Raw genomic sequence first — 243,882 nt, 5'->3', positions numbered from 1 at the left:
ACACTCTTGGGAGCAGAGATCTCCACTGCTGGAGGAGGAAGGCTGTGTGATAGGAGGTTCAATTATCCGGCACAACAGCTCTGAGGCTGTGCCTTGCACAAAGGTGCCAATGGCACACTACTGACTCAGGGGAGGGAGAGAGTAATCCCAGAGGGGAAAAATGAAGCAGCCAAAGGAAAAGCTTCTTTTGTGGTAACTTTTTTAGAGATTTTCACAGCTCAGACAGTCAGGGGCTGAAGAAAACTTCTGCCAGTGGTACCAGGTGCAACAACACAAAGCAGTTCTCCTCCACAGATACAGGTGGGGTCACTGTGACACATACTTGGGAGATCAAGCCCAGTCATGAGGCCTGTTATCAGTATGCCAAGAGTGGCAGCAAGAGGTGAATGTGAAGTGACTTGAGAACATGGAAAGAACATTGCAGTGTCTCTGAGAACACTGGTATTCAGAGTATTCAGACCCAGAGGGCCCTGGATCTTTTGCTAATAAAAGAAGAAACAGCCTTCATGAATTGTGAACACCAGACCACTGTAGACGAGGTAAGAGATGTATGATCAGTATTTCCAGGCCAAATCATCTTGTTGCTGCCTGTCCTTGGCTGAAGTATATATTGTATAACTGTCTCTACAGAACTGCAAAATGAGGCAGCTGCCTGAGATCATGCTCAAACTGTTCCTCAGATACTGCTCCCAAGTGGAAGTAACAGTATTTGGACTTGTACACTTTTTCATAAAGCTCTTCATCTGATCCTCATACTTGGGCACACACTCCATGTCAGGAAATGGCAGGTAGAGGTCCTTGCATGAGAGGTCTTCCTCATGTAAGGCTGTGGAAGAACCAGTGATGCTAAAGCTGCTAAAAGATGCTAAAGCCTATGGAAGGCTTAGTATTGCAGTTCTGCTGTCCCACTCATATATCTCAGGCTGAGAGTTGTGGCAATCCCTGGGCAGATGTACTACAGGTGTGAGTGCAGCCAGCACATTGTCCTTGAGGTTTGGGCCAGCAGGCACTGCCCTTGCTCTGCCTCTATTAACAAACTGGGTTGCACAGCTTGGAACCAGTCCAGTCCAGCACCAGGCCCACAGTAACTGTCTCCACGTACAGCAAGGAGGGGAGTAACAGCTCCAGTCAGATCTGACAACCCTTTTTTGAGAGACTGGTGATACTGAGAGTAGGTGCCTAAAATGCTTGGCAAGGTCTGTATTTCCGTATCAGGGAGCTAGAGGTTTGAGCTGGGCAGACATACATAGTGAATTCTCCAGTATTTCAGCACAGACATCTTGTATCCAGTGTCTCAAAGATCTTCTTGAATGGAAGGAACCAGGCTGACCTGGGTGCAGGCATTGCTGGCTTAAGTTCTTTGGATTGTGTGCTGTGAGAGTTCTGCCAAATGGTCTTATCAAGTATGAGGAAATGAAAAAACATCCTTGCTCTTCATTAATCCTGTCTGTTTTGTGAAGAAGACGATATTGAATAGCCTTTGGAAAAAGATAGTTGGAGATATTTGACCAGTTGTAAAAATACATGCTTTTAAGCACCAGTCAGAGTCAGCAGGTTGTTGTGTTGTTGTTTGGTTTTTTTTCATAGCAGACATGATGTAAATTTATATAACTAACCAAGTGTTCTGCAATGTGGCTTTTTAAAAATCATCCTGTCCTAATTTTTTCTGCCTTACCATCTGTAGCTCCTTTGCAGAGTAAGTAGCAGTGTTATCATGTTGCTGCTTGGCAATGTAGCAGCTGGCTGTAACCCAACCAAGCAGCAAATGCTCTTTGTTTCCTCTCCTGCTCTCTAAAACATATTGTGAGTAAAAACATACAGGGGAGGTTTTTGCTATCTTCCCTGCTGTCATGGCTCCCTGGCTGCTGAGAAAGCCATGGCATTATATAGCAAGGTAACATGTCCCCACAGCAAAGGAGAGCTGTGCCCTTTGAGAGGAGAGCTGCCAAGAGGGAAAGGGCATTAAATATAATATCAACATGCCCTTGGATGGGAAAGAAGGGTGTAGTGGGTGAAATGGCTGAACTGAGCCGAGGACCCTCCATAAAACATGCTTCTCTTGTTGCTCTGAGTCCTGGTTCTGGTGTTCATCTGAGTTTGGGTGAACCCCATCAGCTCATTAAACTGGCATGGAACAAAAGCGTGTGGTGTTTTGACAGTTAGTAACTTGTATCGTCCTGATGGATGATCTGGCAAGCACTGGGATAAGAATGAGGAGAGTAGCCACATACTAGGATGGGCCAGAAGAACAGGGGAGGAAGGTGGAGGTAGGATGTGCCTTGTGAACCTGATTGACTCTGCTGTCTAGGGTAGTCCTTGTCCCAGAACTAGACAAGACACAGAAAGGGAGATACATGCTCTCAGGTAACTTTCTATGAGCCAAACTCTGAAGCTGCTGGCAGTAAATATCAGGAAGATGTCCCCAGCAGAAGTTTGCCTGCCTTACTTCAAAATTTCTGTGGGATGAAAACTCCCCAAAATTAGATACTTATGCCCCTGACAACAAATCAGTTACAGGTTGCCAAAGGACTTCTACTGTATCACAGCCTCCCATACTTCTCTGTTTCTGATAAGCTCTGCTGCTCTCAAATATATGTCTGCTAAGGATTTACTGGTTGAGCTGGGCAATAGTGCTCTCTGCCCCACAGGAGATGCAATACTCTGGAAAACATGAAACTGTTTCACCACCAGCAGCCATGAGCTGGGGGACACCTGCCCGGAGCAGAGGATGATTGCTGAGAGGCCTGTGGCCAGGGCTTATGACAGAAGACTGAGCTAGTACTGCCAGTGCACCCAAACAGCAGCATAAGTGGTACAGACAGAGCTGTGCCACCTCCCTGTAGCTCCTTGTTTGCTTTCCCAATGGGCTGCACGTGCTGCTTGGCCCATCTGGCTTTGCTGTGGCTGATGTTTGTGCCACACAGTGTAATACTGTAGGTACTTGGCAAGAACCAAATTTATTGTTTAGCCACAGGCTAAAATGTAACTCCTCAAAGTTAATCCTACAGTGTGGTGTTTTTTCTGATAACCCTTGACAAACTAATTGAATCCCCATTTCTATGAGTAACCTGGAAGAAAGGTCTGACAACACTGCTACAATTGGTGCCTGGAACAGGGACCCTTCTGTGGGCTCCTTGAAAGTGTCTCCAGAGGCTGCTGCCACTGGATGAAAGCCATGTTTGGGTGTTCCAGTTCCCCAAGGCAAAAACACAGTTTTTCTAGGAGACTTTTCTGAGGGAGTGGCCAGCAAACCTTGCCGTCGAGGATTGGTTGTGTTTGCAAAACTCTCATGACATTTTCCTTTTGGCCTACCAGTGTCGTGAGTATGTTGCGGTGAAGCTCACATTTTTATTTTATTTTCGCATTTTTATCTTGTGGGAGTGTTAAGAACAATTAAAAGATTGTTAGCCATGTTTCTTGTTGGACAGTTTCTGTTTATAAATTAATAGAAACAACTTAACCTTGTACCCCTGTCCCAAGCTGCTGTACCCTGTTCCTCCTTCAGTCGGGCCCTGCCCCCACTGCTCCCCTGTACTTCCACATGGCAACAAATGGCTGTACCTGGTATTCTAACCATGCCAACTCCCAGGAGTCTGAGCCACAACAGGAAGTAAGACCACCACATGTGGATCCCTAGAGCCAGTGAGCCGTAGTACGGACAACTCACCGGACCACACCGGAGGACTGACAGGACACCAAGCTACCTTGCAAAGCCATTTGATTGTGTCAGCATGACAGGATAGGACGCTCTTGTAGTCACCCCCAGGACTTTCAGTGAGTTACAGTGAGAAAGGTCTCCCATAGGGCTGAGAAAGGTCTCCCATAGGGCTCCTGTGAGGTTGGAGACCCCACCTCTGCCTTTGGGCAAAGCTGCTTGCACCTCCTCTTTCTCGTTGTCCACAGGGAGCAGTGGTGGTGAGTGTGACCCCCTCGGGCCCCCACCCAGGCTGATTGATAAAGGCTTTATAAAGAGAAGAAGGTCTCCTTGCCTGTTCTTTTCAGGAGGGAGAAAGTGAGATGGGAGCACAATTCACTATCTTGCAGCAAGAAGTTTATTTCCAAGTTCATGATATCCTTGTTAAAAATGGTGTTGGGTTTTTAAAGAGGGATTTAAGGGCTTTTCTTTGCTGAATTTTTAAGTATTTTACAGATATCACTTGGGAATTGGTTTTGTCTATTGAGTTTTGGGATGAAGTTGGACATAAGTTATGTATTTTGCAATCTGAGGGGGATTTTTGGGTCGGGAAGTATCCATTTTTTTGTTCTATTTATAAAGTGGTTGACAGTTTGGGGAGGAGTTTGGGAAATGTTAAAAGATTGGGACCCAGTTTTTACCCCAGTTATTGTGTTCCCCCCATGTCCCTGTCCCCTCATCCCCTCAGGACAGGTCTGGAGATGGAAACTGCCTAAAGGTGCAGGAGAGCTACCTGCCTTCTGCCATCTCTGGTCCCCTCCTAGCCCCTCCTCAGGATGGCACTGGTCCTGGGCTCCAACCTAACCCTCTTTCCTATGCCCATGCGCCCAGTTCCCCCATTCAGTTCTATTGTTCAAAATGGCGCCAGCTTCGTGGGCAGGTCCACCATTTTGAATGACCTGTGACCTGGCGCAAAATTTCCCACCTCAGCCACCCAAAATGACGCCTCTGATCCTCCTCCTCCCTTCCCCTCTCCTGCCCCTCCATCGGGCTCCACCCCTGTGTTTACCACTGCCCCCATGTTGGGCCCCTCCCTTGCACAGCCCCCACCTCCTCCGATCTGGTCCCTCCCTGTGAAGCTGACCGGGACTGGAGCGTATCCGTCTTGGATACTGCAGACCCCAAGCACTGGGCAGTGCCTGCCAGCCAGAGCTCTCGTGCCCAAGCCAGCACATTTCCCTCCTCTCTGGAGGAAGGCAGTGATTCCTCAGATTCAGATAATGATTCTGGAGATCACTGGGCAGAGGTACAAAAACAAGCAGTTCAGGAAGGTGATTGGGATATAGCTAGAAAGTTACAAATCATAGCAGCCCCAGTTATATTTAAAGGAGGAGGGAACGCAAAGTGGGAATTAAAGGAATTATGTAAAGCACGTAAAGATTATGGGAGGAGATCACTACATTTTTAAAACCTTTTACAAGTAACTTTCTTAGCTCATGTCCTCGTGCCACATGGCCTGTGGCATGTTATGTCTCTCCTCCTCTGCCCCACGGAGTTTCTCCTGTGGGAATCAATTTGGAATAAACAACTAAAAGCATTGTTAAATAATTGCAAAAGTGAGGATGGACAGCCTCTTTTGACTTTAGAGCAATTAAGTGGAGATGGTGATTTCGATAAGCCACAAGAGCAGGCACAATATATCCCCAGGGCTGTTCTAAAGTCAGTAGAGGAGTAGCTGAAGCCTTCATAGCACAGAATAAACAAAACATGAGATGCTTTAAGTGCAGTGAACTGGGCCGCCTCAAGGAGGAATGTGATAAAGACATTTTGCAAAGACACTCCTCCACTGGTTGTCCCTTTGCTGCATGCGTAGACTGTAAGGAATGTTTTAAGGAATGTTTTAAACACTGTCCCCAGTTCCAATCTCACCAGCAGGTCCAGCATCATCTGTCTTACCAGCGGCACCAGTGAAACTTCTGGCCAAGTGCAGGGCTGCCCCGTGCTATGACACCAAATGCCAAGCCATCTTGCAGAGTTGAGGCACTGAGAGATCATCTATGACTGTGGCAGCAGCCTCAGGGGAGACAAAGAGTTACATTGTCCCACCCCAAACCCCTTGTGAAGGGTGGCCCAGGAGTTCTGATTGGGTTTGAGTCCCTGGGGGGTTCTCCCTTGGTGTGCTTCTACTGGTCCCTGACCCTGAACTCCACCCTCAAAGGTGGAAACCCTTAAGAGTTCTGTCCCTCAAAAACCCCTGCTGTGCCTCTGTTCAGGGCTCTTTGTTCTGAACCTGACTTTGTTCCCATGCTGAATAAATGGTTTCATGAACGGGAGCCCATCTCGGTTGGTGTTTGATGCTGGTCCCCAGAATCCTGCGGCTTCCCTGGACGAGATCCTGAGGTTGCGGACTGCAACATACGACAACACCTACTATGAAAAGGAGCTCCAACTCTCCGAGGCCTACCAACAGGCTCCAGACCTATGAACAACTCCAGTTCACTCTTGACAGCTACCCAGGTCAAATCTCTATCCACCTACCAAAACATTAAAATTATTTAATGCATGTTTTAATTTGGTCCCAAAATCATTAAAGAGCCAAACTCCTTTAAAGGCAGTGACTGTTTTTACTGATGGCTCTGGAGAACCCCACAAGTCTGTTATGACTTGGAAAAATCCTGACACTCAGGAGTGGGAGTCCAATGTCCAGATTGTTCAGGGATTCCCACAAATTGCAGAATTAGCAGTGATCATCAGAGTCTTTGAGAAGTTCAAACAACCCTTAAATCTGGTTACAGATTCAGCCTATGTTGCTGGGATAGCTGAAAGAGCAGAACATTCTTTGTTAAAAGAGGTGTCAAATCCAAATATATATAGCTTGCTCTCAAAGTTAGTTTATCTCCTCTCCCACCAAGAGCAACCATACCACATTATGTACGTGAGGTCACACACCAATCCCCAAAGACCAATTACAGAGGGTAACTGGACAACTGGTACTTTGGCCATGGCAGTACAGACCACCCTGCCAGACATCTTCTATCAGGCAAAGTTGAGCCACCAGTTTTTCAACCAGAATGTGCCAGCCCTTGTTTGTTTGTGTAAAATCACAGGGGAGCAGGCGAGAGCAACTGTGGGCTCCTGCCCCAATTGCTAGGAGTATGCTATTCCATCTATGGGGACCAGGGTTAATCCCTGGGGCCTCAAGAGTTTAAAACAGTGGCAAACAGACATTACCCATTATGCTCCCTTTGGGAGACTTAAATATATCCACATGTCTATAGATACATTCTCTGGAGCTGTATTCACATCGGCCCATGCAGGAGAAAAGGTGAAATATGTTATCAAACATTTTCTCCTAGTGTTTTCCACCCTTGGCATTCTCCAAGCTATAAAAATGGATAATGGTCCTACTTATGCCTCCCAAAAAATTCATACAGTTCTTAAACCAATGCGGGGTTGTCCTGGGGTGACTTTATGATGCTTGTACCCCAACTGTTCTGTTTACGCTACATATTAAGTTCTGCACCTTTAAGACTGGCTGCAAGAGCAAAGTGGGAGGGAAGGAAAAGCACACAATTTGTTTGCAGAAATGACACTCACTCCCCTGCATGCTTCTCTCGACTGTGTAGTCTGCAGCACGGACGGACAGCAGGACAGAGCTCTTTGTTGCTTTTAGTTAGTTTTTAGCTAGCTGAGGCAGAGAAGTTCCCCAGACTGTTTTTTTGTTGTTTTGTTGTTTTTTTTTTTTTCTTTTTTCTTGGATCTGTTCAAACCTGCTCTGGACTGAAAACAGAAAAACACCGGGAGCTCACGTTTGTGGCCCACCAAGGCCTGGGCCTTGGCACTTTCCAGCGCTGGAGGGACTGATACAAGACTGAGCAAGCCGAGCTATACCCCAGGAAAAGGACTTTTTCTGAATTTGCCATCTCTTTGAACAGCAAGAGGTTTTATTGTTTAATATTATTCAACTTCTGTTAAATAAACAGTTTGTTTTCACTTTTCTCCAAGGAAATCTTTTCCAAAACCAGTTGGGGGAGGGGCCACTTAAATTTGCTTTCTGGAGGGACTCCATTAGGAGGTTTTCTCCCAAATTTGCCCTAAACCAGGACAGGGATGAAACACACCACTGGCATATACCCCACTCCCCAACGAGACAATCTATTTTAGAGAGGGGTCACCGCACCCTCAAGAGACTCCTTGATCAGCAGCATGGGGAGGTTGAAACATTATCGAGTATAGAAAGATTATGTAAGGCCCTTTACGTAATCAATTTTCTTAATAATTCATTTGTGGAGCCAAATCCCCCCACAGTCAGACACTTCTCATTAGCAGAGCTCAGATCACACAGAAGCTGCCTATGCTGATCAAGGACCCAGAGTCGAAGCAAATAATGGGCCCCTTTCCATTAATAACCTGGGGGAGAGGGTATGCTTTCATGTCTACAGGATCTAGCCCAAGGTGGATTCCAGGCAGAAATAGCAAGCCATACATCAACCGCCAAATGCAGCACCCAGAGACACTTCTCCAGAACCCGAAAAAGAGCAAGGAGACCAGGCTTGAGTGCCGTGAAGGAGAAGAAAGAAAAGTAAACACAGATATTCGTCAACAAAGAAGATGACCCTCTGCTGCTCCATCTATTAGAATTATGAGACTCTCCATTAGGTTTTACTCACAGATTGTGTTGCACTGTTACCCTTCTTTTAATTATTATACTGTTACCTCCTTTTTGTTTGTTACATTGTTATTTTGTCTTTCTTTCCACACCCCTTCTACTTGGTATAAATTGAGGGAATGGGATGAAAAAATATGTTAAAGTTATACAAGTCTAAAAAACCATTTTTTTTTAACTCTCAGATGAACTCATTGTCCCTAAGTCTCCTGCCATGTCTTCAGTGGCAAGGGACCTCCAGCTGTTCCATATAAGATTTTTGATGCTCCTCACCTTTTCATCTGCTGGTACATGGATCATCCCTCATCCCCATCAGAACATCTGAGTCACACTGGCCAAGACTTTACAAGAAGACAATCTATGCATGTCCATGGGCAACCTAGGCAGCCTGCTGTCGATGTGCCTGGTAGGGATTCCTGTAGCAGCAAATGAATACCCGTATTCAGGTAAGAAACCCAATCCAGTAGACAGTTGAGATGAGTGGACCAAAATTCTGCTGCAAGCACCAGAAGAACCCCAGGAATTGGATTTGTTGGGGCCCTCCAAAGCTGTATATTGTGTGTAGTTTTATTATAGACTTTTTGACAAACAACCCACTTTGACCTTATTAGGTCCACCCATAGAAAAGATGTAACACCAATTAACAAAATTTATAATCCTCCAAATTGGTGCAATTATACCAGTCATACACTTTCTTTGTCCTCACTCCATCCCAAAGTGCTGCCCCATGGGGTATTTCTCATCTGTGGGGACTGGGAATTGGCCAGGATCCCCTCACGGCTCCAAGGGGGTCCTTGTAGCTTTGGCCAGCTTAATACCCTCACCCCAAACATTACTTTGCTTCCAAGTTGGAATCAAAAAGGGAAATTGGCATGCCAAAAGAGATCATATACTGAATTTCATGAAAATTGCGATAGCCAAGTTACTAACTGGAATAAAGAGAATCACGGTCTCATTGTTTTTACCTTGGGGGGCTGCAGCTTAGGCTCTCAGTGAGCTTTCTCACCTGGGGTGTTGGCTTAGTTAGCAGGCCAATGCCACCTCCACTGCACTCAGTGACCTGCTTAGTGACGCTGAAACTACCAGGCACGCGTCTCTACAAAACGGAGCTGCAATAGACTTTTTACTACTTGCCCATGGACATGGCTGGCAGGATTTTGAAGGAATGTGCTGTTTCAAGCTTTCTTCACGTTCAGAATCTATCCATGCAAACATCCAGAAGCTGAGGGAGCAAATAAAGGACTTAAAAGTGGAAAAGAACCCAGACTGGATCAACAAACTTTTTGGACAATGGGGGTTGACAGGATGGGTTTCATCTTTTGTTAAAGGGATTTTGTGGGTTGGAATCATTGTTTTTATTGTCTACTTATGTTTTCCTGTTTAGTTAAGCATCTGCATAAGTCCATTGGAGAAGCCTTTTTAGTAACATAAAACAGGGGAGTTGTGGAGGCCTTTGAGCCTATTAGGGAAACTTCTGTGGGGGGATGCCCTGGGAGAATCTACCACAGGCTTCGAGAAAGCCTTGGTGCTCAGGGTGAGACAAAAGGCTACCCCATGGTGCTCTGCAACACTAGGTTAATCTACCTCAGTATCTATAGGTCACTGTCCTTTGCCCTGCCCTTGTGCTGCCCCTGAGTCCCCAGACCATCGGCTCCTGACCCCATACTTAACCTGAGACACTGGAGTGCATCCCGGTCTTTTGTCACTGGATCCCTTCGGTGTGAGTTTGCAATAAACTTCGCTGGAATTCTATATAGAAGACCCTTCCCATCTTTCTTTGCTGACCTATCTGTGGTGTGTGTGAGTGTGGATTCAGTGACTGTCTGTGCCTACCTGAGCAGCTTCCTCAGGAGATGTTTTCGGAGTGGTAGCAGCAATCACCATCCATTTTCCATGCTGCTACACCACAGTCTCAAGACATAAAGAAAGATGGGGATTTTTGAGATCACTTTCACCAGTTCTGACCAGTGCAGAGGTATTTCTGGGGGTATTTCTTTCTGGCCTTGTTGTCTCTGGGGTGGCCATTCAGACATCTATCTGAAATCCCACCACAGTGTTTTGCCTGTTTTCTCAGCTTTATCCCTTTATTCCTGTTGTTCTTAACTAACACAAAAAAAATCTTCCATTTTGTTGTTTATAGGTGTCCTCAATTGAAATTTTGGCATGTTGTTATTTCTTACTGTATCCGTTCAATAAAATAAAACAGATTCATTTTTTTAAAATTCAATCTCTTTTGTTTTCCGATATTGTCTTGAGCTCTGCCTGCGCACCACCTGCTGACTAATACATACTGAAAACAGAAATCCTATAGCGAGCACTAGAAGTGGGTTATAACTCATTATCTGTTATCCTTTCTAATAGTCAAGGTCAATGTCAAAGGTTTGAGGACCAGACATGTTCCTGCTGAACTCATTGGGAGCAGCAGAAAATTCTTTGCTCTACCACGTAACTGCAAGGGGAAGTGAAGTTTCCGAACCTGTTATTGCCAGCATTGCAATGCTTAATGTCCCCGTGCTGCAATAACGGTGTCAGGCAAGCTGGGTTCCTCTCAGCATGCAAATATTCAACTTTAGGCAAAGCCCTTTGAATGCTGTTCTTTGCTAGTTTTCAAACATCTTGGAGATCTAAGCAGATCAACTCAACAAACAGGTTCTTGTATTTTGAGTGCTGTGCACTCAGGCTGGATGCTGACAGCTCCAACTTGTGCATCTCTGTCCATGTACCTCTGAGGCTGCTTACTGTGAACAGCTTCTGATGGAGGAGAGAGAAAACATTTGGAATTACACCAGAGCAGTGTCTCAGGGGAGCACCGCATGCTACCCACAGGTAGTCACCCAGAATAGCACATCGGCAGGAGGACGTGGTCAGCCCCACCATGGTGAGGCTGTTTCATGGGCAGCCCAGACTGTTGAGCAGCTCATAGGGATGAGGCAGGTCTGAGGTCAACCTGGAAAGTCAGTCTGCAGGTTGGAATCAGCATGGGGCCAGTGATGGTGACCAGGGACACACCCAGTGCATGTCAGGTCTGTAGTAACAAGGCTAGGTCAGGCAAGCAGGCCGCAGGTCTGGGTCAGAGAGAGTCAGGGCTGGCCATGGCCATGGCCATGGCCATGGCCATAGGCACATTGGTGAGAGCACTGGAGACAATCATACCTCGACACAACTCAGATGGGGACTGAAGGTCCAGGGTTAACATGAGCTGGGGCTCCTGGGCAGGGCTAGGTTGCAAGCCCTAAGTGAGGTGTAGTAATGCATCTGAACAGCTTGGACCACAATGTGCTCCAGCCAAACCGTATTTAGAGTTTATTATCAGACCCTCTGGAACTTTTCAAGATTGCTGAGACATAAGCTATTCAAAAATTAAGAAAGAAGAAGCTGGAAAACAAGAAAACAGGACCACAAGAGCCAGATAACAGAGGGCGGTTGAACACCTGGACTGTAACCAATCCTGTGCCTTGAGGAGTGCGTGCAGAGTGCATGGACAGGATAGGGGAGCCAATGAAAGGATGTGTGATTGCGTGAACAGTAGTTTTAGAATGTATAAATAAGTGTGTAATGTAAACAATAAATTACTTCTGCAAAATCATGTTGGTTTGCTGTCCAGAGGTCCTGAGCTCCCGCAGTGAGGCTGGCCTAAGCGCATGTTAGTGCTCTTGGGGCCCTGAGAACAGCTTCACAGGCAGATGAGATAACAGCATGAGCACGGCCAATTGAAATGAAGCCAAAGTTCTGCCTCTCACAGGTCCTGATCTTCAGGGATGGTTGACAAAGGAAAACCTTCACCCTTCCCTCACAAACAATTCCTAAGCAAGCAAAAGTGGAGGGGTGTAGATCCTGGCACTGCTGCTCATATTGACATCTCACCAGGCCTTCTGGAAGGAGAAAGAAATTCATCCAGTACTAAAACTAGAAGAGAAGCTGAGGACAGGCAGGTTGATACATGGAGGAAGCTCAAATCTCTCCACCAGCGGTGGCAAGTCCTTGGGGAACAAATGCCCCCCTCACATCAGAGACGGACTAAGATCATTGCATGCCAAAAAAGCTGGGTCCTCTGTCTGTCAGCCAGTCCTTGCTCATGTCTTTAGCAACCTCATGCAGGTCAGTGGGCTGCGGTTGGGATCCATGCGAGAAAACAGAATCTGCTCAAATCTACCTTGCGTAGTTACTGCCAGATTAATTTGATAGTTTCTAACCTTTCAGGATTTTCTCTGCTGGCGTATGGACATGGTGTACACCACCTTTACATTGTGAAGGGTATTTTATCTTTAATATTTCCACAGCCTTTTTTTATGGTGCTTTGTAGCCATAGCTTTTTATTTGGGGTGATATAACTCCTCTGAGTAATTTTAGAATCTGCATGCTTCTTACAACCATGTTATCCTTTTGGTTTATTCATTTCTTCATAACCTCTTGAGGAAGGAATTTCTGTGTTGATTTTGTTCCTTCAATGTCACCAGATTGAATACATTATATTCACTGCTATGCATTACTGTTCTAACAGCCCCTCACACAAGTGAGCATTAAATCCAGATGCTTCTTTTATGTTCTCCAACCAGCTGCTCCAAAAATCAAGCCTTTGTGGTATCTAAATGTAGCAACCACATAATATGCTGATGTGACATTTACTCACTCATTGTGGGGGTAATTGGAGAATCATTTTCCATAATGATGTTTTCTGCCTTGGTAGTCATTCTGACCTCCTAAATACATCACTCTCACCACCACTGATTTTACACTCCATTCACTACAATTGTACTAATTCTCTCCTTTGTCTATTTAGGTGTAATTTCCACATATAGGGAAAGTGTTACATCTTCAAAGATTAAAATGATTCAGGCATATTGACTGAAGTTTCTTCAACATCCAGCATTACTCCTCCACGTGCTCAATAGTTAGTCCTTCCTGTACATACGCAGCCAGCTACTGCAGTGTGCCACCTGTTACCTGCCTGCCTTGTACCAGTGTCTGATAAGGTTGTTCTCAGTCAAAACTGGGTAGTGCAGTACTGGTTGTTCTACCTGCTTTTGTGTTTGCTCAAATTTGTTTTGGAGCACATCGGTGGCTGTTACCAAGTTTCTGTGCCTTTTTAGGCCAGACTTAATTTGTTCATCTTCCCATTTGTCATTACCTACTTCTCCAGTTTTGTAAACCTCCAGCCTCATCTTTCAGCTGAGGGAGCAGCCCTGCACGCCTCACCCCACTCCCTGATCCCTGATCCCTGATCCCTGATCCAACGGTGCGGGCAGACATCAGTCAGCAGTGAAAGGTGGGCAGCGGGTCAACGCGCAGCGCGGGCAGGCGGTGAAGAAAGCAAGCAGGACGGGTAAAACGCCATACAAGAAGGAAGGCAAGAAGGAAGCAGCTGGCACAGGAAAAGTTCCTCCCAAGTAGTCCCACATGGTCTAGCGGTTAGGATTCCTGGTTTTCACCCAGGCGGCCCGGGTTCGACTCCCGGTGTGGGAAGTACTAGTTTTTTCTTTATATTTAGTTCACCTACTTCCCTTGGTTGTTAATTCTGCGCGATCCCTCCTACCCCTCGCAGCGCGGGTAACAAATTCCTGCCCTCAACCCTGGCGCTTTATGCGAACGAACGTGGCGTGCGTACAGAGCCAGGTTTAGAGGAAGGAAGACCAGCAGTAAGTCGGCATTATTCTCCAGCGCTGCAGGGCCAGTCTCTCCTCCGGATCGAGCCATCCCACAAAACAGAAAACTTCGTTTAGGAAGTGTGTTACTGAGAGCTTCCCCTCAGCTCCAGAGGTAAATCCAGCCAAGCGCATACTGACCACACTAACAGTCCTGCGGAGCTGAACGTCGACAGCCGACAGGCCAGGGCATTACACCGGGTATGGCAACGCAGCTTGTGCAGCTGTTTGCTACTGCAGACCCCTCATTAGCCACCTTCACCCTCACTGTGAGTAATGTAAGCGTGGGGGTGCATCCTTTCTCCCACACTGCCTTGGGCACCAGCCAAAGGCATGGGGTGTGTTAGTGGAGTAGACAAAAAAACAGATGTCTGTGTACTCCTTCCAGAGCCTGGCTCCGCAGGCGATGACAGAGAAAACCTTTAGGTAAATCCACCAACATGAGCCTATGCACATACTTCAGTCACAATCACATGGTGAGGGAACCAGGAACATGAAGGTGGTTAGACCAGACCTGGTGGCTGACTGGAAGCTGAGGGGCAAGGGACAGGCAGCCAGAGCAGCACATAGGAACAAATACAATAAACCTCATTTTGTCTGTGACTAAATGAGTCTGTTTGTTTACTACCAAACTGTACAAAAATTATTAGGTTGGGAAAAAAACCATTATAGTAATTCTTTTTTTTTAAGCAGATAATTTTCTCCAAATGTTCCAAACTCTGCTAGTTGTACCACTTAACCTTTGAAAGACTTGGGCACTCTGGCAAGGGCCCCAGGATCATTTTCTGCCATCAACATTTCAGGAACTTCGTTAGAAATGACATTAAATTAGAGTGTAGCCTGGGATTTTCAGAAAACTTATCATTTCAGAAAGCAAAGTTTGTTTAGACTTTCTTTTTACATTGTTTCAGATTTGTAGAACAACAACAACAGCAACAACAAACTAAAATTCCCCAGCAACAATTTATTTCATTTTCATATTGGAACATGGCTCTTCCAGAGCCAGGGAAGGAACAGACGCTGCGAACGCACCGGAGTCCCACAAGCCTCTAGGCACTCGCACCGCAGTACCACTGTGGCGGTCGGCCTGGGCCCTGAACGCAGCCGCAGCCCCACCATAGCGGGAGCCTCAGCTCACTCCCCCCGCCCCTCGGCCCCTCCCGCCAGGCGTCAGGCGGGCGTGCAAGCCCTCGCGAGACCGCAAAGGCGCGTGACAAGGCCACCTGTCTACCCAAATCTCGCGAGCATTTGAGCCACTGCTTCCGGGCGCAATATCTCGCGAGAGGCGGCGAGCCCGGGCGTGCAGGGGCTTGTTTGGCCGTGCGTCTCGCGAGAGCCCCTGCGCGGTGCGCTCGTCACCCCCGTGCCGTGCGCGGAGCCGCGAGCGGCTGGGCGCCATTTCGGGAGCAGCCGTGGAGCCATAGAGGGGGCCAGACCGGCACCGGGACCGACTCACGGCCGCCCCACCCCTCACCGCCCGTTCCCTGGGGCTGCCTAAGCGCCGCCGTCTATTTAAGATTCAGACGCCTGGAGAAGGTGCTTGAGCCCTTGGGTTCATTCCCCACCGCCAGTGTAGTGACGCCAGAGCCGCCGCTGCCGGACCTCGGGGCCCTAGCAAGGATCGCGCTGCCCACGGCGCAGGTAACTGCGGGGTGGGCCCCAGGCCCCGCCGCCGGGCGAGCGGCAGCCTGGTCCGCCGGGTTCTGCGGCCTGGGCGTCTGCACCCGTCCTGCCGCCATGGCCGCCTCGGCCCTACCCGCCGGCCCGCTCTGCGCCTCACCGGAGCCAGAGCGCCCGGCGAACCTTGCGGCCCGGCCCTGTGCGGTTCGGCTGTTCCCATGGCCACGTCGCGGGCAGGCCCGACTGCCCCCCGCATGGCGCTGCCCCGCCCCGGCTCCCCCCGCTCCAGCACCCCCCCCTCCCCCCCCCCCCCGCCCTTCACGCGATGGCGCTGTGCAGAGCGACCGGGCGGGAGCGGCTGCGGGGCTGTTCGCGCTGGGATATAGGGCGGAGGTGGCCCACGGGCGAGCGGGGAGTGGAGGCCTTTGGAAAGAGCAAGGTGGGAGGGCAGCCACGGCGGAGCAGGCAGCGCTGGGCGTCACTGTTTTTGGGAAACCGAATTCGCTCCGCTTGATCGTATCAGGAGCGTGTGGGAATTCTGGCTGGGGACCTGCCCGCAGACGTATGGGTCCTGCTGAGAGGCGGCTCCCTCTAAAGTTTCCTGATGCTTTTCTTGGACACTACGTGCAAAACATGTCGAATTGTCATTCACTGGATTTCTAAACCAAATAATTTTGAGAACGGAACTCTTAAATTCCTTTTATGTAACATAGTACAGCACAAAGAGAGTGTTTTCTTTCAAAACAGTGACTAGCTCAGTTGCAGTAAATTTTCTGTCCCTTTACGTTTTCTGTAGCTCCACAATTTCAAGTGTAGTTCATTCCTTTTTTGTTTTGTTGTTGTTTTTTGCTTGCTTGTTTGGGTGGTTTTGTTATTTTTTCCCCCCTCTACAAACAAGTTAGTTATACACAGCTTTTTTGATAAAGCTGAAAGGCTATTAAGAGAAGTATTTGGAGTGTCGGTGTTTAATGAAAGATACTTGAAAATCTGTCAGAGACTTTTTAATAATTTAAAATTATTACGAGCTTTCATTTGTGTTTTTTTTGAAAAATACATTCAACTTTATATCTAGCATCGTTATATGCATTACATGTATGCATTGCAGGGCTGATAACACGGCTGTGATAGATACAGAGGGAAGATACTCTATCGGAGTATTGGTATTGTCCCAGTGGAATTGTTTTGTAATGAGTACAAAGGGTACAGATTGCTGTGGTGAGCCCAAAGGTCTGTGCAGCTCAGGAGATTGTCACTCATAGTGGCCAGCAGTAAATGCCACAAAAAGAATGAACAGTGCAGTCACACATTGACAGTTCTCTCTGTGTGCGCTTAGTTGTCAGTTTGTTGTGGTTCAGGGTCACGAGGCATGCCTTTGTTTAATGAAAACCTTTTTCTTTGAACTTTTATGTGGTTTTTGGTTGTTTTTTTTTTTAACATTGCATGTGCTTCTTTTTCTTTGTTAGGATCCACAGTGCCCTGCAACAGTGAATTCAATGGCTAAATGCTTTGTGAATAAGGCGATTGTTTTGAATCCACTAGATGATAGTTCATTCATTCATTATTTGGGTGAATGCAGTAATAGTCATCCCCTCGGCACTTTTTTATGCCATTCAGGGTTTGATGGTCTCAATTATGGCCACCCCTCTTCAGGATGAAGAATTCCTCCCCAAGTGTAGCTGGATATATTGGCTAAATTACACATCTGAAAATGTAGTTTTGGTGGCAGTTGTCTCTGGTGGGAATTTTTTTTTAGAATTCTGGATTTGCCTTTTTCATGGCCCTTAATCATTACTGATGTACTATTTATACTACATACTGGTAGAACAGCGGTGAATTAAATCACGTGCATGTATGTTGATGGCTTGAAAAGCTGAATATAAATACTGTGGTGAAAGGTAAAATAAAGCCATTAAATGAAGAACTGTCATATCTGTAAGCGATAGCACTATAGCCCAACAGGTAGTAATTCAAAAATGAGGTCAATGTGCCTCAGTTAAGTAATTGAGTGTGAACTTACAGTGCTGTGATCGTGCTTGAGGATGGTGTTTTATTCTAGAATATATCCCTGAGCCAGGGTCAGATGTGCTGCAGCCCTGGTGAAGCATTCTCAGTTACATTATAAATGACCTATGTGAAGGATCCTGACATGCTGGAGCATTTTCATTATTCTGCCCAAGGTTTGGGACAGCACAGTTGTGCAACACTAGAACAACATGTAGACAAGGTGCAAGAACTAGCTTGTACAGTTAAAAATCCATCTTATGCACATGCCAGTCTTCAATGTTGAGCTGTCAGACTTGGATCTAGAGGACTGGCCATTCTTGAGCTTGAGAAAGAAAAAGACAAACTTCCACTAAGAGATTTGAGGAAGTTGGATATCTAAGTTTAATGCCAAGAATCTTGAGAGGTGCTTAATAGCATACCTGCATATAGAGAGGAAATCAAGTTTCAAAGTGATTCAGAGTATAGTGAACATAAAATTATATTAAGGGGTTGAAATTGGAAAATAAGAGAAGCAGCTAAACCCCAAATGTCTGTAGTGTCAAGTGTTACCTGGTGTGGTGGATCTTTTTGTTTTGAGACTTGAAATTCCAGACTGGATGCACTTTATGTATGCTTCAGTAGCTCTTAGTGCTGGAATCATAGCTGTTTTCCTGTGACCCGTGTTATGCAGGACGGCTGCATTTCTTAAAGCACTATGGTATCTACAGGCTGAGATTGGTAAATGATGCTGGTAAAGGCTAGGAGTCGTGAACAAGTTTGCCTGATTGTTCGTTGTCCTTTGGTGAAGTTCTAGCACTTCTCAAGATGGCCACTAGAGGTGTGTTTCTGTGTCATAAATATGCTGTGCTCTTTGTTTTGAAAGAAATTGGTGGAATACCTCTGGGGTTTCCTCTGGCTAATGGTGTTCAATCACATTTTGTTGTTTGCAGCTGTAATTACTTTGCACATATTCATTATCATCTCACTGGGCAAACCTTTATTCCAGTTTTTATTGGAAATGTCTACCAAAGCACTGTTTTGTGAATTTCAGCCAATGCAGTGATGACCTCTTAAACAAAAGCTTTTGGAATATAAAGTGCAAGGGTGTTTTCCAACTCCAGTTCCAAGGTGGAATTTGCTTCTTCTTTCAGGTGTCCTGAAAAATGGCTGATGATATTGATATTGAAGCAATGCTTGAAGCTCCTTACAAGAAGGTGAGAAAAAATATGCCAGTGAGGTCCTGTTTACCTTAATTTAGCATTATTCATGAAACTACTGCTGAACTGTAAACTAACATCCCTGGAGCCCTCATGATTTATCTTATTGGACATACATTACATGTAACTTTCAAGTTAATATATACTGTTAATGTAATTATATTGTGCAGTAGTTTCACTTCAGCGTGATGAATAAATGCCCATCTATCTCTCTTTGTAGACTTGCCTAACGATATCTCACCTCTACTCCCATGAATTCACCTTTGATTCCAGTGTGAACTGTCAATCATAAGGTAGTAATTGAGTGACGTATCGCTGTACCGTGGTCCCCTAGGTTAAAAAAAAAACACCAAACAAAATCAAAACAAAACAAAAGAAATCCACCCAGAAACCATCTAAACAAGACCAAAACAAAACCATAACAAACCCCAGAAACCAAAATCCTAAAACCTTTCCTCTAAAATTGTGAAGTCTAGTTTGGTATAGCAACAAGGTGAATGCAGTGGTTTGGGAAGACAGCAGGGTTCCAAGAATAACCTTTTCATCAGTCCCATGGCAAGTAAATATATGAACAATCTGCTCAGTGCGAGAAGAGTGGGACTTGCTTTTAATGCAGAAGGCTGCATGCGGTTAATCTTTCAACAGGGCAGATGAAAATCAATTGCTGAGTGAACGAATTTACAGAAATTCTTGGATCCCTGAATAGAATGTTCTTAGCAAGTAAAAGACAGTATCACAGTCTGCGGTGTCATTCTAAAATAAGCTCTTGTATTCTTCTGTCCTAGTTATTTAATTAGGATATACCAATTTTTCTGTGAAATTTTTATCAATTAGCTTAGTGATGTCTTTCACTTAAACCAGCAGCAAATGAATACTGTCTTTTTTGTTTTCCACCAGGTGGTGGTGAAGTGTTAACAGACTGCATGCTTTAGCACTGATTTTGAAAGAAATGTAAATAAGTTTAAGTTGTGTAGGAATTGTACTTTTGATGTAACCAATGTGATTAAACTGTAAAGCCAGTATATAAGTTATATAGCAGCTATTGTTAGTCTGTTCTGCAGTGTTTATTACAACCATGTCATGAATTTTGGATGAGCATTTGTAAGTTTTAAGTGGTATATTTAGTTTATGTAATATTTAGCAGTTATGTTTACATCTTGAAGAGAAATTTGTGAACTGTTGTGTTAAAATTCTTGTGTCCTGGCTTAACATGGATATTTTCCATGTAAACAGGTATGGAAATAGGGAATGTTTAGGCTGGACTGGTGGATTATTGATGGCTTTCTTGGGAGTCGACGTTACTAAAGCAGTGTGAATCCCTGTTTGCTTCAGGGCGAGATGTGTGACAGAGGTGACATCAAGCTCTTACAACCCTCCAACGAAAATGAGTGAAGATCTCGGGAATGGCATCGGTCACAGGAAATCCATAGTGGCTGGCTGCTAGTGTAGCCATGGGGCTTAGGCAGAGATATAGCCTTGGTACTAATCAGAGGGGCTTGCAAAAACCTCAGACTTACTATTAAATTTTATAGAAATAACATTTAGCCACTTGAGTGCTGAATTCTACAGGATAACTTGCTCTCTAAACCATGTAAGGAAGTATCTACAATTTAATACACACTTTTAAATGATGTAAGTCTTGTATTTTGTAATTGTATGACTTAAATTTAAGCAGCAAAGTGGTTAAACATGCCTATCTAAATTTTCTAAAGCTTTCCACATTAAACTGTAAGCAAGTAATTTAGTATTAAAATTTTTGTTTTTTATTTTCTTATTCCTATTCCCATTACCCTTTGACCACTTGAAATATTTCCACTTCGTCCTCACGATGTTCTTCTATCAACCCTGCTTAGGATGAGAACAAATTGAGCAGTGCCAATGGCCATGAAGAACGCAGCAAGAAGTAAGTATTTTCTCAGTTCTCTACATTTGGGCAGAGACTGCTGATTTTTGTGAACTTGTGAATCCATGTCAGTAGTGTTTAAAGAAATAATTTGAAAATAATAGGTATTTGCAGTTGCAGCAATTTTGAAATTCTTTTTTGCTTACAAATATAGTTAATACGCTGTGCAACTGATGTAATCAAAATTGCAGAATCGTTCACATAGCATCAGGTAAAAATACAGATGTGGTATGTTCAGCATATTTTAATTATTTTTGTTACTTTAACTGTGCAATGGATTTTGCATTCTAAAAATTATTGTAGAATTGTGATATGGAGCAATTGAAAGCAGCTAAAGACACAAGTGCTTTCTTGGAAAGGTTTAGGGTGTTGAATCGTCTTGTTCTATTCTCTGCATCCCTGCCCTTTGAAAACTTCCAGATTTTTAAGTTTTTTAAAAAAGAAGAGTACAAGCCCACTTTGTTCAGCAAACATAATCCCAGGGTGTTAAAACTTTCTGATATCCAAAAAGTCTTTAAGTGTGTAAAATAAGTTCCTTATCTTGGAAGCATGATTTGGTGACGAGGTGATTGATGTAAAAAGAACAATTACAAAGTTGATAGTTTACTAAACAGTGACAAGTTAGTTGTGTATTACAGAAATACACTGAAGTCAGCATGTATGCTGTTGTCACCTTCTGAAATCATACAGATGACATGCTGAAGGACTCCAAAGAAAATTTTTTCTCAGGTCTATTAATATTTGGGAGATTATAAATCCCAATCCAAGGTCTGATTTAGGAGGGTTGGAATCAAATTATCTAAAATTGATTATAGCTTTTACTTGCGTTCTAAATAATACTGTGAAAGTAATTTTCATGCTAAGTACTGTGACCTCTAAAACCCTGTCAAAAGCAGCTGCTATCAGTATTTCTAAGCTCTAGAAGTTAATTTTGATACAGTTCTTTTCCCCCATAATTTTTAAAGAACTACTTTGTGATGTGTAACAGTGTACTCTGTTGCTAAAGAAAAAGGTGTATGAAGGGTTTGCATTGCTTCTTGCTTAGCTTTAAAACTATCAAATTGTGTCCAAATGGTATTTTTTTAATCTACTTGAGTTGGGCAGATACTGAAATATGATTCAAACTGTCAGGAGAATCCACAGTGAACATCAGCAATTAAAAAAAAAAATAACAATGTGCAGCTTTCAGTAATTGTCAAATCATACTTAAATGTCCATTTTATTAATTGGAAGAACTAAGGATCTGCGTTTTTACTAGACGTCAGTACTGTAGGTCCAGTTCAATAGGGATTTGAAGGTGGAGTATGGATCTGGACTGCTGGGACCTTGCTGCAAAGGAGGTTCCCTCTTTTGGATAGGGAATAGCTGCTGTCATTGATGAAGAGTTACTGGTACTGGCCAGTATAGTGAGCTCCAGGGAGTGTTTCTCAGCTATTCTAATAGTGAATGTTTTAGGGTTTTATCTTGGGGAGATGTTGTTAAATTACAGATCCTAGAGGAGAGGGACAGTGTGTGCCTAACCATCACAAGCTGCGCTACTGCAGGAAGTGTGGTTAAGTAATGCTGATGACACCACCCAGAAATAGAGAACTATCAGAAATTGTGAAGCTTCTGGATATCAGGTTTTGATGCAGCAGCTTCTCTGTCTGTACAAAAATATTAAAGAAACTAGTGGACTATGGCAGATAAGAAAAAAAAAAAAGAAATATTCTGGTGTTTAAAATGAAAATGCACAATGTTTGTCTTCAGAGATAAATACTAAGATAGTAGTACAAGATAGATTGAATGGGTCTTCCTAGGTGGAGATTGGAAAGCAAAAGCTGTTAGTAATTAGGCTCAGTTAGATGTGGCAGGTGAGAGACTTTTTTACTTCAGAAATTGAAACTAACTAGAAGCCTTAGTTCATACATGGTAATAGAAAGCCACAGGGATGAACTTTTTGTAATCTACGTGCCCTTTAAAATTTAAGAGTATGAGTGATCATGTTGAGAAAATATGATGTATGCAATCAGAAGACCCAAAAGGAGGAAGAGGAAAAAGTCAATGAAAAGGGTATTTCGAATTTAAAAAGTTTAGCAGCAAACTTGATTATTTTGCTGTCTTAAGTAATGGCTTGAACATCTGTTTAGCATGTCTTATGTATATATACAGATGTATTTTAGAAACTAGGAGGCTGTAAGCCTCTCTGAGGCTGAGATGGAGGAAAAGATTTGTGATCCAAATGCAGTAATGGAAGAGTTGCTCACTATTTTTCACATATGTGGTATAATTGGCATTCAGGTTTTAGAAGATTCAATTTTCTAAGTAAATTGATAAAGTTACAAAAATCTGCAGTTTGCTCCAACCCTGTAACAGCAACAGACATAAAAAAACAAGTGGCTTATGAGTGGCAGTAGCAAGTAGGAAGTAAAAGTCTTAAGCAGTATGTAAAGACTATTGGCAGGGAGTATTAAGAGGAAATAACCTTCCTTTCCCCTAGACTTACCTCTTCCTTTCTATTTTTGTTGCCTTTTGGTTTACTTTGCTGTATAATTTATTCTTAAAATCATGAAGCTGTGTTTAAAGCATGTTTGAATGCCACATAAGTACTGCAACTGCTATGTACTAGGTCTGACACAGGAAGTGGGTTTTTAGTCCTTTTACTCTTCTGAAAGCATTCTCAAGCAATTAAAAAATGTAAAATAAAAATGGGCTGTTGCAGACTTCATGTGGCTCATGATAGAAGATTGCTGACACACTTAGCCACCCATTTAACAAAAGTATAAATAGCAACAGGTGGAAACTTTTCCTGTCAGTGTATGTGTCATCAGAGGAACTGAAATGTGGGGTTAATAACACTGAACTGCAGGTGTGTAACTGAAGTTGCTCTTTTCTTTGTCAGGAGAAAAAAGAGCAAGAGCCGAAGTCGAAGTCATGACAGAAAGAGGAGTAGAAGTAAGGAACGCAAACGGAGCCGAGATCGGGAACGGAAAAAGAGCAGAAGCCGGGAAAGGAAACGGAGCAGAAGCAAAGAACGCAGACGCAGCCGGTCTAGGAGTAGAGATCGCAGATTCAGAGGCCGCTATAGAAGTCCCTAGTAGGTTATTTGTTCAGAGTTGGATTTGTGCTGCTTCAGTGTTACAGTGTGGGAAGGTTAAAGTTTAACGCTCTGCTTTCTAAATTGGTCAATAATTATCATATAAAAGAAGGTGAGAGGTTAAGTTTGAAGAATGTCAATAAATATAGAGAGAAAAAGAGGAGGACAGTTACATTCCTCTTCTAGTTTTCATTCTTAGCCAGACACAGAGATGGCGAAACAAATGAAAGAATGTGTACAGATGACTGGAAAACAAAGTTTATCAGAAAATAGATATAACAACCAAATTCTCTCCATGTCCCAACTATCTTAAGTACATGAACTTGATGGTTTAACTGTCAAAAAATTAATAGTAGTCTGTTAATAGGGTTATAGGCTCATACCCCCTCCTTTTGTTTATTTTTGTGTTACTAAAGATTTTTACTGTCTTGCTGTTCTTGAACATTATCTCCGTAAGTGGATATTCACACAAACATATTCCATATTTATGCATCCAGAGTGGGTCGTGTCTTAGCAATGCCCATGTATTGCGTATTTGCCCTGCTTTTTTCTTAGACTTGTTTAGAGGCTGACAAGAATTCTTGTGTTTCTCTCAGATATTTAGCTTGATGAAACTTCAGCAATACATAGTTCCAGGCATTTGTAAATCAATTCTCAAAAGATGTTTTTTCATCAGTTATTTCTGAAGGTTTGTACTATGGCTTTCCCTTTTGCTTCCCATTGCCTCTTTCTGCAGAAACACAGTGAGAACTGGGCTGTATGCTTGACTGTCATTGATTACCTGAGGCTTCTCTTTGTCTCTGCTATTGTCTGGGTCTCATCTCAACCGTTGTTAAGTCTTGGAATGCAGGATCATGTAAAAAGAAGGCATTTGAAAAGGATGTATTTTTTTTTTTTAATCATGACACGTAATGCCATCCATGATAGAGAAGTCTCTTGAGATGTTTGAGCAGACAGTGTTTACCTTCTGATAAATTGTAGGCTTGTGCAATTTTGTGCACATGAATGTTTTTCTTGGGGCGTTTTGTACTCTTGGACTACAAACAAAAATTCCTAAGGTCTCAGGATCTCACTTTGTGCTAAGTCACGTGGATGTTTGCATATTCGTAATGAAAATCTACTGCAGATCCTGGGTCCTCTCAGGTGCAGTGGTATCCTGTGCGTCATCAGTCCTGTGTATGTGGGGATCATAATATATCAGCCCTGCTTTTCTTTTGTCTTGACTATCAGAGCCTCTGTACACTGCTCTGGACTTCAGCTCTAAAAATTTCAGGAGTGCAGAGTTGTTTTCCTACAACTCTTTGGTGCCTGTAAGATGACAGAAACTGTTTGGGTTATGCCAGTGCTGCTCTTGTTGTTCAAGGTACAGAGGACCTTGATCAAAAACTTCAGCCTTCTGTATATGGAGCCTGATGGTCTCCTTCCCTCCAGTACAGTGTTGTGTGGAGAGGACGTCCTTTGTCTCATTTTGAATTTTCAAGTTGCTGTGTTCCTCCAGCTGTGTTGGAGGGTTCTATTCTTTGTTTTGTTTTTTTTTGTTGTTGTCACTGGGTGAGAAGGCTTTTCACCTGGAGAAATTAGGGAGTTCCAGTGTTTTGGTCTTCCAAAATGATTTCTGCAAGTAGAGGTTGAAAGTATTGGTATTACTGCAATAATGTCTGTTTTAATGCATTGAGAGTTTTGCCAGAAAGGTAAGTAGTTGCAAGGGGTCTTTTTTGCTCTTGTGGCACTGACTGCAAGAGTACTCTTTCTGGCTGGAGAATTTATTTCTGAAATTTCTCCATGTGAGGCTGTTGGCAGTGGTTCTGGCTTGGTGTTACTGCTGGGTTGTACCTGACTGCAATATCTAGATCAAATTGCTTTATGGCTTCTGTTTTGTCTTTTACTTTTCCTCCTCCTTGTGATCGTTCTCATGAGCTTTATGAAGGCTCATTTTCAAGCTGATACCTGTAAACTAAGATGGTTTTGCTGTTGGGAGCAATTAGGAGGCATCTCAGCAATCCCCCCTCCTTTGTGCATGTATTTCTCAGCAATGGTGAGAAGAAAGTTTAGTATAGGTAATTCTGAAGAAAAAGGAGAAGAGTGCTACAGAGAACCTGAAAACTTTTGAGTTTCTCACTTTAGGCTTGAAATTGTGGTTAAATGCTTTAATTTTTTAAAATTAGGTGACTGGTTTGCATTGCTTAGTTTTCAAGGTTTTTTTCCTCATGTTATTTTCATGTAAGTTGTCCCTTAAATGTTACATAGCTGTATCTCTAAGTCACTTAGGATAAAGAATTTGAATAGTCTTGCTTAGACGTCTGTTGGGCAAATCCCAGCTGCTGCTAACGTACAGTAGCAGTCACTTAGACCATCCTGTTTCTGTTCTGAAACCAAGAATTTAGACTAAGCTGTTAGGAAAACAGGTTTATTGCAGTGATGACTGAAAGTTCCTTGTGATTCTCCTGGACTTCATTAGCCAAAGTTTGTCTTGTCCGACACTGTTTTGTTGGAGTCTTGAATATGAATGAGCAAGTAAAAGCTGATAATTTGCTGCCTGTCTTCTGACCTGACCATTGTTGGGCCACATGGCATCACAGGTTTTGTGAAAGTGAGTACTTGGCTTACAAAGAAGGTGACTCCTAGGCAGAAATTAATGGCTTATGATATGGTGCTTCTGTGCAGGTTAACAGGAACTGGGCAACAATTGTAGAGACAGTAGAAGCAAAGGAGAAACTTGAGATCTACAGCTTTACAAGCAAGTATCCTTAGAAAAACACAGTGAGAACACTGTAGAAAAGGGATTTTGAGAAGGTAACTTGGGCTCTCACCTTGTCCTAGGCAGTGTTCTGCTTGGTTTGTTCCAGTCATCTGGGGTTTCTTAATGGAGAACTCTCATGGAGTTCTGTAAATAAGATAGTACTAGTCAAGAGTGAGAATGGAGATTTTTGGAGTTGTGGTGGGTTGTGGGTTTTCCCTGCCCTTTTTTCCTCTTCCCTTTCCCCCCTCCTTTGTGCATGTATTTGAAAACTTACTTCTCAGATGTTCTTGTTTAGGTTTTGTTATTCATTACGTTTAGACAAATACTTAAAATATTTCTTTCACCATTTCCCTGAAAACTCATTGTCTTAATTATTTATAATTGTTTAGTTGGTCTGCATGTTGGTATTCTGGAGTCAATGTAATTGGTTTGTCTGGTTGCATTTAAATTGAAGTGGAGAGCACCATGTTTTACATCAGATGTGAAGGCGCAAGTTTATCCCATGTCTGGTAAGAAGGTAGCCTCTGGAATTAGTACCAGTATTTCCAGCTGCAGCTTTTGGCAGTTGTGCCATAGTTACTGAGGACCCTGAATGGACTCTCCCAGCAATAATTTGTCTGGACTTGAGCAGGAAATGGACTAATTTATCGTAGGTCAAAAAAAATCTGGTTTTGATTAATAGTGATCTCATCTCAGCATGTGCCTGTGTTTTATGTCTTTTCTCTTAATAAGTAGTTATCTTCTCTTAATAAGTAGTTTCTAAATGGTCTTTTTTCTTTATTTTTTTTTTCCAGTGTTGTACAGGGCCATATTTCCCTTGCTTTAACCTGGCCAGCACGGTTTTGGATCTTGGCCCACTACTTCCACCTGTGTCATGAAATGTTTAAAAAATGGGCATCCTCCTCTTTGTGGTGGATGCTGAGTTTAACTATAAGCATTACTGCTCCAATGAGGAGCAAGAAGACATTTTTCAGACAAATTGTGTGGCCAAATGGATTTAGTGAAAGACTACTTAATGTCTTCAGCCTGCCGTGTCTTTCAGGGTGTTTCACATCAATTTGTAGCCACAGCAGAAAGAATCAATTGTGTACAGATGGAAAGCCAAAGCCCAGTGCACGGCATTCAGTCTGTGCAGCAGTGCCTCTGCGCTTGGTGGAGATACAGGAAGAATGTTAACAGGTGTTGTTCTTTGCCTTTTGAACAACTCTACCAGGAGATCAAAATTCAGGGAGAACACGATAGGACAAATCTTACTGCTCCTGTATAGTCTGTTTCTGGGTACCCCATTAACTAACAGGACTGTCCTTAACATGAAAGCAAAGGGCAGATTACAATTTGTTCTAACAGACTCTGTGATGCCTGGAGAATTAAATTAGATTCAGTCAAGAGATAGGATTCCGTTTGTGGTTACGTGTCTGTATACAGCTAACTGCTGGGTTCACTGCTTCTGTGATTTGATGGCCATTAGGAATTTTAAGGAAGCTTCATTTACATATTTGCAGCACTTGAGTGATGGGAGCCAAGACAGCATTAGTGAACCTGTCTGCTCTGCATGGAGCCACTTCCGTTTGCTCTTGCACCTTCAATTTCATGGAACTTCTGATTTTAAAATGTTACACTCGAGCAAGTAATCTTGCCAGCATCACTTGGCATACAGGTCTGAGGCTGAGTTCCAGGACATGAATATTATGCTTTGCAGTCATCAGTATGTAGAACTTGCATGTGGACAAAAAAACAGGTGAAAATGGTTATAACAGTAACTGTAGCTCAGAATAGTTTGCACATACAAATGTGCCATGACTGACTCGCTCATGAGAAGTCCTGCCTATTCTGGGACTTGAAGTGATGTAGATGAAAGTGAGGAGATCATATTCTGTGTCTTACGGTCTGAAGTGCCACATATATTGATAACCACTAGGTACTCTTATGCATGCTGTGGGTGCTGCTAATGAAAATGCTGAAAAGTTCAGAGGCAAGGGTGGGTGAGCACTTGCAGCGTAGTATGAGTACAGACAGGAAATCTTGAATTCAAGTACTCAGGTGTCTTGTCTTTTCTTCTGCCATAGTTCTGGTCCAAAATTCAACAGTGCCATCAGAGGGAAGATTGGTCTGCCTCACAGCATCAAATTAAGGTTTTTGACTTTTCTCTGTTTTGTACTGCATGATTAATAGGTATTGTTTAGAACCAGGGGTGGTATATTGGAAGGTTTTCTTGTAATCTTGTTGATCTTTCTTTTTAGCAGACGTCGCTCCAGAAGCAAAAGTCCTTTCAGAAAAGACAAAAGCCCTGTTAGGTATGACTCTTTACATGTGTTTGGGTTTGTTTTTGTCCAGTTGGAGTTGGAAAAATGATAGTGAAATTGCTCTCCAGCTTATAAGTGACACTGGAATTCATTCAGAAAGCCAGTGAGAGAAGAGCATTGATAATATGTTGCTTTCTCCCCATGTCATAAAAGGTTGTAAATAATTTCAGTTGCAAAACAAGTCTTGATTTGTTTTTATGTTTCTGTATTCTCAATCATTTCCCCATTGTGATTTAAATAAGCTTTTGTGCTAAATTGTACTTAATAATCTAGGATATGGAATGGGAAAATACAAATGCTTCTTTTTGCCATTCAGTATTTATTTGTGTTATTTGTTGAGAGGCTATATGCCTCTGCAATCCACGAGCTGCTTATCCATTCTTAGACTTCTCATTTAAGGGAATAGGATTTAGATAGCTGCTAATGAGATTATTCTTCTACATTAATGCCATTAAATTTAACCAAATTAATTTTGTTTTTATGGACTGGAAAAATCTTATGGAGAATTTGTTTTGAATTTCTGTTGTGTTTTCTTAGTGATTAATATCTATGTGATTATTTTAATAAAAATACATATTACATGGCTGGAAACTCAATCCAGGATCCACCATGCTACTTCCTGTGTAACTCGTACTTGAGTACAAGTCAGATTTGTTTAGATTTAGTATTAAAAAATATGGTGCATCTAATTTCAGCTAATAGTTCAGTATTGAAATAAAATTACTCTAGTTCTTAATGTGTCAAAAATGAGAGTAATTCACTATTCATACTTCTTTATGGGTTAACTAGTAGAAACTATGAAATGAGGACTGTGAGTTCTCATTACATGGATGTCAGTCTTGTTTTATGTGGTGACTGTAGTGACTCCAAAGTGACTGGGTAAATGCAAGATGTGAGTTGGCAAAGCCTAGCTCACATTACTTGTCCAAGAATTTGGACATCCGGTCTGTGCTAGTTCACCCTGTTTGCCTTTGTGTTCTTGTCCTTCCATCCTTTTAAGGGAAAGGACATGCAAGCTCCATAGTGGTACCTGGTACCAGTTCTGGACAGTACCAAAATGGTACCTTTCTTTAGTTTATGCTTCTGCACATAAAATAGAATTTTCCAGTCATATTTGATGCTCACAATTGAAATAGGATGTTCAGTCATGTTATAAGTTACCATGTTAGTATTTGGTATTTCCTTTGGTTCTTAACTCTGCCTGTTTTTTAATACAGCAGGCATATTTTTTCTTATCAGACTGTGAAGTACTGATTGTTTACTGTTTCATGTGTGGTCCAGAGATGAGTTATTTTATTTCAGCTGATTTTTTAACTGAACTTTACTCTTTCCAGAGAACCTATTGATAATCTTACCCCTGAAGAGAGGGATGCTCGAACAGTGTTCTGTATGCAGTTGGCTGCAAGAATTCGACCAAGAGACCTGGAAGAATTTTTCTCTACAGTAGGGAAGGTAATTGATAGTGAAGTTTAAATAATTCTGAATTCTGCCTCAAACTGTCGTAGTACAACTTGAGCCCCGGTTTGGTATTTTTTCAGAATTGTAGGCATGTGGCTCTCTGGGGCTTCCTATAACTGTGCAAAAGGGGATTAATGATAAAGTAATTATTAAAAGCTTTGAATACGAAAATGTAGCTTCTCATTGTAGTTTTTTGATCATGCGATGTGAGGTAAAACATGTTGATGCAATTCTGACTTGGGTAACATGATTTTTCGTATTTTCTTTTTTCAGATGGGTCTGTCAGTTATAGTGTAATTTGAAAATTCATATAACTAAGTTGGAAAAACGTCATTTGCTTTATCAGCTGTAAGGTTCTGGTGTAAAGCATTAGAGTGCTTCAAGTTCTGTCACATCAGAAACAGAGCAGCAGCTTTAATGCTGGCTTGCCTCTGGGATATGTTTGTTACAAAAGGTGTATGCTGCTGTAGAATTAAAGCTGTTGGCTTGGCAGATATACGCAGTATTAGTACATGTCTGAGAAGTAGGCTGCATTAGGTTTTTTCCTTTTTCTCTAAAAGTATTTGCATCTCTGTTCTTGCCTTTCAGGTTCGTGATGTGCGAATGATTTCAGATAGAAATTCCAGACGTTCAAAGGGAATTGCATATGTTGAATTTGTTGATGTTAGTTCAGTACCCCTGGCAATAGGACTGACTGGACAGAGAGTCCTGGGTGTACCTATCATAGTACAGGCATCACAGGTAAGGAGTTGTAAACCTCCTTTTTTTCCATGCAGTTATGCCTCTTGTATCTTGATGAGAAACGTAGTGTTTGAAAATTTGGTTACCCCTGAATATTGGGAAAGCCACAACATAAGGATGATTATTTAAGCTAGTGATAATGAACTTTTGTTTCCCATAGATAATAGGCAAATTAAAGTGATTCAAAGTTGTGTAAAAGCAGTAGGAAAACACAGATCATAAGCAGGTAATAGTAAAGAAATTGTTAATGGTGTTACAGAAGTGAAGGCTATATTGTGTATGCTTTCCAGATAATTTGCTAGGTAGAAGCCAGAATTCTGCATGAAGTTGTTCAGTTTGAAGGCTTTTTTGGAATCTCTTGTCTACACTTTGGTCATGGTCTTGGGTTTTGTAGCTCTTAAGTTCAAGTCTGAACTTCATAGAATAGTCTGAATAGACTGCAGATCGTGCAATAGCTTCTGTATGTTTGGTAAATCTTCTAGATTATGTCTGATAAGCATTTACTTCTTATGTTAGGTGGTTTTATTTATTTCTTATCAAAGGTGAGTTTTTATTTTCTCTTTAGGCAGAGAAAAACAGAGCAGCAGCAATGGCAAATAATCTGCAGAAGGGCAGTGCTGGTCCTATGAGGCTCTATGTGGGATCATTACACTTCAACATAACTGAAGATATGCTTCGAGGAATCTTCGAGCCATTTGGCAGGGTAAACTTCAATATTTGGCATGTTATATTAGAATAGTTTATTTGAAAAACCTAGCTTAGTTGTAGAGCACTGGCAGCTTCTGGAAATAATACAGCTTCATACTCATGAAACACTTGTGGCTTTCTTGTACTGCTGTGCCTGTGCATCCATAGGCATTAGGTACGTGTGTAGTGCTGGAGACCAGATGAGAACTTGGATTTGTGGTGGTGTCCAGTGAATTTGACAGGCAGGTCTTAGAAAGTTCAGAATTCAATGAATACCTGAAAGTAAGGAATGGTGGGGGGAAAAGCCCCAAAACCAGACAGATTCTCTATGTTGTATCCTGCTCTGGCAACTTGTAGTATCTTTCCCTTCCAGGATTGTGAATGAGAGCCCCATTTCATGGGTTAAAAATGCAAAACACGGAACTGGGGCTGAGGTCTCTGAGAATAGTACTATCTATCATCTGTTTCTGGCGACTTTACTGCAGCTTCAGCTGATGTTAAGACCATGAACTAGTAGTGTGTCCTATACAGCTCTGACTTGGGCCCATTCTTAGTCCTGAGCATTGGGCAGCAGGATGCAGCATGGTAATAAGTTTATGTAGAGAGAATTATGGAAGTGAGATAAAACCTGAAGTTTCCTGTGGAGTTACAATATGTTAGCCCTACTGTTCTGGGGTATATATCATTTAGATAGGGGAAAATTTAAATATTCAATATGCTTCTTAATGGGTAAAAGGAAGTCTGTTGATGTTTGAGGGTTTTGCCTACTGTCTTTGGATATGAGCTCTGCCTCATACATGTAGTAGTAATGCTTTATTTTATTCATTAATGTTTTTAATAAATTTATTAATGTTTTATTCAGACTCAGTATGCATATCCCTATAAATCTCTTGTGCAAAACCCTGGAAAATTGCTACAATTTAAATTATAATCCACATGGCTGCTCTTCTGGTGGTTTGGGGTTTTCTTTTTCCATCAAGGTCTGGTAGTAGGATTAAGGTAGTTTAGGAAGCTTGTATGGAGACCTGTGAAGATCATTCCTTCTTATTCTATATACTCCAGTCCTTCCCAGTGCTACTTTATGGCTAATGGATAACTCAGCAATGTGTTTTAGATTCAGTAACCGTAAACTTCTAGGAGTTCCCATGTACAAATAGTTACTAAAATATATAGCTTTTTCTTAAAAAGCCTCATCAGTTATGCATACTGCTTTTCTTAGCTTGTAAAACAATTTCTCAGCATATGAAGTGCCGTGATTAGTGTGTTTAAGTTACAATCTGGTCATGTCTGCATGCTCATTCTGCTAGAATTATGCATCAGGACCAAGCCTCTACCTTTAGATGAGTTTAAAACCCTTACATTTACTGCTTCACTATCCAAGTACCTATTTAGCTATGTGTGTATTAATTTTGAAGTGAGGAAGGAATGAGAAGTTAATTTAAAAAAATAAGTTATAGTTTCACATTCATATGTGTATTTGAAAGGGGTATTTTCATGTTGTGGTTCTGATATTTTGGGGTTTGTTCCAAAATGTGTGATAATAAATAGCTTTATTCTTATCTTCAGATTGAAAGTATTCAGCTCATGATGGACAGTGAAACTGGACGCTCAAAAGGATATGGATTCATTACGGTATGACCAGAATTGCCAGGTTTCTTCGACAATTTCTGAGTGTAACCTTCCCATGTATGGAGAATATCTCTATATATGAACTTTCCTGTGTATATTTGTGTGGTTATATAATAGCAATCTAAACATAATAAAGTAAACATAATCTAAATTTGTTACACATGCATGGGAGCTACTAAATTGCTATTTGATAACTATATGTCTAATTTTAGAAGTGTCATGTTGCAGGATGCAGCACTGGCTTTTTTCTCTATTTCTGACCATTCTCTGGGTATTGTGAATATGTTTAAATGGGAATAGTTTCCTCTGTAGTCAGTGCCTGGAAATGCAGATACTATCTTCTGCAGGCAAAGACACTAGTAAAGACTGGTGTTTTTTATAGCTGAAAAATAATTCAATTTGAGCTCTTTAGGGGAAATAAAATTTTAGAGGCTGAAACTTTCAGTTGAAAACATCTTTCCTCTTTACCCTCAGGTACACAGTTTTGTGAACTTGAGTTTCTTGACTGACCTGGCAATTTGTCATGGGGGAAAAAGTCTCGGCTGGGACCTCTGGCACATGGACACAAATGAAACCAAACTTACTATATAGTTCATACTTGATGGTTTTAACACTGTTAAAATGCTTGTATGTTTATTTTGATGTTTCACAGCATAAAGCAGAACATATGTTAGGAATAACCAGTAAATACCGTGACAGTTGTAAGGTTGCAAAGGAATTGGGTGTCACTCTTTAAACAGAACCACAGCCAAGACTTCTGTTAATTGCAGTATCTAGATGATATAATTTCAGCAATATATTTAAATATGTAGCACCTAACTATGAAAAAGTAAATACCAAAATATGTGTGTGTTTGGTTTAAATGAAGAATACCAAGCATGTTTACATTAGCTTGTTGCTATTATATTAAAGAGCTTCTCCTATTTGCTTAATTGTGGATATTACATACAGCAGAGGCATTGCTGAATCCTGTAAGCAAGTATTTTTGAATTTATGTCTTTCCAATCTACAGTTCTCAGACTCTGAGTGTGCCAAAAAGGCCCTGGAACAACTCAATGGATTTGAGCTGGCTGGAAGGCCAATGAAGGTCGGACATGTAACTGAGCGTACTGATGCTTCCAGTGCTAGCTCATTTTTGGACAGTGATGAGTTGGAACGGACTGGAATTGACTTGGGAACAACTGGTCGCCTTCAGCTGATGGCAAGACTTGCAGAAGGTGTGTGCGATGTTGGATAACAAGTATGAGAAGAAGTTTTCAGAATTTGAATTAAAACACTCCACGGAACTGTTAGGATAAACGTATGAAACTTTAAAATGGGTGGTACTTTTTTATTTTTTGATAACAGGAAGATTTGTGATACTTCTGTTACTGCGTCCCTAACTGACTGAAAGGGCTTGCTCCAAGGTCTGTCTGTGTTCTGTTCTAGGTACTGGTTTGCAGATTCCTCCAGCTGCACAGCAGGCTCTGCAGATGAGCGGATCTTTGGCTTTTGGAGCTGTGACAGGTAAGAAATTATGACATAGATATGTATATATATATATATATATACATATATATATATATATATGTACACTTTATAAATTTGAGACAGGAGGTACTTAACTCTGTTGTTTGGTCTTCTAAAATGAGAACACAGGTATTGCAGCATGTTTTACAAACTGTAGAACGCTGCAAATCCATAAGCAAATAACTAGTGACAGTATATCACAATTTGGATGGGTGTGATCCACTTTGCATATTTTTTCCAAATCTCCTGTTTTTCATCCCAAACCTTTATCTCTTCAGTATTCTCTGTGCTAGTGGGGATTTATGTGTTTTACTGCAGCGTGTTGACTGTTAAAAATGGCAGGCTCAGAATTGGAAGAGGATTGACCCCTTTAGAAAAACCAGAGCTGTACAAGGGGCAGGAAGGTTATTAGGACTTTATGGAGGACACATCACAAAGATGGCAGCAGTGTTTTTACAGCATATGTCCTTGTGAGGAAAGACATTTTATGTCAGGGAATACATGTGTTGGTTGGATTTGGCTGTAGTTGTGTGTTCTGCAGGTGAGTATGCTGGAATGAGGCTGAGGGATGCGATTGCTGCTACTTAGTTCATAGCTGGCCTGAAAAACAAACTATTCATGGGATCTTCAGAACTAGAGCAGTGAGTAACCTCCCTGAGGGTTACGTTTTTTTTTTTTTTCTACTTTTGATTAATACTCTGAAAAAAGGATATGAGTCTGTCATAGCAGTAGAAAACAGCTGAATGTCACAAATAACCAGAGGCTGGAATGTGTGGGAAGTGTCAGGAAAGTAGGAAAGAAAAGGTGGCATTATTGTTTGCCTTCTAACAGAGCTTGTGATGGAAATAATTCAGATTTAATACGATAGACTGATTCATGTTACTGAAGTTCAGGTGCAGTCTTAAAAAGAGCATACATAGGAAGCTGTAGACAGTTGCTAAAAGAATATAATAGAGCTGTTCTACAGATGTGCCCTTGGAAGGAAAAGGAACTGGCCAATGACAGAAAAAATGTCAATTGTCTGCTTGAGAAGGATGAAGAATGTACAGGCAAGGAAAAGGTGTATCTAGTCCAGAAAGAGAAGGGAGTGGTAACCACCACTGAAGTTAGATCAACATTATTGCAGGTTATAAAGTGGTGTGGCAGTCTTGTATAGTAGGCAATTAGGAATAAGAATAGTGTTTTAAAAAAACACCAGTCCTTTTCCTCCCCTGCGTTTGAAACCAACAAGATCAAGAAAGTCCAGGCTTGCTAAATCAAGAACATGGGCAAAAATGTCTGACACAGCTGAATGATTCAGGTAGTATGGAATCAGCATGAGAAAACATGGCTGCAAGAAATAAATTATGAGGCTGAATACAGGTGTTAGAGGACGATGCAAGTTTAGCAACTGTAGAAATAAGGGTGGTAGGGGTAGCATTGTTCATTCCATTTGCATTGTACAAAAGGAATAATGCAGACATGTGCAACTTAAGTAACTTTGGAAAAAGATAAAGCTTTTTACTGACGTAGAGTCATGAGCTATCCCCAAAATGAGATTTGGTTATGGATTAAAGATCTCTTTACTCTTGTTAGAGAAAATTACTACCAGGAATTATGTCATTGTGGGAGACTTTAACTTCCCCGATACAGATTGGAGAAGAATTGCTAGTAATAATGGTGGGGCCCAGATATTCCTGGATGTGATATCCGACAAATTTCTTCATCAAACACTCACTGACTCATGAAGAGGGGATGCTATTTTAAACTCAATTTGGTAAGTAATGAAGATGTTATGGATGAGAATAGAAATTACCATTGACTTGAGGGATCATGAGTTGCTCGCATTTAAATGGAAGGATACACCATCAGGTCTAACTGATGGTTGAAGAAACAAGGTAATTAAGTCATCTGGTCTGAGCAACTTGGGTGTTTGATCAGGCAGGATGTGAAAAGTTTGTTCTGTTTCACATTGCTAATGCTGTGTTGGATCTGTATTCTACAGAAAGAAGAAAAAGTCCTGTTAGTGTGGGCTCCATGCTAAACCTGGGTGATGAGCTGCCTCAAAAGAAATAAGGAATGACCACACAGCCTATGAATAATAGGAAAAAGGACTGATAATAAAACAATATTTTTAGTTTGGGAAACAGATAAAAATATGATCTGACTGTTGGCAGACAATTATCAGTTGAGTTAGACATTGTAAAAACTATGAAAGGAATAGATGAAGGTTTATCAACTCTTGAAGAAAAATAGAATAAAGGAAGGAAGTGGGACTCAGATGAATGAAAAACTACTCCCAAGATGTTTCTATGTTTTTTGTTGTGTCAATTTGTAGTGATCATAAGGTTTGGAATTTGAGGAGGGTAAGCTAAGAATATGTAGTTAAAAAATAAAAAAAATTACTGCCGAGGTATAAACAAAGCTAAAAGTAAGAGGCTAATGTAAACAGTTCAGAGGAGTAAAAGTGTCATGAAATGAGTGATGGAATACATGTGTTAAACATGAGGTCTTATTTCTGGTACTGTCAATAAATGTTTTAAGTCCATGATACAGTATAAAGCTGAAGCATGTGACTCTAAATTATGTACACTTGAAGGAAGAAGAATGTGGTGTGGCCAGATTCTGGTCCCTTTACTTACTCTGCTCCTTCAGAAGTCATACTAAAGAAGGGTACACTGGAGAATATTACTCAAGTATAGCATAGTGTCAGAAACTGCATTTAAAGACCAGCTGTCTCTGATAAAACTGCCTTTCCTTGGCAGAGGAGGAGCAGCTTAGCTTCTTGATGATCTTTAGACTCCTGTCATTTGGAAGTTATTAAACTGGAGAAGTGAGTAATATAGGAAGTACAAGGTGTATCAAGAAGCTGGCTCAGAGAAAGAATTTTTTTTTTACAGGTGAAAGCTGGGAAAGTTGGAGGCTGTTACTAAAGCCAGAGTTCATATACTGGGCTGGTTTTGTGTAATATTTATATGAATGAAAATGGTCAGCAGTAGGAAAGAGGTGAATAAATGCACAGGTGCTGTTGACAAGAAATTCTTGGGGTGTTGTGTATTGTTCACCTCTTTAGGATTAAATCAAATTCCAGTCGCATAGTCTGGGATTTTAGCAGTGGAAGAATGGCCAGGGAGGAGAAAAATGACTAAATACTTCAGTTACCAGTGCCAGAAAATGACCTGGCAGCATGATGCATTGTTAAAATACCAGCTGTGTTCCTAGAGGCAAGTACACCTGAGCTTCTGATGTGTAATATATAGATCCACAAACAACTTCTAGTAATCCATGTTCAAGAGGGAGTCAATCAAACTAAAGTAGGGAAGGTAAAGAATTAGTTTTAGGGGACACCTCAGGCTATTATTCCTATGGAGAAAATTCCAACAGGACAAAGAATTTTAAGTTGAACAGTTATAGCAATGTACTCCCTCCCTGTTCTCTTTCTGAACATAGGAAATTTAAATAATCAGCTTATAGAACATTCTTCTAATGCTTTGTGGGACAAAGCATTCCTTACTTGTGGAAGGAGCTGTCTGTTTATGGAAAAAATTGAGATGGTGTGCTGAAAAAGAGGCAGGGAGATAGGTATTAACATCCTGGACCTCCATTTAGTCTCTGTTCTGAGTAGTAACTTGGGACACTGGGTTACACTTGGCAGGCTTCGGCCTATTTAAAGTCATCTGGATTTTGAAATAAACAGCTTTTTATTTTAAGACACAAAATGCTTTCAAAGATACATTTTTATTTCTGCTTCCTCTGTAATATTAAATACGTACTCCCATCATGCTAAACTTGCTGTTCTTATAGTTGGTATATAATGAAAAAGTTACTTCGATCTGAATTTGACAGATGTTTTAGTTTTCGTATACTATTTAAAACTGTTTGTAGGGAAACATAAGTTAACAGTAAAGAGTGACAACGAATTTCTTAATTCTGAGTGATTTTGGAAGGGAGAGGAAATGACCGTTCTTCAGTAATGACCAACAAGATAATCCGGTTAGTTGATAAAAGATCTGGAGAACAGCAGGTTATGTTCCAAAGGTGGTAAATAGTTAACCTATGAAGCTGTTGCACAAGATAGTGGTAGCAAACTTTGCTGTGTTTAGGACAGATCTTACTTGGCCCTGGACAGATTTTGCATTGATGATATGTGCAGGTTTACGACATTAGGTGTCGGAATTCTGGAGCATTTGGCTGTAGGAGCCCCAGGCTGACCCACATTGACAAGTTCAGCTGAGCATGATGGATTGGAATTACAGCAGAAAAAGTGTCTGTCCTCATTTAAATTGAGAAAGTCCAGATATTTGTGGATATCTTTAAAATGCCTTTGTTTCCAAAAGAGTCTGAGTGTTAATTAACTAGGTAATTAGTTACAGATTTGGGCAAAACCATGCAGTTTCTGCAGAGAATACAGGCTAAGGCAGCCTTTGCTATTGTGATATTTCCCATTCTATGGAGGTGAGGACTTTCTGTGTTCAGATCTGAATGGAAACATGCCAAACATAGCCAGCTCTTTTTACAGCTCAGCCTTCAGAGCCTGCTTCTTCCAGCTCTTGCTTTTCAGTATGGTTCTTGGTACATGTTCTTTGCAAGGCACTTGGAAAGGCACGTGAGGAAAATTTAGAGAAAAAAACGTTTATTCCTGTCAGTGTTGTAGAGGAGATTTTATTAGAAAGGGAAAAAGTATGTTGGTACTGGTGCCTTCAGGTATTTCCAGGTAAGCTTGGAAGCTTACTTGGTGCTCATCACTTTGCTATTCTCTAAATGAGTGAATTAAGGCAATGGTTTGCTTCAGTGAGTGAATTAAGGTGATGGTTTGCTTCAGTCTTCTCACACCTAGTGTCTGTTAAATGGAACTGTGGTAGAAGTGGCTTATGTTTACAGTTCTTGAATTCTGAAGTTTTCTGTTAGTTCAAAGATGTCAAGTATTGAAGTAATGTACTTGGAAACAGCTAGAAAGTCTGCATTTATTTGCTCTCATCACTTTGAATTGGGACAAGTGTATGTTATTAAACAAGTAAAAAATGATATTGTTAAACAAGTACATAATGTTTTCTAGGCAAATTACATGTTCTGAACACTTGAAAATGTTTTGAATTTGAAAAATACCAAAGTTACTTGTATAATTATGCTACCCATATGAAAGGCTAGCAGATGAAGTATTGCCATAATTTACTTAAATTGAAATTTGATAACAACTTTAAGAATGTCAGGTTTGGATAGCTGTGTGCTTAACTGCTTTTAGGTAGTAAATATGTCAAACCTCTAATGCATATCAGAATTGCTGTAATGATTTTCTTGTGGAGTAAAACATGTATTGTAAAGAGCTCAATCACAGCAAAAGCAAGCTGAGAGTGATACATTGAATTAAAGGAGATGGTCATATCTATCCTTCTGAGGTATTGTTTCTCTTTAAAATGCTTTGTGGTCATGGAATCTGTCAAGTACAGAATATTCCAGCAGAGAAGCTGAAATTAGTGAAACTACTCACAACTAGAGCAGTGATACTGGAATAAGTTCTTAAGCACAGAAATATAAGCTGAACAATGTGGCTGGCAGGTGATGATATGGTGATGCTAAAAAGTGTTCTAATTAACTTCTCTATTTTTCTTTAGATTTGCAAACAAGACTGTCTCAGCAGAATGAAGGTAAACTAGCATTTGATATGACTTGTAATTAGTAGGTTTTATTTCAGGTGTCTGTAGGGGAGATGCTTCTGGTATAGGGTTTGGCCATACCTGAGAAATTGTGTCCTGTTAGTCGTTTGTGGGGAATCATGCTGTGATTGATTTTTTTGACTGAAAATTCTTTATAGTATTTTCACCAGTGTTGGTAACATTCCTCAGCCATGTGCTAGTGCAAGAAAATCTGTGGGCTGGTATTTGTTGTTGGGTAGGAGTGTTCTCCCTTCCTTAAAGAGGGGTCATTTGAGAATCAGGAGTTTGGGTTTACTGTCTCTGAGTTGCTCATTATGTGACTGCACAACCCTTAATGTCTGAAGTATATGGGGAAGAGGGCTGTTAGTGCAATTACACTGACAGAAGCCTGAAGCCTATGGAAGGGCAGCCTGTGGGACAGTGTTTAATACAATGCACTGGGATGATGAGAAGCAATAAATGACAAGTAGTAATTTCACAGTTACAGGGAAAGCAATTTCAGTTGTCAAATGTTTCCTACAGTATGTGTTATCAAGGGATGAAAGTGTAGGTACACTTTTGAAGCATAATTCAACATGCTTAAAACAGGTTTTAAGAATTCCCCAAGGTGTCTGTCCTTTGCTGTGCAGTCAGCTGGGGTGGTGCCGTCCTGAGCTGCTGCTGGACTTCTATGAGGAGCAGAACATTAAAGGTGCTGCTGACATACAACTCAGGCAGCCATTTTAGATGCAAATGAAGATGTGTGCCTTTTAATGTTTAAATGGAAAATCTGCCAAAATCAATGTACACTATTATATTTTCACTTACCTTCAACTGTGATTCATAATGTGCTGGTTTTTGTATTGATCAGTTTAAATGTATCTATCATCAGTAGTGTCTGGTTCTGAGTTTTGCTTTCCTGCCTTTAATTTCTGTTTAGTCAGAGCTGTTTCTATTATGCTGAATCAATTAGAACCATGCATAGTGGGTTCTTAGATATGCTAATGGGTTTTTTTCCATTACAACAGTTCTGGCTGCAGCTGCTTCTGTACAACCACTTGCAACACAGTGCTTCCAGCTTTCCAACATGTTTAATCCTCAAACGTAAGTGATTTATCATTGTCTGATTGGCATTTGTCAATGGCTTTAACATGTAAGAAATAAATTGGAATATTGCAGGAGTGTATTTAATGGGTTTTGGGGGTAGATTTTGTCTGAGTGATATCTCTCCTGTTTTTCCTTCCCCTGTACAGTGAAGAAGAAGCTGGCTGGGACACAGAAATTAAAGATGATGTGATTGAGGAATGTAACAAACATGGAGGAGTTATCCACATCTATGTTGACAAAAATTCAGCTCAGGTATGCTTGGTTCTGGGGGGGAACACACTGAGCAGATGTTCTGAGTTCTGTTGCTCCCTTTTGTCTAGGGGGAGCATTACAAATACGGGGCTTTTCCTAAATGGTACCTAAATTTCTTAGTTTGTGCACAATGTAGGTGGTTCCCTCCCGTTGTAAATCATTGTGTGTAACTTTGGATGCGTGTACAAGCAGCTTTCTGGTGCTTTGTTTACCCAGCTGAAGTTCCTGTAGAAGAGCAGTGACCAGTTCAGGCATTTGGCATTTCCCTTAAGCTGTGCTTTTCCCAGAAGTCATGGACTTCACTTTCCTCTTTTTAGAGCATAAGCTTCAGCAGAAAGGGCCCTTGGTCCAATAGAATCATGGTGTACATGTAAATGTGTGCCTCATCCCATGCTTAGAAATAGTTGTGGTCACTCATGACATTAAAGACTTGCAGTGGGTAGTCTGAGGGCCTGGACTTAGAACAGGGAAAAGACTGCTGCTGCTGACTCAATTCCAGATTTGTGTCTGCATTTTAAACTGGTGAATATATTTTTCTTCTGACTTCGCCTTGTTTACGTACTCCCCAGACCAGTTATCTCTTCTCTGTATTTTGGGTCTTAGAATGGATAAACTCTGGAAGGTCTGTAAATAGATAAACTATCTTGAACCATTTTCTAAAAGAACTTTTGTTTGGGCTGTGAATTCAGTTTTTGGATGGTTTCACAGTTGGGTTAATTTCTATCCATCAGACCCTAAAAGTATCTTCTTGTGCAGCGGTACAAGACTGAAATCCATGTTCCTGTTGGTATGCTTAGGTGGGATTGCTCTGCTGCAGTGATCCACTTGGTACTCACCAACCATTGCTGTCTTTTGCAGCTGCCCCAATGTCACCTAAAACACATTCTTGTGGGTTACAGAGAGGTTAGATAAGGGGCTGCAGTATAGCATATCAAACGTGCTGCCTTACCTGGCATCTTAGAATCTTCAAGATCACAGCTGTGATCTTGGACCGTTGGACTGATGAGAGGCAGAAACCTTGCCCACAATGTGTTTGTTACTTAGAGAAAACAAAGTGTTCTTTGACACAAAAAAAACCCCAAAACAGCCAACAACCCAGAACACTTCCCACCTCCAAAAAACCCTCCTAGCCACCAAAAATAAAAAAAATCACTGCACAACCCCTCAAAACTACATCAGCCCTCGAGATACCTCACATAGGTTCTAAGCACATTGAGCTGCAAAACTCTGTTTCACATTTGCAGATGGATTTAAAATAAAAAACTACAAGCTACTATGTAATGAGTTAATTTTTCATAAGAAAATTAAACATTTTGTCGTAGTAGCACAGCAGTGACCCAGATACAAAATACCTACTGATACAGTTTCCATTGTACCATTGTGTTTTCTAGGTTTAAATTCTGGGCACCTTCAGGGCTCTGTCCCAGACAGACTTCCATGCTGAGGGCTTTGGAGGTTGGCTTATCAGGGTGTGATCTGTTGTGGATGAAACAGTTGCAGTCCCAGCTGAGTGCATGGCTCATGTACCCCACCTATCTGTGCTGCTGGGTGTTAGGGAATACCACAGCTTTGTGTTCCTGTGCCTTATTTTGGGCATTTAAGCAGCTTAGGTGCCTTTGCAGGGGGAGGCTGAAAGCAGAGCTGTATGTGTTAATTGATTGCTTAGTGCCTTAATCACTGATCCCTAAGCTCAGGTTCACTCCATGAGAAAAGAATGAGTTAGATTGCAGTGGGGAGAGTTAATACAGGCTGACTAAAGCTGCTAAGGAAAGGCTAGAGTCTGTTTTTTAATATACTATTTTCCTGAACAATCTGTTTCAGCTAGAATTGATTTTCTTGGGTATTACTGATGGTGTGTTTTTAAGCAGGCAGCCAGAAAAATGCCACATATTACTTTGGGCATCTGTGTGTCTTGGAGTTGTTGGATGTGATTGTTGCAGTTCTCTTGATTAGGGAGGCAAAGTTCTTGATCTGCAGATGGGAAACTCCAGGTGTCTCTGGTGAAGTTCAAAGATCAGTCTGTCATTCACCTTGGGAACTATCTCAGGCTCTTCCTGCCCTGCTGGGATGGGATTTTCCCTTTGCCTCAGTTCTTGTTCAAGAAAGACATGCTGATGTTTATGTAGAGTTTTTATGGCAACAGTCTTGCTTGAAATGCTGCTTGTCCTTCTCATCTGGGGGAATGGGGAGTGCTTGGTTCTTGTGGAATCCAGATTATCACCTTGCATGTTGAGTGAAGCATATGTGGTTGAGGTTAGTGCCTTGGGGGCAGCCAGGCCCCTTGTGCTCTTTTTCACATGGTGTCAATGATTCATGTCATGGTGAATGAGGAGCCTTTAGCTCTACTCTCTAAAAGGCTCTCAGGAACAGAATAGCCATCCGTGGCTCAGTGATTGCCAGTCAAAGGCATGTTTGGGCTGTCTTGGAAAATCCTATTCAGAAAAATTGAAAGCTGCAGTAACTGCCACAGTGGAGTAGTGCCTGCCAGTACTACTGTCCCCTTCTCTTGTGCTCATCCTGTGTGATTAATGCCATGGTGGAGCAGGTGTGCCTCTTGTCACAGCCATGTCCAGGGGTGGCTGAGGAACAGCACTGGGGAAATGTCTCCCGACTCCTCACAGGCTACACTGTTCTGTCTTGCAGGGCAATGTGTATGTTAAATGTCCTTCCATCGCTGCTGCCATCGCAGCTGTCAATGCTTTGCACGGGAGGTGGTTTGCAGGTGAGTGTTCCATGTACATGCCTACATTTAGTGATTACATTTGGTCATTACAGAAATGACCAAACACTGATTTTTACTTTTTTTCCTCTCGTGATTAGGTAAAATGATTACAGCAGCGTATGTACCTCTTCCAACATACCATAGCCTTTTCCCAGACTCTATGACTGCAACCCAACTACTGGTTCCTGTTCGACGATGAAGATTAATTTAGTCAGTTTTGTACATAGGTATTTTTTGGAGGAAGATTGAGTTATCTTTTATTTAGATAAAACTAAAGGAAAGGATTTAATGTCATTTTGTGTACACTTCCTGCTATCTTTAAAAATAAAATGAAGTAAGCAGAAATGCAGTGTGTTCATTCTCCCTAACTAGCATTTCCACTGTATACAAAGCTGTTGACTTCTTGTTCTGCCTTGTAATTCTTGTACATTGACAAAGGTGATCCGTAGGAACTGAGAAGTAGCTCATAGATAACAAGTACTCTGTAAAAGGCAGATGGGACATAATGACATTTTTAATGTTTCATGAGCCTTTCTTTTAATGCAGCAAAGACATTTTACATTTCACTAAATGTGGGTGATCTGCTCAAGGGTAGTATCAGAGAGAGACTGGATTGAAGGGACATATTTAGTGTTTTTGTATAAATGGAAAGTCCAAAAAGCTACTGAATGCTGACTGCAGACAGCTACTCAGCTTGCTTTGTGCTGAATAATTTGGTAAGAATAGGAGGATTGAAGGGTTTTATTTCTTGATGGTAACTTTTGATTATTGTATCTGTACAAGTTTCTTTGTAAATACTGTGAGGTGTGTCTAAGTTTCCAAACAAAACATTCTGCATTTCCGGATGAGTTTCCATATGCGCAGTGGGGCAGAGCTGAAGGATTTCAGCCAAGTGTGAAAATGGGTAGGAAATACAGAAATGTGTTTTGTTCTGGTTGCATATAATCTTTGCTCTTTTTAAGCTCTGTGAGCTCTGAAATATATTTTTGGGTTACTTCAGTGTGTTTGACAAAACAGCTTGATATTTCTATCAAAGACTTTCATATTGCAACAATCTTTGTAAGAACCACTCAAATAAAATTCTCTTAAAAAGGCCTTCATGAAGCTTTATTTCTCTGCTTTCCCAGTGTGACTTAAGCAGTGTCTGCTTAGGCCTGGAGGTGAGTCATAAATGCTCTGCACTGCCCAGTGTCTGGGATACCGCTGCACAGTATCTAGGTACACCATAGGATATCATGTGCTCAGACAGTACAAGCAGGAGCTGTCCCAGCCCTCTTTGCAGTGTTGGCATGGTTGCTAAGGATCTGGGCACAATTCTTGCCCTCCTCAGGCACGCTTAAAGTTCAGTCCAGAGATGACCCCACCTCGTGCCCACCTTGACTCCCATCCTTCAAAAATGTTCAAGAGTCCTGTGGCTGGAGAAGTCAGTTATGTTGGCTTTCAATCTGGTTTCTAGAGGGTGCCTGCCTCTGTGCTTTGCCCTTTCTACCCGTCCCATCTCCCTGGCCTTTTAAACCACCAAGAAAAGACCAAGGTAGAGAGAATAGGGAGAACAGAACATTCCTCGGGAGTGGGTGAGGGTTGGGCAGGCAGCAATGCTGCTGGTGTTCCTGTGGTATTGTGAGGAGAGGACCTGCTATGCAGCCCCTAGGGCTGTATCTGTCCTTGAGCTGCAGTGGGGCAAAGGCCTCTCCTAAATCAAGGAACTGTGAGTAAGCAAAAGGCAAAGGTGGAGGGGGGCTGGGAATACAGCAGGATCCTGGGGAATAGTAACATAATAGCTGAAGTAGAGCTGCTCTCTAGTTGCGCTTCAGGCAGTGAAGTTGTGTTTCTGCCTTGAAAATAGGGAAGAGGCACTTGGACCAGATCCAGGCTGTACAGGTGCCGGTTGAGGTAGTGCTGCTGCTCATGTGTCTTCCTTACGCAGAACTATAGGAGGAGCAGAGAGAGGCCTTGTTTCAAAAGGCAAGTAATGGAAGACCACAACACCAACAACCCTTTCCTAGGGCAGCTGTAGGCAGCACACTTCCTGGGCTGGTGAGAAGCAAGAAGGATCCCCCTGCTCTCCTGGGCAAGTGCTGACCACCTTGTAGGCCTGCTAAACCAGATTGTAAGAAAAGGCTCTGTTTCTGGGACCACAGCTCTTATGGACCTGCCTGAATCCTGGGGTCCCTTACCCCGTTGAGGATATCTGCACCATGACACTTGGGACTCAGAAATGGAACCGGCTTCAACCTACCCATTTTTGCAGGAGGACAGAAATTTGATCATTAATCTGAAGTACCCACATCCAACTTTCCTAGATCCAGGAATGCATGAAGGAACAGAGCAGCTCTACATCCACATGGGCACTGTGAGCTGACCAAATGCCAAAGGGAGAAACTTGTGTGGTATACTTATATCTGTAAAACAGGAACTTCAATGTAGTAAAAATTATTAATTCTCCTTGTTTTGGGACTAGGAGAGGGGAAGAAAGTAGAAATTTTGTAAAAAAGCACACTTGCAATCAGCAGAGCACAGAGGGACAGGACTGAGTTTTCATTAAGAGCTCTCACTTCCAGGTATCTAAAGATTTTATTATTGTACAGTGGCGGAATGGCTGGGTGGGGGCACTCTGGGACAAATCCCAAACTCCAGATTAGCAGCGTATTCCCATACCAATGGCCATGAATGTCCCAAACGTCCCACCGCTTTGCATCATCGTTTTGCCAACTCCACCCATCAGCTCTCGTCCTCTCATGCCAATCCTGAGATAAAGAAAACCACAGGGATTATGTAAAAGCTGAAACCTGTCAGGTCACAGACATGTAGCAGAAAACATCTGAGACAATTAGCTCATGGTTGCAAATTAGACACTTCTTCAATCTAAATCTGTGCAATTGTACAGCTGCTGCCTCCCCAGAGACTGGCTACAGTACCCTGTGCTACTGCAGGGGCTCTTGGGTGGATGTCACCAATCGCCCATATCTGTTTTTTTCTGTACTGGAACCTTCCTGCCACACCTTTAGCAGGAACAGTTTGCATCCTGGTCTCCCAAATACCCTTAATATGGGAAAAAAAATACTGTCCCAGTATTTCACTTACCAGAGTATAAAAAGAGTTGTCTGAGCTACTGTACTGCCATCTTCTCCAGCTGCAGTGGCAGTCCTTTTAATATCCCAAATTTAAATTAACTTTCTATTTACTACTGAGTGTTTTTAATACAGAACACCTGAAAGGCCTAGAAACTTCAAAAGGTGTTTCTGTTCTCCAGTTTTCATTTACCTGAGGTCAGACTAAAACAAAAATAATTGTTCTGTCTCAAGAAGCTCTTGTAATATTTGGCTTTTAGGCATTGCAGTAAACTTTAGGGTCTAAGGAATTTCATGCACTTTATTCTTAAAACATGAGATTTTCCCTCAAAAATGGAACAGCAGAAGTACTGTAGTTGTGTCATTCAAGTACGACAGAACCACTCTCACTGGTTCTTTTAAATGCCCTAAATATGTATCTTCTGCTACCATCATGCTGCTTACCCTCTGGGAACTGAGACAGATTAGAAAACTTCAAACTCACGCTGGATTAGGATTTGTGCCTTTTCCTCCTTCACCTCCAAATTATCATCAACTTCCAACCTACCAAATCATCACTCATGTTTAATCACAGATAAAAACCACCAGAGTTCTGCAAAGTGTGAAAGAGCTGACTTCAGTGATTCTTTGTCATAGAGGATGTGCAAGGTCAGTCAGCAGTGACAGAGTAAACGCAGAGCAGCAAACATGGCTTGTTCTCATGTCAGCATGCTGGTGAGCCCCAGGGGAAGGTGGAATATGCCCTTCTCCATTGCACAGTGGGACGGTTCCAATGCCAGTCATGGCTTTACCACACTCCTGCAATTCAGACTCAGGGTCAGTTTGGTAACTGCCTCTGTGAAGGGCATGGCACATGCAAAGGTACCATGATACAGACACTGAGAGCTTACAGAGCACCTCAGGAAGCTTAAGGGCCAGGAAAAGGCTGCACATGTATCTGCACATACAATTCACCCAGCTCCTCCTGGAGCTAATCCTCCACAGCCTCAGCTTCACAATGAATCTCCCTTACAAGAGGCAAGAAAAGGTCTGTGAAACTGAGACTTCCTGGCCACAGGGAGTGCCCAGGGTTAAGGTTACACACTGGGCGCTCACAGATGATGCCCTGCCAGCACCAGACTTACCTGCTAGAGCACAGGGCTTACTGCAGTAGCTGGAGTCAGACAAAGTTCCACTCATGGGACTGGCACAGGACCAGACCCAATCCCTTCCCAACTCTACGGCAGGACCATTTCTTTCTGGCTATTGCCCTGTCACCACCTGTCTGTGGAAGCTATTTCCTTGGCGTACCTGAGGCAGGAAAATGTTCCGAACAGCGCTCCTGCAGCCATGCCCACTGCAAAGCCCATCATGAAACCCATCTTTATTCTGTCAAAGCAGCTGGGCTGCGACTGCCCATACGGGCCCACGGTCACAGGCATCTAAAAAACAAAGGACAATATCCACATCGATTTACTGCTTTGTCTATAACCAAACTGGGCTGAGAGGCCGGCCCGTGCAGCTCAAACCTTCTCACGCGTGCAGCGCTGGAGGTTGTGCTGGCTCTCAGGCTTGTTTCCTTGCCTATCAGGTAGGAAGGACAAGGAAGGAATGACGACCTCGTTTCCCCTCAACAAGCTCCTGCGAGCGCCGCTGTGGCTGCCGAGGCTGTTTAGGGACCTCAGCCTGTGCGCTCCCAGTCCCTAGTGAGCAGCGCACGCGGCACCTGACCGAGCACCCAATGCTGACTCGTCCTTCCCGGCTGCCGCCGGTCGCGGACGCAGAGCAGCGGGCAGTAAACCCACCCTTACGGAGACCGAGGCCATGGACGGGGACTCAGCGCAGACGCTCAGGCCGCAGACGCCTCAGGAACGTCGACCATTGCCTGCCGTCCGGCGCAAGAGCTCTCGGGAGCGAACCGGGGTCCTCAGCGCGCGCTTCACCTCACCTGCGCCCCGGCCACCCCTGTTCCTGTTCCTGTTCCTGTTCCCGTGCCCGTGCCCGTGCCCGCGCTCGTGCTCGTGCTCCGGACCGTACCTCGCTAGGCCGCACCGCACCTCCGCCTATCTGGGCCCCGCTTCCGGCGCGCGCCGTGACGTACAGGAAGAGGTGACACGCATGCGCTGTCCCCGGCGCGCGCCATGCTGCTGTGGCGACGCTTGGCGGCCCTGAGGGGCGAACAAGCCCCGCGGCGACTACGGGCGGGGGAACCGAAACCGGGACCGGAACCGGGACAAGGTAAGGCCGCGGTCGGGCAGAGCGCCTGTCCGGGCAGGGACAGCTCCCCCGCTCCTACCGGCCCCTGACAGCAGCTTTCTCCCTCTTCTCCCCTCAGGGCGAACCAGCGATGGCGGCGGTGCTCCTCGGCCACTCTACATGGATGTCCAGGCCACCACCCCGCTGGTAAGGGCCGCACCGAGCATGGGAAGCGGAGCGGGGCCCCACACTCCGGTTCTCTCGCTCCAGCGGTCGCGTGTGTCCCGCGCTGACGTGGGGGACAGGCGGCGTTAGGCGCAGACTGTTCCTGTCACCACAGGGCAGTCCGGCATCCCTCGGAAGGGCTGTAGCTATGCCGGGCAGCCTCCTGGATGGACAGCCCCAGCGCCGCAGGATGGGAGCGTGGCGGAGCCGCGAAGGGGCTCACATCGACCCCTGCTGGAGTGGGGACAGTTGCGAGAAGACATTAATTACAAAATATTATAAATATAATTATAAATTAAACAAAAATACTGATCTGACATTTTTCTTAACATTTTAAGAGCTTGTATTTTTTCTGCTCAGAAGAAAGGCCAGATTGGATGGGGCTTGGAGTGACCTGATCTAGTGGAAGGTGTGTCCTTGTCTGGGCCAGGGGCATGGAACAAAATAAGCTTTAAAGTCTCCCAACCCAAACGGGTCTGTGATTCTGTTCTCTCAAATGATGATGTTCTTCTCTGACTTTCGGAACACATCAGGGTTTCATGCAGAGAACGTAATTGTCAAATATTTGTGTTACACATAAAATGTAATAGCCTCAAATTTTCAAGGTCAAGCTTAAGCTAAAGTACAACACTGCAACAGAAGTGCTGCTGATCCCGTGGCAAGGGGGCATGTCCATAGGGAACAGATATGGTTTCCCTTCTCCTTTTCTAAGGTGGGGTGGTTTGTGTTCCACAGGATCCCAGAGTCCTGGACAGCATGCTCCCATACCTAACAGCCTACTATGGCAACCCCCACTCCAGGACCCACGCTTACGGCTGGGAGAGCGAGGCTGCCATGGAGAACGCAAGGCGGGTGAGTCTTTGATGCTCAATGGTCATGCTGGTTTTCCTGCTGCTGAGGAAATCCCAGGTCAAAGGAACCTTAAAAAAAGAAGAAAAAACCCCTGTTCTCTGTGGGCTGGATTTAGCAACTTCGTCTTTGTTTAGCTGTACATTAGAAGATTTATTGCAGGAGAAGATAGAATCATAGAACATTTCAAGTTGGAGGGGACCCACAAGGATCATCAAGTCCAACTCTGGCCCTGCAGAGGATACCCCAACAATCCCCCCACTGTACCTGGGAGCATTGTCCAAACACTCCTTGAACTATGGCAGGCTTAAGGCTGTAACCACTTCCTTGGGGAGCCTGTTCTAGTGCCTGACCACCCTCTGGGTAAAAGGTATTTTTACTGATATGCAGCCTACACTTCCCCTGACACAGCTCTGTCTGTTCCTTTAAACCATTGTCACTGGTCACCAAGAGCAGAACTGCCTCTGCTGCCCCTCATGAGGAAGCTGCAGCCCTCAGTGAGATCTGACCTTAGTTTCCTCTTCTTTAGACTGAAGAGTGATCTCAGCTGTTTGTTTTACAGACTCTCCTGTAGGCCCTTAACCATTTCATGGCCCTCCTCTGGATGTTCTCTAATAACTTTATATCCTTATGTAGATTTGCCCCAAACTGCCCCCAGGACTTGAGGTGAGGCCACCCCAGTGCAGAGCAGAGGAAGACAGTCACCCCCTTGCTCAGCTGGCAATGCTGGGCCTGATGTCCCCCAGGACAGGGTTGGCCCTTGGGGCTGCCAAGGCACTGCTGGCTCCTGTTCCACTTGCCCTCAGCCCAAACTCCCAGGTCTCACCACTGCTGTGGTGCTGCTCTCCAGCCTTTTATTCCCCAATCTGTCTGCACACCCAGTGTTGTCCAGTCCCAGGTGCAGAAGCTGGCACTTGCTCCAACAGTGAGATTAGAGCAACTGAAAGGGCAGAAAACAATACTTTAAGTAAAAGTGCCTCAGTTTGATTTCCTAGAGTCACAAGCTGCTGAAGTCATTGGACTAACTCCATATTTTATCATTCTTCTAATCTTAGGTAAGGGTGTTTGTAATTTTTTTTTTAAGTAGTATGTAAGGAGTTTTGTCTACTTAAGCTTTTATCTCTTTTATAGCAGGTTAATGCTTAATACCACTTCTAATGACTGTGGATTCCTTATGTGTTTTATAATGCAGATATTTTGACTATTTTTAGCATAACTTACTTAGGTAGCAGCTGTAATCCTTTTGAACCTCAAAGGAGTATTCTTAAACATTTCACTTGTATTTTGCTGTAATGAATTCATTGTATGTTTTCTTAACAAGTCAAATTTTTATTTCTTTTTAAACAGCAAGTTGCAGATTTAATAGGAGCTGATTCACGGGAAATTATATTTACCAGTGGTGCAACAGAATCTAATAATATGGCAATTAAGGTAAAAGGTTTATACTGATTCTAATTCATTATGTTAAAGTTATGTATTTAAGAACAGTCTGTCAACAACTTAAATGTTAATATGTTGGAGTATAACATATTTTTATTTCTGGATTTACTTTTGTGATACTCTGTTACATATGTGGGTGAAATACATGGATGAATGTTTTGGTTCCCAGGACATAATTTTGAGGGCAGTGTAAAATATTTGATGTGTATCTTGCATACACCAAATACAATCCTTCTGCTTATGTAATTGCAATCTTTATTGTGAAATATAGTGGACATGCAGATTAGAACCTTTTTTCTGATGAAGACTAGGTTGTGTATGTAGTATGGGGTTGTTCGGACTTCTCAGTGTTCATGACTCCACTGCAAAAGTTTTCAAAAATATGCTTTGGTTAATGGCTTCTACAGCTTAACAGCAATAAACATTTTCACAGAGTTTTTGAGAAGTGAGATGCATTGAAAAGCAGGTGCTGATAGAGATATATAGTATGGATTGTGTGTCAATACCTTTTAGATTCATGACTTGGGTCAAACAAGAAAGATTCAAATGAACTGTATCTAAGTAGTAATTTCTTATTTCCAATCATACTGTGTAATGCCTATTTTCTTCAGTGGCCAATTTCTTTTTCATGGACTGTGCCTGACAGGGTGTGGCAAGGTTCTATAAATCCAGAAAAAAGCATATTATTACTACGCAAACAGAGCACAAGTGTGTATTGGATTCTTGTCGTTCCCTGGAAACAGAAGGTTTTCGCATCACATATCTACCAGTTAAAAAAAATGGGCTCATAGATCTGAAGGTAAGTTGTTACTGATAGAAGGAAACTAAAAGAGGTTTTTGCTTTAAATTGATGGTCAAAACCTTGTGTCATCTAGATGAAAAAGAGGAAAGGATGATAAATATCACAAAGTAGAAGTGACAATCGTAGTCATATCTGTCAGATCTGGAGAAGGATTTCTGTCTAATGTCCTACACTTTTTCTCAATCAAAACATCCACCTTCTGTTCTGCTGTTCAGCTGCTGCTGTGCAGATGGAGCTTTTGTGTACCCTATAAGGAGCCCAATACTCGAGGCATTGTTTCAGTGATTACAGTACTTCCTATGGCTGTCCGTGAGCCAGCCCTTCTGTATGTGCTGGCTGCAGCCCTGAGATGTAGGAAATTGTATGGTTTTAATTCATCATTGATGTCCTGTAGCACAGGGCAGCAGCAGTTTTATTCCCTGTCCCTCACCTGCCATGGAGAGTTGGTGGTGTGTGTGATGGGAGTGAGGGATCAGCCTATGGGCACAATAATGAGTCGTGTTTTCTGAGCATGTTGCTGCAGGTGTGATGTGACTTTCGTATAAAGAGCAGTTTCTTTACAGCCAGCCTCACCTTGGCTCACCTCAACTTGAGCTGTTCTGTGGGTGGTTAATTCATTAAAGAAAATAGTTCAGAGAAGTTTACAGGATATTGCAAAGACTGTTGAGGTTTGATTAAATCAAGTGGGATGGCAGGTCCATCGAAGGGTTAGGACATGCAGAAACACAACTGATTCACTTTTCCTACAAGCATTTAATGTTCACATGGGTTAGTGTTCTTTCCAGGGTTGTTTGTCAGAATCCCAGGTGATTGTTGCAAATGAGGGACTGGTGGTTGAATTGCTGGTAAATTGAAGATGAGCACAGGAATCCTACTTCTCTCTTAGACCTTTTGTCCCTCTGAATCTTTCACCAGGAGCTGGAGGCTGCCTTCCAGCCGGATACAAGTTTGGTTACTGTAATGACTGTAAATAATGAAATAGGAGTAAAGCAGCCAATTCATGACATTGGTAAGTACACTGTGGCTTTTAGGTGCCAGCTAAGGTTGCTTCTACTTCATTTTAGTTAATGTTTTCATCCTCAAATGCTACTGATACAAAATATTAGGTGTAATATAGGTAAGGAAAAAATAATTACATAAATATTTTAAAATAAAAAATCTAATATAAATAAATAATACTGCTGTCCCAAATAAAAGCTGATTTCAAAAGGGAAATGAGAATGATGTTCAGTACCTTTATGGTGAAAATTGCAGCAATCATTGCTCTGGATGGATCAGCTGCAATTCATTGGAATGTATGATGGATGAAAAAATTGTATAGAATAACTGGCCAAAATTGAGCTTATGTACTATAATGATTTATTGAGCACTTGTAGTGTTTAGGAGGAGGAATGTGCAGGATTTGGAGTGGATGGTAAGCACCACACTTGGACAATTCTTACCCCAGTATTGTCGTATATAGTCATGAAAAATTCCTTTGTAGGCCAAAAGGCCACTGAAGAGCTACGCTTCTGGAACTAGAGGGAGGGAGAGGGTGAGCCAGGCTCTGAGCCATCAGGTGGAGTGACAGGGACCTCAGAGCAGATGAAGGGAGACCCTGGAGAACCATGGTTGTTGGAGCAAGCAGGGTGAGCAGTCACCTCCCTGATGATCCTCCAGGTCACTGCGTCCCAGATGATTTGTTGATAAAGTTCCCTGTGAAAGTTTCCAGTAGCAAAACTTAGACACATACCCTTTCTGTCCTGGTTTCATGCCGGCTGGCAACCAAGCACCTTTCAGCTGCTCACTCATTCCCCCATCAGCAGGATTGGGGACACAATTGGAATGGTAAAAGATAGGAAACTCATGGGTTGAGATAAAGACAGTTTAATATGAAAAGCAAAAAGCATGCATACGAGCAAAGAAAAACAAAGAATTCTATACTGCTTCCCATGGGCAGGCAGATGTTCATCCACCTCCAGGAGAGCAGGGCCCCATCCCACGCAGCGGTGACTTGGGAAGACAAACACCATCACTCTAAATGTCTCCCCCTTCCACCTTCCTCCCAGCTTTCTATACTGAAAGTGTATTACATATGTCATATGGTCTGGAATATCCCTTGGGTAAGTTTGGGTGACCTGTCCTGGCTGTGTCTCCTCCCAGCCTCCCACGTACCCCCAGCCCCCTTGCCAGCATGGCCATACAAGGGGCAGAAAAGACCTCGGCTCTGTGCAAACCCTGGTCAGCAATATCAGAAACATCTCTCCATTATCACCCCTGTGTTCAGCACAAATCCAAAACACAGCCCAATACTAGCCACTGTGAAGAAAGTTAGCTCTACCCCAGCCAAAACCAGCACACCTTCATATTCAAGATACCCTTTCATAAGATGTTTGAGTTTCTAGACTATATTTTGGCTTTGGCTCTGCTTTGGAGTACATACTCCATAGGGTATTGTTTTCTTAGGCTGTGGCAGGCATCTTGTTGTGCATCTGGTTTTCTTCTTGCTTAGCTGCTGCATTTATTTCTTTCTTCATTAAGCTCAAAGCAGCATTTTTGCCAAGGTTTTTCAAGGTTCTTTTTCTTCATTGACAAGCATTTGACCATCAGTGAGTTATAGGCCCAAGGATTCTTGTTTTTGTCCTGTGCTTATATTGTTGAGGTCCTTATTATGGTCCCATGTTTAAATGCCAGAGGCAGCTGGTGCCAGCTCAGTTTCCCCCAGTATGTTCTCATAACATCTTGATAACAGGTCAGGCCTGAGGCCTTGCAGAGAGAGCCTGAGGCCCTATTACCATGTGGCCTGTGGCCTAGTATTGCCTGTGGCCTGACCTTGCTGGACCACAGAAAGGTTACTTATCCTGTGAAGTATCATGTTGAACCTCTTGTGCAGAGGAGGGGTCTCAGATGCAGCTGTGCAGATTCTTTGGAAGATCCGTTGTGAGTTTTTTGATGACAAAAATAAATAATAGTTATGTTTACTGCCCATGAACAATACATTATTTTGTTCCTTCATACAGTTTAGCCTGGTGACAGGCTCAACTGACTTCAGGTCATAGTAAGAGTATGTGTGACAATTCTGAGAATGTTTTTGAAGCTGAGTGTTGGAAAACTTGGAAAATAGAGGAAATGACATAAAAATACATGGCAAATACAAACTTGAAAAGATGGCTGGCTTGTAATGGATGTTGAGAAGAAAAAAAAAAACCAAGAAAAACCTATTTTGTCCAACTGTGGAGTCATTCTTGTGTAGAGACTTTGGTATTTCATGCAGCCCTTTGTTCTTAAACTTGTTAGGTGTCAGTTTGGAAATAATCTCAATTCTTAACAGTAGAAAACCTTTTAACTTCTCAGCTGAAGAAATTCACTGTAGTCTTACCTGCCTAAACCTGTGCCAAGGCATCAGCTACAGTAGCCCATGCACAGCTTTAGTCACTTCACTGTAAAAGAAACATCACAGCCCCCATTTCTACCTTTGTCACCTCAGATACCTCAATAACCTCAATGCTTTAGATCCATTGCTGGACTCTTTGGGATCATAGCAGTTAAGCAGTTAAGATAATCTGGTTTTGGCTTGGTGTTTTTATTACAGGTGAGATCTGCCGTGCACATAAGGTTTTCTTCCACACGGATGCTGCACAAGCGATTGGTAAAATTCCTGTGGACGTCAACAACATGAAAATTGACCTAATGAGCATCAGCGGCCATAAAATTTATGGGCCCAAAGGTACTCACTGAAGTGCTTTATAGGGAATTGTTGTTTCCATACCTACCTTAAGGTAACTACACAAGGTGTGAAGTCAAACACATTTGTCATAGTGTCAGTTACTTAAGCTGTAGAAAACTGTTCTGAGTGGTGTTGACACTCTGAAGTCTGACAGACTTCAGAGTAGCTCAGGCACTGCTGTCAGCGTAGAGCTGCAGTAAGTGGATCTTAAGTGCTAAATTGGTTGAGGTGGCTTCACTGAAGGAAGAAACAGTGTTGTATAATGGTGTCAGCATTACAGCAGTGGGGTTTTCAGGAATCATCTGCTTGATGTGAAGCAGCACTGATGCTGAAATGATTCAAATGAAATTACCTGGTTATAGGGCAAAGTTTAGACCAGAGTGTGACTTGCAACAAAGAGACCAAAAGGTAATTGATGAGTGATTTTTGACTGTTTTCCAGTGGCTTCATTCCCCCAACTCCATTTGTTCATTTTCTTTGTGGAATGAGGTTTAATATCCAGCTATTCATTTTCTGGTTGACTCAAAAATACTAAAGTCCAGCTATTACTATTGTCAAGGTCCATTTGGTTTGTGACAGTGGGTGTTAGAGAGCCAGAAACCAGGTTTGCTATATGCTATGTGCTATTCAGAAACAAAAGACAAAATCCTTATTTTTCAACATGTTTTTTTTTCTGTATGAGTTCTACTGAGAGCTGAAGACATTATCTCTGGACAAGGACTAGGTTTTCAACCAGTAATTTTGGACAGATGACAGACATAAATTTTCACCATTTGTTATGCCTGGAAGTTGCAACTGTCCTTCCTGTGGTGACAGTTGCTTCTTAAGTGTACCAGGGCACTTGAAGACATGAAAATTTGGTTTTTAGGTGAGGAGAGTAGAGCATTAAATTGACTGACTAGCAAAACTGGCTCATCTAATCCATCTGCTGAAAATTGTTACCACTAATGAGTCTTCTTAACAAGAAGGGGAGAGGACTCCTGGGACTGGCGCTGGCCTTGTAATCCAGGGAAAGAATTTGGAAATCAGTAAGAGAACATTAGTGAATGCACATAAAAACTTCAATGCAAGGGGATAAACTTAAGCTGTGTACAGGAATTGTGGGAAGGAAGGGAAGCACTGAGTCCTTTGATGACTGAAGCAGAATGGAAAAAGCTGAGCTCCCATGCCTGAAGCTCTGCAAGGCTGAACATGATCACTGGGGACAAGCACCATTTCCTAGAAAATTATACTGAACTTGTTCACTTTATTTTTCTCCAGTTAAGTGTCCACATGTGTGTTTGCTGTGGAAATAAGCAATGTTACCAAAGCTTGGAGTCCTTGTTCATAAACAGCTTTCCTTGCTTCCAAGGGGTTGGTGCTCTCTATGTTCGCCGCCGACCACGTGTCAGGCTAGAACCCCTGCAGAGTGGAGGAGGCCAGGAGAGAGGACTGCGGTCTGGAACTGTGCCCACACCTCTAGCAGTGGGTCTGGGGGCAGCATGTGAAGTAGCGCAGCAAGAGATGGAGGTATGTGCAACAAGATACTTGTCCTGGGTTCCAGAAAATAGTATAACAGCACCATTTAGATCTTGGATTCCTTTGGTTTTTTTGCATCCATATAACTGAATTTAATTTGGGTCTCATGTTTTGGCATTAAGTGAATGTTTTGAGAATTTAAGGGATGGTTTTGGGTAATTGTAAGTTCTTTCTAAAGTTTCTTTTTTCTTGAAGTGGTCTGAATCATATTGTTCTACAACAAGGCTACAGTTTACAGTCAGTTTTAGTGAAATATGGCTTTTATGTGCTTGTATTTATTTCTCCATTATGCACATGTGTATTAGCAGCATCTTTGAAATTACTGCCATGTTTGTATATTGTATATTGAAAAAATAAGGCTTCCTAGTCCGTTATTATATGTGTTGTACTTATTAAGTATAAGTTCAAGTTTACTGCAGCTTTGCAACTAAGAATTTATTTTCTTTTTTCTTAGCTTGGACAGTAAAGTTTACTTGCTAGGTCTGGTGTCTGAGCCTCTGTATGCTGCTACATTGGTTTGTGGACACCAATTCCTTCCTTATAGTTGGAATGTAAAAACACAGTGACAATAGGACGCATAGATCAGATATCTGCACCCAAAGGATCAAGCGTCTTTCCAGGAGACAGGTGGAATTCCTCCGTCTGAGCTGTGGGGTTACGAAGTTGAGGCTAGGAAGCCTGCACAGTCTGAATTCGGCACAAGCCTCAGATCTAGATTCTCCTCCTTGCCTGGCAGAGTTTGTGGCATTTTAAAACCAACTGGTGTTGGAGCTAGCCTGGCTTCGTTTTAACTTTTTCAAGTGTAAACAAGTATTAATTGCATGTGTGCATGTGGCCAGTTCTGTGTGCCAAAGCTGATCCCTACTGCTTTCTTGGTATAAGTGACCTCATTTTTCAGTCTAGAACAAGACACTGCACATGGGCCATTCTCACTGTGCAGGTTACTTATTGTAAAAGCTGAGTTAATAGTAGTTTGCAAGTCTGTGTCTTTCTGCGGTACAGTTTGAGAGCTCCTGGGAAATAAGAGGCACTTGCCGTAATAGGTGCCCTTTCTTGTGTGCAAAATGCATCATTTTCTGCATTGCCTAACTTGTCTTTAAGCCAAAAGAACTCAGTGCTTTTATGAAAGTCAGTTTGGCAGCTTGTGTATGTAGATCTTTCAGAACAGTTTGAAACGTTTGTGAAGACTGAACTAGCTAGGAGCCATGGGGTTATTCTCTTTTAAAACAGTGTCTAGAGCAGGCAAAGTTTGACAGTTCAAGTTTCAGCTGTGTTCTTTCCCTTGTCTGGCCAAACCCAGTTACTTAATTCTTCTTGCAGCTGGTGACATGGAGTAGTTTGAGTGAGGTCAGACAGTACACTGTTTATTATTTGTGTCTCTCCTGGTTTCTCACCTAGTATGACCATAATCGAATCTCAAAACTGGCAGAGCGACTGATTACAAAAATAATGAGTGAAGTTCCTGATGTGGTGATGAATGGAGATCAAGAGCATCGCTATCCAGGTAACTCAAACAAAATTCTGAGCCAGTTAGTACTGTTTGGCAAACTTGGTGTTAATGGCTGTGGTTGAATAATGCACTTGAGCACATGATGCAAGTTCTTCCTTGTAGGGGACAATTTGCCTGAGATTTTAGTTGATGGATTCTTTTCTCTATTTCATTTATTTGTATGTAGGATGCATCAATTTATCTTTTGCATATGTGGAAGGGGAGAGTCTTCTGATGGCTCTGAAAGATGTGGCTCTTTCTTCAGGAAGGTATGTGGAATGTATGGGAAGGATAGCAGTGTATTTTTGAGAGAAAATGGCATCTGCTAATGAAGGTAAATCTAAGTAGTCCCTTCTGTGCCCCATATTTGCATATTCAGTTAATGAGTCAGCCTGGCATTGAATACATTCTACAGTGGTGTTAAAATGACACATTTGAACTAAAGGTAAAATTTACTTTTCCTGGAACAAAAAAGCAACAAACAAAAACCAACCAAAAAATATCCTAACAAAAAGACCCCCACAAAACTAACCCAGAAATTCCTATCTACTAGCCTTGCAAACTGGTTATTTGAGTAGCCTTGACTTGCACTGGTGACGCTTTCATTCTAAAGGCCACCAAGATTTGAACAGCTTCCATCCTTTGGCATATTTTAATGGCAATTAGTGAGGCTGGGCATGTATCTGAATCAAATCAACTCATAGTTCCTGTGTTAAGAGCAAAAGCAAGAAAGAAAATTGCCTGTGCATTTATGGAGCTCTTCTGACTTCACGAGTGACAAGTAATATTTCAGTTAGCAAGACAAACCTGATGTTCATGGTGAAATGAATGGAGTGTAAGGATGCCCCTCCTCTTCTTCCCTCACCTTTGAGAACAAAGCAGTCAGCATATCTTAATTAGGAACTGGTTGGCACTATGAGCAGGAAGAGCAAGTCTCCACATGACTGTCCCTGAAGCAAAACACATCTGTAATGTGATGATTTCTTCTGAGTCTCTGGTTTGGGCACTGGGAGCTGTTTACAGCTCTCCAATTGGCACTGCGTGTTCCAACCTGTAAAAACTGAGTCACAGCATGTAACCAGTTCTGCTGCAAGGTGGAAGCTCTCTCTATTGACAACTGCAATCATCTTGCTCTGGATCTCTCTGTGCACTGTTTTTCACTTATTTGTTCAGCTGCCAAACAGCAGCTTGTGAAGTCTTTTTTTTTTCTCTTTTATGTTCCTTATGTGCTATCTTCTCTGGATAGTCTCTGTCTTTTTTTCACAGACTATACTTCAAATACATCTTGGTCTACATTCCTGCTGCCTCTATGTGGCATTGTGTTTATTCTTGTGTATTATATGTATTCTCTGTCCTTTCCATATGCTCCTAATTTATTACTCTCATTTCTTGATAATGCCTGCCCCTTGTATTCTTTTTTATTCAATAGCAGAAATATTACTTTACTTGCTTGCATTCACTTGTGGTTTCTAGGAGGCTGCAGAAGCTGATACAGGGTGTTGTAAAGAGGTAAGTGACCTGTTCTTTGTTGGAGGAGATCAAGCAAAAGTCTTACATTTCCCTGCCTTCCCTGTCCCAGTGCTTGCACATCAGCCTCTCTGGAGCCTTCCTATGTTTTGCGGGCAATCGGAACAGATGAAGACTTGGCTCACTCATCTGTAAGGTGTGTGGTGTGGTCTGCCCTAATATTTCCAAATATTTTTCTTTCCTGATAAAAGTAAATGGTAGATTTGTTCCACCCCCTCCATGTGCTTGTTATTCAGTTCCTTAATGTTTTTTTTTTTTGTTTAGGTTTGGCATCGGTCGTTTCACTACAGAAGAAGAGGTGGATTATACAGTGCAGAAGTGCATACAGCACGTGAAGAGGCTGAGGGAAATGAGGTGAGACACTGTCTCATTGAACACAAAGACTTCTTAGTTGTGATAATAATGGGAAGAATTGGATATATTTAGTTGAAAGTAATTATTTGCTTCAAAAATCTGGTGGTGTTTCTCTATATCAGCAACAGTATTCCCCAGGTGGGTAGGAGCCTGATTTTAATATTAGTGACAAATTTCTAAGGAAACAAACCTGACACCAAACCTTTTCCCAGATCCTGCCTTTATCAGAGAAAGAATATGAGTAGGGCAGGCACATAGGGCAGTACCTAGGAGGTTTTAAGCCAGAGATGGTATTACTGAGTAATGTATTGATAAGTTGTTTAATTCTGGTGAAACGAAAGACTGGTGACTCATCTGGACAGTGAAAATGCAAGGGTTCAGTCTCAGAGACCCCAGTGCTTTATGCTGAAAGTGGGAGCAGGAAATGAGGTGGAGCAGCTACCCTCTCCTCACTTGTATTTTTGATTGAGAACAAATTTGAGGGCTGATCACCTGAAGCTCACTGACCTCCGAGGGCAAGACAGGCAGATAGATACGTCCTAATTCCTTTTATCATTGATAAATTCTGTTTAATTATTGTTGATCATGTCATCTGCCTTTTAGCTAGCTCTCAGTTTTCTCCTTTTCTTTACAGCCCTCTCTGGGAAATGGTGCAAGATGGAATTGACCTCAAAAGCATTAAATGGACTCAGCACTGAGAAAACATTGCTATCCATGGACTAGATAAGGATTAAAATGCATTTTTCTTTAAAGTCTTGAGCAAATTATGCAGCACTTCTGTTTTCTGACACTTGCAATTTGATGGAAAACTACCCTTTCAGACCACAAAATCTAAGAAGCCAAAAATGAAACTGCTTTTTATCGTGGAGAAAGGCAGGCTGATCTGACACCCACTTTGTTTCTATTGACACACAGAAATTTATGCTAAAATATAATTTATTCAGAAATGTATTTTCTAATGAGAAAATGAAATCAGGGTGTTATTTCAAGGCCAGTGAATTCTGGCAAGAGGTTGCTTCTCAGTGTAACTCATCCCAAGTAACTGTTGTGTTTGCACCACAGACCTGTTGCCAATTTGTTCTATTTGAGGTGGGTATCCTGCAACATCAGCTGGGTTTTGCCTCTCAAATGCCTTGTACTGCAAGAAATTCTCAGATAGGAGGACACTTGGATCTCTAGAGGAAAGGAATGCCTCAGTGTGGCTATGTGCCTTCACAGAAAAGTTTTATGAGCAGCTAAAACCATTTTTTTCTGAAATTGAATATTTTTGTCTCATTTTCCTTGTTTTTTTACTATGTGCATCTTTTTTTTGTGTGTGTGTGCATTAATCCAAAAGATTCTTCTGTGTTCCAGAGTTTATGATACAATCATGATGCACTTTGTTGTCCCCTCCATTGGGTTTTTTCCATACAATTTTTTTCTCCATGAGGAAAGAAAACTTGAATTACTGGGGGAGGGGATAGGCAGAATATGTCAGCCTATGGTGGCAGCACCAGTTTGGTGGGAGCATGAATGGTAGAGGTGGTGGGGAGAGCAAATACAGTGCAGTGTCTTAAGACAGTCTGGGGTTTCGAGGTTTTCTTTTTCTCACCTTTGCTTTTACTTGGTTTTCCTATGGACTCTTGGTTTCTGTCGCTGCAAGGAGTCTGCCCAGCTCAGCCAGTACATCTTGTCTGGAGATAAGAACACCTGGCACTGACTTTTTCTTTGTCTCACAGATTGTACTGTCTGACTAGAAATTCACATGGGAATCTGTTCCCTGCACATGCTGGGGGAAGTATCTGTTAAAAAAGGTTTGATGAGATTAATTTGTATCAGTCTTTCTCCTTTCTTATCTTTGGTGATCTTTCCAGTAAGAAACCTAACCCTATATGGCAGTGCCTTTTTTTCAGTGCATAAACAAAGACCTCTCAAATTAGTTGTGTTGGTTGATAGATGCTGTTAGCTGCTGAATTTGGTATACTCCGTAGACAGTATGGGATGTTTGGGATGGAATCTACCTCGAGGATCAACCGTGTAAAAGCTGAAGCTGAATTTCACAAGACGGATTGTGTTACAGAAACTTGTGCATTTTTTGTTACTAAGGACAGATTTAGTTGTTTGTAATGCAAAGCTAATCCTTCGTTCCTTGATTGTTCTATTTGAAATTACTAGCTTTAGCAGTTTTAATATTGTAGTGCTGGCACCTTATATTTCATCACAATATTTTTTAAACTACCATATGCATAAATATATTTTAGCGATGTTGTATGTATTCTTTTTCATCCTTGGGTCATATACATTTTCTGGATTAAGCATGTGATAACATGCTTTTCTAGCATGTTTTAGAAATACATGTTTATGAATTGTTCTTTGTGTTTTGAGAATGATAAAAAATTACAGATAAGAATTAAACTTGGCTACTGTCAGTCTTTTTGGATCCACCTTTTTGAGTGAACCATGCAGGACAATCAGTAAGATGCTGACTTGCAACTTCCATTAGGCAGCAGAAAAGGGTAAACTTTTCTGCAGTGTTGGAAGTTCATTGTCATTGAGTCAACATTTGACTTTTGAAAAGTCATTCTTCTCAAACTCAGTGCCTGATCTGGGCTAATTTTATTTTTTTTTAACTTGAATAACTTAAATTGTAGTGATTTTGAAGAAAGGGAACCTCAAATCTTGAAGATTCTGACCACCTCTTATTTGATAAGATTTAAAATAAAAATTCTACATGTAAAGGTTAGGGAAACTCATTCATACTGGTAACAAATGTTTATTTGATGAGGATGATGAGGAAAAATGTATAGTGGAGATAACTTCCCCCATGACAGAAAGAAGTAATGCTAAGAATGAACATCTAGCTGTACCTCACTGAATGGAGTTAAAGCCTTTGGGGGATGGGAACCTCAGTCTGTCTCACTCTTACTAATTGGATGCCAAAGTATGGTGGAGCATCATCCCCACCCAGGAGGCTGCACCATGATCTGAAAAATGCTCACTAGGCCTTGGCCTTGATGAACAGCCCTTGGGTTCAGCTCCTCTTGAGCTTATCAGAAACACTGCTCCAGGAACTAGAGCAGTGAGCTCTATTCAATGAGCTCCTGCTTTTTTTTTTTTTTTAATTAACAGACTTAAGAAACTTTTTTTTTTTTCGTAAATGGCAGAATATTCTTGTTCTCCCACTTTCAAAGGAAGTTTCTGATCTGAAGTGGGGTGAGGATGAAACATTGTGACTAAAGCCCATCTCTTGTGGCCCTGTAAACAGTGGCCTTGAGTGAGACCCTTGGGGCTCTCCTGGGCTGCAATAACCTCCCTGTGCTGGGGCCTCTCTGAGCTGGGAACTCTCCCATTTGCTACACTCAGACAATCCCCAAAGGATGGGTCCTGGGCTGATCCCCGCACTCCTCAAGGCTCTGCCGTTCACCCAGTGAAAAAAGCAAAGGCATCTGAAGTGAGAATTTCAGTTAGAGCCCTGCATGTGCTTGCAGGGCTGTGATCTTTTAGCAACAGGATGATGTGTTGGGATGACACATCTCTTGTGACTGGAGGGTTGGAATGGAAGGATACAGGCAGGGGAGAAGAGAGGCAGTGTTGCTCTCTATGTGAATGACCAGCAGGAGTGAGTGCATGAGGGCTCCACCTGGGGATGAATGAGGAGTTGACAGAGAGTTTAGGAGTCAGGATTAAATGGAGGGCAGGGACAGGTGGTATCACAGTAGGGGTCTGCTACAGGCCACCTGACCAAGAAAATGAGCCAGTGAGGGTCATGAAAGACAAATAGGAACAGCCTCATGTTTCAAGCCCTAGTTTTCATGGGGGAGTTCAACCAGCCTGACACCTGGTGGGGAGAGAGCGCAGCAGGTCACAGGCAATTCAGGAGGTTCATGGAATACACTGATGTCAACTTCCTTCTCCAAGTGGTAGAGGAGACAATGAAGACAGCTGCTATGCCACCTTATTCTCAGCAACAAGGACAGGCCAGTGGGGAATGTGAAGCTCAAGGGGAGCCTGGGCTGCACTGACCTTGAATTGGTGCAGTTTGAGATCCCTTGGGACAATGACAAGGTTGAGAACAAGCCCACTGCACTGGACTTCAGGAGAGTGCACTTTGGACTCACAAGGGATCTTCCTGATTGAGTCCTATGGCAGAATGTTCTAGAGGGAAGAGGAGCCCAGGAAAGTTGGTTGATATTAAAGGATCAGCTCTTCTGAACTCTGAAGCAATGCATCCCAACTGTGAAAAACAGTTCCCTCTTTAAAATTTTTAAAAGTTTAATGAGGGATGAAAGGGATAAAATCCAGCTCTGGGGTGCTTGACTGTCTGCCAAAAGCACACCCTTAGCTTAAAATAATGTTCTTTATATACTGTTATGTTACAGGGGGTGCATGCATATTCATAAGAGTTTATACATATTCAAACATTCCTTTGAGTTTAGGTGTTCCCTTGCTTGGTTTTAACCTTTGACTTGTCTTTGTGCCATCTTGTAGATTAAACCAATATATTTTATTTCTTCTCGTAGTTCCATCCTGTTGTTTTTACACTCTGATAATGAGGAGTCAGTAAATTTGGTTCTGGTTTTTGTCACTGTTGTCACTGTTATCACTGTTTTCACTCAGTCTACAAATGTGAGGAACTACCTAATTATCTTACACCATTCTCTGAGTTAGTTACATAAAAGCATTTTAGCATCATATAGTCTCTATTTTAATATTATGCTATGGATTAAGATATATTTATGAAATTACTATTTTCTATTTATATAAGCTCTACTGTACATACATAAACTTACAGATTATACCAAAAAGCAGTTAAAAGGAAATATAATTGTAACATATCAACATCTTTGTGATTAATTATAATATGCAAAAGCTAATATATAAATGCGAAAGCCAATACTATATTGTCATTTATAACACCAAGAAAGACAAAAGCAGCAACACCAGGGGTCTGTATGGAATTGACAGAGGAAGTGGCTAAGCACAATTCATCAATTTGAGAAGTCATGGCAGTGTGGTGAGTTTTTCACTGACTGGAAAATATCCCCCATTCCCAAAAAGGGAAATTTCAAACCGTTAGGGAACTATACCTGCCTGACTGACTGGCTGGCTATTCCCTCTCTGCTCTGACATCAGTCATGGACCAGCTGTTTCCAGTCAAATTGTTTCTGCTAACATGTATGCTCTGTGCCTTGAAATGGTACAGTTTCCCAATGCTGAGTCCCAAAAAACTGGCCTGAGACCTCTATTATTGATAGCTTTGATGGAATTTCAGGCTGGTGAATAAGGTCCTGCACTGGAAGGAAGAAAATTACAATTTTTAAAATGTACAATATGAGTGTCTGGGAGATGAAACTGATGTTCCTCTGATCTGTCCAAATCAGAGTCATAAAAAAAGGCAGGTATAAGATGCTCTTAAAAGCAAAGCTCATTCTAATGAACAATCAGACTGCTGAGTAGTCATAGTAAAATCAACGAAGTGTTTCATTGTAAGAGCAACTACACAGGATCATTAAGCCACATCATATCTGACTGACAAGTTTTAAGTAGAGATTGGGATGAAGAATGAAGAGAATGTTTCTGGAAAGCTCTGTGAGAATTATTTCTCTTGAACAGTTTTCTAAATGATCTGGAAACTGAAATAAATTGGTCAGGAAACAGACTCCTCTTTTTTGCCTTTATTAGGACCCAGCCTTGGGATGCAAACCCAAGGAGATGCTTGCACCACTGCTGCTCCCACACCGGCAGCTCCAAGAAGGCAGCACAATTCAGCTTTGCAGCACAGTTAGGGTTTCCATCCTCGCAAGAGCAACCAAGGGACCCGTTTTTCTGACTCATTGTCCAGGGGGTCACTCTTTTCCCGTCCTCTTAGGCCATGGCGACCACTTTAAAGCAGGCTCAGGTGATGCAGAAAGACGGTCTTCCATCATAGCTTTGTATATAGCTAGGATATGTCTCTTTGACCTTTTATTTCCTTGCTGGCTCGTTGTTTTGGTGTCTGGCGTGCCTTAGTTTGCATATGACTCAGGGCACATGGCCCCCTGGGAGCAGCAACAGCGATTCCCGACGGGAGAAGGGAGGTAGGAGTGTAGGGAAGCAGGGTTGTTCCGTAGTAACAGGAAAGCAAGGCAAAGGGGGTAGAGGTACATTTTATAAGAGAACTCTTAAAACACTTCAACAACCGGTAAGTAATTAACATTACTAACAACTAAGTAAACAAGGAGTAAACAACGGGTACAACAAACAAGGTTTACAAATGGGACAAGAACATTAACTGTACACAAGCAAACACTTCCAGTATTTTAACTGGGGTGGATTTCTTGAGAGATTTTATTCATGACAGAAACAATTGAGATTTTTGGTTGATATGTAGTTATTGGAAAGGAAAATATAAAGTAGTATGAATCATCTAGCAAACTGAGTTCATTCATACAAATCACAGATTAAAGAAAAGGATCAGAGGCTGTATTTATGGAACGGTGCCTTTAGGGTCTGGAGAAGCAAGGAACCTTGAATTTGGGGTAATGCTTACAGACTAATGGTGCAGCAAAACTAATATTGCAAGGAGGAAAATATATTTATTTCATATGTGGAATTGCCACAGTGAATGCTGGTTTCCTCAAGCTTTGCTTTAAAATGTCTTGTGTAAATTTTCTTCCCCTAGTTACATACTCTTGGTGATTGAGAGAGGGGGACATCTAAGTTGAGACCAGAAGTCTTAGAACCAGAATTTTATTGAGTATACAAGGCATTTATATGAGGTTTTACTTGTATGGCACTTATATAGGGTTCTATTTTTGGTAACAATTTCCATTGGTTACACATTCTTCATGATCTCACTTCACCTGGTAACATTATCTTATCACAAAGCTTCACCTTGTGTTTCTTGGTCACTTACTGCCCAGGGAGTGCCCTGTGTCTGTCTCTCACGATTTCTGTTCCATCAGGCCTGAGACACTAGGCTCCTTTATCAGTTCTATTGTACTGTTTTATTCCCCATAGCATACCTAACACCTTTCTTCAGTTTTGGTTTAGGTAAAGGAGACACATAAATTAGTGTGTTCCCAGTGGTTTCCTAGTATCTAATAATGGCAAATCCCATTCTTTTCTAATGCTTTTTTTCTCTGTCTGCCTTCCACCACATGAATGTTACAGGGAAAGCAGTGGTCATGGTTACATGATCCCTTGTCCTTTAACGTTCTGTCTATCAGTGTTTTGCTTTCCACAGATAATTTCCTCCTGCTGTTGGTAATGTAATAAATGGAAATGATTTGTGCTAACTAAATTGTAACTATTTGGAAAGTTTTTATTAGAAGCAATCAGTGTTATAAGGCAGATGTACCCCTTTGCAGATGTTACATGTTAAAATTAAGGTACAGGATGTAGTTTTGAGGTAAGTGATGTCCCAAGACAAAATCGACCTTGAGATGGATAAAGCTGGAACGACTTTAGGCATAGCACCTGAAAATTATAAAATGTAAGACTAATTAGTGGAACATCATGCCTACTGTGAAAAACGAAGTTCACTCCTGTAAATTTTAAAAAGTTTAATAAAGACAATAAGAGACATAAAATAAAGCAAAGAGTTAAAACGGCCGGGTGCCTTGGCACGCTGCCAAGAGCACACCTGGTATCCTATGGATACCCCTTTTATCCCATCCTTGCTGTGAGGGGTTAATGCATATTCAAGCATGTCCCCTCCCTGGTTCCGCCTTCTTAGATCATGCTTTTGCACAGTCTCAGTTTCTGCTGGTCATCATAATTTTTTTGCTGGTCATCATTATTCTTGCTGGTCAGCATTCTTTTGGAGTCTGGTTTCCTTTTCTCTGCAGATGGTCAGTTGTTGATAAGAGTCTGGGCCCCTCATCCTTCTTCTGAGGGCAGCTGAGCTTATCTTTCCCCCCTGCCCACGTCCTGGTACCGTTTTTTTTTGATAACAGTTTGCTCTCCCTTTCCTGCTGCTGATAACAGCCTGTTTTCCACAGCTTGATCCTCCCATTGTCTTGCCTTGTCCGGATGAAACATATCTTTATTATTCAGAATTCCTATCTAAGCCTATAACTTACTAAGAGAGAAAAGAATATAGTGAAAGCATATAATATATATTTATCAGAATAATTGTGAAAAGCCAATATTTACAACATGAATTCACAACACTACTTACACAATGCTTAGTACACACGCGCAACCTGTAAGATTATCCAGAGGACAATGAGGATGAGTGTAAACCTTTGTCCAAAGACCACCAAAAGAAGATTGAAGACCCCCTAGCAACAAGTGAGGCATGTGCCATGAATTTTAGTGACATAAAATTAAAAAATCAGAAATAGGAGGAGACTTACGGGAAACATTAATGAATATGTATAAGCAGTTAGTATATGAGTTTGGTTTGAATTGTTTTGTTTTGTACATGAGGCAGGGTGAGGAGCCCTCTCCATACCCCGCTGGTTTTGCTTATGCTTTAATCATACTTAATTACTGGCAAATTACATCTATAAATTGTATTTTTTTGCTAAATTGTATTCTTTTACTAAATTGTGTTCTTTTATACCGAATTACTATTCAATTCACTGAATTGTATTTATTTTTAATTAAACTGCTGTTAACTCAATAGACCTAGTTGTCAAAATTCTTATGTCATTTATAACAGTAACTAGCAGCATCATGCTGCTGACTTGTCCTTTGTACCCTTGGTCCCTTGGCGTGCTCCTAATGGTCCATATGGTATATGTCACAATTCTCTTCACCATACTTCATTTGAACAACATAAAGTGATGTGGTGACATCAGAAGCTGAAAGGTCTTATTTTTCCTCTGACCTGGGGCATTCCATCTTCCAAAACTGTCCTTTTGTTATCCTACACTGTCTCCCCACTGCAGGTGCTGTTTGGGAAGTGCTGTCGTATTGCAGAGTGAAGCCCTGAGCTGCAGATGCTCCTTCTACCCCTTGCATGACTTAGGCAAGCAGCTCTTCAGGGAAGCTGGCAAGCCTGGCTGTTGATGCCTCTGGTGACTTCAATCACCTGTTTTTCTGGGCTATGTCAGGGTGCATGGTGACAGCCAATCCTACCTATTGTCACTAGTGCTATAGAAAGGTTAATTACTGGATACTGCCTACATTTGTCAAGACAAGCTTGGCAGAACTGGTATTTTCAGGACATCTTTTACCAAAAATACCAAATAGAATAAAAAATCTGGAAAATTGTGGTTAATAGGGAGAAGATAAGCAAGTGTGAGCTGTTGCCTGGGAGGGGATGAGAGTAGTAAAGTAGAATTTGGGAGTAGAAAAAGGAGATATACAGAAAACAAATGATGGCATGGGGATTATTGTGCTACTGAGCAGTCCCACACTGGATCCCTCTGCCTCAGGAGAGCACAACCAGGACAATTTGTTGGTTTTCACTAACAGGGCCAAAGTTGACTGAGTTGTTGAACTCCCAACATTTACTGCAAAAGCGTTTGCAAAGGGATGGAATGATTTATTTTTATCCGTTTCTTGCAGAGGACTAAACGGTTTTGTTCTTTCCATTGGAAATGGCTGGTGCTGCTGTGCCTGTGTCCGCTGAAGCGCAGTGACGGAGAAACCAGAAGTCCGGGGGTCCGTCAGCTCAGGGCACTGCCTGGTTATCGATGCTGTATTGAATCAAGGACAAACACAGCATCAGCACATAGGAATCTTTCATTTGAATTCTGCAACTTGGTCGTACGTCAAGAGGTTAGAAACAGCTGCTGTTAGGGTTCTTCTCTTTGTTACAAGTTCAATGGTCTAACCGAGCCCTCAGTAGCCCCAGGGCAGCGGAATGGCCCGAGGGCCGCGGCCGCTCCCAGCCCAGCGCACGCGCTGTCCGCCCGCGCGCGACCCCGCCTTCCTCGTGCTGTCCCGCCCCTCCCCCGCCCCCCGGCGGCGCCGCATCGCGGCGGCCATTTTGTGCGGCTGCGGTCGGTGCGTGGGGCTCGGCGCGCCGCGGGCCCGGGCGGGGCGGCTCCGTTCTAACCCTTTTTCCCGTACAGATCTCTCGGTGAGTGCGCGGCGGGCCCCGGGCGGGCGGGCCTGCCTGCCCAGCCTCGCGCTGGGGGCCCGCGGCGCGGCGGGGAGACACGGGGAGGGAGGCCGGGCGGGCGCGTCCCCGCGCACAAAGGGCCGGGCCGGGCGGCGCCCCCCGCCTGCGGCCCCCGGCGCCGAGCGGGGCCGCTCCCGCCTCGCTGTGGCCCGGCGCACTGAGGCCTGCGGCTCGGGCCGGCCCCGCCCGCTCCCCCGTCCCTGGCTCCCGCCCGCGCCCGGCGGCCCGCGGAGCGGCGCGGGCGGGTGAGTCTGTGCGGGCCGAGCGCAGGCGCCGCGGGCCCGTCCGGCGGGGGCGGCCGAGTGTCCTTGCGGCGGCGCCGGGGCCCGTGCCGGGGATTTGACGGGTGGGGAGCGGCGCCGGGCGGGCCGGGTGCGGCGGGTAACTGCGCGGTCCCGTGTTCGGTGCGGGGCTTTGGCGGGTCTGGATCCCGGGGGTGCTCGGGCGGGGCGGGTGCGCCTTGCCCGGTCCCGGGGGACGAAGCGAGGCAAGCACGCTGCACTTTGTGAGGAGGAGCGTCCCCGGTGTCTGCGGCGCTGCCTCCGCTCGTCCGGGGGTACCCTACAAACGCTAGCGAAGTTGATGTTCAGTAAAGTAATGCTCTCTAATTCTAGTGTAAATCAGCTCCGCTAAAAATACAGAAAAAACAAAACGAAACAGGAACAACCACACAAACAAAATACCACCCCCTCCCCCAAAATCTGTAAACGAAAAAAAGCAACTTAAAGCCACCCTTCCCACAAACAAAACGAATTAGCGTTGAAATGGGTCCCGAAAATACACAGTGTGAGTTTTCTTTCGAAAAAACCTCATGGCTCTGGTTTTACTCAAACTTACCTGTTATTCTTAGTGGTTTGCTTCCCTATCTTGACCTGCTGGGATTAGGCAGGCAAATCGACCGGTCGTTTCCTTGGCGGATTCCTCTGATTTAATCATTTGTTGTGTGTCCAGTGGATGCTGGGTCTTTCTGTACAGCTGCGAGGGCGTTGTGGAGTTTCTCCTGAGAACTCCCGGAGGTGTGGTGCCAGCATTATGTGGGAACACTGTGCTGTAGCCGGTGCTTGTCTAGTTAATGTGCTCTTGTGTATTCTATTGATTGGAAAGGTTATTTTTGCCTACAGAAGGTATGGATTATTTTCTTTCAAGTTGAGAGATTTGAGACTTGAAATGCAAAGTAGAGGGTGTTTGGTGGAGAAGTTAAACATAGAATAGTGAAGTTTTGCACCTATTCTGAATGCTGCCTGGTTTGTGTTGCCTTAGTCCACTGCAAATCTTCAGCTTGTTTTTAGTGTTGTGAAGAGGAACAAATGCAACACCGTGGTTGCTATACTGGAAGTCCATCTAATTATTTGGGTTTTTCTTCTAAATGGGAAATTCCTTGTGCATGAAAGATTTATCTTCTGCTTGAAGCAGGCGTGGTTTTGCATGAAATGGTTTTTCAGGTGATTACATGTCTTTCTTTCTTTGTAAATTGCTGCTTGACACTGCTGTACATGAAAGTATGTAGTTGAGTCCTTCTGATACAGGATTGCATGTTTCTCTTAAAGGTCTGATAAACAAAATTATTTATTTTTCTAAATGCTTTTGCCATTTTAATATAAGTCTATATAGTGCAGTTGTATCTTTCTCACTTATAAGTCTGCCATTAATGTCCTGGAAGATGTCCAAATAGCTATGTTTGTTTTATTCCCTCTGTTAGGGCGTTTGTGGAGGGTTTGTTAGTACTTCTTGCTTTAAGTTCACTTTGGTAATGATGCTTGTAACTGAAACCAGCTTGTTGGGGTTGTGTGAGGAGGAGGAGGCAGTTGTTACTAGCGAGATTCATTCCTCAGTGGCTTTCCAAAGAATCAGTTTTAGTGTGAGGTGATCTGCCAAGTAATGAAAGAGCAAAGGTTTTCCATCCCATCTTTAAATATGTGTTTGCCATTTAAAATGCTTGGCTTTTTTGAATTGTCAACCTGGGAAGATAATTTCTATACAGGGATGAAAAAAATGGGCATTTGATCAGGATTTGGATAATGAAATGGAAGATTACAAATGAAAGTAGAGTATCTTATGGGAATTCTTGCTGAGTGTGCTGTGGAGTTGACTTCCTAGACATGGCTGTGAAATGTCACTTCGTTTCAGCAGCTAGTCTGACTTTTGAAGAATTCTTCACCTACAGCTCTAGGATTGTTTTCTCAGGCATGGCTTACTCTGCGTTGCTTTGTTCGAGTAAGTAGATGCACAGTTCGGGGAAGGAATATCATTATTGATGGAGCAAGGGTATGGTAAAATTCAGGGCTTTCAAGTATTTTAACTCTTGTTCTTTGCCTTTGAAAGAGATTTGTTCACCTGTTGGTGATGGGATGATTTGAAAGACTCTTTAAATGCTCTCTGGCTCTTTCTGTATTCTTTGTGGAAGGCATATTTATGTCTTGAAACCATACAAAAGCTCTACAATGCAATTGCTACTAAGTCGTATAGAGATAATGTATAGAAAATGTGCCCTTATGATTTGTGTATGTTGCAGTGCCTTGTGGTGGTTGCAGGTTTGAAATTCTATGTATACAGTTCTTTGTGGACTGTTACTGCTGTTGTGTTGCCTGCATTGATTTTTGCCTCCATTTATTCTTTATTGCAGTCTAAAAGTTGGTTTTAATTGGTTGCCCACAGGATTGGCTTGGCTTCTGCTACTTGTTAAGAAAAAAACATCTGTCTTTGCAGGTAAGAGCTTTTGAATTGAAGACTTCTTTATATGCATATTGAGTATATCCTAAGAAACACTTGAAGCTTTTGGAATCTGTGAATTTGTGTCAAAAGACTTGGGTCAAATAATCTGTAGCTTGTCTACTTGCCACTGGTGATGGTGGTTTTGGCAGTGTTTTTCTTGTAAACAGAATTTTCTGCCAAACTAATGTTCTGTTGTTTCATCAGCATGTGGTAGTCTGGAACACTCTCCCATTTATTTTGCACTGTTGGAAAATGCAGTTACTTTGCTGCAAGCCACAGGTCTGTGTGTTTGTAGCTGTTGGATTGTAGAAGTGTGTGTAAATTGGTTTTAATTAAGTTTTGCAGCACTTAAAGGGATCAGAGAGTTTCAAATTGGCTCAAAGAGGACTATAACAGGTTGATTTTAGCCTTACAAAAGCAAAGCTATAGTTTGCAGTTTTAACTTTTGTGAGATAGTCTCATACTTAAAATTCCTCCTACACTACCACAGTGTTTCTGCAGTTCTTAGTCTTCACCCAAGAATTGCCAAATATGTTTGTGTATGTATCATGTGGGTATTGTACTTTAATACTCCCTAGGGGCTAGGCTCAATCTTCTGAACTTACCTGTTGCAAAATCCATACATCTTAAAAGGCTAGTCTGGTGTACTTATGAATTTATATATATGACCCAAATTATTCTTATTTTACTAACATTTTACTAACATTATTTTACTAACATTTATGAGGTAAATAGTGTTGTCATCTTTTACACTTGTTTTTTTTTCCCAATGTAATATCAACATTTTTGAAGACATTACTGTCAAGACATGTTAAAATTCATCAAATGAGTTGAACCAGGTTGATTGTCAGCAGCCTGTAAATCTCCAGCTTTGATTGTGGCTTGCTAATGGGGATGGCTTGTCCATAGTACACTCTAAGGATGTTGTCTTTCCACAATTATACAAAACACACTAAATTACAAGAAAACCTGCTTTTGCCTTGAAGTACGTTTTTGTACCAGGAGAAAAGCAGGCAGCCTGAGAACATGTCTGACAGCCCAACAAAAAGGCTTCAGTGCCTGTCGAAATGGTGTGTGGCCTGTTTTGTATCTGAAGTTAATGTTGCCTCTACATGTGCTGGTCTTTGCAAGTAAACACTGAAATATATGAGCAGGCTTTGCATTTTCATTACTTGGAAAATTTGAGCAAATGGGTTATTGTCTCCTAAGCGCATTTGGGAAAAAATGTGGTTTTTGAGTGTTTAGAAATTTAAAGTTTGGCCCTTTCAGTCCTTGAGATTTTTCTGTAAATCACAGAACTGACACTACTACTTTGTCTAAGCATTGAAATAATGAAAAAAATGAAGCAGCTGTGTTGTGTTCCTTTGTCAAAAATATTTGATTAGTCAAGTCCTTAAAATTCATTTTATTCAGACCATGTTACTGTCGACTCTTGTTTAATATTAAGCAAGCATTTGCTTAATACTCTGCATGGAATTAACTACACTGAAGTCATTGCAGATAGTTTTTTTATTGACTATATGCCTAAGCAGCTCTTTGGATTTTTTTTTGTTAATAGTGATTTAGTGAATCTGAATAGAGTACTTAATAACAAGACTTCAAGTACTCCTTTAGCATTTATTAGAAGTTTTGATTTAATGCAAAACTGAAAGATTTGCATTATCCCAGAAGTTATGTAAATGTTCAAATGCTTGAACTCTTCTGTGACTTCTTCTGTTGATTTGTCCTCTGGGCTAGATTCATGAAATCATTTATAAATGCTGTTATCTAGCAGGTTTCAGTTCTGTTAAAGAATGTAAGGTGTTCCAAGCTAGCAGACCTCAATACACACACCTTCCCGAGTTGCTTTTGTTCAACCAATGGCTATATCAGATTGTCATCCCTTTTGCATTAAGGAAATAGCTAAGAGTAGTCTCCCATTTAACATGAGAAACTTCAAATGTCTTTCACTTCTGATACATAAAAATTTCTGAAACTAGTTTCTAGGTATAGTAGGTAGTACAGGAAACCTAAACCTTCTGGCAAGATTTGCTTTTATTAGTATTCCAGTTTGGAAAGCATAGGTGCAAAGCCAGGGATACTTTTATACCACTTGCTTGCCTCAGGATCATCTAATTCAAAAGCAATCCTGTAGCACAACATAAACCTTGGGTTTACAATACTCTTTAATATAGCTTCTGTAAAGGAGGCAGAGTTTTCATTTTAACTTTAATTTCAGAGATTGTCATCAATGGTAGGCAAATATAAAATAAGACAAATCATTACAAAACACCACTTTTTAAAACAGTGCAAAAGGTCTTGGATATGTGTTTAGATGTTTTAGATGGCAAAGATAGTCCTTAGTTGGACTTGTGGTTTTTTTTTCCTCATGGACAAGTAATTTTGTTGTTGGAAAATGACTGGGCAATGAATTTTATTTTCAGATTAAATGTAATTCCACTTCAAGAACGAAAAGCTCTTCTTCTTCTTAAAATACTTCTGTTACCTCACCATGACTGTGAGAAGGTTGCTTTCAAAAAAAATTGTCCCCGAAGTTTAGTATATAGTATAAACCTTTCTGTTCTCTTTCCTTGGTGGAATAGTGGTTTTTCTTAGTGGTGGTTTTTTTTTTTTTTTAAATCATCTTATGTTATGAGCTGCAAGTTCTTTCTAGTCTCTTTTTCAGGATGGTGTAGTAAGGAATCCAATATTCATGCACAGTGACTAGAGCAACAGAGCTGACTTGGTGTGGATGGGCTTGTTTGCTGTTTCTTTGAGGGAGGAAAGTCCTCCACATTTTTCTGGTGTCAATTAGGTGTGGGGCAATGCCCTATAATACCCCAGGGTGTTGCTTGAGTTCATTAGTGTGTTGAAGGGTTTAGCTGTGGTATGTTGGTCAACAGAACAAAATACTTAAGGACTCGTTTTCGTAATCTGAGGTTCCATCATGCAAACAAAAGAATTGTTGCTTCTTCACCCTACAGAAGAAGTGTTATTCCTGTTTTCATTAAGTACTGAATTCAGCTGTACCTGGTTAAATTGTGGCTTTACCTAGTCATTCAAGACTTCTCCAAAGTGTTTGGATGACCTGGACAAGCAAATGGAGCCAACTTACAGATTTGACTGTATGCTGGGATATAGCTGAGTTGCTGGGAGATGGTTATTGTTTGTAGTTGGTCACAGTTTTGGTAATGGCCAGGAGTCTTTCATGCTTAGCTTTGTGGTGTTGCACTGGGGGATCTGGTTGGTCTTGACCTTTAAGTTCTTTACCAGCCTAAACCGTTCTGTGATTCTGTGATCTGGTTCATCCTTGATTTCAAATGCTGAGTTAACACTATTGGTGTGTGACTTATGGGAGCCTTGGAGATCTTCCATACAGATACTGAACTGGCTTGTACTTGGGAGATCAAGAAGTTTCAGACAAGAAGTGGCTCAGATGAAGCATGGTGCTATTGCTGATGATTTAGGATGAGAGACTGGCTTCTGAACTGTTGAATTGTGCTAATATTATTTAATATGATGCTTTCAGCCTTAGCCAAAGGTTTGCATAAGTGATGTGTATCTAGTTCCCTCTTTAACTTCTGATATGACCTTAGACTTCTGAGGCCACAAGGTAACTGTTCAGATCTAGCTGTTCAGAATTACCTTAAACATCTACTAATGCCAGCTGTAGAGATAAAATACATTTACTTATGTCTGAGATGTAAGAGGTCGTGCTAGACAGAATATCTGCAGCTATTAAAAGGTACCTTGTTTTTGAAAATTGTAAATGTCATATATCTAGCTAGATATGCATAGAAGTTAATTTAATTTAGGTGAGGTCTCTATTGTCACAAAATGTTGAGGGGCTAGTTTATAATAGGTCACCTGGACCTCTTGCCTTTGCTAGGAGAAAAACATCAGGTCAATATGATATAGATGCTCCTTGTAAGGATGTCCTGTGAGTCTTTGAGTTGCTAGTTGCCAAGTTTTTGTTCTTAACCAACCCCCCAATGTTTCTAGTTGTCTTCACTTGGCAGGAGGTAAAATCCTTTCCCAGATTAAAGGGAACTGTTTGTTTCCCATAGCTGTGCAGAATTTTTCAGTCACATTGTCAGATACAGTTGATACCATATCAGTGTATAATAAACTACTTTTGTTTTGTGGGGCTAAAAATACTCCTTTTGCTTACATTCCATTAAATATTGAACTACTATTGTAACAGTTCTGATTTTTGATGTTCCTTTGTTTTTTTTAACTGACACTTGTGGGTCTTAGTACAGCAGCTATTTTGGAATTTCTAGTGCAAAATGTATACTGATTGTGTTGGTAAATGTTAATACTTCAGTGTGTATGAAGTAAACAAACATGAATAAGGAATTTGGAATATAAACACGCTTAATCTTTTCAAGATGTTATTAGGTGTATATAAACAAATATAGTAGATCGTGTCTGTAGGTAATTGCATGGTGTCACAAACAGTAGTCTGACATAGCCGTTGCCTTTTCTCATCTGCAGGTGTGTGTTGTTTCAGCGCAGCATGGCTGTGGTCATCCGCTTGCAAGGTCTCCCGATTGTGGCGGGGACCATGGACATTCGCCACTTCTTCTCTGGATTGACCATTCCTGATGGGGGCGTGCATATTGTAGGGGGTGAACTGGGTGAGGCTTTCATCGTTTTTGCCACTGATGAAGATGCAAGGCTTGGTATGATGCGCACAGGTGGTACAATTAAAGGGTCAAAAGTAACGTTGTTGCTGAGCAGTAAAACTGAGATGCAGAACATGATAGAACTCAGTCGTAGGCGTTTTGAAACTGCCAATCTAGATATGCCACCAGCAAATGCTAGCAGGTCGGGACCACCACCTAGTTCTGGAATGAGTGGAAGGGTTAACTTACCTACTACTGTACCTAACTTTAATAATCCCTCTCCTAGTGTAGTGACTGCTTCTACTACGGTGCATGAAAGCAATAAAAATATATCCACATTTTCTACTGCCAGTATTGGGACTGCACCTCCAAATCTTGGGAGTACCTTTGGTAGTCCAACATTTAGCTCAACTATTCCTAGCACAGCATCCCCCATGAACACAGTACCTCCTCCACCAATCCCTCCTATCCCAGCTATGCCATCTTTGCCACCAATGCCTTCTATTCCCCCTATACCTGTTCCACCTCCTGTACCCACACTGCCTCCTGTTCCTCCAGTTCCTCCAATACCCCCTGTGCCCCCTGTGCCTCCAATGACACCTCTGCCTCCCATATCAGGAATGCCTCCTATGAATCCTCCACCTGTAGCACCCTTACCCACTGGAATGAATGGGTCTGGAGCAGCAGTGAATATGAACAGCGGCTTGAATCCATTGTTTATTGGTCCCATGAATCCTGTAAATCCTATCCAGATGAATTCTCAAGGTAGTGTCAAGCCAATTCCAATCAATCCAGATGATTTGTATGTCAGCGTTCATGGAATGCCCTTTACTGCAACAGAATCTGATGTGAAAGACTTTTTCCTTGGGCTCCGTGTGGATGCAGTCCATATGCTGAAGGATCATGTAGGTCGAAATAATGGAAATGGACTAGTTAAGTTTTTTTCTCCTCAAGATACGTTTGAAGCACTGAAGCGAAACAGAATGCTGATGATTCAGCGCTATGTTGAAGTTAGTCCTGCAACAGAGAGACAGTGGGTAGCTGCTGGAGGCCACATAACTTTCAAACAAACCATGGGTCCCTCTGTGCAGGCACATCCTCCTCCCCAGGCTCATCCTAGGTCCAAATCTCCCACTGGACAGAAAAGGTCACGGTCGAGATCTCCCCATGAGCATGGTTTCTGTGTTTATTTGAAAGGTCTTCCCTTTGAATCGGAGAACAAACATGTGATAGATTTTTTTAAAAAGCTGGACATAGTTGAGGATAGCATTTATATAGCTTATGGACCTAATGGGAAAGCAATTGGAGAGGGGTTTGTTGAGTTTAGGAATGAAGCTGATTATAAAGCAGCTTTGTGTCATCATAAGCAGTACATAGGGAATCGCTTCATTCAGGTACATCCAATTACTAAAAAGGCAATGTTAGAAAAGATAGATATGATTCGTAAAAGATTGCAGAACTTCAACTATGACCAGAGAGAAATCCTGATGAATGCTGAGGGAGAATCAGGCTTGCCAAAATTGTGTGCACATATATCTAATATTCCATACAATATAACAAAAATCGAAATACTTCAGTTTCTAGAGGGACTGGCAGTAGAAGAAAACTCTGTACAAATTCTTGTTGATAATAACGGGCAAGGTTTAGGACAAGCACTGGTTCAGTTTAAAGCTGAAGATGATGCTCGTAAGGCAGAGCGCTTGCACCGTAAGAAACTGAATGGAAGAGATGTTAATTTGCGTTTGATAACTGTAGAAGAAATGAGAGACATTGAGAGAAACCCACCATCTCAAGGGAAAAAGATCCTGAAAATACCGATCCAGGGAAATGCGGCTGTGCCAGGAGCACAGGGTTCTGGTGGGGATGAGCATGCCTTCTTGGGGGGAAATACTAAAGAAGCAAATAATGGTCCTCCGTTCAATTTCCCTGGTAACTTCAGCGGGTCTGGCACATTTGGTCCCCCTTTACCACCACCTGGAATAGGTGGTTTTCCTGATTCTAGACCAGGAATACCCTCAGTTGCAGCTAGTGGTTTACCTGGTGCAAGTATTGAGGTACCAGGTTTTGCAGGTGGTCCTGCTAATTTGAGTGGACCAGCAGGTTTTGCAGGGGGTCCCCAGACATTTGGTAATGGTCCTGGCAATTTAAGTGGGCCCCCTGCCTTTGGTGCTGGTCCTCCAGCAATTGCTAGCGGTCTTGGACATTTAAGTGGACCTCCAGGGTTTGGACCGGGACCAGGAAACATACATATTGGTGGACCCCCGGGTTTTGGAACAGGGTCTGGGAAGCCAGGGCCAACTGTCATTAAAGTCCAGAATATGCCCTTTACTGTTTCGGTGGATGAAATTTTGGATTTCTTTTATGGTTACCAAGTGATCCCTGGTTCAGTGTGCTTAAAATACAATGAAAAAGGCATGCCCACTGGAGAAGCGATGGTTGCATTTGAGTCTCGTGATGAAGCTATGGCAGCTGTTGTTGATTTAAATGACAGGCCTATAGGTTCCAGAAAAGTAAAACTTGTATTAGGGTAGCTGTTCATTGATTAGTTGTAGAATAGATATTCATAGTGCTGTGACAAATGCATCTGGATTGGTTTTTATAGTATTTCCAGGATAGAACCTGTGGATTGTTTAAATTGTAAAACAGATTGGTTTTGATAAGACAGAGCACTGGGTTAGCCATTACATGAGAAACACTGCAAGAAGAGAGGTGCAGTGGATTATCCTCATAAAAATGTGTGGAGAAGCTGGACAGATTCTTATTCGTCATAAAAGTTTGGTAAACTCTTCTGGACACAGTGCTTATTGAGAAACTGAGATTGGTTTGACATAGTTTTGGATAAGGGAAATAGATGAAGTCAGTGAAGCTCTTCAGTGGTGGTGTTGTAAGCCATTGTAAAATAGATAGCTATTTTTAGATTTGGTTAAAAGCTGGCTGAATTTGCTTTGTTCACAGGTCAAAGCTTTGTTTAAAGTCCTGATTTTATTCTGCAACTGAATGAATTCTCAGTGTACACAGATCAATTGTTTTGTGTATGTATCTTTATTTTTTCCAAAATTCTCACTGTATGAACAGTTGAATTATGCCCTTTGCTGATGTGTCTACCAAACTAATTCCTATGAGTATGAACAGAATCGTTCTGTAAAATTCAAGCTGTTCTTTGTGGTATAACCTTTAGTTATTTATATATTGCAATTATAACTGTGCAGAATAAGACTTTTGCCACAAGTATAGCTAACCTCAAACATACGAGTTTTATAGTGCATTTAAAAATTTTCAGTTGAAAATAAATATTATTGTTTAAGTAGCTTGATTTGTTAGGATTACACAAATCAGTTGGGAAAGGATCTTTGACACTAGTTGGATATTGGTGTTTCTCAAATGTCTCTTGAACTTCTTACATAGAGTCTCTGCTAAGAGAACCAAAGTGGTGATTATTAGTAGAAGATTGGAGTCCAGATAAAGTTTTTAATTAGGTTATAATGAAAGAAACTTGTACCTTCAGCAACTCTGTTGTGAATTAATGCTATGGGTGAATTCAGAGATAAAATTTATTTTTCTCCAAAACTTGAAAATACTGAGCTTACTATATATTTTTGCAATAAAGTTGTGCTGTTGTATTCAAAATCTGTAAAGAGTTGCCATTTTCTTTGTTGAGCAGTGAAACCTTCCATGGAAAAACAGAGAAATGGAAAGGAAGTAATTACACAAGTGAAAAGTAGAATTTTTTTGGTTTGTCCTTGCTTGGCTTATGATAAATTTAAGACTTGGGCATTGCCTGAAAACAATCCTGCTATTCCCTGCAAATCATTGTACTTAAACATAGTAAATTTCAACCTGTTTTTGGTTTTGGTTTTTTTTTTGATGAAGAAGAACAGTGCCTTTTGGTGTTGCATACCATGGAACACTGAAGTGTATGGGCAGGCAAAATTGAGAGGTGCAAGTGGCAACAGTTTTATTCATGTGGTGTGTAGGAAAGATTTGCAAACCTGTGCAGCGCTGCATCCCGAGAGGATTTCACAGTACAGAAATCCGTGGAAGGATTGTATAAAGGTGTACTTCAATAAAGAGGCGGTTGCATTACACAGATGCTTCTGTAATTCATTAGCATAATTTTGTTTTGACAGATTACTAGGTGGTCCCAACTTTGGAAAAGTCATGTGATTTGTATATACTGTTTAAAATTAAGCCTCCTGTTAATAAAACTGTCTGTCTCTGACGCTTCATGTTATGCATTTCAACAGTCTTTGGGAGTAATGTTTCAACAGCAGATCTTTGTTTCTTTCTTTTTTTTCCTGACAGTCTGAAAGTATTCTTCCTGATGTCAGAAAGATGTGTGATTAGGAGTCAAGTCAGTTTATTTTAAAATTTTGCTCTTTGTTTTTTAAGCAATTTTTATTAAAGTTTCATACTATATTGGAGTTTTTTGGGTGCTTGTTTCTTCATGTTTCACATTAGAATAAAATTACTAAAAAGGAAAATGGCTTCATTGTTCACAGAATTGATTTAAGATATTAGTGTGTGTTGACTCACCAAATCAGGTGATAACAGCTTTTTCAAGTTCAAATGGATCACAACAATGCTTGCCTTGTTGTGAAATATAATTAAACTACAGGTGTCTGGAATTAGATATACAAGTTCTGTGTTACTGTCTTTTGATTTCACATTGTGATCCTCTTGATAATGGATCCAAGGCTTCTAGTGTTTGGGTTAGTCACAGCATGTGCTGTGAAACATGCTTCTGTGCCTGTTCCTTTGGACTTGCTAAAAGTGCAGGTTTGTTTTGGAAAGCTTTTTTCTGATTCTTGATTTTTCTGTATGGTCGAAAGATGTTTCAATGCTTATCTGAAAAAAGTGCAAACCAGAAAGCCATGGGTGGTTGGGAATGTTGACTTGGATGGAATGTTTAAATGGAGAATTTGGGTTGGGGCAGGGGCTCTTCATTTTGCCAAGTAGTTGATCTTATCTTTTAGCATAAATTAGTTAAATATCCCCTCTTCCTTAAGAGAGGGCTTTTGGAAAAAAAAATAGGAAGTTATAGCATACTTAGTTTTCTGGATGTATGAGAAACAGTACATCAACTCAAGTGGTTACAGTTGATCCTTCAAAACATACAGAGAAAAGTTCATTATCAAGTGTCAATGCAAACTGTTTACTGTAACAATGCTGTTTCATGTTAGAAGCTTTAAACTGCATGTTACGCTAAATTATGAGCAATACCCTTAGACTACATGTCTAGAGTTCATAAAATTGCTTACTTAGCACTTGTCTATATTCATGAACAGCCTTAAAAATAAGGGGTAGGACCTCTGAGGTCCCATCTCCAATGTGGAAGGTAGGAAACTGCCATTGGATACACCCAAAGCTGATTGCTAGCAAGAGGTAGTGTAGCAATAGACAGAATCAGCTGATGGATGCTGCTCAAATCTGCAGTTATTTTGACCTTGATGCCTTGAGTGTCAGGAAGTTGCATCCTCCTTAGCCTCATTGGAACAATACAGTCAGTGACACTGATTTATTTCCCAATTTCTCCAAATAATGAAGATAATTGTGTTTATATAACTGGCTAAGTTGGTGTTGTTAGCAGTTCCTTATTTGTGTCTAAGTACTGCTGAAAAAAAGTGGTAAAGTGTTACATTCACAACATGATTTATTTAATGTTATGGGGCTTATTCCCATTCTAAATAGAAATGAATGCAATTAGTCAATGGTAAAATTGTGACTTACATGAAAGAACTTCAGTAGTTGAATGAAAGTGTGACTTAGTATTACCAAATTTCAAGCAGTTACCCATAAACATCACAGATTTTGTTTGCATTCTGTAATATAAGCATTAAAACTAGTTCTTTACCAATTAATTGTTGCTATGGTCTAAATGTATATTTATGAAAGGTTTGAGGTTTTGTAGGTTTAAAGAAACATGAAGGATGCTTTATTTTAAGTAGCATTCCTTTCATAGCATGTAGTGTTTTCCTTGAGTGTCAATGCTCTGAATTTGTGTTGAGTGGAGAGAAAGATTGATGCTAAAATGAAGACTGTAGTTGTGTACCAGATTACATTGAAGGTCTTCCTTTTAAAAAAGATATGTGCTACTCCGTTCCACATTGCTCATTCTGTCCTTAAAATCATTGCCTATACTCTATGAAATCAGCAGCTTGTTTTGCTTAGAGTATTTTGGAGTGCTGAAGACTGTAGACTCTGTAAAAGAGTATGTTTCCAGTTTCTAGGCACACCAGTGGTGCATTAAATGTAAATGCTTGTGGTTTCTTTATTTTGTTTCTCCTCAGTCCTCTGATGTGGTGGTTCCAAAGTTGCTGTTTCCTATAACAAGTGCTCTTAACCCTTGGCGGGTTGTTCAGCAGCACTGAACTGTATTGGCCTTCTGATCTGCAGAACTGAAACTACTATGTATTATGGACGATTTAAAACCTTTGGTTGGCCAGTGGACCACTGTTTGAGAGCAGCTGGTTTGGGTTCATTATTCAGATACATGGATTAGACCCTGAAACAAAGGATTGCAGTTCCTGTTCAGTATAGACTCTAGTGCAAGAAAACAACTAGTTGCTATATTTGGTAATTGTTTGGAAAGAAGCAGTTTTGAAACTGGACATAATTATTAGGAAACAGTTGGAGTTGAGGGAAATACACAACTTAGTTTCATGTCAGTTTGCTGCTTTAGGTGTGCATGTCTCTGAAAAGAAAATGAGATGCTAAATTCTGTTTCTGTAAGGTTTTTCATAAACTCTGCTTTGACCTGGAGGCAGAATCACCAAACACATTTGGTTGTGTTTGCTCTTTTCCAGGTTTGCTGATGCTCCTTGCTGCTCCTTGTGGCTGTATGCTTTTTTTCACAGCTTTGGGAAAACTGAGCTGGAGTTTGTGTACAGAGGGAGAGAAAGGGAAACTGTTTAATGCTTCTGCAGGAAGAGTTAACCTCAAAGTGTTCTCTTCCTATCTGTTTTTGGCAGTGAGAATGTGATTGCAGTTCAAAGATTTGTTTTTTCCACAGTCTGGATTTTCCATGGAATGAAAACCTGTTGGTTGGTAGTATACACATTGATTTGTGGCTGTGTACTGAAATCAACCTCTTTCCCTATCTCATGATCAGGTAGGTCTAACTGTGCCTAGTTTTCTATACAGATGACGTTGTTAGTAATTTTCTTGGAGCTTTGTTACTATGGGGAATGTTTGGTTGTTTGTACAGGGAGTGTTTCCCACCTCCCTGACCTGGATGCTTTTTACTCCTGGCTATAAACACCAAATGGATAAAAAGCAGCCCTAAAAGTGTTCCTTTTTGGTAGCTCCAGCCTGAACATGAGTGTCATGATTTGGCTGTGACTCCTTTGGCTTGCTGGTATTCACTTCTGTGCAGATTACTTTGTTACCATTCTGGGTTGTTTTGTGTATTCACAGCATGGCAGCTTCAGAAAGAATTAGCCAGATGAGTTGAACTTCTACCTGAGTTCCTTTACTGCTTCTGCAGAGGCGAAGCTTACTCCTTTGCGGCTATCTTTTTTGTGTGTTCTTGTATCTACAGCCTGAAATTCAAATGGTCTTACTAGTTGCTTCCCAAATACATTTAGGTAAGCTTTCAGAAACAGGGAATGTGTTTTCTTTTAGCATTAGTCTGACTTACACAAAATCAGTTTGTAACTCTGTATTTGCTATTCTTATACCAGCTTCACCATTTTTCTCAACTTTTGGGTTGTTTCACTGTGAGTCACCAGTGAATTAGACCTGGTTAATCATAGGTAATAGCCAGGAAGAACTTCACAGCCTAGACTGGGGATTGCCCTTACGGTGCACAGTACACGGGAGTGTAATTTAATTTCCCTGTGAAGTTTAAAACCAAAAGGTAAGGACTTGTAAGGCTTGCACAGGGTAAGTAGGAATTAATCTTGCCTAAAACTGTGGCATAACCTGGCCTTTTGGACTGGTCACTACTTTAGGAAGGCTGGTGACTCTTCATGTTGTAGTTACGGTATTGTTGAACAAGGAATCAGTTGGATTGTATGGCTCTGATTTCCGACCATCTGAAGGAAGGTGGAACTTCCAGCAAGCAATTTCAGAGTTTGGAACAAATAGTTCAATGTCAACTATTTTTCATTGAATGTGAATATGTGGAGGTAGCACTTCTCTGTGTGAAGTAGAAAGCTTAGAAACGCTTTCTAGTCACTTGGGGAGTAAAATAGTGATACAGTCAGAACCTAAACTAGTTCAAGAGTTCCTTTTAGATAATTTTGGTTGAGTGCCTTTTAAGATGAAATTCATAGGATCTCTGTCAGTAAAATTTAAAACCTCTGTAGCACTCATTTGTTTAGTGGCCTTGCTGTGGTGGCATTTGCCAGAATGTGCTTCTCAATGAGCTTTTTATGAAACTTCTTTGTTTTCAGCAGTATAACCAAAGTGTTGCTACTTGTTTTGATGGGAGGATGGATATGGATTGTGGAAAGCCTTTGCTTGTTTGAACAGGAAGCTCAGCTCTAAAGTGAAAATGATATTGTCAATACTTTTTCATTATTGGGCAAATGTTTCTAATACAAGGGTAGAATTTATAAACCATGTGTGTTTGAGCAACACTAGTGCAACCAGCTATAAAAATGAGGAGGCTAATTAAAGTAACATTAGACACTGGCAGTTCACTGTCTGAATGTATGGGAAACCCTGTCCCTTAAGGAGGGGAGGCAGAGTTTTTAAATAGCACAAATTCATCTGCCTAGGGTTCCCCCATTCCAGCATTACTGCAGAGCCAGTTTTCTGTGTTGCAGATCCAGTCTTACGTAAATACTTAAGAGTGTTTTTAATAGCACTTAGAGATCTGTTGAAATACAGACTTGAGTGCTTTCGGGAGGTATGTGTGCAGAGTGGTGGTGGTATGGCTAATTTGTCTCCCAGTAACTGGTATACCAGTGGCAGAATGTTTTCATCCTCACTTTAGGGGAACTTCAGCTTTATCATCAGAGATGGGACATTAGGGGAGAAATTGAAAGGTTGAGGTCAAGCTGTCATGCTTTAGCTACAGTGAAAACAACCAAGTGCTGCCCATATCTAATGAAGAATTTACATGGGTTCAAAAATTTCAACACTGAGTTTGTGTGAAAAAGAGCACAACAAAACAGTGACTAAATACTTAAATTCTTAAACTGATCTGAAATTTAAATTCAGCTCTTATGATAGAATGTATGAGATAGGTAATTGATCTAAAAGAATTGCTGTTACTAAACCTGAGCTCTGCAGAGTCTTATGTTTTCTTACGTTGTAAATCAGAATAGTTTTTGATGGTAAGTCTTTTTAAAGTGTTATAAAGACAACTGTAATTGTTATCACTTTGGTCAGTGTGCGTATTTTAACTGGATGCATCTCTTAAAAAACCCTTTCAAGTATATGTGGAAAGTTGCATGCACAGCACCATGACCTAATGCACAAATGTCCTGAATTTTTTGAAGGCATTTTTTTTTGTCATGTGGACGCTTAGACCTCCCTTTGGGTAACTGACAGTGTAGTTTTGTTAAGACAATAACCCAAATGGCATTTCTTCCTTGCAGCATATGCACTATATTATGCTGCTTCTTTGAATGAAGTATTTGGCTACTTTAATGTCTCCAGGAACAGAAGACTGTAGTCTTTTCCTTCTGCATGATAGCTTGTGTTACTTTTTGTATTAAATTTTGTCATTAGTTAGGTCTAAAAACGGCTTCAAGCAGAAACAACAGTAAGTTTTCTGAAACCTAAAATACTTAGTTTTAAACTAAATATTAAGTGAATGTACAATGAATCCTAACTAATCTGCAGATGATGTATCTCTATGAAATACCAGCTATTTCACTGCAGTGACTGGAATGAATATAACCATAGGATCACTTAATTTTGTTTTTATGAAAGGTGAGAGGAATCCCTCTAATTGTTCTGTGCTGGCCATGGTACGGCAATGTAGTACAACCTTTTTCTCTGTCTTGTTAGGTTTGAAGAAGTAGTTCAGGTAGGAAGAGCCTGTTTTTTTAAATTTTTTTAGGCAGCTCACAGAGATTCTTTCAATCTTTTTGTGCTTTCCAAATCCCCCTGCTACTTCATTAGGTTCACATAAAAGCTCTGAATCTGTGATAGACAAATGACTGGTGCCAAATCAGTCTGTTGTTTGTCCTGACTGCTGCCTGGTTAAAACAGGTAATGCTCTGCAGTTTGTAACCCAAGCTTGCTTTCACCTAATGGTGGTAACTCCAAGTCTCTCTGCTGAAAGTGAATGTAATTTATTTCATTCTTTTGTGGCTGTTAAATTTACTCCAGGTTTTTCATCAGAGATTTTTGCTTGGAGAGTTTTGTCTGTCTGAGTTCAGTCATATTTCATAAAAGTTTGTTGAAACTGTTAATTTCACTTTGAGAAAGGAAAGATGGTCCCTGATGGGAGTTGTAGGGTTTTTCAGGTGCTTGGCTTGCAGAGATGTGTTTTCTCAAGGGTGTGGAACACCTTTGTAGCAAATTCAAACCTAATGACAACAGACTTCTTCAGGATATAGATTGGAAACTATTACAGTGTGTGTACTGTGGATAGCAGGCATGGAAGAGCACTTGAAGAAATAGCTGTCAGCCTGTATTTGTGTAATCTCCTTTAATGCAGGAAGATTGTGTGATCATTTTGGCCCACTTGTCTCTGACACAAACGGAGTGGCTTGAACCCCCTGTTGTAATGGGTTTGTGCTTTTGTGAAGGTTCACTGGCAGGAGAAGTTGGATCTGCAACAGAACAGAAATGGAACATGAGGTCTGTTTGGTGTTTGTGGCTATTAAATTGTTCTGTTGTTAGTCTGGATGGGTGAGAGAACAAACAACTTTTAAAATCTCTTCCCATATCTTCCCTTTATTCTACCTCCTTAATGTCAGGCTTTTGTGGTGTTTGGGTTTTTTAGGTTTTTTTTTGTTTGTTTTGAAGTGTCTTTATTTTGCAACAGATTAGGATGGAGAAGTTAAGATGTTCATACTATAGGTGGTAATAATTAGTGACAGAAAAGTAGTATCAGTGTGAATCTCTGTCTTAAAAGGAAGCATACACTAAAAAGCAGAACTAAAAGAGTGTTGACAATTAGGCTGAACTTGCAATGAATACATCAAAGAAATCAGTTTCCTGGGAGTACTGCAGAACTAATATTAAGGTTTGTGATTTCTTCCAGATGAGCTACATTCAATATTAAAGTCCATAAAGAAGAAAGCCTGACTTCCATAGTGTGAAGGGGTAATGTGGTTCTTAAAGTGTGAGAAATTGAAAGGTTTCTTCTGCACTTCTGCTTTATGTCCTTACTAATTTTTTAGCCAAGAGTTGTCATTGTGCCGTAATAACTGCAGGATGACGGAGAACAGTGCCAAGAATTCCTCTGTAGTATTTCAGTCTTTTTTGGTGATGATTCAACAAGTGCAATAAAAAAAAAAAAAGGTATGACAAGCTTTTCATTGATTAAGTGGCTGTTGGTACAATGTTGCCTCCAAAATTCTTCATGCAAATTTGATAAAATAGGAAAGATCAGTAAAATATATTGCTGGCATATTTATATTTGAAGTCTTAATTTGAACTCATGCTGTTCACACAGTACAGACTAGTCTAGATAGATGAACTTTGCTGAGTTTCTGCCTTGAAGTCACCACGTCTAGTTTTCCAGGAATGGGTAAAATTATATCTATGTAGTATAACTACAGGGTAGTAGTATTATAGTTTAGATTTCCAGAGTTTGGGAAGGGTAGAGGTTGTGAAGGGGAAAGCAGAATGAATGCTGAGGAATCACTTTAAAAATCATGGGTGCGTGTAAGTAAGAAGTGGTGTGTGGAGGTACTTGGTGGTGTAACTGCAGTGTAGTTGAAGAACCAAAGAAAAGGAATATGGTGTAGTCTTAGATCTCAGCTTAAGGAGTTTGGATGTAAAAACAGAAGATTGAGTAATAGACAGCTGGATTTACCTGGGGAATGGGACAGAATGTATAGGCCTGAAGTAGAAATAGCTGGCTGGAGTTTAAGGGAAAGAACAAGACCTTACTGGAGAAAGTCAAATATGATTTCCAATGTAAAATACATTTGGAATTGTTACAAAGATCTGTGTGGTTGAGATGTTAAGTCTGTTTTTCAATTCAGTTGTTCTTCGGGTTTCAGTAATAAATACTTGAGAATCACGGTGAGGGGAAAGAAAAAGCAGCTAAATAAATATGAAAGGAATGGGGAAAAAAAATCTTACTTGGTGGGAGGAGCCAGTGAACACTTCTAGGATTGCGGTGACTATTGTAGTTTAAGTTCAGCGACTGACTCCAAAGCCCTAGCCTGTGTTAAATTAGTTTTTCAAGGAAATGGGTTTTGATATTCTACTATTAAATACTATGAAGAACTTTTGAAATATGTCTTTGCATGAAGAGTTTTTGTAATAGGTTTTGCTTAAGTCCAGGTGTTAATTTGTAACTTTATAATTTAATATGTCCCAAACTAGTATTTGAAATAGTTTCAGTTTTGACCTATCAGTTTCTTATTTCTCAGAAAAGTGGAGAATATATCTATAGTGAAGGCAGGCATGAGTGTTTCTTTCAGTTTATTGGTCATGATTAAGGGGTATATTGGTCCTGTACATGTTAACAGTGAACACTGTACAGGTGCAAAGATGTATTTGTAGAAGGTGCTTCTACATCCCAGAAGCTGGGACTTGACTCTTGGGTGAGGGGAACTGCAGTAAAGAGGGTGAACTGATTGAAGTTCTTGTTTCCATTTTTTACTGGAAATTACTATGCCATTTGTGATTGTGCTTTGTTTCAGCTTGCTTTGATTTTTTTTTCTTTCTTGGTTTATTTTTTTGTTGTTGTTTTTTTGGTTTTTGTTTTTTTTTTTTGCTTGGTTTGGGGTTTTTTTTGCTTTATTGTTCTAAGCTTGTTATTTTTGTTGTTATAAATGGGAGCTTTGCCTCCTCAGTCAGTTTCCAGCTTTTTGAGGTTGGGTTGTCAGAGCTTGTACCCATCGGCTGACTTTGGACACACCATCCCTCCCCTCCCCCCCCCCCCCCATTTTTGTGGTGATACTGGAGCTTCTGGGTTAATGTGGAGACAACTCAGTGAATTAGAGCCAGGTTGTACCTTCCTGCGTGTTCAACAGGCCCATAGGTGTGCAGTAGTCAATAAAGCGTTTGATGAGATCTGCAGTCCAGTTCTGAGCGTAGGGGCTGGGCTGGGGGGTCTTACCCTTGGTCATGGCTCAGAGTTTCAGCATCAGCACAGCCTCCACTTCACCCTGGAGGAAAAGTGTCTGTCCTCCCTGGGAGTTCTTATCCCTGGAATTAAGGCTGTCTGATGAACCATGGACACTCTTTACCAGGACTGAATCAAGTTGACAGCGGTTTGTTTAGAAAGCTGTTTTTCATAGTATTCACCATTTTCTTTCCTTCATAACAGTTAGGAGATGCCTTTTGTTTCAGGTTATATGTCAAATTTAATTAATTAACCCCTTGTATGTATGGTGACAGCTTGGAACACAGTGTGGAAAGTACTGATTTATTCCCTGCCTGTAGCAATAGTGGTCTTAACGCACTTGCATCCCCACTGCAAACTGCCAGAAATAATGAAATGAAAAAATTGCAGCCATTGTTTTCTGCAGAGCATTTAGGGCTGTGGGATGAGGCTCTGTGGCCCATGGAAGAGCTGGAGTGATGGAAAAGGCCTTTATTTACTAATAATTTGTGGACTGTGGTCCTTCTCATTAGATTCCCATAGTCTCAGTTTAAACTAAAGATGCAATTTAGTCCATCTGGTGTTAAAACCTAGCTATACGATTTATTTTAGAGCTTTATGGTGTTCAGGAAAGAAGGATCGAATTATAACTGATTTTGATAACACGTTAGGGAAGTGATCCTGACCCTCAGTACCAGGATCAGCTTTGTAATATCAAAACCCAAAATGTAATAGTCTGCCCTCTCAAAATTGAACTAATAATAAGAGAAAGCATTACTTCTGCTGGTCTGCATATTTTGGGATCACAGCACAAAAAGAGAGAAGGAGCTTTGAAGAAATTTGGGTGATAACTGGAAGATGCGGGATTAAACTAAGCAAGAGACAAGGGGAAGGGGTCAGGTTTTTGATAAGTGCAAGATTAATTAACAGAGATGCTGTGCTACATGGGTTAATTTCTTGAGTTGTTGGATAGCAAAAGGCCAAGATGACGAAAATTGCAGTAGGGGCATTCTGCTGGCATGATTGCTGACATTTGTGCTGGGTTTGTAAGCAGAATGTAACAGGAGTTGTGGCCAGTCCAGCACAGAGTAAATTCTTTGGAAATCAGTTGTCCTGGAGCATATGCATTAAAGTTTCAAGTTTGAGTTAAACAAGATGTTAAATTAATGTGTAAAATTTGGTGTACACTGAAATAGAGCTGGTTGGGTATTTTGTACAGTATTTAATAATGTTCTTGGTGTAACAGGTGTTCTTGGGCTGAATCCTTGCTTATATTTTGTTTTATGCGGAGTGGCAAAAGCAGGCTGACTCACAAGGCTATATTCAGTGATAGTGCTACCATTTTCTCTCAAGAAGATACCACCTCCTGGCACTGCTAAAAATACTGCTGATGGTGTTTGATGCCATGAAGTTATTAGATTTTTCTTGTCCTCTCGGTGACTGTGGGTTCTGTGAGCTGCCACACAGGGGTGATCACAATGCCCCTTGTCCAGTGGTTGCTGTCTTCACCTCATCCTTCCATCCTGAAGAGGAACCTCTGGCCTTCAGGTTTACTGAGGGTTGGAAGCGTATAAAACAAGCTGTGTCATTCAGTAATTCTCACCTTAGAGTATCCAGTACTTGATCCTTAGTTGACTTTTAGTGGTGGCACTCATACAGGAGGGATAAGTAAAGAGGAGTGGTGGCACTCATACAGGAGGGATAAGTAAAGAGGAGTTTATTTATGCTTCAGGCAACCATATGTGGCATTTTGGGGAAATGCAAGACCCTCCAAAGCTGTGAACTGGGACAGTTAAAGCTTTGAATCACTCTTGGTTTGAAGTTTTCTTCAGCCATAAGTGTATAGTGCCTTCTTCTTTCAATGGACTTGCTTTAAGCTTTGGTTAAGCTCAGTTACTAGAGGAATAATAAATTTAATATTACAGACTTGTCAGTGTGTTGATTTTCTTTATGCTGGAATGTGTTCTTTTCTGTGTGGGAGGAAGTTGCTTTTTCTGCAGAAATGTGAAAAAGGTTGGAAGTTCTGAAGTGCTTATATGAAATCCCAGAAAGAATCAGGTAGTTGATTATTCTTCTGAGAGTGTAGCTTTGATGTCCTATGTGATTTTCCTAGAAAACAGCTTTTTATTTTTCATCTTGGTTTGATTACTTAGGACCAACTTTTTACGGCTATACTTCATTTCAGTGTAGAAGAGCTCTATTGAAAAGTTGAGATGTATCTTTTCATATGTATTGTATAGCTGTTGGAGTTTATGATCATCTACAGGGAAAAGCTGGTATGCATAGTAAAAACGATTATGACCTTTTAAACTAGACCTTAGTTTGGTTGTCTGAGCACTTCTTAAAGTGTACTTAGTATGGAGCTATTCTGTGTTTTACTTGAACAAGTGGGAATGACATCTGGACTCTTCTCTGGAGTATGTGCTTGGGATCTTGCAGATTTCCATGGATAGTGTTTTGTTCTACTGTTGGTAGGGGTAACATGGGTGATGTATTTTTTCTCTTCAAAATGTGGCATTATATCATGTGCAGTTCTAAACAAGAGCAAAAATTAGAGGTACCTGATGGATCTGAAGCTGTATGTTAGAAACTCTTCCCGTGAGGGAGTGTACAGAATTTGGCTCAAGATGAAACTTGACAGGCGATGCATCTCACCAGTAGGATCCCCGGGTTGTGGGAGCAGTGGATCAGATGTTTGTGGCTATTGTCCATATAACTGTTGATCATGGGGGTGTAGCACAACCTCAGCTGTATTTTACAAGCTCTTTCAAGCAACAGCACTTACCTAGTGGCTTGCTTACATTGCCTTTTTGTTTGAAACCACATAATGGGATGTACCAAGTAGCTCTGTTTTCTGTAGTTTAAAGAGAGTTTGAATTTACTACTGCTTTTGGAGTTTATTTTCACTTGGTATTCTGAATTTCTGTGGTTAGATCAGTTTGGAGACTTCCAGACCGTGCTGTACTTTAATGTACTAGTGGCAGTTGGAGATTGTTAAACTCATTATTGCAAGCTGATCAGGATCAATGTTTAATAAATCCTTTATAAATGAAATGTGGTAACTTTGTGGGAAATAGTTTGCTTTAGCTGCTGGTTTTGCTTTGGAAATATCTACTGTCTTCTGTAAACCAGAAGGTTCAAGTAGTAGACATCAATATTAGTTAACAGGGGTGGTTGTGAGGGGGAAAATAGGAAAACAGTGCATTTTAGAATTTCTGAAACTGTTGGAAAAATTTGAGTGTTTCAACAAATGTAAATAATACTGTCATTATAAATACTGTTGCAAGTCTAAAAACTAAGTTTATTTTGTGTGTATGAATGGCTATAAATAGTATGCTCTGTGAAAATTTGGTGAAACAACATGAAATGTGGTTTTGAAATGTTGATTCCAGTCTGCAAGCTGAATACAATTGATGTTCTTGAATGCATGCTGAGAAAAAAAAGGAAGGCTGTTAATAAAAATAATAAACCCCCAAGTTCTTTCAGTGCAATTGCAGCAAACTGTATGCTTAGCTTGAGATCAGAGCCTTTGTGCACTGTTTGAGCTTAGTAACTACTATAAGATTGTTCTATGATCATGTGTCTATTGCACAGCACTGGTAAGTGGTGAAGTGTTACTGCTCCAACAGTGTCAGCGCTGGGTGATGCTGTAGTGCCTGTCCCTTGCAGCGAGCTGGCACGGCCAGCTAGGCAGCTTGGAGTAATGAAATGCCAAGATGATATTACAGCATTGTGTGGAAGTGCAAATCAGAGAAAGCATCATAGGCTCCTGCTTAAAGAGGAACAGGGTGGGGGGTTGTGTTAGGTGTGGCGTGGTTTGAAGTCCAAGCACTAATTGGTGGCATTTTTAAAACTTTTGAAATTGTCAGTTCTCTTTGAGGAAAGGAACTGGGACTCTATAGAGAGAAGTGGAGATGAAAGTCAGCTTATATATTTCACATAAACTATTCACTTTTTTATAGAAAGAGAGATGCAATCACTATAGTTGACTATGAGAAATGAAAGTGAATTCCAGAAATCTTACTTTATGGAGGAAAAGAAAAAATTTGAGCCAATATTATCATAATAAAATCGTGTTAAAAAATCAAATTGGAGCTAGTTTTTCTAATTGGTGAGGAACTTCACTATTTTTTCTTCCCATTCAGGTTTGGATTTGTTTTGGTTTTTTTTTTGTTTGTTTTTTTTAATATATGTGTGTTTGAGGATGAAAATATGTTAAGCTTTTGATCTTTCTAAGCTTTTCAAATGCAGGCAGATTTCCAGAGATTTGTGCTGCTCAGTTAACTGCATGAGCATGGTAACTCTGCAAAGTCGCGTACCTGGGGGCTAAGCAGGTCTTCAGGCTTGGCTGAAATGGATGCTGTATCTTAGCAGACCAACTGCTTGTTGCTCTTGCTGCTGGATGTCTGTGACCTGGATTTCCTTCTGCTGCTATTCATGGAGTGGACTGATACTGGAGAACACCATACAGTATGTTTGAGTAGCTATGAAGTGAAAAGAAGGTTGTGTGGGCTCTTTGAGGAATCCATAGGCAGTAGTCTATAAATAATTGCTGGCTGAGGCTGGTGTTTTCAGTTTGTTTTTTTTTTTTTATTGGCTTTTGTTAAGGAGCTCTCCCTCTTCATAAGGATTTAGTCTGTAGTTGTTAAACCTGCTTTCTTGTTATCCCCCAAATTGGTGATGAAGGACATACAGCCAGTTAGAACAGTTCCTGCTCAGCCACTCCTAACAGCTGGCCTCCTTGTGCTCTGTTGTGTCTTGGTGCATCAGTGCATCTATGTGCATCAGTGAGTGCTCTGTGATCACCTGATGGAGCAGGAGGATTTAGTGGGAGAGGATCCCTTGTAGTTTGTAATGTCCCCAGTAGTCAGCAGAACATCTGGGCTATAGTTCAAGGGAAATCCATTACTAAATTTAAAACAATCAGATGAGACAGCCTTCTGGGTATTAGGGTACTGGAAGTCAAATCTTTGAAACGGGGGAGTATTTTCATAATTTCATTGCTGCTGATCTGGAGAATATATTCAGGTAACAGATAAGAGGTGATTGGGTTTGAGGAGTTGAGTCCCTTCACCTCCTGGCTTCACTGTGTGGTTTAACAGTTGCTATCTCAAACTCTTCTCTTTGGTGTCTTTGTAACATGGAATAAATATGTATGAGCTTGTTCTGTGTGCAGCTTAAGATCTGCGGTAGAGCTTTCTTCCCAGAAAGGAACCAGTACTGACTGGAGATGCTAAAGCTTATGGAGAACTGTTTCTTTGAGGTTAACTTTACTCCTGATGCTTTGAGCTCTAGTGGGAAGGAAAGGTGCCTCCTGTTAGTACAGAATTCTCTGTTGCAGTGGAGAAAAACAGAGGCAAAATGTTGGCAAAGGAGCCCAGACTGGATGTCCTAATCTTGTTGTCAAATAGTGGGTGTCAAACAAATTTGTGCTGTTGTCTGTTGGCACAGATGTGAGTCTGTGTGAGATGAAAGCTGGTCTGGTGGAATGATATCTGTAGGTAAAGAAAAAAATTGATACCTGTGATTTGTGATTTTAGGAGAAAAGTATTTATTAAAGTCAGTGGTTTCATGGTGAATCTTACTTGGGGTTGAAGGCGACTGAGTGGAAAATGGATTGCTCCTGCCAGTAGTTAGAGCAGCTGACCACCAGACTATTTCAAACAAGTTTTTTTAAATATGCTGGTGTTAAACCAAGTGATGATGATGACCTTAGTTGAAAGCTGAGCTATGATTGTCTTTGCCTAAAGCTTTGCTAATTTTCACTGAGTGCTGGTTTTGTTCTGCCACCATCTCTGGAGCATCTGAATGCCATGCACTGGCGTATTAAGTTACTTTAACATGTGTCCGGGGTAGATTTCTGACTGGGATGTTGAAAGGATTAAATGTTGTACAATAAAAACTCATCTCTTTGAGTTAAATATATTCACTCTGCAAGTATGAAGAAGCCATGTAGGTACTAAAAAGCCAAAGCAAGTATTTTATTACTTTCCAGACTCAGAAGAAGCTTCTCTATGAAATATTCCCATTTAAAGCTCTAGTCCTCAAACTGTCCAGTCTCTGTAATATTTTGATGCTTGAAGGCTTATTTTCTAATTAAGTTTTGAGAATTATAGCTGTTCCTCAAACAGAAGCGTCTGCAGCTTAATGTGTAATAAAATTTAGTTATCCCCTGGTTGTGGGATGATGATACAGTTTGGAAGCCAGCATGGCAAAGCACGGGGGCTCTGTAGCTCCCGTGGGTGAGCAGGGGAGGCTTTGGCAGTGCTTTCACCGCGTGGGGCGACTCTTCGGCGCGGGGCGGTGGCTGCGGTGCTGGCGGGACGGAGGTCCCTGTCCCTGTGCGGGGCTGTGAGAGGCGGTCCCAGGGAGGGGACAGCAGGCCCGGCCCTTTGTAGAAACCTGAGGCAGCAGCGCGCACCGAGGCAGAGGGAAGGGCCCCTGCGGGGGTTGGGGGGAGCGGGAGCAGCGGGGAGAGACCGGTAGAAATAGGTGAATTCAAGAGCCGAGGGACGGCGGCGGGGCGAGGTGGGCTGCAATTGCTGCGCGGGGGTTCCGCGCTCCTCCGTACCCGCCTGGCCCGGGGCGGGAGGGGCCGCGGAGCGCCGGTGGCCGCAGCTCCGCCCCGCCCGCGAGTGCCTCCGCCCCGCCGTACCGGGGGCGCGCGGGGTCCTGCCTGGGCCGTCTGACGCTGTGCTCTGCCCGCAGATGGCCGCGTGCGTGTTCCGGGTGGAGCTGCCCGTGTCCTGCCGGAGCCTCCTCGACAGGGACCCGGGCTCCAGGTCGGACCCCCTCTGCGTCCTGCTGCAGGACGCGGGCGGTGGTCGGTGGATCGAGGTAAGAGCGGCCGGTGGCCGCGCGCTGCCGGTGGGTGTAAACACGCCGAGTGTCTCCCTTTCCATCCCGTAGGTTTTCCTGGCAAGTGCACAGCATACTTAATTCAGATTTACAGTTGGTGAGCAGTCCCATTGCCCACACTCAAACCTTCAGTGATTTCTTTGATTGTTGACTTGTTTGTGCAAAGTTGCATCAGGAGGCATGTTTGCCTTTAAGGGTATGACTTGCCCTAGAGCACACACTCCAGAATACATTGTTTCAGCACTTCCCTCCCTAGTTTCCAGAATTTTCCCATACAATAGTGTTTTTCAATGTCGTTTCCTTTCTCGGTGAGCCATTGATTGGCCCAGTTTGTCACTGAGCACTAGGCATGGTCCAGGGTGTGTAGCCTTGCTGCTGGTGCCTGTGTTCACCTGGTGCAGGTTAAAAAGCTGTGTAGGAGAATATGGGCTTCTTACTCATTGTCAACAGCTTTGCTCCTGTGTTTGTGCAGCTAGATCCCATGGAAAAGGTCAAGAACTGCCAAGACCCTGAATTCTGCAAGAAATTGGTTGTGGACTACTACTTTGAGAAAGTGCAGAAGCTGAAATTCAGTGTATGATAGATAACAAGTCCTGTGATTTCAATGATGATGACTACCTGGGAGGGATTGAATGCACACTGGGATAGGTATGTATAGATGTGTTTTATGAAAAATGAAGTGAAAATCTGCTTTGCCAAAGGCTTCAACATATTCAAATTTGCAAACACTATTAAACATGTTTGTTTGTGTTACCACTGAATATGGTTAGAAAAATCATTGTGTTGGATGACAAAGCAAAGGTCAGAAATACACATTTTGTAATTAATTGCTTAACTTTGGAGACAATTGTAGAACTAAAGGCAGTTTGGGAGTAAGGAAGCATGGTGCTTGGGAGGGTTCTCATGGAGTTTCCTTTGCACAAAGTGACCATCAGGTGGTAAATCAGGGGAAATAAGGCTACTTGAGATTCATTTCCTGAGAAGGGTTTTGTATAGCTAGGTAGGAGAAGAAAAGTGGGGTTCATATTATTTAAGAAAGACTTGATAAACTAAATAGTGTTTTAAGTTTTAGTAGCTTTTTGGCTGCTGTGATGACAATGCCTCTTCTGTCTAAGAGGTAGCAAAAATAGGAAGCTAAAGTTAAATTTGGAGATGTGTTTGTGGGCACCGTTTCCTGGATAGTGAGAGACGATGATTGTCAGACTATTCAGGAGCACTCTTGGAAACACATTTAAATCTTTTTAGAACTTTTATGAGAATTTGAAAACTTTGGACCTGAAGAGTAATTCTTTCTTCTTTGTCTAACATGGTATTTTTATTATCTATCTTTTAACCTTAGGTTGTATCCAGCTCATTGGTCACCTGACCACTGGAATTGAAACAGGGAAAACCAGCAGGAAAGGGCACAATGTATTATGGTAGGTAAGGTTTTTGTTTGAAAAAACTCTCTCAGTATGTTGTCTGACATAAACTGGCTCTTCTGGTTTCCTGTCAGTATATCTTCAAATACTACACATACACAGGAGAGAGATATTTAAAAGAAACTACAGTTTCTTTTATGGGCAAAATATAAGCAAAACTCTGTGATTTCTTGTTTACATTTTTTCCCCTCCCTAAATTTCCATGGCTCAGATTTCAGCAGAGGAGATTGAGGATACCAGAGTTGTGTACTTAGAAATTGAAGCCCAAAACTTGGACAAAAAGGTATTGATTTTAAAAGAAATTATATTGCATGCTTCTCTAGTATAGTGAAATCAGATAGTGCTTTGGACTTGACTAGCATAAGAGATCTGATAGCCAGGATGCTGTGGCAGGAACAAACAGAGCTTTGAAGACTGCCAGAAGGTTGAATCCTGGCAACAGGGAGAAGATTGATTCAATGATGAAATATGCATGTATGTTTGTATGATGTTTAACCCAGTCATTGTAGTAAACAATTACTAGCTTTCCTAGAATGGTATATTAGCTTATGTAGCCCACAATAAAATCGGATTCTTATCACTGAATCAGTTGTCCCTGTCTCTCTTCTTTGCCTATAATTGGTGCTCACCGTGTGAAGAAAAGGACTGGCCCAGCCGGCGGCAGTCGGCGCGCCCCCGGAACCGATCGTGGTGGTGAGAGAACCACATCTGGGCCCACAATCACCTGATCAGCTGCGATGTGACAGGTGAGCTGGGGTAACGAAACTATGGGACGGAATGTGTCTGAAGAGACAGACATTAATGAAACCATGCTCGCTCTTCTGTGCAAACATGGCTCCCATCCTAAAGCAAGACTTTAAGTCACTTTTAAGATGGGTGTCACACGTGTTTCCCGATGCCACCCCTTCTTCTGTTTTACCCTCTAAAGTTGGCATTAAGCTCTATGACCTGGGCACCCTCCCTGGACACGAGCCAGAGCTATGAATGCTCCCTGCTTGGAGGGCGGTCATGGACATGATTAAAAGGGAGGAGGGTGGTGAGGCTGCTCATGAGACTATCTCTGAGACAGCCCTGGCAGCTGTGCCAGACCAAAGCTTGCCCAGGTCCTGCTTCCTGTCCCTCTTCCACGTGCCCTTCCTGATAAGCACAAGGGATAGAGCCTGGTCACCCCTCCAGCCTCACTGCTATACTTCCAGCGATCCCAGAGCCGCCAGACGGGATCGGACACTTATGTGGTGGACACTGACTCTGACAGTGAAGGGGAATTGGACCCTTTTGACCCAGTCCCAAAAAAGACCCGCACTTACTCCCTTTGCATGCGCATAATTGGTTACAGATAAAGAAGAAAGCCCTTAAGGACAGAGACTTTGATACCTCTGTAAAAATGTGTGACTTAGCCCGAGGGGTGAAAAACCTCAATGGGAGTTCTTAGGCCACTCAAAAATTAAGATTAATCTATGCAGCTTCAAGTTCCACCAGAATGGCCAGCCTTTACGGGGAAACTCATCTCGAATGTGGGACAGCTAAACATGTGCAGACACAAATCTGACAGCAGATGCAGCAACCAGGAGCAGCTGTCAGCTTCCAAGCGGCCCAGCCCTCCAACAACGGTCCATCTCTGACCTATGCCCAGCCACCCCAGGGAGTGCTGGACTGGACGTATCAACCAGTAACATTAACTGATTGCTCAGTATTTTGTCCCCCTACAGGAATTTCTGGATCCTTGAAAACTGGTTACCCAGCTTTGCTTGTAGGTACATCATCCACCTCGATAACAGGATTATTTGTACTGCCAGGAGTCATTGACTCTGATTCAGTGGGGAAATAAAGATCATGGCTTGGACTCCCCAGCAGACCTGTGTGGTCCCCACCAGCAGCAGTATAGCCCAACTCACACTTTTCCCGGCAGCACCCCTATCTGCACCCCCAATAGCTGAACAGAGGGGAGGTGGGTTTAGTTTTACAGGGATCCCACAAATTTTTGGACACATCTTGTCACATGCCAATGCAAAGTGACTCTGACAAGACTCATTGATGCTGGAGCCAATGTGACTGTTATGTCAAAAAACCAATAGCCCAGTAACTGACCATTAAGGGCTGTGCCTCAGATGCTCTCAGGCATTGGAGGGAATGGCCAAAGCCTGCAGAGCCAACACTTGGTACAAATTACAGAATCTGAGAGCCAAATTACTCTAATTAACCCTTTTATGTACTGTCGGTTCCCCTAGTTTTGTGGGGGAGAGGCTTTCCTTGTGTCTCTACAGAGAAAAGACCACCTGGCTCCCTGCCTGAAATGTGAAACTTTTCCAGGAACCTCTACCAGCAGCTGAGAGAAGCCAGGAACCCTACCAAGCCACCAGGAGAAGGAGGGGGAGGAAGAAGAAATTACAGTTCACGACTCACGAATTTGTCCCAGCTGTGAAAGAAACTGAACCTTTGGGTTTTATGTCAGTATAAAAGTGGAAATTGGTGGTATTGCAAACCCCTTTTGGAAAAAACATTGAATTTTTAATTGTAGTAGGCCATGAGAATGAGGATAGCCCTTGCCTCTCTAGTCTCATGAGAGAAGTGTTGAGGGAATCCAAAAATAGCCATATTTACAAAGTAGAGTGCAAACAAAATAACTTAGTGCCTTATATTTGGCCAATCCCTGAACAAGCTTGGGAAAAAACAAAAAAAGAATGTGCTAAAAGATATGCTTGGAAACTAAAATCCAGAAAGAAGTATTTGCCACAACATAGTTAAGAAAAGCATGGAATTAAATGGAATGCTATGCTTGTGCTTATTAACATTGCTTGCTTTTACTAACACAGCTTAGCCTGATAACCGACCCAAAATAAATGTTTAGATAACTCTAGCTAACGTAACAAAACAAGATACCCTATGCTTAGCTACTGCTTCCCCAGAAAATTGATTTTCAACCTGTTTAATAACTCAGAATCTATCCATAATAGCATATAGCAACTAAAAAGTAGTGTGTTTAAACTAAGAATAGGATCTGAATCTTAGCTAGATAATCTGTTTAGTGGCTGGGGTTTAACACTCTGGATAAAGGATTTGTTTAGAATAGGTATGCATGTGTTGATTTTAATAATTGTGTTAATTCTGATACCATGTTTACTTCAGTGTACCCAGAGATTAATAAATAAAGCCATCAAGGGAATATTTTTGGTAGAAAAGAAGGGGAAGATACAGTGAAATCGGGAACTGCTTTGGACTTGACTAGCATAAGAGAGCTGATAGCCAGGATGCCTTGGCAGGAACAAACAGAGCTTGGAAGATTGCAAGAAGGTTGAATCCCTGAACAGGGAGAAGATTGAATCAATGTTGAAATATGCATGTATGTTTGTATGATGTTTAACCCAGTCATTGTAGTAAACAATTACTAGCTTTCCTAGAATGGTATATTAGCTTATGTAGCCCACAGTAAAATCAGATTCTGATCACTGAATCAATTGTCCCCATCTCTCTTCATCGCTGATACTCTAGTAGTTACATTTTTTGCCTTTTGGCCAGGAATCTCTGTGTTTGCAGACATTCAGCTAAACCACTAATCCATGTGTGAGCAAAGGGTCACTGTGTTTCGTGTTATTTACAGAGGAGTAAACTGGAGATACAATTGCATGTTGAAATCTACAATGTCAACTAGAAACTCAACTGCCAGGCTTAGGTTTTGAGGTATTATTTGGATTGTTTTGTATGTAGATACAAATCAGTTACATAATTATTTCCAATAAACTGATATTTCTGTATTTTTGTTAAAGAAGAAATGGTGGAAATTTAGGTTTTCTGCTCAATGTTATTGTAAGCCAAAGACCAGTACAGGGATTTAGTGACCTAACTCTCAGTTAGCAAAATGATGTGATTTATAGGGACAAAAGTGGTCTGAAGAGGAGGTCCTGGAATTGGAACTGATAAAAGCTGATGACTTACAGAGTGCAGCATTTTTAGAAAGGAAAATAAAAGTGAGGAAAGAAAATGAATGTATAGTTTGACTTTGTTCTTTGTTTGAAGTATTGTCTACTAATTAGTTAATTCTTTACTCATTTTTGTAAAATACAGAGGCGGCTGATTACTTCTGGGTTTTTGTGTTCAGGATTTCTTAGGTAAATTGGATCAGTTTCTGGAGTTTTACAAGCAGAGCAATGCTGGAACATGGCAGGTTGTGTACAGATCAGAGGTAGAATTTCCACACATTTTTTTCCTTGAGTTGATGTTAGACAGCTTACTCTTACTAAAACTGAGAGCTGCACTCCTGGTCATGCTTTGTACCAGTTTTGCAGAGAAAGTATTCTATAAAAAGTTACTCACTATGGCTGCAGCAAATTGTTTATTTGCAGCCTGGTGACTGGATGGAGCTACCTGAGTGAGGTGTCTGATCACAAGTGGCAGGTGAGAGGTCATTCTTCCTTTTCAATAGTGTTGAGCTTGACTGTAAAATTTAACTTGACCAAGAGCATTAAGCTTTTATTTCTTACAGAGCTGATGCTTGGCCATTGACACATGCCAGGGTTGAACTAGTTCAGGCTACTCCCAGCTTGTCATGAAGAACCCTCATGTCATCATTCCTAGAGAGTTGCATGCTGTATTCCTGTGTGACACTATGCTGTCATTTTTCTAAGGTTATCAAGAAAAAATGCATGCTGGTGGAAGTTCAGTGTTCCCTCGCAAACTTTCTGTGGTGGTGATTTTAATAAACCTATCAAGGTCCAGCCTTTAGAAATTCTTTGTTGATCCAAGTCATCCATTCTCTGTTGATGTTAACTGGGAGTTATCAGGTTGTCTAGTCATATTTAAGCTATTAGATGGCCTTTCTAGAATTGTAGTGTGGCAGATAAGTGATTATATTTCTGTTTCGAAACACTATGATAATTGTCAGATTAAGAAGTCAGGAAATGCTGAAGTGACACAATTTCCAATGATTATTAGTCATAAGAAGAATTGTAACTGGTTTTTTTCACTGTTCTGGCCAGGGTTTCAAGTTGAGCTTTGGTGGTAGTGTCTTGTTTGGTTGGGTGGTTGGTTGTTTTGGGATTTTTTTCATTGTGGCTTTCTAGCACTGTTTCTTAGTTAAATGAGAACCTTGCAGATGCTGGACAAACTTGAGTGCCTTGGGATACTGACACAGAGAGGACTTTGAGGTATCAGTCAGATTTATCCATTCATGAGACTGGAAGCTTTTCCCAACTATTTTCTATTTGTTTCAAGTAGAAATTTAGTTTTGAGTCAGAGTTGCATTCCCCTGTGGTCTTGTATATGATAACTAATTCTCTGTGGCCCTGGCCTGCAGGGCTGTAGCAGATCAACTAAATATTTTAATATGTTTCCACAAAAGAAAGTTTTAACAACTTACTATGTTAATTTTTCTTCTAAGCAATGCATTGATAATTTAAAGGTATTTAAATCCATAGATAGTTCTGTGTGAGTATAATTTCTCTCTGCTTTTCTAACACCTAAAAGCTTTACATTTGCAGAATTTTACTGCTTCACCCTCTCTCTGAAGAAATCTCATGCTGAAAGCTTGATATGGAAGATTTAGCAAAAAGCATGGATGCTACTGTTGTTCTTTGTGCAGTATGGCAGTTCCGTAGAATTACTGAGATTATTAATTGGAAATAGGTGTTCAGGTGTTGTCTTGGCTTAAAAGACAGGTGTCTGACAAGGAAGGTAGTAACCTTCCTGGGATGGAAAATATGTGTCCCTTCCCTCCAAACTATTATAACTTTGAAATTATGGGGCTTTCAGGCAAAGATACAGGAAAAAGAATAGCAGTTCTTTGTGTGTGTGTGTGTGTTTGTGTAACAAGGCAAACAAACAACAGCCCCAGCAGCAGCAAGGAACAGCCCCAGAGAGCCAGTCCCAGCCTCCTCCCGGCTGCAGGCACCTTCCCCTTTGCTGCAGTTCCGGGCACAGCTGGCAGGGGCGCTGCTGGCTCCCGGCCGGGCAGGGCGGGCGCGATGATTCCCCCGCGCCTGCAGGGGGCGCTGTGGCGCCAGCTCGGCCGCCTCTCTCCACACGGGAATGGCGGGCGGGCTGGTGGAAGGGATGGACAAGGGGCTTCCTTTGGAAAGTCACGGCAAGCAGCCGGGAAGCTGAATGGACTGCAGCAGGACCCTCGGAGCAGCGGGCTGGAACGGCAGAGGTGAACAGAACCTGGGTGGCAAACAAAGTGTAGCAAAAAACCTGAAGCTGTGGCAGGAGCAATGAGGGTCCCAGCAGATGCACGGTGTTGAACTGAAGTATAGCAAAAACCCTTAATCAGGAGCAGAAAACAATGGAGCTGGGTAGTGGCAGCTGGGCTCCCACAAGCAGAAGGGAGGTGCTCCCTCCGGAGGGGGAGTCTGTTGAGGGTTAGGTGTCCTTTTTTTTCGTTGTTGTCTTGGTTTAGGGCAAAATTTGGGAGAAAACTTCCAGTGGGGCTCCCCCCGGGAAGCAAACTCACGTGGCCTTTTTTTTCCCACCCCCCAACCGGTTCGGGAAGAGATTTCTCTGAGAGAAGTGGAAAAAATCTGTTTATTTCACAGGCACAGCACTACTCAGCACAAAAATGAATGATACCAAATTACAAAACTTCTCGCTCTTCAGAAGAGATGATAAACTTCAGAGGGTCTCTTTCCTGTGGGTGTTCGCTCTGTTATCAGTCCCTCTGGCGCTGGAAAATGCCGCTGCCCAGGCTGGGCTCCTGGTAGTCCACGGGTGCAAGCTCCCGGTGCTCCCCCGAGTCCCCAGTCCAGAGCAGGTTCGATTCGTTTCAGAAAAAGGGAAAGAAAACAGTCCAGGAAGACCTCTCTGCTTCGGCTAGTTGGAAAGCCAAGGCGATCTGTGTCTTGTTGTTTGTCTGTGCTGTAGTCAAAACTCCCGATGCGGGGGGAGCAAGTACAGTCTCTGATAACAGACTCGGTGCTTTTTTTCCACTCACTTTTACTCTGAGATGGAATTTTAAGAATACAAAACCTGTGTCTGGGTTAGGTGGATGAATGGGGATACAATTTAACATCATAATCAACCCAGGACAGTTGTTCTGGCCTGCCCATGGAATTTTTACCCATTAGACAACCTAACTGTGGGTATTTAGTGGGTGCTCGATAAAAGACAAAGAGTGGCCGGGCCCAGGGGGGGAAGGGGGCAGGAAAGGAGGGTGGGGACAGTTTTTTGGCTGGCTTGCTTCAGCTTCGAGGAAAGACATTTGTTTGCTGGGTCGCAGAACTGCTGCGGTAGAGAGAAGGGAATTTCGCCATCACCCAGACGGAGCTGCTGCTTCTTCTCCTTCTCCCCTCTTTGTTGGTGGCCTCACACCCCCTGTCCTGCCGGGACGTGTGGCAGTGCCAGGCACCGCCGCAGAGTTGCTGATACACCTCGCCCAGGGTCTCAGCTCGTCCCTGCTGTTCCACCTCATCCACCAGCCCGGGATCTCTGCTCATCCCTGCTGTTCCAGCGGACTGTTCCTCAGAGCCCTGCAGGAGCACCAAGACTGACTGCCCGAAGAGTTTGTGAAAACAAAGCCTCTCCTCCATCCCGTCTCAGCCGAGAAAGCTGTCACGGGGTCCCTAGTTCTGTTTTCTTGTTAATGCTGTAGTTATTGTTGTTTGTTTGCCTGGTTATACTAGTAAAGAACTGTTATTCCTATCCCCAGATCTCTGCCTAAAGGCCCCTTGATTTCAAAATTATAATAATTTGGAGGGAGGGGGTCTACATTCTTTCATCCCAAGGGAGGCTCCTGCTCTCCCTAGCAGACACCTGTCTTCTAGAACCAAGACAGATTTTGGCCGCCCAACGTGGGGCACTGAGAGAAAAAGGGCAAAAAAGGAATAGCAGTTCTTAAATAACCTAACTTTTGTGTGCTAGATTTAGAAACATTGTTAGGTAGAACCATGTTGTTTAGCTTACCCAGGTTCGGGGGGCATGTGGTCACAGCTATATTTCTCCCATTTGCTGCACCTTACCTAAATATGGGTCCTATAACTAAGGCTACTGTGGCTATTATCCAGCTTGTTTTGTGGGTTGATAAGGATAAGAAAGGAGAGCCCTCACAACCCACAGGGGAGCCAGAAGTTAAAATCATTACTGAGTCTCTGACATATGACAGTCTCCATAACTTGCAAAAAGACATTGTGAGGCGGGGGCGTGAGGCTTATACAACCTGGTTACTTCGGGTCTGGGACCTTATGGGTGCAGGCGTGCAGCTGGATGGTGGTGAGGCAAGGAATGTGGGACCCTTGACCCAGGACTCAGGTGTGAATCAGATATTCGTCAGGGAGCAAGGGCCCCTTTCCCTCTGGGAGTGGCTTTTGATGAGTGTAAGAGAGAGGTTTGTCCACAGAGAGAATGGAAGAGCACTATCGTAGAAGAGACTAAAAAACCATTGAGGAAGGGATCCAACAGCTAAGAGAAGTGGCAATATTAGAAGTCCTTTTTGGGAGGGGTGGACAGCATAATAACGACCCTGACAAAGTCAGGTGCACTGGGCAGGTGTTGTGGAGTCTGGCAAATCTAGGGCCACGTGACTACACCACCTATATTGCAATGATTAATGCCGATAACAACCGAGAGACGGTGAGTTCCGTCGCCACCAGGCTTAGAAATTTCAACAGTATGGTCCATGGCCCGCAGCAGGCTAAGATTTCCGCTGTGATTAAGGAACTCAAAGAGGAGATGAGGGAAATGAGGGAAGAGATGAGGAAGAGCAGTTCCCATATGGCACCAGTGTGGGTCACAAGCCCAAAACTCCAAGCCCAGCATCCCCCAGCTAGAGAGAGAGGGCACACCTCACGAACTGAGCTGTGGTTCTTTCTATGTGACCATGGGGAAGACATGGGAAAGTGGGATGAGAAACCCACTTCTACCCTGGCAGCACGAGTGCGTCAACTCAGGGAGGGAACCATTAACCCGAAAGGTTCCACTAAAGTGAAGGTAGCCTCAACCTCCCGTGACCAAACTGCCAGATATTACAGAAAAGATGATCCCCTTGAAGGAACCTCTCTAGCATGTATGCCCAGGGAGGACAAGATGACCAGTGCTAGAGGGGCCCTGCCTCTAGCCAGGAAGAGGCATGGGAAAACCGGGTCCTTTGGACGGTGTGGATCCGATGGCCTGGCACATCAGAGCCACAAAAATACAAAGCTTTAGTTGATACTGGTGCACAGTATACCCTAATGCCATCAGGATATGTGGGGGCAGAACCTGTTTCCATTGCTGGGGTGACAGGGGGATCGCAGCAGTTGACTCTGTTGGAAGCCGAGGTGAGCCTGACTGGGAAGGAGTGGCAGAAACATCCCATTGTGACTGGCCCAGAGGCCCCGTGTATTCTGGGCATAGACTTTCTTCAGAATAGCTATTACAAAGACCCAGAGAGACTCAGGTGAGCTTTTGGAATAGCTGCTGTGGAGGCAGAAGACATTAAGCAATTGAACACCTTGCCTGGACTATCAGAGAACCCATCTGCAGTAAGACTCCTGAAAGTGGAAGAACAGCGAGTACCAATTGCCACTTTGACAGTGCACCACCAGCAGTATAGGACAAATCGAGATGCTATGATCCCCATCCACAAGATGATCCAAGAACTAGAGAGCCAAGGGGTGGTCAGCAAAACCCACTCACCCTTCAACAGCCCCATTTGGCCTGTGTGCAAGTCTGACAGAGAATGGAGATTGACTGTGGATTATCGTGCATTGAATGAAGTGACTCCACCTCTGAGCGCTGCCATGCCGGACATGCTGGAGCTGCAGTACGAGCTGGAGTCCAAGGCAGCGAAGTGGTACACCACTATTGACATTGCTAATGCATTTTTCTCCATTCCCCTGGCAGCAGAATGCAGGCCTCAGTTTGCCTTCACATGGAGGGGAGTGCAGTACACCTAGAACCGACTACCCCAGGGGTGGAAGCACAGCCCCACCATCTGCCATGGACTGATCCAGGCTGCCCTGGAAAAGGGTGAGGCTCCAGAACATCTACAGTACATTGATGACATCATTGTGTGGGGGAACACGTCAGTGGAAGTATTTGAGAAAGGAGAAAGCACGCTACGCTCTGTTCACTGATGTTTCCTGTCGCATCGTAGGAATGAACCGGAAGTGGAAAGCAGCCATATGGAGCCCCACACAACAGGTCGCAGAGGCCACTGAAAAAGAAGGTGGATCAAGCCAACTTGCTGAACTCAAAGCTGTTCAACTGGCCCTGGACATTGCTGAAAGAGAAAAGTGGCCAAAGCTCTACCTCTACACGGATTCATGGATGGTAGCCAATGCTCTGTGGGGATGGCTGGAAAAGTGGAAAAGGGCCGACTGGCAACGCAGAAGAAAGCCAATCTGAGCTGCTGATGAGTGGAAAGACATCGCCACCAGGGTAGAGAAACTGTCTGTGAGGGTCCGTCATGTAGATGCCCATGTCCCCAAGAGCAGGGCTAATGAAGAGCACCGAAACAATGAGCAGGTAGATCAGGCTGCAAAGATAGAAGTGTCAAAGACAGACTTAGATTGGCAACACAAGAGAGAGTTTTTCCTAGCTCGATGGGCCCATGATGCCTCAGGTCATCAGGGGAGAGATGCCACCTATAAGTGAGCACGAGACCAAGGGGTGGATCTAACCATGGACAGTATTTCCCAGGTTATCCATGATTGTGAGACGTGTGCCACGATCAAGCAGGCCAAGCGGTTGAAGCCCCTCTGGTACGGTGGGCGGTGGTCCAGATACAAGTATGGGGAGGCCTGGCAGATTGACTACATCACACTGCCCCAAACCCGCCAAGGCAAGCGGTACATGCTCACAATGGTAGAAGCCACCACAGAATGGTTGGAAACCTACCCTGTGCCTCATGCTACAACCCGAAACACCATCCTGGGACTTGAAAAGCAAGTCCTTTGGAGGCATGGCACCCCTGAAAGAATTGAGTCAGACAATAAGACTCATTTCAAGAACAGCCTTATAAACACCTGAGCTAGGGAACATGGCATTGAGTGGCTGTACCATATCCCCTACCATGCACCTGCTGCTGGAAAAGTTGAACGGTGCAATGGCCTGCTTAAAAGCAGCTTGAAGGCACTAAGTAGGAGAACTTTCAAGAACTGAGAGATTAATCTAGCAAAGGCCACATGGTTAGTGAACACCTGAGATTCCACTAACCGAGCAGGCCCTGCCCAATCTGAGCCCCTTAGAACGACAGATGGAGATAAGGTTCCAGTAATACATATGAGAGGTATGCTGAGAAAAACTGTTTGAGTTAATTCTGCCTCCAGCAAAGACAATCCAATCCATGGGGTTGTCCTTGCTCAGGGACCGGGTTGCACTTAGTGAGTGATGCAAAAAGATGGAGAGACCCGGTACATACCCCAAGAAGACCTAGTTTTAGAGTGAACTACCGATGATACTGTGCTTATATCTGTATCTGTATGTACATATGTATATAGTTAAAGTAGTATGTGTTCATGTATAATTTAAAAGTTTAATATTTGATGTAACATTTTGGTATGAGAAAAAATTTGGGGTAGATAGTGTTGAGGGTTAGGTGTGCTGCGGTGATGGAAAGCCTGGAGCACCATGACTTCTCTAGAGAAACAGCCCTGAGAAGGGCTGGGCCGAAGCGCGTGAGCAGCTTCGAGCAGTCGAGTGATTCCAGCTCAGCTCAGCAGTAGTCGAGTGATTTCAGCTCAGCTCGGCAGCGGCAGGCAGGCAACACAAGAAGCAGGGACAAGAAAGCTGGTCCAGCGTTCCACCAAGCACAAACCTTTATTCAGGCAGAGCTTTGGCGAAGGGTGCCAGCAACAGTGAATCCCTCGAACAGGGGAAAACCTGGGATATTTATGGGGAAGGAGAGGGGCGGGAGGGGAGCCTGAGTTACATGTATTGGGGTGGGACAGCAGGGGGGAACACCAATGGGGCACAACAGTTTAACATATCTAACTCAAAGACCCCTGGCAGCGATACATTGTGTCTCTCTGAGTAAAAGGTGTCTTGCCTCCAGGGCAGAGCCAGGATCTCAGGCTCCGCTGGCTCCTCCGCACCCACAACTCCCCCTTCTCTACTTATTAAAAAGGCATCTCCTAGAGAGTTAGCTAATAGCTTCTTAAAACATGAAAACATACTTAGGAAGATAATAACAATTAGGAAAACCCAAAAAACATTTTTGAGGGAGGCAACCCATCCTTTGAGCCCTTAGCTCCCAAAAAGGTCCTCAAGCCACTGGGGGTCCTTTTCAGTCTGGAGTTCCTGGACTACGTGTTGGGGTCTCTGGATGCGGGCGTGGATGCCTTCACTGGGGCTGGAGAGGTCAAGGCAGCACAGTCCATTAAATTCCTCGCAGCCGTGTCCATGGGCCAGGAGCAAAATGTCTAGAGGGTTGGTGGCGCTGCCCATGGACAAGCACATGCGTTCTTGTTTGAGCGTCTTTGCGAGGGTGATCCACACGTTCTCCTAGGGCTGTGCTACTAGCCAGGCATCCACAGCTGATGTTTTCAGGAGCATCCAGATAATCCAGATAATCAGGAACATCAGGAACTCAAGGATAGTTTTGCTCTCCATTTTCTACAACAGGACATAAAAGATTAGCTCTGATTTTTGGAGGGGGGGGGAGCTATTTTCTTTTTCCCTTTCCTCTCCCGTCTCCCCCCTCTTTAAAAAAAACAAACAATTATAAGCAAGGTTATTCTGTGTCTTGGGGACACATGACCCGACACCAGCAGCAGCACAGAGATGCATTTTGGTGTAAACTGGCAATTTGGGCTAGGCAACGAGGGTGAGAAGGGGAAGGGGAAGGGAGTTAAGAAGACTTGTGTACTGTTACGGTGTCAGGCGTGACATTGGCAGTCATCTCGTTGCGGCCCTGGTAGCAGGACAGTTTGGCCTCTGTCTGGTTGTTGGTCTGGTGGCAGGTCGGTTCTGTTGATTCTGACGACGTCTCCGCTTCCAGGCTGCAGTGGGCTGCTGTTTTCCTGGACCTGTGTGGGTCTCAGGAGACTTTGAAAGTTCTGAATCTGGTGCAGGGTTTGTAGGGCCTAAATAAGGTTTCACATTTTTCCCTGGGAGCCACTTAGGTCCTGATGGTGTGGACACACACGCATACCCTCTCCCCCAGGTAATCAGTGGGAAAGGTCCCGATGTCAGTTGTGATTCAGGATCCTTGATCAGCACCGGCGGCTTCTCTGTGAGTTTGGCATGAGTTGAGTTAGAGAAGTGCTGTATTACAGGGGGGTCAGGCTCTGTAGATGAACAATTTAGAAAGTTCATGACATATAGAGCCTTACGGAGCCTCTCAATGGGAGGAATGATCTCTGTTCCTCCCCACTGGTGATCAAGGACTCTTTTCAGGTTTTGGTGGGTCCTCTCTACTATTGATTGCCCTGTAGGGGAATGAGGAATGCCCGTGGTGTGTTTCACCCCCCACTCATTGAAAAAGTCTCTTAATTTGTGGGAGGTGTAAGCAGGTCCATTGTCTGTTTTAATTTGTTCTGGGACTCCCAGGGTAGCAAAAGCAAGGAGAAAATGTCAGATGGTGTGCTTGGCATTTTCTCCTGTATGGGCTGAGGCAAACACTGCACCAGAGAAGGTGTCTACGGAGACATGTATGTATTTGACTCTCCCAAAGGATGGGACATGAGTCACATTGGTCTGCCATATCTGGCAGCTGTTCAGTCCTCGGGGGTTAACCCCAAAGTTAACGACTGGTATTTGGAACGATTGGCAATTAGGACAGGTGGCAACTATTGCTCTAGCTTGGTCTCTGAGTAGTCTGAACATTCTCATCAGTGCAGGCACGTTTTGGTGGAAGAACTCGTGGGACAATTTCGCTTGTGCGAAAATGTCAGGGACATTGGCTGCCCCAGCAGGCATGGCTAAGGCGTCTGCCCTCCTGTTTCCTTCAGCAATGGCACCTGGGAGGTCTGTGTGCGCCCTCACATGCATGACATAGTAAGGTTGCTTTCTGTGGGAGATAAGATATACTAATTCAGAAAGCAATTTGTATAAATTTGGGTTAGAGACCTCTTTTAGAAATGCATGTTCTGCTCTCATAGCTATTCCAGCTACATAAGCCAAATCAGTCACCAGATTGAAAGGTTCTTGGGATTTCTCAAAAGCTCTGACAACGGCTGCTAACTCAGCAATCTGTGGTGATCCCTTGACCACTTGGACATCAGACTCCCATTTCTGTGTCCTGGGGTCCTTCCAAGTCATGACTGACTTGTGGGATTTCCCCGAGCCGTCTGTGAAAACCATCAGAGCCTTGAGCGGTGTTTTGCTCTGAAATGATTTGGGGACCAAATTAAATGTGGTTTTGAAAAGTCTGTGGCCAGGTGGGTGTATAGAAATTTGGCCTGAATAGCTATCGAGAGCGAACTGAAGGCTCTCATTGGTTTGGAGCAAAGGCTCCAAACTTCCAGTTGCCAGTGGGAGGAAGATACATGTGAACTCACAGGCTGCAAGAGTGCGGAGACGGACTCTAGCTCTCTTAATGAATTCAGCCATGATTTCCTGCGGGGTGGTGATAGTCTTAGTGGGCTGGTTATGTGTAAAGATCCACTCGATGATAAGGAGAGGATCCTTCAAAGCCATGTCCCATTGAAAAATGAGCGCGTGTAAGTGTGGGGCCTTACCCAGGATAACCAGCTGGAAGGGCAGGCTGGGCTCATACCGGTCGGCTTGCCATGAAGACAGGGCCTCCTGGACCTTGGTGATGGATTCCCAGGCCTCCGGCGTGAGGAAGCGCGGTGAGTCAAGGGCCTCGCTGCCACGGAGCAGGTTGAAGAGGGGTGCAAGGACTTCTGTTGTTACCCCAAGCAGAGGCCGTATCCAGTTGATGGACCCGCAGAGTTGATGTAGGTCCCGCAGGGTCTTGGGGTCGTCTTTGATGGTCAGCTGCTGGGGCACAATGGTCCGCTCGTGGATCCGGAGTCCTAGGTAGGTCCAAGGGCAGGTGTGCTGGATCTTGTCCTCACGGATCTCAAATCCAGCGTCTTCAATTGTCTGGATAGTTTTTTGTAAAGTCCGGTGCAGATAGTCATCGTCAGCAGCACAAACCAGGATGTCATCCATGTAGTGGAAGATGACGGCATCTGGGAACAAGGTCCACACAGGTGACAGAATGTGGGCCACGTACCATTGGCAGATGGTAGAATTTTTCATCCCTTGGGGAAGGACCAGCCAGTGGTATCTTTTTAAAGGTGCTTGTCTGTTTGGAGAAGGAATTGAGAATGCAAATCTGGGGGTGTCCTGAGGGTGGAGGGGTATGTTGAAAAAACAGTCCTTAATGTCAATGACAGCCAGCTTCCAATCCCGGGGGAGCATTGAAGGAGAGGGCATGCCAGGCTGGAGGGGTCCCTTGTCCTCAATCGTTAATCTTTCGGAGGTCATGAAGGAGTCTCCGCCTGTCCTTGCCTGGTTTGCATAGGGGAGTTCCAAGGGCTATTGGACTCAGTGATGTGGCCTTTGGCAAGCTGCTCTTCCACGAGGGCTTCCAGTGCGCGCAGTTTGGTCTCAGATAGGGGCCACTGATCAACCCACACTGGATGGTGCTGTTTCCAGGTGAGTTGGGGGATGGTAGGCATGGCGCGCTTTTTAGTGACCCCCACGAAAAATCCCTGCTGGGAATCCGCAGAGAAGCCATTGGGACAGGAGATCCTGTCCCCAGAGGGTGATTGGTGCTCTCACCACAAATGGCCTGATGGTTGCCATTTGTCCCTCAGGTCCTTCGATGACAATATTCCGTTTGCTCCTCATGGAAGCTGTCATCCCTCCAATTCCTGAAATCATGCCTGCTACAGGTTGTAATTCCCAATTGTCTGGCCACTCGGAGCAGGCGATGATGGTAACATCTGCTCCAGTGTCTATCATTCCTGGGCGCTGAATCCTTTCCCCATAACAAAACAGGCTGCAGTCCACGATGGGTTTGCAGGAGCCCACAACCTGTGTCCACATAGCGTTGGGGTTAAGGGGAACCTGATCTGGGCAGTCACTAGGAAGTAAAAAGATCTGTGCCACAGGAGTCTGTTCCTTTAAATAATAAGGAGGGTCTATGCAGGTCAGGGAGATGGAAATTTCATCTCCAGGGTATATAGTTTGAACTTCAGGAACAGTATGAATTTGTCCTGGAGAGTTGGTAGGATCCCCAAGTATTAAGATGTTAGAGGGACCACCTGATGGTCCACGTTTCCCTGTGGGGACTTTGTAAACACAGTCACCCTTCATATGTAAAGAGAGTCTAGTTACCAGTTGGCGCCGGGTTCCCATCTGAAGCACTCCACCTGCTGGGTTTAATATCGGGGTCCCCGTGGAGGCAGGATGGTGGGTTTGGCAGGAGGGGTGAAGCGGTGCGGCATTTGATTTGATGTCGAAGCGCGGGGCCATTCCGCGTTCTGCTTGAAGTTTCCTGAATGCCAGTTCTGTCTGGGGAACCGTTGGTGGGCTGGAGGTTGTATAAAATGTCTCTCTGGACAGTCTTTGAAAAAATGTCCAGGCTCACCACAATTAAAACAACAGTTTCTATTGGGGTCTGCAGCACAAGCTCCAGATATCGCCTCTGCCACTCCTTTAGCCACTGTAAGTGCCACTGTATTCTCACTTGAGGCAGAGGAGTGTTTGGTGCAAGCTTCAGCCATCTGATCTATGGTTGGTTCTGGGTCCAGTGGGAGGGCTCGCAAAACTGCTTTTCACTCCTGATTAGTATTGGCCATTGCTATTTTTACTAATAATTCCTTTTGCGCCTGAGGGCTCTCTATCTGCTTTTCAATGGCCACTTTTAACTTATCAATATACTTAATGAAAGACTCAGTTGCCCCTTGCTTAATATTGGTGAAGCACTGTGTTGGCACTTTATCATCAGGGGTGGTAAAAAGAGATATCTTAGCAGCATTAGCTATATCCTGTAAAGCTGCTTCAGGCAAATCCCGGGCCTGATCTCGGGGCTTTTGGAAATCTCCTTCTCCTGCTAATTGTTCTAAAGTAAAATTAGGTCTGTTAGCATCCTTAGAATAAACATCTGCTAATTGCTTTAAATGTGTTTTCCACTGCCTCTCCCACAACATGTATTCTGCTGGAGAGAGAAGGCAGTTCATAATATTTTTGATGTCGTGCGGGACCATGACGTGGGCAGAGAAGGCGGCTTCTAGCAAGTGTTTAAAAAAATGTGAACCCCTGCCATGTTCCTCGGCAGCTTTACAAAGTTCCTGCAGTTCCCTATAGTGAAGGGACTCCCATGCGGCAACTTGTGCCCCTGCCCTGTCTCTCCTCATTATTACAGGAAAGGCAAGTATTTTCTGGGACAGAGCTGAGTTCCCTGCCCGTGTGGCTTCCCTCTGCACCTCAGCCCAGTGGTCTTCATAGTCAGAATCTGAATAAGAAGAGTCACTGCTCTCATCTCCTAGTGGAGATGGGGGGCGCTTGGTAGCAGCGTGGGGCCGGCTCGGGTGCCTAGAGCTGGCCCTTTTGTGGCCGGGTGGGGAAGCCGGGATGGCCCCGCTCTGGCTGGAGCCGTCCCGACCTCCGGGGCACTGGGACCCTGGAGCGGGCGCGCTGCTGGGGGTGGAGCCCCGGCGCGAAGGGACAGGACCAGGGTCCGCGATGGGGAAAGGTTTTTCCTGAGTGATGGGGCAGGGCCCGACGCGGCTACACCCAATGACACAGTGGGGGGGGAGGAGCAGCAGGACGGGGCAGGAAGAGAAGGGGTGAAGGCGGGAAAGTGGCCATTTTGGGCTTTGAGGGCGGGAAAACCGGGGTGGGAGTGGGACAAAATAGCGGGGCTGGCCACACTGCCGGCGCCATCTGTGCTAACACTAGGAGCTGGGGGGGACGCAACCGGGTGTGAGGGCATGGGAGAGAGGTTAGAGGAAAGACCCAGAGTGGCATGGCCATTGCTGCCCTGGTACAGGTAGAGAGACGGTGGGGGGGTGTCAGGGAGACGGCAGCAGCCCTGTGCCTGGGGGCAATGTCCACCTGACGACTGGCTCTCAGATGGGGAAGAGGGTTTAGGGGCACTTGGAGAGGTTGATGGGGTTGGGAAGTTTAACTGGGGACCCAGAACTCCCTCTCCTTTTTTTCCCTCTTTTTCCAATAAGAAAATAATATTTTGAAACATAGGAAAAAATTTTGCAACAGAAAAATCCCCTTTAGCTTGAAGTGTATATAACTTTCTTCCCACACTATCCCAAAAAATTCCTGACTTAGCAGAATCCAAATTAGTCTTAAAATGTTTAAAAACCCAATGAATGAATCTTTTTAAATCCCCTTTAGAAAACTTAAAATTTCCCGCTTTTAGGGTAGTTACAACTTGGATATAAAAGTCCCTCTCAGGTGGGGTCAGTCTCAAAATGGAGGGCTGATTCCCCATCCTTTTTCACTCCCCACCCAGCAGTAAAACAGCAAAGAAAAAAAAAAACGAAAAAAAGCCCAAAAAAACCCCTTCACGGGATACACTTACAATTTCTCTTCGGCAGATGCCGGCGGGCCAAAAAAAAGCTGCCGGGTAGGTGGTCACCTGGCGGCCAGTGCTCAGGGGCTTTTCCTTGCCCCAGATGGTCAGACGAGGGTCCCGGCTGCAGCCTCTTGGATCGCTTCTTGCTAAAACGCAAGCAAGCTTCTTCAAGGGGTGGTGGCTCGAACGGCGGCTCGCCTCGCAGTTAAAGGTGCGGGCGGATGCTTCTTCAGGGCTCCTTTGAATGCCCCAGGTTGAGCTCCAGTTTCTGCGGCGACGGAAAGCCCGGAGCACCACGACTTCTCTAGAGAAACAGCCCTGAGAAGGGCTGGGCCGGAGCGCATGAGCAGCTTCGAGCAGTCGAGTGATTCCAGCTCAGCTCAGCAGTAGTCGAGTGATTTCAGCTCAGCTCGGCAGTGGCAGGCAGGCAACACAAGAAGCGGGGACAAGAAAGCTGGTCCAGCGTTCCACCAAGCACAAACCTTTATTCAGGCAGAGCTTTGGCGAAGGGTGCCAGCAACAGTGAATCCCTCGAACAGGGGAAAACCTGGGATATTTATGGGGAAGGAGAGGGGCGGGAGGGGAGCCTGAGTTACATGTATTGGGGTGGGACAGCAGGGGGGAACACCAATGGGGCACAACAGTTTAACATATCTAACTCAAAGACCCCTGGCAGCGATACATTGTGTCTCTCTGAGTAAAAGGTGTCTTGCCTCCAGGGCAGAGCTAGGATCTCAGGCTCCGCTGGCTCCTCCGCACCCACATAGGTGTCCTTTTTTTTCGTTGTTCTGGCCTGCCCATGGAATTTTTACCCATTAGACAACCTAACTGTGGGTATTTAGTGGGTGCTCGATAAAAGACAAAGAGTGGCCGGGCCCAGGGGGGGAAGGGGGCAGGAAAGGAGGGTGGGGACAGTTTTTGGCTGGCTTTCTTCGGCTTCAAGGAAAGACATTCGTTTGCTGGGTCGCGGAACTGCTGCGGTAGAGAGAAGGGAATTTCGCCATCACCCAGACGGAGCTGCTGCTTCTTCTCCTTCTCCCCTCTTTGTTGGTGGCCTCACACCCCCTGTCCTGCCGGGACGTGTGGCAGTGCCAGGCACCGCCGCAGGGTTGCTGATACACCTCATCCACCGGCCTGGGATCTCTGCTCGTCCCTGCTGTTCCACCTCATCCACCGGCCCAGGATCTCTGCTCGTCCCTGCTGTTCCACCTCATCCACCGGCCCAGGATCTCAGCTCGTCCCTGCTGTTCCAGCGGACTGTTCCTCAGAGCCCTGCAGGAGCACCAAGACTGACTGCCCGAAGAGTTTGTGAAAACAAAGCCTCTCCTCCATCCCGTCTCAGCCGAGAAAGCTGTCACGGGGTCCCTAGTTCTGTTTTCTTGTTAATGCTGTAGTTATTGTTGTTTGTTTGCCTGGTTATACTAGTAAAGAACTGTTATTCCTATCCCCAGATCTCTGCCTAAAGGCCCCTTGATTTCAAAATTATAATAATTTGGAGGGAGGGGTCTACATTCTTTCATCCCAAGGAAGGCTTCTGCTCTCCCTAGCAGACACCTGTCTTCTAGAACCAAGACAGAGTCCTGGGATTCTCCTGAGGCACCCAAGCAGTTGATGAGGTTGGGTGTTGAAAAGGTCCCAATTGAATGGCTGCTCTTATGAGCAGAGTCTCACCCATGGTAAGGAGAAGCAGTGAAGGACACAACTCCGCAGTGGTGAATCCTCCAGGCAGTAGCAGTCCAGCACCAAAACTATGACCACCTGACCTCTGATCCTAAGAGCATGAGTGTGAGAGAGGGCTGAGCCCAGGCCCTGATCTGCAGCTAAGTCTTGGTATATCTGTGCTTTGCAAGAGAAAATCCCCCCCAGCTACCAAGCTCACTCTCCAGCTAAGAGACTGCCTCCAACTACACCCCTTGCCCCTTCCTCCTCATCTTGGCCACATCTTTTCTCTGTCTTAAGTATTGTTGTTTTAAGTATTGTCATTCTCATCTCTTAGGCAACAAATGGGAGAAAGATTCCCTGAGAGAAAGAAAAAAAATATTTTTTTCCTAAAAAAAAAATAAAAATAAAATCCTAACCTCCAACAAGTGTGCTGGGCTTGTTGGTAGGTGGCAGTGTTCTAAGAGGTGTTTGTGAGCTCTTATTGGTTGGGAATCAACAGTCTTAGGTAAGAAGGAAGTCATCTTGGTTAAAAAGTGTGCAGCAAGCATGTAGAGGAGGTAGCTAAGAGGTGGTGCATATTGTCATTTGTTAGAAGTGACGTGACGTGGTTTACACATGCTGTTTTGTGGGGCTATATTTGCCGTAGCCCAAAAATATTTGTGTTATTATTTTGTTTGTTTTCTAGAAGCTTTCTCTGCTTTGGAATCCACTTCAGGGTGACCAGCTTCTTCAAAAGGATAGCTTTTTGCTCTTAGTTCATTTGAGCCAAAATTCTTAATGCACAGGCGAATAATTTGTGAAGTTTTCCAGTGCAGCTATGAAAAAGGATTGAACTTTTCACATGCTGAGGAAGTTAGTGAGTGGAGTCTTGGCTGACAGGCAGGAGTTTCGCTAACAACACTGAAGTATGCAATACTGTTTTATTTTTCATTAGCGTCATGGTTTGAAAGACAGGTGTCTGCTAGGGAAGGCAGGAGCCTCCCTTGGAATGAAAAATGTAAACTCCCTCCTTCCAAATTATAATTTTGAAATTAAGGGGCTTTCAGGTAAAGATATAGGGATAACAGTTCTTTACTAGTATGTATAATAAAGCAAACAACAACTCTGGCATTAACAACAAAAAAGCCCAGGAACCTAGTCACAGCCTTCTTGTCCAAAGGCACCTTCCCCTTTAGTGCAGTTCTGGGCATGGCCGGCAGGGGCGCTGCTGGCTCCTGGTGGACAGGGCAGATGTGGCGATTCCCCCACGGCTGCAGGGGGCGCTGTGGCGCAGGCTCGGGGAGCACATGGTAATGGTGGCTTTGTGGGATACAGAAAGGGATGGAAGAGAGGCTTTGCTTCACAAACCCCTGCAGCAGTTGACCTCTGGAGCATTTGTTCCAGCAAGACTTACAGGAACGCCAAGCTGGGTCGGCAGGAATGAGCAAAAATCCCAGGCAAGATTCCAGAAGCTCCTGAGCTGTGTCTGGAACTGTGGGACATCTTGGCAGGCAGGAAGGCTGCAGTGCAGTGAAAGCTCAGAGCAGTGTCAAAGAAACAATGGGGACAGAAAGCGGCAGTCCAGCTCCCAGTTGTTGCTGCGGGAGACAAATAGATCACATGGACACAGCTTGAGGTGTGGTGAAAGGAAGAGAGAGCTTTATTTCTTCTTCCAGAATTTATAGGGGTCTGGCCATGGCCAGGTATTGGATGATCAGGATAACACTTCCCCAACTGCACTGGCCGTGAGAGATGTCCATCACAAGATGTGTAACAGAAAGAATGTACACATATCTATGTTTACAGTTACTGTCCCAGGAAAGTCTTTAGAAAACTATGTTAGCAAGCTCAGAAGCTGAGTTTTCAGGGCGACACCCAGCAGGGCAGAGAGGAGTGAGCCCAAGATCCTGGGCACCTGAGCAGACAAGGATACATCTCTCATTTAGTGAGGTAGGATGTTAATAAGGTCCTCAGTCCAACAGCTGCTCCAACGAGCAAAGACTCACCCACAGAAAAGACAAGGCAGTACAGGACTGGGCTCTGATGGTAAGAGTAAATTCTCTTTGCAGTAAGCAACAGCTTGCCTGTCCCCCTCTGAAACCCAGTGTGAGAGACCTAACAACTCCCCAACCTCCGTCTTTTTGCCTGTCCAAATCTCTAGGTATCCCCTCCCCTCTCCCCTGAGTTTGGCCACCCTTTTGTTTTTCTTAGTTACCCATAAGTACCCAATAGTTAATTTCCTAGCAACTTATGGGAAAAAATTCCATATGTACAAAAGAAAGAAACCCAATCCCCAACATTTTGGCATTTGTGAAACCTCTTGTTTGAGGCTTCCAGAAATTTACCTAGGAGCAATTTTGCATGAAATACTATTAGACAGTGAATGAAAAACCTGAACTTCAGTTCAGCAAAAATGGCCATTTTGGTGTGTCCCCTGAAAACCAACTTTGCCAGCTATGTATGAGGATTGCATGCTGAATATGTGTGAACATAAGTCTTTTGATCAGATGTTACCTAGTATTATGGTAATTCTTTATTTATTGTGATGCAGAGTGATATTCTTCTTGTTCTATGTTAAGAACAGCTCATATTTGTGACAAAGCTTTATCTTTTGACAGTTCTGTGAAAAATAAGTGAACGTGGTGGATCACCCCCATAGTTACTCAAATGGAAATAGCAAATGTAACAAATTTGTGGGTGTTGCTATTCACAGGTTTCCTGGTGTGAGAAATGAACTTGTAAAAATTCGTAGAAATCTAAATAAATGTATATAACAATAATGATATAAAATATAAAGTACAGTATGACACACAAGCCCTTCCCAGATCTAGCCACGAATTCCCACTCAAAGGATAACGATCCTAGCCGGCGCCCATCAACAAAAAAGAATAGACAGGACGCGGCCCATCAAGCTGACAGAAAAAAAAACTCCTCAAACTGACAAGGACAGGCTCGGTGACCATCAACGGGGAAGAATAGACAGGACACGAAACATCAAGCCAGAACGGAGAGGCTCCGACGAGATATTCATCACCGGACCTGAACACCCCGCCTTGCGGGCTACCGTTGGGGGAAGCCATCAGGTAAACAAAAGGAAAAATCCAGCCGAAATATCCATCGGCTCCAACCCGGATCCAGCCATCCCATCCGGATGGCCTGAACCACAATGAAATCAAGAGCCACTCAGAATTTCTTTACATATGAGGAGACTCGGTCCGGACGTCCATTCGACTCTATTCTCCAACGCCAGGAAATCAATTCATACGACAATCAAGGACTGTTGATGAATGGTGCCTGCCTGGAATTTGGCCTCAAGGCTAAAAATCCCTATAAAAACCCCGGACAGTTTACCCTCCTTCGTGGATTTGGGAACACCTATACCTTTGGGTATAGACCCCTGTCCACCCAGCGCTGCGCTGTTTGTTTTATTGTGGTTTTCCCTCATTGTTTATTTTTTATAGAAATTGTTTTATAATAAATTGTTTTTATTTAACCCAAATCTGCCTTTGCATTTATAACACTGGCATATACACAAAGGCAAAATAGTTTTCTGTGGATTTTAGAAGTTCCTCCTGTAGATGAAGTGTGCCTTTTCCTTGATGACTGTATTCCACGCCTTGTAATGAGTATTGGACAGTTCATTTGCGAAGAAATAATCAATAACTAACTCTATACAGTGTTGTCAGGAAAATTAATCCACAAACACCAGAGGTTTATGTCCAAAAAGGAGACAGTGGAGTCCTTTTACTTTATTCAAATAAAAGGGAGAGGTCATGGGGCATTTCCCCATTGGCTGAGGTACTTGAGAGGTACAGACTTCCTGGAATGCCTGATACCTAAGATTCCCCTCTAATGTATAACCCTCTCTTTTAATTTTTAATTCTTATGGAATTTATGGTTTTTTCCCCATTGTTTCTTTCAGCTTTCAACACCCAATTTCATTTAACAGCAAACTTAAAGTTTGTTTATAAAGGCAAATATATTTTTTTCCATTCATCAATCAGTGGAAACCTTCCCATTGTTTCTTGAATCTTTTGATGCTAGTTTTATCTACCAACGGACCCACAACTTGTTTGTAAGGACAGATCTGTCATTTTTCTCAGTGTTGTGCAGTATTGGAGGGTTTTGTTTGCAGCAACACAATGCTTTGGGCTGCATGCAGTGAATCTTGGCCAATCTTAGGAAAAAACCTTGTGAAAACAGGTTTGTTTTAGGTCATACCATGTTGTGAACTAATAACCAAACTGGTCTTTGGCATGCTTATGAGGGGAGCGGGAGCAAGAAGGAGGGGGGAGGAAATGTGTAGAGATGTCAGCTGCTGATTGCCTGCAGCTCTCCAGGTGTACTGGCATAAAGGAGACCAGTCACTGTGAGTCTGTACCCTGGCTTCTGCACAAGAGAAGACCCCCCTGACATGATCCAGTCACTTTTGGGTGATGTGCAAACATCAGAATTGTTGGGAGAAGACAAGTAAAGTTCAGGCAGGAGGGGTGGGAGTTGCTTCATGGTGGGGTGTCTAGAAGAGAAGAGCAGGAATGGGGTGGGAAGGATGGAGGAGGAGAAGGGGGAACAGTCTCTGGTATCTTTTGCCATTAAGAGACTGAAGGACACTGTAGTGTCTCCCATTTAGGTGACTACATTAGGCCATAATTCACCTGGCTGTTTGAATGGGTTTTCCATTGATATCAGTCGAAGATCCCCAGTAGATCTGAGTAGTCTTTTAAAGAACCCTGTGTCAAATTCAGATATCTAGCCACTGAATTTAACATCCTTATTGGGGTGTTACCCATGGGTTCATCTTGTCCCATTGTCCTTAGGAGAAAGCTCTGTGGTTTATACTGGACTAACATAAATTTCTTGATTTCTGAAGGCACATCTCAGAAAGAGAGTTCCTGAGTCTGTGAGCATGTGAGCTTCAGAGGAGGAGGAGGCAACTGTTTACAACTGTGTCTTAGCTGACTGCTTCTGGAATAACTTGTGTTCTGCAGTCATATACACTGAACATGTTAGAAATGCTCCTCACTGGTGATTTTTGTGGAGAGCTATGGTACCATGTTGCTGTAAGCCATAGTTACTAGTATAATTTTACTTGTAAATGCATTGCTCTTTTGCATTATCTGGTTCTGAAGCCTTCATGCTGACACAAAAATGACTGTTTATTAATGAAGTATTTATAATTTGGTTGGTATAAGATGCAGAAAGAGACATTTTCCATGGAAATTAGAATTTGTTTGTAAATTGGTACTATTGTTGGACAGAAAAAAAGAAGCGTACCTTAGATAACAAAATTTTAATTGCTTGTTCCCATTACTTCAGTTGCATGTATTGTCCTAAATGACCTCACATTTATACATCCGGGCTGTGAAATGTTTCTTTTAATTTTTTATTTATTTATTTAATCTTTTGTATTAGGAAGCCAACATTTGGAAAGAATAAAAACTGTGTGTGTATTGAGAGCTCCGCCAGCTATTCACCACTCTTCACAGAAGTAATCGTAAACACTGTTTATTTCTATCTTTAGCACACCTTTTATAGGGTTTTACAGGGTCCCTGGGCAGAGCAAGCTACTATTGGCTAACACACACAGGTTTACATTTTTAACCTTGTACACAAGAATATTGTTTTGCTTTACTCTCTCTTCTGCAGGCAAGTTTCAAGGATTTTAGCCCTTAATATCATGACTTATTTCAAAGGCTGGTTTGTGCGCACAGGCCTTTACTAATATATAAAATATATCAACATCTTTGGGTTCTGTTACCATTCCTATTTCTAAAAATATCCTTGAGCCTGTTATCTGCTGGCCCTGTTGTCTGCTGAGCTACTTTTCCCAGCAGTTCAGCTTGCTTTGGCCCCTGCTGAGTCAAGTGAAAATAGAAGTGCTTGTTGGTGCTGTAACAGATGAATTCAGAAGCACAGCTTGTCTCAGATAATGTTTGTGCTGGAGGTGGTCACCCTCCTGAGCACCGTGGTCACCTTGCTAGCTAACAGAGAGTAGCAGGCTTTCCAAGTGGCACTTGTCTTGGTCATCCAGTATAGAGTAAGTTGAGTCATGTGCTGGTGGTGCTGGTTTTGGTTTGTTGTCTGCATTGAAAACCTGACATCTCATTCTCCTGGAGATGTCCCACCTGAATTAAGGCAGCTGTATTTGCACACAGGACATAGTCTAGGACTACTCCAGTTACCAGCCAGTTTGATTAGTCATAATTCAAAAGTGGGTGGAAGGTTCTTGCCTTTTTTCTAGCCCTTTCAGAACCAATGTGAGTGAATCCAACCAGAGAAACGCTGCTGCTGGGAACCTATGGCCTAGGATTTTTTGGCTTACCCACCCCGAGATTTTTGCCTCCTCTGCCCAGTGCTGGTGGCAAAAGCATCCCGTTTAGCTTGTCAGATAATGGCCAAACTAATAGCAGATCTTTAAAAATTAAATTTCTTAATTCTGCTGGGTGTTTTGGTAGCTGAAATTGCAGGATGTGTGTCACAGTCTGTTTCATTAATTTTCTCTCCTGTAAAGGCACATGTTTTGGAACTTGCTTCTGCACTTGCTTTCTGTAGGTGGAATATGAATGCATTCATCCTGAGAAAAAACAAAAGGAAAACAACTACAAAAACTCTGGCATTATTAGGATAAAATCCTACAAGGTAGGAAGATTTTCATTGGGATTTTTTCTTTTTTATTTTCTGATCATAGTGAAATGAGAAGGTGGAACAATGTCTGTCTTACTCTAGATTGAGACAGAATATTAATTTTTTGATTATGTGATGGGAGGCTGCCGGATTAACTTTATGGCGAGTTTTTCCCCACTGCTTGTATTGGTAGATGACAGGACAAAAGTAGTGAAGTTGTGTTCAGTACTTTGGCAGCCTGAGTGACTGCAAATGCAGTGTGAAATTGCAGTGAAGAAGCCTGCAAAACACTAAGGATTATGGGAGCTCAGGACCGCTGAACAATGAGCCAATATGATTTTGCAGAAGCTGTTTATTGTTTACATTATGCACTTATTTATAGATTCTAACTGTTGATGTGATTGTCACTGTTGGACACGAAATAAAGATGCTTGACTTCAGTTCCCAGGCAGAAGATCAGAAGGCTTTATTGTCTACTTTTTAGTACCTTTTATAAGGTGTTCCAATACAGAATTAACATGATTGGCAAAAGGGAACAACACCTCTCTAGTCCCATTGGTGGAGCAGGAGTAACACAATCAGTACAGCTGTACAGATTTATTTTGAGAAACATAAGTCATTTACAGAAATTGTCCTTGAAAGACTTTCCTGAGAAATCTTCCCTTGGGAAGAAATCGGCCAGTGGCAGGCTGAAAACCTTTTGAGACTCAGAAATACCTGGCTCACATGCGATCACACATTACTTGATTGGTGCTTCTATTGTCTACATGCTGAGCACCACTCCTCAGGTTTTGTCATTGGTTACAGTCCAGGTGTTCAACTGCCCTTTGTTATCAGGTTCTTGTGGTCTTGTTTTCCTGCTTCTCAGCCTCTTCTTTCTTTAGAGCAGTTTATGTCTCAGCAACCTTGACAAATTCCAGAGGGTCTGATTCTGAAATTCTACAGGTTTGCCTGGAGCACACTATGGCCTAAGTTGTTCAGATTCATTGCTATAAAGGATACTGTATTTTTGCTTTTTGTGATCAAGTAGCACATTAATGGAGCTAGGGCTTCTTAAACTTCTTTTGAGAGGTTGGTTCAGTCTGTCAGTGGAAAGGATTGCTATGGCTGTACCCAGGTGGGAAAAGGGATGCAGGCTTAAGTGCAGGTCCCTGTGTAGGGCTGCTGTGTGCCTGGGAGGAAAGGAACTGTGTGGGCCTGAGCTAACCCCCTGTTTCTGGATGTCGTTAGTTATCTTTTGTGCTGATGTATCAGTGACTTGCTACCATCATGTTGTCTGATCAGGTGGGTGTAGACTTCATTGCCTCCAATGGAGATCCCAGGTCACCAGATTCTCTTCACTACATCAACCTAGATGGGGTAAATGAGAACCTGATTGCCGTCTAGGGTGTGGGAAGTGTAGTCCAAGATTATGACACATATGTAATGAACTTGACTGATCTAGTCACCATGTCAAAAATATGTCACAGCTTGTTCTAGCCCTGAACTGTTTTAATGAAGGGGTTGCCTTTCCTTGGGGTATCCCTTTAGGAGCGGCTATGATTTCCTCTTGCTTCTGTCAGTGCTAGGGATGGCAATGGCAGCCCTTCATAATTTGGCGTATTTGCTTGGCTTGTCCCTTTTGAGTCCCTTGGTGCTTCAGCTGGGCACTGGTCCCTTGTGTAGTGGTTTTAAAGCACTAGAAAACTTACTTATTTCTTGTTGTGAGATATGGATTAGGGGAAGGGAAAAACAGGCTTAAAACTTAAAAGGAATAAAAGAAGTTTATTAACAAACCTACAAGAATAAGAAACTAGAATAAAACCTCCAGAAACCATTCTTCTCCACCACCCAACCTTTTTTTGTCCAGCTGACAACTTAGAGACAAAACCTGGTGGTTAAAGCAGTCACAACTATATAGCAGTCTTTTCATCAGTGTTTGTAGAGAAAAAGAAGTTCTCTTTTGTCATTCTATGGAGAGTTCTTCACAAGAAAACAGTTTTCTCATGGCTTTCTATTCTTCTGATGCCAGCCGCCCGGAAGACTGCCATCAGGCTCTCTTCTCATTTCACACCACTCAGAGGTGTGTTCATAGGCCATGAACTCAAGGGGTGTCATTTTAAGGATGAGCTATTCAAAGGCAAAAGTTCTCTTCATCTGTCTCTGTGGACATCTCTGGGAAAAGAAGTTTTCTCTTTTTCTCTTCAGGGCCACGAGTCTTCAGCAACTCTCACTTCTCTTTTTCTGTATCAGCATCTTACAGGATCACAACTACTTCACTATCTGCTGAGCTTCATCAATGGATACCTTTGCTCAGATCTACACTTTGAAATACTTCATCCCCCCAAAATACTTTTTCATGAATTAAAGGAATTTTTCCAGAACTTTTCATTGTCCATTGTCATTCTAATTAGGAACGGTGAAAAGAACGACACAGACTCTCAAGGAGTCAGAACAGGAGAATTCCTTAGTTTATTGCTTCAGGCCTGTTTTATAGACAGATACGTGGAAAGTACAGCAAGGAAGCTCTTATTGGTTAGTTAACTGCTACATCACTATTATTGGTCAGTGGTGTACACCACCTCCTGACTTTCTCCTGCAAGGAAAACAAGAGGACAGACAAACAGCACCTGGCATGGCTGTTTTCTGTCTCTGAGGATTGTTTTGAAATCCTCCTATGAATTTCTCAGGCTAGCTCTCAGGCAGGATCAAGCTCTGTGTAGCTTGTAATAGCTACAGGCACTCTGGTTCAGATTTAGCATCCATAGTCCATCTTCATAGCCTTAACAAAAGAATATTTCAGTTTATTAGTGCATCTCCTCATTCTCTCCCCATCTGAGGCTTGATTATTTCTTTTACTGACTTTGATGGCTTATGTTGTCTCTACATGTGAGTCACTCTCGCTTTTCTCTCTCTAGAAAAAGGATTAAATCTGCAGGTCTCATCTGGGTAATATAAGGGTTAAAATCTGGCTCAAGCCTTGAGGATGGTTACATGATCTCTGCCAGGGCAGCGGCTGGAGCTGTCTGCAATAGAGGATTTTTGGTGGCTGCTCTGGGGGAGTGTGGTCACTGTCTCAGCACGCCGCAGGCCGATGGCTTTCCCTCCCCTTACTCAGCAGTCTCTGGTGAAACCCAGCAGCGGCAGAAACTGCAGCTGAGCTAGGGACTGGCCTGGCCTGGGAGCGCCTCTGGGAAGGGGCTCCTGTCACTTTACAGTCTCCATCCCCCCCACCGGGAACCACAGAACTCTGGCCAGCCCTGCTCCCCCCACTGCCTTGTCCAGCCTGGGAAGGGGGGGCCTGAACCAGAGCTCTTTCACAGTCAGAAACAACGAGAACAGAAATTCCTGGGCTTAGGTTTTAAAGGGTGGTGTTCACAGGTTGATCTTCTCAATGGTCAAAACCACTGTCAGTTCTCAGAAATGGCCAGCTATTGGCTAGGAGAAAAAACTTCCATCAGCCTCCAGCAGCCTTAACTTCTGTGGTTGTTTTCTGCTTTTTTCTTAAATGCCAATCCATCACACCTTTTTGCAGATGATGCATTGCAAACATGAATGTCCTATTTGGTTCAATAAGAATGGGAACATGATCGTCTACTTTGTCCTGTAACCAGACTGGGATTGGTCTGGCTTTTCTACTGCTACTTTGAATCTCCTAACAGTCTTGTAGGGTTCTGCACTGAAAGAAATCTAACTCTCAGGCCCAAGCCTGAAACCATTGTATATTTGGTGCCAGGCAATAGGCAGCCAGATGATGTACCAATTCTTTATGGCAGAAATTCTGCCTTGGTCTCCAGCTACTTCTGGTGAATAAAACCGAAGAGTGAGTTATTACAGAATTGTTCTTTCTCATTTTTTGTTTTTGCCCTTTCTTTCCAGGGATAAACTGTTTCCTGCATTTGGGTTTGGAGCTCAAGTTCCTCCTAGCTGGCAGGTAGGGCCTTCACAATGCTGGGCCCTTGCTCTGTCCATGTCTGCATTTCCTAACTGTTTGTAATGTCCCATTTCCCAAGGTATCTCATGAGTTTGCTTTGAACTTCAACCCTAGCATCTCTTATTGCCAAGGTCTCTTATTGCCTCTTTATTAATAATGTCACTGAGTTGGGGATATGTTTGAAGTGCTGTGTTTATTTCACAACTGGTGAAAATCAAATGAAGCACCAAGACATGGGACAAATATAGCCTTACTCTCACCTTGATGCTGACAAAAGCAGACGTGTGTAGATGCTGATTTCTGTGCAAGCTCCATAAGCTTCAGTGAAGCGGTCTAGATTTAACTGATTGTCAGTCTAGACAATCAGTTAAATTTTTGTTACTTCCACTTGGTTACTTCTTCTGGGTTACAGGTGGCAGTGGATTCAGCTCAGCCCGGTGCCTGTGCTTGTTAAGATTCCAGAGCCACCATCTTCTGAGGCTGTTAGAAACCAGGGTTACTTCACCAGCAATGTGGATATATGTGTGAGGAAGCCCTTAAGCCTAATAATGGAATTTCTGCGCAGATGCTCTGGAAGAATCTGCCACAGGGTTCAAGGAGGCCTGTCTGCTTAGGATGAGACAAAAAAGCTTCTCCATGGTGATATGCAACACTAGGTAAATTTACCTTGTTTCCTATAGGTCACTACACTTTGCCTTGCCCCTGTGCCACCCCTGTGCCTCTAGACTATTGGCTCCTGACCCCATACTTAACTTGAAACATTGCAGGAAATCCTGGTCTTTTGTCACTGGAATCCTTTGGTGGGACTTTGGAATAAGCCTCACTAGAATACTATACGTAAGAACCTTCCTGTCTTTCTTCGCTGACCTATCTATAGTGCGTGTGAGTTTTGGATACAGTGACTGTGCCCACCTGCGTGGCTTCCTCAAGAGAAGCTTTGGAGTAGTAGCAGAAACACTGTCCATTTTTCCACATTGCTACATATGTGGATATGTTTGGCCACTCTCTTTAAAAGTTTGTCTTAAAAGCTTACTTGTTTTCATAGCCATCTTCTTCAGAGGAGGTAGTTTCAGATTATATTGGGTTTGTATGGCAAGGTTTTGGTAGTGGGGGCTACAGGGGTAGTTTCTCTGACAAGCTGCCAGAGGGTTCCCTGGTGTCTAATGGAGGTAATGCCAGTCTGAGATAGACTCATCACTGGCAAAGGCCAAGCCTATCAGTGGGATAACAGATTTAAAAAGTTGAAAAATACCCCCATATGGCAGAAATCAGAGGGAAGGAGTGAGAGTATGTGAGAGGATCAATACTGGAGACACCAAGGCTGGTAAAGTAGGAGAAGTGTTCCAAACACTTGCAGCGTGTGGTGAATACCATGGTGAGACAGCTGTGCCTCTGCAGCCTATGGGGTCCATGGGGGAGCAAATTTCCACCAGCAGCCAAATTTCCACCCTGGAGCAGCCTGTTCCTGAAGGAGTGCATCTTGTGGGAGGGACCTACACAGGCAGCTCATGAAGATCTGCCGCTTGTGGGAAGGACTGACATGGGAGAGGTTTATTGAGGACTGTCTCCTGTGGGAGTGGCCTTATGCTGGGGTAGGGGAGGAGTGAGGAGACACTTCCTGTGAGGGAGGACTGGCAGAGATGATGTGTGAACTGACCACAGCCCCATTTGCAGTGTCATTGAGGGGCGAGGAGAGAGAATTCAGGAGTGAATTTGAGCGTCAGAAGAGGGGAGGTGAGGGAAAGATGTTTCTAAGATTTAGTTTTTATTTTGCTTTATCCTATTCTGATTTGACTGGCAACAAAGTCAACTGATTTCCCCACATCAACTCTGGTTTGCCCATGACAATGGTTGCTGAGCAGTTTCCCTGTCCTTATCTTGACCTATGAGCCTTATTGTATTTTCTCTCCCCTGTCCAGCTGAAGACTGGGGTGAAAAATGGCTTTGATGTGTCACCCCAGAACACTGCTATATTTAAGGGCTGCTCCCAATGCTAGATCATGACCTTTAAGGGCTGAAATCTCTTTTCAGCATGCTATCACACAGAATTGTTCTTGAACAAACATTTTTTGCTTGGTTTTTCTCTCTGGTCTTAGGCCAACAAAAAGTGAAATTAGAGATTTGGTGCTGAAATCCAAGCATTTCTTCTCAGTTCAGCCTTATCTGCTTCACTGGGATCAGGCTCTGTGGTCTTTTAGGGTCCTTGTGCAGCAGTTTTCAGCAGTACTGTATCAGTTTTGGAAGACAGGTGTCTGATAAGGAGGGCAGGAACCTCCCTTGGGATGAAAGAATGTAGACCCCTCCCTCTGAATTATTATAAATTTGAAATCAAGGGGCCTTTAGGCAGAGATCTGGGGATAGGAACAACTGTTCTTTACTAGCATAACCAGGTAAACAAACAAAAATAACTACAGCATTAGCAAGAAAACAGAACCAGGGACCCCTTGACAGCCTTCTTGGCCGGGACAGGAAGGGATGGAGTGTTATAAATGCAAAGGCAAATTTAGGTTGAATAAAAAAACAGTTTATTATAAAACAATTTTTATAATAAAAATAAACAACGAGGAAAAACCACAATAAAATAAACAGCGCAGCGCTAGGTGGACAGGGGTCTATACCCAAAGGTATAGGTGTTCCCAAATCCACGAAGGAGGGTAGACTGTCCGGGGTTTTTATAGGGATTTTGTGTCCTGAGGCCAAAACTCTGAGCAGTTACTGTTCAACAAAGAGTTTAGATGGCTGGTTGAATGAATTTCCTGGAACCGTGGAACTGAATCAATAGACGACTGGGCAGAGTCCTCTCGTATGTAAAAAGTTCTGAGTGCTTCTTGATTGTATCTTCGGTTTGGGCTCTCAGAGTGAAGTATCCAAGTCCGGTATAGATTCGACAGATATCTCGGCTGGGCTTCCACTTATTGTCCGGCCTGATTGCATCTTCAGTCGGGGTTTGCAGGAAGGGGTGCCCAGGTGCGGTGTGGAGTCGATGGCCATCTCGGCCTGGCTCCTTTCTTTGTTTGGCTTAATTGTTCGTGTCCTGCTTTTTCTTTCAGGCTGATGAACGTCGCCTATGGTCGTTACCGCCTGAAATAGGTAGTTACTGCTGGGTTTGGGGAAATTCTTCGGCCACACTATATTTTGTATACTTTTTACATTGTTACAAATCTAGTTATATACTTATTTATTCTTTCACGAATTTTTATCCAAGGTTACATTTATCACAGGAGGAGAGGCTTTGCTTCACAAACCCCTCAGGCAGGCAGTCCCGTTGCTCCTGCAGGGCTCTGAGGAACATTCAGCTGGAACAGCAGGGACGAGCTGAGATCCCGGGCCGGTGGATGACGTGGAACAGTAGGGATGAGCTGAGATCCCGGGCTGGTGGATGAAGTGGAACAGCAGGGATAAGCTGAGATCCCGGGCCGGTGGCTGAGGTGGAACAGCAGCTCCGTGGTGGTGGCTGGCACTGCCATGTCCCGGCAGGACAGGAGGTGTGAGGCCCACCAATGAAGGAAGGAGAAAGAAGAAGGAGAAGATTTAGCAGCTCTGTCTGGGTGATGGTGAATTCCCTTCTCCCCGCAGCAACAGCTCACAGCAAGTCTCCTTCTTTGAAGCTGAAGAAACCAGCAAGCTGTCCCTGCCCTCCCTTTTTTCCTGCCCTCCCTTCCGCCCTGGGCCCAGCCAAACTCTTTGTGTTTCTCAAGCACCCACCAAGTTCCAGCAATCAGGTTTTCCCTGGAACTAATGGGCAAAAATTCCATAGGTTAACTGTTGAGAAACTGCTCAGACTATTCAGCCAAGTTTTCACAGAAGAAAGGCAAACGTCATTTATTTCTATATTTAGCACACCTTTTATAGGGTTTGACAGGGTCCACGGGCTTAGCAAGTTACCATTGCCTAATGCACATTGGTTTACTTTTTTTCTCCTGTACAGAAGGATCTTGTTTTTCTTTCATGCTCTCTCCTTCAGGAGAGTTTCAAGGACATTAGCCTTTAATATCACCACTTTTACCAAAGGCTGGTTTGTGCACACAGGCTTTTACTAAAATATCATGCCCACCTTCTGTTAAAATATTCTCTAAAATTCCCCCTTTCTCTTTTTGCACAAGCCAGCCTTTGGGTGCCACTCGTTATACACTTCTACAGAGACAAGATAACATACAACTTAAAACCACTATCACAATTAACACCATAAGTAAAATTTGTCCCCCTTTTAGCACAAGAGATCTCAACTATCTGGTGATGCCCCAGCTGCCGAACCAACTTCCAAAGGGGTCAATATCTTCTTTCAGGGCATGTAACCCATCCTGTAGCTGTTGTAGTTGCTTGTGGATGGAAACGGAATGATCAGTAAGGTTCAAGCAGCACATGCTTTCAAACTTCTCATAACCATGTCCTTCTGCTAAGAGCAAGAAATCAATTGCAGCTTATGGACGCTAACTGTGAAGCAAGCAGCATAGTGCCTGTGATATCGCAAGCCACATAACTTTCTCAGTCTTGCCTGGGAAAGTGGCCTGGGAATTCATAAAGAAGAATTAAAACAATTCTCAGAGGTAGAAAACAGCCTCACAGATGCTGTTTGTTCCTTGTTTTCTTGCAGGAGAAGGTTGAAGCGTGGTATACCCCACTGACCAATGATAGTGATGTGTTAGTTTACTGACCAATAAGAGTTTTCTTTTCTGTACTTTTCACGTATTGGTCTATAAAAACAGACCTGAAGTAATAAACCAAGAGAAATTTTCCTGTTCAACTCCAAAAGAGAGTCTGTGTCGTTCTTCTCGCTGTTCCCAGTAGAGCGACAGCAGCTGGATTTTGCAACACTGCGTGACGTACACTAGTCACATCAGCTGAAAGTTCACTTAACATTGTTGATGTTACGTTCAGTTCTTTCCTGGTCCAACAAGCGAGCCTTTTTAGAGTTGACGAGCGTTTAGCAGCAGCTGTTCCTGCAGTAAAAAGGAGGCTAGCCATATCATACTATGACCCCAAAAGTCTGGGTCTCTAACATCATCACATTGTAATTCATTCAGGCTTTGCTTTGACTGTTTGATGTTTTTTATTTTACTAGCTATATTCAGCAATTGGTGTAAGTTTGGATGGAACAAAGTAAGTTTCCCAAGGTAACAGGGTCCTCCATGTGGACTAGCAGGAATACCATTCCATGCTCTATCTCCTCAGATTAAGAATATGGAACTAGGTAATCACCTTGGTGATTGTCCTGTGAGATTGCACTGTGAATAGAAAGCTTTACTTTTGGTGTTAGTAATGAGATCAAGTATAGGGTTAACTGTAGCCAAGTGTTGCATTACTTTGTTGGAATGGCTTTTTGTCAGGGGCTCAAACATTATCCATCCACCTGAGGTATTGGTGGAACATAACAAATCCAATTCTTCTGGAGGCCTTATGGTAACACTGAGAACTTAGATAATTTTTGCTTGTCAGCAGGCTTCAAGTTGTCTTGACGTGAAGCCAACAGTGCGATTGCACTCTCATAACATTACCAATTGATTCAATCATATTTCATTACTAACTAAACTTTTAAATGCTTGAGGATGCCATACAGGAAGTCCTATGAGACAGGTGCGGAAAGGATCTCCAGGTGTGTCTAGGCTTAGACACATTGATTTTTGGCCTGTTAAGTGTGCCAGAGTGACCCATATGTTCTGTCACTTCTGGATGTTAGTTAGCAGACAGCTGGGACTATACACAACACAATTACCATAAGCAATTTTTTCCATGCAAATGACACCATGCTTTCAGAATCACAGCTAGGTTTTAAGGTTAACTAAACTTTCAAATATCCTTACACTAACTCTTTAAGGGGGAATACTTATACTTTGTACTAATATCTTTCCTAAACTTATCAATAACCTACAAATAACAATTATCACACAAGCTAAACTCTGTATCCTACTCTATTATCTAACTAATTATCTAACTAATCTATTATTCTATATTATTATTATTCTATATTATTATATTATTATTAATCTATTATCTATTATCTAACTAATTTTAACACACATGCTCTGATATTTATGCAATCTTAAGTGTGAAAGCAATTTGCTTAAAGGGTAAAATACAATTGTAATTTGCTTTTATATACAGTTAGATGGAGTCTCTATATTCTTTTTATCTTCTACAAAGTTCTTCTTACAAACAGATTATGATTTAACACGATTCAGTCTTGGAACATCTGCTGCTCTGGTGACGTCAACTGGCAGCCGATTGGTGACTGACTGAGGGCATCAATGTTCAGATTGTTCTTCACATCCTTCTAAATCTTAAAACAGAAAATAACTAATATTTGGTAGAGACGAAACATCATAATAACAACATAAAATTTCTGTTGGTAAAATGTCTGTGTAGTTTTCAGACACAACTGTGTCCTGGCAGCTCCACTTCTGATCTTGTCTGGAGTATCAAAGTTGTGTGATGTTCTGTTCTGCTCTGTTCACTGGGTCTCATGTGTTCAGAGGCAGACAGTCTGGTCAGGTGGACATGTGACCTTTTTGAACCTGCCAACAAAACACAGACATTTCTCCCCTTGAAATTAATGAATCATTTTGGCTTAGCTGCGGTACACCCATTTGTAAATTTAGATTATATGATCTTTCTAAACTTTCAATATAAATATTTCATTATTGTGGTCCAATTTTCTAATGCACATATTACACTAATCAAATACTTCTAGGGCATCAGTTCCTCCCGTTTTTTTTTTAAAAAATAAAAATTAGATGTACTTCCATCATGTACATCAACATTAACACCAAACTATATACACAATAAATAAAAACCTATAGTAGTTAAAAATCAATCAAATAATAAAAATTATTAATAACATATGTAATATAAAACTACCATTAACCACTAAAACACTGCACCAGCATCTCATAGTCTGCAAACAAAAAAAAAAAATCATTGAAGGATTGGATAACCACCTCTGGAAATGATTCTCAAAGCCCACTTCAAAATTTATCCAGCCGTCATATTAATAGGGTAAAATTGCTAAGTCAAAAAGCGACTCAAATACTGATTTGGTACAGAAAACTTCTGGATCTGCTGGCAAACATTCCATTCGGGTAAAGGCTTGGCCAGGGCCTGGCTTTAAACTGGAAAGATGCCTCTTAACTAATTTCTAAAACAAGGTTCTCAATAGTAGCAGCTAGGAGATGCTTACAGCACAGCAAACTGTTAAAATACACTTGTACAAATCAAATTATCAGAAGCTTTAGGTACCAGACCAATTAAACCATGCAGCAGTTGGTTTAATCTGAAACCTCTTCCATGGCAGCTGACCCTCAGGAATGGTACATTTCCTTGAAATTCTGGAAACACTGAAAAATAATAAAGCCATAAAAAGAAAAAAACTGTAGAGATTGCAACAAACAATAGAATTACTGATGAAATCAAGGGTGTCACAGACTGCTTTCTCTTCTATTCACAAGCAGGTGTTCAGCTGTTTTAGTCGTAGTCATCTTCATCTCTCTGGGAAAATAACTATACTTTGCAGTTTAAACAAGTGTCTCCAATAAAACATAAAGCAATTTAATTTGAACGATATTTAAACCTTATAAAAATTAATTATAACAAAAGGAAATAACAGAACTTAACTTTAAAAGAATATCCAGGTTATAAAACTTAACTTAAAAACATTCAAACCTAAACATAATCAAACTTAACTTTGCTTAATTCTATTAACAATTAATCTATATTAAATAAAAGCATAACTTAATCGCATTCTGTTACTACAAAAAGGCAACTAAAAGTTTGCTATATACCTTTTAAACACAATATAACAGTAACATGGGTTCACTATAAAGATTATAAAAATGTAACAAATATATCACAATTCTGTATCATTTGGCTTTAAAATAACTCACAGTAACTGCAAATGTTACTAAAAATACTTATTCATAACAGGAATTTGCCTAGTATATGCTTAAATTCTTTAGAATTTTAAAGTGCAGCTTTACTAGAGAAAAACCACAACAACATGGAATTTGGCAAGTTGCCATTCAGCTTTTGTAGCACTTTTCAAAAACATCAAGTCTAACTTTTAATTAAAATCCGAAGTCCAAATTGATATATATGCTGTTATATATGTTTTTCATAACAAAAGGACTCCCATTAAAATTACCTTATTAAAATTGTAGAAAAAGCAAGCAAATGGGTAATATATGCTTTAACTTTGTCTTGTACAGTAAAGTTCTGCTAGCTACTTCTTTTTTAAAACCATAAATCTCTTTTGTAGATAACATTAATTGGAAAGTTGTTTCGTTAGTAGGTGTAAATCATTGAATATTTTAACACTGGGTTTTAAAACTAATTATTGCAAAGTAACTTTTAATTCTGTTAATATTCACCTTAAACACTTTTTAAAAAGGGACTTTTTAAACTTTCAAAAAATCACAATAACTTCTCTAGTAGAACTCTAAAAACACTGCAACTGCATAAACTCATAATTTCTTAAAACACAAAATTAACTCTAAAAGGGTATATAAAAACATTTTTAAAAACCAATGAATCATGATTTTTTAACAAACTGGGTACTATGCTGGTGCTTTTTCTAAGAGAGGGAGGGGAGGGGGGTTGGACTGTCCGCTCTGCTGCTCTCTGCTGCTGTTATCTTCACATCCCCCACATATTCTCACAGAGGGGAAAAATGGAGAGAAAGAAAAAATACCCTCACAAAGTCAACTTTAACACATACAGTTGTTTCTCTCAATCTCTGTCTCTCATTGTTTGCAGATAGAGAGAAAAGGGCACGATTTTACAGAAACAGGTGATGTTACACGAAAAGCCTCTCAGGGCCAGGTGGTAACAACGGTGACCATTGCAGCTTATCAACTTTTAATTACAGTGATGAATTTCGAACTAGATAAGATGTAGTTCGTGATTTTTTGGCTACTTCATCTATCTTTGAAGCTGTCTGAGCCACTTGTTTCTGTTACCCAAATATTTTTTTGTGGTTCGTTAAAAACACCCCCTCACCATACAATGACAAACCCCAAGAAATCAACATTAATGTTGCCATGGGCATGTACATGGCCATTCCCTTTCTACTTTATCCCATTTGCTACTATGAACTTGCCAGCTTTGGGGAACACCAACACCCAGTCTACACTTTGTGTTCACTACCTTATTGCCTTGCCTAATACGTAATAATGCTAAGTGTTTAAGAAGCTCAAAGCTAATATCTGCTAATACTTTCTGTCCAAAATCTTCAATCAATCCTAATGTGTTTATAAACTGTTGTTGTTCATTCAGTACACTAGCTGCACCCCTTAGAGCAACTGATCTAATGGTATACCAATAAAGTCAGTCAACCACTGCGCTCTAGAGTAGGTAATAACCCATGTAAACACACAGCTGACACTTATATACCTCCTCTATTTCACGTGCCTGAGTGACTCTCCAACTCTCTTGTTTACACAAAGAGCAATGCACCAGTACTCAGGGTTGACAGTCCAGCCCATGTTCTCCACAAACACGTTCAAGAACCTCTAATTGTCTCTTGTCAACTGATTGTGTGCAAAGAGCCACATAAAATACATTAAGATCTGATATAAAATTAATTGCATCCTTGTTGTCAGGGTGCAGGGCTGTCAGCAGTGGTGTTAATACCAAGTTCATTTGATGCTGATGTCTCTTCCATGCTTCGGGACACAGATCTAATGTCAATATTCTTCTCTAACCATGGTTTAACCCACTTTGCAGGAATCCATGTAGCTGAATCTTTACTTGAGGAAACACAAGCATAACCCCTTCCCCAGGTTAATAACTGCATTAGACCCTCCCATTACACAGTCTGGGGAGAAAAAAAAAATTAAGTTGAATATTTTTAAAGGTAAAATCACATGTTTGTTTGCATGTGTACTATCGCAGGAAGATTGTCTTGTCCTCCATTTTTATTCAACCAATTTATAGCACCCCCCTGTTTCCCCCTGTTTTTTTCAAAATAGAAAGGTGATTTCTAAGAATACGATGAATGCTGGAGAAGTTGAATATCCCTATGTTGTAAAAAATTAGTAGTAGAAGCTGCTCGATATGCAAGGCTATTGTTTGTTTTTGATCTTCTTGGGGCATCCCATCACAACAAAAGCTTGAGTCCAGTGTTGTTGAGCCAGAGCAGATGAAGCATATGAATGGGCAGAAGCTCACACAAATGCTGAAGTGGTATCCACAGACACGTGCACATAATGCAATCATCCTAAAGGTGAAAATTCAGTAATATCAGTTTGCCAAATCTCACGAGGCTGAAGTCCTCAAGGATTAGGTCCTCCATCTTGTAATCGTGTAAGAAGAACACATTTAGGACATGGTGCTATCATCCTTGAGGTTGTGCTTTTGGAATTCCAAATGGTTTACGGAGAGCAGCAGCACATTGATGAAAGAAGGCATGCGAATGGTATGCCTCTTGAATAGTCAGATCTTTATCAACAACCACAGTCACTAATTGATCAACTTGAGAGTTACCTTCTATGAGGTCTCCAGAAATTCCAGTATGTCTTTTCAAGTGCATGATAAAAAGTCGATGTATTTGATGATCGACAAGATTTCTCAAATCTAAGGCTTGAAAAAACACAGAATTATTTATATGTCCTAACAATGCCCTTTCTATATGCTGTATTACCCCAGCAACATAAAGAGAATCAGTCATAATATTTAGATCTTGAGAATCCCATTGATTCAAAACAGCAATTGCTGCTTTCAGTTTCAAAACTTGCACTGATGTATTGCAATAAAAACGCTCTGCCTGCCATTTTCCATCTTCTTGCCAGACAAATCCAGCTGCCTTGGTTTTACTACTTGCATCAGTAAACACTGTCAAAGCATGTAATGGTTGTCGACTAATGACAGGTACAGATTTCATAGTCAAAGTAGTTTTGACTAACGGATGTTTGGGGTAATGATTATCAATCTGATAGGATCTGTTTAGACAGACCAATACAAAGGTCATTGATCCACACATTGATTGGATCAGGTCCAGAGGCTATAGGATGATTACTTTATCATGTTCTTTCCCAGCAATTACAACTGCTTGTTGGACTCTCTTTTGAATGACTCCTGCCACAACTTCTACACTTGGGGTTACTGTTTCATATCCTCTGGGTGATAAAAATAGCCATTCAATGATTTTGAGTGGGTCGGACTGCCATTTACACCACTGACCTAAAAAGGCAGCAACTTCTAACTCAGTATTATACACAAAGAGTTGTAAAGGTTGATTGGTATCAATATGAGTTGCAGTCTTAGTACTTAGTTTTAGTGAAATTTTTTCTAAGGCTTGTAACACAGAATCTGTCAGGGTCTTTGGTTCTTGGGGATTGTGACCTCCTTGCAATAATGTAAACAGAGGTTGCATATCACTGTTGATGATACTACAAATATTTCAAATCTATTGAATGTCTCCAACTAATTTCTACACATCATTCAATGTTTTAACTTCCTTTGATATTGAAAGCTTTTGTGGCCTGGCCGTTTGTTTGTGTCACTCCCAGATATTTCCAAGGCTCAGTTCTTTGTACTTTTTCGGGGGTTACAATAAATCCCATCTCTGTCCAAACTTTTGTTAACTCACTGATTAAAACATCAAAAATGATCCTTTGTTGACACAGAAGCAAATCATCCATATAATGATACAGTATGTACTCAGGATGATTTTTTCGGAATGGTCACAGTGCCAAGTTCACATACCATTGGCAAATGGTGGGTGAATTTCTCATTCCTTGTGGTAAAACAACCCAATGATACCTTTGGGCGGGTTCTGCTCTGTTGGTAGAAGACACAGAAAAAGCAAACTTTCCATGATCATCTGGATGAAGAAGAATAGTGAAAAAACAATCTTTGAGATCTATGACCACAATATCCCAGTCTTGAGGGAGCATGGCTGGATTGGGTAGTCCAGGCTACCATATCTTGCATGACCAGGTTGACTGCTTGCAAATCTTTCAGTAATCACTATTTTCCTGATTTTTTTCTAGATGGTGAACACAGGCATGCTCCATGGGCTGATAGATTGCACAAGATGCCCTGCAGTCAATTGTTCTTGCACTAATTCTTTCAAATGAGTGATCTTCTTTTCTGGTAGTGGCCATTGATCAACGGACACAGGGGTGCCCATTAGCCATTTCAGCTTTAATGTTGGACATGGGCCGCTCGTTGCAATGGCCGCTTCTAAAAACGTGGATGCATTACACACCCCCATTGGGATAAGATATCTTGACCAAGCAACCACAAAGTTGTGTGTAGTACACATTTGTGTATGTTTAATTAATTTAATTAAATTAATTAAATTATTAAATTAAATTATGTTTAATTTAATTTAATTAGTATGATTTAATTTGTGCTCTAAGTCCTTCCTTGTCATCAATAATGGTAATAAAACGTGCACTTTGTTGTGTAGACGATACTCCACCAATACCTACAGCCATGTTGGTTGCTGGAGCTAAAAGCCAAGAAGGTGGCCATGCAGCTTGAGGTATAACAGCAACGTCTGCAGCAGTGTCAAGCATAACTTGATTACACTGAATTATGAGTCTATCTGAACCTTGCAATATTATTGACCTTACCGGTTCATTACTATTGTTTATGTAAAGGTAACAGTCACAGCACCAGTGGATCCAAAGCTTTGGTCTCTGCATTCTTTGTTCTGAGCCTTGAAAACCTATGCTTGAAATGGAATCAATTGAGCAATGTGGTCATCCTTTGGTAATGTGACTGGAGGATTCAATACTTTTAATATTATTCCAATTTGTCCAGTATAGTCAGAGTCAATTAATCCAGGGATAATTATCAATCTTTGTTTTGAAGCTGATGATCATCCTATCAATAATGCACTTAATCCATGCCCCAAAGGTCCTGTGACTTTGGAGGGAATTACATGTACCAAATCATCTTTTATTGGTGATGTCGACTCCCACAGCCAAATCAAGGCCTGCGCTTCCTGGTGTGGCTGCTGAAAGCTCATCTTGGGGGAATTTTGGTGTCTTGGTGCTCCCTGTCAAGGTACTCTCTGGGAAGTTTCCTGACAAAGGAGTTCCATCCTTCTTATATCTGGATCAACAATCATTAGCCTTATGTCCAAACTTATTACAGAGATTGCAGATACCAACAAATTTGGTAGCTGGTGCACTCTTCTTTGCTTGTGGACATTGTTTTTTAAAATGATAAAGCTTCCCATACAGAAAACAGCCTTTGGTTTTCCTAATACTCTTAGGTCCTAAATCCCCCTTTCCTTGGATCACTGTGGGATGCAGAGATGCTGCAAGGGATTTTGCATGAATATTGGCTTTCTCTTGCTCTTCCATGAGTTGTGGTAGTCTAGAACATGTTTCTGCTATTTGACTGAGGCTAGCCCCCTGAGGGAGACTGAGAATTATTTGTTGACATCACTGATTTGCATTCTGATATGCTAAATCTTTTCCCACTGCTTTTTTAGCATCAGGTGAAAGACTGGGTGCACTGTCTAAGGCTTCTTTGAGACAATCAATAAACTTCATATAAGCTTCATCTAGTTTCTGCCTTATTCTATGATATTGCAAGCTAGGTGTGCCAATTTGAGGTAATTCTTGCAGTGTAGCTAATGCCAACACCTGTGATTATTGAGTTATACACGGATGTAAGGCAGCTCATGCAGCCCCACTTTGATATTGTTCAGTACCCATAAGTTGTTTGAGGGTAGCAAACCATAAAGGGTCATTTCCCAGCTGGTTAAGGTTTTCAACCATAGCAACCTCACATCTTTCGTGCCATTTGTCTTTAAACAGCATAAATGCTGTAGGAGGAAGAATAATTTCTAAAAGTGTTCTAATATCAGTAGGCATAAGGTCCTGATTTCGAAAAAAGGATTGTATTGCACTCATAACCTATTATCCTATCCAAAATCCATTTCCTTTGCAATTGACTGACCGTTTTCCAATCAATTGGATGCCAAAATCATTGATCACCTTGCAAGTAGACTGGCATGGCACTGATACTCGATGGTAATATTTGTCCTTCGATAACTGCATGTTCGATAACTCCACTCCATCTTTTTCCTTCTTTATATTTCTTGCTTTGTGAGTCATGCAGGAGTGGGGTGGAGCTTCCTTCGCTCATCATTCTTCATTGTGAGTGGCTGATTATAAGAGGCCTGTAGGGAGCACGGCAACCTGGGGCAAGGTGAGCAAGAGCAGGCAAACAGGGGCATGGCACTTGTCTGAAGGTGTGGCAGGACACTTTGCATGGCAGTTCGTGCAAGCAGGGCAAGCAGGCAGGGCTGCACGTTTCTTTCTAGCTGGTAAGGTCTTTGTTTTTGAGTTTGTTTGGATTGGTTTTTTTTGGGTCTCTGTTAGTAATGGTTGTTACACGATCTCAAATTGTGTTTAGTACAAGTGTAGGTAACCAAATGAAACCCTCCAAAAAGGATGTGTCTGTCTAGACCCATTCCTGTGTGTAGTGTTTATCACTGGCATCAGGGGGTGTTGCGGAGGAAACCTGCCTGTGGTGTGAACAAGTGAACGATCTTCTTTTGCTGGTGGCTGAGTTGAGAGAGGAAGTTGAAAGGCTAAGGAGTATTAGGGAAAGTGAAAGGGAAATAAATTGGTGGATTTCAGCTTTTTCATCCTTGAGAGAAGTCCACTAAGCGTCAGGGGACTCCCATGCCTCCCCTTGTAAGACAATTGAAGAGCACCTGGTAGGTGAAGGGGGTTGGGAATGGGTCCCTGCTCAGTGAGATAATAATAAAAATTTCTCCCAACCCCCATCCCCTAGACTGGTACCACTTCAGAATAGGTATGAACCCCTGCATCTAGAGAGTCAGCCAGATATTTTGATTATTATGATTATAATTTTGATGATTTAGGAGAAAATTACATGCCCAGTAAACCTCCCAACCAAGACTCATCTCAAAGACAGATCATCAACACTAACATTAAAAAAAAGGGTAATAGTAGTAGGTGACTCCCTTCTGAGGGGAACAGAGGGCCCTCTATGTCGACTGGACTCATCCTACAGGGAGGTCTGCTGCCTTCCTGAGGCCTGGGTGTGATAACACTGAGAGACTTCCTGGGCCGATTCGGCCCTCTGATTATTACCCACTGCTGATACTTCAGGCTGGTAGTGATGAGATTGAAAAGAGGAGTGTAAGGGCAATTAAAAGGGACTTTAGGGTATTAGGTCAAATGGTTGATAGGGCAGGGGCACAGGTGGTCTTTTCCTCAGTCCTTTAGAGGCTCAGAAAAATGGTGAAGGGAATAGGAAAACTCACATCATCAACAAATGGCTCAAGAGTTGGTGTAATTGGAAAAATTTTGGGTTCTTTGATGATGGGGCAAGTTTTACGGCACCTGCCCTGCTAGAACCAGATGGACTCCATCTCTGTTAAGGGCAGAAGGTTTTTAGCTCATGAACTGCCAGACCTCGTTGAGAGGGCTTTAAACTAAGTTTGAAGGGGGAAGGGGATGTACCTGGGTTGTCTGGAAGCAGGCCCAAGTGTGGAAAACCTGAGTTGGGGATGAAATCAGTACTCCATCTGAGGCACATGTATACCAATGTGCACAGCAAGGGTAACAAGAGGAGCTGGAGGCCATGGTGCAACAGCAAAGCTATGATGCAGTTGCCATCACAGAAATGTGGTGGGACGACTCACATAGTTGAGGCACTGCACTGAATGGCTACAAGCTCTTCAGAAGAGACAGGAAACGGAGAAGTAGAAGGGTGGCCTTTTATGTTAGGGAGGGTTATGACACCGTAAGGTATTGAAACTAGTGATGACCAAGTTGAATGTGTATGGGTGAGAATTATGGGGAAGGCCAACAAGACTGACATCCTACTGGGAGTCCGTTATTGTCCACACAACCAGGAAGAAGAGGTGGACAATTTATTCCATAAACAGCTGGAGAATGTCTCAGGATCACCAGCCCTTGCTCTTGTAGGTGACTTCAACCTGCCAGATATCTGCTGGGTGCTTAATACAGTAGAAAAGAGGCAGTCCGGGAAATTTTTAGAGTGCATGGAGGACAATTTTTTGTTGCAGCTGGTGGGCGAGTTCACCAGGGGAAGGGCTATGTAAGATCTGCTGTTTGCAAATAGAGATGGGCTGGTGAGCTACGTGGTAGTTGAAGGCCGCTTGGGGCACAGTGATCACGAAATTATAGAATTCTTGATACTTAGTGAAATCAGGGGGAAGAAAAATAAGTCTTTTACATTGGACTTCTGGAGGACAAACTTTGGCCTCTTCAGGAGGCTTATTCAGAGAGTTCCTTGGGAAGCAGCCCTTAAAAATAAAGGAGTCCAGGAAAGGTGGATGCGCTTTCAAATGGAGTTCTTGAGGGCACAGGAACAGACTGGCCCTGTATGCTGAAAGACAAGTCGACAAGGCAAATGTCCAGCCTGGAGGGGCAAGGAGGTTCTGGAGGAACTTAGAAACGAAAAAAGGATGTATCATCTTTGGAAGTGTCATGATCCGCAAGGTGGGATTCGTGATGTGGTTCTTTTAGTTGGTCTTAGAGTACAAAAGATTATCAGCAAACCAGGGACTTAAACAGCAAAATACACTTTACTGAGTGCTCATCAGCACTAATATGTGATAGAGGGAAAAGAGGGGAAAGTAAAGCATAAGGAAAAGAGAGTAAGGGGATTAGAGCTACCAACGTTGAAGTCCACTCAGCCGTCCAACAATGCAGTCCTCTGTCTGTTGGGGAGATCTCAAAGGAAGGTAAATTTGGGGTGTAATTTTATAGTCTTTTACAAAACGAGGGGCACAGGGCCAAAACCAGAGGAGATTGGTGATCACTGTGATGAATTCCATTGCGCAGGGGGCAGGTGTAGAGTACAGAGCAAACCACGTCTTGCAAGCCTTTGCTCACCAGCAGGAGCCAGGGTAATGTGTCGTGGAGACCCATTGCACAGGGTACCACGCACAAGCCTCTGCTCACCAGCAGGAACGAGGGTAGTGTACCATGCAACCACCTGCAAACAATCACTTAACAAACATCCACCTCAGCTAGGCCCAAACCGCTAAAACAAGTCCATTGTGATATTCAGGGTCTCAGTCTCTGTCCTTGAGACGGTTGTGAGACAGATGAGGGAATCCTCAGAACATCTTTTATAGGAAGGAGTGTCAGTTCTCTCAGGAAGTATTTAAAGGGGCTGCTAGATCATCTAGAAAAGGAATTAGGCCAAAGCTCAGTTTGAAATTAAAATGTCGACTTCTGTAAAGGACAATAAAAAAATGTTTTTACAAATATATTAACAGCAAGAACACCCTGTTCTTTATTGTTCTCTATTGGATAAGGGAGGGAACTTAGTAATTGCAGATGAGTGTTGGAGTCTGGGTTACAGGTTGTGTGCCCTTGTGTCTGATACTTAGTTTTAAGATCCAGAAAAACACTGAATTTCATATAACATGAAATTCATGACAATGTTTTCATGGTGATACATGAAAACAGATGTTAAAGTTAGATAGAAAAAGCTAGAAGTATAAGTGTGTAGATCAGAAAGTTTTTTTTAAATTACTGGGTGAAAAAGTTAGTTTAGAGAACAAGAGACAAGATGGAGGATTTATGCTGTTGTCTCTTGTCCCTTCTTCTTTCTGCTTCATGTTTTTCTTCTAGAGGTTTTTGGGTAATAGTAAGTGATTGGACAGAAAATGCCGCAGTGTAGCACATAGGCGAAGGGTCATTGGGTCATTAAGAAAAATAATATATGTGTCTATTGTTACTTGGGTAAAAATAGGTATAAAGATAAAAGAACTGCGTAGTTCTGGGCCATTTTGTGCATCAGACACGAAGAGTGCCACAAGACCTTGTTTGTACCATCAGAAGAAAGAAATGTACCAGATTGCAAAGATTAACCTAGTGTAGCCAGCCTGGAGAGACCTGCCAAGTTTTGTGATGACCTTTTAATAAACACGAGAAACAAGATTCTAATGAGCTCGGGAGTTTCTTCAAATCATAAGAACTGAGATAAGCAGGGCTCCCCACGAGGGATGATCCCAAAAGAATTCAGTCCAAAGGAGGCTGAGAGATCCAGGAAGAGACAGAAAAATACAGAAGAGATGCAGCAGAATCAGAGAAACAGAAAAAAGAGTTTTAAAAGAAATGCTACTATGAGAAGGCAGAAGTACTTAATGCCTTTTTGCTTCAGTCTTTAGTGGGAAAGCAACTTGCCTTCAGGACAGCTGTCCTCCTGGGTTGGTAGATGGTGGCAGGGAGCAGAATGGTCCCACTGTTATCCAAGAGGAGGCAGTCAGAGAACTGTTGAGCTGCTTGGATGTTCATAAATCTATAAGCCCAGATTGGATCCATCCCAGGGTGATGAGGGAGCTGGCAGATGAGCTTGCAAAGCTGCTCTCCATCATTTACCAGCAGTCCTGGCTCACTGGTGAGGTTCTAGATGACTGGAAGCTGGCCAATGTGACACCCATTCGCAAAAAGGGTGGGAAGGAGGATCCTAGTAATTATAGGCCAGTCAGCCTGACCTCAGTACCTGGTAAGGTAATGGAACAGTTTATACTGAGTGCCATCATGCAGCACTTTACAGGATGACCAGGGTATCAGACCCAGCCAACATGGGTTTAGGAGAGGTAGGTCATGTTTGACCAACATGGTCTCCTTTTATGAATAGGTGACCCGCCTGGTGGATGCAGGAAAGGCTGTGGATGTTGTCTATTTGGACTTCAGGAAGGCCCTTGACACTGTATCCTACAGCACACTCCTGAAAAAGCTGGCAACCCTCAGCTTGGACAGGAGCACTCTTTGCTGGGTTAAGAACTGGCTGGATGGCTGGGCCCAGAGAGTGGTGGTGAGTGGGGCTGCATACATCTGGGGACCAGTCACCAGTGGTGTCCCTCAGGGGTCTTTGCTGGGGCCTGTTCTGTTCAATATTTTTATTGATGACATGGATGAGGGTATTGAGTCCTTCATTAGTAAATTTGCAGATGACACTAAGCTGGGAGCATGTGTCAATCTGTTGGAAGGTAGAAGGGATTTGTAGAGAGTCTTGGAACATTTAGATGAATGGGCAAAGTCCAATGGGATAAAATTTAACAAGTCCAAGTGCTGAGTCCTGCATTTTGGTCACAATAACCCCCTGCAACACTACAGGCTGGGGATGGTGTGGCTGGCAGTGCCCAGGCAGAAAGGGACCTGGGGGTGCTGGTTGAAACCCAACTACTATCCAGCAGTGTGCCCTGGCGGCCAAGAAAGCCAAAAGCATCCTGGCCTGTATCAAGAACAGTGTGGCCAGCAGGAGCAGGAAGGTCATTCTTCCCCTGTAGTCGGCACTGGTGAGGCCACACCTGGAGTTCTGTGTCCAGTTCTGGGCCCCTCAGTTTAGGAAGAACATTGAGATGTTTGAGTGCGTCCAGAAGAGACAATGAGGCTGCTGAAGGGCTTAGAACACAAGCCCTATGAAGCTGAGGGAGCTGGGGTTGTTTAGCCTGGAGAAAAGGAGACTCAGAGGTGACCTTATCACTCTCTACAACTCTCTGAATGGTGCTTGTAGTCAGGTGGGGGTCGGTCTCTTTCACCAGGCAGCACTGACAGAACGAAAGGACACAGCCTTAAGCTCTGCCAAGGGAAATTTAAGTCGGATATTAGGAAAAAGTTTTTCATGGAAAAAGTACTGGAACAGTCTGCCTAAGGAGGTGGTGGAATCACCATCCCTGAATGTGTTTAAAAAAAGACCGGATATGGCACTCGGTGCTATGGTTTAGTTGAGGTATTAGGGCATGGGTCAGACTCTATGATCTTGAATGTCTCTTCCAACCTAGTGATTCTGTGATTCTATAACTAGGATCTTATGGAGGAGGACTTGGAGGAGGAACTGGTCCAGATGGAGAGGGACACATCTATGAATTGTTTCATTTGTCCTTCTTCCTTTGTAAACAATCATTAAACTTCTGAAGTGGAACTGAAATAGAATCATTACTGTCTCCTTTTTCACCATCTGACTTATATTTTCCATAAACCTAACACTCTTCTTGAGTCAGACCTCATCCAAATTTACTACATAAATAATTATCAGCTTTCTCTGGGCGCATTTCTCCTTCCTCTAACATTTACTTTATGCATCCTCTAGTTTGACTCTTTAGTTTGCAGCATTTCCTTGATGAATTAAGTCTTAAAAAAATTTTTTTCAGGCTCTCTCTGCCCTCTAGCAACACTTACTTTTTCTGGTACACAAACCTTTTCTTCAACTGCTTTTAAACCATCCTTAACAGCTTGATGGGCTTTCTGATATTCATCCTGAATAGCCCATTTTGAAGATCCCTTATCTAACCTTTGCATGTGATCCAAAAGCTCAGACATTGCCTTTTCTTGTTCTTGAAACAAATGAACAAGTTGTTCAGACCGAAGTTTAGGGTAAATGTTTCTAGTAAGTCCTCATCAATTTCCATAAGAGATGGATCAATTTGCTGTGCTGACGGAGCAAGTGGGCCTTGCTGTGCTGATGGAGCAGGTGGGGCTGACAGAAAAGGTGAAGGATGTGCAGGCATACTAGGCATATCAGGCAATGGTGGTGCCGAGGGAAAGGGTTGAGGCACCCATGGATCTATGTCAATATCCCTTCTTCCCCAAAATTCTCTCTTGGACACCAGCCACACAGTTTTTGGGGTCTTAATATAATTTGTTTTCAAGAAATCATTTTCTTCTTTGTCATTCTTTCTATCTTTTTCAGCTGCTGCAATAGCTCAAGCAGCAGCTGCTGCAACACAAGCCCATCCTTTCATTGCTTCTACCATTAGCCGTACAGCATGATAAGTAGATACCAGCTTTCCAGCTTCTTTGTCCCCTGTTTGAATAGATTCCCAAAGTTCTGTACCGACGTTAGTCCATGTAGCTGTATCATAAAACTGATCAGCATTTATTATTAAAGCTTGTTTTCTACACCAGAGAAACAGTGCAGCCAAATCCCCTTCTCAGTCTCTGTTTTTTTGCGTCAGGCGTGTGCAGCATCTCATCCACCAGCACCCCTAAATCCTTCTTATCAGGGCTGTTCTCAATCTGTTCCTGCCCCAGTCTGGATCGATACTGGAACTGATACCCAACCCAAGTGAAGCACCAGCATCTGGCCTTCTTAAACCTTACGAGATTCCCATGGGCCATTTCTCAGGCTTGACCAGGTCCCTCTGAATGGTCCTGTCCTTCAGGTGTGTCATCTGCAAACCTGCTGAGGGTACACTTGTTCTCTTCATGTACTAATGAAGATATTAAATAACACTGGTCCCAGTATGAATACCTGAGGGACCCCACTTGCCACTGATGTCCATTGGGACTCTGAGCCTTTGAGCACTACTCTCTGGATGTGGCTGTCCAAGCTCTTTGTTGTAGTTCTAATTAGGAACGGCGGGAAAGAACGACACAGACTCTCAAGGGAGTCAGAACAGCAGAAATCTCTAGTTTATTGCTCTAGGCTTGTTATATAGATTAGTTCGTGGAAATTACAGAAAGGAAAATACTTATTGGTTAGTAAATCACTACATCACCATCATTGGTCAGTGGGGTTCACCACCCCCTGACTTTCTCCTGCAAGGAAAACAAGAGGACAGACAAACAGCACCTGGCAGTTGTATCTGTTTCTGAGGATTGTTTTGAAATCCTCCTATGAATTCTCAGGCTAGCTTCTCAGGAAGGACTGAGAGGCCATGGAGCCTGCAGCCTGCTCCAAAGCTAGCATCCACACTTTGTTATCCGTCTAACAGTCCACTCATCAAATCCATCTCTCTCCAATTTAGAGAGAAGGATGTTGTGGGGATCTGTGTTAAAGGCTTTACAGAAGTCCAGATAAATGACATCTGTGTCCCCTCCCTTGTCTACTCAGCTATGCTATTGTACAAGGCCACTGGGTTGGTCAGGGAGGACTTGCCCTTGGTGAAGCTATGCTGGCTATCCTGAATCACTTCCATGTCCTTAGCAGAGCTTCCAGGAGGGTCTGTTCCGTGATCTTCCCAGGCAGAGGGGTGAGAATGACAAGCTGGTAGTTCCCAGGGTCCTCCTTTTTACCCTTTTAAAAGATAGGGACAGTGTTTCCCCTTTTCCAGTCACTGGGGTCTTTGCCTGACTGCCATGAGTTTTCAAATATCACGGAGAGTGTCTTGGTAATACCATCAGACAATTCACTCAGGGCTCTGGGGTGCATCTATGGGTCCCATAGACTTAAGTACATTCAAATACCTCAGGAGAGGTACCTGATCTTTACTTACAGTGGGATGGACTTTACTCCTCCAATCCTCATTCTGCTGTCCATGCACTCAAGAGGTGTGGAAGGACCCCTTTGCCTTTGAAGACTGAGGCAAAAAAGGTATTGGGTACCTCAGCCTCCACACCTGTTGTTACCAGTTTTCTAGCATTGTTGATCAGGGGGTTTGACTTTTCTTTTCTGGTTAATGGGCCTGTAGAAACCTTTCCTTTTACTCTTTGCTTACCTTACCAGATTCAGTTCCAGCTCCACCTTGGCCATCCCTACACAACTAAAGTTTATACGCTTCCTGGGTCACCTGTCTCAGCTTCAAATGTCTATGCATTTGTTCCTTTGCTTTTAGTTTGACCAGCAGTTCCCTACTCAGCTATGCTGGTCTCTTGCCTTCCTTGCCTGGTTTTTTGCTACTGGGATTGCTAGCGCTTGTGTTCTGTGGAAGGTTTCCTTAAAAATCTGTCAAGCTCTCTTCTTCTCCCTTGTCCCTCAGGGCAGTATCCTAGGGTATCCCACTGACTATTTCCCTGAAGAGCTGAAAGTCTGCTTTCCTAACCATCAGGGGCCTAACTTTACTCTTACCTGACCCATATTCCTCAGGACTGCCAATTCCACCAGTGCATGATCACTGCAGTGCAGCCTGCCTCTGATCTTAATGTTCCCAATCAGCTGCTTTGTGTTGATCAACAGATCCAGTAAGGCATCCTCTCTGGCAGGGCTGTTGATTACCTGGGTCAAGAATCCTTCATGCTTTCCAGGAGTCTCCTGGATTGCCTACAGCTCACTGTGCTGTTCCCAGCAGATATCAGGACAGTTGAAGTCCCCCAGCAGGACAAGAGCCTGTGGAGCACAATGTATTTGATAGCTGGAGCAGGAAGTCTTCCTCAACAGGCTTCACTTGATCAGGCAGCCTGCAGTAGACCCCAACCATAAAGTTCCCTTTGTTGCCATGGTCACTGATTTTTACCTAGAGATTAATTTTTACCCACATAACTGTTCTTTAGTGGCAGCTCCTCACACTCATTTCACCCCTTGGCATAGAGGGCAGCCCTTCCATCTCTCCTTACTCTCCTGTTCCTTCCTCACAGCCTGTAGCTATCAATAGCTGTACTCTTGTGATGGGACTCCCATGGGTGTCCCAGCAAGTTTCAAAAACGGCACCAAGATAGCTAGTCTTTCTAGCAGCCCAAATGGCTTCCATATCCTCTTGTTGCCCATGCTCTGGCCATTAGTGTAAATCACTCAGCTGGGCTGTTGGCTGTATCCCCTTCCTGGAGGAACATTCATAATTCCTTTGAGATAATTTTCTGCTGTTTCCCTTCTGCTTTTCTTTTGGCATAGGACTCCCATGCTTGTCTCTGTAAGTGTGCAAGTGTGTTCTGGTGATACTCACACACTTCAAAATCAGCAGGGTACAAATGCACCTCAGCAGGGTTTTTCATTTCCCCCCTGATGCTGGCATGCCAACACTAGGCTCATGTCTGCCATCCTGGTCTTACTGCCTTCCTCCTTCACACCTAGTTTAGAGCCTTCTCAATCAGCCCTGCCAGCTCAAAAGCTAGAATTCTGAGCTTTGTGATGTTAAAAGCACAAAGAATGATGTGAAGAATTGCAGAATGGGGAAGAAATGCACAAATCCAATCTCTGCACCTGTCCACTGTTTTCATTTCTATACTTTCTGTATTTCCTGTTATACTGCTGCTTATTTGCCTTTCAGGAGTTCACAGCTGTGTGAGTTGTCTTTTGGCTATGTTGTTTAGTAACACTTATAAAATAATTACTGGAAGAATTGCTGCCCCTTGTGTCAGCTTTACTTCCTTGTGTTGTAGGGATCCAAGGAATAGTGGATTCTTACTGCACCAGATTCTGCCTCAGATCTGACTCTACAGGCCAACCAACTTCTCTCTTATTATAAACCATGTGGTGAGGTTTGCAACACACTCACTGCCGAAAGGAACTCCTGCAGTTAGTGTAACGCCTCTACTGTGGATCAGCTTTGGGATGATGTTTCTGTTTTCCTGAATATGGAATAGGAAATTGATGTTATCTTCCTTCTTTGGAATCCCAAGTTTGGTCTTCTAGGTTGTCAGCCTACAGAGAGCATATCAATGTTCTCTTGGTACGTACTGATATGAACCTATACTGGGTAGACAGATTACTGTCATTGTTCAAGTGATACTTATTTCTCTCCCAGTTTGCTGGCACTGTACTTACTGTCGCATTGTACAGGAGTGCTGTGTTGCCTGTTAGACCAGTTAGACTGAGGCAGCAGTTGCCTCATTCTAATCTCTCTTACCCAGCTCTGTCACCTGTAGGGCATGCACATAGAATAGTTTTGTGCCAAACAATTTTGCTTTCAAGAATGTTGAGAAAAAGCCTCTAAGAAACTACCAGAGGGCTTGACTATATGTCCCACCATAATGGCATGGAGTCTGAGAACTGTTCAATCAGTGTGCTGGTTGCAGGGCATCCATGCTTCTCTATGGTTGGTATAGGTAGTTTGTGTGCTGTTGTGGCTATGGTTGCTGTTAAAATTTTACTTCATTTCTTTAAATTTCATTTATTTTGTTTAAGGATGAAGAACTTGGATGTCCTGATAGATTTTTAGCTGATTTCATTTTGACAGATCAGTCAGAAAGAACTTTGACATTTACTGTGCTACTTGTTTTACTACCTAGCTGTGTCAGTATTTTTGGTGCTACTTAATGTTTGTGTGTATATCAAATATATTTCCCACGCTGTGAGGCACTTGGGCTAAGGAGATCTATTTCTTACATTTCTGAGGGTATTTTTTAACCTTCCCAGCACTTTGGAGAAATCATCCTAATTCTCGTAATGTGTTAAATATCTCTACTTTTTCTTTCTGATTTAAACCTAACTATTAAGTAAAGAATCTGCCAGCAATCAGGTACAGCAATTTGTGTTAACTCTGATTTTGAATTGGAAATTCAGTTTTATCTTATTTTTTTTTAAAAAAATTCTATTTCTTTAATATTAATATCTTAATAATTTATTAATAATATTAATAATAATAATTTATGTAATATATTTTTATTTAAAATTAGAAGCATTAGAAGTATTAGAAATCTCAAAAATATAGCAGTTGCTCATTTCAGAGCCAGGTATTCAACTTCTAGAAAGCTATAAAAATTTTAAACATTTTGCCGTGCTAAGGCATTGGTTTGAGGTGCTCCTTTCTTTCTGGAAAAGCTCCTCTATTCTTCCCTTCATGTTATCTCTAGAGCATCTCATATTATTTATCACTCCTGTATTTTGAGATTTCTAATACTTCTAATGCTTCTAATTTAAATTATTGATAACTAAAGAACCAAGCCTTTTTGAGTTATACTGCAGGGATATTAAGTACCTCTAGCCTTTCTGAACACCAGTCACTAAAATATCAGTGAATTGTGTATGTAGCTGCGTTAATTTAGTAGTAATTTTTGCCAATTGATGCAATAGTTTTTTATAAATTGAACTTAATCCTTTCTTTTTTTTTCTAGTGCAGAGAATATTGGAAGAGCACAATGAAAATCATTAGGCATAGGAAAAAATGCAAATGAACATGAGTTTCTTTAATGTTCTTGTTTTGTCTCAGGCACAGAAACATCTGATTCCTTTCCTAGCATAAGGGAGTGCTCTACCTACCTTCAGTTATGTGAGCTCTGGTGTTGAAATACCTCACTGGATGTTTTCTCATGTGTTTCAGCAATACTTTATCTTGCTGATCATCACAGATCACTGATCTAGACCAAACTAGGTAAGTAAATGTTAATGCCTCTAAGCTGCCCATGCCCATTATCATTGTTGGTGCTGGTGAAGCTGATTTTAAAGCAATGGAGTTCCTTGATGGAAACAGTGGTGTTCTGCAATCTATGACAGGAGAGCCAGATGCACGGGACATTGTTCAGTTTGTTCCTTTTCGACAGTTCAAAAATGTATGTTGTTTTTAAATTCAGAAGAGTTCCAGTGCCAGGATGCATGCATCCTAAAAACGACTGTGGTCTTGACAAGGCAGCAAGCTGCATGCTCAGAGGACATACCTGTGTTGCTTGTTCCCAGTGAGAGTTGAGATGTTGGCGTGTTCAAAGCAATGTCTTGCTGTCTCATGTCACGGTGATGGAAAGCCCAGAGCACCGCGACTTCTCTAGAGAAGCAGCCCTGAAAAGGGCTGGGCTGAAGTGCGTGCGAGCAGTTTCGGGCAGGCGAGTGATTCCAGCTCAGCTCAGTGGCGGTGGGCAGGCGACACGGGAAGAATGGACGAGAAAGCTGGTCTAGCGTTCCACTAAGCACAAACCTTTATTCAGGCAGAGCTCTGGTGAAGGAAGCCAGGAACAGCTAATCTCCTGAACAGGGGAAAACCCGGGATATTTATGGGGGAGTGTTGTAGTTTAAGGCCCGGCGATGCGGAAGATTTCGGGATGTAACAGAAAGTTAGCAAAAACTCCTCTCTGTTAGGATAGTAAAACTTCTTGTAATTAGCCAATAGCACTTAGGTGTGACGTGAGCAGATGGGAGTAACACAATGACCCTAAGTTATAAATTGTCAAATTCCCCTGCAATAAACGCCATTACTTCGCCATCCATCATATTGATGTTTTGTGGGTAGATTGGCCAGGGTGGCCCAGGAGAGAGGCCACGGGCTGGCTCCTGGAGTAGGGTGTCTGCTTTGCTTGAAAAACCAGCAGGGGAGGAGAGGGGCGGGAGGGGAGCGCGAGTTACATGTATCGGGGTAGGACAGCAGGGGGGAACAACAATGAAACACAACAGTTCTAACATATCTAACTCAAAGATCCCTGGGAGCGATACATTTTCTCTCTCTTACAGAGAAGTATCTTGTCTCCAGTGGAGAGCCAGGATCTCGGGCTCGGCGGGCTCCTCCGCACCCACAGTCTTGCAGTTCTTGAGAGCCCTCATTTTATAATTGATTATGCATACTATCTCTTGGCTATTGCTGGGTTAAAGGGGATGTTCTTTGTCCTGGGGTGTGAACATTTAGGCCAAGAACTGAGATACATATGACAATATTGTCAGTCTCTGATACTGAGGCCCATGAGTGACTGAAGTTGAGATCAGTCTTCCCTGTTGTTGAAAGCAGTCCAGTCACTCACCAGCTCCCTGAATTCCGCTGTTGACATTGGCGTTCATGCACTTCGCATGATCAATTTGTTTGAGTGATTCAAATGAAAACCCAAAATAAGACACATTGCTAGTGGCTGGGGCAGTTTTTCAGACTTGGGACATATAAAGGCTATGTGAGTCTGAAGTTGAGGTGAGAATGAGCTGTTTTCATCAGCAGTGTTCACTGAGACTGACTGGAAGTGCTCCTAAAGCTGTAGCAATGAATTCTTAAAACAGAATGAGTGGGGAAGGAGTTCTGGATTCTCTAAGATAATGTTTCACTAGGCTACCAAATCTATTCTTCGTGGTATTTCTGATTTATTCTCCCTATTCTCTTTTCAGGCTCCCCAGGAAGCACTTTCCCAGATGGTTCTAGCTGAAGTGCCCAAACAGCTAGTGTCATACTTTATAAATGGCAGTGGTGGCCCCTGCTGAAACTGCCAGAAATCAAAGTGATGTAGATTCAAGCTAGCCCTGGCTACCTGTAGCACTTTGGTAAAAGAGAGCTGCCTGCAGCCACACTCTCCCTTGCACACTCTGGTTGTTCAGTGCCTTGAGATTGCACCAGTCACACCATTTCTTTCACCTGCTTGCACTGAGTCTTTGACCTTTCCTTTTTCTATCAGAAGACATGTAAATACAGGAAAAACTCCAAGTGCTGGAAGTTTTTGTCAGAGAAAGATTGACCTTGTTGGTTTTCTGCCTTGCAACAGTGACACATTGTGACACATCACACCACACAAAGTTGCTTGGCACAGCCCATCTGCTGCTCGCTATCAGGGTGGGCCTCTGAACTGACCTTCTCTTGTGCTGAGCCTGAGGAGAGAAGTGTTGCACCCGTGTTTGCTGTAGTGACACTTACAATGTACTCCTTGATAGTGTCTTCTATCAAGCCGCCTTCAAAATGGGGACCCTTCTTTTCTGGATGTGACCAAAGAGTGTTGGTTGGATGCCTGAGGTAGTTCCTGTTGTGCCTTTATAAAGTGCCAGTATATATTTTATGTTTCAGTGACCATGTATTTCTGTGTTCTTTTTAGTCACATTTTTCTATTAGACAATTTTTTTTTTGTGATGAACTGCTGCTTGAAGCCATTGCTATATTTCAAGAACATTGCACTTTGATTATTTATGGAGGTTAAATGAGGATTAATCATTAATGGGATTGAGATGAGATTAATGAGTCACATTAATGTGACTTTAAAAAATCCATCAGTTGAAAACATTGAAATGAAGATGCTTTTGAGTTAATTCTTTATATCACACAAATTACAAAATGAAGAAGGGACTTAGCTGTGGAACTCCAAGGAGGTGCTTCTTTATCCTCAGTAGTGTGAAGTGTGCATTACATGGTCTGGGCACATGATAGCAAAGCACAATTTTTTTGAGGAAGATGGTTAATTTCCAAGTAGAGATAAAGAAACTTGGGCTTGTCATTGCACTACAAGTGTCATCACTTTCATTACATAAATAAATATTCTACTTTGACTTAGATAACGTCTGGACTCTCATTTCCTTCCTTGACCTCTCCCTTTGTTTACCAGCAATGTGGATGGTGGCGTTTCAGTATCTGAGTGAGCCTAGGTTCAGTCAGATCCAAAAAAAAACAGAGAGAGTTGTCCATCTTTGTTAATTTTTTTCCCCTTTAATCTCTAAGACTGCTGAATCCCACAGCCCTTTCCTGCAACAAGATGAGATGCTTCTTTACTGTGAAGTTACAAAAGAATTTGTGTGTTCTACCAGATAAACTAGAAAATGGTGAGAATACACTGGCAAACTGCATCTGTGATCTAGGCCCTGAAACTAGTTAAGTTACAAACTTGAGTGAAGACAGAACTTGGGGTTGAATTCACATCCTCAACTAGACTAATTGTTCTGGGTGGACTCTGCCATCAAACTTCTATTACATACCTTGTGCTTGAAGGGCTGTGGGGTCAGGACCACTGCCGAGCCAAGATGAATCTGTTCTAGTTTTTTATTCAAAACTATTTTGACCATGATATGTTCTCTCAGGTTACATAAATTTATACATTCCTCTAGAGATAGCTGGACTGTCTTTCCTGACACCTAGTGTCGGGCTGTAAATAACAGGGGATGGGACCACTGTGCTATTTAGATTATTTATTGCCCAAAAAAGTCAGATAAGATATCAGTCTTGAAGGCGTAAGATTTGGAGAGAAGCAGTAAGTCAGCAATAGCTCAAAGGTAGTCACAAATTTCTTCTTCAGACAGCAGTATATAACATTTTGGACAGTTGACTTTATAACATATCACCTTTGCTAAGTTCTGTCACACTGCATCTGTCTTTCAGACAATAGATTATTAGGTCACGTGCACCCATGCGCCTTTATCATAACTTCTAAATTTATAGCTGTAGTGGTTTAGATTTGCCAATTTGAGTTTCCCAGCCAATTCACTAAATAATATGGGGGGTTTTAGCACTTGCTAAAACCATTAGGGCACTTACTCATTTCTCTCTGTGAGATATGGATTAGGAGAAGGGAAAAACAGGCTTAGAACATAAAAGGAAAAAAGAAACTTTATTCACATGACTACAAGAATAAGAAACCAGAATAAAACATCCAGAAACCTTTCTTCTGCCTGCCCAGCTTTTTATTTTCCCAACTAAACATGCAGAGACAAAACCTGGGACGTTAAAGCAGTATCAACTATACAACAGTCTTTCATCAATCTTTGTAGGGAGAGGAGTTTTCTCTTGTCATACCATAGAGACTTCTCCACAAGAAACAGTTTTCCTGTGGCTTTTCATTTCCGCGGATAGCAGCTGTCCAGACAAAAAAATCTGCATTTTGAAATTCCTCACATTTCCACAGCCCTCCTAGAGGTGTGTCCATGGGCTATGAACTAGTGGGGTATTATTTTAAGGGTGAGTTGTTCAAAGCAAAGTTTCTCAATCTCTTTCTGTGATCATCTCTGGGAACAGAGGTTTTCTTCTTCTCTCCCTGGGGACAAAGTGTCTTTCTTCTCTCATCTCTCTCTCTTTGCTCAAGATTCTCATGGAATCACAGCTACTCCAACATCTGCTTGGCTTTATCAATAGATGCTTCTGCTCACATCTGCAGTTTAAATACTTCACCCCCCCATACTTTTCTCATTAATTAAAGGAGTTATTTTCGGAACATTATTGTCCATCTCCATGGCCCTACCAAAAGAGTATTTCAGCCCCATTTGGCATCTCCTCACCCCTCTTCCATCTGAGGCTTGACTCCTTCTTTTACTGACCTTGGCGTTTTCTTGTTGTCTTTCTAAATGTTGTCACTCTGTCTTTTTCTCTCCCTGGAGAGAGGAACAAGGTTTGCAGGTCTCATCTGTGTAGTGAAAGGGTTAAATATTTCTCAGGCCACAGCAGTCACGGTGTTGGATTTCAGACTGTGCTGGTGCCTCATTCAGCCCGGCAGCTGCAGGGAGGGGCGGGCGCTCTTGGCTCAGCCTGGAGCTGTCAGTGCAAGCTGGGGTGGGTTTAGTGTTGGTGAGATGGCAGCAGCCGTGGTCCGGCCCAGCCTGGGCTGGGAACCCCCAGGCTCCATCCCCTACCCGGGAGCTGTTGGGGTCCGGCCAGGCCTCCCCCAGGCCGCACAGGCTACGGGGAAGCAGGGCCAGCCTCATCAGAGCTCTGCTACCTTTCAAGGCCAGAAGCAAAAAACAGAAAGAAGTTTCCTGGCTTGGGTTTTTAGAAGGTAGTATTCATAGAGGCAGATCTGATTTTCAGTGATGGAAAATGCTGTCAGTTCTCAGAACTAGCCAGCTATTAGCCTGTCTCAGGCACAGAAGAAGCCCCCAGTAGCTTCTCTCAAAGAAATCACCTCCATGGGTGGTTCTTACTTCTTTCCCTAAATATCAATTAATGTCAAACTACCACAGTAGATTACTTAATTTATTTTTTCATTTATTTATTACAGTTCAAAACCCTTCAGCATCTGTGGAGGTTTCTATTTTTCCATTTCCTACACCTAGCCTGCAGCACCCCCTATTCTTGCACTTCCTGCACTACATCTTGCACTTAATGACATGAAGGAAACCAAGCAATGTCTCTTCTTGAGTGGCTGTCTAAACTGAAATGTATTACAAGTGTGGAAGAGGGAAGAAAACTGCCAAATCATCTCTGAGAAACTGGTCTTGTGGTTGAGACATCCTTCACTTGTATTCTCAGCTGCTTACAGCCTATAGACAGCTCTCCTCTGTTATGCATACAGAAAACATAAGGCTGGTTTTTTTGTGTGTGTTTTTTGAAGCAAATTTTTTCCTCTCCTTTTTAAACCTCTGCCTGATCCCATGCAAAAGGGAGTGAATCCTCTGTGTCTGCCCTGTAAGGAGGGAAGTCACTGTTCTGCAGTGAGCTGAGGTATCTCCAGGTATAGGACTCATGTATGGTAGAAGAGACCTTTCCTGACCTGGGGAGGAAGAGACCAGGAAATGGTGGAGGCTGGTCTGGGTGGGAAAGGGGAGACCAAGAAGTTGTAGAGGCAGGTCTGAGAAAGTTCTTCCCCCTGTGGGAGCAGACCAGAATTTGAAGGAGATGCTCTTTACCCACAGGTAAGTGGCTGAAATGTGCCCAAGAAAGGGACACAAGTCCTGTAGTTGTCAATTAGAAGCAAGAGCTGCGTGGGTATGGGCCCATGTGAAAAGCCATGAGAAGCTAAATTTGGAAGCTGCTGACCTGGGATGGTAGAATTTTGCCTGCTTTCTGTCTTTTACTCTCCCCAGGGCTCCAGGTCTTAGAGGAAGTGCAGACAGCTGCTGGGCACTTTGGTGGAAGTCTGGCAAGTCTGTTTCCTGCTATATGTGGCAGGAATGGTGTAGCTGGAATGCAGATTGATGGCATGGCTGTTGAGTTAGGGAGGTCAAGTTATTTTCCTCAGGACAATGTGTTGTGCATGCTCTCTGTGTCCCCCAGTCACTGGCTTGATGTATCTTCTCAGTGCGCACAGGGGAACACCCCAGGAGTTTTTTACCCTTGCCAAGATTAAACAAGAACCTTTTTACTTGTGATCCCCAAAGGCATTTCAGGCTCAGGGCTTTGAAAAATCAAAAGCTTTTGCATGTGGGAGCTCAGTGGGAAGCATTCCTCTTGCTTCTTGAACATGTGGCAATAAATACTGGTGACATTTCATACCAGGCTATGCCACACTACCCAGCAGGTAGTGGGAGATAATGCCTTTTTTGCATGGAAAACTGATTGGTTTAACGGCCCTCTTTGAGGTCTAAAATACAGAGGAGACTGTTTTGCTAAAAATGAGGCACTGTCTTCAGGTGGGTGCAGTGATGAGACTGCTCCAGGTGTCTGAGGAGGCCACAAAAACTCCATAGGGAGGGGCTGTCTTCTGACCAGCTTTGAGCAAGTACTGGATCCACTCAGCAGCAGCATACTTAGGCAGTTTAATGAGACCACCAAAGCTGCACTCCTTGTTCCACTCTACCCATGACTGGATGCGGGGTCAGCACATTGAGCTTTCTGTCTGTTCTAAACTGATGGGCTCACTGACTTGGGTTCACAAAAGTGGTGCCAAATGCTGTCAAGTCTGCTATGTTTTGTTGTTGCATACTTGTGTTGGTTTGAAAGTAAACTGGTGTTAGAAATGAACCCCACTCAATGACCTTAAGAGAGATTACAGGTCAGAGTTACAATTTATTAAAGAGATTGTGATAAATACAATAGTACAGAGAAAACTGGTTTTAACCCACATAGACTGAATACGGCCTGGCACCCATTTGGTCAGGGTGATGGTACCAGTCCTGTTGAAGTGCTGGTCCTCCTCCAAATCCATCAAGTGGTGGTGCTAGAAGTCTCCAGGCCCAAAGATTTTATGTACTCAGGTTTGTTAGGAAAATTAATCCACAACTCCAGAGGCTTATATGAAGAACAAAATTCATGCTTTAGAATTTTTAAGAAGTTTAATAACCAATAAAAGAAGGGACAAAAATATCACTGAGGTACTGGAGTGTCTCTGGCCAGTTAGTCAGACAGCATGCTGTAAATTTCTTGAGGCTCATGCATATTCATATATTTGTGAAAAATGGCATTCACTTTCCTGATAAATTTTACAAGGTTTAATAAAAGAGACAATAGGAGACAAAGACAATAAAGTAAAGGCTTAAAAGAGCCGGGTGCTTGGCACTCTGCCAAGAGCACACCTGGTTGTTTTGGAAACACTCCTTACATACCATTTCTATTGCATCAACTTGATGCATATTCATAGACTTTATGCATATTCAAACTTTTCAATTAACTAGTTTACATTTTCCAGGAACTGTTTAGCATGGCCACTCCTTGGGTCCACCTTTTTAGAGCATGTGTGTTTCTTGGCTTGTGGTTTTAGTACTCTTCTTATCACCTTTTAATTTGGGCCTTGGCTCCTTCTTTCCACAGACAGTGAGTGTTGATAATCAGCAGAGTCATCATTTGTTCATTGAATTTATCCTAAATAAGCAGACAGTTCAAACATCCTATATTGACTATATTAAAAACGAGATTCTCTTAATAAATTATAAAAAGAATTTAATATAAATAAAAAGACAATTAGGAGACAAAAGAAATAAAGCAAAGGGTTAAAACTGCCGGGTGCCCTGGCACCTTGCCAGGAACACACTTGGAATCTCAGGGATACCCTTTTTATCCCCTCCTGCTGTGAGGGGTTAATGCATATTCAAGCATGTCCCCTCCCTGGTTCCGCCTTCTTGGATCATGCTCTTCACAATTTTATTTTCTGCTGGTCAGCATATATTTTTGCTGGTCATCATTATTCTTGCTGGTCATCATTATTTTGGAGTTTGGTTTCCTTTCTTTTTGCAAATGGTCAGGGCAGATAACAGTCCGGGGCCGTCATCCTTCCCCTGAGGGCAGCTGGGTTTCATATCTTCCGCTGATAACAGTTTGGCCTCTATTGTTCTCCTGATAACAGCTTGGGCCTCACTGTCCTTGCCCTCTGGGGTTTCCTTACCTTGTACCTAGGAAATTCTTTTAAACTTAAGACTTGTTAGCAAGAAAAAAAGTACATACATAGCTAAAAAGTATTTAATATATAATATTCATCTGCGAAAGCCAATATCACAATACAAATTTATAACAACTATTACAGCAAAGCCATTTTAACATGATACATACAGCATTCATCTTAATATTTGCGGAAAGCTGATATAATACTATGTATCTATAACATGTTTTCTTATTCAAACTTTCTTGGGAACTCTTGATATTTCAGGCTCCCTTCTCCTTCAGTTTTTAACCTCTGACCTGCCTGCAGGATATTCTATAGATTAGGTCTTCCTGTTTTCCCTTCCTGTTGTTTCACACTTCCCGAATATGATTATCGATAAAACCTTCTTGGATGCTTATGATTTGCGGAATAAAAGGAACCCTATAACTCGCAGAGTAGTTATAAGAGCAGGTATGAATTTATTCAGCGCTGAGGTGCATGGGGATATCTCCTCCAAAAAGCATGCACCCCTTTTTGATTAGGTTTTCCCTTTTTATCCTGTACAGACTAGGTTTACACAATATGCCTAATACATGTTAATTTCCTAACCCTGCCTGTCTTCACTTCATATTACAATAAGCCTCATGCCCCTTTCAGTTCTTTGGCCACTTTTTGGGACTTCAAATCTGTTTCTTCTGGCTTAGGGTCTGAGGAATCTCTTTTATCCTGTGGTGCCTTTGTCTTTGCATCTTGTTTGTGTATTCCAGCTCCTTATCTCATCTTGCAGTCTGACCCTTTTTCTTGTTTTTGTGGATTAGTGTGTAAGGGTATGGTTTTTGTCAGACGCCCCTTTTAGTCAAGCATTTCTTCTTAATTCTTAATTTCTTTGTTTCACTTATGTTCTGGTTTCCATCATTCTTATCACTTGGAGACATCAGTCCACAGATGTAAGGAAAATGATTGGTTTTACCCCACTCTTTAAGTTGGTTACATAGAGGTATTTTTAGTCTCTATTTTGAACACTTTGCTAAAGTCTGTGGAGGAATGGCTAGAGAGCAAAGGTCATATTCCCATGCAGCAGTTAGCTGGGAAAGAGTTAGACAATGGAGTACAGTTGGTGTGAGATGTTGCAAAGTCAGGAAGGCCTAAGTGATAACTGTTAACTGAGAACAGGATGCTGTGATCAGAAGAATGTGAATTCAGCATAGATGAGCGATCACAGGAATGTAGAATTAGGTGGAGTTGACCTTAAATGAAATATCCAATAATGAGCTTTCTTTTGCACTATGTATGAGCCTAATTACTGATGCTATATAAGTGGTTTTAGAGTTGCTAATAAACGAGACTTGCTGATCATTCATATTGAGTGCTGCATTTTCTCACGCCGAACTCATCAAATGGCGCCCGATCAACAGGGACCTTTGGGACTTTTGGGACCCTAGAGACCTTTGGGACCTTAGAGACCTTTGGAACCTTTAGAACCTTAAGGACTTTTAATAGCAGTCAGAGTTGGCCAAGGGAGTCGGCGACAGGGGACTGGTCCTTTGCAGCAAGGAAGGTGAAAAGCAACGGCTGTGCTGCATTCCAGGCAACATCATCGGAGAGTCCTGATCGCACAGTAGGGTTGCCGCGCCCAGGCGACCTCAGAGGAGAGTCCTGCCGTAACGTGCTGCCGAAACCTTGTAGGGGCTGCAACAGCGCGCGCTGACGGTAAGATGGAAAGGCAAGCAGCATATGATTTATTTACCTGCTTTTTAGAAAAGCGACAGGTTAAAGATTTTGATTTGCGCAAGGAGCTTCCTGAACTTCTTGCTTATGGGTATGCTCAGGGTTGTTTTCAGAATCCCCATACAGTCTATGAATTGAGTGGCAAAAACTTGGAGATAAATTGTGGGAAGCTGTTTTTAATAATGATAAAACTGCTAAAAAATTAGGAAAACTGTGGTGGACAGTTCATAATGCTCTCTTGCAGTACCAGGCAGAACAGGCAGCTGCCACAAAGGCATCTGCAGCTATGTCGAAAAATAGATTATTAGAGGGAGTTAGTGAGTGTCCATTGCCACCCGCCACGAATATAGTAATTTTGACTCCCCCCACGCAGTCACTGATCCCTGCTGCAGCTGTTAATCCTTTTGTGCCATCTCAAATTCCTTCACCTACTAACCTTGATACTGGAACAGAGCCTTCGGCACCGTTACCATCCTCCCCTATGGGAAATAAATCTATCCCTGGGCTAGGGCGTGAGTTAGGTGAGACTATTGCACGGGAAAGAAGAGAGACATGGGCTACGTTAGCACGGAATATTTTGCAAGAGAGAGATCAGGAAAAAGCAGACGCTGTATTGGAAGTAGCATGTCCCGTAACGTTTGCACCGATGCAAGGGGGAGGAATACAAGCTCAAATTACAGCTTTGGATTGGAAGTGGTTATCACAGTTGCGAGCTACAGTCAGTCAGTTTGGAGTGACCAGTGAACTGGTTAGACAAATGATTGATTATTTGTGGGGTACACAGATTTTGTTGCCTGCAGATTGTAGGATTATTATGAAATTGATTCTTAGTCAGCATCAGCAGTTGTTGTTTAATGTACACTGGCAAGCTTATTGTCAAGAAAGTGTAAATGTGCGAAGGCAGGCAGGTGATCCACTGTATGGATTAACTTTGGAAGAACTTATGGGCTTAGGAGCATATAGTCAAGTGGAAGCACAAGCTATATTGGGACCAGATAAGTTGAGAGAAGGAATGCGGTTAGTGCGAGCTGCGTTTGATCAGATCAAAGAGCCAGGAGGTATTCCATCTTATATGAGTATTAAACAGGGGCGAGATGAGCCATTTAGAACATTTATTGATAAAGTGGCTAATGCTATAGAAAGGGCAAGTGTTCCTGAATATATGAGGGGAGCATTATTAAAACAATGTGCATTACAAAATTGTAATCCAGCAACCAGGTCAGTTTTAAATTCCCTAAATGCTAATTGGACTATTGAAGAGGCATTAGAAAGGATGTCTAATATACCGGTAGAGTTACAGGCAATGTTAGTCCAGGCAATTAAAGAACTAGGGCAAGAGTTAAAAAGGCAAGCTGCATCTACTCAGAGTCAGGTTTTAGCAGCTCTTGCACTCCTACAAGCGGCTACAAGTAACCATGGCAGGATTCCAACCCCCCAATTCAAATGTTTTTGCTGTGGCAACCTTGGACATATTCGGAAGGAATGTACTGTACCATCTATTTTGTGCAGTCAGTGCTGGTCTAATACCCACACTGATAATGTCTGCCGCCGGAGATCGGGAAATCTGTCAGCGTAAGAAGCTGCTACGCCACGACACAAATAGCAGCTGCTGGAACATCAGTGCCACTTCCCTCCAGCCTGCCACATCAGGGAGCCTCAGCCTGGACCTGGCAGCCTCAGTAACTGTGGATTTATTGACATCACAGTCCTACAACATTCCCATGGATAATAAATGGAAAAGCTATGAGTTCAATAGTGTTGGAATGTTCATCTGCTAGTCTAATGAGACTGTTTATTTTACCTGGAATAATTGATGTGGACTATTTTAGTAAAATATATATCATTGCATATACACCGGCACTACCAACCAAAATTGATAAAGGACAACAAATTGCACAATTGGTGCCACTAAGCTTTATGTAAATAATGTTTTACAACCACTGCAGGTTCAGTGACCTACAACTATTATTTATCATTATATGGATTATATTATTTTTGCTCAGTCACAACCTTTTGCAGATAAACAAGTTAAGGACATTCAAACACAACTATTTCAGAATGGACTGGTTGTTGCACCTGAGAAAATACAGCTGACATCCGCATGGAAATATCTCGGGTAGACTTTAACTGAGCAGTATATTGTCCCTCAGAAACTGTCATTAAACATGTTACTTCATACTGTTCATGATGCTCAGCGACTGCTGAGAGATTTACACTGGCTTAAACTTGTGGGTATTCCTAATGAACTTTTACAATCCTTATGACCTTTGTTAAAGAGTACTGATCCTACAGCACCTATACAGGTCACCAGTGAACAACAAGAAGCTCTCAATAAAATAATGGACTGTATCCAGACAGGTGTTGTTCGTAGATGAGACTTAGACATTAACCTTACTGTATGGTTTGGACCTCAACATCTCATCAGTGCCTTAACACAGCAATAAAAGAAAACGGGGGAGATATGGGTATTAGAGTGGTTGTTGTGTGTTCACTGATGCTGGAAAGAAATCTTGTACAGCTGCTGCTACATGGCAAAATTCAGAAGGACAATGGAATCTTCATATTATTCCAGCTTGAAAAGGAGGATGCATTATAAACTCTGGAATTAGTTGCTGTTGTTTGGGTTTTGGTGTAGTTTAAGGGTCCTGTTAATGTGGCAACTGATTCTTTATATGTTGCAGGAGTGAGTGAACGTATTGAAAATGCAGACATTAAAGAAGTAAAAAACCCTCGTTTATATGAACTGTTTTTGCAACTTCAAAGAGCAGTAAAGCTGAGGACTGTTGCCTTTGCTATTACTTATATTCATAGCCACAAATGGCATGTGGGTTTCAGAGAAGGAAATGCTAAAGCAAACCAATTGGTTTATAAGGATCCAAAAACAAGACTGTGGGGAGGTCCTAGCAAAGTACTCTATTGAGGACTTGGTTATCTTTGTGTGTCTACCCCCACAGAGCTTGTTTGGGTGCTGAGCCGATGGACTAAACCTGCTGATCCCAGTGATTTACCTTCAGTGGATCCAGAAAATTTAGCAGATACTTCTTGCTCTCTACTATCAACATAGAGACGGGATCTGATGAACTCTCACACGTGAATCGTGTGCACAGTACCAAATTGTGAATGTTATCTTTTGTATGTTATATTTGTAAAGTATGTAAGGAAAAGTGGTGGATACATTCTAAGTGGTGTCGGTCCCCAAGAGGGATTTGTACAGAGTGTTACAACATTGAAAGAAATTTAACTGAGATTGCATTACAGGAAGGTGTGCAAACGAGATAATTTGAGAAAGGATCTGATAGATGGTGGGAGATTTTTGCTTTTGGGATAAATCCAGAAAATTATTGTTATCATCCCAATACCCCTTTACCATATATTCTTGAAATAACCACAATACGTTGTCGTAAGACACTTACACAGGTCATGTGTGATATCCCAGGGGTAAAAAATAAAAATTAGGAGCAATTTTTAAAACGGCAGTCTCGAGAGAAAGGGTCTTTCCTTGAAAGTTATCCCTGCTGCCAAGAAGATGGAACACCCCGTGGTTCGAAGCAACCGAATCGACGGGCGAGGCAGAGGGGTAATAGAAAAGGGAAGCAAGATTTCACATGGGATCCAGCCAAGATGCTGGCTGAACTGCCGCAATCCTTTTAAAGTCCTTAAGGGACTACCTCTGATCAGGTTGTTGTTGTGGTTTACCATGATAAGGGAAAATGAAGGGTTTTTGATTGACATAGATGAGAGACAAAATATGTGGATAACGTGGGCTAATCAAACTGGACAGGATAATTTTTGCCTTTCAATGGCTACCCCTTCGGATCCTTTTCGAACTTGTTTAGTGGGCGCACCTTTAGATGATTCACTCAATGCCACAATGTTTAAAAACTGGACAAAGAATTGGAAAACACCTAAAGAAGCAAACAAAACATTATGTGAAATTCCATCAGGTAGATTCAGGGTCAATATCTGTGACACAAGCTTAATTCAGGCAAATCCTATTGGAGCTCAAAATTGGTACATTGCTACAAGTTTAAATGTTACTGGGTCAGAACCACAAGAGTTAAGACTATTAGGTTCAGCCCCTAGCAATTACTGTTTAACTTTTGTTAATTGGGCTAGGAGTAATCATGCAAAAAATCTCATGGGCCAAATGGTACAAATGTTTCTCCACAAAATTTGCTATATTTGCAAAATAATGATGCATATTTTGGCAAGTGGACTCGTAAAGTAAATTCTAGCAGTACACCTTTACAATTACCACGAAATTGACATTGTTTGCACCCGTTATACAGCAACTATTAGGAGCCAATAGAACCAGGTTACGAAAAAAGAGAAGTGTGTTTCAGCTGGGACCAGAATGCAAAGATCAGGTTGAGCTTTGGGAACGTCCTACAGTGATTGTGTCATTTATTTTTACACCTGGAGTATCTAGTGCTCAAGCCTTAACACAGTTACGACGACTGGCATGTTAGACAAGAAAACAGTTTAAAATTACATCAAAGGTTTTGTCTGATTTGCTTTTGGATATGAATAGTGTTAGGCATGCTGTATTGCAGAATAGAGCTGCTACTGATTTTTTGCTATTAGCACAGGGCCATGGCTGTGAAGACTTTGATGGGATGTGTTGCAGGAATCTTTCTGACCATTCGGTGTCTATTCATGCTCGTCTTCAACAACTACAGAGCAATATGAAAAAATTAACCATGGAAACAAATCCATTAGAAGAGTGGCTTCAATCCCTAGGTCTCACAAGATGGTTAAAAAATTTAGCACAAATGGCAATTGTTGTTATATTGATCATTGTGATTGTGTAACTGTTTATTACTTGCATACTGCAATGCTTGCAAAACATGGTAAAGAAAGCTACTTCTACAGTTTTGTTAGTACAAAAAGAAAACAGGGGAATTGTGGAGGAATGGCTAGAGAGCAAAGGTCATATTCCCATGCAGCAGTTAGCTGGGAAAGAGTTAGACAATGGAGTACAGTTGGTGTGAGATGTTGCAAAGTCAGGAAGGCCTTAGTGATAACTGTTAACTGAGAACAAGATGCTGTGATCAGAAGAATGTGAATTCAGCATAGATGAGCGATCACAGGAATGTAGAATTAGGTGGAGTTGACCTTAAATGAAATATCCAATAATGAGCTTTCTTTTGCACTATGTATGAGCCTAATTACTGATGCTATATAAGTGGTTTTAGAGTTGCTAATAAACGAGACTTGCTGATCATTCATATTGAGTGCTGCATTTTCTCCCGCCGAACTCATCAAAAGTCTACGATACAATGTATTTATTATATTACCATTCATATAAACTGTACAGTGTATACATATACTGACAGACTGTACTATACAAAAGCAGTTAAAAGTAAGTGTAAATTGTACTATATCAAGATACTTGTGATAAAAAAGGTTAATCTATGAATGCAAAAGCCCATATTTTCATATGTAACACTATGACCAAAAAGGAAGCATTCATTTATTCATCAATGAAGGGACAGACCATGGGGAACTTTCCATAAGGTCTCTCGAAATGATGGAGGATGCAGCTTCCTTTTTATCTTAATTTATCTTTCATTTCTGTCTCTTTTTCCCTATTGGCTGAGGTACTTCAGAGATATAGACTTCTTGAATCTCCTAATATAGACTCCATTCTAATGTGCACACCCCCACCCTCCACGCCCCCACCCCTCTTTTCTTTGTATCTCTGTTCTGTTTCTCTTAGTCCAATAATTTAGCATGGCCTTGGGTGAGCAACAGTGTCAATTGGTGGAATTCTTCTGGAATTTATGCTTCTTCCCATTGATTTTTTTACCTATCAGTATCTGGCCTTATCTACAAATAGGCCCACGGTTTGTAAAGACACATCCTTCTTATTCCTTTCAGGTTTAAGTGGGAATGCTCAGTACCTCCCTCAGGGCAGGGAGTTTCACAATTCATGAGGTAACACTGTGAGTCATGGGCTATTTTGAGATTCCTTGATAGTTTAAGTCCTTGCAGCCGCCCATTCTGTGGTCCCATTGAGTCTTTTATGGCCCATTAACATAGATGACCCCTCAGGCTGGGTGTGACTGTGCTGGTACTTCCTTGGAGGGAGTTATCACAGCTGAGTCATTGGTGTGAAGAAAAAGAAACTCTGCCCTGTCTTGCAGGGTTTGCCTCTCCTTATCTTATTTAACACACAGTCTGGGGAGTTGGGTGTGCACTGGGCAGCTCCTGCAAATGATCCATCATCAACAGTTCATCAGAAATGATATAGAGAGGGGTAGAATACTCCTGTAGCTAGGACAGTGGTGAAGTTTTGTCTGCCCACTAAAACATGCTTCCACCACGCCCAGCACTACTTTTCAGGTGCTCCAGGAAGTGCTTGTGCAAAAGGGGAATAAAGAGAATATCCGCAGGGATTACTTCGAAGCAACTGGCATTATGCAGGTATGATTCACTCATATGATATGATTCACTGTGATTGTGGAGCTGAATAAGCCACCCTTGCCTGCTGCAAAACACTCTGAACAGCATATGTGGATGCAGGTGTATGGAAAATCACACTATGAAATGCCAGTGTCCACAGAGGAGAAGAGTCCTGAAACTTCATTCAGATAAAGGGAGTCCACCGGGGTTTTCTCTCTTGGTTTCGGAAGGGTAGCCCCTTTTATCCTAAACTCCCGGTCACACATCTCCCTCCTCTTTTGCCCGCTGTCTGAGATACTAGTGTGAAAAACGAGGTTCACATAATTTTTATAGAATTTAAAAGTTTAATAAAAAAACAATTAGGAGAGAGAAATAAAGTAAAGTATACAGATACGGCCGGGTGTCTCTGCATTCAGCTAAGAGAACACACCTTACTAATGTTGTGAATTCATGTTGTAAATATTGGCTTTTCACAGTTATTCTGATAAATATATATTATATGCTTTCACTATATTCTTTTCTCTCTTAGCAAGTTATAGGCTTAGATAGGGAATTCTGAATGGTAAGGATATGTTTCATCCGGACAAGGCAAGATAACTCCAACAGGCACGACAATGGGAGGATCAAGCTGTGGAAAACAGGCTATTATCAGCAGCAGGAAATGGAGAGCAAACTGTTATCAAAAAGCCGGTACCAGGATGTTGGCGGGGGGGGAAGACATGAAGCTCATCTGTTCTCAGAGGAAGGATGAGGGGCCCAGACTCTTATCAACAGGTGACCATCTGCAGAGAAAAAAAAAAAGGAAACCAAAAACTCCAAAATAATGCTGACCAGCTAGAATAATGATGACCAGCAGAAAATAAAATTGTGAAGAGCATGATCCAAGAAGACGGAACCAGGGAGGGGACATGCTTGAATATGCATTAACCCCTCACAGCAAGGATGGGATAAAAGGGGTATTCCTGAGATACCAGGTGTGCTCTTGGCAGCGCACCAAGGCACCCGGCCGCAACTCTTTGCTTTACTTTATGTCTCTTATTGTCTTTATTAAACCTTTTTAAAACTTTACAGGAGTGAACTTCGTTTTTCACAGAAACTGGGGGCTCATCTCGGATTAAGCACCTCACCCCGGGGAAACCAGGAGATTCCAGGCAGGGGAAGGCGCCTCCCTGCCAGTTTTGGTAATCCTCTTTGGCTCTTCTGGTGTCATCGGTGGTAGCAGGGCAACACCCGGAGGACAAGAGAGAGACAAGTAAAGCAAAGAAAAATAAAAAAATAAAAGTAATATAGCGCTCCTTCAAAACCCCATAATCTTTCAGGACCTGAACAGGAATTGGTAAGTACTGATCAAGTGGGGTGGAAACGGGGATGAATGTGTTTGGAGCAATTAAAGCTCAAAAGCAGCCTGATAATCTCTATGTTACCAACACTAATACAAAACAAGGGAAGGGGGGTGTAAAAACAGATAGACAGGGAGAGTGGAACCAAGAAATCAATTTATTCCCATTACGAGAAGTACCTATGGGAGGAGTCCAGGTGGGAATGGGATTTGTGAATGCTCCTTTGATTTCTACAGAAGTTAGGAATTTCAAAAAGGAGATTAAAGGGCTAATAGAAGACCCTATAGGTACGGCTGAACAATTGGATCAATTCCTAGGGCCCAGTATTTTCACTTGGGAAGAAATGCAATCAATAATGAAAATAATATTTTCCCAAGAGGAAAGAGATATGATTAGAACTGCTGGGATAAAAATATGGGAAAAAGAAAACCAACAAGGCCCACCGGGAGAACAGAAATTGCCAACTGCACCTCCTGATTGGAACCAGAATGATGAAATTGGGAGGGGAAGTATGAATGATTATAGTAATTTGATAATCAAAGGGATAAAGGAGGGAGCGCCCCGAGGGCAAAATGTTAGAAAAGCCTTTGAGGGACAACAGGGAAAAGAGGAAACCCCAACTGAATGGCTGGAAAGGCTCCGAAAAAATATGAAACAATACTCTGGAATAGACCCTGAGTCCCTAGCAGGACAAGCCCTGCTAAGGGTCAATTTTGTCACCCGGGCATGGCCAGATATTAGGAAAAAACTAGAAAAATTGGAAGACTGGCACGACAAACCCTTAAATGACTTATTAAGAGAAGCTCAAAGGGTTTATGTACGGAGAGATGAAGAAAAAGCTAAAGTGGAAGCAAAAATCATGATAGCCACTATGAGGGAAAACACTTTCCAGAAAAATATGAATCAAAACCCCTCAGGAATTCCTCCTAAACACTCAGGGGCTAGAAGTGGGGAAAAGGGAAGAAATAAAAATCCAGCACAATCAAAATTCCCAGGGCAACCCAGGAATACCTGTTTTTATTGCAAAAAGGAAGGGCATTTTAAACGAGAATGCCCTCACTTAAGGAGGGATCTAAAGATATTTCAAGAGACACCCCCAGAGGAAGAATAGGGGACTCACAGCTCTATTTTTTGGGGGACAAATACCATCTGGAGCCTTTGATAACTTTAAAAGTGGGCCCCCAAGAGGAGACATTAGAATTTATAATTGATACTGGGGCAGAAAGGACTTGTGTTGTTAATATTCCAAAGGGATGTGATATAAGTAATGATACTGTAAAAGTAGCAGGGGCAAAAGGGGAAGGGTTTAAAGTTCCTGTCATTAAAAATGTGGTCATAGAAGGAGAAACAAAAATAGGAATAGGAGATGTTTTACTAGTTCCTGGGGCTGGCAGCAACTTATTGGGAAGGGATTTACAGATACAATTAGGAACTGGGGTTATCCCAGTAGAAGGGAAAATGACAGCCAAAGTGTTAAAACTTGGCCAAGAAGATGAAGAGAAAATTAACAAAGAAGTTTGGGCTGGAAAAGGAAATAGGGGTGGATTGAATATTGACCCCATAAGGGTCACTACTGAAAGGGAAGAATGTCCCATATGTGTACGTCAGTATCCTATTTCTTTGGAGGGGAGAGAAGACTTAAAGCCAGTAATAGAAGAATTGATAAAGGATGGGTCATTGGAACCTTGTAAATCTCCTCATAACACCCCTATACTCCCAGTAAAGAAACCTGATGGAAATTACAGATTAGTGCAGGATTTAAGGGAGGTAAATAAAAGAACACGAGCCCGTTACCCTGTGGTTCCTAATCCTTATACTCTTTTAAGTAAAGTCCCACCTCAACATCAGTGGTTCAGTGTGGTGGATCTTAAAGATGCTTTCTGGGCCTGCCCACTGGCAGAAGAAAGCCGAGATATTTTTGCCTTTGAATGGGAAGATCCAAATACCGGGAGAAAGCAACAATTAAGATGGACAAAATTACCACAAGGATTCACAGAGTCCCCAAATCTATTCGGGCAAGCCTTAGAAGAGATACTACAAACTTTCCCCACTCCTGTAGGAATACAAATTATCCAATATGTGGATGATCTCCTAATATCAGGAGAAATAGAAGCTGAAGTTAGAGAAGCTACTATAAAACTTCTGAATTTTCTTGGGGAAAAGGGACTCAGAGTATCAAAAGAAAAGTTACAGTTTGTGGAATCAGAGGTAAAATATCTTGGTCACCTGATAAGAAAAGGTAGCAGGAAATTAAATCCTGAAAGAATTGCAGGGATCCTATCCCTTCCTCCTCCCTCTTCAAAGAAAGAGGTTAGGAAACTGCTAGGACTGTTAGGATATTGTAGATTGTGGATTGAAGGATACACACAAGCAGTAAAATTTTTATATGAGAAATTGACCGGAGGGGACAATATAAGATGGATTAAAGATGATGATGATAAATTAGAACAATTGAAATTGAAACTAGCCTCAGTACCAGCCCTAAGCCTACCCTCCTTAGAAAAACCCTTTCATTTATATGTTAATGTGGAAAACGGAGTAGCTCACGGGGTTTTAGTTCAAGAATGGGGGGGTGTGAAGAAACCAATAGCCTTTTTATCCAAATTATTGGATCCAGTGAGCCATGGCTGGCCAGTATGTATTCAGGCAATAGCAGCTACTGCTATTTTGGTGGAGGAAAGCCGTAAGCTCACCTTTGGAAGTAAATTAATTGTATGCACACCCCATGCTGTCCAAAATGTGCTAAATCAAAAAGCTGAAAAATGGTTAACAGACTCCAGGATGTTAAAATATGAAGCAATCTTAATTGACAATAATGATTTGACAATAGAAACAAGCAGGAGTCTCAATCCGGCCCAATTTCTGTATGGGGAACCAAAAGATGATTTGGCACATAATTGTCTGGAAATCATACAATGCCAAACTAAAGTTTGGGAAGATTTAGCAGAACAAGCCCTTTTGGAGGGAAAAAAAATATATGTTGATGGTTCATCCAGATGCTTGCAAGGAAAAAGAATGTCGGGATATGCTGTAGTTGATGGGGAAAATATGCAGACCATCGAAAAAGGAAGTCTACCTTCAAACTGGTCTGCTCAATCTTGTGAATTATATGCTCTAAAAAGAGCACTGGAGCATTTAGCACATAGAAAGGGGACCATCTATACTGACTCAAAGTATGCCTTTGGAGTAATTCATACCTTTGGGAAAATTTGGGAAGAAAGGGGGTTAGTAAACTCAAAAGGGAAGGGACTAGTTACATGAGGGACTTATTTTAGAAGTTTTAGAAGCGTTAAAACTGCCTGAGGAGATAGCTGTAGTACATATCAAAGGACACCAAAAGGGAATGACACCTGAAATAAGAGGGAATAACTTGGCGGATCAGGAGGCTAAAGAGGCGGCAGAAAATGGGGACAAATGAGTAATATTAATTTTATCCCCAGACAGGGAAGAATTGGAAATCCCTAAATTTAGTGAGAAAGAAGAAAAAGAATTGCTTAAGATAGGGGGAGAACGGGATCAGTCTGGAAAGTGGAAACTCCCTGATGGGAGACAGTTACTTAATAAGCCACTCAACAGAAAAGTATTAGAAGGTATGCATCAGAAAACTCATTGGGGTACTCAGGCTTTGTGTGATCACTTTCTAAGGGATTTTGGATGCATTGGAATTTTTGGGGTAGCAAAACAAATAACTGAAAACTGCATAACTTGCCAAAAGGTAAATAGAAAAATAATGAGAAAAACACCATTAGGTGGCCGTGAATTAGCCTTACGGCCATTCCAAAGTATTCAAGTGGATTTCACTGAACTTCCCCAAGTCCAAGAATGGAAGTTCCTATTGGTAATAGTAGACCACTTAACTCACTGGGTGGAAGCTATTCCCGCTCCCAGGGCCACAGCTAATGTGGTGTGTAAAACTCTTTTGGAACAGATTATTCCCAGGTATGGAATGATTAATAAAATAGACTCAGATAGAGGAACACATTTTACATCTAAAGTCTTACAGCAAATAACCCAAACCTTGGGAATAAAATGGGAATTGCATACCCCCTGGCACCCACAAAGTTCAGGCCGGGTGGAAAGAATGAATCAAACTTTAAAGAAGACCTTAACAAAATTAATGATTGAAACCCAGATGTCCTGGGTAAAATGTTTACCTCTGGCTCTATTAAGGGTTCGAACACAACCCAGGTCAGACCTGGGACTGTCACCCTATGAAATTATGTTTGGACTACCCTTCCTTACCACCCGACATGAAACTGCCACTTATGAAGTAGGGGAAATAAGTGTCAGAAAATATGTCACCACAATTGCTAAAACACTTGAAAACCTAAGGCTAAAAGGAATGATCCCTCAAACCACCCCTTTGGAGTTCAAAATCCATAATATTCATCCAGGAGAATGGGTACTGGTAAAGACATGGAAGGAACAATCTTTAACTCCTCAATGGGAAGGTCCTTTTCAGGTACTGCTGACAACGGAGGCTGCAATCCGGACCAGGGAGCGAGGTTGGATCCACGCCAGTAGAATCAAGGGACCTGTGAAAAGACCTGAGGAGTGGATTATAACTTCTGAACCGGCTGATACCAAATTGACTCTAAAGCGGGGGCTGGGTGGTAATGAACTGAAACAATCCACAGGATCCAAGGGACGAGCAAAGAATCACACCTAATTGGGAAGTGAGACCAAGCCTGTATCAGTGGTTTCAAGTCCTGCCTGGACAAGTTCTGAGACACCTTCGATATCCACCTTGGGGAGGAATACTCCCACTCCAAACAGGAGGATCGGGGCTGTTTCGGTCGGGAAATCCTCATATTTTTGCTTTGGCCTGTGAACTGTATAAAGAAGGGGGAGAATCACTACTTCCATCGGTGCCACACCATATACCTTGTATAAATCATCCCAATACGGGACATGCTAGCTGGGTTAAATATAAGTGTTTAATTTGTGGGAAAAATTGGTATTGCAGCTCACACAATCCGCGTTCTTGTTGTAGGGAGTGTCGAGCACATAATCGATCCTCTATCCAAACAGAATTGCAGGCAACTGAAATAATAACTCTGCTCTGTGGATGGGAATTACTGGTGCCTGTTGAGTGGGAAATACCTGAAGAACGGTGGGATACTACTGTTAAAAGGTGTCAAAAGAGATTTGCTTGGAAATTACAAAAGAGGAAGTGACAAGGAAATAGGGGGCAAGACCAGATTGGCCTCTATAACTCGCCACCAAGAAGAATATAAAACACCTGCTGTGAGCTGCAAACTCATAGGCAGGATTGGTGGGGGTGTAAGCCATACTGGACCCCTATTATTCCTTCTTCTGTCACTTATCCTTTTCCCTTTTGGGACACCAGCAAAGCCATGTTACAAATGCTATCAAAAGCTCTACATGGAATGACACCGGGGTTTCTTTCTTATTACCCACACCAATATCAATAATCACTGCTATAACCCATCCAAGTTAAGTACCTGTATACATAAAGGGGAAAAATATTGGATCACAGAAAACTTAGGAGTCAGTGGTACTAGATTGGGAAGCACTTGCCCAAAAGGGGAAAAATGGATTTGCTTCACGGGGGCGGTCAAGGGAAAGACCCAAGTTTTGATAAAAGAGCAAGTGATAAGAAAAAAGATAAAACCAACACAGAAACCTAAACCTAACTTAACCTCACGTCAGGACCTGTATGCAAGGCTCAAACAGCAATTAAAAGGGGAAATAGATATCTCAAGACTAGGGAAAAACCTGTTTGTGGATTTAGGGGAGAGGATAAGTAAAGAACTTAACATAACGAACTGCTGGGTCTTTGGAGGAGCCTTGATGATGGAGGAATGGCCATGGAAAGGTAGTAGCATAGGCCCGGTGGAACTCCTTAAGTGGAACCGGACCAATATAAGAGGGGGGACTCGACCAGAAGGATGGATTCTAAGTTCAACAGCGATAGGGGAAGAATGTTTATGGCGAACTGGTAAGGAATTTATTAAAGAAATAGGGAAAACTCCCTGTAAAAGGTATAAGGTTAGCAATGGAACTTCTACATGGTGGATCCCAGAGGAACCAACTCTGTATTGGACTCAAGGAAAAGTAAAAGAAAAGAATTGTGTATATGATAATCGAACCAGACTCTTCAGATGTAATGGTAAAGGGAAAAATCCTTACTCTGGAATCCCAGAAATATCTAAATTTTGGGAAAATATAAATCAACAGAAAAATGACTATTGGAAGGCACCAGATGGCTTATTTTGGATATGTGGGAAAAGGGCATACCCAAAGCTCCCTTCACAATGGAAAGGGAGTTGTACTCTGGGAATCATTCAACCAGGATTCTTCCTTTTGCCAGGACCAGATGGAGATCAATTGGGAGTGCCGGTTTATGAGGACCTAAAAAGAAATAAAAGGACCTCAAAAATGGGGAGATGAGGAATGGCCCCCCGAACGCATACTAGAAACATATGGGCCAGCTACTTGGGCACAAGATGGAAGTTGGGGATATCGAACCCCAATTTACATGCTAAATCGCATTATAAGACTCCAAGCTGTACTAGAAATCATAACCAATGAAACAGCTGGGGCTATGGAATTAATAGTCAGTCAGCAACGCCAAGCCAGAGCTGCAATATATCAGAATAGACTGGCTTTGGACTATCTATTGGCTGAAGAGGGGGGTGTTTGTGGGAAATTTAATACATCAGATTGTTGTTTGCAAATTGATGACAATGGAAATGCCGTTCTAGATATTGCCAAGAACATCAGAAAAATAGCCCATGTGCCAGTCCAAAAATGGGAGTCAATGATGACCACCAATTGGTGGAATAACCTGTTGGGGACAGAATGGTGGAAGAAGCTAGGTTTCTTCCTCCTATGCGCTACAGCTGGTTTAATATTCCTTCCTTGTCTAATCCCCTGTTTCATCCAACTAATCACCAAAGTGGCGCAGGGCATGCAAATAGTAGCAATGCCTACAGACCCAAAATTGGCTACATCTGGAACGGCACAAAAAATCATGATATTAAGAAAACAAAATAATGTGAAAGATCCACTGGAAGAAGCTAAATTGATTTGTGAGAAAAATGAACGAGTGCTAGAAGCTAGGAAACAAGAATTATTGCTCAAGCCAAATGATTTATAAAAAAAATAAAAGGAGAGGTTGTTGTGAATTCATGTTGTAAATATTGGCTTTTCACAATTATTCTGATAAATATATATTATATGCTTTCACTATATTCTTTTCTCTCTTAGCAAGTTATAGGCTTAGATAGGAATTCTGAATGGTAAGGATATGTTTCATCGGGACAAGGCAAGACAATGGGAGGATCAAGCTGTGGAAAACAGGCTATTATCAGCAGCAGGAAATGGAGAGCAAACTGTTATCAAAAAGCCGGTACCAGGACGTTGGTGGAGGGGGGAAGATATGAAGCCCATCTGTTCTCAGAGGAAGGATGAGGGGCCCGGACTCTTATCAACAAGTGACCATCTGCAGAGAAAAAAAAAAAAAAGGAAACCAAAAACTCCAAAATAATGCTGACCAGCTAGAATAATGATGACCAGCAGAAAATAAAATTGTGAAGAGCATGATCCAAGAAGACGGAACCAGGGAGGGGACATGCTTGAATATGCATTAACCCCTCACAGCAAGGATGGGATAAAAGGGGTATTCCTGAGATACCAGGTGTGCTCTTGGCAGCGCGCCAAGGCACCCGGCCGTAACTCTTTGCTTTACTTTATGTCTCTTATTGTCTTTATTAAACCTTTTTAAAATTTTAGAGGAGTGAACTTTGTTTTTCACACTAACAAAGGATTGTCCCTTAAAAAGAGAATCCTACTACATATCCATAAATTCTCATACATATTCATACATTCTTCTTAGGATCTTTGGTGTTCTTCTGTTTAGTTTTCTCTTGCCCCCTTCCCAATAGATCAATCTTCTTGGCGCCATTGAGATTTACATTCTCTGATACCAGGAATGCAATAAATTCCTCCCCCCAGAGCTCTGGTCACTGCTGTCTTCATCTGGATAAGATAGTTTACAAATGCAGGAGTTCTCTAGCTATTTTTCCTCAGTCTTTGGGTTATACAAACAAAGACAGTTTTTATTTTAATACTATGCCATAACTTAACATATATGTATTATACTACTATTTCTAAATTTCATCAATAACAGAAATAAAGAAAACTATATTAATACAACAAAATTTCTCATTCTTATACACATAACATTCATTTTAATATTTGCGAAAAGCCAACAATATAAAATGTATCTATAACAAAACTCCCCTTTTTCTTTTCATGAATCATTTGGCTTGAGCAATATTTCTTGTCTTCTAGCTTTTATTATTTGCTCATTTTTTTTCCAAATTAATCTTGCTTCTTCAAGAGGATCTTCTATGTTGTTTTGTTTCTTTAACACCATAATTTTTTGTGCCGTTGTAGATGTAGTCAAGTTTGGATCTATAGGCATTGTTATCACTTGCATACTCTGAACTACTCTGGTGATTAGCTGAATAAAGCAGGGGATTAAACAAGGAAGAAATATCAAGCCAGTTGTAGCACACAAAAGGAAGAAGCCTAACTTTTTCCACCATTTTATTCCCAATAGATTATCCCACCAACTGCTTTTTAGTATTGGGTCTCATTTTTGAACTGGTACATGTGCTATTTTTCTGATATCATTGACTATATCCAGAACGGCATCCTCGTTGTCATCTATTTTTAAACAACAATCTGATGTATTAAATTTCCCACAAACACCTCTTTCTTCAGCTAACAAATAGTCTAAAGCCAACTTATTCTGATATATTGCAGCTCTGGCTTGACGTTGCTGAGTGGATATTAATTCTATTACCCGAGCAGTTTTATTTGTTATTACTTCTACAACTGCCTGGAGTTTTATGATGTGATTTAGCATATAAATTGGGGTTCGGTATCCCCAACTCCCATCTTGTGCCCAGGTGGCTGGCCCATAGGTTTCCAATATGAGCTCAGGGGGCCATTCTTCATCTCCCCATTTTTTAAATCCTCCAATCTCCTCCCTTTTGCTTCTTTTTAGGTCCTCATATACTGGCACTCCTAGTTTGTCTCCATTTGGTCCTGGCAGAAGAAAAAATCCTGGCTGTATAATTCCCAAAGTACAACTCCCTTTCCATCGTGGGGGGAGTTTTGGGTATGCTCTTTTTCCACATATCCAAAATAAGCTATCTGGTGTTTTCCAAAAATCAATTTCCTGTTGATTTAAGTTCTCCCAGAGTTTGGAGATTTCAGGTATACTAAAGTAAGGATTCTTGCCTTTATCCTTACATTGAAACAGTTTAGTTTCATTATTATACATGCAATCTCCTTCCTTTGTTTTTCTGGGAGCCCAATACCAAGTTGGTTCATCTGGGATCCACCATGTGGAAGTTTCATTACTAACTTTATATCTCTTACAGGGAGTATTTCCTACTTCATTAAGGAAATTCCTCCCTGTGCTCCAGAGACATTCTTCTCCTATCACTGTTGAGCTTAAAATTCACCTTTCAGGACGGTTTTCTCTCTTTGTAATTGTTTGGTTCTATTTTAGGAGTTCAATTGGACCTAAGCTGCTGCCTTTCCATGGCCAGTCTTCTGATGTCAAAGCCCCTCCACATACCCAACAGTTAGTGATGTTAAGTTTCTTACTGATTCTCTCTCCCAACTCCACAAACTGTTTTTTTTCCCAGTCTTGAGATATCTATTTCTTTTTCTAATTGTTGTTCCAGTTTTGTATACAAATCTTGAAGTGAAACTGACACAGGATTAGATTGCTGTGCTGGTTTTGCCTTTTTGCTTATCAGTTGTTCTTTTACTAAATCTTGGGTTTTGCTCCAAATAATATATATAAAACAAATCCATCTCTCCCCTTTTGGACATTCACTTCCTAACCTATTACCACTTGCTCTCAAATTTTCTGTAACCCAATATTTTTTCTCATTATGCATACAGTTACCTAGTTTGGATGGGTTATAACAGTGACTGTTGATACGGGTATGAGTGACAAAAAAGGAACCTCGGTGTCTTTGCATATACAGCTTTCGGTAGCATTTATGGCACGTGTTTGCTGATATTCTAAAAGAGAAAAGACAAAAAATGAGTGACAAAAAAAGAGTAACAGAGGTCCGGTATGGCTTGTATTCCCACCTCCCATGCCTATGGGGTTTGCTACCCATAGCAGGTGTATAGTATCTTCTTGGTGGCGACTACAGTGGCCAACCTGGTCTTGCTCTCTATTTCCTTATCAACTCCTTTTTGTCAGTTTCCAAGCAAATAGCTTTTGGCACTTCCTATTTTTTAATTTCTCAGCAAATCCTTTTTGACACCTTTTAACAGTAGTTTCCCACCGTTTCTTAGGTATTTCTCACTCAACAGGCACTAGTAATTTCCCATCTACAAAGCAAAAGTTATAATTTAAGTTGTTCTTAATAGATTTGGTACACAACACTTTCTGCAATGAGAGGCTTAACTTTGTGAACTATAATACTTATTTTTTTTCTAATTTAAGTACTTATATTTAATCCAGCTAGCATGTCTCATATTAGGATGATTTAGACAAGGTATATGATGTGGCACTGATGGAAGTTGTGATTTTCTCTCTTCCTTTATACACATCACAGGCAAAAGCAAAAATATATGAGGATTTCCAGACTGAAACAGCCCCAGTCCTCCTGTTTGGGGTGGGAATTTTCCCCCCCCAAGGTGGATATCGAAGGTGTCCCAGAACTTGTCCAGGCAGGACTTGAAATTACTGATACAGGCTTGGTCTTACTTCTCAGTTAGGCGTGATTCTTAGCTCATCCCTTGGATCCTGTGGATTGTTTCAGTTCATTACTGTCTGATCTCTGCTTAAGAGTCCATTTGGTATCACTCGGTTTGGGTGTTATAGTCCAGTCTTATTGGTGTGAATCCAACTTCACTCTTTGGTCCAGATTGCAGCTTCTCTGCCTTAGTTATCAGTAGTACCTGAAAGGGATTTCTTAGCAACACAGGGAAAGTGAAAATCACATAAACAAAGTTTAACAGTAAACATAGGAGCTAATCTCTTTCTGTGAGTTCAAATTAGTTAAACAAGAAAGGCTAGGTTAGTTTTGACTTCAAATCCTTTTAGCTCTTTTTTAAAATCTCTGTCTTCTGAGGAAGTCAAAGGGGCATTTACAAATCTCATATTTCCCCCTCCCACTGGGACTTCTCGTAACGGGAATAAACTAGTAGCTTTTCTGTATTGTTTTGGGGAGGAGTCAGGGGAAACCCGCTTTTGAACTAAGCTTGCTGTATTTTGATATGGTACCTCTCCGTTAAGGGAGAAATTCTTTAGGACAGCTGCGTCCATGGCAGAGGTTGATGGGATGGTGAAGGCAGGGATCCGTCCCGCCGCTGAGTCCTCCAAGGGGGGCCGTAGGCAGGAACTGTTACCGGAACCACCGGGAGAGCGGAGTCTCTCGGCGGAAACCAAACCGGGGCGTGGACAGTCTGCACGTGTCTCCTGGGGCAGGAGCAGCGGTGCCCAGCGCAGCCGGCACGGACACAGCCACCGGGGCCGGGACGGCCGGGGCAGCTGCAGGAGAAGTGGCCGGGGGTGGGACAGCGGGGGTGCCCAGTGCGGGCAAAGCAGCCGGAGCCGGGGCAGATGGAACCCCCGGCAGGGCCGGCGGGGCGGCCGCGAGCCACGCGGCTGCAGCCGGGGCAGGCGGGACCCCCAGCGAGACATCTGCAGCAGGCGGGGGGCCAAGCAGGAGAGGAGGGGGTAACACTTCTAAAGGGTCCCAGCTTTTCTCTTTCCTTTTTTCTTCTTGTTTTGTCTTTGAGATTTCTGATATTTCTAGAATTTTTACTCTCTCAGAGTTTGTGTCCCCCCTCCAGCATGCTGCATATTCTTTCTCCTCTGCATTAAACGGTTCTTTTGAATTTACAAACACGTTTAAAGCCTGATAAATCTAAGTTTTTAAAGAACCATATCTAGGCCAACAAACGTGGTCAGATCTTACTTCCTTGTTTGCCTATTTGATCATGCAAAAATTAATCATCTTTACTCTATCCTTTTTCCTTGTACTTGGGGTAATATCTCAATTAGCTAACATAACTCCTAAAGGGCTATCTTGGGGTATTTCTTCTAGCAATTTTTTTTTTGCCTTTGTTTTTCCCCAAACCCGATTTACTGGTTTTCTGCCCCTTTTTTTTTTTTTTTCAATCAATTTATTTCTACCAACCTAAACACTACCTTCTTCCCCACTTCTTCCCAGGCACCAAAAACCCTTTTTCTTAACAACACAATATTATACAGTACCATACAACACAATAAACTTTCCCCCCCCAAAAAATAAAATTAAACATAGATTCAACAACATTTTCCTTCCTCCATTTCCACCTGCTCTTTTTATTTCTTTGTCTCTTCTCTGCTCGTCCTGAAATCTTAAACTTTAAACCAGAAAAAAAAAACAAAACAGCTCACTATCACAAATGCTTACTCACAATCTCACAAAAAATTGTCTTGGGGCTTAACAAAACACAAGCTATAACTACAGGGTGCCCCCCCCCCCCATTCCTCCTTAACTGCGACTAATTCCAGCACCACTCTGCATTCTACTTGCACATCTGGCTTTAGAAAGAGCTCTCTGATAGTCTCACACCAGTCCTTAACCCCTCACCACAACACAAACAACCTAATACAGTCCACTTCCTTCCAAACAAAGTAAAATCAACTATTTAAAATAAGAATTACACATTTATTTACTCACATTCACTCACATCTATTTTACTCACTCTCACTCATTTTTACTCAAAGCTAAACAACAATAAAATACTTTTTATTTTCAAGTTCCTGATATCTTCTCATGGGTAGTATAAGGCCTTGGATGTTTTAGGTTTCTTTGCTGTACCCCTCAATCCAGCACTGTTAACCCCGGATGCTCTTGGGTGTTCCCCTCAATCCAGCACTGTTAACCCCGGATGCTCTTGGGTGTACCCCTCAATCCAGCACTGTTAACCCTGGATGCTCTTGGGTGTACCTCTTAATCCAGCAAAGTGTTGGGGATCCCCGCTTTTATCCCGTTTTCCCAGTGGATTGTGCCAGGAAAACCCTCGGCTCCCTTTCCCGAGGGGCTAACCCCTCCCCTGAGACCCAGTCCCAGTAACCCCGGGGGTATTTTGCAACCCCCGCTTCCCGCTCCCCCCAAAGATTACTTACAATCCGTTTTCTTCTTTGGGTCTTCGTGCACAAGAATTATGGAGCAAATACTGCGGTTTAGGGAGCCTTTTCCCTTTTCTTTGCTTTATTTCTTCTCCTTCTTGTCTTCAGGGTATTTACCTGCAGCCACTGCTGACTCAGGGGAAACGGAGCGGGGTCCGCTGAACTCAGCAGGGTGCGCGCTTTTTCCCACTCAGGATCCCTCGGTGGTCTCCAGAGGCGAGGTATTTATCCCGGCAACGAGCCCCCAGTTGTGAAAAACGAGGTTCACATAATTTTTATAGAATTTAAAAGTTTAATAAAAAAACAATTAGGAGAGAAAAATAAAGTAAAGTATACAGATACGGCCGGGTGTCTCTCTGCATTCAACTAAGAGAGCACACCTTACTAACAAAGGATTGTCCCTTGAAAACAGAATCCTACTACATATCCATAAATTCTCATACATATTCATACATTCTTCTTAGGATCTTTGGTGTTCTTCTGTTTAGTTTTCTCTTGCCCCCTTCCCAATAGATCAATCTTCTTGGCGCCATTGAGATTTACATTCTCTGATACCAGGAATGCAATAAATTCCTCCCCCCAGAGCTCTGGTCACTGCTGTCTTCATCTGGATAAGATAGTTTACAAATGCAGGAGTTCTCTAGCTATTTTTCCTCGGTCTTTGGGTTATACAAACAAAGACAGTTTTTATTTTAATACTATGCCATAACTTAACATATATGTATTATACTACTATTTCTAAATTTCATCAATAACAGAAATAAAGAAAACTATATTAATACAACAAAATTTCTCATTCTTATACACATAACATTCATCTTAATATTTGTGAAAAGCCAACAATATAAAATGTATCTATAACACTAGGACAGTACTACCTTATTACATATACTACAGTACTACTACAGGTGCTACCTCCTACTACATATCCCCCCTTGAACCTGTCATTTTACCCCAAAGTTCAGAAGTTCAGGCTTGTGCAGATCCACTTGTGTGTTTCGGAGCCAAATTGTGGTCTGCAGCAAACCTACTGCCCAAAGTTAGTAGAGACATTAAGACCAATTTCAAAGATGTTAACACCCATACCTTTACCCATCAAATTCCAAAGATATTAACACACATCTTTCCTATCAAAAGTGTTTGGTGCTGGGTGCTAAGAGTGAGAACCAGACCCTCAGGAGAAAGAAACCCTCTCCAAAATCTACTCAGCTCATGATTATTCCATTGCTTTAATCTGGCCTGAATTTGTGCTTTGGAAGAGCTCTGGTATCTCTATGAACTTTCGTGTAGATAGGATGAGCTGAATTAGGCCTGGGAGCTGCAGCAGGGAGCTCAGCTGGCTTCTGGCACCATATGCCCCAGGTGTACCTCCTCCCACTCCTTGTGAGGTTGCCAGCACTCTGCAGAGCAGCTGAAGTTCCTGTTGCACTGCCTGTGGATTTTGATGTTTGTCTTTGCCCTGCAGAGATCTGGCAGCTGGGGTGCAGCCACTGTCCCAAAGTGCTCTGGCATCCTACCTCCACTGAGTAGCCACTCAGGCCCCTATTCAGGAGGCTGCTGAGCATGTGCTGTTTCTTCAAGTCACAACAGCCCAACCCTCACAATCTGAGCTGCCCTTTTCCACCCTCCCTCTGTTTGTTTTGGAAGGTTTCAGCCACAGGACTTGTGATTTTGTGCTGGGGAAGGCACAGGGCTGGGGCTGAAAGCAGAGCCAGGCTGTCACGATCCGCAAGGTGGGATTTGTGATGTGGTTCTTTTAGTGGGTCTTAGAGTACAAAATATTATCAGCAAACCAAGGACTTAAACAGCAAAACACACTTTACTGAGTGCTCATCAGCACTAATATGTGATAGAGAGAAAAGAGGGGAAAGTAAAGCATAAGGAAAAGAGAGTAAAGGGATTATAGCTACCAACATTGAAGTCCACTCAGCAGTCCAACAATGCAGTCCTCTGTCTGTTGGGGAGATCTCAAAGGAAGGTAAATTTGGGGTGTGATTTTATAGTCTTTTATAAAGCTAGGGGCACAGGGCTAAAACCAGAGGAGATTGATGATCATTGTGATGAATTCCATTGCGCAGGGGGCAGGTGTAGGGTACAGAGAAAACCATGTCTTGCAAGTCTTTGCTCACCAGCAGGAACGAGGGCAGTGTACCATGCAACCACCTGCAAACAATCTCTTAGCAAACATCCACCTCAGCTAGGCCCAAACCCCGAAAACAAGTCCCTTGTGATATTCAGGGTCTCAGTCTCTGTCCTTGAGACGGTTGTGAGACAGATGAGGGAATCTTCAGAACATCTCTTACACAGGTTCTGTATTTGAAGCCGGTGTCTCTCAGTTCTGAATTCAGCAGCCCATGCACCTTGAAGTATCAGCTGAAGTGTGGCCATGTGATGTTCACTTCTCCTGCTGTTTACTGCAGTGCTCCCCCAGGGTTCCACGCAGCCCAGAGGCACATTCTGGGGGGCTCAGCCCAGTGCCCCTAGGTTGAGGGAGGTAGGCAGTACAGCCAGGGCTTCCCCCTCCTCCCTGTGTCCCTCAGCAGGGACTGCCTGCCCAGTGGGGCACTGGGGTGTGGAGTGTCTGGCCGGACCGGCTGGATGAGTTGGAGTTGAGTCAGTCTGGGCGGTGCACTGCTGAGGGGCAGTAGGGACTGCCACTGGCTCCATGGCGCTCAGTGTTGGTGTCCAGCGGCTCTCCCAGCTGCCGGGCCATGGTGAACGGCAGGTCCATCTCAGCTTCCGAGGTGAGCTCCAAATAGCTGGGAGGGTGGGAGTTTGGGGGTTTAAGTCTGGAGGCTGCCTTCCCCTGCCAGCACCTTATGCCTCTTCTCTACTTCACAAGGGTTCACCCAGAAGACGAGGAAGGTCTGCTGTGGCCCAGAGGCCATCTTCAAGGAGGTGAGGAAACTGGGATCATGTGGAACATAGGGGACAGAGATGGGACAGGTCAGTGTTTTGGTCAGAAAATCATAGATTGGTTTGCTTTGGAAGGGACCTTGAAGATCATCTATTTCCAACCCCCACACCATGGGCAGGGACACCTTCCACTAGACTGTTTTCTGGGAATTTCTCTGCTATCTCCTTCTTCCCCTCTGCTCAGAGGGGCAGATGGGTCCCTCACATTGTGTATGTGACCTATGCATACAAGCTGCAGGAAATGAAATTCAGCTGAGTGACACTGCCTGGAAGCTTGGGAACGTCAAAGCTGAAGGCAAAGTTCCCCCTGCCCTCAGAAAGCCAGATGGATGCATTGCTGCAGTTGATGCCTTGTGGGGTAGGAGTGGGACTTTTGTGTTTGAGTGCATATACGTGTGTGTGCAGGGCAGGGATGGGGTTGGCCTGAGAAGTATGTCTTCCTCTCCAGTGCCACCCCTGTTACCGCTGAAGATGAATAGATCATGTGGACACAGGTCGAGGTGTGGTGAAAGAAAGAACAGAGTTTATTTTTCCTCCTAGGATTTATAGGCTTCCTACCACGGCCAGGGATTGGATGGTCAGGGTAACACTTTCTCACTGCACTGGCCATGAGAGATGCCCATCACAAGACATGTAACAGAAAGGATTTACACATATCTATGTTTAAAGTTACTGTCCTGGAAAAGTCCTTGGAAAACTATGTTAGCAAGCTCAGAAGCTGAGTTTTCAGGGCAACACACCCCCACTTGTGAAAAATAAGGTTCACTCTCCTGGAAAAGTTTAAAAGTTTAATAAAGGACAATAGGACAGTAGGAGACAAAAAAGTTTAAGTTTATGTCTAAGTCTAATTAAGTTTAGTTAATAACAAAAATAAAAACTATATCTTATATAACAAATTTACTTTAACATTATACATATAGCATCCATTTTAATATTTGAGAAAAAACACTATTATACTATGTATTTATAACACACTGAAGCCTGTGACAACCCACCTGTTCTGTGCCAGTGGGTGGTTCCCACCTGTCCCTTGCTCAGGTCCCAATACCAGTGTGCTGCCTGGGGAAAGGCAGTGAAGGTGAGGGCACAGCCACTCTTTTGGGTGTGTGGTGAGTTGAAGCCTCAGCGTGCAGCTTTCCTATGAGCCAGATGACTCCCTTCCCAGGTGATCTCTTCTCCCCAAGCACCTCTGTGTTCCCATGTTCTGTCTCACTCCACAACCTGCCAGCTCAGGGACCCCAGCTGGCACAAGCATCCTTCTTTTTCCAGGGTGGTGCTGTTCTGACTTCTTTAGCAGCTGACTTGTGTCTTTGTGCTGCTGGAGGGGCTCTATGATCTCTCTGGCTGGCAGGAAAGTAACTTCCCATCATAGCTGCTTTTTATCATGTCCATGGACTTAGTCACCTCACAAGGGAGCCAACCAGCCATGACACATGGGAAAGCGTGGCTGAGAATGATTTGTCATCTGTTCCTGCTCCATTTGTTTGCAGCTTTTTCGTTGGCCTCACTATGGAAAGCTTGTCATGGGTGAAATGCTGTCCATTAAGGTTTACAACTGCAGCAACGTTTTCAGTAACAGGTGGGTCCTTTGATTGTTGGAGTGACCAGTTGTCTTAGTTTAGGAATTAGGAAGGAAATTAGTTTAGAAATTAGGAAGGAAAACTCCAAATGGGGATTTCCCCAGGGAAATGCCCCTCTCCACTAACTGGTCTGGGAAAAGAAAAAATTCCTTAGAGAGAAGTGGAAAAAGCTGTTTATTTAACAGAAATTGAGTAATATTAAATAATAAAACTTCTTGCTGTTCGATGGGATGGCAAGTCTAGGAAGAAAAGTCCTTTTCATGTGGTGTAGCTCGGCTCGCTCAGGTTCTTATCAGTCCCTCCGGTGCTGGAAAGTGCCGAGGCCCAGGCCCCGGTGGGCCACAGGCGTGAGCTCCTGGGGTTTGGCTGGGTGTTCAGTCCAGAGCAGGCTTGCACAGATCCAAGAAAATTGGGAAAAAAACAAACAAAGGTCCAGGGAACTCCTCTGCCTCAGCTAGCTAAAACTAACTAAAAGCCAGAGAGAAGCTCTGTCCCGCTGTCTGTCCGTGCTGCAGACACCACAGTCCAGGAGCGGGATGTGTGGGAGTGATGTTTTTCCTTAACACAAACTGCGCGCTTCTTCTTCCCCCTCTCTTGCTCTCAAAGCCAGTCTTAAAGGTGCAGAACTTAATATATAACATAAACCAGACGATTGGAGATACCAGTATCATAAAGTCACCCCAGGACACCAGTATAGGTAGGGGAGAAAACATGTTGATCTTTACATTGTCTACTGGCAATAGAAAATGTCTATTGAAAATTTGATGGAAGGAAGATGAGCAGAATGCTAGTTATAGAGGAAGGATGAAACTAGTTGTTCAGTTGTGGCAGCAATGCTGTATATATTAAGTTATATAAGGGGAATGATTCAGTTGTGCCAGCCATAACAGGGATTATGTAAGGATCCTGATCAGACCCTCAGCTGGGACAAAGGTTAAACAAGGCCCTAAAGAAACAGGTGTAAAGGCAGGTCTTGCTGCAGACTGAGGACCTGCTGTCACCCTGAACATCCTTGTGGTGACCGTGACCATGCTGCGCCCAAATTCAACATATCTGTTGGAGCAGAAAAGCCCTGAATGCATCATGTTGTGGTTCAACCTTTAATAAGACAGCAAATTCAATTTAAAAGGTCAGCCAGAATTTAAAATGCTTCTAGGTGGCACAGCCACAACACTGTGAACTCAGTGGCTATTCCAACAGTTACAAAACACTGCAGGGAAACCCAGGAATAGAGATGACAGATTGAGTAGTGGAGCAAGAAAGGCAGCAGAGGCATGTCCTTCAGGATGTGTGAAACATGAGGATGCAGGGAAAGGTGCCAGCTCTGATAAGCAATTTTTAAGAACTGAAGGAAAATGTACCAGCTAATAATGTAAACCTTTTCAAAGGTGCCAGAGAGGGCATGAGAGAACAGATGAGTACAACACATATAAGACACAGATGGAGACAGTGCAGGAAGTGTGGCAGACTGTTGTGTTACTGTTTCCTGGATGATTTTCTTATGGAAGCTGGATCAGAGGAATTGTGTCTGACTGAAATATCAATAGAAACTGATACAGGACAAAGAGATAACACAAACAGTAACAAAACAGTAGGACCTGACAGCCTGGAGCAAAGGAGTCCAGTGAGAAATGAGTGGATTGACACTGTATCCACACATCTCCACTTCTGGGGAGCAGAATAATGGCAGGTGACAGACAGTACAGTTCAAAAGCAGTTGGTCTGTACATTGGGATGATCAAAATTAAATAGAAAGAGAGTGTGGAAGGACAGAAGGGGAAAATTTGTACATTGCTGTATCTGTTTGTGGTCTCTGGACTTCCTTTTTGTAGCAGCAGCATCAAGCTGACAAAGCTGGAAAGGAGGAGGATGAGCAGAGAGACTCCTTTCTTGGGGGTAGGAAGTTGGACAGGCTCTGTATCTCAGAGAAAATGGAGGTGAGAAGGAGTACAAGAAATCAACAGCTCACAGCTGAAATTGAGATGTGTGGGGAGCAATTCCTCTTGTCTGAGTCCTAGGTGGGCAGTGAACTCTTTCAGTAGCAGTTCCCAGCTGGCACTGGGAAGTTCTGCTTCATGCAGGGCTTAACTTGGCTGCCAGCAGAGATGCTACGAGGGGATGGAGGTCCATGTACATGTGGGTGCAGATAGTGATGCACAAGCCAGGGTTAGGAGTGGCAAATGCCATCCTGCATGCCTTACTGCCACTTTCAGGGAGCCAGATGTCCCTTCTCCAGGGAGAAGCCACTTTGGAGTAGGTTAATTCTGGCCTGACTTGCTGCAGACATTCTTGTCATCATAGCTTTATGTCCTGTATCTGTATTTTCATGTGTAAAGCCTCTGTTTCCCAGTTTTATCTGGGAAGAGTCACTCCAGCTCTGCTGGTTGTCCAGACACAGGCTCCTGTGATGCCCAGCTCTGCTGAAGGGGAGATGCTCTTTGCCCTCCATGAGTCTGGATCTGCGCAAGCCTTTAACCATGAGTGGCAGCTCAGTTGCAAGTAGCTGCCTGAGCATGACTGGGGTGAAGGCAGGCCCTGCTGCAGAGTCAGTCTCAGGTATTCAGCTGCCAGACTCCCTGTGGGAAGCACTCTGGGGCAGCTCAGAGGGGCTATGAGTGAGAGAGAGTGGAGGCCACAGTACTCCTCAGGCTGTAGACACCAACATACAATGTTGTTGCAGTCTCTCTTTTTATTCCAGTGTTAGGAAATTTAATCCATGAACACCAGAGGTTTATGTCCAAAAAGGAGACAGAGGAGTCCTGTAACTTTATTCAAATAAAGGGAGAGGTCATGGGCATTTTCCATGGGGTGTCTCAAATTGTCAGAGGATGCAGCCTCCTTGTTATCCTAATTTCCTGGCTGCATTTCCCTCTCTCCCATTGGCTGAGGTACTTGAGAGGTACAGACTGCCCCAAATGCCTAATACCTAAGACTCCCTTCTAATGTATATCCTTCACCTATTTTTTTCTTTTCTTTGTGTCAATCAATGGAATTTCTATGGAATGCATGGTTCTTCCCATTGTTTCTTTCATCTTGCTGTATCTAACTTTATCAGCAAATGCAAAGTTTGTTTGAAAAGACAAATTCCTCATTCCTTTCACCAGGCTGCTCGGTACCCTTGTCCTCAGCCTTCAGCACCTGATGACATCTGGAAGGCTAATCCTGCGGGAGTCCCTTGTGGACAAGAACAACAGAGTCACTGGCGTAAGTCCTCTGTGGACAGCCTGGCTATCAGCAGTCAGTAAGGTCTTGTGGGAAACCTCATGTGGTACATCCCAGGTGGACTGGGGACTGAGGGGGGAATCCAAAGTGCTGTTTGAACTGCAAGCACTGTGGCATTTGTGCCATCTCTGCACAGTGATGCAGACACTTCACATCCATCAAGAGGTTTCTAGGAGCATCTACAAATGCATGGGATGGGTTGGGATCCCTGGAGACCTGCCAAGGGCCTGAAAGAGAAGAGGGAGGCTTTGTAAAACCTTTTCAAGTCTGGGCAATGGATGTAGGAAGTGGTACTTCACCTGCTTCATGCACTATCAAGTGCATGTGTATGGGCTGTTGCAGTGGTGGAGTGAGGTGGAAGGTGGTAGGGTGCTTTGGAACTCTCAGCCAGCTTTTGGTTAAACACTAGAACTAACTGGATGGCTTAATGAGTGTCTGGGACAGCATGACTGTCTCTGACACCTTACTGCTCCTCTGCTCTTTAGCGGATCCTGCTCTCCTCCTGCCTTGGCATTGGGCTCAGTCAATCCTTTGCGCTTGTAGAAGATGAACGCTACCCTAAAATGAGCTGTTTCCTGCTGTTTCCACAGCTCAGTGGGTTCTGGACTGCCAGACCTTTGTGACAGAGCAGCTGGCAGGGCAGGAAGAGCAGAGGCAAAGGCAGGAGTCCTGCAAGGTGCTGCATCTCTGCTTGCTCTTCACGCAGGCAGTATGACTAAACCACATGGCGGCACATGGTATACAGCTCTGTGGCCACCAGCCTGAGTGGCACAGGCAGTGGCTGCTGGTGTTGCTGGACTCCTGGATCACAGAGCAGGTGCAGGTAGAAATTGAGTGTTTCCAGGATGATTTTTAGCCCATGCAGCTCACTGGACAAATGTTCATGCCAGCAAAGAGACAGGGATTAGACTCACCCCTTGGTGCTGGTGATAGTTTGTAGGGACTCCACTATGTAAGGTCAGAGCTACCCTGTGCCCAGTCCTTTGTCCCTGGGTGCCTCTTCCCTTGTGCTAACAGCAACACGTGCTGATGAGCTGTACTAACCAAAACCCAAGCATACTCAGTTTTGCCAGGTTAGTTTTGGATTGTGCAACCCTGGCTGCACAACAGCTACAGGGGACAGAAATAGGGCAGGCAAGACTGCCCTATCCAAGAAGAGCCTGGGACCCTCTCAGCTCAGCTTGGAAGAGACATGACCCCAAGAGAAAGGCTGCTCCTTTAGCAAAGGAGAAGAAAGTTGTTAGACTTCCTGCTAGTCCAAGTCCTGTTCTCCTCTAGGACTTGAGTTATTTGCACCCCTTTTTATTCTGGTGGTTTGAAAGAATGTTTTTAGAGCCTTAGCTTTTTATGCAGCTTCATCTCAGACTTCTTCACCCTCTAGTCTTTGCTGCTGCCTTTCCTGATCACTGTACTGCTGCTTTCTTCAGCTGCATTTCTTTTCCCAGAAATGTGTGTTTTCCAGGGATTGAGCTCTGAACCCAGTGTATGTCCCCTTCAGGCTACTAAGGAGTGATCTCTTCCATGCTAATTTTTTTGACCTCTGCTGGGAAATCATTTGTGTTTGTATTGGTTTGAGAGCAAGCTGGCCACCTACTGACGAAGGGTGCTCAAACCTGTGTTGGCTGTGTCAATACCCAGCTTGCTCTGTATTTCTCTGTCTGCTCTTCCTTGTCTCTTGTGATCCAGGCTTTTGATGTGCTGATGGCTTCTCCAGCATTTTAATCCAAGCTGTCCTGCCTGGGGATGCTCTGCCAGCTGTCTTGTGCCTCCTCCAAAGAGACTGCTCCAAATCCTGCGTGTTATGGTGCAGGGGTCTCCCCAATTCCCTTGTCAAAAATGCCTTGAGGCAACTCTCAGGGCCTTTTTATGGCCTTTTAAGATTTGTAAACTTGAGCCAGCTTTTATTCAATGAAGCATGGAGTTTGAGAAGCTGTGGCAGAGGGAGTTTTGTTATATTTAGCTTGTTGATGGAGGCAGACAACAGGAGTCTGGTATAAATATGCTTCTTGTGGGGATGTGACCACCTTTCTTCTGCTTCTTTGCACCAGCATCCCACTTTTTTTTTGCTTCCATGCCCCCCTTTCTCTTTTGGTGACATTTCTGCCATAGTTTTGTGGCTGCCAAACTCTCAGGCCATTTCACTTTCTGCTTATAGATCTACATTGAGTTGGATTTGCGCTACCAGCCTCCAAATGGCTCAGTGGGGAGCTGGGTTGAAGAGGATTTTGTCTATCCTGTGAAAGACAGGTATGGAAATCCTAGGAAGATCAAATTTCCAGGCAGTTTGTGCAGCTGCCTTTGTCAGTGGCAGTCTTTGGGATGCAATCCAGTCTCATTTACATCACTTCTGGCCAGGCTGATGCATCTCAACTCTACAGCAGCAATAAGAGAGCAGGGGTCTTGGATAAAAATACTTTATGATCACAATGAGCCTTTGACTGCAATGATCCATTGTAGGTGCTGGGAGTTCTGGGACTCCCTAGGAGAGCCTTGAGAGCATTTCTGCAGCCTTCCTGACTTGTGGTTGCAAAGTTGCAGGGTGCATGGCTTTGGTCTCCAGCAACTCCATGGACCCTGTACGCTGATGGTGCCCAAAGCCAGAGGAGTTTTAGGTTTCTGGGAAGACAGGATGACAGGCAGCAGCAAGGCCTGCAGAGTGTCACTTGTGAAACTAGAGGGAAAACAGTAGACACGTGGAGTGGACAGTGGATAAGCTTAGGAGAAAATTGCTGGTGTTCCTGCCAAGAAATAAGCAAGAGTGTGGCTGGGGCACTGCTACTTAAACACATCAAGGAACAGCCATGGCACACTGGTCTTTGCAAAAAAACATCTTTTGTTTTTACAGTTCAGAGTTAATCATCCACAATCCTGGATTTGAGCAGCTGGAGTAAGTAGCCCTTGAATGTCTGGGCTCATCCTCCTGGGTGGAGGCAGTGCACAGCCCACTTGTCAGGCCTGATGTATGGCTCATGGCGTGGGGCGGGGCTTGCAGGACCGCCCAGTGTCTGAGAGCGAAGGAACTGGACAAGAAGGCTGCTGCTCTAGGCAGGAAGCTGGGAAAAGGTCTGGAGGCTGATGAAGAAGAGGAAGAGGAGGATGATTTCTATAATACATCTGAGACTGAGGTTTCAGGCATCATCTTCAGCCCTGTGAAGAGGTATCCATGGCATGCTCTTCTTTCTTGCCCTTGCTTGGGTTCTGATGTAGAAAGTGCCATATCCTGGGGAATTCCTGCAGCTCATGACAGTCTGCTTTGGCAAAATGTTAGAAAACTTACATCTCTAGTGGCCCTAGACAGGGTGTGTTGAGGATTTGCTCATTTCCACATCAATGGGCCATTATTTGCCAGGTTTTCTGTTCTTCCCTTGGTGGGGACTTACTCAGGTCCATGTTGACAAGGACACCTGCTCACCTGGGCTTTTTTTTCTGTGCAGCCGCTCCAGACTCTGCTCTGCACGGGACCTCTTTGCCATCCCAACGCCGCAGAGTTTCCAGGTACTGCAGCATTGGGTGCATGTCCTGTAGCTGTCTCTGGCCCCACAGCCAGTTCCTTACTGCCTTGCTGCAGGCCTAGGCTTCTCCAATTGCCACTTACTCTGTCAAGGTCTCTAACATGAAGACCATCATGCTTTGTGTGACTTCCCTGGGCAAGATATAATATTCCCTGAATGAACTGCATCCATGTGTGAAAGCCTCAGTATCAGTAAGCCCATGTAGTTAGCTATGGACAAACAGGAGAAGGGAATCAGCTACATGTGCCATTGCAAAACACTGCCTGAGCGGAGCTTCAGAGAGTACCCAGGCAGGGCTGGTGCCTGCCAGCTTTCCCAGGGCCTTGTCTGTCTTCCTTAGGGACAGCTGTGGGACACAACCTGGGCTGGTGGGCTACATGGGGCCTTGTTTGGACATGCCAGGAGTCTGTTAGGAAGCTGTGGCTCTGGCTGATTATCTGACATCAAGCTAAATTGATTTCAGGGCAGGCCTACCAGCCTGGCTATGGATTTAAGTCCTCTCCTGGTTCTAAGTAAACATGGACTCACATTTGGTCCTATCAACCAAGCAGGAAGTTTTTGTGGGGATATATTTCCTACCATCATTCTCTTGAAGCAATAGCCTAATTTCTTGTACTGACAGCAAATGTGAGAAGATTTCTTGCATATCTTAGACTTGTGAGCAGTTGCAGTAAATGAGACAGACCTATTCCAGTCTTTCCATGGTGTCCATCTCAGTAGGACTCAAAAAAGAGTATTAACAGAAGATACAAAGAGCATCTTCTGTAAGATACAAGCAACCCTTTGGGATCAGAATCTGAGGGTACGAGTGCTGCTGGGAAGGTGCACTCTTGTCAAAAGTCATGGGGGTCTTACACTTTATTTCCTTGCTTGTCTGAAAGAAACAAGTATCTCAAATACTACTTTGGTCTGTCCTGGCTGTAGCAGATTTCAGCAGCCATGCTTTTGCCCACCCTAGGTGTCTAACTCTGCATTGAGAGTGCCCTGTACTTGTGCATACTGGTGTTGTTGAAACAATCTCCGGATGGAGATGTAAACAAGGAGAGTGCTGATTCAAACAAGGAGAGTGCTGATTTTCTCCCATCTTTTCTCAGGTTGGGATTAACATAATTGAAGCACAGAAGCTGGTGGGGGTGAACATCAACCCCTTTGTTGTAGTCAAGGTAGGAGAGGAAAAGAGGTACACAGCGACACAGAAGTCAACAAACTGCCCTTTCTACAATGAAGTATGTGACATGGATAGAGGCTCTGTCCTTGCCCCACCAGTGTCCCAAGTGCCTGGGACCATCATTGCAAGGGATGCCTGGAAGCCTGGGGCTCCAGCTGTCTTGCTCTTCTCTTTCAGTATTTTTTGTTTGACTTCTATGAGCCAAGGGACATTTTATTCCACAGACTCATAGAGATCTCGGTATGTATGTCTTCATCTTTCTTTGGTTAGTGGTACAGCCTGATGCTTCTGTGTGTAGACAGTGGGAGCAATGGACAAAACAAGGGTACCAATATCATTGAGGTGTTCCAGACAGAAGCACCTGCCCACAGAGAGCCACAGGGTCTTCCTGTGGCTGGACTGGGGCGGAGACTTAGCCATGCTCTGAGCCAGTGCTGGGCAGTGCTGCCTGCCCACATCCTCCAGGTAAGGGTTTTTCTGTGACTGGAGTGCAAGCACTTTCTTGCCTTCTGCTTTGTTGCCCTGCTGTTTTGGCAGCAATTCCCTGCTGCTCCTTACCCTGGAGCCTCATTCTGCAGATCCTGAAAGTAAGTGACTGATGTGAGGGGAGCTCAGAAATTATTTGTGCTGTAGAAAAGCCCGGGCAGGCAGAGAGGTTGAAAACCCCATGGCCCAAAGCACAAAGGCTTCCCCAAGACACAGGGATGTTCTGAAGATAGCTAAACCCAGCCAGCATGTCCTTTGCCAAATGGTCTCCAGCACTTTTCCTGTGAGTTTCTCTTCTGCTGGTGAGAGTTCAGCAAGTACTGAGCAAGACTAGGGTTTTGGGAGAGACACTAGCCTTGTGGGATCATGGCTCTGCTCTAACCCAGCAGGGTATGGTGTCATGGGGTGACAAATGCAAATCTAAACCACTACATACGGACACACAAGGATTTCCTGTGGGGAAGCAGATCTGTCCTAGCCCCATTGTTGGGGTGTGGCTTACCTGGGTCTGCAGAATTGGTTGTACATGACTGCCTTGGTCTAGGTTTGACTGAAGGCTGGTAGGCTTTGTGGGAGTGGTTGGGTAGGAATGGGTTAGTGCTAGGGCTAGCACAGATGGACCAATCTGCATGAGGAGCTTGCAAACACTGCCTCAGCTGTGTTTTGGAATGAGCACCTCTTGGCAGCCCTGTGTTATTCAGAGATATCTGGATGTGTCACCTGGCTGCCCACACCTCATAGTGCTCAGGAGGACTTGTGCTGTCTGCAGGTTTTTCACTCAAAGAAGATACCATTTCTGGGAACTTGCATAGGAACATTCAAGATGGATGTTGAGACAGCATACAGCCAGCCAGGTATGAGGGACTGTACTACTTACCTGTGCCTGACCCTGCCTGAAACTGGTGTTGCCTTCATGCTCTGATGTGTCTGGTCAGGGTCCTGGCTTTAAAGCACTTAGTTTGCATGAAGACCTGAGTTTGCTTCTCCACCCAGCTGTCTGAAGGCAGGTGACATCTCCTGCACCTTCAGAGGCAGGATCAGGGTCAGGGCAGTCTTTGTGCAGGTGGGGCTGGATGTGAAATGGTAACCTGGCTGCTCTCTAGGGAACTCCTCCTCTTCCCTCTCAGATCACAGATTTTTCCAGAAGTGGGCAGTTATCAGTGACCCCACGGACACACAGGCAGGAGTGAAAGGCTTTGTGAAGTGTAACATCTCTGTCTCTGCACGTGGGGATACTGTGAGCTTCCTTTCCACCAATTCTGGGAACCAGGATGAGGACATTGAAAGGTAGGTGCATGGGGATCTTGCATGGCCCTGGGGAACACTGCCATGTCTCTCTTCACCTACCTTTTTTGCCCCATTTTCCCCTCTTCTGATGGGTAAAGCCACAGTGAAAAAGACCTGTGGTGAGGCAGGAACCAGTCTTCCTGTCAGTCGGTGAATTTCCCATCATTGTGTTTGGTGGACTCCAGGAGAGAGGCAGAACATGAATTTATCTTTCAGGAACCTGCTGCTGCCTAAGAGAGTCCCTGCAGAGAGACCCTGGGCTAGGGTCTGCATAAAACTGTATCGTGCTGAGGGCCTGCCTAGCGTGAGAACAGGCATCATGAGTGGTATCTCCAAGATCATAGGGGAGAGAAAAGTCTTTATTGACCCATACGTGCAGGTCTCATTCTGTGGACAGCAGGTGAGTCTGAGGGGAATCTGTGTTGGGACAGGCTGATTCTCCCTTGGCTGTGTGACAGCATTTGGTGGGCTCATGGTGCCAGGAGCCTCCATAGGGCACAGAAATCCCACTTAAAACAGGCTGGGAGGGGCCAGGTGTTGCTCTCATTAGCAATGGCCTGAGCTGTGTGGCCATGTTGTGCAATGTCTGGATGAGAAGGCTCTTCTCTACTTTTGTCTCTACAGAGAGTTGCTCATAGCACAGCTCCAGCCCTGGGCACAACTACTGGCCGAGCTACTGGCTTTGCAGGCAGAGATTCATATTTGTAAACATAGTGACTAGGTCAAATAAATCCTGGAGCAGAAGTCCTTCTTCTTTGTCAAGCTGGGCTCAGCCTGAGAACTTAGAGAGATTTTACTGAGATAATGGCCCAGTTTTTGTACACAAGGTCAGGGTTTCTGGTCCTGTAATATCCATGAATATGAGAATCAATCTCTGGCAGTCTTGTGGGCCTGTAGTGCTCCAGGCAACCCTTAGCTACCTCTGAGTCTGCTGCCCGCTTGCATTTTTTTGATTGTGCAGGTCATGCCAGGGCCTTGGGGCAGCCCCTCATTAATGAAACAGAGAGGAATTGCAGGAATGGGGATGGGAGCAGGGATGCTGCCAACCCTAGAGCCTGCCCAGCACTGTCTGCAGATGGTACAAGAACACATTGCCATTCCCAGACAAGCTCTGAGGCATCCCTTTCTCTGGGCACCAGTTGGGACTGTGTGGCTTTCACATCTTCTCCTTCCCAGGGGGAAACATCAGTGGAGACCAACACCACTGAGCCTGAGTGGAATGAGCAGATCAGTTTCACTGAGATGTTCCCACCTCTGTCCAGGAAGATAAAAGTCCAGGTGCTGGATGATACCAATGTCGGTGATGTGGTCATTGCTACACACTACATTGACCTGCAGGAGATCTCAGACCCTGACAGGAATGGTGAGGCTTTGCATGGCTGCCTTGGGGCAGGATGTCCTGGGCAGCCCCATGCCATGCACTTTCTGCTTGGCATGCTGGTCTCTGGGGGGTGGGAGCAAGAGTGGCTGAAGCACACTGACATTCTGGTGTCCTGAGAAGTCCTCTTGGGGGAGGTCTCTCTGCAGCAGCACTCTGGAGCATGATGAAACCCTGTCCCCGTCTCTGCAGGCTTTAACCCCACATTTGGCCCAGCCTGGGTGAACCTATATGGTTCCCCCTGTAACTCAGCTCTTTGGGACATCCACAAAGACCTCAATGAAGGCATAGGTGAGGGCATCTTCTACCGTGGGCGCATCCTCATGGCCATTACAGTGGAGATCTTCAGCAGCCCCAGCATAGCAGAGAGGAAGCCTGGGGACAGGATGAGAGGTGCCCTGAGAAAACTGAAGCTGAAGAAGAAAAGTAAAAAATCCAGGGAGAAAACTAAAGAACTGAACCAGCTGCATGGAGAGGGGGAGGCTGGGAGCTCTCAGGAGGCTGAGCAGCCCAGGGAGGTCACTGTGGAGGTAGAAGAGCTTCATCCGCTCCCTGAGGTGAGTTCTCCTGTGCTGACATGGCTGATCCCTGCCAATCTTTGACATGCACAGTTGTGAAAGGAAAGAGGCAAGGTGAGAGGCAGCTGTGTTGGTGTGGTAGCCTGCTCAGTGGCTTCACACAAGCATCAGCTAATCCATGGCTCTGCACCAACACCTCAGGATTTCCAAGAAATCTTATCCTGCTTCTGGCAGCCTATTCTGGATGCCTATTCTGGCATCCTGCTGACATCCTGTGGAAGGGCTGGCAGGCATCAGTTACGCCCTGGTGCTCAGGCAGTGTTTAGTACACGAGGTTCTCAGGCTGATTTCTGTCTCCTTGATCAGAATGTGTTGGGGAGAAAGGATGAATTTCTTCTCTTTGCTGCCTTCTTTGAAGCCACTATGATGGACTCTTCTCTCAGCTTGAAACCTGTCAGCTTTGAAGTCTCTATAGGTGGGTATTCCTCAGGGCCCCATGTCCAGAAACCATGGTAACAGTGTGAATCTCCCTCTGACAGGCAAGTCAGTTCTTGACACTGCCCTATCAAGTCAGCTTGGGAACTTGGGAAGGATGAGGAATATGTCCAGGGAGTGTGCACAGTGCTTTAGTGCTTTACTTACCTGAAAATCCTGTAACTCTTCTATGGGATTGGAGATTTCACCATTTCTGTGAATTACCTGTTTTGGGAAAGTTTGGGAAAACTCTTCTAGTAAGTGGGGGTACAAAGAAATAGAAGGATTTGGTAGCAAGAAAGGGAAACAAAGGAGGGAAAGCTGGGATATTGGGGTTGGCCATGTGGCACGGAGGGGATGTGACAAATGATGGAGAAACAATGGCCTGAGAGTGGGTCAAAGCCCCCGTCTGCTGAGCTGGAAGGATGGAGATGCCTGATGCTGAGATACTACTTGAGAAGCTGATGTTGGTCCCCTTGTAGGGATGTAGATAGTAGTCAGCAGGTACTTGGTGGAGCTGGCAGAACTGGAGAAGGCATACACAAGGACCTCCTTGCAATTTCCCAGCTCCCTCTCAGACCTTTTGGCTGTCCATGGGATGAGCCGATGATTGGACACAACTGCTAGTTCCCAAAGCAGTAAATATCTCTGTGTTTTTCTTGGCAGAAAGACTGTCAAGAGTCTGGTTTTGCCAGCTAGAAAACTTCTTTTCTAAAAAAACCTGTTTGATCCCACTTACCTGATTATAATTCAATGCTCACCTTTAAGGAAACTATGGCAAATCTGAAGAGGTTGTGACCAAAGGATGGCAAAAAGTGGAAAAGGGAGAAGTGAAAGAAGAAAGGCAGCCTTTACTGGATGTTGGTTCAGGTGGTGAGCTGGATGCTGAAATCCTGACTCCAGCTTTAGCAGCACTGAACAAATCAGTTACAAAGAGCCAGAAACCAGAGCCCATGGAATATGACAAGTAAGTTTTCTATATCTTTCTAACCCACCATTCCTGGAGTGTTGCACTATATTAGGAATGGCAAGAAGCACGACATGACTCTCTTAACTGCATTGTCCAAGAGAGCAAAATGTATTATTCTTGATCTTCTTTTATAGACTTGTTCAAGAAAGTCCTAGAAGTAAAACTCTCATTGGTCATTAAGGCAACACATCACCGTCACTGGTTAAGTGGAACACTTAACACCCTTGCCTAAACACTACCTGCAAAGATTGTTGTCCTTTATCAAGGACTGTTTGGATTCTTTCTTATGCTTTCTCAGGCCAGAGTGAGAAGACTGTATGACTCAGTTTCACACAGGCTCTGTTCCCTGCTTGCTTTTTGCATTTAGCATCCACACTGGAGCTGTCACAGCTTCCCAGGTTGGTTGTTCCAGGCATTATTAGAAGTCTGCTCAGCAATACATCATGGGTTTTTCTTCCTTGCAACCCTGCAGCTTGCCATGGCCTAGCTGGCTGGGGTTTCCCACTATCTCTACAAGCCCTATGGTGTCTGCTTGATGTGTGCAGGTGGCCAAGGACAGGGTCCCAAGGAAACTGGAACCAGTCAATAACAGCCATCCTTTTTCCGCTTCATAAGCAGCATCCTAAGGGCTTGTTTACAGTGAGGGAAAAAGAGAGGAGTACTCTTGACACATGTTATCCTATGTTGAGCAGGCAAGACACATACACAAGCTCTTCTGATGATATGCTTGCTCTGGGAATGCTGCTTAGCTTGTCCCACAGGCCTGGCAATGTCTTGGTCTTTGTGTTGTGCGGTGTGTGCCTGCTACTACTTAGTCTCATAGCAGTGAGAAATCTTGGCAGCATCCCATGCTCCTGTCAGCCTCATTCAGCTGAGCATATGCTGCTGTCTCTACTAGAAATGCTGTGTACTAGTTTGGGATGGCAAAGGGCATATCCAGCAGCTTGCACCCATGTCCATGGTGCAGAGCCCAAAACAGCCAATTAATTCCCTGTGAGGGAGACAGAGTTCAGCCTCTGCTCCCTTGATGGGTGTGCAAGCACATGTGTTACAATATGGCATATGTTTTCTGTAGAAGTAGCCGTAACCTCCTCTGCTTGTTGCCCTTAGGTCATACAGCTGCCTGCCCATGACACATGAAAAACCCTGTGTATACATATGGAGCTACTGGGAGGATCACGCCTGGAGACTCTGCATTTCCAACCGGATTGTCAAACTGGCAGAGCGCCTGGTAACATGTTCAGGGTGTTTGTCTGCGGCATGCTCCTTCCTGGTGTGCTTTCCTTGTTGCATGTGAAGTTGCTGTGCAAGATGTTTGCTGTCCTTTCCAACCATGCAAGTCCATGTCTCTCACAGGGCTTAGCTGAATCCCACCTCCCCTTTAGACAGGTCAGGTAGGCCACATGGACCCATGCTGTGCAACTGCCTGGTGGTGGCTCCTGGAGGAGTGAGTGATGTGATATGATGTCTGTGACAACAAGTTCCTCTGCTGCCAGTCCTGAGCTGTGTGAGCCCTGGGCAGATGATTCGACAAGCAGACTCACAGCCTCAAGTTACCATGAAGGGGATGCAGTCTTTCTCCAGGACCTTGCCTTTCCCTTTTGGACTTGAAAATATGAAAGCAGAGGTTGCCACAGTGTATGTTAGTGGCTTGAGGACTGAGACACAAGGTGTTGTAACAATAAATGTTAAGGTTATTCTCAGTCTCTGGAGAGTCCCTGGCAGCACAGCGCTGATCTATGCACTCATGAATCCCAGCTCTACAGAAAGGCATAAGCCATTTGTGGCAAATGCATCCTTGCAAGGTTTTTCTCTGACCCCTCAGCCAGGTGTGAGCTTCATGCATATTGTGATTTCACTACAGGAGCAGGGGTTGGATGATGTGGAGAAGCTCTTAAGAAGACCAAAGTCTAAACAAGAAGAGCGGCTCAGAGAGGTGCTGGAGGAATTTGTAGCTGGATGCAGGTTAGCATGTCCCTGATATCCTGATGTTTTCAGGTTAGGAGGCCTGGGCTGTGTGTATCCTTCTCTCTTGTCCTTTTGAGGTGGATGTGCAGAAGGAAATGAGGATGACTTGGGAAAAGGACCCTCCCTGTAGCTCTTCAAGCTTGAAGAGGAGACCCCAGTCCTGTTCTAAGAATCAGGGGGGGTCATAAATGGCAGCCTCAGTGTTACTGGGCTCCCATATGTTTCCTAAATATGAAGGACATTTCCTTCACTCTTTTCAATCATGCAGTCAGAAGACCAGTGTTTCAATTCCCATGACTACCCTGTGGGGGCTGATATGCACTTCAGTCCATAGTGGAACAGTAGAAAGGCAGCCTCAGATACTGAGAATCCCCACTGTACCTTCTGGTACTTCAACAAGCTTGCAGAAGAGAGGGCACTGCAGAAAGGGAGCCTCCTTACACATCTGGACTGGCACCAGGGATTTGGAGCTTGTGTCCCTGCTGTGAGCTGTGCTCAACATGCTGGGTGCAGAAGATACAGGGTCTATGCTACTTTTCTTATTGCAGGCAATATTCACTCAGCACAGAGAGAAAAACAATGGCACATCCAAATAACCTGGACAGATGTCGGACAAAATACCTGATGCGCAACATTGTAGGTTGTGGGGCTTGGTGGTGGTTAGTGGGTGGTTAGATTGCCTACGCAATCCCTGCTCTGGGGAAACTTCTGGAGGATCAGCAAGAACTGGTGCTAAGAAGGAAATCTGGAGCTAAGACTCACTCTATCACTCATAGGTTTTTACAGAATCTCCCAACTTCTGCTCAGAGGAGAAGGGAATTTCTGGCACAGGGAACAGAGACAGGGTCTGGTATGGCTGCCCCCAGTTTTGTGCAGATGCTGTGCCCTGATGCCTTACTCCACTGGGGCATATGTGGTTGAACACATGCATATTCCTGCCCGGTAGGTTGCTGGAGGTCTTTTGATGCATCATATTCCCACGGGCAGTTTTGTGGTGGCTCACTTAGATCTGCTACTCCTGAAAATTCAGCCCCTTGGCTGGGTACATATCCAGCAGGTCTACAGCAGCCTGTCCTTAGAAAGGGCAACTGTTGGGCACTTATCACCTTGCACACAAGACCAGCTAGCTGAATCAGAGCACAATTACATACCCTCCATCACAGCACAGCAGAGCACAACTGTAGAGTCATAGCCCCCTTCAGACTACGAAGCTTTGAAAGGCTGATCTAAATGCAATGACAGCATCAGGAAATAAAATTTAGGCACATCTGGGTCCCAGTTCCCTTCCCTCTGCTTCCTTGCGTGTCATCACCTGAGCTATGGTGAAGGTACTCTACTATGCCTGAGACACTCTGGAAGAGAGAGCCCACCCAAGAGATTAGTTTTCTGGTCTTGCCAGCCTATAGTGGGTGTACACCCTGAATTTCTTCTGGATTTCATTATTAGTTTTGATTAATCCTGAAGTCTCTTCTCAGATGTGTACACTATCTCTGGTATGTACTGATGGTGGTGAAAGCCAAGCCCTGTGTTGCAGTTTCTTACATCTTCATATTCCCACACTACTGTGGCCCCAAGTTGCTCCTTGGCCAAAGTCTCACACAGACACTATCTGGAGCCTTAGACCACTAGCTTCTGAAACATTTACTCCTTAGACATCTTTCTGCTCAAAATGATTTTAAAGTTCATGGGCTTCTGTTACCAGATGATATTGGCTGGGCTGATGAGTTACCAGAGTCTCCAGTTCTTGGCACCCTTTGCTAAATGGCTTGTGACAGATTCATGGAGGTTTGCTCTCAGCAACTGGGCAGAGAGCCATGGTGGAGGTCAGGGCGCAATGGGGTAGGCTGGATGTGGTCGTCACACAGTAGGCTCCCTGCAGACCCCCCATGTGGGGTGGCAGTGGGGCATGGCTTGTTGTGTGACAGCTGTACTTCCTGTTCAGATCCTGTATGCAAAGCAGGGGCTCCGTGTGAGGCGGCGCCTGACTCGAGACAACGTCAAGGAGAAGGTTAAGGAGACAAGGAAGATCCTGGCAAAGATACGCTTCATGGCTAAAGAGGTACAGTGGCTCCTAGGGAACCCCTCTTCTGAGCTGGAGAGAGTAGGCAAGGAGAGGATACTGAGTTGGCTGCTGGGGTTCTCACCAGCCTGAGCTGAAGCTTTTCCTCTGCTGTCTTTCCTCACTACATAAAATTCCAAGTTCCATCTGTTGGAGGTCACCATGTTTCCTGTGATATCTCTAATGAGGCATGAGGCCAGGCAGCTTTGCAAGGCTGTTGGTGGTGCAGGGGTCCAAGCAACTCTGCAGGGGTTAGAGGCAGAGCTGGGCCAGCTCCAGGCCTCTTGGGCCTCCCTGCCCCACCAGCCCAAGGCCATGTCTGCAGCAGATAGTTTTGCTTGGGAAAATAGCCTTGCCTATGCTGCCTGTTCTTCCACCAGGGACTGACCCTAGATACTTTCTGCAGATCCAAACTTGCATTGGAATAATGTTCTCATCAGTAGCAGACACTCTCTACATTCAGAGCTTCATTGTATAGTAATTAACTGAAAAAAATTGGTGTGATGATGTAGTGTCAACCAGAATGCCATGTTTGCTGACATAAGGTGTACAGACGCTGTTGAAGTTTGGGGAAGTCTTTCACCAAGTGAAGTCAAATCATTTTCACATCTTTAGCTATGTGAGGATAGAGTGATGTACAATGTAGTGATGGTGTTTGTCTTCCCAAGTCACTGTTTCTGTGATGGAGCCCTGCTGTTCTAGGGACAGTTGGAGACCTACTTGTCTACAGGAAGAGGGGAATTAATTCTTTGGTTCGCTTTGCTTGTGTGTGCAATGTTTTCTTTTCCTATTAAACTGGTTTTATCTCAATCTATTACTTCTTTCACTTTTCACTTTTACTTTTTGAATCCTCTTTCCCATCACACTGAGAGACAGTGAGTGAGGGACTGAATGGGGCTGAGTTGCCAGTTGGGGTTAAACTACAACACCTCCAGAGCCATATTGCAGGGATGACTTTTGGAAGCATGTGGCCAATGTTAGGTCCTTTATTTCTGGATCTCTAAACCACCATTGTTCTGTAGTCCCTCCTGTAAGGAGATGAAGCTTTCACCATGTCTGAAATGTCTCCAATGGAAGGAGGATGACGCATGCTGTTCCTCTGCTGTGATGTTCCTCCCTTCCCTCCCTCCAGCCCCAGTGCACTCTCCCTGATGTACTCATCTGGATGCTCAGCAACAATAAGCGTGTGGCATATGCCAGAATTCCTGCACAAAACATCCTCTACTCAGTAGTTGAAGAGGAGAAAGGCAAAGACTGTGCAAAGATACAGACTGTCTTTATGAAGGTAGGGTTTATACCAAAACAGTGTACTCTTGCTTGCTTGATGTTGTTTCCCCCTCCTTGCTTTCAGCCTTCCTTCCTGAAAACCTGGAGTTCACAAGGAACTGTGAACTTGCAAAGTTCACAGCTCTCACTCCACCACTGCCTTTTGCCTCTGCTGATGTTGTCCTCTCTCGCCTGTGCTCTTTTGTCAGTCCCAGGCTGATGGTGATCATCTTGGTCTGAGATGTGAAACTTGCTAAACCTTCTGTGCTTTCAGGTCCCTGGCTTACACACTGGTGATATCTTCGCCAAACTGGAAATCTACATGTGGCTTGGCATAACCAAATATGCTAAAAACTGTTTGGCAGAGCTGCCTAAGGAGTTCCTTTCTGAGAGTGAGCAGGAGATAGCCCAGCTTTCAGCATACAGCCCTCCCAGTTGGCTCAGCAGGGATGGTGAGTGGAGATGCCAGTTCTTCACGTAAGCAGTAGGAGTTGAAAGGTCCCATCCATGGATCAGTGTCTGTGGTGGTACACTATCCCCCCACAGCCCTTCACCTCCAGGCCACACTGATCTGAGAATTATAATATGTCTGAGAATTAGGACCCGATCTAATGTCATCTTCAAGGCATGACTGGGACAGGCACATCCAGTTTGATCTCATGAGGATGTATTTGCACATTCACAGCTAAAGCAACAGAGCATGGGTGCTTTGTAGGCATCAAACATGCTTCCAAATTGGCAATGGGCCCCTCTGATGAGGTTTGGTGATGCTCCCCTGCAGCAGATGCTCGTAACAGAACACTGTGCATTTCATGTCACGTTGTACTTCCCAGAGGTGTCTGAGGAGCCCACTGATCTTGTCTGTCTTGGATAAACCTTTTGAGATGTACTGCCTGAGAACCACAGTCCCTAGAAGTGTATTCCTCACAGGCTATGCCCACTCCTATCTGGCTGGCATTTTCCTTCAGGCATTTTTTTGGCCTCATACAGGACTTGGTTGGGGACCTCCTCTCTCCTTTTCTTACCAGACTTCAGCTATTTCCAGCTCCGAGCCCATCTGTATCAGGCTCGAGGGATCCTCCCTGCAGATGATAATGGCCTTTCAAATCCATTTGCAAGAGTGGTGTTTTCAATTCACTGCCAGACCACCAGGGTGAGACCATTTAAACTCTTGCCTCTGTCATCTTGGGAACTTGGGGAGAGAAAAATGACCATGTCCTCAACTGATATGTTTAAGGCCAGAGCTATGGCAGTCCTAGGACTTTTGTATCTCCAAGCATTCAGGTATCTATGCTCTGAGCAGTGTGGTTATGTTCGGGGAATATTTCACAGTCATTGAGCATAATCTCAGAGGTTGAGTAGCACATGCTAGTTGACCTTGAGTGCTGATCCCAGACTTCTACCACATACTGTCCTGCCAGCCACCAGCTGCATGGAGCTGTGTGAGATGGAATGATCCCAGAGTTCCTCACTTTCCTGCATGTTTATTTCCACTGACTGTGGAATACTTGGGCCTTCTGTCTCCATCTGCAGATGCTGGAGGAGACACTGAGCCCTATGTGGAATGAGCTACTTTTGTTTGATCAGCTCATTATTGATGGGAAGAAAGAAGAGTTGAAAACAGAGACCCCCATCATTATAATCAACCTTTTCAGCCACAATAAATTTGTAAGTATGGCCATGCTGCCCTCGTCCTGTTGTTTCCAGAAAAGTGAAGGCAGAGGAGCTCTGACTGCTGCCACTTCTCTGGTTTCCATGACTCATCTTGGTCCTGGTCCACTGGTGACAGTGAGTTGGGAGGACTGTGGCTGAGGTTGAGACTTTCTGACTCAGAGATACTCTAAACTCATCAAGGGCTGATGAGTGCTCATTGGATCCAGGATCTCTTATTTTTGAAGAAGCACTTTGCTAGTTTCCTTGGCAGGCTTACATTGCAGAGGGCTAATAGCCTGGAGGAACTGATATTGCTTTTAGGGCTGTTCCTTCCTCTGTGTCTCCAGGTGTCATCAATCATCCCTCCTCAGTCCTCCCTTTTTTCTCTTTTTTAGTGCTTTAAAGTCACACTGTTCTCAGAGTCTCTTTGTTAACCCAAGGCTAATGACATAACTTGCACCAGGTTTTTCTTGCGTAACTCAGCAGCTTTCCTGGGGTTCCAGTACAAGACAAGCCCTGTCATATTGGGGTGAGTCCAGAAGAGGCCACCAAGGTGGAGCACAGGACAGAAGAGGAGACCTGAGTATATTCAGCCTATGGAAGTGGAGATAAAGCCAATGTCTTTTTGCTGTCTGCAGCTACCTGGTGAGAAAGGGTAGAAAAGCTCAGTTCAGACTTGTCATGGAAGGTACCAAGGGTCCCAATAGTAAGCAATGGGCACAAACTAGCAAAGAAGAAAATCCATCTTGATATAAGATAGCAGTTTTTACAAGAGATAGATGACATGCTAGGCCTGTAGCTCAGAGATCTTCTAGTGTATCCATCCTTGGAGATACTCAAACCCAGTCTGGAAGAGACTCTGAAAAACTGATCTATCTTTGATGTCCTCAGGTGCATGTTACCAGTCTGTTTGCTGAATTCTGCATGGAGATGAACGGGGAGTTAAGTGGAGCTGCTGCAGACATGCCTTTATCTGTTCCTAGCTTTGGATGGAGCAGAGAAAAATCAAAGCAGAGGATGACATGGGTGGAAGAGTAGTCTTATACTGTCTCAGACTGGCTGGAATTAGTGATGGTCTTTGAGGTGGTGAGATACGACAGGGATTATTTGACTCATTCCTCTCTTTCCTGCAGGGCTCCCCTGAGTTCCTCGGGCAGGCCTTTGCTGTCCCACAGGTGAAGCTGGTCAACGAGCCATACATCAAACCTGCCTTGCAGTTCTTTGATTTCTACAGAGGCACTAAAGCAGCGGGAGAGCTCATTGCCACTTTTGAGCTGATCGAGCTCAAATATAGTGGCTATTTAGAGGTAACAGGCTTGTAGGAAGCTGCACATGGTTGCCAACTCTGAGGAGAGCTTTGTGGGTGAGGAGCTGGTTGCATGGGGTCCACCAGAAGATTCCAAGTTGGAGGCTATATCTGGCTTTCCAATGAGAGGATGCTGCAGTGACAGCCTATGAGTACAGAACTAGATGGAGGGAGAGAGGGGGCTTGGCATGGAATAGAAGTGGCTTTCATCACCTGCTGTGTCCTGGTTCCGCCTGTTCAGCCATCAGTGCCTGGGGACGTGGAGCCCAAGGAGCCCAACTACATGGAAGACTCCTGTGTTGGACGGTTCATCATCCCTGAGGGCATACGCCCAGTACTGAAGGAGTTTCGCATAGAGGTGCACCACCTTCTGCTGTACTGGCTTTCCCCTCAAGCTGCCCCTGGGTGGAGGGCAGGGCTTGGTGAGGGAGTCCACTTTGGAGTTCAAATGTACCTGTGAGGCCTGGGCAGATTCCAGAAATGGAGGTGCTTTACATGAATGGTAAACCATCTGTGTAGTTCAACAGGCAGAGCTGCTGAGCTGGGAGAGCAGTCCTGTGCCTCTTCTGGGGACTGTGTCCTGTGGGTGGGGGGTGGCAGCATGGGCAGTGCCATGCCTGGCACCTCTCAAACAGCAGCTTCATGTTGTGCTTCAGATCCTGTTCTGGGGCCTGAGGGACCTGAAGAGAGTAAACTTGTTTGAGGTGGATCAGCCCCAGGTGATCATTGAATGTGCTGGCAAGAAGGTGGAGTCAGAGGTGATTGTGTCCTATAAAGAGAACCCCAACTTCACTGAGATGGTCAAATACATGGATGTGGTGAGTGGGAACGTGGATTCTGCCATGCCATGGCTACCCTGCACCTGTGAACTGCCTCACTGCATGTGGCAACATAGAAGGAGGGGAACTGCCTCCAGGATTTTGCTCTCCCATGACCACGTGGTTCAGCTGCAGAACAAAACCTTTGTGAAACTGTCCACTTAGGGACATCTTAGCCATGGCCTGTCATTGCAAGGCTTTGAATTTTGGGCATAGCTGTAAGGTTCTGGCAGGCTTCTTCTTATGTGGTGGGGCTGCCATAGTTTGATAGCTCAACACAGCTCCTTACTCCTATGAAGCCCATGCATAATTCTTTTGCAGGAGCTCCCAGAGCAGGTATACCTGCACCCTCCCCTCAGCATCTTTGTGGTGGAAAAGCGTCCATTTGGGCGCACTGTGCTGGTGGGTAGTCATGTTGTGTCCAAGGTGACGAAATTCTCTCCCAGAGAGCTGGAGGAGGAACCAGAGGATATGTCCAAAGGTGAGCTGCTTGGAGAGGTTCTTATGGAGACAACAGGCAGGTTTTGCCAGTGGAAAAGATCCCTGGCTCTTCCACTCCCTCTTAGCCAGGCAGTAAACTCCTCTCCCTGGAATCACAAGGTCATAGAATCACAGAATGGTTTGGGTTGGAAGGGAGCTTAAAGATCATCTCGCTCCACCTTCTGCCATGAGTAGGGACACCTTCCACTAGACCAGATAGCTCCAAGCCCTGTCCAACCTGGTCTTGAACATTTCTGGGGAAGGAGCAGCCATAGCTTCTCTGGGCAACCTGTACTAGGGCCTTACCACCCTCACAGAGAATTTGCTCAATGAGACCTCCATCTATAACTTTTTTAAAATTCTTTCTTCTTTTTTTCTCTCCTCTTGATTCTGCTGTGCTTCTTCTGCACTTCTCTTCACTCCTGGATTTCTCAGTCTCCTCTGAGCTGAGCTCCTTGGGGATATTCCCTCATGGGGAGTCCTGCTTATTTCAGTTCTCTGTGTCAGGACAAAAACTCCAAAGCCTGTTAGGATTTTGTTTCTCGTGTTTATTAGGATGTTATCACAAAACATGGCAGGTCCCTCCAGACTTTCTGCACAAGTTTAATTTACTGCAACCTGGCTCATTTTGTTCTGATGGTACAAAATGGCCTTGTGGCTCACTTTGGGCTTTGAAGGCACAAAATCTCCCTGAACTACAATTCTTTTATCTTTATACTCATTCTTATCCAATTAACAATAGACATGTATATTATTTTTCTTAATGACCCAATGACTCATCACCTGTGTGCTGCACTGCAGCATTTTCTATCCAGTCACCTACTATTACCCAAAAACCTCTAGAAGAAGAACAGGAAGAAGAAAGAAGAAGGAAAAGAAACAACATTCTAAATCCTCCATCTTGCCTTCTGCTTTTTAAACTATGTCAAACTCTAACTTTTTCACCCAGTGACTTAAGAACTTTCTAATCTACACACTCACACTTTTAGCTTTTCTATCTAACTTTAACAGTTGTTTTCATGTATCACTATGAAAATATTCTCATAAATTTAATGTTATATGAAATTTAGTATTCTTTTGGATCTCAGAGCTAGGTATCGGAAACAAGGGCACACACTGTGTTTCAGACTCCAGCATCCATCTTTAGGGAGCTGGTCCACTAGAACCAAGGATTGAAAAGTTTTCAGTTCTCTCACATTGTCAGGTCACGGTCTGTTCATTGTGAAATAGTTCAGCTAAATAACTCTATGATAGCAACAGCCAGCACTCCTGATCTGGAGGCATGAAGAAGAAGCCAAAGGTTGATTCATCTGTGGTTATTTCTGAGTAGGGAAGGTATATCTCATAATTCTGAATTCCTGGAAGTCAGCAACAAGCATATTGATGATGGTGGCCAATCTTAATACTGTGGCTGGATTTCCAGCAGCCTTTTTGCAGGGTCTGCTATGAAAAGCTTTAAAATCAGACTACAGTGTTTCAATGGGGAGGATTTTCCTGTGGCTGAAAGTAAGCAGTGGGCAGAAATAAATGCATGGAAACATGAAGCTCTTTATTTTCATCTCAGCTTGCAATGTCTCATCTCACCGTCTTCCATCTCAGACTGTGGTAAACATTGGACTGGCAGCTGGTGACCCAGGTTCCAGCACTCACCCACTTAGTTTTGTGAAGGTGAGTGATGTCTTTGGCCCAACAAATTTTGAATTTTGTAAAGCCAAACTTTAGATTACAAACAAACAAACAAAATGTTCAGAAGTTCAGTGTTATGTTTCACCCACCAGGTTTTTCTCTGGACTGAAACATTCCTTTCTCCTGCCTGCTCACTGGCAGTGCTGTGTGCTGGGGCTCTGGCACAGGGACACTAAAGAGACCTGCCCTGTGCCTTGAGAATGGCTTCTTTTGTAGCAAAGAACAAACCTGGGGCCACAGGCATCTTTGCACATCCTGTGCTCTGCCTAAATGCTGAGCCTTTGACAGAGATTCCCAGGGAACTGGAGGAGGGTGCATGAGTGTCTTGAGTGGTTTCTTCCCTCTAAACCCTTTGCTCTGTTCTCTTAAGGCTCCATTGAAGAAAATTCTTATCAATAAGCTTGTAAAGAAGGAAGATGAATATGAAGAGGGAAAAACAGAACTGGAAGAGCTAGATTGGTGGTCCAAGTACTATGCATCCCTGAAAGAGCTGTATAACCAGGTAATATTTTGTGACAGCTGCCAACAGAAGGGAAAATAGGCTGCATTGGCCTGAGACAGATATTTTCAACCATACTGAGTATCAGAGGAGCTCTCCTGGAATAGATCTGCAGGAAGATGTGGACTTCAGTGTATCAAGCATACTTAAGGTAGCCAGATATCATGCTTCTACCAGTGGGCTGATTTCAGCATTCAGGTATTGAAGCATGCCTGAGGCTTGATGCTCAAGTGGTGTGAGAATGAGGCAGCTTCTGTTGAGGGACTCCTGAAAATGTGATGTTGCTGATTTTAACAGGGACTTTAATGCTGCTTATTCTGTCCTGGTTATGTCCTTGTATGTGTTGAGCGGGTGTGTTCCAAATTTCCTTCTTTACACTTTCAACTTAAATTCCAAACAAAAGAAGCTAGCAGGAGGATCTGGGAGAAGAAAAAGTCATTGAGACATTTGTTGGATATCATCCTGCAATGATGTTATTGCTGAATGACTTCATGCCCTGTGTTACTTACTCTTCTTGCAGGAAAATGTCAGTGTTCTGTGCTTGGAAGGAGAAGCTATTTCTGTCAGGGCCCTGAGGTGACTGTTTATGTGTGTTTCAGGCATGCAGGGATGAGGAAGATGCTGAGAATGATGATCTGAATGATGGAGGTGAGTTCTCTAGCAATACCCCACTCTTTAGTGGGGAGAACCAAGATTTTATACCATCCCAAAGGGTACTAGGCTTGTGGGAATGGTGGCTGTGCAGACAACAACCTTGCAACATTCAGCAACAACAGCAACATTAAAGTGAACAGAGAGGCTGAAGACACTGACAAGGGCTAACAGGCTATTTCAAGTTGAAACCACCAAACTTTCCTGAAACTTTTCTGAAAAATAGTCAGAAAAGTCCTGGAAAATAGTGGAGTCTTGTAAAATGGTGTTAAAACACGTGCTTTCCTGTGTGAACAAAATTCATAAAAATCATCTGCAGGGATCATGGGATTGTCTGGGTGAGACCAGGAAGCAGTGGTGTGATGGAGAGAGGATGATGGACAGGAAAACCTGTCCAGGAGCTGGGCATCATTCTGTCCTCTTGGGGTACTCACCTGGAGTACAGGTGAATCAGGTAACAGAAGGTAACAGAGGTAACAGACAATAATAACAATCTTTTTATGATCTGAGAACAGTGTTACAGCTGTAGGTTCAGGTTTGCAGAGTTGTAAGCAGTGACTCATATAGCTCTGGCCTGGGAAAGTGCAAAGTATAAAAATGATGTAAATAGAATTTAAGGAGAGGCCTTGAGGGTACCTGCATGCCATTAGTGCTCAAGGGATCTGGAGCCTTGGGAAATGGGACAAGGACACACCCACTGTGTCCTTGGCTTGGTGGTCTAGATATGGTCTCTCCAGGCTCAGCTGGCTGTGCCGAAAGTGGCAGTGATGCTTCAGTTAGCCACCCAAATCAGCAGGCCAGCAAAGAAGCACTCATCCGAAGAGGAGGGTGGGCTCTCTTCTGTGCCTTCCCTGACAGTGTCGTCCTGAAAACTAAGCCTTTTGATCTTGTTTTCATAGTTTTAGTTACTTTCCCAGGAAAGTAACTGTAAATATAAGTTGTTTACACATTCCTTCTAAGAAATGTCTTTCGATGGATGTTTCGCATGACCAGTGTGATTGGGAAGGTGGTAACTTAATTATCCAATCCCTGGTCATTGTCAAGAATCTATAAATACTGGAGTCAGAAAATAAAGTTACTTCTTTTTCCTGTCATACCACTGAGACATGTTCGTGTGAATCATTCCATGTCCTTTAGCGACATGACAGCGCCTGTGAACTGGCCCAACCACCTTCCTTCATTTGGTTTCTGCTCAATTCCTGTCTGAATAGCAGCCATGCAGGCAGACAGGCAGGTAGGTCTGTGCCAATTTTTGTCCTCCCACCCATCCAGCCATGCTGTGCTGGGAAACCTGAGATGCCAGAAGGACACCTGTTACAAACAGCAATAGCTCCAGTTGCCACGACATAGGCCAAAGCCTTGGGTCAAAGCCGAAGCTGTGGCTGGGGTAATTTCAGGTAGAGACACTTGTCATGATGGGCAAAATCAGACTGTTTCCTAATCTCTTACTGTCATTTCTAGATGGAGGGAATTTAAATGCATCTTCCATTGACATGGGAGCAGAAGATGAGGCAGTGACTGAAGGTGAACCCACTCAACCCAAGAGGAAGCTCATTGCCACCCTTCAGGTGATAATTGGGGTGACCTAGTCTCTTTCAGCCCTGGCCCTTTATCCATATTTTCTTCACCTTCCTGTGGTGTAAGTAATGCTGAGAGGAGAACCTGCAGTGTATGCTGAGGTCCCATAATTTCTGGACTTTGATGCAGCTAGTAAGGCCTTGGAGCCAAGCAGAGATGTGCATCTACATCCAAGGCTGGCCACAGGGACATGCAGGAAAACACCCTGCAGTAATACAGTAGTAAGGCAGGACGAAGTGAAATGATTGTAACAGAGAAAGGATGGTCTTTCTGACTCTCCTTCCCTTTAAGATGTTAGGAAAAGGCCCAAAATTACTTTGTACTTATTTCAGATCTATGACTCTGAGTTGGAAAATGAGTTTGGTAATTTTGAAGATTGGTTGTGTATTTTCCCCCTTCATCGTGGCAAAGCAAATGAAGATGAAGATAGAAATGAGGATGAACATTATGTGGGGAAGTACAAGGTACTGTTTCATTTGGATGACATTTGTGCTGCTTGTGGAATAAGATCCTTATGACCTGTATTTCAGAGCAAGCCAACACCAGCAAACCTTCCAGAGTGCATGGGTGTGCTTGTTGGGCTGCAGCATCGCCAGGGTACTGTTAGTGCCTGTTGAAACAATTGTACTATGGTCCTACTGTTCTTACCTTATAAATCCATGTGACTTAGATTTTTTAGCTGCTACAAGGAGAAAGCATGAAGCATAAAGGACTCATTCTTGTTGCGGCCTCTGGGTGCATTCAGTATGCATATAATTTTTATATATGTAAACTTCACTGGTTTTAAAATTAGCAAAACTTAGTTAAAAGAGGCATCATCCTCCCATACAGGAGCTCTTGAAGACTCTGAAATATCAACTACAGAAGCCGTAGCTGTCTCTAGAAAAGCTTTGGTATCCTCTGACTTTGGCAGTCCAAAGTGCCTAGAGGTGCTCGGATCTGACATTGGCAGTGGTATGACAGCCTGCAGCCTAAATTGCAAGCAGGGATTGCCTGGGTCATGTGGACATGATTGGACCTTTGGGAAGGACTGTTCCCATGGGCACAGGGTGTCTGTGGTCTGCATGGGGAAATGGCTCTGATTTTCTAGTTGGCAGGTGAAGCTGGTGGCTCCAATCCTTTCTGAGATATTCCCATGTAAATCCAGCTGTTCTTTGAAAAATGTTTTCTGCAGGGCTCCTTCTATGTCTGCCCCACTGAGGAAGCTGTTACAGAGCCCAGGGTCTCCTGGGGCATTCCAAGGAACAGACCCATCAAGGTTCTTGTGAGAGTTTACATTGTTAAGGTAAGTCTCTGGTGGAGGTGGCAGTAATGCTTGATGGTCTCTCCCCGCCCTGTGGACCTTCTGCCATTCTCTTCTCACTAAATGTGAGCAGTGGCACTTGTGAAAAATGTGATGCTGGCTTGAAGCCTCTGCCAGTGGAAGACACCTACATCCTGTCCATGGAGAGTCTTCCATGCTTTATAGCTTGAGGATGGGCAGATGGACATTTCTTGGCTCCTCACATCTGCCTTGAGATCATGAGCAAGAAGGTGGGTCCACAGCTGAAGACATCAATGGCTTGTAGAGGGAGGATTTGTGTGGGAACAATTGGCTGGAGGGACCTGACCAAGTGGGCTTGGGTGGTGTCAGGCCTGTGCAGTGTTCCTTGTGCAGGTTTCTCTCCGCAGATGTGTACAGCATTATCTCTTGTATATTCCAGGCTACAAATCTGTCTCCAGCAGACCCCAATGGCAAAGCAGACCCCTATGTGGTGGTGACTGTGGGGCATCAGCAGAAGGACACAAAGGAGCGATACATCCCAAAGCAGCTCAATCCTCTGTTTGGAGAGTATGCAGGAAGGTTTCATCTAGCAGGTTTAATAAGAACAGTGCAAATCTGGGGCTTGCAATGTGGCTCAGCATTTAAGGTCTTCTGTTCCTTTCTGATGGAGAATCTTGTGCTTTAACACAAAGCCCCTGGGCATGTCACTTTCCTCCAGCTAATTCAGGAGCCATTATGTTTTGGGTTAGGAGGTGAGCACAGCCAAGGACTTGATTTTAAATTGGAAGCCAAGCATTGGAGAGCTTTTTCCCTAACTCCAGGCCCTCTATCCGAGCCATACATTCCTGGAGAAGTAATTCCTTTGTTTGAACATGCACACTGAAAATTGCACATACTGAATTTTGACAGAACCAAAGTTTATGAGGCCTTTAATTTGTCAAATATAGTTCTTAAATGTGTAGGATTATCGAAGCAGAGTGTGTGTTTAGTTTCTGTCCTCTTTCCTAATTGCACTTTCCCTGTTCGTTCTCTCTAGAGTTGTGGAGCTGACAGTCTCCTTTCCCATGGAATCAGAACTCACTGTGGCAATATTTGACCATGATTTGGTTGGATCTGATGATCTGATTGGGGAGACCAAGATTGACTTGGAGAATCGATTCTACAGCAAGCACAGGGCCAACTGTGGACTGGCTTCACAGTATGACTTGTAGGTACCAACGTGACACATTAGGGCCATAGACATTCTTCTCACCTGCCACATGTGGGTAACAGAGCTTCTCCTGTTCTGCAAGACAGAATATACATTTGAAGGTGCTCCACAGATTCACTACAATTTACATGGATAACTTTATATCTTTAGACACCTACCAGCTTCCTGTAATAGCTCTAATTCCTACTGCGAACTAATACACCTTGCTTAATACAACAAAAAAAATTCTTTATTGTTGCTCTATTGGGAGCGGCGAGAAGAACAACACAGACTCTCTTGTGCATTGAACAGGAGACCCTGTGTCGTTCTTCTTGCCGTTTCAAATAGAGCGACACTTTATTGCTTACATTTTAGTGTTCTGTGAGAAAAGTGCTTGCCCGACTCTGACCTCTTTCAGAAAGTACAGCAGTTTCTCTGGCAGCATTTTGTAAGCAGCAACACTCAGGACACCTGATTTCCTTTGGCCTCCTTCTGTATGGATTCTCCAGTGTCTTTGGCCAGTTTTCTGCAAACTTCTCTTCTCTTACCCTGCTATTAGAAAATCAGCTGTAGGAATGGGGTTGAGTACCCTGCACAGCTAAAACCTCTTTCTCACTTAGGAAATGTATCTAGAATTGCTCCTGCTGCTAGCATTGCTTCTGCTGCTCAGAAACTAATAGTTCTGTGGAGTGCAAGTCTAGATTGTTTCTGTCAGGACAGAGTTTGTTTAGCTTTTTGTTCATTAAAGATTTTTTGTAACCTTTTTAAGCTCAGGGTTTTCCCAGTGAAAATCTGAGCAGGGTTCTAGTGACATAGCCTATGCTTTGGGAAGGAAGGCTGTTTCACAGCCTAGAAAAGAAACTTAAGATGAAGAAGTTCTTGATGTTTTCTTTATCCATGCAGAAATGGCTACAACACGTGGCGAGATGCTTTTAAACCCACACAGATCTTGGATAGCTTATGCAAGAAAAACTCAATCCCTGCTGCAGAGTACAGATGGGAGGAGGTCAAAGTGGACAATAAAATATTCAAAGTCCCTCCAGAAGCTTTTCCTAAAGGTACAGAGGGCTTTTTGAACTGGTCCCTTAAACAGCTGCCTGTGCTCAGCAATGCACATGCTGGTGGATGGTCTGGGATCCCACAATCCTATCTTCCCTGAAGTATCCAGGCTGGCTTCCCCACTCTGTGCCCTGCATGGCCCAGTTTTTTGGGTCACTGTGAGGTCCATCCTTGGTTCAGTGCCCTCGTTTCAGTGGACACTTGTTGCCCTGGAAGAAGATGTGATCCAGGCCATTAGGTACCAAAGTGGCTTCCCAGGCAATGGGTGGAACAAAATAAACCCACTTGCATGGCGGTGTTGGTCATGGAGGTTTGTTGTATGCCAGCTTATTCTGGTGGCTGGCACTGTCACCTTCATCTGCTCATGATCACTATCAAAGCTGTACCTTCATCTGCTTATGATGAGTATCAGCAAGATAATGAAGTCCTGTTTGGGGTTATTGGTGTTTTGGAGGTTTTTTGTGGGGTTTATTTTCTTTTTTTGGTTGGTTGGTTGGGTTTTTTTTGTGGTGATTTTTTTTGTTTGGTTTTCTTTAATGTTTTTGTTTTGGTTTTTTTGCTGGTGTTGTTTTGTTTTGGGTGTATTTTGGGGGAAGGGGAGGGGGAAGGGAGTGCTTTTTCAGTCTTCTTTCCTGTTTTTAGCTGACTTTTTCCAGGAATCTTCTGTGCTTCCAGTGGCTTCAGGTCCCTTGGGTGATTCCACACTGCTCCTCTCTACTGTTGATCTCCACCTTATGAGCAGCTTCTGCTTCTCATTTTCTTTCTCATTGTCCACAAACACTCCAACCTTTCACCGCCTTCACCAGCAGTGATGGACAACTTCCCTCAGCAAAGGCCAGGCCCTGCGGCAGCCAACACCTGTGCAATTGAATCCAACCTCGAGCAAAGGCTAGAGCAGTTGTGGCCCACTTGTGGATGGCTGAGTACTGAAAGGCAATGTTAATATGTCCTGTAGGAAGGATGATCCATGGCCTTACCTGCTCAGTGTGAGGACAACTGTGTGTATGGCCAACTCTACTTTTTCCTTGTTTCAGTGCAACTGTTCCTCAGTTTTTTTTTTCATAGAGTGGTCTCAATGGCTTATGCAAAGAAGCAAAAAGAAATTCTACTCAGGGCAGGGAGGGCAAGGAGCCTCCAGAACCCCTTTCCCCCCTCTTTTCAGGTCACTGGATAGCGGGGGAGGGAGAAACAAGGGGCTTTACTGGTGTTCCCTGACAGCTGGCTCTGGTTCCAACACAGCTGCAGCTGGTGCCCTGTGAAGCTCTTCTGTGCTTGAGCACTGCTTGGAATGGTTTAGATCTCAGTCTGGTATCCAAGGGGCAGATGCTATAAACCCAGGAGTGGGTGGGTCATTATGCCCTCACCTGTTGGCTCTGGCTTTTCTCCCAGCAGTATGATTTGGTCTTAAGCTGCCATTTAGCTTCCCTGTGTCAAAGGAGTCAGTTACTAATTGTGTTCATTAACAGAGAGCACAGCTGCATGTCTTAAGATTAGCAAGTAATGCTTTCCAGTAGCACTTCTCTGGCAAAAATTCATCCATGGATCTGTTGGCACTACCACAGAGATGTGGGGACTTAAACTGCCCCAGAGGTCATGTCCTACTCAATGTCCCTTGGATCTTTCTCCGAGGGCCAGAGTAAATTCTTTTTTGCCCTTTCCACTGCATTTCTCTTGGCTTGTTTTCTTCCTGCCTGCCATTTCTCTCATCACTGCAACATATTGAACTCCCCTCATCTTTGCCCTCCTGCTTCTTGCCATTTGTTTTTCTGGAGAGGTGCTTGTTTGCCCAGTCCATCATCTCCTGTTACTTGTGCTAGTGACTGATATCCTGACATGACTCTTGCTGGCCAGAAGCCTTCAACTTCTCCCTGGCTGTGTCCTGCTGCAGAGGTCTCTGTGAGGAACAAGAGAGGAGTGGCAGATGAGAACTTGTTGGTGGATGTTGAACGTAAGGCTTTGTACGTCCTGCAGCACTGGGAAGAGATGCCAGGATATGGGTACAAGCTAGTACCAGAGCACGTGGAAATCCGGTCTTTGTACAACCCGGAGAACCCTGGGCTAGTGCAGGTGAGATGTGTTTCTGTGCCAAACCTCAACATTGTTTCAGGGAAGGACCTTCTGGACACCTGGTTTCCAGCCCCCTCTCTGGTTTCCTGTGAATCTCACTCATTGTCCCTTTCCTGGGTTGTGACTGGAGTTATGTCTGTGGATGGCTGGCCCAGCTGGCCCCAGGCCATTTAGCACTGCTCTGATGACGATGCTGTGAGGGTGGCAATAGACCTGCTCTGCTTTTGAGCCCTGCCACCATGCACTCCTATCGGTGATGGTATCCTTGCCTATACCTGCCTCCTCTGCATTGTCCCTTATCACTGCTGTTTTGCAAGAACCTTGTTCCACACCCTTGTCTTCTCCCTGGCTGAAGAAGGAACACCCATTCTTAGTTTTCTGCAATGCAGTCACCTGAACTCACCGTTTTAATGTCCTGCACTGAAATCTCCTGTTCCCTTGGGCACTGGGGGTTTGAACAAAGCAGAGCTCTGCAGTCATGCTGGCTTTGTTTGGCATTGGAAATGCACGTGGGGAGAGCAGTGTCAGACCCATCACTTCTTAGTTTTGTTGGTTTTGCTCAGGGATTGCATCACCATATGCTTCTTATTAAGACAGAGGGAGTTGTTTACCTCTGTTTGAAATGGATTCATTGTAGGTGAAGTGGTTTTTCTTGAGAGCAGAAATAAGCAATCTTTCATAGCCTTAATTTTTTTCCCTGTGTAAAATCCAATCTCATGTCACTCTTAAGTGCTGGGAATTGAGAGAACCAAACAGGGGCTTTCTGATGAGAACTTTCTTTGCAAGACCAAGCCCATGATCCTTGAAGAGCTGGAGGGTGGTCTGTCTTTTGAAGTATCTTTGCTGTCTTCTCTCCTCAGGGCTCCTTGCACATGTGGATTGACATGTTTCCAAATGATGTCCCTGCACCACCAGCCATCAACATCAAGCCACGACTGCCTGTCAGGTAGCACCTGTGGGAGTAGGCCTGGGGCTGGTAGACTGCAGGGAAGGTCAATGTCCCTTGCCATGGCTCGTGGGATGTGCCCATGGCACAGGCTGAGGGTCAGTGGTAGTGTGACATGTAGCCCTCTTTGCTCCAGCTCTGACCACAGGGATGTTCTCTGATCGTGGGCCATAGGAGTTTCAGCTGCAGAAAGGTTTGAGGAAGGCCAGGTTAATGTCTCTATGGCTGGACATATAGGTAACAGAAACCCAGGCCAGAGCTAGTCATCAAACTCTGTTCTGGCTAGTGGACAGATGTCCTTGGGAGCCTGAAGCAGTGCAGTTGAAGAAGGAAATCTGCTATTTACAAGGATCTAATGGTACTTTTGAGATGAAGGGTCTAAATTATTCTCAGACATGCACCTGAAAGGACAAGAGATTGCACAAATTGCAGTAAGGGAAACTCCAACGAGGGATAATAAGGAATGAACATTGGGAATACATTTTCCCAGTGAGAGTGAAGCTACCCTGGAATAGGGACAGATTGACTCAGACGTACGGAGATGTCCATCCTTGGTTGTTGGGGAGGATGAAACAGGGAAACCTTATGAATATGATTGTTTAGCAAAAGATTCTGAAAATATGAAGCCTAGAATTGAAATAGAAATGAGAGCTAGCTTTGAGTCATGGAATACTGAGTGCTAGTTACTGTGTAAGCAAAGAACAATAGCTTAGCCAGCTTAAAGGAGAATCCCTGTTGATGAAACAATGTCCTTCTGCAGATAGAGAATCCAAAGGTCAAGCAGCAAGAGAAGAATTTGTAAAGCTTTTAGAGTTTAAAATGTAACACTGTAGGGTAATGTAGTAGTTCTTATAGGCTATATAGAAATTCTTTAGTGGGCATGTCTTGTAGTGATTGGTTACTGGAAATTAGAATATTCACTATAGAAAAAGATATAATGTAGCAAGAACTTCTCTCTCTTTAAGCTTGTCTCTCTTGTTGCCCCTTCTCTCTTAAGCTCTCTTACTCTTGTTCTCCCCACTCTCCCTCTCTCTTACTCTTTTTCTCTCTTCGTGCCACGGTGGTGTTGATGGCAGGGGTGCCGTGACTACCCTGAAGAAGCTGTCCTGAAAAGGACTGCCCAGGGGCACAGGCACGTCCTCTGCCCGGCGAGTGATCTCAGCTCAGCGGCAGCGTGCAGGCGACGCGGAGAGAGAGACTAGAGAGCTGGATGGCATTCCACTGAGAAATAGCCTTTATTATAGCAGGGCCCTCAGTGAACAGAGCCAGTGACAACAGCTCCTCGAACTAGGGAAAAACCGGGATATTTATAGGGAAGGAGAGGGGTGGGGGTAACTTGGATACATGTATCGGGGTGGATTGATAGGGAGGGAAACCAATGGGGGTGTAACAAATTAACATGTTCAACTCAAGGGCCTCTGGGAGTGACACTTTTTCTCTGCATGACATAAAAGTGTCTCGCCTAGGGAGAAGCTCGCCAGGGGAGAGCCAGGATCTCTGAAAGGGCCAGTTTCCCAGCCTCCACAGTTTGTTCCTTAAGCTCTCTTCCCCTGTCTCTTAAACTGTCTCTCTCTCTGCTCCGCTCTCTCTCTCTCCCTCCTTGACCACGTGTGTGCTGCAGCTGGTGGCAGATACATGTCTCTGCCTCCCTCTATCCATATAATAAATTGCTTGTATCTGAACAGTTTGATCCTGGAGAAGTCTCTCACCACGAATGAGTGTTTTGTACATCTATACTAGGTGATATTAAAAACTAATGCAGATGAGGCCATGAGCAATTGACCTACTATGAAGCTAGAGCAAGAGCTTGGAGCAGAGACTGCGGAGATCCCTTCCTGCCTAAGCTTTTCTGTGCTCCTATGGCTTAGCAGAGCTGGGTGGGTTTCCCATGCACCAGGGATTTGGTTTGCAAAAGCTACCTGTACTGACTGTGGGTGTTTTTCTAAGGCTGTAGTGTCCAGAAAGGGTTTTATGTCCTGACTGCTGGGCTGTGCTTGGTGGGAGGGGCAGGTGGAACCACACTTCTGGGAAGGTTCAAGTCCTGCTGTTCTGGCATTGTACTCAGGGCTTGATCTGCATTCCCAGGCACCAGGAACAAAGGCATGTGTCTCACCTCTGTGTCCTTCCCACAGCTATGAGCTCCGTGTGATTATCTGGAACACGGATGATGTGATCCTTGACGATGTCAACCCAGTAACAGGAGAGCTTTCAAGCGACATCTACGTGAAAAGGTCTGGTGGGAATGAGTGGGAGGCTGGAGCCTAGCTGCCCTGCTTCCTGTCCTGGCCCACACACTCACTTGCCTCCTCTAAACCTCTGCTCCTCATTGCCTCAGTGTGAGGTGCCCACTCCAGTCCTCTGCTTGGGTTGCTGTAGCCCCAGAGATTGTCCAGGCGTTGCACTGGTTTGACCCTTTCCTGCTACCCCATGGAGTTAAGTGCTTCCATCCTTCTGCTCTGCCTTTGAAGCTGACTGACAAGGGTAGAGGGTAACTGAGTTTCTTCTGCAGCTGGATAAAAGGTCTTGACCATGACAAGCAGGAGACAGATGTTCACTTTAACTCCTTGACTGGGGAAGGCAATTTCAACTGGAGGTTCATCTTCCGCTTCAATTATCTCCCGACTGAGAAGGAGATCACCTACAAGAAAAAGGACTTTGTCTTCTCCATGGAGGAATCAGAGTTTCGGGAACCAGCTGTTCTGGTCCTCCAGGTCTGGGATTATGACAGGATTTCAACTAATGACTTTCTAGGTATGGTGTTACCTGCTGGAAGTGGGGTGACCTGTCTCTTGCCTTGCTGGAGCATTACAGCATTTACCTGGGGTTCAACTCTCTGAGAGGGGACACTAGAACCATCAGATCAAACTCTTCAGCTCAGCAGTCACCTGGGCTGGTTTTTCACACCTGACCTATAGACAGGCTGTGAAGATAGGCACCTCCCGTACACAGACCTGTGCTTGCATGCTTGTTCCAGGGCCTTGGTGTATTTTTTCAGGGCCTGTCACACCATAGGGCTTCCGGGTTCTGCTTCCCTCACAACCTTTCCAATAAATTTGCTTGTTTTCTATGCTCTTCCTTAGATATGCAGATCTCAAAGTCTGGGCCTAAGACCATTTTTCCCAGGACCTTACATTGTGGACACAGGTACAACCTGTGTGAGACTATTGACAACCTTTGTGAGACTATTGGCACTTGCATTGCAGCATCCCATTGCTGGGGGCTCAGAGCTCCCTGTATGCTCTGGTACTTCCTGTTAATCAGACCTGCTAAGCTGAGCATGCAGCAAGGCCTGGTGCCAAAACAGAGCTAGTAGTGATTCCCCACTCATTATGCTAGCACATTATCAACACAAGTACTGCTGATTCTCTCCCATTTCTGCTATCATCCCCAAGCTTATAGCGCTTTATTCAGTTGTTCCTCCCTTCTTCAAATATTAACCTCTCTATTAAAAAGCAGCCCCTTTCCCCTACTATCTCCTGGGCATGTTTAAACTTCAACTTTTCATAGTGTATTTAAGTGGCTTTACTGCATGAGGCACTTCCAGTGGTTCAGCCATGAAGAACTGAGGCACTGAAGAAAGCATTAACAATTCCAATGATTTCTGGCATGTATCTCAGGAACTTCTCGGTAATAAGGGGCTTTTGGAGGGTTAATTGCAATCTCCAGCCCCAAGCAGGGCTAGATGAACTGTAGGTCAGGTTGATCAGGACATTTTCTGGGTGGGTTTTGATTATTTCCAGGGATGGATTCCTAGCACCCTTCTGGGACCCTTTTCCTGGATGCACCTTTTTCACAGTTCTCAGGTATTTTTACTTGCAGAATTTTTTGTTGGTTGATTTATGTGCTTTAGTTATCCATTTCTGAGAAGAGTCAAGCTCCATCTACTCTGTAGCTTGCTTTAGGTTGTGAGGGATGCAGTAAGATCTCCCTCTTGGCCTCTTTTCTGTGGGCTGAAAACATATGTGTTTCTCATCCCTCTTGCTGCGGTACCTACTACAGACTTGAATATCTCAGTCACTAAACACTATTTAGTTGACACCTTTATTGTACTGGAGAGTCCAAAACGGGGCACTGTATCCAGATGCAGTCTCACTTGGAACTGAGCAGAGAATGCTCACATCCCCTGTCTGCTTTTTCCAATACAGACCAGGATGTGGTAAGATTGTTTTGTTGCAAGGGCTCACTGCCAAAGTGGGATAGGAGCTCATTCCGAGCAGAACCGAGGCACAAGGCCAAACAGGCCAAACAGGGAGATGAACTGAGGCTTTTGCAGATGTAAGACAAAATTGAAACCTTTGAAGAATTTATAATTTTAAAACATTATCATTTTATAATTTTAATTGACATTTCCAGGAATTAGAGAGGAAGATGAACTTCGGCATGTGAGGAGAGCAGGGTGGGATGTGATAAAGGGCTGAAAATAACTCACCATATGAACTCACCAAACCGCTCTTATCGAAAAAGAGACCTGGGGCTTCTGCCTCTTAGTCTCTAACTCCTGAGCTAGTCCTTTCTTATGCAGAATTTCAGGTTCTCCATCTGTAAATGTGCAGGATTCTGCTAGATCATTACAGCAGCTGAGACCTACTCATGGGAGTTGGGAGTGTGGCAGAGACAGCCAAATGTCGTGTGGGGCTGACCTCAGCATTTTATCATGTGGTTTCATCTTCCCTGTGCCTGCAGGCTCCATTGAGCTGAAGCTGCATGACATGGTGTGGGCAGCCAAGAGCTCTCAGCATTGCACCATCAAAATGGCCAAGGAGAATGCAACGCCTCGATTCTCCATCTTCCGAAATAAGCGCATGAGGGGCTGGTGGCCCTTCATCAAACTCAGACATCAAGAAGATGACAAGAGAGAGGAAAGGGAGTACTGGAAGAAAAAGAAAAATAAGTGGAGCAACTCAGTCAAACCAGAGGACATGGAATTCACAGACCCCAGTGGGAACAAGTACCTCCTGACGGTAAGGCTGGCGCTGGTGAGCACAGCCAGTGTTTTGCCTCTGCCTTGATATGGCAGCCGGTCCTACATGCACACAACCTGCAAAGGCAGCAGATCCAGCTTTTGCAGGATCCTGAAGACTTCTTCCATCTACTGCTGATCCAGCACTTCGTCTACCCTGAAGAACTAGCTGCTGTGGCATGGAGGGTTGTCTGACTTCATGTATTCCTCTGAGCTTCCCATAGAGCAGCGCACCATGAGGGGAGCTGTTGTTGCTTAGGAATTTAGTGTCCCCCTGAAATACCCCAGACGATGTTCTCCTTGCTCACTCCTACTTCAAAGCAAGAGGAATATGGCTCCCCATCAGCCAGTCAGGGCAGCAGCAGAAGCCTGTCCTGGGGTCTCTGCCCAAGGCAGGCAGGTGCCAACTGATCAGGGACAGACTTGCTCCTGATACCCCTGCTACTGGACCACTGTGTGTCCCCAAGGGTGAATTTTGCTCAGTACCACTATGGGAGGGTACAGACAAATTGGGTAGTTGGGGAGTTCATTAAGATACAGTTCTTAGTCTGCAAAATAGTTTCTTACCAGGCCACAGTTTCCACTGGCTGTGAAGTAAGGCTCTGTAGCCAATGGAGAAAAAGTTCTGAGACATCTGTAAGTGGAACTGGGAGAAAAATACCAAATTGTTGCAGGATGTGTGGTCAGTGGGCTGGTCTGTGAAGCAACACATTCAATAGTGGCTAGTACATATTGTCTCTCCAGGGTAAGGTGGAAGCGGAGTTCCAACTGCTGACTGTGGAAGAGGCTGACAAAAGTCCTGTTGGCTTAGGCCGAAAAGGGCCTGAACCCTTGGAAAAGCCCAGGTGAGTATCTGTTTTATCACCTCTAGGATGGACAGACAGTGCTGTGTTCTCAGCACCTGTTTGTGTGGAAAATGGGAGTATTGGCCTGCCAGGAAGCCAAGAGCAATTGCTAAGGCCCTGGGCAGTGGGCTCTGTAGGACCAAGACTGCCAGGGTTTCCCAGAGCTCAAGTGGGCCCACAGGACTTGAGACTGCAGCACCTGGGTTGATCTCAGGAAGAAAGTCAAGGCAGCTGTGCCATAACATTGCTTGTACAATTGTCAGGTCTGTCTGTGTGAAGGGATCCCTTGTGTACAAGGGTGAAGGACAGCTCCGGGGGCCTTGAGGCACTATTCCAAGAGTCCCTTTCTGTTGTCTCTAGTGTTTCCACAGGCAGTGCATTTACTGTAACCCCTGGGCTGATCCTGCTTGGAAGCAGCGAAAAGCTGGTGATTCATGAGGGTAGCAAAGCACCAAAACAGAAGGGCCAATGTGATGCTCTGTGGATTGAGCCTGTGCTTATCTGTTCTTCTTTTCCTGTTCTAGTCGGCCCAAAACAACTTTCAACTGGTTTGTGAATCCTATGAAGACCTTTGGTTTTTTTATCTGGAAACGGTACAAGAAATACATAATTATGCTGTTTGTTGTCACTGTTGTGACTATCTTCCTGGTTCTTTTGGTTTACACCATGCCTGGATACATCAGTGAGAAGATCATCAACGGATAAATGCTCTCCAGCAGAGGACTCAAAGACAGAGATGATTGTGGCAGGAATCAAAATAGCATCAGAAAATTTAATGAAATCCTGCAGGTGCAGAGACAGCCTAAAGAGACAGAGACCTGCAGAAGTGAGCTTTGTTTTCCTCATGAATAAAAGCTGTCTCACTCTCTCTGATGCTTGTGCTTTTTAGCTGCTTTTTGGAGCTGGGGGACAACCTGTTTCTTTGTGCAATACAGTGTGATGAGTAACAGCTGGCCTGAAGGCCTCACTATTATAATAATCCCAAATTTATAACTGAAATATAACTAATTCTATAACTACCTTAATCATATAACTACCTTAATTACATAACTCGACCAGTATGGAGCATTGGGGAGCAGGTAAAGCTGTTAGGGACACGGGCAGTTATTGGCTGGTTGGCCAGATGGCAACTGGTTCAGCCAGTCAGGACTCACTGTGCAGACCTCCAAAACTATAGGAGAATAGCACTCACTAAAGTTGGCTGCTGTCACATGAACCTCAGTGTGTTCTGTTGCATGCCTGTCTCCAACATCAGCGACAGAGTGGTGACTGCCAGCATGACACAATATGCTGCCATGAATACTGCAGGAAGATAGAGGGTAGTGGGTGAAAGAAATTGGCCAGGAGACAAGACTCCTATGTTATGCCTTTATTAGGATTCAGCTCTTGGGGTGGGGGGGGTAGGAGGCCCAAGGAGTTGCTTGCACCACAACCATTCCCACATTGGTAGCACCAAGGAGAAGGCACAATTCAGCTTTGCAGCGCACACTGCAGAGCTGGGGCTTCCATCCTCATCAGCATAGCCAGGAGGCCTGGTGCTCTGGCTCGTTGTCTAGAGGTCTCAGTCCTTTCCAGTCCTCCTGAGGTCATGGTGATGCAGGAAGATGGTTTCTAAGCAGGCTTAGGTGATGCAGGGAGATGATCTTTCATCATAACTTGCTAGAATATATTTCCTTGTCCTTTTATTCCTCTGTTACCTCGTTGTTTTGGTGTCCTGCATGCCTTAGTTTGCATATTACTCGGTTGCACAGCTTCCTGGGAGTTTCTTTGTTCTAGTGTGGCACAGCTTCCATGGGAGCTGCTGTGTTCTAGTCCATGGGAGTTGCCTCGTTCTGTGGCATACCTTTCTAATGGGTTGCTTTTGTTAGTCTGACTCAGCCCCCATGGGAGCAGCTTAGTTACATAGTAACAAGGAAGTAAGGGAAAGGGTACAGGAATGTCTCATAAGAACCTTTAAAACACTTCAGAAACTGGTAAGTAATTAACATTACTAATAACCATCGGAGTAAACAAGGGGTACAAGGTTTACAAATGGGATAAGAACATTAACTGTACATAACTAAACACAGTATTTTAACCGGGGTGGATTTCTTGAGAGATTTTATTCATGACAGTGGGGATGGCTTCCTGAAGCCTGTAGGGCTGCGGAGAGCGGCAGGGAAAGCTGCGGTAGTCCCAGCGAAGCAACGGTTATAGCTGCGAGCAGTAGAGAGCTGCTAAGAGCAACGGGGAGAGCCACGTTCGTCCGGACCTTTTGTGAATAGAAGACTCCACTGGGAAATATGGGAGCACAGGCTTCTGTGCAGGAAGTCCCTGCTGCCAAGGTACAAACTCTTTTTTTAAAGAAATGGGGGATAAAATATGACGAGCAGGCTTTGATAGCGTTGCTAACATGGTCTGAGAGCCATGGACTGGATATGACTGAAGGAGTGAGCTGCCCTGGACTTAAAAACATAGGAGCGTGCTGGCAGATTTATAATTGAAGCAGCCTCCATAGGTGATGAGTCTGCCATTAATGTAATAAAGACCTGGAGGCTCATTCTGAACTTATTGAGGCAGTTAAAGATTAAGTATGATGTGAAGACGACGGAGAGGACGCCGCGGGCGCTGCACACCAAGGCGAGCAGTGAGGCCAGGGCACCGGGAAGGGCAGTGGGAGGTGTGGATGCCGAACTGGGAGGACGGGCGAGACAACTGCGTTACATCCTGCAGATGTAGCTGCGTGGAGCTGTGCTGGTGGCCTGTGCTGGGATGCATTTCCAGCAGAGCGGCTAATCGTGCTGCAGCTGAGCCAAGCCGCTGTGATGTCGCACCTAGCTGCTGCGAAGCTACGGCAAGCCATGGAGCCACGTATGCTGCTGAGCCATGCCATGCTGCTGTGTTAGGTGAGCACTTTTGATCTGTGCTGGATCGTGCCAGTCCTGCAGCCACACTGAGTGCGCCTGCACGGCCACTCGAACCCTGTGCGCCAGAGCTGCACACGCCCCTTGTCTCCATGGTCATGCTTGACAGCCTCCTCCCGGAGCTGATTGGGCTCCAAGACCGTGCCTACAACCCAGCCTCTGTTGGGCGCGCCTGCTTACTGCTGTGGTTTGTGGGTAGACCTTGGAGACAGGTCATTGCGGATGCCCAGGTGCCAAGCCAACGTCACACCTGGAAGTAGCAGTGGGACAGAGGATCCCCAAGTTGTAGTGCCACAAGTGTTGTTGCCGCTACAACCAGGGTCGGAGCAGCCCTGGGATGTATATTGACTAGGGATTTGAAAGACACCCATGGAGAGAACTGGCACCATCACCTCTCTGCGGAGCCCCAAGAGAATGCTGTTGCACTGCTGATGGCTACATCTGTTGTGACCAGCATCTGGCAACAGGTAAAGCAAACTGTGGTCACAAGCTGGGATTTCAAGGGAGTGGACAAAATTGATGTGCCCTTGTCGGGTGGTTGGGAACCTGGAGCTGGGACACTTGAAGTATACCCAGTACTGAGGCAATGGAACTGCGCCAAATATACATCCTTCCAATGGCCAGTTCTCTCCAAACTACAACAGCTCATTGCCAAGCATGGACTGGGGTCTTCTGCCGTTGCTAACATGTGGCAATTTTTAACCACTGAGGAAGTAACAACTTTTGTTATCAAGCAGCTGGCAAAATTATCTATACAACAGTTCAAAATATAGGTTTTTTGAATCAACATGGCGACACAGTGCAAAACAGCAGGGGCTAAGAAAACTAAAGGTCTCACCACAAGATCCATGCTTTGGGGCAGGGGTTCCTCAACTTCTGGGACTAGCACCATTGGAGGATCCACAATTTCAGTCTTGGTTACACTCATTATTGCTGGCACAGGTAAAAGGTTTAGGGATATAAGCTTATTTAAGGTAGCAAACATGGCTAACTCCACCCAAAGGTATTCAAAGATCAGACAGAGGGTCAAAGAACCATACCTGCAATTCATAGAGAGACTGCAGGATGCCATAGATAAACAAATTGTAAATATTGAGGCCAGAGACCAATTAATTTTACAGTTGGCAAAGGACAATATTAATGAAGATTGCTGAAAATCATAGAACTGCTGCCAAATGAAAGTCCATCATTAGATGAGATGATAAATGCCTGTGCCAGGGTTCGATCTGATGCCTGCAATTCTTCTTCAAAGTGTTCCCCAAAAAGAGGAAAAAACATCAGGGAAGACCTGCTAGCAAAGATGGCTCAGGCTAGGTATGGAGTAACTATCCTTAGATAAGAGGGTTTCCCTTGTCCCCTCTGGGTTGAGGTGTGACAGTGGTGGGTGACCACTGAGGTGAGGTGGGAAGCAGGACAGCTGTGCTAGCATCAGGCAGTATTTTGCTGGGCCAGAAGCTGGTGGCTCTTCCTGGAGGTGCTGATGTTGTTCCCCCCTCTGCTGCAGCAGAAGACGAGCAAAGTGAACAGTGGAGGGGAATACACTGCTACACTATTGCTGCTCTCATAACAGACTGCTGGTGGTGGTCAAAGCCAACATCACCATCTGTGAATAGCCATAGGACTTTAAACCCTGTGCACACACAGAGAATGTCTGCTTAACTCTTCTCTGGAAATACCTTCTTCTTCTTGCTAAAGTGCTTAGAATGTTTAGCTGCAGCTGGGGAGAGGCAGGTTGAAGATGGGACGGGTAGGGAACCCTGCCTGCAGGATGACAGCCTCAGCTTCAGGCTCTTCCCACGTCTAGCAAGGTGCTCTATTCTTACACTTCTCTTGGCTAGCTCTCCAGCCTCAGCAGTGCTTGCAAATCACTTTGGGGTACATGTGACCCTCTGAGAGTGGGGTACCATATGTCACAAATTCCTGCTCTTGACAACCTGGGACAGAAGTGGTGACTTTGCTCTCCAGCTCAGAGCAGGAAATGCTCTTCTCCCTTCTTCTGGGAGTATCTAGTTTGCTCTAGGGTACTCCTGACTCAGGAGCTTGTACCTCTGCCCCACTTTACTGTCTCCCTTCCCTGGTGGACAGCCACAGGCCTGGTGGGACTGCAGTGTGGGTGGGGTCATCAAGCTGGCAGAGTCCAACAAGGTAAATACTGCCTGAGTTGCTCTGCCACACACAGCACATGCACAGCAGAAGCCAAAACAGGCACTGAACTGATTTTCAAAGATAACACTCCAATGCTGAAGTGCATGTAGGAAGTCTTCCAAAGTGCTGGTTCTGAGGTCATGTGTGCTGGTACTCTGGTGCCCAGATCATAGGTCTAATGATTTATACTGCTCATGAATCTCCTCTTCACAACACAGAAGTGAGCTTTGAAACCAGGATTCTGGATGAAATGGGAAGACACAAGTATTTCCACTATCAGTTTGTCACCAAAACTCAGAAAGAAGAAAAACCCTCCAGCATCAATTTTTTTTTTAGTATTAGAAAATTAGGCATGGCTTTAATCTGGCCAGGATGTGCAATGGAAAACATTCTATCCACACAAGTTCTTTATGAGACTTTCACATATTTATACATAAAAAATCCAAAGAAATTCTCATTTACTGGTCCTAAATGACATGATTCTTAGTATTCAATCTTCTATTTGCAATTGATCCCTTCACCTTTGATGCTAATTTGGTCCTCATTCTTTGGTTCTCTTATCAATCTTTTCCCAGACCTTGTGTCTCCAGCTGCATCAGGGATAATGTTGGTTCATGTCTATTTATGTCTTCTGTATCTTCTGGATACTCCCAGTCTGTAGATGTTAAACTCTCAGAATCTTCCCTTTGTTGACTGAGGCTCATCAAGCCTCACTCAGCAAAACTCAAACCCTCAGTAAACAGGGTCTTTTGAAGAAAATCCTCAAATATTCCCTCACTTTTGGCAGAGGTGAACAAACTTATGACTAAAGTTACTTCAAATTTTAAGGGTTATATAATTTCCAACATGGTAAGTATCTCTGCCTTGCCTCTTCCCGTGATGCTCCCATTTCCCATTCTAGGCAGTGCAGTGACAGCCCCTTGGATGACAGGGAGACTGCAGTGGGGTAGCAGGAGCTAGGTGTGTGTCCCCCTGTCACAGAGTGATTTGGCAGCCAAATATCTCACTGCCTTGGCCACACTGGGCACAGTTATGCTTGACCTGCCTTTACTGACTACTTAGAATACCTCAAGAAAAGCTCAAAGTACTTCAAGGATCCTGAGTCCACAGTGAAGGCCCCACCACTGGTCTGGGGATACTTTGCAGTCCCTTCAGGTGCAGACCTCTTGCTGTTCCCTTCTCCTTCCCAGCTCATGTGACCCCAACCAGACTCATGCTGCAGCTCTTCAAGGAGAGATTTTTTAACAAGATGTTACAGCAACACCATCACAGGTTCTACCCTCTGACTTTATTTAAACTACAACCCCTTTCATTCTTTGGAGGTCTAACGGAAATAAAATGGTTTTCACTTGTTTGCTCTTGCACTCACACCCCTGCTTGCAAACACAGGGACCAGGGTGTCCAGGTGGTCTGGGTGTCCACCAAGCATCAGGACACACATACACGTCAGCCCAAACGTCTCTGCAGTGACAGAGAGGACAAGGGATGTCACCTCCTGGTCTCATAGCCTTGATGCTCTGGCAGTGACAGTGCTCTTCTGTCCCCCTCTCTATCATGACCCATCTCTGTGAGTCATCTGGATTTACTCCTCCTTTCTCTCCTTCTCTTTCTGTATCAGTTTCTTCATCTTCCCACCACAATTCTTTAATGATCTGAGCCTTTTTCTGGTCTGGATATGGGCTGTGCTTACTTTTAGGCTTATTTGATGCCAGACATCTCAAATGCAACATTGCTCTTCACTTCACTGAGCACAGAACAGGCTCATGGGCTTCAAGGCTGCTGCTTCCCCTCACAGCTAATAAAGCAGGAGAAACAATGCACCAAATAAATGTTGTGGTTTTAAAGCAGTAACTAAAAAATCACTAGAAAACGTACTTATTTCTTGCTGTGAGATATGGATTAGAACAAGAGCAAAACAGGCTTAAAACTTAAAAGGAATAAAGAAAGTTTATTAACAAAATTACAAGAATAAGAAAACCAAAATAAAACCTCCAGAAAACCCTTTTTTCCCCCACTACCCAACCATTCTTGTGTTCACATGACAACATGGAGACAAAAAACTTCGGAATTTTGGTGTTTAAAACAGTCCCGATTCTTGCTAGAGTCTTTTTATCAGTCTTTGTAGAGAAACAGAAGTCTTCTTCTGCTAATCTATGGAGTTTCTCACAAGAAAACTATTTCTGTTATAGCTTTCTATTTCTCTGATGCCAGCTGCCCGAAAATCTGTCATCAGATTTTCTCCTCCCATTTCACATCACTCTGAGGTGTGTATGGGTCAAATAAGTCTAGGGATGTAATTTTTAAGGATGAGTTATTCAAAGGCAAAAGTTCTCTTCATCTGTCTCTGTGAGCTTTTCTGGAAACAGAAGTTTTTTCTTTGCTTCTCAAGGCCTCAAATCTTTAACTATTACTTCTCTCCCTCTGTTCCAGCACCTCACTGTATCACAGTTACTCTACCTTTTGCTCAAAATCCACACTTTGAACACTCCATTCCTCCCAATATACTCTGTCATGAATTAAAGGAGTTTTTTCAGAACACTATTGTCCATCACCATAGCTTTAACAGAAAAATATTTCAGCTGAATTAAAGCATTTCCTTATTCTCTACCTCTTCTGAAGCTTAATTCTTTTCTTTACTGTTTCTGATAGTTTATAAAGTCTCTTTACATGTTGATTACTCTCTCTTTCTCTCTCTGGAAAAAAGGATTAATCTGCAAGTCTCATCTGGGTAGTGAAAGGGTTCAAATCTTGCCCAGGCCTTGTAGATGGTTCTGTGATCTCTGCCGGAGCAGCGGCTGGAGCTGTCTGCGATGGAAGATTCTTCATGGCTGCTCTGGAGAGTGTGGTCACTGTCTCAGCCCGCTGCAGGTCAAGATCTTTTTTCTTTTACTTGGCAGTCTCTGGTGAATTCAGTCACAGCAAAAAAACTGCAGCCGAGCCAGGGACCGGCCTGGCCCGGCCAGAGCCCGGGGCAAGCCCTGCAGGCCCCATCTCCCGGCCGGGAGCCGCGGCAGGCCCAGCCCAGCACCTGCCCGGGCCGCATGGGCTGCTCAAGGGACGGGAGCCAGCTGGAGCTCTGTTACCTTTCACAGCCAGAAACAAAGGTGTTGAGGCTTTTGCAGGTGTGCTTAGCTTACAGCCTCTTTACAGAGCATGCTGACCCTAACAGCAGACTGCCAAAAAAAACAAGGTGATAAGTATTCCTGCTTGTTGAGCAAGATCAAGGATCAAACAAAGGTCTGCAAGCATCTACTAATTTGCTTTAAGATAAGGATAGTAACATGTTTAGAGAAGAACGAAAACAGTGTTATAAACTAGAGCTATAAGTTTGTATTCTATTTTTAGATGCTTGGCAAAAACTATATAAGTAATGCAAGAGCAAAAAATAAAGGTCTCAGTTACACATCACATTGGTGTGCTGTTTGATTCCTGCCTCAAGATTGGATTTAACACAAAGAGACAAAGAAATTCCCAGGCTTAGGTCTTAAGGTGGTGTTCACAAGCTGATCTCACTTTTCAATGGTCAAAACTGCTGTCAATTCTTAGAAATGACCAATAATTGGTCACAAGAAAAGACTCCCATTAGCCTCTCACAGCTTCAACTTCCTCCCAGCTCTCGAAGCTATCTTAAAGGTAAAGTTACCCCATGACAGTCCTTTTGTTATATAAAACGCATATAACTGTATATATACCAATTTGGATTTTTGATTTTAGTTTAAAAATTGGACTTGATGTTCCTGAAAAGTGCTACAAAAGCTGAATGGCAACTTGCCAAATCCTGTGTTGTGGTTTTTCTCTAGTAAAGCTGCACTTTAAAATCCTAACCAATTTAAGCATATACTAGGCAAATTCCTGTTATGAATAAGTATTTTTAGTAACATTTGCAGTTATTGTGAGTTATTCTCAAAGCTAGATGACATAGAATTGTGATGTGTTTGTTACATTTTTATAATCTTTATAGTGAAACCATGTTATTGTTATATTGTGTTTAAAAGGTATATATCAAACTTTTAGTTGCCTTTTTGTAGTAACAGAATAAGATAAAGTTATGTTTTTATTTAATACAGACTAAGTGTTAATAGAATTAAGAATAGTCAAGTTTATTATGTTTAGACTTGAATGTTTTTAAGTTAAGTTTTATAACCTGGATATTCTTTTAAGGTGAAGTTTTGTTATTTCCTTTTGTTATAATTAATTTTTATTAGGTTTAAATATTATTTAATTTAAATTGTTTTATGTTTTATTGGAGACACTTGTCTAAACCGCAAAGTATAGTTATTTTCCCAGAGAGATGAAGATGACTACAACTAAAACAGCTGTGATAGAACACTGATGAACACCTGCTTGTGGATAGAAGTGAATGCAGTCTGTGACACCCTTGACTTCATTGGGAGTTCTATTGGTTGTTGCAATCTCTGCAGTTTTGTTTGTTATAGCTTTCTTATTTTTCAGTGTTTCCAGAATTTTAAGAAGATGTACCATTGCTGAGGATCAGCTGCCATGGGGGAGGCTTCAGATTAAACCAACTGCTGCATGGTTTAATTGGTCTGGTACTAAGGCTTCTGATTATTTGCTTTGTACAAATGCATTTCAACAGTTTGCTGTGCTGTAAGCATCTCATAGCTGCTACTATTGAGAACCTTCTTTTAGAAATGAGTTAAGAGGCATCTTTCCAGTTTAAAGCCTAGGCCCTGGCCAAGCCTTGACTTTACCTGGATGTAATGTTTGCCAACAGATCCAGATGTTTTCTGTCCCAAATCAGTATTTGAGTCACTTTTTGACTCAGCAATTTGACCCTATTAATATGACAGCTGGATCAGTTTTGAAGTGGGCTTGGAAAATCATTTCCGGAGGTGGTTATCCAATCCTTCACTGATTTTTTTTTTTTGTTTATGTTTGTTTGCAGACTGTAAGATGCTGGTGCAGTGTTTTAGCAGTTAGTGGTATTTTTATATTATATATGTTATTAATAATGTTTATTATTTGATTGATTTTTAACTGCTATAAGTTCTTATTCATTGTGTATATGGTTTTGTGTTGATGTTGATGTGTATGACAGAAGTACATCTCATTTTTATTTTTTTTTTTTTAAAAAAATGGGGGAAATTGATGCCCTAAAAGCATTTGATTAGTGTAATTCATTAACTTCAAGGGAAGAAGTGTCTGTGTTTTGTTGGCAGGTTCAAAAAGGTCACCTGTCCATCTGACCAGACTGTGTGCCTCTGAACACATGAGACCCAGTGAACAGAGATGTCATCACACAACCTTGATACTCCAGACAAGATCAGAAGTGGAGCTGTCAGGACACAGTTGTGTCTGAAAACTACACAGAAATTTTATGTTGTTATTATGATGTTGTGTCTCTACCAATTTTTTTCAGTTATCTTCTGTTTTAAGATTTAGAAGGATGTGAAGAACAACCTGAACATCAAAGCCCTCAGTCACCGATCAGCTGCCAGCTGACATCACGGGAGGAGTGAACGTTCCAAGACTGGATCGTGTTAAATCATAGTCTGTTTGTGAAGGAAATTCTGTAGATCTAGAAAAGTGTAGAGACTCCACCTAACTGTATATAAAGTAAATTGTAGTTGTGTGTTTACCCTTTCAGCAAATTGCTTTCACGCTTACAGGTATACCAGAGCACATGTGTTAAAAGTAGTTAGATAATAGTTTAAGATAAAGAGTTTAGTCTGTGCAGTAATTGTTATATCAGTATAAAGTATAAGCATTCCCCCCTTCAAGAGCTAGTGTAAGCATCTTTGGAAGTTCATTTAACGTTAAAGTTTTAGCCGTGAGTTTGCAAATATGATGTCATTGACATGGAACAAACTGCTTATGGTAATTGTGTTGTGTATAGTCCTGACCAACTGTCTGCTAACTAACATCCAAAAGTGACAGAACATATGGGTCACTCTGGCACACTGAACTGACCAAAGGTCCATGTGTCTAAGCCTAGCCATCCCTGGAGATCCTTCTCGTACCTGTCTCGTAGGAGTCCCTGAATGGGATCCTCAAGCATTTAAAGGTTTAGTTAGTAATGAGACTCGACTGAATCGATTGGCAATGTTGCAAGAGAGCAGTCACACCATTGGCCTCACATCTAGACAACTTGAAGCCTGCTGACAAGCAAAAATTATCGAAGTTCTTAATGTTACCATAGGGCCCCCAGAAGAATTAGATTTGTTAAGTTCCACCAATACCTCAGGTGGATGGATAATGTTGAGCCCCCGACAAAAAGCCATTCCAACAAAGTAATGCAGCACTGGGCTACAGTCAACCCTATAGTTGATCTCATTACTCACACTGAAAGTAAAGCCTTTTATTCACAGTGCAATCTCACAGGACAATTGCCAAAACGATTACCTAGTTCCACGTTCCTAATCTGTGGAGATAGAGCATGGAATGGAATTCCTGCTAATCCACATGGAGGACCCTGTTATCTTAAGAAACTTACTTTGTTCCACCCAAGCTTACACCAATTGCTGAATGTGGCTGATAAAATAAAAAAAATCAAACAGTCAAAGCGAAGCCTGAATGAATTAAGGCTCTTACAACTCTAAAAAGGCTCGCTTGTTAGACTAAGAAAGAATTGAACTTAACATCCACAATGTTGAGTGAACTTTCAGCCGATGTGAATAGTGTACATCATGCAGTATTACAAAATCGAGCTGCAATTGACTTTTTGCTCTTAGCACAAGAACATGGTTGGGAGGAGTTTGAAGGCATGTGCTGCTTAAATCTTGCTGATCATTCAGTTTCCATCCATAAGCAACTACAACAGCTACAGGATGGGCTACATGCCCTGAAAGAAGATAGTGACTTGGAAGTTGGTTTGCCAGCTGGGACATCACTAGATGGCTGAGGTCTCTTGTGCTAGAAGGGGGATGGACTTTACTTACAGTGTTAATTGGGATGATAGTTTTAAGTTGTATGTTATCTTGTCTTCATAAAAGTATAGAATGAGTCACATCCAAAGCCTGGTTTGTGCAAAAAGAGAAAGGGGGTATTGTTGATATATTTTATATATTAGTAAAGGCCTGTCTGCACAAACCAGTCTTTGAAATAAGTTGTGATATTAAAGGCTAAAGTCCT

General features: G+C 43.3%; 7 protein-coding genes and 1 non-coding gene across 14 annotated transcripts; 7 read left to right on the top strand and 1 right to left on the bottom strand.

Moving 5' to 3' along the window:
• Nucleotides 1-13,691: 13,691 nt before the first annotated feature.
• TRNAE-UUC (transfer RNA glutamic acid (anticodon UUC)) lies at nt 13,692-13,763 on the top strand. Its single transcript has one exon. It is a non-coding gene; the product is annotated as a tRNA-Glu (tRNA).
• Nucleotides 13,764-15,249: 1,486 nt separating this feature from the next.
• RBM39 (RNA binding motif protein 39) lies at nt 15,250-45,601 on the top strand. 5 transcript variants are annotated; one of them, XM_088064431.1, is made up of 17 exons: nt 15,255-15,583; nt 18,697-18,759; nt 20,616-20,665; nt 23,547-23,741; nt 28,548-28,613; nt 28,725-28,775; nt 30,119-30,236; nt 30,831-30,983; nt 31,549-31,686; nt 33,237-33,302; nt 34,312-34,516; nt 34,728-34,805; nt 40,400-40,432; nt 41,449-41,524; nt 41,674-41,779; nt 44,423-44,501; nt 44,600-45,601. In XM_088064431.1, exons 2-17 carry the CDS (start codon nt 18,709-18,711, stop codon nt 44,698-44,700), a joined length of 1,566 nt encoding a protein of 521 aa, XP_087920557.1. In that variant the 5' UTR covers nt 15,255-15,583; nt 18,697-18,708; the 3' UTR covers nt 44,701-45,601. The 5 variants fall into 5 exon arrangements, 3 of the variants coding, with proteins under 3 accessions (XP_014116241.1, XP_087920557.1, XP_005532261.1); XM_005532204.3 differs by having other exon boundaries at nt 28,722-28,775; XM_014260766.2 differs by lacking the exon at nt 28,548-28,613 and having other exon boundaries at nt 15,254-15,583; nt 28,722-28,775.
• On the bottom strand, nt 45,582-49,646 carry ROMO1 (reactive oxygen species modulator 1). Of its 3 annotated transcripts, none has more exons than XM_005532207.3 (4): nt 49,589-49,646; nt 48,863-48,993; nt 47,160-47,248; nt 45,582-46,430 (listed from the first exon to the last, which is right to left on the bottom strand). In XM_005532207.3, the coding sequence occupies exons 2-4, from the start codon at nt 48,991-48,993 to the stop codon at nt 46,408-46,410; spliced, it is 243 nt and encodes an 80-aa protein (XP_005532264.2). In that variant the 5' UTR covers nt 49,589-49,646; the 3' UTR covers nt 45,582-46,407. The 3 variants fall into 3 exon arrangements, with proteins under 3 accessions (XP_005532264.2, XP_014116246.1, XP_014116247.1); XM_014260771.2 differs by lacking the exon at nt 49,589-49,646 and adding an exon at nt 49,357-49,493; XM_014260772.2 differs by lacking the exons at nt 45,582-46,430; nt 49,589-49,646 and adding an exon at nt 49,357-49,493 and having other exon boundaries at nt 47,057-47,248.
• NFS1 (NFS1 cysteine desulfurase) lies at nt 49,644-64,055 on the top strand. The gene is made up of 13 exons (XM_005532205.3): nt 49,644-49,789; nt 49,887-49,954; nt 50,708-50,824; nt 52,169-52,252; nt 52,908-53,060; nt 53,979-54,072; nt 56,635-56,769; nt 58,121-58,278; nt 59,686-59,791; nt 59,964-60,045; nt 61,356-61,439; nt 61,568-61,657; nt 62,292-64,055. Exons 1-13 carry the CDS (start codon nt 49,693-49,695, stop codon nt 62,353-62,355), a joined length of 1,332 nt encoding a protein of 443 aa, XP_005532262.1. The 5' UTR covers nt 49,644-49,692; the 3' UTR covers nt 62,356-64,055.
• A 7,542-nt stretch (nt 64,056-71,597) lies between these two features.
• RBM12 (RNA binding motif protein 12) lies at nt 71,598-83,433 on the top strand. The gene is made up of 3 exons (XM_005532208.2): nt 71,598-71,651; nt 74,317-74,399; nt 78,882-83,433. Exon 3 carries the CDS (start codon nt 78,904-78,906, stop codon nt 81,541-81,543), a length of 2,640 nt encoding a protein of 879 aa, XP_005532265.1. The 5' UTR covers nt 71,598-71,651; nt 74,317-74,399; nt 78,882-78,903; the 3' UTR covers nt 81,544-83,433.
• Nucleotides 74,322-158,804, top strand: CPNE1 (copine 1). The gene is given in 20 exon segments (XM_088064741.1): nt 74,322-74,399; nt 98,904-99,032; nt 99,526-99,628; nt 99,631-99,701; nt 100,393-100,463; nt 100,682-100,757; nt 104,571-104,818; nt 105,076-105,203; nt 116,146-116,267; nt 127,062-127,148; nt 127,236-127,295; nt 128,418-128,551; nt 130,992-131,046; nt 131,126-131,177; nt 155,052-155,077; nt 155,080-155,187; nt 156,932-156,960; nt 156,962-157,160; nt 158,686-158,748; nt 158,751-158,804. Coding segments are annotated over 19 exon segments (1,815 nt in total). The 5' UTR covers nt 74,322-74,399.
• An 8,845-nt stretch (nt 158,805-167,649) lies between these two features.
• Nucleotides 167,650-168,781, top strand: LOC148182778 (endogenous retrovirus group K member 8 Gag polyprotein-like). The gene is made up of 2 exons (XM_088064740.1): nt 167,650-168,412; nt 168,558-168,781. The coding sequence occupies exons 1-2, from the start codon at nt 167,650-167,652 to the stop codon at nt 168,779-168,781; spliced, it is 987 nt and encodes a 328-aa protein (XP_087920866.1).
• Nucleotides 168,782-190,563: 21,782 nt separating this feature from the next.
• LOC102102659 (fer-1-like protein 4) lies at nt 190,564-232,610 on the top strand. The gene is made up of 45 exons (XM_088064655.1): nt 190,564-190,681; nt 190,780-190,835; nt 192,344-192,432; nt 195,538-195,637; nt 197,811-197,902; nt 198,501-198,542; nt 198,648-198,812; nt 199,090-199,150; nt 200,262-200,393; nt 200,513-200,575; nt 201,591-201,675; nt 201,949-202,108; nt 202,325-202,508; nt 203,285-203,471; nt 203,679-204,043; nt 204,371-204,479; nt 205,247-205,445; nt 206,559-206,679; nt 207,313-207,413; nt 207,965-208,052; nt 209,359-209,475; nt 210,608-210,760; nt 211,016-211,193; nt 211,770-211,894; nt 212,275-212,409; nt 213,528-213,701; nt 213,942-214,058; nt 214,357-214,518; nt 214,840-214,999; nt 216,563-216,666; nt 217,055-217,186; nt 217,783-217,831; nt 219,296-219,402; nt 219,745-219,876; nt 220,587-220,697; nt 221,116-221,243; nt 221,713-221,883; nt 222,769-222,923; nt 224,813-224,991; nt 225,852-225,937; nt 228,070-228,168; nt 228,447-228,688; nt 230,621-230,898; nt 231,642-231,742; nt 232,267-232,610. The coding sequence occupies exons 1-45, from the start codon at nt 190,603-190,605 to the stop codon at nt 232,445-232,447; spliced, it is 6,054 nt and encodes a 2,017-aa protein (XP_087920781.1). The 5' UTR covers nt 190,564-190,602; the 3' UTR covers nt 232,448-232,610.
• Nucleotides 232,611-243,882: the final 11,272 nt, after the last annotated feature.

The sequence above is a fragment of the Pseudopodoces humilis genome, chromosome 19, assembly GCF_049639895.1.
Source record: "Pseudopodoces humilis isolate 2021_Gansu_Grassland_sample_001 chromosome 19, ASM4963989v1, whole genome shotgun sequence".
NCBI classification, from domain to species: domain Eukaryota; kingdom Metazoa; phylum Chordata; class Aves; order Passeriformes; family Paridae; genus Pseudopodoces; species Pseudopodoces humilis.
Note: the sequence above shows the minus strand (reverse complement) of the source record. Positions and strands in the feature narration are given on the sequence as shown.

Coding starts and splice junctions, on each gene's coding strand:
- RBM12 (XM_005532208.2), top strand. CDS start 78,904: ATGGCTGTGGTCATCCGCTTGCAAGGTCTCCCGATTGTGGCGGGGACC.
- ROMO1 (XM_014260771.2), bottom strand. CDS start 49,377: ATGGCCTCGGTCTCCGTAAGG. Junction 47,249..48,862: donor GGAACATTTTCCTGCCTCAG/GTACGCCAAGGA, acceptor TCTTTATCTCAG/GATTGGCATGAGAGGACGAG. Junction 46,431..47,159: donor TGGGACATTCATGGCCATTG/GTATGGGAATAC, acceptor CTCCTCCTATAG/TTCTGCGTAAGGAAGACACA.
- NFS1 (XM_005532205.3), top strand. CDS start 49,693: ATGCTGCTGTGGCGACGCTTGGCGGCCCTGAGGGGCGAACAAGCCCCG. Junction 53,061..53,978: donor ATGGGCTCATAGATCTGAAG/GTAAGTTGTTAC, acceptor ATCTTTCACCAG/GAGCTGGAGGCTGCCTTCCA. Junction 56,770..58,120: donor TAAAATTTATGGGCCCAAAG/GTACTCACTGAA, acceptor CTTGCTTCCAAG/GGGTTGGTGCTCTCTATGTT.
- LOC148182778 (XM_088064740.1), top strand. CDS start 167,650: ATGCAAGGGGGAGGAATACAAGCTCAAATTACAGCTTTGGATTGGAAG. Junction 168,413..168,557: donor ACTCCTACAAGCGGCTACAA/GTAACCATGGCA, acceptor CTGCCGCCGGAG/ATCGGGAAATCTGTCAGCGT.
- RBM39 (XM_005532204.3), top strand. CDS start 18,709: ATGGCTGATGATATTGATATTGAAGCAATGCTTGAAGCTCCTTACAAG. Junction 33,303..34,311: donor AAGGATATGGATTCATTACG/GTATGACCAGAA, acceptor TCCAATCTACAG/TTCTCAGACTCTGAGTGTGC. Junction 34,806..40,399: donor GGCTTTTGGAGCTGTGACAG/GTAAGAAATTAT, acceptor ATTTTTCTTTAG/ATTTGCAAACAAGACTGTCT.
- LOC102102659 (XM_088064655.1), top strand. CDS start 190,603: ATGGCGCTCAGTGTTGGTGTCCAGCGGCTCTCCCAGCTGCCGGGCCAT. Junction 198,813..199,089: donor ATCTTCAGCCCTGTGAAGAG/GTATCCATGGCA, acceptor TTTTCTGTGCAG/CCGCTCCAGACTCTGCTCTG. Junction 202,509..203,284: donor TCTCATTCTGTGGACAGCAG/GTGAGTCTGAGG, acceptor TCTCCTTCCCAG/GGGGAAACATCAGTGGAGAC.